This window comes from Nyctibius grandis, chromosome 7, assembly GCF_013368605.1.
Source record: "Nyctibius grandis isolate bNycGra1 chromosome 7, bNycGra1.pri, whole genome shotgun sequence".
Taxonomy (NCBI): Eukaryota; Metazoa; Chordata; class Aves; order Nyctibiiformes; family Nyctibiidae; genus Nyctibius; species Nyctibius grandis.
The window spans coordinates 19,299,774-19,520,877 of NC_090664.1; the positions used below are offsets into that span (position 1 = coordinate 19,299,774).

A 221,104-nucleotide genomic window follows, 5' to 3' on the forward strand; every position below is an offset into this window, starting at 1 on the left:
GTTCACCCCGTTTTCCATCCCCACCCTCGAAGCGCGGCAGCTCTCACGTGAGGGTGAAGTCCAGCTGCAGCCTGGCGCACCCTCCCACAAGCAGGTGCCTTGGCGGAGCCGGTTATTTTTAACAGCCCATGTGGAAGCCGAAATGCTGCCCCACGGCTCGAGTGAAGATGCCCTTACCCCATCCCCCTGCCAAAACCCATCCACCTGCTGAACCGCTTCTGCCCGGCAGCCTCTCGAGGGCCTGTGCGTGGAGGTGCCTGGGTGCCCTCGTTTTTCCTCCTTGTGCCCCAGATTGTGCGATGGAAGCGTATGCAAAAAGAAAATAATAACGTTTTCTTCCGGATTTTTTTTCAAGGCAGATTGCAGATGGAAACGTTATGGCCTCACCCTAACGAAGCCTTCCTTGTTTCTGTCAGCGCTAGAGAGTTGCTGCCAAGCGGTGTCCCGGCCAGCTGGAGGAACAAGGCACCCCCGTTTTGTCATACACCAAGTGCCTCAGGAATGAGGATGCTGCTGAATAACTTAAATATCATAGTGCGGGTTCTTGTCTGTGCGATGGCCTGCGGATGGTGCTTTTAGGTGGCTGAGAGGCAGGCCCATCTTCTCTGGATTTCTCTGGAAAACCAGTTTCATTGTAGAAATGTTGAATTGGGTTTTTCATTGCCTTCCTTGATTATAAAGCGATCTGGGAAAATCAGGGTTGTTTGGATCTGGATGATGGCAATATCAGCCTCTGAGACTGGTGGAAAGTCACCAATGGGCTGTGGCACCTCTGCTCATCAGGGCAGGGGCACAAATATCCGTGCTCTAGATCTCTCTGTTCCGTCTCCTCTAGGGGTGTGAGTTTGATTTATTGTTCTGAAAATATCCTCCTGATTGCTTGTCAGACTAAATAATTCTCAGTCCTAAGTATCTGCCCAAGTTGCTTCCAAAGTGGTCACAGAGCTCTAAACCCATTTCCAGCTGGTCACTAATTTGAACTTCAAAGCACAAAACAAAGCCACGAGTGCCATAGGTAGTGCCCCAGAAAAATAAAAATGTAAGCATTTACTTTAAAAAATACATATAATGCCACACTCGAAAATAGCTTTCATTATTCATGCAAATTAATCTCAGCTGAGATTTGATTTTACATTGCTAATGATGAAATGGACTTTTCCCACCTTTTGGTTTAGATCAAAGGTGCTTAGGAGGAACAAGCAGCAAGAGTGCAGGAAAAAATTGGGTTTGTGCTGTTCCTATGGCTTTTCTTTCACTTTCTTTCTTTCACTTCCCAATGAGGTCTGCATAATGACAGAAGAATTTGTACAGTGCAACACTGGCCATTTCCACCTATGCAGCTGGACTGATCTGGTATGAAGTTTATGCACTGGTCTAGTCTGAAACAATCAACTTTACCTGCAGTACATAGTTCACATACGTTTAATACACTGAACTATGTAATACTTGCCTCTTGGCTAGTGGTAGCTGGTTACAGAAACCTGTTGCACATTAGATTTTATTAAAAGAGTCCTACGGGGCTGCATGCCTAGGAATGATAAAAATCTCCTCTTTCTGTTTTGTCTTTTAGAGGCACAGGTGAAAAGGAAAGATGCGTTCCCTTTCCAATGCTGAGTTGGAATGACAGCATTTCTGGAGCGCACGGTGGTAGCGGAAGAGGCCAAAGACTTCTGTACAAAACTGCAAGGAGCTTTGCAAAGGTTAGTGCACTGAAATCCCCATTTTTTCTGGTTCCCCCCATGAAATCCTCCTCCTCACAGCTGTATCCACGATCACAAAAAGGGCAATACAGCAAGGACAAAACTGACCCCAAATTATTATATAGGATGGGCCTTTCCTAGGTTGTATTATCTACCAATTTAAGATTATTTGAAGTGTTTCAGATACAGAAAACTTACCTCAAACATATTTGTAGCTAACACTGATTTGTTTTACAAAACGTAGCCATAAATACAAGTTTATTTTCCATACATTCCATCTGCATAACTATTAAAAAATTATGTTTTATACTGAAATTATATTTTTATTTTTGACAAATACATTTTAACATGGATCAAACATGTTATCATTAAATATATCAGTTTCTCCAGAAAAGGAGGACCTCTTCATCTATCCTAGACTCAGGCTACTGGTGCGACGTTCTCTGTGGTTCCTTGGTACCATGTTGCAAGCAACTGCAAGGGTTATTTTGGGTTTTGCCACAGGTTGGGAACATGTCTGTCAGGTCAATCGGGGAATGTTTCCTGAGTGGCTGTGCTGAGCCACATAACAGCCCCAGTCTGTCATCTGTTTATTCCAGCACAGACAGCTGCTATACCTGGTGTTTTTCTCCTACATTTCCTTCCCTTGCTGTATCTTGCACAGCTGAACCCCAGCTCGTACCTTCAGCCTTGACAGCCTAAATGAGAAATTTTGCACCCTTCCATTTCTGGTTCCAGCCCTTCTGTGAAAAGCCAAATTCATTATGAGCCTATAATTTCTAAGAGATGACAATTGTGTAGTCTAACAAGAGTACAAATTAATGGCAGGATAAACCTAACCGAAAATAGGAGGAAGCAGGATCTCTGTCCTCTATACCGAGAAGCCATGCCCATTAAAGAGAGATGTGAATGGCCTGTGGTGACCTGCCATAGTTTCTGGTGGGTAAGTGATGCTTTGTAGTGAGAGAAATTTCATTTTGATTCATCTGTTTTAACTACAAACAAATGAAAAGAAAATTGAAACAAATTTTGAAAATGCATATTACTGAATAGGAGATTCCTCCCATTCATAACTTGTTCAATACTAGATGATAATTATTCTTAGCAAATATATCATTGACCATTTCTGCTTTAAAAAATACCTTTCTACACTAAGAGCATGTTTATGATGCTGTCATTTTCAAGACTCCTCAAAATTCCACAAAGGAAAATGAAAATTACCTGAAATAAATGAAACGATTTAAGAGGACATAAAGAGTGTCCCAAACAGAGGAAGAAGAACCAGATCTCCTATTTGGCCTGTTGTTACTGATTTTGCATAGAACAATCTGGGATGCTTCACTGGCATGTGTCAACATAAATACTTGCCAAAGAAAGTACTTATCATAAGTACTTACACTTTTTTCCCCTCCAGACAATATAAGAAAAAGCTGAAAATCTTCAGTTCCTTACAGCATTTGTACCTTTGTATTTTGAAGCACATGTAAAGCTTTCTAGTCACCACTGAACATAAGCAAAAAATATTTAACTTTAACGTAAAAATAAATAGCTTTAAACTTTGGTCAAGGCTAAATATGTCTGTCAGAAAATATGAATTGGTTTGTATTTGTCATTATTTATGCATGCATTTTTAAGACATAACAAAAATACCTATAGGTTGAGGCATTTGTGCATAATGTAAAAAATAGTTTTTGCATAAAAATGCATGAAACTTAAAAGCTTAAGAGCAGAAATAAAGAGTTTCTTGCTTTTAGCATGCCCTTTGATTACACTTCAGAACAGCTTTCAACACTTGAAAATTCTGTTACAATAATAGTCTCAGCCATTGTGTTTGATGACTTTGTTAGCTCTAATTCCACAATTAACCGAGACATTCGCCTGTATGAACAGAGATATTCCCATATATTTGTCTCCAAATATTGATCTTTTCCTTGTTATCTGTACCAATTCTTTCCTTTCCATAGAGAGTTAATAATAACTCAAAACTTTAATTTTGCTCTAATACATTTTAGTAAGAAATTCCTGAAAGTGACTGAGTTGCTTGTTACGGAACAATGGAGCCATGTTTACAAATGCAGTTTAGACTGCAATACTGAGGAAAGCTGTAGATAAATAATTAGTAGAGATGATTTCCCTAGAGGGGAATGTAAGTGTTTACTTTTTTTTCTGTTTTTAATCCAAATCCTAAACCCTTACTCCTGATCTTGTTGAGCAAGCTGTTTGCTGAGTTCATTGGAAATGATGTCTAAGTACGTTCAGGCTCATAGTAAATAATTAGTACCTAATGTCAATTCCTCCACTAATTGTATTTCTTCTGCTTATTTCTGTTTGTGCTGTGGGATGTCTTAAGAAGTATCTGTTAGTAAAAAAGCTTTGGATTTTCTTCAGTGCTTGGTTCTGCCATTCATTTTCTGCATGACCTCTGTGAAAGTACTTCATCACTCTTAATAGCATGAGTGGAACAAGAATGCATTCATTAATACTTGTGAGGCTGCCAGATACTACGCTGTTGGAAGCATTTACAGTACCTTAAAAAATTACAATTGCACTATCCAGCTGGTTAATGTTTATCCAGTTACTGAACAGCTAAACAAAAAGTAGAGAGGCAGACCTACTGTTTGCTCTCCGTCGGTATTGAATTTGAAAGGAGTTTTTCCATGTTAAAGCTGTAGAATTAGGCAGTAGATGAAATACCATTAGCAGGCCTCTGTAGAGAATAATGAGCTGAAAGCATGCCTGGTGCTAGTCTGCAATTAGGGTGAAAAGTGAAATACAGCAAGAATCAGAACACCATTTTCGAATCTCACTTTTCAGAGTATAACCTTTTCATCCCAGCAGGGGGAGAGTACTTGAAAATAAGAATTAGTAGGCACGAATAGTGTGTTTGAAGAGGATAGTTTCCTTTGCCACTTTCTTGAAATACAAAGGTACTTTGTGATCTTTGCAAGCAATTTTTTCCCCCTGAAATTCCTTTTGCTTCAGCTATCACATTATGGCAAAGAAGCAGCATGAGTGTTTTTCTACATCCTGTCTTTGAACATATTTTGAACACTTCTTTTTTCAAGCATTGATGTCAAGTACAAGATTTAGCTCAGACTTTACCTAGAACAGGATGCTAAACAGCAAATGGAAGTCTCCTATATAATGGCATACACAGTTATTAACATTGCACGAGCAGCTTAGGTATTAGCGTAGTCAAAGAGAGGTGCGAGTCTGTATCTGTTCATCTTGGGTACGAGTGCCCAGGTAGTCCTTACTGCTCCTGGTGGTAACTCAGGCATAACTGACTATTCTCAGCAAATTATTGTACTTCCCTTATACTCTGCCTCTGGACTGCTCCTCTTCTCTGTCTAGTTCACCACCAGTCAAACCTGAAATACCATTCAACTCTACAGTCCTTAAAATCAAGCTCATATAGAGGGACCAGTCTATGTTGTTGGATAGCAGGAGATGGGCAGGCAGCAGGTCTCATGATTTGTTTGCATAAGTAAATTTGCAGCTTTAGCATGTGGATATATGACTGTAAATCCTTCAGATTTTCTTTGAAATAATAATTTGGCCCTTTGTGTCTAGAGCAAGGTATAGCCTCATTAGGAACCAAGATTTAAACATACTGTTAGTAAATGCCTATTCAGCTTTTCAGCATTTAACAATAAAATCTGACATATTTTATGGTCTGCTGCATATGAAAAATATCCATGTAAGTCCTGTTGGAACAAATGGACTCACACATATTCTTTACAAGTGGTGGTAACAACATTTTAATAGATATTTAAAGGCGTTTTTCTCTTTGAAATATAGTTGGTATCTGTCCCAGCCCATGAGAGCACTTAAAGTACTCTAGGCTCATTGTAGGGATCTGAAGAAGGGAGTGCCCTCTGCTGCGCTATATGCAGATAGGAGTTTCAATCAAATTGTTAAAGGGGAAAAATTACACTTGAAGGACTATCATCAAATTCACCATCAGTATTCTCAGCAGCAGTTACTGATACTATCACTGTCTGGTTTTGTGCAAAGTGACATTATTATTTTCAGTCATTCAATGAGATAAAAGTCAATAATAATTTATTATCATGGACTACTTCTAAGTGGAGAATTTCTTATCATATGAAGCAAATGACACAAGTTATGGTGTGACATTCAGGTATGATTACTAGCCACAGTAGGGCAGGGATGAAAAAGATTATAATGGATAATTTCAGGGGGAATGGCTGGTGAGGGGGAAATAAATGAGAATCATTGAGAGTAGAACACACATCTTGTAAGTGGAAAAATAGTAGTCACAAACCACAAGCAAGAGAGAATTTCACAGCTAGGAATACAGCACCAGGAAGCTATTGTTGCTGGCCTGGGCAGCTCATCGGAAAGGCACTGCCTCCGCAGAAGGGAGTGTGTTGCAGTGGTGAGGAGAGCAGGAGAAACAAGCCCGCTGAGCACCAGAGTACAGAAATGCTGTTGGACTGGAGTCTCAAATGGATAGGGTATCTGTAGATATTCTTGAGAGGAACTCAAGTGGTTTCCCTTGTGCTTATGTGGTTGCTAAAGGCACCAGGCTGGAGGCAGCTATTGGGGAGAAGATTGTTGGGAAAGAGAGACAATCAGATAAGCAGATGGAGGGAAAGAATAGCTTCTGTTTGTGATATTCATTGCATACCTTTCTTGCTCTGTAGTTGTATCCCTTTCAGACTGGACTTTCAAAGTACAGAGCTAGCAGAAAAATGGAAATGATGAAATACAGCAAATATCTATGACCAAAAGTATTTCTCTCTCCCTGTCAAGGTTTAAAGCTGGGCTGGCTATTAAATAGACAACAAATGCTCTCCATTAGCCCTTTCCTCCCTCCAGAAGGGTGAAGGAAAAGAGAAAAGGGGGAGTGACTTACAGGTTGGAAAGCTAAACCAATTTTAATAAATAATAAAAATGCAAAAAAGAACATAATCATAATAATAATGGAAATAATTAAATATATACAAATATATACAAACCCAAGATCACTGCAGGGCAGGCTCCAGGAAGTCCTGGGCTGGACTCAGTGGCAGACGGGAACTGGATTCAGGAACACATGGATTGGGATCAAAGGCAGGAGAAACAGGCAGAGTCCTCTTTGGATGCTGGCCATAGAAGAAGAGAGGGTGACCCTCATGATCCCTCAGCTATAAACTGAGAATGACGTGTATGGGATGGAACACCTCGTTGGTCAATTTTGGGTCACCTGCCCTGTCCGCTCCTCCCTGCAGGCGCGACCCTTTTATGGCCTTTGACTTGTGGACCGTAAGAAATTTAGCAGTGACCTTGGTTTCCATAGGAATAAGCGTAAGCAAGAGTCTTTCTGCATACCATTCTTACCATTACGTTCGTAATAACTATGAACTTCAAGCGTTATCAATTCTAGACGCGGACACTGAAAAAGATGTAGTTAACTTCAGAAAGCGCAGTTACTTAGAAAACACTTAACTGAAAGGAAAAATCACTGAAAGGAGATTTCGTTCTGTCCTAGTCCAAACCAGGACACTCCCACACCAATCTTGAGCTGACTCGTGCTGTAGAAAGTGCAGGAAGCACAGAGATCAGTATAGAATAGTGCACTGCATGTTTTTTTCCATAAAACCCTTTAGAATACAGGTGTTCAAGGCCTCAAATGTGTGGCGAGAGCAGTATAGATTTTACTGAAATTTTTATCTCACTACATTTTTTTTCAGAATAAAACTTGACAACATGTTGGCAATAAGCATCAAAAGCAGAGGACTGGATTCTCCTCTTCATTCTCTTTCTCCTGTAATCTTCTTTTTCTTTCCTTTTTTTCTCCTTTTTTTTAATCTTTCTTTTTTCTCTTTATAGCAAGCTGACACGATAATTTCAGGGACTTGGTGGTGTTCCCATAGAAACAGCCTTGATTTGATGATATCACTGCAGGTTGCTGCTGTTATTCTTCTATGTTCTAATTAAAATAAAATCTTCCTAGATAAATTGCATTTAAATCTTCAGACATTTTTCTAGATAATTGGACTGGTATAATCTCCATTTTTCTTTTGACCATGTCTGTGTGGGGGCCAAAAGACTTACGGTGATCAAGACGCCATTCTTTTTGAAGGAATCTTTCTGTCTCAGTTCTCCAGCATTCATAAAACCCAAGTGGGCTTTTATAGCTAATAATAGTAGTTATAAGTGGCTTTAAGTGATTTGTGGAATAAGAGCTGTAACTGTTCCATGCCACTGAGGAGCTGCTTCTTTTACTCAACGTTTAATACTTTGCAATAACAACTGTTTTTGTTTCAGGATCTCAATGCACTTTCTGTTATTATGACTTAAAGTGCTAATGAATTCTGCCTTAAAAGCCAGATGTATCTGAGATAAAACTCTCCTGAGAAGGAGTTCAATTGCCTTGCAGTAACTGTCCTGGAAGTGTTGTAAAAGGCATGGTGTGTCAAAACCACTCTTTTTCATCTTGTTTGCATCCACTTCCCCTGTAGGGCATAGAAAAGGCTTAATTGCCAACTCATCTTTTCTAGATACTGAGATGAAAATAAAATTGTGGTTTTTTTCTAGTCGTGAAGTGAATGATGTTAGAGGATGAAAGGGCAAGCAGAATGTGGTTACTGAAGCAGCAGGATTTCTTTTGAGTTTGTGCAAGCTTGAGAGAGACCCAGTGCAATTATTGATGCAGACAAAGATGCCTCACCTTCTTTGGCAAGCGAAAACTGCTGCTGTGAGATTTGCTACCATCCTGTTTGAGGAGACAAAACACAAAGAAAATAACCCAACTCTCATTCTCTGATTTCTCCACCTGTGGCAACTGAACCCACATAATCAGAAGCATTAGTACTTCTTAGTAAAAAGCAACGTGATTAACACTGCAACTTTCATCTCCCCCTAGGAAAAATAAGATTAATAAGTTTTTTGCAGAGGAGATGGTAATTTATCAAAATGTAGAAGTCCCACAGGTCGAAAATCTAAGAACAGAATTTAGGGCAAGATCTTTTTTTCCACTTTCTCTATTATAAACTTGCCATCAAATTCCCTTTCATATAGTGCTATTATTGTGCTTTGTCATTTGGTTTTGATCGTATATTTATCAAGTCACTATGTTAATCCTCAGATAAACTCACATAAATAAAGAAAATTTACCTGAACATGAGGTAAAATGGGCCAAAGATGAACACATTGTTAGAAACTACTGGGAGATTAAATGTGTCAAGGCAGAGATCACCTTTTTCACACAGAATCACAGAATGGTTTGGGTTGGAAGGGACCTTAAAGATCATCTAGTTCCAACCCCCCTGCCATGGGCAGGGACACCTTTCCTCTAGACCAGGTTGCTCCAAGCCCCATCCAGCCTGGCCTTGAACACTGCCAGGGAGGGGGCAGCCACAGCTTCTCTGGGCAACCTGGGCCAGTGTCTCACCACCCTCACAGGAAAGAATTTCTTCCTAATATCTCATTTTTATTCTGACGCTGGAGTGTGCTGCTTATGGTAGGGTCAGAGAAGGCAGCCTGAGGATACTAGATACTGCAACAGTAAAAAAATCTAAGAATATTTCTTCCCTTAGAAAGTATTGCAGTATCCAGACCCGCCCAATCAGCTCATCTCTCGTAAGCATGGCGTGCAGTCCAGCTCAAAAGCTAAATGAATAAATAAACAGAACAAGCCCAGATGAAATAATTTCTAATTGAGTTTCCAAGGTTAGCAAAGACCCACACTGCAGAGCAACAGCTCAGCACTAATCAGGATGATTATTCTGGTATTTAGCATGAGAGGGCTGCAGAACAGCAAAGTCTTCTCCTGAAGCTGCCCAGGTAGCCCACAGTTTCCTTTCCCTCTAGAAAACTCTGCAACAGGGCAGGTGCCAAACTCCGCAGGTGCTCTGCAGCAACAAACCTCATGCAGCACATTTCACCAGCTGAATTAGCCTCGATACAAAAGGCAGAATGACCCTGCAGAAAACGAGCTGCCGGCGCGTAGCCAGCAATCAGCCAACACCTCTGGGTCATACTAGGCTGCCAAGTCTACCCTGGCCAACTGAAAAGTCACTAACAAAACACACTTTAACTGTTTCCAGGCAACAAGGTCACCATGTCTTCACCGGTTATGCCATTTGCTTTTTACCCAGCAGGCAGCTACTTTGTCTTAACAGCTAATTTCTGCCTCTTCTTTGCCTTCTAGTACTCTCCAGCATATTGAATACCACCCTCTTCTCCAGCTGGGGGCCAGTTTTGGAGTTGCCACTAAAAAAGGAGGGATTTTGATGTAGAATTTGCTGAAATCAGAGGTTTCACACCAGGTGGCTTCTACCACAGCTACTGCTTTTAATGTAGTTAGTGATCTGTCTTTCACAGGTCTTTTTCTCTGCTCATCTTTGAGGTCAGCTATGTCTCTTTCATTCTGATTTATAACAGAGTGCCCCTTCATTTCACTGCTTTCTAAGATTTCCAAGTTTTTAGTTTGTTAGTTGAAGCAAAGACAGAAAAAAATCCTTCTGGTTTGACTAGAAAACTTTACTTTTTTAATTTGCAGTTCACAAATATCCTGTGAATTAAACACAACTTTTTCCTTTCTGGACAGTTGTACATTTCCTTGTAAGTTTTGATAAAAGTATATACAGTTTGGAATACAATGAGATTTACTGGGCAAAAGTGTTGTGCTTACACCAGATTCAGCATAAGGCACCTTAGCAGCATCAGCAAAAATGAATTTTGCTGCCTGGAGAAGAGGTCTGGGTTCTTCCTACCACAGGAAGGGAGGGAATGGGTGAGGAAGACAACTGCTTATCCTGAAATGACTCATTCCTTGTCCCAAACAACAGCCTGACTCTTTTTTCAGGCTCCAGCTTTGACAAAGCGGGAAGCAGGGCCATAGATGTCTGCTGCCCATGTAGCTCTTGTCTCTGCTGCTTATAGTTGACCTACGTACATAGCCAGCTTTCACTTAGGGTACAGGAAGCCGATGTTCAGATCCTTTCCTTGCCTGATTTGGAGCAAGGAATTCTATTTAGGTTTAGTATTTTAGGAGAGTACTTTTGGGAGTGTTTGAACATCTGCTCTTAAAACTGTCCACTTTGTTTAACTCCAGTCATCGGAGCTGGCCCTGGAAGTCATAGACCAATGTCTTGGAGCACTGTTGCTCGTTCTCTGGCCCAGAGAACGTTTGAAGTGTATGAATGACTCCTGCAGGAAAGACCATGAGAAAACAGTCTTGTTGCCACATCTCTGGCACTAAACCTGGATGTGGTTCCTGGTTCCCAAAGCATGGAATTATTCTTGATTCTCACCAAAATTCCTTTTTTTCATTCTGTTATTCACCCCATTCAGCACACAGCTGGAATTTATATTTAGTTTTACATTATTTTAACTACAATATACTTTCACATCATCGTCTCTCATCCTTATTGTAGCAGTTCCCTTTTTTTTTATTACAGAATCACAGAATCAACCAGGTACTGCAAGGTTCAGGTGTTGTAGAAATTTGAACTGAACTACAAAAGACAGAAGAAAGTTATTTTCTTTCCGTTTCTGAATCAAATTCCATTTTCTTTTCCTAGTTTTTAAAGTTCTGCATGTTTTTATGGAACTCTGCCAATCCGATGCAATGTGTTTCTGCAACCTTAGGGCTCACACATGTGATGATTGAGGTATGAGAGCTTAAGAAGTAACTGCACATCAGCTAAGCCATGGCAACTGTCCTGTGTTCAGGCTTAGCACACAGCAAATGCGATGTAATGTGAGTTTTCTTAAGCCTCTTTCATGATGGACTTCTCCCTCCTCTGTACTTTCCTGGCAGGCTGCTGGGTGTCGTTATTCCAGTTGCACTGATTTGTCTGTTTGGGCTCTCTATCCCCCTATCCCGTAAGTAATTAAATCACCTCCTGCTATACATTTAACCTTTAAAATCTTTCCTTTTTCACTTCACTTTAATTGGCTGCTGCTGCAGATATACTTTGCTCTTAAGTGGAAGTCTGTACTAAACATTACAGGCTGGTTAGAGGAAGGTTTTCAGTGAAGAGGAAAGAAAGAACAAGAGTAAATGCAAACAAGTCTGTATACAAAGGCAACGAATCCCTTTCTAAACAAATGACTGCTGTATAATAGACCTCTCATCTTACCTGACTGCTGATGCATGAGACTCCAAAGGTCTGACCAAAAATGATGGATGAAGAGGGAAATATAATGGGTGTACCCAAGAGCATGAGGCCACACAACAGATGCAAGACCAGGTGTGTGGCTACTCTTTGGGGGTGACCTTGATGAAGTCCTTCTTTGGTTATGGGGCAACTCTCAGGGGCACTGCCAGGGCTGCAGGCCATGCGTCAGGTGCATTTGTATTGCAAATGTAGAGATGCAGACTCTGCAGTGAGACATAGGTTAATGCAATGCAAAAAGGGCCTGGAAAACAGCAAGTCTAATTATTACATTTGTGCAACTGAAGTAATTAAGAGAGTGTGACTGCTATGGGCTCAGATACCAGCCAAATGAGCAGACTGTCTGTTGTCCATCCAGGGACTAAGAATGGTCCACAAAAGATACTTGTGGTATTGCATCTGCAGACTGGGACACGACCAGCATTAAAGGATGCATAGCCTTAGCTGAGTACCCATCATTGCTGAGGCCTGGAGCTTGTGTGCCTCCTTACAGGTTGGGTTAAGTATGTAAGCATTTAGAAAGGGCATGATAGAAGATAATACCCTACAAGATATAAGGAACAAAATAAATGCATACAAAAGAGACATGCAGTTTGAGGGTTATGAGATTCAAGTAGCTGGACAACTGACCACTGCTTGATTGACAGTAACCATTGCTGTTTGTTATCCTGTCTTAATAAAGTAAGGCTAGTGACAAACCTGGTGTCAAGTTGAGCTCTGTGGCTGAGCAAGGCTATGAGTGAATTTGGTTCCTGGAAGAAATAGGATTTGAAATCAACTTAGGAGCAGCCAATTGTGGCTTAGCAGCTGCACCCTGGAGAGCCAGGAGCAGGAGTGAGGCATACCCTGGGGGAACAGCCAGTGCAGGGGAGGCCTGTGGGAGGAATTCAGTTGAGAGCACTTTGTTCTCACAGCATGAAACATCACACCAGGTCTGAAACAAATGAACAGAACTGGTTTTGAAAAAATGTCTTCTTATCGATGTTTTTAGCCTTTGGGACCTTGGCTTACCCTGCTAACACACAGAGGTGGAACTAAAGCGATCCTGACATCCAAGCCTCACTGGAGTCCAAACTCAACCTTCTTTCCAAAAATGAGCTAAATACAGGCTGAATGTGGATCGGATTTTTGCATCTCAGGATCTTCCCTGCAGTTAGTAACTCTAGGAATATTCTTCTGTCATCATTTGTGTAATGAAATGCAGCAGTTATTTAGTAGCTTACTGTGAAATGAAGAACAAGACCACCTGTGAATGGCTGGTGGAGCTGGGTGCAGCAAAATTGTCCTGCCAAGACACCAGGAGGCTGCCACATGTTCAGAAGAGATTAGTGCAATCATGGGACACCTACAAAATCTGCCCTGGATATCTGCAGTCAGGTGATTACTTTCTATAAGAGTTTTTATCTCTGACAGATTGTTCATTGCAGCGTTGGGTCTGTGAAGAGAAGACAGTTGGCTTACTTCACTATTCATTACTTTAACATTAATGAAATTGTATAAACACGTCAGTATAATCACGGGAGTTGCACAGATTAAATGAAAACAACCAAACATTGCCTTAGACCCATGAGCAGATCTTTATATACTGAGACAGTTGCCAAAATTGTGACTATTTTCATCATACTCTGCTACACAGAGAAATAAAATCTGTGCTAAGCATGTTAAATTTCCATCAATGTATATGAATATGTAAAAAGAAAAAGAGTTTGGTTTGACATAGCAAAGTTACTGTAGCAAAGTAGACACACGCTCAAACACAGGAGGATGCTGGTAAAGAAAGCTGATCCTCATTTTCTGCTTCAGTCTCTCAACATGGCTTATGCTGACAAGAGGATTAATAACCTTGTCACATCACAGAGGTTAGAAGTCACAAACTGACACTATTCCTATTGCAGTAACTGTAGAAATGAGAATAGAGGCAAAGAGACTAAAAGACCATGTTGATAGTGTTCATAGCTATTTATTCATAAATCAGTAGAAGTTTAAACATACCAGCTCATTGTTCAACCCCCTGGTCAAATTTCATTTACTTGAGGTAGCCAGACTTGGCTGAACTGAAGTGCAAACCCCTTGCAGTATGTGATACAGATCCCATCTGTGCTGATTCACAGAGGCGTTTTACAGCTCACAGCTACGATGCTGTAACTCTTCAGCTCAAACTGCAGCAGCCCATAGATCCTCGAGGTTTGTTTCCCCCAAGGTCCCTGGTTCATTCCTCAATGTATCAGTCAAGGCAGCAGCCTGCACACTAGCTTCCACTGCAAAAAAGAAATTGCATGTAAGACCTTGATATGATTGAGAAGATAGCCTAGTAAATATGATCAGACAACATATCGTAGGCAGCCAGCATCAGCAGCTTTTGATGTATAAGTTGTCCATGTAGTGGACCAAGGCATTAACTTTGAAGGGCACCTTCACCAAGTAAAGCTTTATGCTAATCAAGGAATTGCAATTGTGTGATCAATTTGGAGGCATCATTTTTACAAGGTGCACAAATCAGGCAGTTTAGTCCACCAATGGCTACATGAGTAGAAGACGGATAATACACTGATATTGAGGTGCTTTGCATCTTTATTCCCTACTGCTGTCTAGTTCACCTCTAGTTTTTATACTATTTAAGCTGTATCAGCTTAGAACCAAACACAATTAACATGCTAACCATCATCCTGCTAAAATAAGGCTGACCCAGTCCCTTGAATTTAGAATTGATTCCCAACCAGTGTTCATTTGCACCAAGGCCACTGTCATAATCCAATATAATCCTCACCAGTTTGTACGCACCCATGAGCACTGGAGCCTCACATCTCCCACACTCTTTAGGACTGCATCCTGCTGACTACACAACAAATTTCAACTACACTCTGTTCCTTTAAGCAACAGGAAGCAGGAAAATATAGGTCTGGCACTCCTCCCAGATCTTAAACAAACACATACATAGCTACATGTTTTTATGAACATGTTCCAACTATGAGTAACGTTTGTATAACTACATGCATGAGAAAGCATTGGGTATTTTAGTTTTGTCACGGTATCTTCAGGATACAAATTGTACATGCCATAACAGTGTGACTGTGACACCGGTAGTGGCCACATCCTGAGCACAGTCTGCTCTGATACCCATGGACTGGAGCTGGAGCTTGCTTTCAGGTGTGACTTCCAATGCAATTGCCAGAAGTTGGACTTAAGCATGCAATCTGTATTGAAAGATAAAAGTTATTTTACAAAGCAGCAATCTTTATGTAAAATTTCTTTTGGGTCTGCTTCTGAGAGGCACTTGGTCCTTGCTGCTCAACAGGAAGCCCGTTGGTATCAGTGGTTTGGAGACTGGTCTTTGCTGAAACACAAGCCAAGGTTCCCAAGCCAAGGTTGTCTGTGTTGGATCACTGCCTCAAAACAGGGTACAATATAGTTGCAGGAGGCTCTTTATTCCAGAGAATGAGGGAAAAGTTGTCTTGTGTATGTGTGTGTTTTTCCACCTTTGGAGCTGATTGCATTAGGTAATGTATGCGGTTGGTCACATCACAATGAATTACCAACACGAGCATTTCATTATGATAAGGTTCATGGATCACTGGAGATGTAAAAGACTTTCTTTGTTTAAGTGCCCAGAAAGAACTTGCTCTTTGGCATTTTTATCTTTCATTGAATAAATCATCTGAAACTAGAGACCTGTACCCCACCTTGTGAGTGACATTTTAAAAAAACGGGATAAACAGGAGGGGATTAATGATTATGTAAGTATCGCATTTCACAAAGGGCAGGATCCCAAACGCCCTTGCTTTTGTTCGGTGGCAGATTGCAGCCTGCAGAAGTTCTGGATGAAATTACTTCTCATGAAGTCCAAGAATATGGGCCAGGAGCTGGCCACCTCTGACAGTGGATTCTGTAGCTGCACCTAAACACATATTTCCTGTATTTTGCTTCTGCATAGTTGGCTTTTATGAGCAGTAAATAATGTCAGATCAGAGAAGGCCTTCTGATTGCAGAGCCTTCCAATGATACTGTGGAACACAAGGTCAAACTGGTCTGAAACTATTTCTTTATTTTGCTTTAAAGAAATTGCGAGTTGTAATCCCAAACATTAAGATAATCCAAAAATGATGTGAAAGTACATCAGTTTTGCCTCCTTTTTACCCTCCATTCAGATATTTGTACACATGGATGAGAAACCCCTCTGAGCCTTCTCTTCTCCAGGCTGAACAGTCCCAGCTGTCTCAGCCTTTCCTCATATGTGAGATGCTCCAGCCCAGGATACTGTTGGACTCTTTTGCTGCAAGGGCACGCTGCTGGCTCATGTCCAACTTGTTGTCTAGGACCCCCATGAGTAATCCTGTTTCCACTGCAATCATGCAGCTTACAAGTAACATTAGTCCAGAAAAATTGTGACTAAATAATAGCACACTAATTTTTAAGAGACTTGGCTACTTGAAACCCAGCCAGCTAAAGATGTAGATGTGTTAATGCAATTATTTCTATTGAGTTTTCTGAATGGTGATAAGTCAGAGTTGTACAGTCCTGGTGGTTCTTGTCTTCATAATAACCAATGTCAATAGTTCAAATAATAAGTCACCTACTTAGGGCTGTTTCTTTTACAGCAGAGCATGGTAGTGAAAGCTGTCATCTACATTTCAAATAGTTTACCTCCTTGATTAATCCCCCCTAAAATAAAAAATTAATTTGATTGCATGATTCTTAATACTTGCTTTGCATGTGTTATTATGGTGGTATTTTGATCTGCACCATCATTTCTAAGCATTACTATACACACTGCTTCTGCCCACAGGAGCTGAAAAAATGGCATTAATTCTCTTTTACCACTGGGTGGCGAGCTCTTAAAAATTATGAACGCTAAAAGTATCTTGCCCGATCTTTTAATTTCGGTATAACTAAAGGAAAACTCAGAGATAAGACTTTAATTCTTCTGAGTAGCAGTGGTAAAGTCAGTTTAAAGGAAAACAATATCCAAAAGTCTGCTTTCTAAGCATAAGACATCCCAGCAGATCTGGCTACATTGAAACCAATACCATCATTTTATAATGTCACCTGTGCCAAAGTATTCAAATGCTGCAGAGTTTATTATGACTTCTCAGAAGAAGCAAAGGGCTTTCTACACAGTCGGATGTAACTCACAGCTTTGGACAAATGTTTTAGGTGTAAATCCTCTCTGACTGACATGCATTTTGAAGTGAATTGTAGTTGCTTTTCAATCACTGGCTGGGATTTTGTTGATCCGGTCATATTTACACATAAGCAAAACTTTTCTGCTTGCACCCTGAAGGAACTTTGTCATGTCAGCAAGTCCCAAATGTATACCTATTTAGTATAAGAATTAATAAAGATTTAGACACACCTAAATGAGATCAAGTTCTCCAGGAGTGCAATGTCACATTAGCTAATCTCACATTAGCTAATCTATCTCTGAATTTGTCTTTCCTTTTTACAGAGTTTTGCATATTTTATAATACTGAGAGTGAACTGTGACCGTCCTCTCAGACAACAGTGCTGCTTCCTAAATTTGCAGCCCTTCTGGTTTTTACCATACTTTCAGTACATGTAATGCTGCTGTGCTTCTTATTTACCATCCTTCTCTATATTCAGCAGTCAGAGTGGAGTAGCTGCTTAAAACACATTTCGTCTCATTCTTTGATTATTGTCCAGATTAGGAAACCACCAGGAAGGCTTCACCTTCAGTGATGGTGTACCAAGTGCAGGTCTGCAGCTACACTCATTCCTTTATCATGCTCTCAGATATGAAAGTGGAGGAGGCGAAGTGAGCAACAAGACAGACAAAAATAGAGAAACTTTTTCAAGAAACCTAGCAATTAGGGTTTTCAATATACTGAGTGTATGTATTGTCCACAGACAGAATTTCTAAATGGGTTTATCACGTAGCCTTAAAATGCCACTGTCTGTACAGCAGCATTGCTGAATACTCCAAGTTCTCTTAACTAGTTGAACTAGCAAGTGTTTCAAATGAGAGTTAGGTAATAGGTTAGATGCAAAACTAGCAGCCAGTCTTGCATCCCTAGACAAGAAATCCCCCAGGTTTGAGAAGGTTTGCAAACGTGATACCTCATAGATGTAAGTGTTCTTGTACTGCATCTATTTGAAAAGGTACTTGTAGTTTAAGGATAATTCTGATCAATGTTGAAATATGATTGAAGAAGTCTTTTATATTTAGATATACTTCTCTTAAAGTTTTTAACAACTGTTTAAAAACTCCAACGACAACAAGCTCTACATTTGGCCTGGATGGCACCACAGTCCTGCAGCAAAACGCCGCCCTAAAACCGCTGGCCCGGGTCCCAGGTGCCACGCTGAGACACATCAGAGGGCGCCCTGCTCCGCGCTTGCGAGCGGCGGCGGGGCGGGGCGGGCGCGGGGGGCTGGCCCCTTCCCAAAGCCCCGAGCAAACCCCATTGCCTCCCGAAACAGGGACCCTGGCCGCGCCTCAGCCCCTGCTCCGCGGAAGGCAAGGTGCTTTGCAGCCCGCAGCTCTGCATCCTTCCATCCCTGCAGCCCCGCACCCCTGTGTCCCTGCCCCACCGAGGGGGAGGTGGTTTGCAGCCTGCATCCCTGCATCCTTGCTTCCCTGCATCCTTGTTTCCCTCCATCCTTGTTTCCCTCCATCCTTGTTTCCCTGCATCCCTGCAATCCCTGCTCTGCAGAGGGCAAGGTGGTTTGCAGCCTGCATCCTTGCATCCCTGCCCCACAGAGGGTGAGGTGGTTTGAGATCGGATCATCCTGAGTGCCATTACACGGCCCATGCATGACAATCGGGGCCAGCCAACATGGATTCATGAAAGGCAGGTCCTGCTTGACCAACCTGATCTCCTTCTATGCCAAAGTGACCTGCTTAGCCGATGGGGGCAGGGCTGTGGATGTAGTCTATGTAGACTTCAGTAAGGCATCATTCAACACTGTCTCCCACAGCATCCTCCTAGACAAACTGGCTGCCCGGGGCTTGGATGGGTGGACTCTTAAAACGGGTTAAAAACTGGCTGGATGGCCGAGCCCAGAGAATGGTGGCGAATGGTCCAACTGGCTCAGTTCTGGGGCCGGTGCTGTTCAATATCTTTACAGACGATCTAGATGTAGGGATTGAGCGCACCCTCAGTAAATTTGCAGATGACACCAAGCTGGGTGGGAGTGTCGATCTGCTGGAGGGTAGAAAGGCCCTACAGAGGGATCTGGGCAGGTTAGATAGATGGGCTGAGAGCAACGGCATGAGGTTCAACAAGAACAAGTGCCGGGTCTTACACTTCGGCCACAACAACCCCATGCATCTCTACAGGCTGGGGGAAGAGTGGTTAGAAAGCGGCATGGCGGAAAGAGACCTGGGGGTGCTGATCGACAGCTGCCTAAACATGAGCCAGCAGTGTGCCCAGGTGGCCAAGGTACCCTGGCCTCCATTAGGAATAGTGTAGCCCGCCGGTCTAGGAAAATGATCGTCCCTCTGTACTCGGCACTGGTGAGGCCACACCTTGAATACTGTGTCCAGTTCTGGGCCCCGCACTTCAAGAAAGATATTGAGGTGTTGGAGCGAGTCCAGAGGAGGGCGACCAAGCTGGTGAAGGCTCTGGAGGGTATGACCTATAAGGAATGGCTGAGGGAGCTGGGGTTGTTTAGCCTGGAGAAGAGGAGGCTCAGAGGTGACCTTATTGCAGTCTACAGCTACCTGAAGGGAGGTTGTAGCGGAGTGGGAGTCGGCCTCTTCTCCCAGGCAACTAGCGCTAGGACAAGAGGATGTAGCCTCAAGCAGCACCAGGGGAGGTTCAGGTTGGACATTAGGAAGCATTTCTTCTCAGAAAGGGTCATTAGACATTGGAACGGGCTGCCCAGGGAGGCGGTGGAGTCACCATCTCTGGATGTGTTTAAGAAAAGACTGGACATGGCACTTAGTGCCATGGTCTAGTTGACAGGGTGGTGTCAGGGCAATGGTTGGACTCCACGATCCCAGAGGTCTCTTCCAACCTGATTGATTCTGTGGTTCTGTGATTCTGTGGCAGATGATAGAAGGTTAAAATATCCCAAGTGGCAAGGAAAGGGTGAGAAGGGGTGACTGTTCCTGCCACCTCCAGCAGAAGAGCGATTGGGGCAGCAAATAGAGACTGAAGGTGGAGATGCGAAGCAGGCGGCATAGGTCACACAAGGGCTCCCCACAGGACTCCCCACTGCAGGAGGCCCCGGGTGCTCGGAGGTTTGCACATGGCCGATAAAGAAGTGGACAAAGTCGTGGAAGAAAAATCCATGGAAGTCTGTTAGATACAAAAGCTCCGACGTGCCTGTGCTGCCAGTGGCCAGATGCTAGAGGACCTGAACTGGTCCTGAAGCTGGTTTTTGAATGGGCTCAGCTCGCCCAGCATGAGAAGCAGGACGGGCAACGCTTGATTTTAGGCAGTGGCGTAAATCAGCCCGTGGCTGGTGTTGGGCTCTGCCAGACATTCCCCTGGGGAAGCGGAGGCAGCTGCAGGGGATGTTTCTTCAAGCCCGAGTTTGCAACTCGGGGCCCCAGTACAAATCCACGACCACGTTCAGGTTCAAAAAAGGGATCGGGGACAGCCGAGGGACATGCAGGGCCCTCCAGCAGCACAGGAGAGGAGCCAGCTGGACTCTGTGATGTCTCAGCTCAGCGCTGCCAGCTTTGCTGGAGCTGGTTTGCCAAAGCAGGGGGCATAAAGCGGCTTGGGGATGCTCGGGAGGATGCACGGCTCCCTCTGAGGAGGGACCCGAGCGAGATGGGGTGTGCGCGGAGGGTCGGGAGGTGATGGGGCTCGAGGGAAGGAGCCACACGAGACAAAAAGCACTCAGAAGAGTCCTCAGCAGCCAAACTCCCTAGCCCAGAGATGCTGCAAAGCACCTCTCACTGGGTGCCGCGGCCGGAAAAGAGCCTGTGAGGAAAAGCCGGGGAGCACAAACGCATTTCTCCTCCTTCCCCTGGGGGGAAAGATCCCGCTCCATGGCAGGGTGCTGCACCCCACGTGGAGGAGGACACCGGTGGGGGGCTTGTCACAGCATCCTTGGTTGGCAATGGGGGACTGAGGGTGAGCAAGAGGGGGCTCAATGGGATCCAGCCTCTCCAAGCGGTTGCTGCGGTGGAGGGAGGGGGGGGCTCTGCTTCTTTGCCCACCATCCTGTTGTAAAGGGGCTGCTGGGAAGGTGGCGAGCGGTTTTGGGGCGGCGGACCACTACTTTTTCCCAACCCAGTCGGGAGCCACAAGACATGCCCATTTCCTTTTGACAACAATTAAATACAGAGGTACGGTTTTCAGTGAATAAGATAAGTTGAGCCTGGACTCTGCCAACTGCAAACAAAAGCACATGAGCAAAGGTTGGCACCACACCCGGCTACCCTTAGCGCTTTTATTTTCATTTAGTCAGCTCAGTTACAGCTGAATAGCTTGTGATATGCCTTCTTGCAGTCACAGGACATGCTGGAGAGGTCAACAGAACCAAATGGACAAGGGTCTTTGGATCTCCATAATCTTTCATCTGTTGCTTATCCTAATGAGATAAGAAAGTAAGTGCCATAATTTTTGGAGTTCATAAGACAGTGTTCAAAGTATGAAACAATAAAAAAGCAATATCATAGAAGGGGAGAAAAAGCCCTTAGCTTAGCTGCAAGACTGGAGGAATTCGTCTCCTCTACTGGAGAACTGTTTCCAAAATGTTTGTCCATATGTAACATGTTATTACAATAGTAGTCGCTCCTGCCATGCATCTCACAGACTTACTTCTTCCTTGCTGGCTTTTGGATTTCATCAGGAAACTTAACCCTCTGGATGCCATGGAAATGCATAATCACCCTTCTGAGCAATCACTTGGCTTGCGGCCAAGACATTCTTGCCTTTGCTGAGTAAAATGGAAAGGAATTATGACCACAATAAAGCATCCAGCTTACTAATTGCTATTTAATTTCTGTTCAGCATTTCCAATGCATTAACTAGCAATGATGGTGTTGCATAAACACTTGAAAGCACCAGCCGACTCTTTAAGACGCAGGGAAAAGCATAGCGTGTGAGTGTGCGTGTGTGTGTTCATGTGCACATTTGGAGGCACTAGACATGACAAGGCTTCTCTTCTCCATTCTGCATGACACATAGCCATGAAGCATATGGATGTCTCCACCAAAGGAATAGCCCCGAGTCTGGGTGATTCTTTCCTAAGGCTTAATGTCCCCAGAGGATGTGTATACATTCCAATACCAGCAGTACAGGAGCTCTCCGACAACGGGCCTCTATTTTTCAAGTGAAACTCCTGGGTTTTTTGCTTCCTCCTCCATCCAGAAACACCCCTCTCAAAATGTTGTGCTTCATTAGAAATGAAGTCTGAAAATGAAGGATCAAAAAAGAAAATGAAAACAAAGGCAGAGAAGAATCATCTCCTTTTCTTCTGTAAATGGGGAGAAGAAGGAAGATGGGGAATAAATTCAGACCTAAAGAGATTCAATATTTTTAGAAATAGCTGTCAACAAAAAACAGCTCCCTTCAGCTCTTGAAGAATGCTCAATTTTCCATGAAAAATCCCTCCCGTCACTGTATCACTGCCTGCCTTGTTCAGGGCTGCTATGTACGAGGCTGTCCACACGCACAGGACAGACCTGGAGCAGTTATAATCTCAGGGTGGGTTAAAGACACTTGCAAAGGCCGTGCCTTGGGAATGCATTGGATGTGCTGGGCTGGGGGCAAGCTGGTACCAAGCCGCTCTGCCCCTACCCCCTTGCATCACTGTCAACGCACAGGGAACAGTGCACACAGAGAGAGCTGGGGGAGGTAATGGGACTAGGACCATAGGGCACCCTGCCGTGTATGTCCAAAGCCTGGATATAGTCAGTCTGGTGCAATGGCTTCCCATGAGCAAAGTGCGGTTGTGGTTATAGCGACCCGAGACGTAGCTGGTGGGCTGCATTGCAAATGTTTTCAGAGCAGTACAAGTCCTGAAAGCATTGTCAGCTTTGTGCACATCAGGGGCATGGACCTGCATTTCCCATGCACCCCACTCTGTATCAGGCATTGGCAGGTTAATAGCTAATTTGCATTATGTGAATCTTATTTTACTGTCCTCTGCAGGCTCTAATAAAAAGAAGGAACACTGATCCAGAAATCCCATCGGTATTGTTCCATCAGCATAGGTCGAGATGCCTTCCCTATGAACTGTGTGCATATGCATATGCCTCATCCCTTTCCTTCTCCACTCCTCCATCATAGTTTTGCAGCACAAGGGGTGAGCTACCAGCACGTAGGTGCTGCAAAGACCTTAAGAAGGGGACTCACTCTGTAACCACATCAGCAGATGTCTCAGTGAGGTGCAGGTGACATTTTGGTTAAGACAGCACTAAGGACTATGTAGATTCAAATCCATTTTCTGACACAAGCTTCCTGTCTGATTTTGGTCAAATTACTTAATCCACAAAATAGGGCATAAAATAATTTCTTTTATAACCCCTTTGGGGCAGAGACTTTCTCTCTGAGACATAGCTGTGTAGTATTGACTACAAGGAAATATGGATTTTATTGAGAGTCTCTTGACATGCTTGTAACATATAATGAAATAATAATGTAGTAGTCGTGGGAAATTTTCTTAGTAACCCTTATCTGTCTTGAGGGATTATTTTGGTTATTGAATCTGACTTCATATATGCCATGAATTAGGAGGCTTTCATGAACAATTCCTTACTTGAACTAGAGCCTCTTTTCTATAAATAATTCTATTACTAGCTTAAAATTGCAATGATTTTATTAAAAATTACATCTTATTTATAATCTGGGTTTGCTGCCATCCTGTCCCAGATCTTGTTATATCTTCGTCTGCTAGATCAAGGAGCCTGAGATCAAAGTTTTGTCATGCTGTGGCTCCTTTGTTAAGCTAAATAGATTGAACTCCTCTTGTTTTACACTATGAGGTATATTTTCCAGTGCTTTAATCATTCTTGTATGATCTTGTGTGATCAGTCTTCTCTCTAATCATTCCCAGATAAATAAACTGGATGTTCTTTTAGAAGTGGCTACACCAGTGGAATGATGGAGGCAACATGCCTTCCCCACTCACTCTCACCATTCTCCTGCTCACACATCAAGGTTTACAGTAGATATTTTGGCCACTGGAAGCTTGCAAAGAGGGCTTGCCCTTCATGCTCTGGTTGCCCTATGATCTCTGTAAAAATTAATTTTTGTTTGTACACATTGTTTGATGTGACCAGAAGACCCAGACTGGTCTCTGTCCATGACCTGTCTTTGTTTTTTACCCACTTAACTCCAGTCTTTGCATCAGCTCAAGCTTTCCGTAATCATTATGACTGGGAATTATTTTTTCTTTGTGTCACTGATGAAAAATGTTAAATGACATGAAAATAAGAGCCAATTCATATGAGATTTACTGGCAACAAAATCATGCCAATTTCCCATTGACAGTGAGATTTTGGACCTGTCAAGTTGTAACTATTAAAAATATGTATAATATTATTTTGTATTCTTTTGACTCAACAAAAACTAGTGTCTTTCCATGAATATTTATGTGCATAAGGGTTTCTGTACCTTATAGGCCATACTGTATAGTCAAGGTTTTCAAGTACAAAATATTTTTTTTTTTCTGCAATTTTTCCATCCAGTGTTTAAGACTGAAATCCAAACACCTTTGGAAGGGAGAGGCTACTCCCAGTCTCCCATCTGCATTGTCCTGTATAGAGACAGAGGGGAGCGAGGCAGGGGTATAGCTCAGCGAGCACCAGGACAGTGCCCATATCCTAGAAGAATCCCTTTTAGTCTAGAAGGAGAGCTAGGCCAACTTCAGGTCAGCAACAGCGAGGGCAGCTGCGAGCAGGCTCTTCTCACAGAGGTTGTGCTCCCAAAGGAGCACCCATCTGCACCTAGATCTCCCTGCTGCAGGGACATGCTCTTCTGCAGGCTCCCTCCCACTTGACAGTTTTGGCTTGCTCTTGGACTGTCACTGGTGCTGCAACCAACTCCTCTCCCTCATTTTTTGACGTCTTCTTTGAAGATGCTGGTATTTTGGTATTAGGACAGGACACAGGTTTACCCAGACAATTTTTAATGTGCTCTCCTTTTCCCACAAAAAAAAAGTGAGAAGTCTGTGAAACCTGTTCACAAGAAAGCAGTGAGAGCCTCTCCTCATCTCACTGTCAGGAGACCCAGCCACATTAGGTGAACAGATGAACCTCCTGCTGAACCAAATGGGTGGCCAGCAAATGCCAGTTCTTGCTCCATGCTCTAAAACTTCTCTGCCAAAGCTTTTTGCTGCTATTTAATCATTGAATTTTTATTGCTAATCCCTAATCTGAGTTGGCAGATATACTGCTCCAAGGCTGTGCTTGCTGCTGACAGATGTGAATGTGGATACTTGCTGTCTCCTTGGATTTGTGCAGCTCCAGGGTGGGCACTGTGTTGCCTGCTGTCTAAAGGAAATGTCCAGGGACTGCTGCAAGGGGCTGAGCTGAGGCATTCCCTCATGTTAGTTCATGCCTGTTTTAGGGTTCTCTAGCTGCAGACCAAACTATCTGAATAGCATTTTTGCTTGGTTAGGAAATGACTGGCTTCAGTTCAGGCTGGAAAAGGTAAATGTTTGTGGGTACATTGCAAGAAGTGCTGGGAGAGTAAAGCATATGCGCTGGCGTGAAATTTGGAATCCTCCCACACTGGTTTGCTCCGGACCCTGGGAACACCTGCACTCACCAGTTCTTACAGAGCTTTTATCAACTGCTTCTTTATCAGAGCTAGTCATTCTTTTTAACATGCACTTTGCAGAAATCATTTATGGCTTCAGTTTCCCCAAGGCAAGATGGCTGCACTCCTCAGAGCCATTCTGTAAAGGAACGAGTTGTGGCCTCCACAACCCCTTACAAATCTTATTGCTGAGAAAGATCCTAGATCATGCCCAGTATGAGGCTTTTCTTTATATTAGTCTACCTTTACATAATACCTGCCAGGTATTTAGAAGGTTTTTATGGTCTTTGCTGGTGTCAAAATGATCCTAGGGTCATATAGGGGTTGCAATCATTCAGCACGTTTCCCAGGACCAAACAAATGTTTTCAGCAAGATTAGCTTAGTGTTAATTTCTTTTCTCGGTGGGACTGCTCCTCCTGTGTCCATAAAACAGCCAACAGAGACAGCCAGCCATTATTTCTCCCTTTATGACCAACTGCTTGGAAGGCTGGAAGGAATCCGAAGAGATCCCTGGCTCCAGCCTCCTGCCCCAAGGCAGTGTCAGCTATATTTCAGAGAGGCCCTTATCTTAAAGCCATGTATGGCAAAGGCAAGCCGTCCAAGCTTTGCTTTTTCAAATGTCAAATCTAAAGCTCCCTTTTTGTAGCCGACACCTATTACTGCTTGCGTGAGCTACCAAGGACACAGGAAGCAGATTATTCTTTCTTGCAGCAATTTTATAGGTGTTTTGAGACTATTATGTTTCCTGCTCTTTCTTTTCCTTTCTAGATTAAAACACTCTCGTTTCTTTGGTCTGTCCTCATATATCATGCTTTCTAGGCTTCTGCTCATGCATATTAAGTACTTCCTGTAGACTCTCTTTACTAACTCTCCCTCTTTCTTAATGCCTGAAGGATTCAAACCCAGATGCATGTTGCAATTGCAATCTCATCAGTGCAGAACAGACAAGTATTGCTTCCCAGGCCACGCTACTCTCGATTCAACGCCTTTTCTGCAACTGTTTAATGGCATTGTTGGTGGGTAAAAAATGAGACACAGGGTGTAAGGGACTCCAAATATCAACATGGCTTTGCTGCTCACAGGGGTCAGAACACAACTTCAGGAAGAAAAGGACTCAGAGGCCTGGACACATAAGACATAATCATTAATTTTCTACAGGTTTTTTTGGTTGTTGTTGTTGGTTTGCTTTCAAAGAGACTTCCTGCTGCTTCTGCAATAAACTGGAGAACAGTACATCAAATGCATTGTCAGTAAAATTATAGGGATCTTACGCTCATTTAGGATATAGACTCTTTGGTAAATTACTGTCATTCTTCACTTTCATTGAGTTACTTCTGTGATGCAGTTCATCCAGACTGCAGCAATTCTCGCTGCCCTAGTTGTTCTGCTACCACAGCCTGTCATTTGTATGCAGTCCTTGCACTACTTTCCTGGTAAGTTCCATACTAAAGTGAAGTTCTTCCTAACAAACACCCATATTCCCATGGTTCTGAGTGGTCATTTCTCTCTAAACCAACGACTATCCTCCTCCCTGTCTTCCTTCAGTTCCTTAAAATGAGGAGGCTGCTTCATCTGAGGTCGGCTGGAGAGGTTAGGAACCTAGAAAGGAAATGTCAAGAATGGCTAGGGGAATTTCACGCTCCTTTTCCCACTGGAAGGCAGAGGAAGTTGCGTGTCTAAAACCTAGTAACATTTTCAAAAAATTACACAAGAATTCTATAAGTTCAATTGTGAAGCACCCCTTGGCCTCTGGATTATGTGAAAGGTTTTAAGATAAATGGTCACTTGTTGTTTATAAAAGAGTTTTAATCCTAAAGGGTGCTGTTTGTAAATCCCTGAAAATACTGTGATTCATTTCTGAATGTTTTGCCTACTCACATGAGTAATTCCACTTTTCATTTTACAGAGAGCATAAAGCAGTCACACCATGAAAGGAAAAGGATTTTAAAGAGGGATAGGTTCACACTTTGCACTGTCTTGCTCGGAGAGAGCCTTTTTTCTGTTGCTTTTCGTCACTGAAGTGCTCTTCATTTAAAATAGAAGCTATCGAAACATAACTTGGTACTTTGTGGAAAACATACCACAGAAAACACCAACGCATTTAAACAGATACATGAACATGAGTTGATCACTAGCTAATGCAAGAAGCAGTGATTCAAGATTTGGGTACTCAACTTGAAAAACTAATGTAAAGGGACTGAATTTTCAAGGAGAAGCTCAGCTTTTCCTGAAAACCAGAACTGCCAAAAGAGAGGCAGAATTTAGCATTTTAGCCAGCTCTGCCAGCTCCATGCCTGACAATGTTCAAGAAGGACAGGGAACTGCTAGAGAGAGTCCAGTGCAGAGCCACGAAGATGATTAAGGGGGTGGAACATCTCCCTTATGAGGAGAGGCTGAGGGAGCTGGGTCTCTTTAGCTTAGAGAAGAGGAGGCTGAGGGGTGACCTCATTAATGTTTATAAATATGTAAAGGGCAAGTATCATGAGGATGGAGCCAGGCTCTTCTCAGTGACATCCCTTGACAGGACAAGGGGCAATGGGTGCAAGCTGGAACACAGGAGGTTCCACATAAATATGAGGAAAAACTTCTTTACGGTGAGGGTGACCGAACACTGGAACAGGCTGCCCAGAGAGGTTGTGGAGTCTCCTTCTCTGGAGACATTCAAAACCCGCCTGGACGCGTTCCTGTGTGACATGATCTAGGTAATCCTGCTCCGGCAGGGGGATTGGACTAGATGATCTTTCGAGGTTCCTTCCAATCCCTAACATTCTGTGATTCTGTAATGTTACGTTACAGGATTGTTTTCAACTGTTTTTTAATTTTCCCTGGAAATATTCCGTCCATTTACTAGGAAGCTACGTTTCCCACCCACTTTGCAAAACTCAGCAGATCGCAAGTGAAGTTAAATGGCTGACTGGGACCGGCCTTACCTCCGTGCTCTCCTTCAGCTTTCCCTCCTTGCCCTTCCTTTACATTCACTGTTTACATTCACAAGGCATTTCACAGGGGGAAAGATTGCTTCCACTGAAAGTTTGGTCATGGGGTTATTTTGTTTGGTTTTGTGTGGGCTTTTTTTGTTGGTTTTTTTTTTTCTTTAAAGTGGAGTGATTCATTGTCTCCAACCCTAAATCCTGTTTGCTAAAACATCTCCAGTTACTGATCCTTTGGGTGAACCAAAACACCCACTTTCAGTAGCTCATAGCAAAGGGCAGCAGCAGACACCAGCTTTGCTCCACTCCAGTTGCCAGCCTCCAGCTTCCCCAAAATGCCATACTCTCTCTCCCCTTTCAAAAAGGGAATGTAAGTTGATCTGTGAATAATGGCTTTGCTGTTGCAAGTATGTGAACTTAGCCTACAGGGAACATTCTGGAGAAAGGAGTGATTTCTGAAGTAGTGCTTACGATTTCAGAAGGTGGCACTGCCGTGAGTCATGATTTCATTGGAAATTCAGTGGCAGAAGTGGAGTTTGCCAACAGGAACAGGATTGTAAAGAGTGAAGTTCAGTTGAACTCAACCACAGCTACAAAAAGGTGTATTTTCCTACAAAATACAGTATTCTACCACACAGTCAGATATTCTTTTAGTAAATATTTGGTATTTTCTTAATTAAAAGTGCAACATGTTATAATAATGTGAAAATACACCACAGTGGAGACATGGATATAAGAGAAAGTTATCTTCACAAAATTCATTTTTTCAGTGCCTTTTGCCAGGGGAAATTTCTTAAACCATGTGAATTTTCTGCAGTGAAGTCTTCTCATTCTAAAAAAGAGGTTACTCTAGTGTCTGCCTACTTCTTAGTCCTTAGCTAATTCATGTTTATAAAGCACTTTGAGTTCCTCAGATAATGAATCGTACTACACGAATGGGAAAATGCGGTTGACCTTTATTAAAGATAAAACACCATTTAGTCTGTATCTCTCTATAATCATGGAAAAAAAACCCTTTTCTCAGCCCTAACACACAGGTTCAGAATATTAATTCATTAAGGTTTGCAATATTTTGTAAACTCTTAGTTCTTTGAAGTAATGTTTTATTTTCAGAGATTCATCTGAAACTGTGAACTCTAATGCATCTCAGACCCACAGTTTAGGCATATCCTAATTTTTAAGGTGGTGTATCTTCATTTATTTTTAAACCAGACCGATTGGTAGCAAGACCTTGATCTCAAAGCAACCATTTGACTTTAACAGAGAAATAACCTTTTAAACTGTCATAAGTTCTGGCGCCAACATTCTGCCGTGACCTGTGTTATGAAAATAATATAATCTGTGGCAATATAACAGTACTGAGTTACTACCGACAGTCTGATGGAGTGCAGATAACGAGAACATCATGTCATTTTATAATCGCTCCCTGCAATATATTTGCAAGAGAATGACAGATTGCTTGTATACTTTTTATGGGACTTTCATAAGACAGCACGTATCTTCCAGCACTATCTGATACATAAACTTCATTTCAGTGTATTTGCCTGTCAGACAATCAGATTTACGGTGCTCATGCTCAGTCACACTGGATCCGAGCAAAGGTCTGTCCAGGTCAGTAGCCAGCCTCTGCAGCAGTGAGAAGTAGATGTTTAGGGAGAGGGTGTGAGAATAAAGCGAGTGCACAATTATACATCCTGCAGTATATCCTCACAGACCCTAACAGTCTAGTTGGGGACTACCTGAGACAGAGGTTTAATCCATATTCTTTGCATTTAATAGGTTTTGATGGATTCTTTTAATCTGAAAATTTATTCATTTAACTTTTTTCAACCTACTTATACTTTTTGTCTCCACAACACCCTATGGCAAGGAGTTTCACAGCTTAATTCATTGTCTGTGAAGAATACTTCCAATTGCTTTAAACCAGCTTTCTCAAGCTTTTGCACAGAGGGAGAAAATTACGGTGTCCTGCTCACCTTTCTTTGCTGTTTGTGATTTTGTATAGCTGTATTATGTCTTTTCTCTAATGCACTTTTTTCCAAGCAAATCTGTCTAATCTCACCTTGAACAAAAACCTTTCTGAAACTACGATCATCTTTTTACCTTTCTCTATACCTTTTCTAGCCATACCATATTTTCCCTGAAATAAGGAGCAGAACTGCCTTCAACAGTCAAACTGGTCACATCATGAGCTTGTAGTTTTCAGTTTTGCTCTCTGTTCCTTTACTGATAATTTTAACTACCATGGAGTACTGAGCTAGCATTTTTGCTGAAATAGCCAACACAAATTTCAAGCTCTCTTTACTGAATAGTAGTAACTTCTGGAGAGTTTACCATTGGAAGTGTATAGTAAGGATTGTTTTCCCTGGATCCATTACTGTACTGACTTTGACTTTCATCTGTCATTTTATTTGCCAAGTCTTGACATCGTACTTAAACTCTGACTCTTCTGAATAATTAATAGTCTTGTCACCTTGCTCTCTGCTGCCTTTTCGCTGAGAGCCACTTCCTGCACTCGGAAAATTGACCATTTATTACCCTTTGGATGTTTTTTTGTTTTCTTTTAAACTATTATTGATTCATGAGAGGATTATTTATCTTATCCAATTTAATAATTTATTTCCCAAGTAATAAGGGAATCATTCTGTTCAGATCTGGTTGCTGTGGAAGACATAACTTTTTAATCCTATGCCCTTTATACATTTACAGCCTCAGTCTTCACACTCAGAATTAAAAGGAAATGTCTTTCTTTAAACATAACACCTCTGGATCCTGCAGTCAAATATGTATCGTTTAAAAATACATACGATGATAGTTGCTGCACACTCAACTTAAAGCATTGGTTTTGTTGTATAGTCCTATGGTCCAGTGATGCCATAGTCCAAAAACCACAATAAAGCTCTCAGTGTATATGCCAGTAATTATTTGTTTTCCAGAAGTAGCAGGAAATCTAGATTTTTCTGCAGATAAAACTTGAAGAATAAAAGCAGAAAAACCTCAGAGTTGTTCTACTGTGGCTGAGGCCAGCAGGAACTGTTGGTATACTCCACTGAATATCAGGTATCAACAGTACAATAAGCAAGCTTTTGTGTCCTTAGCAGCTTTTCTCAATTGGGAAATTAAATGTCCTTTCAGCTACCAGCCACGGATCAGGATCAACTCCAGTACATTACTACTTAAAATGCCAATGTAGGATTTGTTAATAGGCATTTAGTCATGCTCGTAATGCAAATAAGAACAAAACACAGAATGAGTGTCAGCCCTGCCCCCAGTTCATTACTGGGCTGTTTTCTCTGACCGTACCAAATCAGACTTCATGCCCATCAAAGAGCATACAACATGCATCAATATTTACATCCAAACATGTTTTATAATGGATGTCACTTCTGAAGACCTACTGTCATGCCTTGTTCCTTTCTGTCAGGTTACCCTGCTGTGTCTGTAACCAACACAGAGCACATCATGTCCTACTCCTCAGCTGCTGGTCTTCCTAATCCTTCAACCTTTCAGTCCTGGCACAATTTACAGTTCAAACGCAACAGCATTTGCAGCACTCATGGCAAATGCACAAAGAATGAACTGTATTCCTCATGCTCTGGGTAGGGAGAGAAGGACTTTCCCCTGAAGATTTCTATCTCCTCCTTCCAGGTGCCTTCTTGCACATTTTTGGAAGCAGAATGTCGACTAGGTATCGGTCTTGTGCAGCATGCCATTGCTTTCCGTGGAGCTGGCAGTGTGTGTGAATACAGCGTGGGAGACATCCATTGCTCAGCTTTGCTAAGGCAGCAGAAAGCAGAGCTACTTAGCATGTGAGAGAGTCAAGTCCTCTCACATACAAAAATGGGAAATTAAAAAGCCTTACATAGAAAATTCAGAATTTGGAGAGCATGAGAGTGAAGGACCTTTCACCTACGTCTCAGCAGCTACGTACAGCTCAGCAGAGGACAGCAGCAACCACACAATGTGAATGGAGATACTAGGGAAGGCAACAGAGCAGAGATTAAAAACTATTTTTGTGCCCATTGAGATTGCTCTGGGCCCCAGACAAAACAAGACTGATATGTTGAACTGGAGAGAGGCCTATGTGCTATTTCTTAAAGCTCTCCCTTCGCCACTTTTGGCAGAATGAACTGTTCATCCCTTGTAATGCCTTGAGCGCCCAGACATACTTTTTGCACGAGTGTTAAGAACATTAGATTAACTTTCCCTCCCCAAGGAATCTAATAAAATTATAGGCCCAGCTTACCCTTGATTTAGGTATACGCAGTACTCTTTAAGCTAAATTAAGCTATTGCTACAGTGCATTATTAGTTGTGGATAGGAGACAGCTTTAGAAAACCTGTGAAAGCTGTGTCTTAGCTGGGTCATCAGTGTCAAGAGGAAGGCCTGCAAACACAAAAATTAACATTTATACCCCTGCTCCTAATGAATAAAGCTTTAGGATATTTATGTTTAACATAATTAAAAGCCTGATTAAAACCTCTTGGAATCCTATGGTTGTATTTTCCCTTGAAGTACCAATCTGCAATTTCAGCATGCCTCTCAGGACCTCGGAGGGCAAAGAGAGTGTTAAGACTGATACATCAAAGAGCAAAAGCTTGAAGTGTTATGGAAAGCTTAAATCCTCCAAACAGGATCACTACTGACAGAGAATCAGAATCAATAACAGCAGCTATTGTCAGCACACAACAAATAAAGCTTGTAAACTGCACGTTTTCAAACTGATAAGAGGGTGAGAAAAAGCTTGTGTGAGCAGTAGATTGAGCCTGGGATTCACAATTCATACAGGTTAAAATCTCTGTAGTTACTAAAATTCGGTTGTCTGGTCTCCTTGTCTGAAGTTGGTCAGGCAACTTGCAATAGCCCCTGCTCCACAGGAACTTGTAGTTCCCTTTAAAAACAAAACTTGGAATTTTTTTTTCTTTTTTTAAACAGATCCTTAAACACCTATGACAAAAGAAGTATTTTTAGTGATTTGTTTTTCCTGGGGCTTATTACAGTGGTGTAAAAAGACAGCCAGTCTTTATGAGACTGAGGCTGCTGCTGGAGAACATAAATTATAAGAAGCTACTATGTGCCAGCTCAGCAAATGATCAATGTCAAGCAATTCTATGTATACACAAAAGGGACTATGCAATGGACAGCCTTATACAGCTGGAGTTGCACAGGTAAAATTCTCACTCTTCTTGCAGATTAAAAAACTTTTACCAGGGCACTCTAGATCACCTTAAGGTTACACTATAACTGATATAAAAATACTTCCCTGGTAGGTAAGTTTAAAAACTGGAGAGTCACTAGAAAGAGTATGGGAGTGTAAAAGCTGTCATCTACTGCAAAAGGAAAGCTCCTGGAGCTGACAAGACTTGGGTGTCTCTGTTGGGAATGCAGCTGAGGATGAGAGGTCCTCCCAAAGGATGTGGGTGAAAAGCTTTTCACATCAACCCCCCCCTACAGCAGGAAGGACGTTGTCTATTGCTGTGTAATTGTGAATATTTTATTGTTTGAACATTGGACAGTTTAACTGCTATAAAAACCAGCGTGTCATGTCACCCTGCACACGCCTGGAGCTGGCTTGTTTGGTTTTTTTTTTCAAATGTTGAATATGACAACGCATTTTAAAGATACTTCATGTTCTAGGAACTCCTGCCAAGTACTCGTTCACCCCTAAGAGCAGAAAGCCTGCTCATGCAGCTCCCATGCAGAGGAATTCAAAAGCATTTAGCAAATATTATCTGCCTAGAAATTAGTATGTGATGTGCAAAAGTATAGCCACAATTAGATAAAATATAGCAAAGATATAGCTTGTCGTAGCAGTTGCAAAAGGTGCCTGCTAGGTCTGAACCACAGAGAAATCAGCACTGACAAACGCAGACCTTACCATACTTTTGTGTAAGGGGTCCTTGCTCTGGCGCAAATAAAAGCGTGACTTTTGGCCTGCCAGCACAGCCCAGGTTCACTGAGGAGCTTTGGTTTTTGGACTCCATTTTAGGCTGGGACTCTTCAAAGCTCAGGTGCTGGGCTCAGGTGAAAGTCCTGGGGACAGGCGTGAGTTTTTTGTGTCTTCTCTTTCTTGTGGGACATGCTTTCATAAAGGCAGGCTCCAGAGCCCAGAATCCCCTCTTGAGCCCAGGTGCCAGCACCATTTCTTCCACAGAAGTGCATAGGGCTTGCTTTTATTTTTTCATAACAAAAGAGGCAGATTTTCATCAGGTCAGACCAAACACCCATCTAGTACAGTACCCTCTGACAGTAATTGATACCAAATATTCTCTTTCCTCATCTCCTGAACAAGACTAACACGGGATATTTCCTCTGCTATGCTCTCCCACTTCTGACATGAGATCAAGGCTTTCTGGTTGAGAAATTCCCATCAGGAGGTTATAACCCCATCTTCGTGTTAATAGCTCTCCATGGACTTTTCTTACTGGAATCTGCCTAATACTTTTTGAGCCCCATCAACAGCACTGAGATACTTAGTCTGACATTTAAAGCACTTACCAAGGAAGGTGGCTACCTCAATTGTGTTTCCCTCATGCCTGCAGGGACTCAAAACTGCCTCTGTCAGGAGAGTTACCTGAGGCTGCAAATCTTCCCAGTCTGTTGGATGGGCAGGTTTCTCTAACTACCTGATAGAGCAAAGCATCTTCATCTTCAGGCATATTTTTAATAGCCTCTGGGCAGATTCAGAGTGAAGATTAACAGCACAGAGTAACAGAGCAGTTGTCCAAAGCAGAGAGCAATTAGCTGGCCTAACGAGCAAACACCACAAGCAAGACTGTTCAAAATGGCACAGTGATGTTACATTGCCATCAGCACAAAAGTGAATTGTCAATGTGCGTTTCTTAAACCAATTATGGGAGTGAAAAGTCTGCATATTTCCTACACATTGGGTTCTGATCCATTAGTGAGGCTAACGAGTCTCAGGTGTAAGGTCCCTCAGAGCATGCACTGCTTCCTACTGGAGTGAAAGGGCACCTAGATCAGTCCCCCATAGTCAGCCGCATCTTCAGATAAGACCCTGCAACTCTCAGTCACAAGAATTTCATGGGTGTGTTTGCAAACAGATATGGACCTTAGACAGGGAGATCCCTGCCCATAAATTTAGCTTTATTTTATCACAAAAAAATGGCTCCTTTCCCAGTTCTTTAGTCAAGCCTTTAGTGAACCACACCCCTTCTCAGATCTGTCAAACATATCCAAATGATATTACCATGCTACTTAAAGGCAGATGGAAGCAGGTGGGGGAGCTGTCACAGCAATAGGCAGCAGCAACACAGCTCCCACAAGCCAAAGCAAGAGCAGCTTTGATTTGGCAAGGAAGAGTAATTAAGACAGGCTCCTCCAGGATCCCTGTGGCATTAGCTCCTCCAGTAGTACCTTTTACTTCCAATTTTGCCAGTTGAGCAAGCCCTGTTTCCTCTTGAGGGACTACCAAGGTGCTCTAGGAGAGGTGTGGTGATAGACTCAGAGCCTTCTCAGGTACAGTGCCACTGAGGAGTCACGCGGGGCGTGCATGGACGCTCCAGACGATGCTACAATCCCCAAGCAAGACGGGAAGGACGACATTTTCAAAATGCTTCCTGCGTGTAATAGCCTATGTTGATTTGCACAGGTCCATGCCTAAATGCAAATCCTTCACACATACTGACAGGTGGCGTCTTACACGCAGATACTAAAGGCTGGGTGTCACATATGTCCTGAAAATACCCCATTTGCCAGTGCACACTGGGCATTTGTGTGCATAAGTCTCACGAAGCCCAATTTGTACTGCCATTTTTGCCTCTCCCCAAATAGCAGACACTTCTTGGTATCACTTCTAGAAACTGTTATAGAGCATGCAAATGCCAGAAGGGACCAGCAAAGCCTTGGCAAGTGACCTTTCCCCAGCCTTGGGAACAAGCTGTGGACCTTTACGGTGACGGTTCTGATCCAAAAGCGAGTTAAAATTCTGTTGCTGGTTACTACTCTGGATTGTAGACTTGGGAAAGGTGTCGTATGACTGCTGCTTAACACGGGCGTTTGTTGAAGAAAACATTTTAAAAAAAGAGCTTGAATAGCTCTTAATTAAATGGGTTTGTATTGTGCTGGGTGAGGGTGTGCCCCATCCTGGCTGGCAAAGCGAAACAGGTAAAGAAAGGCCAAAGCAGTAACTAACACCAAAACGCAAGGAGGGAGGGGGGTGGCCCGCACACTTCAGGACTTAGAGCTATGGTCTTGTATGGTCTTAGAACAACCTTTGGTCTTGTTCTCAACACAGACAAAAAGCACAAGAGATTTCACTGGGCTTTATAAAGAAGCTGTTTAGCAGTAAAAGCTGATCTACAGGCAGAGGACAAAAGAACAATGGCTGTGCCGAAATGCTACACTGAGAGGTTCTGTAAGGAATGATTTTCGAGTCAAGACTGGAAAAGATCAAATAGCAGCTGAAAGGCAAGAATATACCAGGGAGGAGGGGAGAAAGGAGCTATACTGCTTCAGCACAAACAACTGAAAATACAGAATAAAAAATACATGTGTTATTAGGCGGCTCTTTTGCATTGTTAACTCTATTTGCCTTGGTAAATAAACTAGGAATTTACCTTTTTAACTTCCTCATCTTAGTGCAAATTTGACAGTTTGGAGTAACTACGCTTCCTTTTCTATGAGGTTTTACTGAGGCTTAGATCCACAAAGGTACCGAGACACCATTGAAGCAAGTGGAATCAGACACCTCAATGCTTTTGTCAATGTGACCCTTTGACTACACTGGAAATCTGCAGCTGGGCAAGGGGAGATACACACTCACACAACTACACTAGTTTAAATACACATCTTCGGTTAGAACTAAATTGTTTTTCCTTTACAGGAATGCCACGGGATGCCACTGCCACAAATACAACTACAATCCACTTCTGCCTGGCTCCATGGTTCTCGTTAAAGTTGCAGCCATAGTTTGCAATGCACGGCATCAGTAACTGTCCTGGAGGTAGCTATGCAATGACGGGTAAGTTTAAGTGATGCTAAAACTCCCACATATCTGAAGGTTCCTCTCAGGGATCTAAAACTTCAGAAAGCCCATTTGAACCTCTTGCCACCACTTATTACAGCTTGGTTTTCTTAGGCAGTTTTGGCATAGCATGATTTCTGGTCTCGGAGTAGATGTGTCAGTCTGTTTAGGTACTTATGAGCTTTACTGTAGCCCTGTATCTTGAATTTCCTTTCTTTAAAGTAGGGATGATGCATGTTTTTTTTTCAGGAAGATGAAAGGATCAGTCTTCAGTGGTGAGCTCCCTTCTCCAGAGTGCTCCACAACTGCAAGGTATTGTTATTAATTTGAGTTTAGGTGTAGGCATAGTTCATAGGAATATCTTCATATTTTGTGGAAATGTTTTGCAGGGGACAAGCCTGGCCAAATTTCTGTTCCAGCAGAAAAAAGAGAAAAACAATAAATAAAACTAGAGAGGTAATATATAGTGAATAAGATTACTCATTAAAAAGGTAACTGTATGGTAAATTATTATAGCAGAAAAATAAAAAGGTATGAATTAAAGAAGAATAGCTGTCTATAACAATAATATTTTACGTGCTTGAACTGATGATTTAAAATGGGACCTCAGCTTTCCAAAGCCGCAATGTGATTCCTCACTTTCTCACCGTTTTCCATTTCAGATGCAATTCAGCAGATGTTAATTAACACCCGCGATAGCTAATATGTTACCTAGAGGCATTTTCGTATCTACCGTTAGCCAGTTAAGAACTGAGCCAGGAACAAACCATAGCTTCCTGGCCTTGCAGGAAGAATTAAACCACCTTTAAATGCCCAGTGTAATGTCTAGTCGTTGGTTTGTCTCTTCCTCAAGAGAAAGCCATTGCAAAATGCTGTCTTTGTCTATTCTGTACATCTGCCTATTTCATAAATTCTACTTCTCTAGCTGATTTAGGGTCCAGCAAGGAGACTGCAATGACATTGGTATGCCAAGAAAAGAACCCAAAAAAAGAGAAGCCAGAAAATGATTCTAAGAAAATATGTGTTTTCTCCTCCTCCTCGCAGTGGTCTGAGCTACAGCATTTCTAGGAAGTACTGTTGGCAGGATTTCTCTTTCAAGTTTACACCATGTGGCTAGTCCTGAACCCAATGATGTTAAACAGGGCAGGTAAACCAACTCTGATTTTTGGAAACTTCTGTCACTGAAAGCACATGCCAAGATAAACACAAGCAAGGATGTGCAGACTATGAGGCTCCTTCTGTTTCTCAGGTAGTTGCATTTCCAGAATCAAGACTTGTTCATAAAATTGAGAGGTAACGTGCCCAGAAGCAGATGCAGAAACAGATCTGTTACAACTTTTCCTTTTCCCTTGGCCGCTGAAGTGCTGCCCAGTATCCTGTCACTGAGCAATTCTTGTGAGATGAGTGGACAGTTTATCTGCTCAAACATTTACAGGCTGAGAATAAAACAACGACCTGGAAAGCAAAATAGACTGAAGTCAGCAGTGAAAAGAAAAAAACAAGTGAGCCACCAAAGTTCAAGCATGCACGGTACCTCTGATTTTTCATTTCAACAGATATACGTAGGTATGGTTCTTATTTTCAGTAACGCAGAGGATCATGCTTTTTACCTCCTTAGTGTAAAAGGAACTACCACGATAAATGGCAACTTTGTATCGGGGGAAAGACCTGAGGCATTGCAAACAGGCTGCAGAAGATTCATGGCACAGAAAGGCTTGCGTCCGAGAATCAAGCCTATTTCACACATCCCAAAACATCTGATAGCCTGGTAACTAATAATACCCTGAAAAAACGTTCTAACTCATTTTTACTCACATGAAACGTGACGTTTAGATCTGATGAGGATTACTCACCAGAGTAAATTTTTCATTTAAAATCATGCCTTACAGCTATCACGGAAAGCTGTTTGCTATCCCCCAAACACGTATTATCTGACGTTATATTGCTTTATCTAGGTAAAAGGGGCCATCAATCAAATTTGTAAGCCGCAGCTGCTAATCAATATGCTTTAGTTGAAGACTACATCCAAATACTGCTTCTTAGAGCTATTTGTGAATTTCAGATGTGTTATTAAAGACAAAACAGATAAAGAGAAACTACTTCACTACTTCTGGCGTCTATAAAATTGAGCAACTTTATCCCTTTTGTTTTATTCTGAAATGAAAAATCACAGACAGCAGGTCTCCCATCTTATTTACAATAAATTAGTGATGAAGGGGAAAGGTTTGTTTTTCAAAATGGTGTAAATATATGGTCTCAAATATCATTCTATAACCAACCCTCTCTCCCCCCAGCTTTTAAAAGACATCTTAGAAAACACCAGGTTTGGGTTTCTTTCTTTTGCCCTACCAGATAGGATCCCAAAAGGCAGCAAAATGAGCTTCCAGTTTGTACCTGCACTTGAAACAGCTTGTCTTCCAATTAGAAATCAGATGTTTGAGTGAGCTAAATTAAACATGGACTTCAACGTGAAGCATCCAGCTGCGCTGACTAGGCCAAGGCTGGGAGTTCTGTCCTTCAGATTTTAGCCCTCATATGAGGTGATCTTGTTAATCGACAAGAGACTTGATATTTCAAATATAAAATTATCATTGGTTGCACTACAGTGATGACAGAACTTAAAAACAAAACAAAACAAAACAAAGAACCAAAAAACCCAAAAACCAGTGAAGACCCCTCTCCTCCCCAAAACAGTAAAGTCCCCCCTCCATTCTTTCAGTTCAGTTTAGTCATACCCTGACATAACATCTGAGGTTAAAAGTCTTGAGACTTTTAAGGCATTTATTCCAGTGTTTCCAATTTAGGATCATTTTCTGCAGGTGCTCCCTATAATCTTTGTTGAGGTCCAGACTGACCAGCCTACAATAGCAGGGAATGATTCACCAGGCAGCCACTCAGAGATTTATTTTTAGTTTTGGCAAGAGCAGGAATAAGCAGGCATATACTTTGCAAGTTTATTTGAAAAGTTCACTCTATTTACTAAATATTTATTTTTTGCCCCAAACCTGCAATCCTTAGTAGTATCTGGAATAATATTAAGAAAATTGCACTGCAACTGACGTAGCTGAGGTTGAACCTCATCTGCTTATTTCCGTTTATTTTGTCAATATGTCACTGCTTGCTTTTAAAAACAAACAGCAACTACTTTCTCAGCTGCCCTACTTCCTAAACTTACTTTCTGATGCATGATCTTTATGAAGGAGATGAGGAAAATACCTATATTAAGAATGCTGACAGCTGTTTAATAATTCAATGCACAGAAATGCACTATTGTTACAACTAAGCAAGTATTCTCCAGTACAAAAGAAAGGTCGAACTTTGTCCACTTCAAGGGTTAAAAAAAATAATTCAGATGCTCCATAAAATGCCGTCTTTTTCTGTATTGGCTTAATTCACTTACATGTGTATAGATGACTTAAAGCTTTATCTGATGCTCAGACTGAGAAACAAAGAGGACTATTTCTGCAGTACAAGTTGGTTATGGCCAACGGGGCTTCTCCCTCCTCGCTGTGGTACACAGGTCAGCGCCAATGTAAAGATATCGCTGCGTGGCCCTTGCACACAGGGTGGGGAAAGTGAGACGAGGCAGTCAGCCCGTTTTCTCATGGATCTAGTTTTTCAGCGGCTGCTATCAAATTCATTGAAGCAAGGATTTGACTGAGCAGGAAGATAGAATTACGTCTCCTTCCCACGGCTCAAGGTCAGGATAAAGATGGAGGATGGCTGCGAGCGAGTCATTTTCTGTGCACTTATTGACTTCGCATTCTGACTAAATTTCCAAGCTGAAAGTGCCATACACAAGGATTAAGACATGGCTAATATTTAGTCACATACTAACCAGTATTGATATCAAATCTTAACAGCAGCCATCCAAACAGCATACCAAGCTGCTTCTCAAATAAAACCCAAATTGGTAGGTATCTTGTGCCTAAGTAAAGACTTGCAGCTAATAAACCTGAGACATTTCTAAAGAGCAAATCGAGGTTCACTGTAGAAAGAGGTAGCTCACAGGTACAGAACAGAGGAAACTATTTTCACAGCAGTGTAAGGATTAAAAATGCAGAAAAGCATCTGCATGAGATGTATAAAATATTAGTCTGCACACTCCAGACAGTTCTGAGGATCTGACCCTCACAGAGCTCACACTAAACCAGACGTAGGAGTAAGAAACGCAGCAATGCAATATCTACTTACTTGTTCTTCCATTTTGGACACACATAGAAAAAAGGGGGTTTTTGGCCCTAGAATACATAAATACAGGCAGACTTTTTTTGCCTGTAACAAATACAAACATGTTGCCTTCCAAAGGTAGTATGACAATGCTGGCAGCAAAGCCACTACTTTCTGCCTCCTTTCCCCCTGCCCCGGGCTAACTGTAGCTGAAGTACGGTTCTTCCTCATCCGTCTCTCCGTTCCCAGCTTTTAAACTTTGCTCCTTCTCTCTCACACCCCTTTGTCTGCGGCTGGGTTTGCTCCAGTTGCTTCTTCTCAACAGAAGGATTTCAGATGCCCCTTGACTGAAGACACTCCACATAAGAAAAGCATCTCTGAGAAGGAACTTTTAAGAGCTTCCCCCACAACCCCCCCAGCTCTTTGCTTGGTCAGCATGTAGTCAGGAACATAAAAATGCAGCCCAAAACCAGTACCTTGTAGTTTTACTAAATGAAATTTTAAAAGCGTATGTCTGCGCATTGGTGGAAAAAAGCTTTTATGGAAATAGATTTGATGGTCCAGTCCCTTTGTCCTTGGGTTTCAGAGTCTGAAGGAGTAGCTGAGTGAAGGACCAGGAAGTACCAAAGCCAGCTAGGTTGTCTTGAGTATATCGCACAGGAGATTTCAAAGTTCATTACACATTATTATGCACATTGAACCATGGGGCACTTGCCCAGCAGCTACTGCATCATTTCAGTGATTGTCAGTGACTGGTTTAATCCTTATTTTCACCCAGAATTCAGTTCTCATCTCTTGTTTCCTTTCAGGCCATTTTTTATTTTTAATTGACCTTAAATCATTAGTTACAACCAAACAAAATCATAACTGCATAACACTTGACTGCTAGGAAATAATTTTCAGTCCCTGCCACTATGTAAATCTTATCTCACATTCAGAAAAAGTCTAAAACCATTTCAACAGTATAAAGTATATTGCAAATGCATTTAAAATAAATAAATCGGTTGTTGCTACATCATCTACTATCAAGAAATGTGTAATTGCTGAGTGTTTTTAGCCGAGTTTGCTCTGTAAGGCACACCACCAGTACAAATCTGGCTTATAGTTTACTTTGTCCAAAAATCCAGGAGCTGTTAGAGGGAGCTGATAGCTGCCCGAGTTAGAGTACAATATCTTGCTATCAAAAGAAATCCTGGGAATCTTTAACCGTGCTTCACAAGCCTCGGACACAGTAAACAGTAAAGAACACTTCCAGTGGTGCCCAAGCCTATTTCCACATTAGGAGTACAGCCCTGCCTGTGCTCTCCAGGGCTAGTCTCCTCTCCCAAAAGAGTATTTACATTTTATCATACAATTTCTTCATCAGAGCTTCATTATGCCAGTTATCACCAATTATGCAAAAATTATGTGTTCTCTGGGTAAACAGCATGAATTGCTAGACAATGACCAGCCTCCCTCTATAACACAGCTACGGGAGACCAGCCTCTGAAACACCTGCTTATCGTTGCACAGTAAGAAGAGGGAGAAAACCAGCATGGTCCTGCCTTTTACATATTTAAACGCAATATGAGGGGCACAGGTGAATGCAAGTGCCTGCCCCTCACAACACCTCTTTTTTGACCCCCGCAGAGGAAGGAGGATGGGTTCACGGCATGCCTGCTAACGGCAGGGCAGGAGCACATACAGCATGGCCGGAGGTCCTCAGCCCTGAAATTAGGTAAGAGCACTTTGTTCCCCGCTTCCTTCGGTAAGGCAGCATGTGAGATGAGAGCAGCAAAGCACCTTCTCGGCCAGAGAGCCAAGAGGAGCTGGGTCACAGGCCTGAGAAGTCAGCACGTTGGCTCCTTGCAAGGGCTGGGGGAAGGTACAGAGACCTCAGCGTCGGCCCTGGGATAGCACCTTTGAGTCCGCTCACCACAGTACAGGGAGTGGGGTGTTTATTGGTGTTATTTCGTTAAGACAAACACATAGTCTCGTCATCTGGGGGTTCGGTCTTGATGATGTTCATGTAACACAGCACACGATTCACACATCTGGTGGAGGTGCTGGGCTCCTGGTAGTGTCCAGTCAGGGCTGGGGAGGCCGCTGCCACGCACCTCCATGTCACCCACAGGGCCAAGCGAGGCCAACCCCAGCTGTGGGGCAGCCACAAGCTCTGGCTGCCTGTCCTGCTGGTGCTCCAGCCACCGGTGCAGTGGCGGCTCCTTACAGGGCCGCGGCTCCGGAGCCAAAGCCCTCCTGGGCTACTCGCCCCCTCGGGCGGCATGGCCCGTGGCGCCGCCGCCGTCGAAGACCTCGGGGCTGTCGGTCAGCAGCGAGGTGCGCACCTTCCGCCTCTCCTTGAAGCGGCCCGAGTGGGAGATGCGGAGGCTTCGGCGGTTGCCGCCGCCCGCCCCCGCGGCCTCGCCGCTGCCGAAGTGGGGCGTCTGCTCCTCCCGGCCGCCGGGGCTGGGGGGGGCGGCGGGGGCCTCGCTGGCGGCGGAGGGGGGCGGCGGGGCGGCCGCCGCTTCCTTGTGCTTCTTCTTGCTGGTCAGCGACTTCCACCAGGGCCCCGCCGAGCCGCCCTTCACGCCGGCGCGGGGAGCGGCGGTGGCCGCGGCGCTGTCCGCCATGTCGGGCTCCTGCGCGGGGGGAAGAGAGGGAGGGCGGGCTGGCAGCCGGGCACACCTCCACCCCGCCCGCCGGGGCCCCGTCGCTGCTCGGGCCGGCGCCGCGGGCAGCCGAAGGCTGCGGAGACCCCTCTTCCGCAGCACGGGGGAGTCGGGCAGCCCCCCCAACTCGGGCAGCGCGTCGGGGGAAGGTCTGCCCTCCACCCCGGGAGCTGCCGAGCACGGAGGGACAGGTCTTGCACAGGCAGCCGGCTGGGCGCGCGGGGAGCATTTTGCGCGTTGCCGAGCCCCGGTGACAGGCTGTGAAGCGCCACCCCGCCTTCCCGTGCGCGGCGGCCGGAGAGAGTTAAAGGTAAATAAAGCCCCGGAGCGGAGCCGCGGGACCCGCTCACCACCCCCCCAGCCCCAGAAGTGGAGCCCGAGGCCCGGTACCTTGGGGCTGCTGCCTCCCCGCGGGACGGGGCCGGGAGCCCGCGTACCTCCTGGGGGCTCCTGCGATGGGGCGCCGCTCCCTCCCTCCTTCCCTTCCCCCGCCGGCTCCCGGCGCAACAGGTAGGGGAGCCGACACTGACCTGCGGGCGCCCGCCCGCTCGCTGCGGGAGCGGTCTCCTTCTCCCGCGGGGCAGCGCGGCCGCCTCTCCCTCCGCACACCCCTACGGCTCCATCGCCGCGGGAGAGAGGGCAGAGGCCGCCCGGTGCCGGCGGGGAGCGGCGGCTGTGCGGCGCGGCTGCAGGTGGCGGCCGGTCCCGCGGCTCGCCCCCCGTGGGCGGGGCGGCGGCCCGGCCGGCCCCGGGGCCGGGGCGGCTCCCGCTCACCTGCCCGGCTCCCGCGGTGTGGGGCGGGGGGCCGGTGGCCGCGGGAGGAGGAGCCGGCCCCGGGGCGCGGCGCCGGGTCCGCGGAGCTGCAGGGAGGGGGAAGGCGGGTGTCCCCTTGAAGGGACCGCCGGCGGTGGGGAGACAGGGAGGCGGCGGGAGCCGTAGCGCAGGTGAGGCGGCAGCGTGAGCCCGGAAAGAGCCCCAGGGCTGCCACGGGTGCGGTGTCGACGTGCGTGGCTGCAACGGGAACGCGTTTTGTGTGTGCACAGGGTAGGTGTGCGTAGGTGAATCTTTGTAGCCGTGAAGAAAATAGAATTGTCTTTGATTGCCCATCTTTAAAAAAATGGATGTAGCTGACACACTAAGAAGGACAGTGCCAGCTGATATTTATAGTTGAACTGGCTTAGAATTGGGACTTTGAATTTCTGTGTGATCATGGATATCCAGAAAGGAGAAAAAAGATTTTCTTGTACCACACTTTGTGTTAAAAACGGTGATTTATTCTTTGGAGAACTATGCCATTTGATCCCTGACACCCCTCCGTTCAGCTGCACATTCAGTTACTCAAGGATGCCTGGGAGCATGTGGAGGAGTTCGTGAAAGCAGCAGTATTTCAGCATGCATTGCATCATCTCAGCTTCGGGGCATCAAAATACCAGTTTGATGGGCTGCAACACAGCCCTTGCATTGTTACAGGTGCTAAATCACAATTTTTGATTCAGTGCCTCTAGAAAAAAAAAAGTACTCTTAAAGGCCACAAGTGACACCGTGGGCCCCTGAGAGGACCTCAGTTGAGTACAATGTAATGTGGACAGGGTAAGTCTGCACTGCTCGATGTGGTCCTTGACCCCATTTTATGGAGTGACATAGATGTAGTCTTTCCTAATCTCACCTCCAACACTAGTGCGGACAATATCCTTGCTTACATGGGCCCTAACAGTAGCTCTATGAAGGGAGCTAATCCTGTAGTGGAATGTAAAACTTTAGCATGTGTTAGTGCTAGTGCTGATCCTCATTCAACGGGAAGTTCAGCTTTGTTAATAAATCTGTCTCGGAACACAACAGATTCTGAAACTTTACCTTAACAATACTTAAAAATATAGTGAAGCCCCAAAACTTCATCAAAACAGCCCATAAACACAGCTCCTCAAACTTTCAGTTCCCGACCAGCCACCAGCCCTTTCTTCTATCCCATGAATTCATCCCCACAGCAGAAGCAGAGGAGTGTAGGCCCCTAACACCACCAGCCCTTTTCTTACATTTGTATATCCATCAGCAAACTCAGACTGAGTCTTTGAATCCTGAATTCTAAACCTCATCTTCTGTCTCACCCTTATAATATCTGAAGATAAAACTAAGGTCATGTTCCCATAGCAGAACATAAAAATAAAGATATTTGTGACTGTTGACATCAGCACCCTTCCTAGCTCTGCAGGCCTTGCAAAAAAATCAGTTCATCCAATATCCATATTCCTAAGCAGAGGACCCACACACTGAATAGAAAGACAGAATTGATCATTATTGATACCAGCACGTTGCAGTTCTTGCAACTTGAGTAACAACTCAGTTCTTCAGGCTTTAGATTTCTAAAGTCTATCCCTAATTCCTACCTTAATTATAACTGTAAGACTTATGTCTACAACAACAAAAAACCCATCATAAATATCTGTCCCTTATTGACATCAGCCCCATTCCTAATACTGAGGGCTGTGCAGCATCCAGTAACAATACTGGTTCCTCTATATTTGGATTCCTAACCTAACCCTAACTGTTACCTTGTTACGAACACCTATGGACCTCAGTCTCTTGATGTTCTTGGGCAGCAGCATGTGGTAATTAATATGGATCTTCCTGCACGTTGGTCATACCCATGCCTGCCCTATACTAGAACAGAAAATAAGGTATCCTCAAATATTGCCAGCAGATATTTGTGTTCTTCGAGATCCACAGTTCCAAACCCTACAGCTAACCCTGCTCCTTATTCTAACCTTCATCTTAGTAGTAACAAATGGCTCATACTTTTGAGAAAAGAGAGAATACTTTGACCCCCACCTTGCCAGGCCCCGCAGAGCCCTGCAGTGAATGCAGCTTCCAGTGGTAAGCTTGGTTCCTGACATCCCCAAGTCTACTGCAAACTGAACCCTGGCTGTTTCTCTACTTATAAACCTGTTCCTCATTTCTGTTGTAGCTTATAAAGCAGTGGCTCCAACTGACACAAGCTTTCTTCCTAACTGCAGCCCTTACAACATCCTGCAATAACCCAGGTCCTTCAGGCTTTGAACTCCCAGTCCTGGCTCTAGCTGTAGTATCAGCATAATTACATCCAGAAGACTGTGCCTTCAGAGAAAGATAATGTAAAGTATGGCCCTCATGTAAGACCCATTTATGTCCTAAATCTGCAAGCCCTAGAGCATTCAGCAATAATCATAGTTCCCTAAGGTTCAGATTTCTGAATCTTAACCATGATCTTTAGTTTAATCAAGGAATTAATCTCTGCAGCTAAAGAACGTAAAATGTATTGACGTTCTCACTCTTATCTCCATGAGCCCTATAGTCTCTTCATTCCCTTTAGATAGCTGTAGGGGATATAGCAATATAGTTCAGCTTTGAAGATCCAGTTAGATGGCATTCTTCTCCTTGTGTAAGTGTTTGTGAATTACCTTCCTGCTCAGAGTTTTCATCAGTTCCTGGTTATTGACAGGGGAGGTCTGTTGGCACTCTAATGTCCTTTCTCCCTTTCTGCAGACCTTGACTCTGTACTTGTCAATAAAGAAATAAGAAGGCAGCCAGACAGGCTCCTGCGGCTTGTGCCCTTTGAGCAAGGATTGGGGACAGTGCAGCATCGAGGGAACATGTTGTAGCCTTTCCAGCTGCTGCCACTTTGGGGAGCTTGAACAGCTGGAGAAGTGCCAGCTTGTGGACCCTTCTGTGAGCCTTCCTCCCACCCACATCTCCTTTTCTGTCCTCTCCAGCCCCTTCTCAGCCAGCAGGGCAGCACCTACCCAGCCATTGGCAGGATCAGGGGAGCAGGCTGCCTTTGCGCCGTCTGTACTCTGCGTGGGGGGAGCAGGATACTGGAGGCAGCTGAAGGGAGAGCAGAAGAGGCTGTCGGCCGTCTTCATCTCCAGGTGGGAGGGAGGGGAAGAGAGCAGCAGAGAGCCTAGCTGGGTTAGGAGAACGCTCTCCCTCCGGAGATGTGAGTCCAGGCAGGGCCCTGTGCAAACACAGTTACACATCTCATTGTACAGGTCCGCACTGTGCAGTGTTTGAGCTTATCATAAAAGAGGAGACAGTTCCTCTGTGCTCTTTGCAAACTGCTCTCAGTACCTACCTTCACTTTCACCTCCTTGCAGTGTGACTTTTAAGCCTTCCTTCAGCCCAGCTATTTATTACCACAGGCACTCCCAGCAACTCTCCAAGACCTTACTAAGACCACAGTTTTGCCCAATACTACACCCACAGTCCCTCCTCCCTCCTGTATCCTAAATTTGACAGTAACACACAGCTCAGGTCTTTCGAGTACCTTGTTTCAGATGAGATCCCAAACCTGATACATTCCTTCCCAGAGTCTCAGGCCAAGTGCCCCTGCAGCTCTGTCTCCTTCATTAAGCTCAAATGTTGTGTGAGCTTTGAGACTGTTAAGTGTATAAGAAAGTGTAGTCTTAGCTCTTGCTTAGAAATAAAATGAATGTGGTACCAATTCACCCAGTTTTGTGCTGTTAGACCCGTTCTACAGCTTAAACTGGCATCAGCTCGCAGAGCAGTGAGTTGAGAGCAAAGCTCTGTCTCCTTTGTAACTTCATTTTAAAAATGAACCACATTTTTAATGCCGAGCATCCAGCTGCAGACAGGCTCCAGTGCAGTCAGACACAGGTATCTCACCTGCTTCCAGAAGGGCAGAGCTGCGTTCCACTCGAGATGACATGACCTAGCAGGAAAGTTACATCAGCTCAAACACAAGACTCGTGGAGCATCTTTCAAATGGCTCTTACTGCCCTCTAGTAGCGCCTCATGTGAGATATGTCGTCACACACCGCTGAATACTTTGAAGCCAAGGGAAGATCCAGTCAGACACATTTTTTTCTGTGTACTGGAGTATAGGCTTGCCTTACAGAGGTACATGCTTTGTCTTCTGCTTTAGCAGTCAGTTTTGCAGAGAAAAGTCTGCTGGCTGTTTCTTTCCTTGAACGGTGATTTTGGAACAGAGACGATGAGATCTCAGAGGTGCTGCTCAGCCCTAGGTGCAGTGGTGATGGCCACCGTAAGTCTGACATAAGAGATGAAGTGTGTGCAGCACTAATGAAGTGTGGAGGGGACAGGGTCCTTTTACCTCCACACTCACTATGCCCCTGAGGACGCTGGCCATTAGTTAGCCGAGACAAACATGGACAATTCATTAGATATTTGTGTTTGAAGATGCGGAATCATACTCTTCCCTCCATCCAACAGATTAGAAACTTCTGCCCTCCAAAGACACTGTGCATGGGTATTTGTAAACACACTGCTTTGTACTGTCAATGAATCCTTAGGATGGGGCATGTGTTGAAGACCCCAGATTGTGAGACATGTCAAAGCTACCAGTTTGCTCATGGTAGAGGGAAAGGGAGAAGCAGAAGTAGAATGGCTTGTTTGTCTTCCTGCGGAAATAAAAAATGGTACTAAAATACTGTTCTTGCCTTAAAAAAATAACTCATTACTGAACTGACCAGAAAAAATAGAGAAAATCATTGTTAGTCAAATGTCTGCGTTCAAGGGAGTAGGAAAGTGCTCTGATATTGATTGGATTGATACTGCGATTCGTTGCTTGCTTGAAGTCTTACACAGAGGTGGTTCTGGGTGGCTGCAGGAAATAAATGTGTGCATAGGCTGGGCTGTGGTCGTATGGGCACCCAAGTGCCAATCTGAAACTGCTGACATTCAGAAAAACTCAGTTTTCCAAGTAGGAAAGTTTCCAGCAATGTCAGGATGGTAATTAGCGACTGATTTTCATTTGGCAGCTTGCCATGTGGTCAGAATGACAGACACCAGAACTCTTTTAACACATTTAATGGGATTTTTTCCTTCCATTTACACTATCATAAATTACAAAGCATATTTCACTTCACAAAATAAAACCATTTTCAAATCATTTTTATGACAGTATTAAGTAGTACATAACCTACAACAAATAGTCCTGTACAAGGCAGGAGAATCTATGGAAGTATTGGGAACTCAGACTATTTAGCATTTGCTCTGCAATCTGGGTTAATCTATCTAGCCCTTAGTTATTTCTCTAGAAGACGACAAATTTACAGTCACACCCTCCACCTCCTTTCATTATCATAGTTACACATATTTTTCAATTTGAATAGAAACATGTGCTCCCTGAAATAATTCAGGAAACTGCATCACTGAGTTACCAAGCATATGATACAAATGATCAAGATGAGGGATTATTGTAATCTTTTTTGTATTGAAAATTGAGTTTGGTAGTAAAGTATGTTGATTTTCTATGCTTGCAGAAACATGTCATGCTGAGAAACAGTTTTAACATTAGGAATAAGTTGCAGTTAGACTATGAACTCTGTAGGTCAATGTTTGTGAGGGGAGAAAAATACTAAAATTCAGTAATAATTAAATTTACCAACTCCCACATTTCCTACACATTCTTTCTTTCTTTTTTTTTTTTTTTAAACAAACCATCAGGAAACACATTCAAGATAAATACCCACATTTTTAGCAGATTTACTATACGTTTATAAATACAGAAACATGACAAAACATAACTTGATTTTTACAGAAAAACCAAATCCTTCATAATTAACCCAAAAAAGTGCTAACTTTTCATCAAGGCCAGAAAATATCCAGTGTCCCAGCATCACTTAACTTACATATTACTGTAATCCAAGAAAAATCTGGCATGTGAAACTACCACCAGGACTTTTGAAAAATTCTCAATACCATATTTTACATAGGAGTAACAAAAAAAAAAAGATAAAATACTATATGTTTTGGGAAATATCAAATGACTAAAAGTGTACAATCTTAGGATGTTAGTGCCTAAATGCAAAGAAACCTAAGGAAAGCTGGAATACATACGGGAAAAGAATTCTCCTTTAGAACACTTGCAATGAAAGAGGTATGTCAGGATAATACTGCGTTAGTGGTAATTGTTTTCAATATATTATAGCAAAAATGCAGGAAAGAATTATGTGGAAAATAATCAATGCACTGCATTGATTTATAGTTTGCTAAAATAAAATGCCATTCTTTCAGCTAGGTAAAGTAAAAATATCTTTATAATATAAGTTCTGTTTCACAATTGACATATATAATTATGTCTCATGGAGAGGGAAGTGTATAGGCGTGTACAAGAAACACTGATTAAGTACCTTTTTGCTTCTCTAGCCGTATTAAAATATGTTTTGTGTTTCTTAATAAGTTAACAATAAAATTGTTTGCAACTTCTGAAAACAAATATACATCTGAGGCAAGGCAAAAGATACAAGGTAAAAGGATTTTTTCTGACCTTTTTTCTCCCTTCTACAAAGAGGCGTATGTCTATGAGACATAGGCTTTCCCTAAACATTTTGGCATCCATCTGCAACTTTGCAGAAATTGAAGTGCAGTCCAGGAATTTTTCCTTTATGTTTAAAAAAAATTAAAGAAATGTTGTTTTGCCTTCAAAGTAATTATTTTAAAACAAATGGCTTTGAAGATACGCCTCTCTTTGTCTAAAAGAGAACATCTTCATTTTCTATTAAAATCTGCACAATTAACTTCTGGTACCGCATGTCATTCAGCGTAGCAAGGGTACTGTCCTCTGGAGGTCTCATTAAAGTAGGCCCAAACACTATTCCCAGGTTTTCAGCATTCATAAAATTCTCCTTTTCATGCAAGGTAACCCTAAAATAGAAAGAAAAAAAAAAGAAAAAAAAGAAAGAAGTAGTAGTTTACTTCCCAGAAGAAAAGAATATACGCATCTTAACCTGTATTCCTGTGTCAGATCAAGCATTGGTAGATAATGACATTTTTCAGTAACAATTTTTACTTTCACTCAATATAGTAACTGTTTCCACAGCAAGTACAATGCAACTATGGTGGGGCTGTGATTTCCAGTGCGTTTAAACACCCTTCATTTGACTCTTAAGTGATTTTTCCATGTGGCTGTTTGTTAGGGTATAAGAATTACTGGCAATTGCTTTTCTGAAAAGTGTAATCATGATTTAAATGATGATGTATGGAGCAGTCCTCTACTCTACAGTAACTACAGTTCTCTGGCATGTTGTACTTGGTGTGCATCACACCGGAGGTGCGGATGTGCTTCCCGAATATGAACCCAGATTTTCTGTGATGACCTGTGGCTCCCATGCTTCCAGCCTGCAGGAACGCACAGATTCACGCATTTCTGCCTTGCTGGCTGCCTCAGGCCAACCAACAGCTGAATGACTCTGATTACTCATTATACTTTAGGACCGTGCTGAATTCTGGAGTAGCCCAGAGAGGTGGCTTGCTGAAGTCAGACTGCTACAAATGCCATCTATCCTTGCCAGAGAACAGAGGCACTTCTAGGAAGAGGCCCAGCCTGTTTTGTTCCCTGACGCAGGTCATATAATATAAATAAAAAAAAGGTAGGCTACGTGTGGCTGGAGCAAACACAGGCTGCCAAGGATGCAGAGAAGTCATCCCTTAGGCCTGCTGGAAAATGCGAGATGTGCTCAGGGTTTCCCTCCAGGTAATAGAGCTGGATCACATCAGCGTTGTCCCAGCAAGCCTTTGGCATTTGAGTTTAGTGCTGAGGGTGCTCTTGCACTGCAGTGTAGAGACAGCTGAGGTCCCTTAATCGGTCACGGCCCCTCATGGACCAGGCACTTGCTGTTACTAAGCAGAGTACAAGTGATGTTTCACATCTCCTCCACACACAACTCCTCTGCCAGGGTGGAGCGCGCCTGGTTTTGGAGCCAGCTCTTCTGGCAACAGCTGAGACCGCCCCTGGCCATGGCTATCCCCAGCTGGGCAGAAGTTAGGCAGTGGATTCACTCATGCCATTGGGGAGCACAAAGAGCCTGAAACCAGAAGTAATCTTGTCTTTCCTTGTTTGCAAGGTCCTTATATGACTAGGTTTTTCTTCTGCTAGTGGCTCTCTGCAAATAGTGGCTCTGTCACAGAAAAACACTGTTCCTCTTTGCTTTCAGGACAGAAGTCCATTAGTGCCCCTGCTCACAGATATGTCCTCATCTTCCAGCACAGATATGTTAGCTGTGCTTTGCAAGGAGGAAAGACAAGCCAAGTCTGCCTAGCCCAAGCCACCTCTGCGAGTGTACGTGTAACATTCTGCTTTCCATCTGTGGCTGTATGCCGCAGAGACGATGAACAGCTATACAATGCCACATACATCTTAGCACCTCTGTGCAGGAATGTGGGGCTTCTTGCATGGCCTGGGGTGAACACAGAGTAGATTCAGCCGCGCGGCTTCACTGCAGCAGCAGCATGGATGGAGTTGTATGCATTTCGCCACAGGGGGGACTGCTCATGCTATTGTATTTCCTCCAGTTCTGAGCAAAAAGTTATCAGAAAGAATCTTCCATTTGACTGAAGAAAACAATTAATTAATTGACTGACAATCTCATTTTTCATTGCTGGTATTGTCCTCTGTGGGATTTTCCTGACTACACTAGGTTATTCTTTCAGTGGAGGAGGAAGAAAGACAGTAAAGACAATAAACAGACTCAGGGAAGGTAGCTCTAATTTTTCAAAAGCAATACAAAACTTACTAAACTTTAAGCTCAATTTAGTGTCCCTTTCATTTGATAAAGAAATGTGAAGTGCTTTAAACAGCAACTCAGTGCAGTTTCTTTTCTGCTGAGAAACAGTGCTGGTGTTGGGGCTGTGATCCTGCAGTGATCCTGCAGTCAATATCTCAATAGACTCCCTGGGACCAGGGAATGTTTTCTCCGTGCAGGAAGAGCCCTATGGGGCTGGAGTCGAGACTCTGTGTTTAATCTACAGAACAGCATAATCTGAACCTAAAGGTTTCCTCTTTCGCATTCAGATCTCTTCAATATATTCTCCATAGGAACTGACATGCACTTGATTTCCGTGCAGACGCTGAAAGCTACAATTTGGGAAAGGAGAGGAAATTCATTCTGTGACTTGCAGGTATTTGAGAGAGAAAGCTTAATCAGCTGATTGGGCTATTTTTGTCTCACCAGTAGTTCAGCTCAACAGCTGAACCAAAGCCTGTACTGCAGTTCATGAAAAAGAAGGAAGGCAAGTCAATACTCGGCTATTCCTGCCGGGAAATGAGAGTACTGATTCTGTGTACAGGTCCCTGGCTTGTCTGCAGCCTTCATGGGCCACCTTAAAAGCTAACACGGTTCATCCTGAGTTGTCAATGCATATGTGCTGACAAGGGTGGGCGTTTGCAGGTCTCATTTCTGTGGAGCCTGAAGAAGCTCCTGCATGCCCAGGTAATGTCTCATGGAAAGGAAAAATTACTCAGTTGTAATGACCTGAGGTGATTCAAAATGAGGAAGAGTCTCTGCATAATGAGAACCTGAGTGAGCATGAAATGCACTTCACACAAGCTCTCTGATGCTGTTTTATGTGAGTTGAGGTCTTTTTCTTTTCAGATTGGCATTAATAGTACAGAACAGTGCAGATCAAACCCAGAAAGTACTCCAAATTTGCCACTGTGTTGCAAGTAGTGGGAAACTAAGAAGAGATCGAAGACTTGCTGTATGAGAGGTGAGTAGTTTTATCCCTCCCTTATCCCCTTTTCTGTTGTTTTCAAGTAGCACATAAACTTTAACCAGGGAAAAGGAACATCTTGGGCAATATATCCATAAATGAAGGCCCACTTTGAGATGACAGTGCCAGTCTTTACTCAGCTTCAGTTTTTAAAAACTTACAAAGACTTCCTGAGGCATGTAAATACCCAAAAGTAGCAAAGTGGACTTAGCATGGTTTTGAAAACCAGTTTTGCTTGAAATTAGTGAAAGTGAGGCACCCTCTTTGTAGAAATTCATCATTTTCCTAGGTACCTAGCTGAAAACTTGGAAAACTCTGCAGTACATTCCCAAATCACTTTCAAAAATGAAATTTAGGCACTTTTGAAAATTTTGTATGCCTTAGGAAGCCTTATGTATGCCTTATGTATGCCTAAAGAAGCTTTGGAAAGCAAATGAGGCAGAGTGTGTTTAAAACCAAAAGAGATGTAAATGGTAAGGGCCTGTATTGCTTTTACTAGTCGTATAAAAATAGGCCCTGCTTGATTCTTGGCTTAACTGTGATGCGAGCAAACAACTCGTAAGAGACAGCTCTTTCCTTTTAGGGTTATCGTTCAAGAAGACAAATCAGGAGGTAAGGGGAGGCAGAAGCAAAGCATGATCAAGTGACTTACTGGAGCACATCTAGCACATCTCTGAAGTACCTACCATTCCAGTATTTTTCAGGTATTATCTGCCTCACAGAAGCAATCTGGCAAATCTCAGTTAACTCTTCAAAGGTTTGCAATGATCTGCCAGCAAAAGGTTCTGTGCTACATATGTGCATAGCTTATATGCATTTATACAAACATAGCGTGCCTGTTTATTTGTAACATTATTGTTTTAGTGGAAGTGCCCTAATGGAACCTTTATTGATACTTTCAGTAATATCTCTCTTTCAAAGCAGAAAATTATTAAGCTCTTCAAGAATTATCCTACATGCCAATTAACTCACTTTTTGAGATGAATCATTAGGTATCTAAGTGTCTCGTAGTGAGCAGCAGGGAGTAACATCAACACTTCATGTATTGCTTCTAGTCGTTCATCAGGATTGGAGATTTCTGTAAAAACACCAAACAGGATTAATGTTAATAGGGCTTTCTATTTGTAAACACCAATAATTCTGGAAGCTAAGTTATTATTATGGAGTCATTTACAAGCCATTGACTGTGCTTGGAGGGATAAATATTAAACTCATAAACATGGAGCTTATCAGCAACTTCTGCATCCTCAAAAAAAAAAAAAGGCTTTACAAAGAAATCAGCAACAAAGACCACCCAACAGTCGCCTCTATGGTCTGTAGCTCTATCTACAGGCCTGTATAGGTGCAGTATCTGAGCTTCGTTAAGTGCTTCATAATACTCTGCCCAGAACTGACTTTTTAAAATCTTACATAAGATTACTTCCATTAGCCTTCAACACCAGATGGGAGTGTGGATATATGCTTTGGAGACTGTGCTTGAATATATAAGTTTAGCTAGAGATTGAAATGACACGGTATTACATAAACAAAGATTTCTGAACATCTTTAAATATGTAGGTATCAGTGATTGGAGAGCATCAGTGCTTATTTGGCAATCTCTCTCAAAATCTCAGCAGGACTTACATGTATTTTACATGAAAAGTATGGATTCCTAAGCTGTGAACTGAGTCAGAGTTACATTTGCTGCATGACTTTCCATACAAATGGCACCAGGAGCTTGACATTTTAGAAGATTAAGGATCTTTATGTCCTGCTTTTAAGAGGTTGGTGTATCAATGTCATGGGCGCTGCTTCTTCCTGGCATGTTCTTTATAAGACAAGTGACGAGCAAGATTAATTTCTCTGCCAAGGAGGAGGAGGAGAGTGCAGGGGAGAAGAATTTGCAGTTGCATGGGGAGTGCAAAGTGGGGTAAGGCAGAGAGGAAGGGAAGGCAGGCAGACCACTCTTCCAGCTGCTTATCCATATACTGGGTGCCATTTCAAAATTACTAAGGATATTTTTTAAAGAAGAAAGCATGCTACTTCTTAGACACCTCAGGTCTTTGACATTTTTTGCTAATAATCTGATTTTGATGCAGTTCACCTGGTGAGTTTTCATTAGGGACTATCATTACGTGAAAGGCTGTGCCCCAGAGAGCAGAATTTGAGGCAAATCTCAGCTCTCTCTGCCAATATTGTGGTAATGAATGCTGCTGTCCTCTTCCCTCTCTGGTACTGTGCACCCATGACCTGCTGGCTCTGGACAGGGGCTAACTGCACGTGCCTCCCATCTGGACATGGGTTAGATACTGTAGGACCTAATAAACAGTGGATGTGCCTGAACTGTGGTGCAAGTGTGGTTTGTGGGGTGCCTCATTGCTGTGATCCCTCAATGACTGAAGGAGGGGACATGCTTGTCAGCAGTGCAGATTTGTTGCCAAAGGAGGCCACGATATAGGAGATGAGGAAAATGGGAAGCACCCTCAAGGCTCACACTGTTCACTCATTCCTGACCTGTCACGGATCACCTGGTCTTGGCATGCGTCTGTGGCCATGACACCAACCCTGGGATGGTGTACCTGCATGATGTCCCATCTGCAATAACGTTCAGGCAAAAGTTTTATGTGAAAGAAGGACGTGGCAGAGAAGTAATGAACAGAACAACGCTGTTCCTTCCCATTTGTTGTCTATCTTTTCTTTTTCTTTAGCATGGACAGCTTTATGGATGGGAAATGTAGTTAAAGATCGGTACAAATTACTGTGCAATACTTACTTGCTGCCTCTATGAACTTGGAATAGGTGTCGTAGGTGATCACAGGAATCGGTAAGTCTCTGAAGTATAGCTTCAGTGCTCCGGCAATGATGTTTATGTCTGGATAAATACTGGCAGAAATATCAGCCTTGTCACCATCTAGAAGAGGAGGAAGAAATCTTTTTGAAACCAGGCTAATTTTGACTGAAGCAAGGCTAGGCTTCTAATTCAGATTTATGGTGTCCAGCCCAACAAGAAAAAAACAACCCGAAAGCATTTGGAAGGCTTAAATGAGAGTATATTGCTACCAACTTTAGAGTATATGAATGAGGAATGGTAGTTTCTTTAGCTTTTAGTAAACAATTTATTTGCTTACATCTTTTGGAGAGGCTGGTGATTACATCAACCATATCTGTAGTGTACCATCTCACACATAATATTTTAATATTGGATGAAAAATCATGTTAATATATTTATTTAATTTGGCCTATTTATTCACTGAAAATAAGCTATTAATAAGTTGTCCTGATGTTGTATTTTCTATTGGCAGATCAATGCACATGAGTATGAACCAGTCTTTTCATTTTCACTTACGGAAACAGAGGCACAGAGAAGTAACAAATTTCCAATGACCCTCAGGAGACCAGCAGGAAAAAACAGAGTAAACATCCAAATATTGTAAGTCCTGCACTAACCTATCTATACTGATTAGCTAGTAAGAAAGCCACCTTATTTTCTGGATGTCCTCTAATGTCTTCATATTACACTTATTTATTTGTAGCAAAGATTTGAATTTAAATAGACATGCTGTGGCATTTAGCTATACAATTTATTCTGAAACGTGGATCGCAATTTGTTAAATGAATATGGATACTTGTAATGGATGAACAGCTAAATAGATTAATTATGCAACTGAAATTACATACATTTTGTTTGCCACATGTAACACAGTCAGAACTCCATTACAGAGCACTTTTAATCACATGAGCTTAACATTTACAAGTGTTGCTGGTAAGCCCTTGACCAACGCATGGCTTGCATCAAGTGAAATTACAGGAACTAGCAGCGAGGCTGGATCACTATTATTTTTCAAGTTCAAATGACTGCATCTGTTCTGTACCACCTAGTAACCTCATACCCACATTTTTCTCCAGACCAAGAAATTCTGCTGTCCTCCCCTCCTGGGGCCTGTCCTTGGCAGTCTTCCCGTAGAAAGACTGGGTAGGACACTGGTTAAGCAGGGGCTGAGGCTGTCTGGATTTAATCCCTATCTTTACCTCAGGCTTCTTTGAGATCAGTTATACCCCGTAGTCCTTATTCCCCACCTTTCAAGTGAGGATAATAGTGTTTCCCTTGCAGGAGGTGGTGAAGATTAGGACCATACGGCGAGTGGGGCGATGTGAGGTTAGGCTTGCTTGAACAATGGAGAGGAGTTTGCTTGTATCTGCCAGGAGGTGCAAGCACAAGCTTGATGGGGGTCTGCACCACCACACGGCCGAGGTGCTGACATGCTGTAAAGCCATCACTTGCTTGTCTCACAATAACTAGTGCTTGTAGACATGCCCTGATACAGACAGATGAGTGGGCGCTTGATACACAGCGTCTAAGATGGTGATAAAGGCTTTCACAGCAGAGTAAAAGAGTTTATATTGATTGTAGACATTTTATACAAACCTACGGCATTAATCTTAAAGGGATACGTCCTGCCCAATGTATGCACCTAATTCTCATTAAGACTAATAGCACTACATGTTCTCATCAAGAGGAGATTATATGCTTAAGTGTTTAAAACAAGCAGCCTTTCTTGATGCAGCTGAGCAGTCTGAATACATCCATCAGCATTTAATTTAATACAGCATCAATAAGCCCTAGGAGGATGTTTACACTGCCCCAATCTTTTGTTTAATTCACACGTTCCAGGCACGGTAGCATTAGTCTTGTAAAGCTTTGTGTGGAGAGCTCTATTTAATTGATGGACACTGAGCACTCAAAATGCTCCACTGAAAACAGATACCTCCAAGGAGTCAGCAGCTGCATCAAACCAGATATGGCAAAGCAGAAGGTTGCATCTATTATCCAGGTCACCAATACACTAAATGGAAGTGTTATTTATTTAGTACTTTTACAAAGCAGCCCAGCAAGCTTCCTTAAAGGGGCACTTCAGCTAGAGGTACTTCAAGCTACAATGTACTTCAAACATACCTCTTATTTACATATTTGCTTACTGTAGGAAAAATGCATTATTTCTAAGTCAAAGATTTTTCTCTTCACTTCAGAGACAAATGTACATCCATTGGAAAAGCACTGAAGATTATTTTAAAGTGAGCATAACAATACATCTGTTATAATATACTTACACATTTCTGCAGTGGGTATTTAGGGGAAACTGGATTTTTATTTTCCTTTAGTAGATTTTGGATTGTCTTTTTTTTTTTTTTTTCCCTTTCAGTTTCAGCAATTGAAGGCCCTTGGTAGGCTGCACTTATTTCTTATCCTCACCAAATTCCTGTCTTTGTATTTTTATTTGAACACACTTAAAATTAAAAGCACTAAGACAGAAAAGTTAATTCATCGCTGGTAAAGTCATGACACATACTTCACAGAGGATCCTCTGCAGTAGCACACTGTATGAACTACATCTGTTTTATATGGTACCTTCTGCATTACCACAATCATTTTTTTAACTTTTCAATACAGTAAATTTCCTCAGATTTTAATTAGTATTTTTAGTATCATTGCAGTGGCCATATGTTAATACAATCTTTTTTTTTTTAATTTTGAATTACAAACATATAGTTCATTTCAGCTTTACAAACCTAATTCTCCTCAACCCCGTCATTTCTCATTCCGTGTTACTTGACTCTCAACATATTTTGTTGCATTACGTTGAAGTTTGAATATCTCAAGACAAAGAAAGTCTTTATTCTGTTACTTAAAGGCTTCAGCTGACTTTGGATGCCATAGAAATATATCAATAGTTTATTAGAGAATGAAATGGAATAAGTATTACATTCTTAAAGCCTCAGCTATGCCTTCTGAATACTGAATTAATTTTCTACTTAGGTTCCTTTTTCCTTAACGCTTTGTTTTTAATTGCACAACCTTTGCCATGCTAATGTGCTTCTGTGGTTTTTCTTGGATTTGGCATTTGACAGATTTTTCAGCTACACTGGCAAGAGTGTGAGTATGAGTTAGGATGCCTCTAAGTACTCATGTAATATTTAACAGCATAATATTTTTAGCAAGCGTATTATACCATCCAGTCATACAAACAAATGGGGGGACAGAAGGCACCGGTGACAATGGCAGCTCTGTGGATAAAGCACACAATGAGGGTTTTCTGAATGCCACAACTCCACAGCTTAGCAATGCTGACAGAGAGCAACTGTCGTTCTACAGCACCAACATTCACCAGATTAAATAAATCCACATTATTCCCCTCCTTCTCATTACAAAAATCACTGAAATGGAACATTGTCAGTGCCTCAGATTGCCTAACACTAATTTACAGTAGGGGTATTTACACTGCTTTGGCTTTGGAAGGGAGTCTTAGTTTAAATCAGATGAGGATCAACTTCTCCCTGTTTTAAAACCAACTATCACAGCTTCATTGGGCCCAAATAATATTATGTGGGATGCCATTCTCTTCCTGAGCTGTTAACTTTCAAACTTGCTTTTGCTTTTCTGTTCCCACTGTAATTCTTTGGAAGCAGCAAGTGAGTGTCCCTTTGGCAAGGCAGAATTAGCTAGAGGGAGGGCTGGCTTCTCTTCATTATGCCCCTTCGCTGCACGTGAAATCACAGGAGAGGTACCCTACGGCCGAGTCAGCCCCTGCGCCTCAGCCCTGCATCGTACTCTCTTCTGTGGCTTGACAAGGAGCTTGTGAAACCAGAAAGCTTGATGGCTTTATTTGAAGGATGTGTCCTGCGCATTACATGGGAGGACTCCTTGCTTGTTTATTTTCAAACCCATTTATTAAAAGCTGTATTTCCAGAGATGCAAAAGCGTACTGGCATTCTAGCCAGGTGCCTGGGGACTGACTCGGAAACGATGGGCAGGGAGGGACGTCTGTAATGTCAGAGTGCAGTGCTCTGCTACTGCAGACACCACACCATATAACTCTTCTCATAAACCCCTCAACTTCCATTTTAAAACTAGTTAAGGTTTTTATCCCTGCTCTTATTAGAAAGTTGTTTCAGAGCCTTACCTTCAGATGGTTAAAAAATGGTCTTTAAATTGTCAAACTAAATTTATTCCTGGCCAGTGTACATCTTCTAGTATTGTGCCAGGACTATCCATTAGATTAAAGAGTTCTTCTCTTCTCTGGTTCATACCCCTGCTCTCAGCTTCTCCTTTGACAGGTAATTATCCCAAGCTCTTTTAAAACAGGTTTACCTTCTGCTATGCAGTGTGCTCCAGAGATGTCTGAGATAGTGACGTGGCCACAGATATGGCTGTTTCTGCTGCAACACCTATCTTTTAACCAGAACTGATCAGGAATTTTCCATTTTATATTTCAGAACCAAATTTTACTATATTTTTTTTTTCCTTTTGAAAAAAATATGTTAATTTCCTGTAGTGAACATGGAAACAACAGTTCTGTAAAACTCCCACAAACTTCACTTTCTGGGCAGAAAATGAAATTTGAACAAAAACCTTCCAGGTGTTGCTGGAGGTGAGACCTGCCACCTGTCTCTCAGCTCCCTTCTCTCCCAGCTCTGTCACCTGGGACAGAGATCTGGGATATTCCACATCCTTGGGATAGTCCACTCTCTGCTGCTCTGCCTTCTAGGGCTAAGCAGGGGTAACTGGGCAGCAGAAAAGCAATGTTCCCACCTGCGGGGCTGAGATGCAGAAGAGAGGGTGGTCCTTGTCTCTCTAAACTTGGATCTGACAGGAAAGCAAGCCCTGAGCTGTCAGGTTGGAAGTATCTTGCCAATTCAGTCTTCTGCCAGCTGACAACTACCTTCTAGCTGCACAGCCCACAAGTCAGAACAAAAAAATCTATTTTGGTTTTCTTTAAATCCCTTCCTTCAAAAAACCCCAACTCCTTCTGCTTTTCTGTCTCAGTTCAGGGAGAAAACATTTTTGAAACTGGGAAGTGAAGTTCTCAGCGTCTGGTCTCAGCAATACTCTAGTCATGCAATTCTCATAACAAGATTTTGTTCACTCTTCCACTGCTTTTAGCATTATTCATGGCAGCACTCTCTCTTGCCTTTCTTATCCCTTTTCCCTAAAGAGATTGTTAAAAGAAAATTAAGACACAACTTTTTTATCAATTTATGCCCAATAGTTTTCCCTGCAGCCTCTGTATGCAAACTCAGTCCTCGCTTTCTCTGCTTCCACGTTTATCCATGCTTTTTTTCCTTTGGAAATCTGATACTGCTAGTGACCTTACTCTTCCTGTTTCTAGGTGCTGCCCTCTTTGCCAGTAAATCACATTTTCTTCTTTGCTGTGGGTCTAATTCAAGTGTGTATTGCCACCAGATTATGCCATCAGTATAGGCAATAATAAAAGATACGATGTCTGTAGAACTGAACTGGCTCCAATAGTTTGAAGCATTTGCAAAGGAACTACAGCTGCAGTAGTGTTCAAGACATGCTTAGACATAAATTCCCATCTGCTGTCTTCAAACTCTTCCCTCTTCAACCTGTGCTTCTCCTTCTGGGTTTCATTCAGGTTGGTATACTTAGAAGAGAATTAACACACAGAACAAAAGGGTTTGCCAGGCCAGAACTACCTGCAGGGAGCAGCGTGGGACCTATGGGGACCGTGACCCTCTCAGTAGCACTGCTTCATGTGGCACATCTGCAACATGTGTCTTCCTATGATAGCAGTCATATCACTGTGCATCTCTTTCACCCAAATCATGGCTGACCTATGTGGGTATATGCATATGTTCACTACTGCAGCATCCAACACATTTTAAAACATGTATTATTTTTTAAAGGATATTTCAGTATAGCATGAAAACAGTAATTTTGGCAATTCCTAGTTGGACTTTGTCACACAGACGTCACTGGCAAAGAACTGTCTCCAAACAAAAAAGTATCCAGGCATAGTAAGCGTAAGACCTGCCACCCATAGACCTTGCTGGCCATGCTCAGCCTCCCCTGGAGCCCCCACACCTCCTGCCCATGGTCCCCCGGGGCCCAAGCCCCTGCCTGAGCGACATCGTAGCTGTCTCCAGCTGGGTCATGGCCATGCCTGTGCCTGGTTGTGCACCCTTCTGGTCGATACCCTGACACACAGGCTGACTTTCTGGCTTGACCTGGACCTGCCTTGTCCCCATGGGCTTGCGATCCCTGGGCTGTGTCTGACCCTATTCCCTAACATGGCAGAGGTAATACCTGAAAAAAATAAATAGGAAGGAAAACACTATTTATGGGAGAGGACGAGAATATTTATGTAACTTTTTAAATATACTTGAAAATGTGTTTTCTGTTGATGAAGGCCCTACTCTGGACCCACTTACATATATGCTTAAAATTAGTCCTGTGTGCAAAGACTGTGTGCACAACCAGAACCAACGTAATCGGTTAAATCAATTCAGAAGGGCTACTGGGATGGTAATCAGGCAGTGTTTTAATTATTAGTTTTTCAATATGCTGTACAGCTGATCTCCTCAAGGCTCCTTTCATCTGTTGGGCAGATGCAATCATGTGCACAGTGCTGCAATGCTGTCTACAAGCCTACATACAGCATGACTTCCCAGTTGGAGTTCCTGGTTCTTAAACTCATAAATAGATTACTGTATTGTAAAGCACTGAGTCTACTGAAGCTATGAGTAAGAACTTTCCCCTGGTACTATCTAGGCTCGCACTTGAACTAGGAGCCTAGGCTGTGCTGCTAGGTTGAGCAATCACCCGGTCCCCCTGAGCACTTAGCTTTCTGCCTACCATTACTTACTGTTTAATTATGCCTTCCAACTATGAAATACGATTTATTCCATGAAAAGCACTACAGATTAATTTAAGAACTCAGAAAAGACAGGTTGCTTTCTGTACTTCTGCTTATATGCCAGTTTCATTACCATCGTACCTATAAAACCAAAAAGAACTGGAAAGTTCTAGAACTGAACGCTTAGATTAAAATTGTACAAGATTAAAAAATGGCATACCTCGATCAAAGGCCATTTTCACATCTTCAATGTGCTCAGTGAAGCCTGAGACTCTATAGAGGCCCTCGGACTTTAAACCTGAAACAAAAAGTTCTTGGTTAGCTTTGCTTCAGTAACCAACAAATACTTGGGCTTAAAAACAATAAAGCAAGAACAACAGATCTAGTAAGTGTAGCAAAATATTAATTGAAATGTGAAACTCTGGAGCATTTAAGGAAGGATCAAGATAATTTTAAATTGTTTTTTAAAGGATTAAAGAATTTTAGAATTTACACTTTCTGATTTTGTTAGGTACATGGTTGATTATGTTAGAGGAAAATACTGCAGTTTGCTAATGGTGGGGCATGTGATGTTATAATGATTTATTCATTTTATGTGGGAGATTTTCCTGGATTTGGTATAATTAATAAAGCTTTAGAGGTCTCCCTTCCTTATACCAGTTGCTTAATGATAAATAGCAATGCAAGTAAGAGACTGCCTTTCCCTACAAGCACATTTGTTCTCAGTTTTGCTGTCAGCTTTTACTTATACACAGCTGATAGATGTGATGGATACTGTTCTTCTCCACATCACTACAACCCTTCTACAGTTCTTTCACCACAAGAGACTTGCTCACTTGCACAACTCTTCCCCGCATTGCTCCACACCAACATGAAATGCAGAGCAGCCCAGCAAAGCAGGCACAGCTAGCCAAAGAGTTACACACACGTTATTTATTTTCATCCCAGAGCTCCTTATTGTGACTATGCACAGTGCTAACCTACTTATCCAATACAGTTTTCTTCAGAGTGATATCAGTATCTTACATAGTTCTATGGTACTTAAAGAGAGAAATTTAGAGATGTTGAAAAAACAGAGAACAGGCAGCAGATTTTATCTTAATCAATAAATGTACAAGTAAGTGATTAGATCTCAAATGCAACGTAGCTTCCTGCTATATCACTGGAATAAAGCTCTTCTGTCTTAGTCCAAACTGTTCTTTCTATTTGTCCCTGCAATGATGATCTAACCGTGGTAGAGCTTTACAGAGCAGTGCAGGGGATTTACTTGTAAATCCTTGATTCATTTCAGTAGATGATGCGTGGTTTTGAAATCCCTGTGTCTAGTATCAGTGTGTTGCCATGAAGATTACTGTGATGCCATGAATTCAACATGATGAGATTCCTGTGCTGAAGCTATGTCTAATGGGAATTTGGCTTCTTGGGCAGCACGACATACACATTTGCTATCCAAAGCAAAAATACGTGTTTATTACTGTGTTGTGTTGGAGGCGATATGGTATTTCTTCAATCTGGCATATGTCTGCGTACCAAAAACCTGTCACAAGCTGGAGTTTTGGCTGTGACATGCCACCTGAGCCACCATATCCATCACTCAGTAGCTGAGCATAATGTGAAACCCTGCGCAGTTTGTGACAGACCACACAACACCACAGCCTGTGACCTCACTTGTCTGCGTCACTTCCAGCCACTTGTGTTCTCTTGCCCATAATGTCCGGAAAGGTTATTAATAAGGGATATGATTTAAACTGATTACTCTGAAATTGGAAGTGTCCCTAGGTATATTAAAATAAAATAACGAAAAAAGACACATAAACATGAACTTAAAAGTTCACTTTAAAGTTCACCCCTTTCAGAAGTATAACCTAATACATGTTTTGACATGTTCTCAGAAAACATTTCAGGAAATTGCATTATGAAATGCCATGATTTAATTTGACTAGCTAATGCAAAGCAATGTATCACCTACACTAAAAAAAACATTCTCTCATCCTGTCTTCAGTGTGCATGAGCATACTACCCTGTCCTAGCTGAGCACGTAATTCAAGTTATCTTAATTTAATTGTGTCTGCTGCTTTCCTAAGCACACAAACCTCTTGCTTCAATCTCTCGAATGCATGAATCCACAACCATCGGCCTCTGGGTATTGTGGGCTTTCACTAGTGTGGTGAGATCACAGCAGTAGACTCGCTTTATCCTCTTGAGGTCTGGCTGGCAATCGTTGGGCACGTATTTGGAGCACTGCTTATGTACGTTCAACCCGCAGTCTGTAAACAAAGTTAGCCAGGTTAATTAAGTAATACTAACACTGATATGTCTTGTATAACAATTTATTTCCTTGGGCCACATCAAGCAAGGGGCATAACTTCCCCATCAGTCAGCAAAGCTGGAATAAATAAGATAGAGATGAGAAAGACAAGCATGAAAATCTGTAAAAAACTTATGGTGGGCAAAGTGAACTCCAGCAGAGTTGTTAAAAAGCTACAAAAGCTCTGGATGTCCCTAACACCCCTCTGAGCTGGAGGTGAGTGCTGGTGCAGTCTGGGTCAGTTTACCACCGGACACGTAGCTCTAGGTGTTGCATTTGAATGCGTGGGACTTAACTTCTGGGTATTTTAGTTTTAGCCTTTTATAAAATTAGCACAGTAATGACTGTCTTCTGCTGGCCAGCTTGTGGTTTAGCACTGCTAATGGGTGAAGGACCTGAGATTCACCTGAGCACTCAGACTGGGACAGTGCTTTGAGCCAGTGTGCCTCCCTTCAACTTCCACGTTCCTGCAGTGTCGCATTTTGGCTCGCTCTGCCACACCAGCAGCATCCCCATCCCTGTCTCATCACTTCACTCCTGACTAAAGTGTCCCCTGTGTTTAGTCTGTAGGTCAGTTTAGGCATATAAAATGCTGTGAAAGGCATGATGTGAAAGTGTGATTCATTTTACAAATGGTTCTTGATGTCTTACTGCAGAGTCAAATCCTACTCTTGGTTGCACGAGTGGTTTCTATTAACTTAAACATCACTGCTTGATCTCTATAAATTGAATTTTTCTAATAGATTCAAATATTCAGCCAAATGAATTTATAAGCCTCAGTAAAGCAAACACCACCGTCGTGAGTTACGTTATCTCACATAACTCTGATTCCAGTTTTAATGCCTTCCCAGTCATGCCCATCACTGACAGTGCCCTTTGGGATAACTTAACATGTCTAATATCATCACTAGCAAGTTACTTACTGTTTTTTCATGTTGATTTACTGCCTGAGCTATTAAAAATGTAAACATAACTCTTATTACTTGCAGCACATTTCAGTATTATTCTCCATAAAATACTGATCAAGCAAAATCATATAATTACTACAAACACACCTACACATTTAATGGGATTGGGTGTTTTTTTGTGTGTTTCTCCATACAGTTATCATTGCATAATACATTATTGTTCTGTGAAATCTAAACAAATGTGAGCAGCTGCAGTTAGGGTCCTCCCTGTATTGTTTTCAGTGCTGTTCTCCAGGCATGTGAAGTTAAATCCAAATGCATCTGTCTACTTAGAGTTAAATGTTGGTAATTTAATGAGGGAGGGTATTATGTTTCATACTAAATAAATAATCCTTTTCATAAGTTTAATATTTTATGTATGTGAACAAATACTGTGCTATGTGTTAGTGAGGTCAGTTTTTGCACATGTGTTTAAGATCAAATCGCTTGAAAAGCAAACTACTATTAATTTTCCTGTTCTTTAATGTCCTTCTCATATTCTTTGTATTACCTTTATTCATCTACAGGCAGACAAGATGTAGCAGTAACTGAGACTGCACTTATTACTGTGCATTTGTGAAAAGTATTTTGATCCATCGAACTGTGGTCTAAATTTTAGATAACAACCACCTCCTCTACCCATGAAAGGCAGATGTCAGAGTCAAATGTGTTCAGTGCCAGTCTGAGACCAGGAACGCCTGGAGGTCAGGGCAGGGGGAGGTAAGACAGAAGCATATTCAGGAGAGACATGTAAGCGACTGAAGGTCTATAGAAAGAAGTTATGAAACCCCATTTGCAATGCACCAAATACTGTTTCACTTGCTGAATCCAAAAGCTCATGATGTGATGATTATTGCATTTTCCCAATATGATTATTTTTCACAAAAGAACAAACAAATTTAAAATAATTAAAGCACTATTAAAATGCTAATACAGTTATAGAGGCACCAGAACACTAATCCTTCTAGGAAAACTAAGGTCGTATTTTTTGCTTTCCCTTGAGGTGTGGGATATTTCAGGCTTGCAGCAACGCATGGTATTTTTATAGGAAACAGGTGACAGTCTTTTTTCAGACAAGGGCACTTCTCAGCAATTGGTGGCAAAAAGATGAATTACAAAGCCTAGTTGCTGGCTGGCTCTGCCATTTCCAGGGCTTGTTTCTTCAGACATAAAAACATTCAGGGCCAACTTAACCATAAAGATGAATTCTTAATGTATACACCAAGGCTCACACACAACCAAGGTACTACTGAAAGGATGTCACCCTCAGCAACTAAGGGCTGGTGGCTTCATTTCTAAACCAGCTAATGGGGAAAATGACAATCTTTAACTTACACGTGAGGATTTCTTGCCTTGTTCTGTAAAGTAATCCCTACCCTCTCTCCTGCAGGGAGTGCAGGCTGGGGGTGGGAGAGATGTCTGAGCATTTCAAGACAATGACAGAAAATGTGGAAGGGCTACCTGAACACCTCACTCCCTGAGCGATGAGACCCCACATGAAGTTGGCGCAGTATTCACACCAGTGCGGACCTCGAAACGTATGGACCTGTAATACAAATGGGGGAAAAAAAATGGGGTCATTGGGAGGCAGATGGTCTGACAGATGGAACAACTGAAATGGATAAACAACAGAAGACTCAGTAGGAGTAAATCTTTAGCACACAGTGCCCACATATTTCCAAAGTCTAGGTGAAATAAACCATGGAAACAGAAATTTGCTTTGATCTTGAAGTGTATCTTTCAATAGGCTTAGCATAACAGAGAACTGGGCTGTGTATGACACTGAAAACAAGTAATTTTTGCTAGCTGACATTTTAGCTATAGCAGAGGGGAGGAAACCAGGTTCACAAGTCAAAGGAGAAAAAAGTAAAACTAATAATCCAAGGAACTGTAGTCAGTGCTTTTATTTGACTAGTTCAAACAAAACAGGAATGTTTCTGAGATTCAAATGCTCTTCAACAGATCACTTGAAAGTAGGGGGAATGCAGTGACGGGAAGTCCCTTCAAATGCACCACGTTGTGGCTCCCCATAACCATGTGTGATCACAGATCTGGTGAAGGACCCGTGTTCTAAGAACACTGCTCAGGTTTGAACAGACCAGAACTATGGTGTTACACGTGCATTTCTATGCAACAAAACTGAGCAAAACCCAAGGTGATTGCTGTAAATTTGTATCAGGGATGAATGATTTGCGCAGCCGCTCCAGGCAGCGGCTGGTTAATGATCTGATTTTGCATGCTGGAATCTATTAGTGATAAAAGCAAACTACACCCTTCCCCGCTCTAGTAAGCAAACTAAACTCACATAGGGAAAAGATGTCAGTAGCCTCTTTTTCAGTAGACCAAACTTCATTTTGCTACAGTCCACACGTGAGTAAATAAGGAGGAATAAAATGACCTGCGTGCTGACAGAGCCCACGCTCCCCAGCCAGGTTTTGCACATCACCACTGCTTCCTCCACTGCTTTTCCAAAGGCTATGGCGGAAGACCTTTTTATTTAAGATGTATGTTCTGGTAAAGTAAGCATTTCATTTTCATTGAAAAGAAGAGTAAATAGTAAGGTCTACACCCATGTGAATGGACATGGTATGAGCTAGTTCTGGCCAGAGACTTAATTGAGCTTAACAAAACATAAATCATGCATGCTCCGGCTGCTAATGCTTCCTTTTCCTCTCTCGGCTCTTGTTTACCCGTTGGGTGGATGGCTAAAAGGCCACTTCCACCCCCTGGGATGGGGAAGGCTGCTCTTTACTTTTCATAGAGTAAAAAAACGGTCATTGCCCTTTTCAGATAAACTTTGTGAAGTTTTAATCCAAGCATTTGGCTTGCTAATGTTTTCGCTCCATTTGTCTGCAGGATCACACCTAAACAAGCCTGTACTCTTGAGTCCATTTCCCAGGAAGATGAAGTATTGTGATTTTAATACAGACCTCTCTTTCTGATTTAGTGATAAAAATGTGAGCCTGACCACAAATGACTCCTGACCAACTACTCACAGTCAATAATTGCATGAATAAGCTTAAAGCAATAGTAATTCTTCCTCCCTTTTGATAGTAAAAGGTCAAAACTGGAATATCTGACTGGTCATATTTATTTTTTGAAATGGTATTTTACCTCTCAGAAAAATGTGTATCTCTGGGAGACAACACTTTGTGATAAAGTTTGAGATAGATTGATAGATATAGACACATACTTCTTTCTCATTTCATCTTATTTTATTTTGCAGGGTGGGAATTTCAGACATGGCTTTTAGTGGGGGTAAATGGCCATACGTAACATCAGCTGGTGACCTGAGTTTCAGGCATATGCTCTATGTGACCTTCAGTGGATACAAAACTACGGATACAACTAATTATGCCTGCATCTTTACCATTTTTAGACTGATAATCACATAATTAGTAGGTCTGCACCTGCGTTTGATTGTGGGTGAAAATCATTTGCTGTGGGAAGATAGCGAACTATGTCTTCTGCTTTGCAGTGGTTTACAAAAGCTAACCTCATGAGAAGTGGCTGTAAAAGCTCATTCAGGATTTTTAAAACCGCACCATTTCACATTTAAAGTCCATCACAGTTGCTGGGATATTTGGGGCCTACTTGCTCACTTTGCATAAAGCTTATTTCAGCTGATCTCGCTGTGGCATATTTAGAAAATGGGAGCTGATTATTCCTTGATCTTTCCTGTCCATAATGGGAAAGTCATCAACGCTGACTGAGGGCTCCATCTGAGAAGTGCTGACTGCACACCCTTCCCTTGTTCCCTTCCGCTTGGTGGCCCTCAAAGGTTTAGCTCTCTTTATTCATTCACTTCAGTTTTTCACAGATCTGCATTTTAGCTCAAATGGCAAGTTCCCAGCTGAAATGCCCTGTGAAAAGCTAGTCGTGGTGGTTTCTGGTCAAGTTGAAACAGGGAAATATTCACTATCTCTAACTGGAAAAGGGAGATCGTCAAAAGTTTCTAGATGAAGGTGCAAAGAAGTCTCTTAAGATGTAGTTTTGAACTAAATCTCTTATGGCTTGCCATTAATTTTAAAGACATGAAGGAAGTCTGTTCTTATGAACACAACACCTGAACTCAGCCTGAAGCTTGCACACAACACTTTTGAATGGTAAATGGGAATTTTGCCTGCAAGATTGGCCTCATCTCTATTTTAAACAAGAAGAGGTAACAGCAGGTCTTAGGTTTTTGAGATGGGTTTTTAGGTTTTGCCCCATCCTTTGTCATTACAAATGGACTGGGCTTAGATTTTTTGGAAACATGATCATGGTCTATTTATTACTGGTCCTTACCCCATCCTGCAGTCTCAGGAGACCTCTCTGTGTACACACAGCATAGGCTTGGGCTGCTTGGGTTACAGTTGATACGTAATTCCAACTCTTAGAAAGAATTTACAGGGAAGTATTTCTTCATATAAGCAAAAAACATGATGTTTCAGACAATACACTGTACGTTTCTTGTTCAGTCTTTCATCTTCTTTCCACAATGTCTAACTCCTAACTTCTTCACTGTGTTTTGTTTCCAGCTCTTTCAATGAAAAGTTGTTTCTTACATTCATCCTCTCTTCTCTGCTGGACAATTTCACCCAATACTACACTGCATGTCTCTTCTTATTGCCTTCCTGTGCTCTCACCTTCACCCTTTGGACCTCTGGTGCCCTTGCTTCCAAATGGCAGAGTTCCCCCCACGGGTGCTACCTCGTTCAGTTTTAGTCTGTGTCTGAGCTGTCTTCAAAGAGGGAGAAACTGAGACCAAAGTTAAGGAGTGCCAATACAGTGGCAAAACAAAATAATCCCTTAAGCAATATTGCAGAAAAAAACTAAAAAATTGCCTTGAATTGAAACGCGTGGTTTTTATTGGCATTGTATAGTGCTGTTTCTGAGACAATTTTGTTCTTTATGTGACTGGCTTTGAAGACTTTCCTGTTTACCTCCAAAGAAAATAAGTTTTTACAGACTTTCGCCAGATTACATGCACATTTGTACTCTCCTGTGGACTCCTGCTGATCCTGAGCCATTTGCAGGGAAGAAAAGCTGACTCTGCTGTTATTTTTGTTTAAATACATACACATAATCTTCATGATGTCTGTAAAAACAGCCTCCCCCAAACCCTTTTTCTCCCAGAAGCAGAGTTTATCTGCAGTGATTAACACAAGGGGAAATTTATTTCAGACCCTCCTTTCTCCCAGCGGATCTTCTGACTTGTCCATTATCAGCTGCCTTCACTCCACTAGCCCGCCTGCAAATGGGATTTGCCTATGCTGTAGTGGCAAACAGGCACAATATTGTGGTAAATGCACATTATTCAGCTGTATTTGCTCACTGAAAGCAGCACAGAGACCCTCTCATGAATTCCCAGCCTACAACGAAATGCATGGAGCATCCCCAAACTCCACGCTGCTGCCCTCAGGCATGAGGTTGACCTCACCACCAGCTGGGACCCCACTGAAGGTGGCAGGTAAAGCACATCCCAAGGAGCCTGCTGGATCCTAACTGGAACGAGATGCAAGAGGACTGTGTGATCCAGTTAGGCTGACACCCACATAGTTAAAGAAATACCTCTGTGTTTTTCTAAACAGGGCTTCAGAGATTTATTCTCTTTCCTGAATTACGGTATGCCTACACTGGCTTATGCAAAGTTGTCCCGCCAGACAGACGCCAGCTCCAAACCTAAATCCATGTGCCTGCGTTGTGTGCTCAGGATGAACCCAGCTTAACAAATCAGCTGGATACTAAATCTTTTTTTGTTCATTTGCCTTGAGTGCCTTGAAATTTGGAAGAGAGACTGAATGAGAAAGCACGGATGCTCAGAAGGGCGTAACCTGGTGCCCTCATGCTCCAAACTCCAGTGCTCCTTTGTAATTTTTTTATTAGCTTGGAAAGGATGGAGGGAGAGCCATCCTTGTTCTGAATTTGTGCCTTGAGTCTATTTCTTCCTTTTGTTCCTTCTCTCTTCCAGTAGGTAAGATCTTTGGTGTAAGAAAGATCTACAAAAATCTCATCAGCTTTGCTAAAAATGTGCCCTGCATTTTTAAGATTCTTCATGGCTAAAGGGCAAGAGCTAAAGAGAGTCTGTTCATGAAGAACTGCCTATGACAAGATTATGAGGGACATTGTGACACATAACCTTTGTCCCTATGAACTGAGATGAATGATACAATACACGTCAGTATTCACCTAAAAATGGGGAAGACAACTCTTTGAATGTCTGCGAAATAGCTTTCTCCTTTAGATAAATCCCATATCATCATAGCCTGAGTGCTGTCAAAAGCCATTAAGAATTTTGCCCCAAGACCCATAAAGCCATTCTTTCTCTTTTAAATAATTTCTTAATCCTTTTATGTAATGAATATATTAAAAATACTTAATATATTTGGAATATATTAAAGATACTAGACTTGTATTTAGCTGTCTTTTAAATCTAAATATTCTACTCTAAGCATTCTATCCACATTTTTTGTTCAACAACTAGACATGTTCTAATATATTCCTTTGGAAAACTAACCGTATTTGCATAGTGAACATATTTATTCATTAAGTAAATGTAACACTTTTGACTGGCCTTTCTGGACAATTTTTTTAAAGATGTTTCTTCCCTAAGTTTTTTATGGCCTTTACCAGGATAAAACAATGCTTTTCTGCTGTGAAGCCTTTGAATACATATATATTTTAATCATGTGACTTTCCAGTTAAACTATGACTCTTTTTGAAACAGAAGGGAACAGAGACTGTACAACAGCTAGATTGTGCAAATGCAAAGTTAACTGGGAACATGTCCAATTATAAATCAAAGCCAAAACAAGGGGAATTTTGAAGAGGAAAGAGTGCATGGGTCAAAGTGGAAAAAAGTCTCAGTCATGAGAAAATATTTTCTAGTTAAACTAAAATAGTTTTGATATTAAAATGATAATGAGGGCAAAACCCATAAAGAATGAACGCAGGTTTAATCAAGCAAGAAAACACAGAGTATTTCCCCTATTTCCTTCAGTGCAGATCAGTGAGATAAATATTGACTTTTCTGTAGACTGGGTTAAGGAGGGGGAATGAGAAAAGGGAGGCTATTATTTGCTTTGCTTACTAATACTAAATTATTGATTTAACAACTACAGCAGAAGCACTGCAGAGGAGAGCAATGTCTGCACGGCAGAATATGTAGAAAAATAAGAAGCAAAGCATTTTTGCTAAACCAGGAAGTCAGTGAAATCATTTTATCAGTGCTTCTCCTTTTTTGACAGGCCCGAGATGAATATCAGAAAATTCTCTTTCTGCTAATGAGTTGAACTATTCTGACAGTGACACAGATCAGCATCCTCAAGGAGCATTAAGTAAACTGAGGTTTCAAAGCTGAGATGCATTCCTTTCTTGTCTTGTTACTGCCTCTCACTCTCTCTCTATCCATCCCGATAAGCATCAAACCGCAATTTGACAGCGTTAGATACGGTAACTGGCTGGCACACTCTGAAACCAGCACAGTCCTTTTGGCAAAAGATTTTAGTACAAGCTGCCTGGAAGGTCCGTTTCCAAAGCTGAGTCACTTCCCTGCTGCAGCACGCCAGACACAGCACTTGGGGGAAAAAAAACGCCTAAGAATCTGATTTTGTATGTATAAGACAGCAAGAAGATGATCCATTTAAACATCCCTGTGTTTGTCCAGCTATTTGGTTTAGTTTGATGAGCAAACACAAGCTCGGATCCTATAGCTCAGTGGGACTCTGAGAGCATTTCCTTAGCATATGGTGGTGGAACAAAAGCTAGGAGGCAATACCACTGCCGTGCTCGGCTTTATTGTTAGGGAGCACCCAAGCTCCCTCAACTTCTTCTGAAAACAGAAAGGGTCCAAAATGTTTGCTGGTGAAAATGCTACTGGCTTCTGATAATAGCTAGATTTTGAAAAGGGGCCTTTTTCTCATTTAAAAATGGATACACTTTAAAATAAAGACAATCAATATGAAGTACTTTGTTTCTGAACAAAAAAGAAAACTGAATCTGGGCAGAAAGAGCTGAAATGCCTGTCAAGTAGTGTAGTGAGTAGCAAAACTGTTATTTGGATTAAGTGCCTATGTAAAAGCATATTAAGAATGCAGTCAAGGGAACTTAAAGTAGAAAGAAAAATGCTTTTTTCAACACTTTTCTCAGAGCTAGTATAGCTGGGTGCGTAAAACCCCATCACAGCAAAAAATAAAATGTGAAGCATCTAAACAGAACTTTTTAACCGAAAATACTAGGAAGTTCTGCTTACCTTAAAATTGTGTGCTTTTTCATAGTTGAAGTGGTTGTCGTTTTGAGTTAAGGCTGTTCTTCTGACCAAGGAGGTGATCTGTGAATAGGCAAAGAGTTTCAGAGGTTGCCACAAAAGTGCCCCCTTGACACCCACCTTCACCCCCAGGGCCACGGCCAGGAGCTCTTGGCGCTTTCTTCCTCTCTTTGACTTGTGAACAACAGCACAGTTTTTCTCATTTTCCAGCCACAAATCCTCCGAGAACATAGTGCTGGGATCCCAAATCTTTTCCCTGTCTTCCTTGGCGCCCGGGAGCCTGACTGTAGTCAGCACGGTACAGTTTGTCCAACTGCTTCTGATGTTAGACAGCAGATTTGAAGCAGCTGCAGCCCATTCTGCCGAGACCTCTGGCATGTGACTCGAATGGGCTGTCTTGTGGGACGGAATGAGCTTCTGCATCTGAATAAGTAACGGCCTGTGCCGTGCGATTTCTTAAGGCAGATGTGTGCCTCCAACAATAGCCCAAATTCATACACTGAGCAGCCTTCCCCTCCCACCCCTCCCTGAGCGGTGGTCTCCAGCTAGGTGCTGCCAAAATACCGGCTGGGGGGAACAGCGTTACAGCTTCACACCCAAAGGCATTTCCAGGGATAGATAGCTTCAACTCCGCAGTGTGTTAAAAATGAACAAACAAACAAAAAGCCCCAGGAAAGCCCACACAACTGAATCCGATGCTGCATCCAATTACACTCAGACTGAGAGACTTATCAGCCAGCAGTCTGCATGCCAGCAGATTAAGCCCCTAAAACCACAATGGTTGTTTAATCTTACAGGACTAAAAATGTCTTTTTTTTTTTTTCCCCATATCTTGTACAAGGGGAAATATCCAGCAGCACTCCAAGCATTAATAGCACTTTTATGCCATGTTTTAAACCAGAGCATTTTGTAGGTGTGCACTTGGTAGCACAGAGCTAGCTCACTGTCAGGGAAAGTTGAAAGCCCAGCTGGGAGGATGCAGGTAGGAAGCCCCCCAGCCCTGTGCAGCGCTCGAGTGAGGGCAGGGGAGCTTCATGCGGATGTAGGAAGCCCCTGTGCACAGCCCTGTTTGCAGAACAGGGTCTGCAAAGCAGCAAGAGCAGTCGTCCTTCACTCTGGATACAGGCATCTATACATTTGGGGGAGGGAAGTGATACCTAGTTAAAGCCCAGGGACAGGAGGGATCTGGACCCTGACCAGTCTGTGCTACAGCTTGCAGTGTTACTTTGGGCACCTGATTCACTTCTTTACAGGCAGTTATTTCCCCGTCCGAGGACACAGAAGATACGTGACACTGAGCATCCCCTGGGAAGCAAGTTCAGTGCCTCCTTCCCACCAGCTTCCCTCCCTCCAGCTCCCCTCTCCTGCTCCCTTAGGGAGTATGCCCATGCTCCACCCATAAGACGAGGATAGGAGTTACCTGCCCGGCAGAGCACTGTGAGATTTAATTCTCTAAGGTGCGCCTAACGCTCGAGATGCTGTGACAGAGCAAACTGGGGGGTTACCAGCACTAGTGGAAAAACTACCTCTTTGAACTAGAGACACTAAAGACCACATCAGCCTTTTACAGTCTGCCCCACTTCAACTTAGGCAGAAAATGTGTGAAATTAAAGTATTTAATTCACTTATGTTAACTTGTGAAGTTGAACTTGCCTCTATTTTTTTCAGTCTGTTTTTACCTCAGGCTGAAAAGTCAGAAGGTTCATCTAATTCACTTACTAAAACCTCCACCATATAGACTGCCTGCTCTTAGTAAAAGCGATGCTCTCCTGATTTGAAAGCCCGTGGGGACAGATGGTCGGCCATCAGTAACATCAGGCTGTGCAATTTCAGATAGTGCCCTACTTAGGGTTTTCAAGAAGTTGTGCAACCTGCAAAATCAGCTTCTCAGTTATAAAACGATGCACTTACTTACTTCTATGTATAGCATACTTAATTCCTTTCTTTCCCAGGTAACTCACAGCAACTCTTTTTACGTGCTTCCATACTCCAAAGCTTCTGCTCCCTGGTAGGGAGGGCTTCCACACAACCCCCCATTGCTCCCCCAGCAGTTGCTGCCCACCCAGCCTTTCCCCAGGGCTTGGCACTGTTATCTGACTACCGGTGACAACTGGCTGTGATGTATGTACGAACATTGCTCTGTCTGGAGGAAAGCCCTGCTGCTTTTCCATATGTCCTCCCACTAGTGAGTCCCAATTTCTTCTAGCTCAGGTCCTTTATCTGCTTTGCAGCAGATAAAGGCAGACTATAGCTCCCCAAGCTTGCTCTCAATGTATTTCATGAGGTGAGGAGCACTGGTTTTAGGGACATCTCTGACCCCATCAGCAGCAAAGGCTTCAGTTTGGGCCATCTGAAACTTTGGAGCAGCTTGAAGTTCTTTTCACACTCCAGTTTCTTTCCTCCATACCATTTTAAATGTATTTACATTTATCTGGAACAAAACCCCCAAACTAGCTCTGAGTTGTTAGACCCCTCTGAAGATATAGCACCTAAATCCTCATATATACGTAAGCTACTTCCTTTCTGACTTCCAGCATAACACATCCAAAGTCAGAGAGAGGTCGGTTTCCTAATAATGCTCTACTATTGGTATTTATGTCACTAGACTGATAAAAATCCCATTATATAACCATTATTTTTTACATAACATGGCAGATTTGATACTCAAGCTACAGGCTTATGATGATACATCTTGGAATTTCTATTTATTAAACTACTTTTGGAATATCAGAGTGTCATCCTGGGATCAGACATACAGTACTATATGTAATGGAAACTCTGAGTGTTCGCAGAGAAGCATTAAACTTAATAGACTTGGAGGAGGGCAACTCAGCCAAACCAGTTCATATGACTAAGGCAGATTAGTATTTACTGTTTATCATATATGAAATTTTATTTATCCAATAGGTTTCTTTTGCTGCCTTGCTTGGGCCCTGTTTAGACAGTTGTTTAATGGGATCCCTTGCAAACACAGGATGTATACAGAAGGCCAACAGTGAGTGTGTCCTCTTAGGAAGCTTAATCATACAAAGTGCTGCCGAGTTTGGTGTATAAAATGGTGCTGTAAAACTGAGATGAGCTGGACCCACATATATAACCCCATTCCTCTCTAAACATAATGCAAACAGCAGCAACTACAAATTCTCAGCAGCAACCAGTTCCAATGTACTGATACCACAGGCCAACCCCAGCTCTCTCTTTTATCCATTTTCTTGATACAAAATTTACTGCACATGGTGTCAACTCATTTAAAGAGCATCTCTTGATCAAGCTAGCAAGTTAGCCTGCAGCTAAGGAGGAGAACACCAGCGGCTAAAAATATTATTGATGGTTGTCACCGAACATCTTAGCTAGCCAAGGCTGAAAGGCAAATACGGTTGTCTGCATTTTCAGACCAAAGGGTTTCTGCATAACATATGATTTTAGTTTACTAGTCTTTCTGTAAAACACATGTACTGTATAGCAAACTGGGCATTTACAGCAAAATAAATGTCACTGAACCAGAACAATAAAATTAAAAAGGAGGGGGAAGAAGGCGGCTCAGCTGTTGCGCCATTTCCAGCATGCCTTCGCAGGGCCAGCTGAACCACACCATTGTCTCTCCCCTCACACACTGGTGTCTTGTTTGCTAACAAAGGCCTCGGGGGCAGGAAAGAACAAATTTTAGTATGAAAAACTTTCAGTTTTGTACATGCGGCATGATTTCTGTTGTAGTCGTGTGGGCAGCGCTGAGGACTCGCTGGAAGCAAGCAGCAGGGGACCTTCACGTGCTGCCCGTCTCCTCTGTGCCAGCTCCAGCGTGGTGGGAAGAGACACTGTGGGAGCGATGGCTCCTGTCCCCCCGCTGTTGCCATACCCGTGCAGGCTGGCAGGGACGGGGTATCGAGTGGCAGGTCCTTGGCTCGCCGCTCTACCTGCCAAAGGGCACAACAACGGCGGGCAGAGGAGCGGCGTGGGCATGTCTCCTTGGACAACACCACAAGCGAAAGGGAGATTGCTCCGTGATGAGGAATTGTGACAAATCCATGACTGATCTCTAACTAAATACACTTAACACCGCACATAGACACAGTCATAGGTCAAAGAGAGGCCTGTTTCCTTGCAGGCACAGCGTACTCGGTAATCTGCCAGACAGATTGTGCTTGCTCGATTGCAAACACACCGTGGAGATGACACACGGTGCAGGAATCTCGCAGCTATTGGGTTTTTCTCCCACGGAGCCCTTCCCACAGTGCACTCAGGAGACAACACCAAAGAATCTGGCTCTTAGCAAAACACAGGGCATGGAGGGGGAAACGGTGGCGGAGGCTAGTCAGCCAAAGGCCTTCGCCACACCACAATGCCGCCAGCCTGTGCCATGGCACCAGAAGCTGCCATTAAGCTTCGGTGCTGCTGAAACAGTGGGAGGAAACAAGCTCCAAGCAGAAAAGGATTAAGTTGCTTTTTATTCCTCAGTTTCAACTTACTTTTTTCTTTGAATAACAACCAGTTCCTCTGCACATCATGAGTCTGAGGAGCTGTCAACAATACGCTGGAAGTGTTTATGGCAGCAGATTATCTACACTGGGCTCCTATTCTGGAGAGCCTGGGTGCACTTCCATCACCACTAATCCCACCGATCTTTTGAGGATAATCCACTTCAGAGCAAAAGGAACTGCTCATTTAGGAGGACTCCTGCAGTAAATGTTCTGAAGTTAAAATTATTACAATTTTAATCTTTACACCTCTCCTAAACTAATGCGATTGTCTATCAGCATTGCAGTGACCAATTGTCATTTATATGCACTTCTTTCTGACAGGGTATTCGATCCCCTTCCCCCACAGATAAAAGACATAATTTACCTACAGCAAATGGAAATATAATCTCCCTTAAACTTCAGGTCCCCTTTCTAAATCTTTCTCAAACAGATTTTTCTGTACACATCATGATTATTTTTCTCAAAACAATGTAGCGAACCAAACAATACAACAGCCAAAGGTGAAATGCTGTAGACTCAGGAAGGCACTAGCCAGACTATTCTTAAAAATAATAGTTGCTGTAAGCCTCTTATAGAGTATTAATATAAGAAACTATTGTCTATTTTGGAACAACAACTGGAGGTTACATTAAGTGGTATGTAATTACATATTCATCTCCAATTAAAAAAATAAAGAGCAGAGTAAAACCTTTTATGTTGTCAGGCAAATGTATCATTTAATGCGTTAAGCTGTGTATTTCACGTCTGTCATATTTAGTATTCTGATTTCTCTTTTTTTGTAAACTATAATAAATATGCATTCTATTACAAACACATTGTTGGTATCAAGGAAGAAATAGTCCAGAAATAAGGAAAGGATCTAGGTATAGGATGAACTAATTCAGCTGTTCCCCTGAATAACCCTGTAGAGATTAACATGGTAACAGCAGGTCTAGTGCATTTATTGCCTCGACTTCCTTTCCTCCCACTCTCTCCTTTATCCTTCCCAATCTATCTCCGTACTTGTCAAGGTTATTAATTAATGATGTTTTCCTGGCCAAGTTCATGAGCCTCTCCTCTCTGCTTAATACTCATGACCACATGGTAGCAGAGGGATGGAAGAGCGGGGGCATGAGGGCTAAGCAGGGAAGATGAGAGCAGAGCCGGACACCGCTGCCATTGCTGCCACCATAAAGGAAGAGGAGCACCAGGTCCCCCACGGTGGGGCTGGCAGGAGCCACTTCAGCTGCAAGTAGGGCTTTCAAATAGGGCTTTCTCAGTGAAACTGCACGGAATTTATTTCTCAATTACTTCTTGTTCTCTGTGTGGATACAACACATGTGACTGACTGAATCTGACTGCCTGCAATGTACGTGAATAAGTACTGTTATCACACCTATAAATTAAAGCGTAGCTATAACATCTGGTCTGTAGTCAAACCAAAATTCAAACATAATATTTATCCCAATATGTGTAAAAAATGTGCAGTGATTCCATTATGCTGTCAATGATGTTTGTGTTGACAACAAAACTAACAAGAGGCAACCTATATCAGAGGTCCCACCACAGTCAGAAAAACCTGACAGGCGTATAGCTACCTCCTCCACAAGGAAGAAGAGAAGAGTTTTAGTGGTTGGAGACTCCTTCCTAAAGGGATCTGAGGGCCCAATATGCAGAGCTGACCCCCATCACAGGGAGGTCTGCAGCCTGCCTGGAGCCCGAATCAGGGATATCACCAGACAACTCCCCAACCTGGTGAAGGCCACAGACTACTGCCCCGTGCTGATCTTCCAGACAGGTGGGGAAGAAGCTGCATCCCGTAGTCTGAGGGGGATGAAGAAAGACTACAAGGCCCTAGGGTGGTGTGTGAAAGAGTCTGGAGCACAAGTTGTCTTCTCCTCCCTCCTTCCATTTTCAGGTGATGACATTGTTTGGAATAGTAGGATTCTCTCTATTAACGCCTGGCTACGAGACTGGTGCTACAGGCAGGGCTTTGGGTTCTTTGATAATGGCTGGTTTTATAAGACAACAGGCGTGACAGTGATACATGGGAAAGGTTTATGTCGTAGGGGCAAAAGGGTTCTGGGACAGGAATTAGCAGGGCTCATTCGGAGAGCTTTAAACTAGATTCGAAGGGGGATGGGGTGGTAGCTGGGCTTGCACCACTGGGGCAACGCTCTAGTGTTGAGGTAGACCAGGAGGCCCCCCATCCCCCTGGGGTGAAATCAGGGGGTGAATCTGGGATGAAATCGGTGTGCCCAGCTCGCTCCCTGAAATGTCTGTACACCAATGCACGCAGCATGGGGAATAAACAGGAGGAGTTGGAAATCCGTGTTCGGTCGGGGGGCTATGATCTAGTGGCAATTACAGAGACTTGGTGGGACGCCTCGCATGACTGGAATGTGGTCATGGATGGCTATGTCCTGTTCAGGAAAGACAGGCCGCTAAGGAGAGGTGGTGGAGTTGCTCTTTATGTGAGTGAGCAGCTAGAATGTATTGAGTTCTGTCCAGAGGCGGATCAGGAGCGAGTTGAGAGTTTGTGGGTGCAAATTAAGGGGCAGGCTGGCAGGGGTGATACTGTTGTGGGTGTCTATTACAGGCCACCGGATCAGGATGAGGAGGGTGATGAGGCCTTCTACAGGCAGCTGAGAGCAGTCTCGCAATTACAGGGCCTGGTTGTTGTGGGGGATTTCAACTACCCTGATATTTGCTGGGAGGCCTACTCAGCCAGCCATCCCCAGTCCAGGAGGTTCCTCCAGTGCATTGATGATAACTTTCTGATGCAAATGGTGGATGAGCCAACTAGGAGAGGAGCGCTGCTGGATCTTATCCTCACTAACAAGGAGGGTCTGGTTGAAGAGGTGAAGGTTGAGGGCAGCCTTGGTTGTAGTGACCATGAGATGGTAGAGTTCAGGATCTCATGTGGCAGGAACAGAATAGCTAGCAGAATCACAACCCTGGACTTCAGGAGGGCCAACTTTGGCCTTTTCAAGCAATTGCTAGGGGAAATCCCATGGGACAGGGTACTAGAAGGTAAGGGGGCCCAAGATAGTTGGTTAGCATTCAAGGACTGCTTCTTCCGAGCTCAAGATCAGAGCATCCCAACAGGTAGGAAGTCAAGGAAGGGTACCAGGAGACCTGCATGGTTGAACAGGGAACTGCTGGGCAAACTCAAGTGGAAGAAGAAGGTGTACAGATCGTGGAAGGAGGGGCTGGCCACTTGGGAGGAGTATAAGTCTGTTGTCAGAGGATGTAGGGAGGCAACTAGGAAAGCTAAGGCCTCCTTGGAATTAAACCTTGCAAGAGAGGTCAAGGACAACACAAAGGGCTTCTTCAAATACATTGCAGGTAAAGCCAACACTAGAGGCAATGTAGGCCCACTGATGAATGAGGTGGGGGTCCTGGAGACAGAGGATAAAAAGAAGGCGGAGTTACTGAATGCCTTCTTTGCCTCTGTCTATACTGTTGGAGGCTGTCCTGAGGAGCCCCGGACCCCTGAGGCCTCAGAAGAAGTCAGGATAGAGGAGGAATCTGTCTTGGTTGATGAGGGCTGGGTCAGGGACCAATTAAGCAACCTGGACGTCCATAAATCCATGGGCCCTGATGGGATGCACCCGCGGGTGCTGAGGGAGCTGGCGGAAGTCATTGCTAGGCCACTCTCCATCATCTTTGCTAAGTCGTGGGCAACGGGAGAGGTGCCTGAGGACTGGAGGAAAGCGAACGTCACTCCAGTCTTCAAAAAGGGCAGGAAGGAGGACCCGGGTAACTATAGGCCGGTCAGCCTCACCTCCATCCCCGGAAAGGTGATGGAGCAACTTGTTCTTGGTGCTGTCTCTAGGCACATCAAGGATAGGGGGATCATTAGGGGCACTCAACATGGCTTCACCAACGGGAAGTCTTGCTCAACCAACTTGATAGCCTTTTATGAGGATGTAACCCGGTGGATAGATGATGGTAAAGCTGTGGATGTGGTCTATCTCGATTTCAGTAAAGCGTTTGACACGGTCTCCCACAGCATCCTCGCAGCTAAACTGGGGAAGTGTGGTCTGGATGATCGGGTAGTGAGGTGGATTGTGAACTGGCTGAAGGAAAGAAGCCAGAGAGTAGTGGTCAGCGGGACAGAGTCCAGTTGGAGGTCTGTGTCTAGCGGAGTTCCGCAAGGGTCGGTTCTGGGACCAGTTCTATTCAATATATTCATTAATGACTTGGATGAGGGATTAGAGTGCGCTGTCAGCAAGTTCGCTGATGACACAAAACTGGGAGGAGTGGCTGATGCGCCGGAAGGCTGCGCAGCCATTCAGAGAGACCTGGACAGGCTGGAGAGTTGGGCGGGGAGAAATTTAATGAAATATAACAAGGGCAAGTGTAGAGTCCTGCATCTGGGCAAGAACAACCCCAGGTACCAGTACAAGTTGGGGACAGACCTGTTGGAGACCAGCGTAGGGGAAAGGGACCTGGAGGTCCTAGTGGACAACAGGATGACCATGAGCCAGCAGTGTGCCCTTGTGGCCAAGAAGGCCAATGGCATCCTGGGGTGTATTAGAAGGGGTGTGGTTAGCAGGTCGAGAGAGGTTCTCCTCCCCCTCTACTCTGCCCTGGTGAGGCCGCATCTGGAATATTGTGTCCAGTTCTGGGCCCCTCAGTTCAAGAAGGACAGGGAACTGCTAGAGAGAGTCCAGCGCAGAGCCACAAAGATGATTAAGGGAGTGGAACATCTCCCTTATGAGGAGAGGCTGAGGGAGCTGGGTCTCTTTAGCTTAGAGAAGAGGAGACTGAGGGGTGGCCTCATTAATGTTTATAAATATGTAAAGGGCAAGTGTCAAGAGGATGGAGCCAGGCTCTTCTCAGTGACATCCCTTGACAGGACAAGGGGCAATGGGTGCAAGCTGGAGCACAGGAGGTTCCACATAAATAGGAGGAAAAACTTCTTTATGGTGAGGGTGACTGAACACTGGAACAGGCTGCCCAGAGAGGTTGTGGAGTCTCCTTCTCTGGAGACATTCAAAACCCGCCTGGACGCATTCCTGTGTGATATGGTCTAGGCAATCCTGCCCCGGCAGGGGGATTGGACTAGATGATCTTTCGAGGTCCCTTCCAATCCCTAACATTCTGTGATTCTGTGATTCTGTGATTTTTCTAACAGACATTTAAGGATAGAATGGGTGGATGGGTGGATGGATGGATGGATGGATGGATAGATGGCAGGTGTCTACTCTGAAACAGTAATCTGGTCTCTCTTTATAACCAAAGGAAAACCAGAAACCTCCAGACAGTGATTCACCCTCTTCTACAACAGACCAAGTTTAAAATGGGTGAGCTTGAATTGCCTTCTTGCAGCTCATTTATGGATCATATAAGGAAATCAGATGACTCAGGTAGAAACAGATAGCTTACTTTAAGATATTAAAAATTAGGTAAGATTAATCTCTCTCTGAACTCTTTCCCATTTCTGTTTTTCTATTAGCTATGCAATTTTAGAATAAATTAAATAAGGAATCATTTATTTTATCAGCCTCAACCATATCTATAAGTAATTATAGGATAATAACTGTACTTTGGTTTGGTTATCAATACTTCCCGTACTTTGGACCTGGCTAAGACTCAAGCTCTGGAAACGTGGAATACCCAGTTGACTATATCATTTGTTACACAGTTGCACGTACCTTTATAGGTTTATCTGGGCTTATTGCATGAACTTTTTCAAGAAGTATAACTATAGAGGAATCAGGCTGTAATTAATACAAATTTCTGATGCTGGCTATATAGGTAGCCAGTATTTTGACATTTCACCCACAGAGGAATTAGCCTAGCAACATAATGAACTTAATATGATATACAATGGCCTCTCTGAATTAAGAGGGAAGTGACTCATGCTCTCTGCAAGATACAGGACTGTTAGTCAAGAGACAGAGATTTTAAAAAATATCCTAAACATTATAGTTTTTATCCAGACCCCCAGCAGATGCTGGCGCAGCACCATGTAAGCTCTAGATGTATATGACCTGTTCATCTTTTTACATTTTCGCTAAGAAGCTCTTGCTTTCTGAAGAAACAACATTTTGTTTAGGAAAGCCAGCTTGCCATTGATTAAAACCATAATCGCCCTGCAAGGAGACTGCAGAGCTTGAACTAGAGCCAAACCTGCTGAGCTACCACAATGAAGTGGAGAAGTTAATGTGCTTACTTCCCAGTCTGTGGAGAGAAAGAGGAAGGCAAGAATGTCCCCTCTAAGAAAGGTGACACCTGTGAGCACAGCGCATTGCCCTTGAAGGGATGGGAAAGGGGCTAGAGGCACTGTAAGTGCAGCAGTCCTGTCCTCAGGGCCCTTTGGCTTGCTCCTGTGGGGTTGTCATTAACCATAACTGCTTGTGCATTGAAGGAGCTGGTTGGGTGCCATGCTCAATCACAGGGTTAAATTGAGGACCATGTTTTGTGAGACTGCATTAAGTCTGTTTAATGTCAGAACATCAAATGAATGAGCTTGATAATAAATCCCAGTGCTATACAGCTACTGTGTGGTATAGCTGGTGGGCATAAGGCCTGGATGTTCGACCGTATGCCTCATTACACACCCAAACACATACATAGCACTGTACACAAACATCTACATCCTCACTTCTGGGACAATTCCCATTTCCGTGTCTCAAACACTACTACGCCCTACAGGCAGGTGTTACCTCAAAGCAATACAGTAACCAGCTATCTGCTCCCAGTAAAACTTTACATACAAAAATAAATAAAATACAAAAATAAAATACAGAAAGTTCTTCTGTTTCTCACACTGAGTTCTGACACTAAGTGATGGTGGGAGTAAACTTCTCTCGGACTGAGACCAACTCAGCCTTGCAGCATATGCTCCAGGCTGAATATTATGGACCACAGTCAGAGCTTCTGTTCATACAGAGAAGCAAAAATCCAGTCCCCCCGGGGTTATGACAAAGCGTGGAAGAAAACAGGCTTCAGGAAAGTTTCCCAGAAACCACAGAGTCAGACAGCAATGGCATTTATGTTCAGAGCCACTAACCGCTTGGCAGAGCCAACTGATCTCTGGAGGGGCTGAAAAGAGACGCTGAGAGAGCTGCGAGAATGTAAAGTATGCTGCGGCAGTCTCGGGAACCAACAGCAGCACCCTAAGTTTTGCCCCAGCTCAGGACAGCTTAAACCAAGAGACTTCAATGTGGGTTAAAGAAGAGATTTATGTAAGCGAAAGAGAACAAATCATTTATGAACCACTGAGTCATGAACTGGTGATCATCTTGTCTAAAAAACTGGTGATCTATAACATTGTTCCTGGACAGTAACAGTTCAGGAGTGGATTCTCAATGGTGCGCTGCTCTGTTCGTTTAGCACTTACAGGGAGATGGGGATGATAAGCAATGTGCAGGGAGGACAGTGCCAATATCAGCATCAAGCAGCAAACAGGATTTTTCTCAAGTTTTGGCAGTTTCTGGGTGGTGTGAAGGAATTCTGAAGCTTCAGTCTCAAACTTATTAACAGCATGACCAAGTTACGCTACTGCTCAGCAGTCATGACACCTTCAGGTAAACTACACAGTACAAGGACTTAGAAATATAGTAATATGTTTTCCATCATTAGTAGTATTTCTGTCCCCTTTTACTGCAGCATCTTGTGACTTCTTCCTGTGAAAACACATAAACTAGGTAGACAATCTAAGGTGAAAGGAATTACTCATGCCATTTAGGACACAAAGTAGGCAATTAGCAAATAAGAACACAACACGTTTTCAGGTTGAAAGAATGCTTTCTAACAAGCCTGAGCATTGCACTTTACCAGAAAAAAAAAGGAGAAATGCTAGTTTTATAAAAATGCTGTGCTTTATAACTGTGAACTTCTATTTCGGTATCCTTTATGAATTGCATGGCAAAAAAAAAAAAGGGCAATAGAGAACCATTTTCCATGTGGATAAGTGGAACTGTGGCATGGAGGGGACCACTGGTTTTGGTGCTGGGCCGGCCATGGCTGTCTTACGACTCATCTGAGCTCAGCTGTATATCCACGAATGCCTCCGTGTCCCAGGACATATTCCTCTGAGGTGGGAGCATGCGGTGTTTACAGCTTACTCATTTGGAAAATACGTGCTTCTGTCCCATCAAGCTTCAAGGAATGTCACCCTGTTCATGAGAGACAGGATCAAATCCTGGACTGTCATCCCAAAAGAAGTGGTAAGGCTGTATGACCCCTGGTATCTCTTGACTAATGGCTCCAAAATGCATGTTTGCTTAGAAACAGAGCAGGAATCCATGCAATCAAAAGTGATGTGGGGTTAAAGAAAAGATAGGAGACTCTGCACTCAGCTGTGATCACTTACCTATTTCATCATATGCATGAACTTTACCCCATACATTATATTCCCCCTCGGTACATAAGAAAGGTTCCTGTAGCTTAAACCTGTATCAGCTTCTGTTCTCCTTATGGACACAGCTTCCCTTTTCCCACAAAAGAAGCAAGGGAACTGCTGTGTGCTGCAGGCTGCACGTGAAAAGCATGGTTCACTGCGCTTTTATAAGGGCGTGTCATAGGATATGCAAACCCCTTGAGATCACATACTTTGAACTTGTATAAAGTACCAGAATGTGTCCAAGTTGTTTTATTTTCCCTTCAAAAGAATTGTTTTGTGTCGTGTTTGCTTTGCCTGCTGCTTGAAGCTGGTTTTGCTACCCCTTTACTCTGTGGGTAAGTAGCAGTGCCGCCACCCTTGAAAACACATATGAATTCCCATGACCATTAGAGAAAAACTCAGACAAAGACTGACCCCATTTCTCCGCTAGTGACTGAACACATAAAGGCCGTATAAACCTAGCTTTATTTTTCCGTACAGCGTGGCATCAGGCGTCATTTGACCCTGATATCCTTATAACTCCCTGCGACCTGCAGCCCGCTGCCCTCTAGTATGAAGCAGTGGCTTTTGTTCCTGATGGCACACCAGGCACAGCTGCTTCCACCATTGTTCGGAGGGGGACAGATGGCTGCACTCAGCACAAAAAAAGAGATTAAAAAAAGAACTGGGGGAATGACATCACTACCCGGCCTGGGATTTAATTCACGGGACCTGTGGGGCTACCACCAGCGTGAACTCAAACTGCAGTTGACTCTGCCCACGGAGAGGAAAAAGTTTATATTTTGCAGAATGAAAGACATTTCTTTTGAAATAAGTAGTTACCACCACTCTAATATTTATATTCTTTTACAGCTGTTTAGCTAATCTGAATAGATACTGTCCTAGCAGCAGCAGCACTTTTAAAGTACTCAAAAAGCAAGACTTACATTGTACCCTACCTCTATCCAAGCCCATAGTTCAACTGCAGTAACCTGGTTTACAGCTTATTTATTTTGCTTCGCTTGTGATGAGGAGTTCATAAGAAATGGTTGGGGAGACATGAAACAGAATGAATGAGTTTCACCATTAGGACCAATCCTGCTAAGACATTATGTAGGTAGAAGATTCAATCCCTATCTGATAGCCCCACTTAAGTCAATGGAACTAAATAGCACAAAACTTCAGTTCTGGAAGTAGTTAGCATTGTAGTCCCTCTTCTGCCTTGAATTCAGCTCCAGAGCTATGAAATCACTCTGAATTCTCCCCTTTCTGATCACCAGACACCAAAAGATTTTCTGCAGTTTAACTAGCTAGTATTTTTCTCAATTTATATATTATCTTAAGTATACCTGATTATTATTTGGGACAGGGGAATTTGTCCTCTGTATTGTGTGGTACTTGGTCCCATCACATATTTCTGCAGAGCACAGATTTTTGCTTTGCAACAGATGAGGTTCCTAGCAAAACCATACAAAAAACATGAAATGAGAATCCCAAAATGGAAATAATAGTGAGATCTTTCCAAAGTGTTAACCTCCAAGAAAAAAGTTAGCAGTATACACAAGGCGCAGTATACATAACAAGTATCATGGATATATATTATGTCATCAGCAATCAGAGCAGGATTCTGAATAATGCTTGTTGCAACACTGTTGACTGCACAGTCTAGGATAAAATAATTGACCTTCCTGTGCCTCCATTTTTCCAGCTGTAAAACTGACATAATGCAAGCCTTCCTATGATCCTGGGGCTTCTGTAAGATGTAATTAGTACTCATGAGCCTCTGTTAGGGTGTAGGGGGAACAGCACAACAGAAGTACAATTTTATAAGGAATAGTAGTAGTTTGGCAAAATTTGTAAAATTCAGCAAACTTTTATTTTCAAAACATAAAACTCAAACAGGGATATGCTTGATCCACTGTGTTAAGTGGGTTGTTACATTTAAGTGACCTTACTACTTTTAGAAATGTCTCATTGAAGACACTCATCAACATAGCCACGTAGCTACTACCATGCTCTTTATGTTACCATCAACAGACATTGCCAAAAGGACTAGAAATTATTTTTCTAAACTGTTTTATTTCACCCTCCCTGTGAAACAACTGGCAGGAACTAGACGTGCAGGAATGCAACCACATGAAGATGAAACCATTCCACAAAGAATAAAAAGCTCCTTCAAGGAGTTTTTTTTTCTCTGAAAGGAAAAGAAGAAAGGTATTGAGCACCTTCTGTCTCCTCAGAGACAAGAGGGAGTACAACACGTGGGCATTACTGAGATCAAGAAAGCCCCCAGCATCTTCTGTCACTGAAGCAATTTCTTCTTTCCTTCAGTGACCGGGAACAGCAGAGACGCACACCTCCACGCAGTCCAAGCTGGGACTGGGACCTGTCACCCAACAGTCTCCCACTGTAGCTCCTGCCTCAGCCCCAGCCCTGAGGATGGTTCTACTCCTAAACACAGATCAGCATCCATGGGAGACATCACTGTTTGTTTGTGGTTTTGCCCGAAGAACTAAGCTGAGCCTTTTTCTTCTTGCATCTAACCACACAGAGTAAGGTTCAGATTATCCCCTCGGGCACAGCTGTACAAACCAGCTCTATCTGGGAGACTTCTGAAGCAAACCTGTGGCTTTCAGCGGATTTGCACAGCTGTGGCCAATACATTGGAGCACAGAAAACCATAATGCTGATGAGACAAGAGACGTAACAGCTCCCATCGAACCCGCTCTGAGTTTTACTGTCTCGGCAATGCTGATGGCAGCACCAGCATATAGTGGAAGGGCCCAAACCAACAATGTGCTGCACCTCGTCCACTGCCACTAATTCAGACCTGAAGGCATTCAGCACACCATAGAATTAGACCAGAGGTTCTGATAGAAAAGAGGGAGGACTCATTCGCTTCATAAAGTACCATCATTTTTTACTTTGCTAATCTGAAGAGTAGAACAGCGTATTAGTCAGTATGTTCAAACTTGGGTGGGATTTTTCAGGGAAACATTTTTTGTTGCAGAATACGTGACTCATCAGACTGGGAACTTGGCACAGGGAAGTTCTGACCAAGACCCAAATTCCATTTTTTTTAAACTGTGGAAACATTTAGGTTTGAAATATTTTAAAAAGCAATTTTCTGTTTCGAGTTTGAAACACTTTGTTAAAAACAGTTAATAAAACATTAAAAATAGTTGGAACAGTTTCAGTCAATCTAACTCAAATCTTCTTCTGCCTTTTATCGTGCTTCCTCAGTGCTCAGTCATGAAAAGCTGAGTTTTTTACTTTTATCAATTCAGAACAAAGTAAAAACAAAAGTGCGGAAATTTCCCACTCCTCTTATAACCCTCCGCTACGGTGCTTTGATAAAATGTTAGTTTCAAAGGCGAACCTCTACCGACAGCTGCCGAGTAAAGTTGCATTCCCCTGTATGAGCTCGATACTGAGACACGGGGGCTTCGCATTCGTTTTCTTTCTGTTAATCAGTTGTCCCCCAGGGCTCTTTCAATCTGCAGTGACAACCTCAGTCCTGCCAAGAATGGCTTTTCTGCTACTAAAACAATAGTTTAGCTCTAAATACTTTATAATTTCAAGCAGAAAAGAATCTTATTCTCCTGGTTGAAGAAAGCAATAACAAAAGACTCATGCTTTAGCAGGCCAATACAAATCACGGCCATCTTCTGCTTTCATTCTTGCTCTCTCGGGACTTCAACTGAAAGACAGACTTAATCTCGCCAGCATGGGAAGAAGGAGCCACGGCACAGCCATGCCCTTGCAAAGGCCAGTCGACAAGAAGCACCCCTGAAGGAATGCCGTAGAAAGACTCTCAGCTGTTTGTAAAGTATCGCACTTCAGCCCCGGTGGAGGGGACGGCCATACTTAATATAGACGGCATTAATGAAGGATTTACTCAGCCAGGAGCAGACAATGCAGCATTTTAAACCTCATGTTTAGACAAACTAGTCAAAGACTTGCCAGCGCACAAGACAAAAGCTAAAATCAGACTTCACGGCATTGAAAGAAAACCATGCCTTTTTGGGTGGCACATTTTCACACCACACTAATTGCTTCCATTTAGATTAAGTTAATTTCCAAATTAGACAAAACTTTAATTTTTTTTCATTGCAACATTAAAAATAACAGCTCGTTGGCTCTACATTTTGAAAAATAGGCTAAGCACTGTATTACCCATTTAGACAAAGTAAGTTAATTTATCACTTAAATGCATTTTCACTTCATTTTAAAACCATCTAATTTGCTTTTAGAAGTTTAACAAATTGGTTTACTATTGCTGTAATACAGGGAGATTTCATTAAACAACCTGCCATCTTCTATATCAGCATCATCACAATTACATGCTGCCCTTCTTTTATTTTTATTCATAGCAATTTTTTGCAACTTGCCAACATAAATTCTTAGTAATTTAACAGAAGTACAAGATTGGCATGGAAAGCAAGCCAGTTGCTTCCATTTCCTCTGTGCTCCACATTTCATGCATACCCCAGTTTCACAGCCTTCAGTGCTGCATGGTACTTGCAGAGCACCAGACCTGGAGACTTTCCTGATGTCTAGGATGAGGCCCTCCCAGTTTTGAGGGTTTTGCTTTCTTACTAATGTTCTTCATTAACTTCAGCAGTGGCAAAATGTTGCAAAGAGAAAGGTTATCTCCACAGGCAACAGTTCACAAACAGCTTCAAGCTTTATAGGTCAAACCTCCACATCCTAAATTTGTTTGCAAACTAACAGGCAAAACGTGCCTTACAACACGTGTACCACTTGCTCCGCAATGTGCGAGTCACTGAAGAGGCTGTTGCTCCAACACCAGTTTCTAGCTTGGTTTTTAGGGGCAAGCAGCTGGCAGCAGCAATGGGACAGATTGTGGTGGCAATGAATATTTCTAAAGGAAACCACTGCAATCCCCAGGTAGATGCAGATTAAAAAAAAAAAGCACCCTTACTAAATACTACTGTCTATAAATGCCAAAGAGCATCAGAGGGTGCAGCAATACTCCCAGCTGCAGGCTCTGGCAACACGTGCCAGGCCAGCACCGGGACTTGAAGGAGCAGCTGTAATCCCGAATAGACTTTCAGGTTGCTTCATCACATCACCCAGATTCAGCTCCAAGTTATCTAGAACTTGACTGTGCCGCTGACTTCCACATCGCTGCCTCTATCCACATGATGCAAACCACCAGGTGTTAGTGAGATAAAGCCTTACACCTCTGTACCCCTGCAGCTGCATGGACTCTGCAGGGCAGAGGCGAGGGGGAACATCTGTCCCAGGGAGCCCCTGGGACAAAGAACGAACACCTGGAAATGAACAAGTGGTTGCTCTCAGCTAACAACAAAGCCACTAAAAAGCAATTATAGCTGTTCCCCCAGATGTTTACACTGCCAGTCTGATCAATGATGGTCTCAGCAGTGTGAAAAACAGACATGTTTACTGATACAGGGAGGAGTTAGGAACCATCCAGGTACCAGCTGTCTACACCCAGCCAGTAAGGGCAAGGTACCAGGTTTTGGCACATTGGGTGCAAAGGAAAGGGAAGGGGCGGGGAGGCATCACTTAAAAACACAGCAGTGCTAAGCACCAAATGAGATCAGAAGGGCCTTGGAGATCAGTCAGGGATAAGGACATTAGCTCCTTGGTTTCACATGGACCAATGTCATGGGAAGTTTAGGCTACAGGTGAAGAAGAACAGTAGCGATTCTGGCAGATTTTTCCCTATCAGAAAACCATCAGCTAGGCAATCAGAAACTTGTCCTGAGCAGACAGAGCAATATGTCTAAAACACTCCTCCTCCAAAAGTAGAACGTCAAAGACAACTTACAACTACAGTACTTTTATTTCTTTTTTTTTGCATGATAAAAAGCTCCACTTGAAGAAGAATTCAGTGAATCTTCTGCTGAGACTCTTCTGTTGTTCAGCACCAGCTCTAAAGAGGGATCTCTGCCATCTTGTAGTGACAGACTTTTACCCTGTGTATTTTTCACCTTCTGCTTCCTGCCGTTGTGTAATTGCCTGTCTCACATTAGAAGTGGCCCATCCATCCTACTGAACACATTTGGGCCACTATTTTCAATGCAGTTTTACATACGCTATCCATACTATGAATATTCCCATCACTTCCTGCTCACATTCGGCTGAGATGACTCTGGTCCCATAACCGCATGAAGCGCCAAATGAGAAAAGTACTTACTGAGCTAATTCCATCAGCCAAGTTTCATTTTTATTCTCTAAGATGTCTGGAATCACTAATACACATTAACTCATTGCCTAGAAAAACGTTTTTTTTTTAGAAAAAATGAAATGTCCTCTACGGTTAACTATATGATAATTCATGTAGTGAATGGAATGATCAGACACTCTAGATTTACAGAAGTACTTCGCTGTATGCTTTAGCAATTCTGCAGCTTACAGTGATTTATATTTACAGAAGCCCTTTAGGATTCAAGGGCTTTTTAAATGGCAGGATCACAGAGTAAGAAGAATTTTCCTTTGTTTGGTAAATCTGTACAGTCTCACTATTTATTGTTAACAAGAAATGTCATCATATTTATCATCAGCAAATCTTCTAAAGTCTGCAAAGTATCAACTAGCTGCACAGCTAATTTATAAAATTCATTACTATTTTAAATTGTTACTATGTGCTAAACAGCCCATAATGGAGAGCATTGACTTTGACACCTAATTTCCCTCAGATCATACTTGGGTAAGACTCCGATTGACCGAACAGACTCTTTATTTTTCAGTAGTGTTTATTATTTGCATTGCAATACTGCATAGGAGCTTGAGCCTTCAACCAGGTCAAGGCAACAGCGATTGTACAAACACGGAGTAAGAGACCGTTCCCTGCCCTGAAGAGCTTACAGTCTAGAAAGCTGCCCCACCTTTGTAACAAGGACTTATTTTTTTTCACACAAGAAACAATATGAAATGGAACATAACCACAACAGACAAAGACATTCATTTTTAGGCCTGTGAAGAAGAATTTGCAAATACTGGAGGAAGGACCCAACAGTAAATTACCAGAGTGTTTTAAAAGTGCACTATATATAATAACCCAAGTAGTAAAGCTCCTGTCTCTGCTTAAGTGCCGATTTACTGATTAACATGCAAACAAAGAGGAGGAGGGAAGTAGAACCCCATTTTAATTCACAGGTTTTTCTCCTTGCTGTCCCCATTTTGCCCAAAATAACCACATCCCTTATTTCTTCAGAGACTAAATCGGCACAAGTTCAAGAGAGAAATGTGTACAACACAGGCCAGTCAATTTATTCAATATTTATAAAAATCTAGAGCTCCCTTGAATATTATCATGGGATGTAGATTATTTTACAACACGATACTCCATTTTGTAATACCTAACAAACCCCAATCTGCCTGAGAACCAACCCTTGCTATTGCAAAAGTCTGCAGTCCACAATACATACACAACTAAAATACTTTTAGAACATCTACTGAAAAGTCACAAGTATCTTAGCTCAAAATGAGCCTCTCTTAGACTTTCCATTAAAATACATCTTTAAAATAACTTCCTAAGTTTATAAATAGACTGCAAACTAAAACATTTAGGAGCCAAGAAATACCAAAGCTAAGAACTATCTGAAGAATTCCAGCACTGCCCTTCTGGGCACAACACAAATCTACCTACTTACAGACAACATATTTTGTCTGATTTTGTATATCTATCTATATACATATAGATATATATATGTATGTATTCATAGAGTCTGCTATTCCATGGACATAATAGGAAAGAGGCAAATATTAAGATAAAGGTGTTGTGGGTTAACGTGATGATTTATCAAAGGGTGTGAGTGGACTAGACTTGGCTGAAAAGCAAGGGATTTGTTCTGTGTAAAATTTTTTGTCTTTTTTTCCAAAATTTTAAGGCCCAGGGGAAATGGTGGGCATTTGGTGGAAGGAGTTTTCTGGTGAAAATGACTCTATTTCTGGTCTGCTGTGCCTGGGGAAGATCTGCCAGCCAGATAGAGAACTGTGGTTCAGGTTCTCAGCTTAATGGCAGACTGCCTTAAGGCCTAGGGATCGTTAACTTCCAACATAATTAGCCAATCTATCAAACAGATTACACCAAGGCTGAAGACATCCAAAGAAATCCAAGGAAGTGGTGAGGTGCGAGTGCTGAGGCTGGAGGTGTGATGTGTGAATACATATGGTCACTTGGACGTCGTAAAATATTTTTTTTCGTTTTAATGAAACATTATCTGAAAAATGAAAAAGAAAAAAACTAGGTGTTGCTGGAAAACTTCCAAATATCTCTAACCTGGACTCCTGCCAAAGGAGATAGCCTGTGCTTACTGGAAGAAGCAGGACTAATTTAATGAGCAGTGGGTCTACTTTTTCAGCAACAAAGATAAAAATAAATATTGAGCAGCTGCCTACTTCACTATGCAGCAGCCACAGGCTTTAATCCATTTGACAGACCATAAATCTGCACAAAAACCAACGAAGAGTGGGAGTATTTCATATTTATGAATCTATTATACTCACGTAATAGAACATTACACTATTTGCCTTTAGTACATCTGCATATGTATATATCTTTTGATATGCTATGCACATACAATATATATGCATATAATATGCATATCAATATAGAAGCATCTCTATATCTAAATTTAATTAGTTGGCCATATTTGAAAAATGTATTATAGGCAAAAGAAAGAGCTGGCATGTCAGCGGGAGCCATGCACAGTAAACACCACCCTCACGTACCCAAAGACTGTCTCTAAACCAGATATAATTGTGCTAAATTGCGTACAGGTAAAATGTAACTATTAGTATGTTTCATCAGAAATATTTAGACTTTCGGAATCACAATTTTGGATATACAGTCCCACATGACTGCATTTTGTAGTAGTGGATATATAAAGGGAAAAAGTACAGCAGTTAGAAAGACTGAACACACTTTTTCATATAGATCTAAGTTCATAGCCAAAACAAAGTAGGAAAGCTTTTATTCTAAGCAAAAAGTGCCACCTGTTCTTCTTCCAGCATACCTTTCAAATTGTTATTGTTGGAAAAATGATTGTGCTAGGAAGTATACTATTAAAATAGCTTTCTGTCTCGAGCAGCTGTGTACATTTACTGTCAGCGAGTGTGTTCAGTCAATAAGAACCTGAGCTGTCTACCGAAGGAAGACAAATCATCTTTCCCTAAAATGATACCAGCAATTAGCAGAATTTATTAGAGCTAGCATCCCTTCTCAGCCATCAGGGACAAGTAGTGCCTTACATCATTTGAAATGCCAATGAGGACGTGAATTTTCTTCTCTCATGCAGACTTTGCAAGAGACTTCCTTGCTTTACCACCTTCAGGGTGAAGGGACTTCCACGTCATTTGTTTAGGATCAAGCCTGGAGCACCCACCCAGGGCTCTGCAGGACACAGGTTGTAGCCACCAGACTCCTTGGCAGGGACGGGGTGCTCAGAGCACCCATCATCTGTGCTGAGCTCCCTGCGATTCACTTCTCCCCACTGGTTCTCCATTAGCACTGGGAACTTCACTTCTCCCATTTCCTTCTAACACCGGAATTTGACAGGCTACAGAAACATCTACTTGGCCAAGTTTCAGAGATGGCTAGATTTTGGAGGGTGAACAGGAAGAAAAAGAATGAGGCAAGACTGATCTGTGAACCTCTTCTTTTTGTTGGGTTTTTTTTTTTTTTTCCTTAAAATATCATTCCAGCTGCAGGTCATACTTAGATTCTGCTGTGGATCACCTACCACGTTTCTAGTTTTTGTAAAACAAGAGCTGTCATGGCCAGTCATGCAAGATAAATCGTTACAAGTAATAGATAAATAAAGACGGCCCAGAGAGATTCATTTTATGCTACTTCAGGCAAACCCCTATTGATTGCAAGTTTCTAGGAAAAGTAACTTGCTTCCATATTTGTCTATAAAGTGCCTAGTACACATTGGTGCTTTTGTAGAAAATATATAATAATAAGAAGAGAAAATATTAATAGTAATGCTCAGGATATCTGTGAGACAAGCAGGTACTTGTTTCTGGGTGATGGAAAGCAAGTGACAACTGAGGAAGTAAGCATGGTCTAGGGAGAAAGCCTCCGAAACATTTTCTGAAAAAGCTGTCTGATGCATTTTCCTTTCTTTTTATTACAATATTGTGACTAAAAAGTTTGCTTATAACAACCACAGAGCTGGCAGACCGCTGGCTTTCCTGTAGTGGTAAGAAATGCTCTATTCAGCCACATTATGCTCTTAAAATAATAAAACACTCCCTGTGTCATTTGTTTTATTTGTTTCTTCCCATGACTTCATGGAACAAACCGGTGGCTATTTTTCCATCACACTGACTTGCACTCAACGAACAGCTGATTACTCACTGTCATGCATGTAAATCTTTGAAAGAAAAGAAAAGAATGTCCCTGTTTACTTCTAGTAAAATCCCAGCATCCAGCACAATTTTAATACTGATTTTTCTAGGGCAATACTTCTTTCATCCTCCCAACACTAAATATTAAAGACGAGAGATCTGTCTTAATTCAAGCTGAGCTCTGACCCTTGAAGTCTTATGATACTGTCTGTGTTTACACGAGCGCTGACTATTTTTCTCCAAGCCAGTTCACATCATGCACGTTCCTCTCAAACTCTCTTCTCAATCCTGAATGTTAATGTCCCTCCCTCACCCCCTGGCTCGCCAGCGAACTGGGAAGCTGTGCAGTCTGGATGCCGCACAACAATTTTCATCAAAAGGCTGGTATTATTCCCATTTCATTGACAAGAGGCTGACTCCTTATATTAATCTTTTCTCCTTTTTGGCACCTAATTGGAGTCGCAGCTTGCATTTTTTTAATAACATTTAATAGGGTATATTATTTTCTATATTCAGATAACAGAACCCATTAGTTTCACCCGCATTTACTCAATACTTCTGCAGAATCTAATTTGTGCACGCAGTAGCAGAAGTAGCCTCATTAGCCTCTGAACATGTTTGAGCTACTTGCCAAGACGAAATGAGGGCTCTGGGCAGGGATGTAATCCAGCCCATTGTGCAACTTTCAACTAGTTTCATCACTGCAGTAGACTTTTTTCCTTTTCGTCACATGCCTTTCACTTCCATAAATAGCAAGGCAAAGCTGCTCGTCCACAGCCACCCACTCACCCACAGCCATGACTTAACAGTCGTCAAGAAGTGGAAAGAGTAGAAATTGTAGCCAGCTATAGCTGTGGCATTCTGAGGAAGGCAAAATTTGGAAATTCTTCTTGTTTTTAAACCACTTGAATCCAAAGCCATGGACAACAGCATGTTTAACTACATAATCATGCTGCTTTAGCTGAGCAAAGTTTCTCCAGTGCACTGAGTGAGGCAGGAGCCCCAGAGGAAAGAAAAGGGATCCTGTAACTAAAACCAGTACCATCATGTAAACGCACAGCTGGGCTTGTTCTGGTGACCCTCTGTTTGGCATTCCCTAACTTCCAAATGCTTAACTTTGTGCCTTCAAAGCTCTTTTAATGTTGACTCTTTTCCCTAATTTCTTTGTACTCCTGCAGCAATGTAAAACCCTTTCCCAGGCTAGAAATCTGAACTGGGGAACCCCAATGACCCCAACATGATTAATCACCCAAACTGGACCAAAGCTTAAAAACCCAAGGAGTGACATCTGTAGTACAAGCCAGCACAGCGACTGTCAGCAAGGAGCAGATGATGACTTTGTGGATGGGTCAGTCATGGGAAGAGCATGAGACATCAAAGGACTCTCACAATTGTTTGCTGACAGCAGGGCAATGATGAGACTCTGGACCCAGAATTTTTAAGCCCTATAAGGGAGAGGGTTGTAGGGTACAACATCACCCCATCAGGCACCAGCCTGAGCCTAGCCTCTTCTACCTCGGGCTCCTTCAGACTGTCTCCATTAAAGTGAGTCATTTGTTGGAACTGACCCTCCTCCACAAGGACTTGGCATTTTTCAACAGAAAAAATGCTGTGTAGAAAAATTCCCAATGAACTCAATTAGCTGGAATCTTCTATGTGCTGTCAAAAACATGTACTTCCCCTCAACCTCATCTGAGCAGTTTTCTGCAGTCAGAGAAGAAAAACCAGCTTGACACATGATGTGGAAACCTCCCAGCCAAATGGCTAAGGCTGAGCAGAAGCATTTTTCTGGCCCTTTTTCAAATGGAGAAAATCAGGCATTTATACCTCTGTGCAACCAAGACAGTAATTCACTGGGAACAGTCTCATTAAAGAAGCAAAGGAAACTCAATCTCTCTTAGAATTGGAGCAGTCAGAAAAAAAACAGAGAACATATTTTAGAAGTTGCCAACTTGGAGATTCAAAGCAAACCAAATTAGAGGAGACCACCTGATGCATATTTTTGTGAGATAATTTTTTAGTATTGCTGAGCACGCATAACTCTGAGCACAGTCAGGGAACTGGATGTTGCAAACCAGTTCAAAACAGATTGTCTTGAATGATAGAGTGTCTGCTCAGGTACAAAGACAAGACGCACTCTGGAGGCCCTTCTTGCCATCGCAGCAAGGACACAGCGTGTGGTCCTCAGCCAGGCACTTAACTGCATTGTAGAAGGGTGATGCCGCTTGTCCACCACCCAGAGCCCCAGGTTTTGAGGGGTGGAGGTAAAAATGGGCAGTTTCTCAGGGATCTCTGCTAGTGGAGGACAAGGTAAGAGATTCCCTCTATTTTATCCTCTGTAGGTAGAGATAAGGGCAATCTGCGACTTCCAAAGCTACTATTCCCAGGTGCTAAAGACAGCAGCAATGGCTCTCCTCCCTTCAGTCCACCTGAAAAGGGAGGAGAAGGCTGGAAGCCACGTCTTACTCAAGAGCATGAAGAATAGCTACAGTGAAACCTCTTTTTTTTCTCCATTCCATACAAAAACACCAGCCACTTTCTGGAGAGGCAGGAGTCACCTACCTCACAGCTTCAAATGAGCAGGTCTCAGATGCTGTTGGTAAGGTGCTCACCTCACCCACAGCCACATCTTCTCCCAGCAGCCATCGAGTAGTGGATATTGCAGTCAGCTACAGCTGTGGCATTCAGGGAAAGGCAAAATTTGAATTATTTTTTTCTTTAAAGCCACCTGAAGCCAATATGTGGGATATAATAAGTTGGGAAGTTGCAAGGTACCTGGCTAGCTCTCTGTAAAACACCCAGAAGCAGTCTGTATGGCACTGGTAGAAACCAGTGGAACACCTGCAGCCAGGTAGTTTGCAGAAGAGGTGTGTTTACAAACATGGAGGGGTGGAGAAAAGGTGAATCTTACAATTACATTTACTCTTACAGGGAGGTAAAAAACATGCCTGGAAACCATACCTATGGAGCTTAAAAAATTATTATTAAAAATAAAAGGTAATATTGGTTTCAAATTAGCCTGGTTGCCTACAGAAACATGATGTCTCAATCTGTCTCACTACTTGCCCTGTCTATCTTTTGAACCAGCTGGCTAATTCTAGCTGAAGTTGATAGAGCAACAGACACCTGAATTTCGTGAAATTTGGTAGCTGGACTGAGGTGAGAGATGCAGCCTGTGGTCTGAGCTCCCGTGCTCTCCCCTGGCTGGCCTCACAACCCGATGCGGAGCTTCAACGCCTGCAACCTCCTTCACAGGTACTGAGAAGGAAATGTTGAGGGGAGAAGAGGGAAGAAGGAATGGGGATGGGGGAGGGATGTGTGAAGGTATGGAGGGATGGCTAGTCTTACTGAAGTGGGATTAAAGTGTGCAGAAAGACAGAGCACAAATCCATAGGGAACCAGGCATCACCGATTCTAGTGTTCACAGAAAAAAACCCTATAGAACTGTCTCCAAGTGTTTTGTGTCAACCAGAAATATCTGGAATTGCAAAGATTTATTCTTTTACGTATTCATAAATTTTAGTGCTTAAAATTTCAAGGCATTGCATATCTTTGCTATGGGACTCCCTTTAACCCCTTTGCTGCTGGTCCTTCTTGCATCTTCTGTGCTGCGGCAGAACGTGACTGTTTTCCTTTGCTGTGTCGATGCTCCATAGGTAGAAACCAGGGTATCTGTGCTGGGGTTTCTGAAGCATAAAGTGGGAAAAAGCCAAAAGAGAGACTTTTTCTTGTCCTGGGAAGGCAAGAGGGGAAATAATGAGGAAAAACAAAGGTGGCGTAGGGTGGTTTTTAGGATGATAGCTTAAATAAAAGAAAAAAATATTGAAGGAAAATCACAGGGTGAGGGGGAGATATTCCAGTGCATCAGATTGGAGACAAGTCTGTTGGTTTCTCAAGTGACATTTTTACTAAGATCCCTCTGTTTAAATTCTTAGTGTGTTAAGGCAAAATCCCTACTGGGGAATGCTTTTGAGAGGTAATTTTATTTAGCAATTGTATTGGCAACCTTTGCTGCAGTTTCTCACAGAAGACCAGGGCAAATGTTGTCTTCAATGTAATTTTCCTCCAAGATTTCTCAGAGCAACACCTGAGAACTTTGCAAGCAGAATCCCAACATAGGACCCTACCTGTAAGACCTGAAATGTTGGGGCTCAACATGTTTGGTTGCTGCCAGTGAATGAGGAGAGCTGATGAGAAACACAAAGTACCTTGTGTTCCCAGCCATGCCAATCTTTTCAGCTCTGAGGGAGCAGGTGCATTTATTTTTTTTCATGGAGCAGCTCTGAATTGCCTTTTTCCCCTCTGGATCCCTGCTGTCACCAGCTTCCCTCCTCTCCCTTCCATGATCCTCTTCCAAAAAAGTTACAAGCAGAAGAGCATGGAGGCAGCTGGGCATGCCTCCTTGTGAACCTCAGCTTCAGGGAAGGAGACCCAATAATCGACTCGGGAAACCAGTCTGTCTTATATGCTCCCTGGGTGTCCTTCTCTCCAGATTCTCAGGAGAGCCCCCATTTTCACTTTGACATATGAAAGAAGGTAGCAAGGGCTGACCCACAAGGACTGAGAAACCTTGCAGAGACTGTCTGTTCTGATGTTGCTCTGATTAATCCTGCTATGGCCAACACAGTGTGATGTCCATAGTTCCCTTTGCTAGTAAGGGAAAAGCTGAGATTGCAACACCCCTAATGTAAAATATTAAAATACTCCCCAGCGAGGGCTTTTCACAACCAGCTTGAATGATCTTGCTGGGGAAGTTAAAAAAGGGCAATGATGACAGAGCCAACTCTTTTTTTCCCCGAGTATCTGTGTACATGAATACACATTTTAAAAAAATGTTGTTTTTCTAGAAAAAAGATAATTGTTTCTTCAAAATTATTGTAAGAAGAAAAAAATTTTATATATGTATATTTACCATTACTATAAAAATAATGCTTCAAATTCTGCAATGCCTGTTTTTGGCAGGCAGAAGACCTTACACCAGCTTCAAGCTGATGCAAGATGTTGGAGAACCAGATGCAATAGTTTCTTAATCCAGAACTTCTTTTGTTTCATGTAATTTTCGTATTCATATAGTAGCAATGTTCAATATTCATATAACAGTTATGTTATACATTTGGGGCCAAAAAGAATTAGTTAATGTCCTGGTTTGGCCTATTTCTTCATAACCTTGTTCCTTCAAATGATGGTAAGCACAGCATTTATTACCATTCTCAGATATTTTAAAAGGGCTGTTCCTGAAAATGAATACTGTAGCTTAGTATTACATATTAGCTGGATCCAACCCTTTATTATATATTACAGATATATCTGTATGATATGGCCATTTTTTTCTGAATTTGGAAGACTTCTTTCCACTTGTTGCTGTGCCTTCGACATCACTTAAGACTAAAGACAGATAAGAAGGGAATTTCTGTAAATCCCTCAATAATTCACAACTTTGATTGGTGATTGTTTAGAAAAGTGTATACGTTGTTTAAATGAAAAGAGAAGTCAACCGAACTAAGATCTGCCAATGGACAGATCTTTATTTCATATTTTTGATGTTTAATTCTTTCCCTCATTGCTTCTCTGAAAGTGATGTCACTTGTCAGATGAAATGATTAATGCTCTGTTCCTTAGTAGCAGCAATGGGAAGCCACATTTCTTATCATGTGCTTCTCTTTGCATTTGGATAAACCTCAAATCCCATTCTTGCCAAAATTATTTATCATTTCATCCTGTGTGAGAGATTCATGTCGCAGAATAGGGACTGAGGCCGACCTCCTGCCCCTCAGGGTGGTATCTAAATGGTGGGAAAGATTTGCAAATATCCAATAGGAAGAGGTATAAATAAGAGCCGGTGCTACGCCCTCTTCCTTCTCTGGGATTAGGATAGAAACCAGAACACAGCTATGATTTTTATCAAGTTTGGTCATCCCATGGACAAGCAAAGGATGGGACAGTAGGACAGAGCTTGGTGTTGCCCCTTCCCAAGGTCCAGGCATTTGAATTTCTTCTTCTATCAGCAATGGCCTGCTGCTGGAGTTGCCCCTCTGCTGAAGGGTGGCTATAGCAGTAATTCAATGTCTCTTACCCTGGGGCAAACTGGTGGTGACTCTTTATAGAAGTTAATATATGGGGCTTTCTAAACACCTGTTGGTTGCATATTGCTGTTGTTCACCAGCTCAGGAGTGCAGACAGGCCAGTTAGAAGTCACTGTCTCTCCTGTCCCTCTTGCCTGGTGGAAGAGGCTGAAGCGTAGCCAGAGATGACTGCAGTATCGGAAGACAATATTAAATTACTGCTCCCTTTGAACAGAGCAGGAGAACCTCTCCTGAAATGACAGCACAGCACTTGCATTTTTAGAACGTCAGCGACACAGATTTAAAATGGAGAAAAAATTGATTACTGGGGTAGGACATACACTTTCTTACACAGACCACACAGTCAGATTCAGCAATACTTCCTTGTTTTGAAGTGTCTGCTTCAGAAGATGTGGAATCTAACCACATTAACATTTTACACTTTTTTAGAGGCTGTATTTTAAAGCCTCTCTCCTCAGTTTCTGGCTTGGACAGTCTCCTTTGCCAGAACAAGTTCCCTGGACTCCTTTATTACACCACCAAAAGTTCTCAAGCTTGATTTTGAGAGGAAAAAGTAAAGCCCTGTAAAAGCAAAAAAAATATAGACTGAATGGAAGCACCCAAAGCTAAGGAAGGTAAAGCTTGAAGCACCATTACCGGAGATATACCCATGAGGGGTTAGCAAAGTCACAGACGAGAAAGCTGCAAAGTGTTTAACTAGGAAAAGGACACCCTACTTACTAAGTCTCTCCTAAGAACACACTGTGAAATCTTACTCAGAGTTACAAAGCTGAGGTAGTGGGACCTATTGAACCGAGGGATGAACCGAGAGCCAAAAGCTGCTACGTTCAAACCTGGGCTTTGCCTCTACCTCACTGTCCACAGTCAATCCACTTAATGGCTCATCACGCGCCTGTGTTGCTATCTTTAGATGCAAATCATATGCTTATCTACTCATCTGAGTGAAGATTCTTTGAAGTTAGGGGAATTTTAAAATTCAGGCTTTGGAAACTAAATCTGACGAAATTTCTATCGCTATCTTCTCTGAATTTGTTTTAATATTAGCTATATAGATGTATTAAAAATTCTGCAATTTTTAGATCCTATACTCTCAACTATCAAGACATCTTCTATTAAAGTGTGGTTAAGGCAAAATGTTTTGTCTTTCATATTGTGCCACAGAAGAATGTTCAAGGTATAAGGCAAATGACTGAGAACAAGAAACAATTTATTTTGATGCTTTTTATGCCATTTCTACTATTGTTTCTGTCCCTCATGGCTCTGTAGTTTCTTCACAATAGCTGTCTTTTCCACGTTTGCCACTGAGATCAATAGAGAGATGGTAATTAAAAGAAAATCTGCTGGAGGTTGTACTTTTCTGTTTGGGATTGCAACACCTCACTGGCCTTGACTACAATGCCAAACCAGGCTTAATCTTGTCTGGTCATGGACTCACGCTCAGGTACAACCCTGGCCTTCAGGGACAGTTCCTACCACTAGTGCCAGTGTGCCTCCTTAACATCCCCCCGCCCGAACCCCTACTTTAAAAAGTGACCTCTGAGGGCAGTTAGGTCTACAAAATACATAGATATCAGTATTGCTATTCCAAATAAACCATCATGAGAACATGTTTACAAAACAACCCTAATTACCACAGCTGCCCTACTGACACATCATTCTCTAAGAAGATGGATCTCCATTTGTGTCCTAAATTCCCTCTTTGTGCATCTTCGCCTTCTTGTGTGTGAATTGAAGGAAGAAAGTATCCATGTGTAAAGCCATTTGTGCAACAGCAGTGGAGATACCGACTCAGTGGAAGCCAGGACAAGGGACTTCACCAACTGCTGAGATACAATCGTTAATTCAGCTGGGTACAGCATTTAACCCTACAGCGGTGAACAGCAGATAGTGAAGAATTTCCAGTTACTTTGGCTAGCAAATGCTAAACACAACAGGTTTTCACCGCATCAGGCGACATGACCACTGACGGGCCAGCTGCTCTGTGTAAAAACGGTGAGGCAGACAACCAGCTCAACAACACAGATTCAAGTTCAACAGAATACGTGCTGCCAATGGGAGGAAAACCAAGAAGGACAAAGAGTTATGACATGCTTTGCCGGAGCAAAAAAGGCATCCTTTGATGCTCTGTGTGACAACTGTTTTCATTAAGTTCAGTGAAAGCAAGCAAAAAATAAAAGCCATCCCGCTGAAAATAAAACAGACAGTTTGAGGCTCATTATTGTGTGTTTTGCCTGCACCTATGTGTGGGCTGAGAATCCTTTCTGTGGGGTTTCTTGCTTTTTAAATATATCACAGATAAACACAGAGACGAATCATGAGGTGTAGACCTGCCAGGCAGCAGACTGATGTCAGCACTTCAGCCTTCTGGCTGTCAGGTCTGATTCCAAATAACCTTTTGTCTTCTTGTTCCAGCTACTAAATTACAGATCAAGTGAAAAATGTAATTATACCCCATAAGACCATGGGTAGCATCTTAAAATACACTGAACTGTGAATGGAACAACAACAATAAACAGATAAACTAGGATTACCCGTGGTGCATAGCTAATCCAAAATGCTCCACGGTCCCACATGGGTTATTATAGAACTGTTTCCTATTTGCTGATCTCAGTTTTGCAGAGACAAGTACCCCCCCTTCCCCCATTTTTAGTATAATTTTTATATTTGAAGTCTTGTGAAAAATACATCTCCCCTGTTGCAATAAATACTCTGTTATACTGTTACTGAATTCTATTGGATTTGGGTTTTTTTCTGAAGATGATGTAGAACTTGAGCACTTGTGTTGTTTAAAGTAGAGTAGTAGGAAGATGGGAATATCAAGACTTATTTTTCTATGCACAAATTTAGCTGCTAAATTTTTACAGAAAGAAAAAATATCAAAAGCCTATAGGAATATATACTTTCTTCAATTAGCTCTGAGTATGTTATGTTGGAATGGAAGTGGTATCAAATACTGAATTAACTTGTTTTTTCACCTGATTATTGGAATATTAAATATTCAAGGACTTTTCCTGGATTCTTGCACACGTGTATAAAAATATAACTGTTCAAAATACTAAATTATTCTTAGCAACACCTGGCAAGGTAAAAGTAGGTGGTGGTGTAAACCTCCACAACTGTTAACCCAATCTACATACAATCAAAAAGGCTGCTGATGGCTGAAATTTTTAATCTCCTCTTTTGTATTAATGTCATGATTCTTACCTTTATTCGAGAATTTGAACTCACGTTTTAAAAGGAAAATAGGCAACAAAATGGGAAAGCATTAACATTTCAGTCACTGTCCCTTTATTTGCGATCTTCTACCTCAAATATAATTTGCAGAAGAACCAAATTCACCATCCCCATCTGTTTTCACCAAAGAGTGTACTTCTGAGTTAGAGAAGATATGAATATTTATTACTCCACAGATAGCTCAGGCACTAGCTGATATAGTACTCTCTTCCCAAGTCCGATCTTGAATTTTGCTGCAAGTGAGATGCTCTGCTTGTGTAGTAGAAACTCTAGATACTAAATTGAACTAAATGGACTGATTTATTCCCAAATTCTACGTAAAAGACACTGAGCAGGAACATGTCTGAACTCCATCCATGTTCTAATGCGCAGTGCTTTAATGTCCCAATTACTGTCATCCAGTAAGATGCACGTACCAAGATCTCCAGGTAGCCTGGTCAGAGCACTTGCCCACATGCTCTGTGAACTGCACTTGAGCTGATGTATTGAACAAGCTGCCTGAAACAGCTGTACGAGCTGCCTACGCTGTACCTGTTCAGTAGGCTGGCTCACCACAGCCCCAAGGCACTGGACTTCCTGGTGTATATCACATCATACTGGTCCACATTTCTAGTTGTGGGCAGCTCTAATGTGACTCCTACATGCCTTGACCCATGGCTATGTAGGCTCGCTCTCCTTTCAACTGGGGCAGTATCATGCCTTTGTTGTAGAGCATACACGGTGATCTGCAAAGGAAGAAAATGCTACATGGACCCTAACTACTTACTTTTTTTTTTTTTAATTTTGCAACATAAAATTTGATGAGGAATAGGAACAAGGGAAATTACAGAAGGTTTTGTATTTTGTTGTGAAATTCAGTCTCTATAGCTGGATGATACAGAGCTTGTACACTGCTCACACGTGGAGAATGAAACTTCAGCCACTGAACTGAGAGCTTATTGAAAAACCACATATGGAAAAATTCCCTACAAAGCACCATGTGGAAGTTATACAAATCCGGCGTTGCACGCAACATCTCATAAGAAGCAAGTTATATCAAATGATGACTTGACTTTATTCAATTGGGATTCTGCCAGCCCATAAAGAAACCACAACCCAGCCTTTTCCCTTAATTTCTAGAATGAAGGCATATTTTCTGCTTTTGAGTATTTTGCGTAAACCACTGGACGCTATTACTTTAAAATACCAGCTCTGAAATCAAAAGCTGTGCTTTTCATTCACATAAGGAGAAATGTTAGGCTTCATTTGACTTTTAAAATGTTTTATATGTTCCTACATTCAGCCTTTCAGACAAGTAAAATAAGTAAATCATACTATGTCTGTGAATAATAACCTCCTCATTATTTACAGAACTACTCTGAGACTAGACCTTCTGTAGCACCATTGCCGTGTACACCTATTCCTTACCGCACTGCATTATGTATTAATATAGAAGTTACTTCGAAGCTAAAGAATAACTTTAAGGCAGAAGTAAGCAATGGTGTCTTTGTGTCAAGATTTTAAGAACAAGATAAATACTTGCTGTTAAAAAAAGGCATCAAGTGGTCATGTTCCCATGAAACTACACTCATCGCACAAGCACAAATGGATGTCAGCAGCGTAAGATGCCCTAATACAGTCCCTGGAAACTCTTAAGTAAATATGCCACCTAGTGTTTAATTTGGACAATTTCATTCATAAATCATCTCGGCCAATTCCTCCCAAGCTGTTCCCTGCAAGTCTCGGTGGTATAGAGTCTGGCAGAGGTATCTGGAGATGCCTTCTCCACCTTCACACCTCCCTCCCCCAAAAAACCCACCCTACAGCTTTCTCATTGAACAAGTATCTTCCCTCAGGGACTGTTTAGCTCCTGATGGACTCTGCCAAATGGCCAAGCTACGCTCACACCCCATCGTTCTCATTTGAGAAGCCCACACCTCAGACTGCTGCGAACAATCCAGAAGGCACCCAGAACTGATCCTGGGGGGCCACCTCTGCTGTAAAGTTCCCAAATAAGCCCCATGGACTTCAGAAAAGCTGCCTTGTACCACCAGCCAAACAGCACCTGGTCCACCATATGGACAGGGAGTGAAGGAGCAGGGCTTTCCCCATCTCCCTGCCTACAGGTGCTTGGCTCAATCATTTTGAGAAGCAGAAGCACTATTAGTGGCTTACAGGTTGCCAAAGGGGACAATGAGTTACCACAGCAATAGGTATTGTTTACATGGATGGATGAACCAACAGAAAATCAGGGAAAGAGGCTTTCAAAGTGTAACAACAACTATTTTTCTTGAGAAGCAGTGGGGACATAATTCCTCCTGAGGCTATGGCAATGTTCTCCTTCCTCACCCCTAGCCCCTGCTTAATAGTGGCACATCTGGCTTAAATGCAGGCAACCCTCTCACTCCTGACATAAGAGGTACTCCAGGTATGTAACATGGCTTGGCCCCTTTTGATGTGCTTAAAACATGCCAAATAGTCTTCTTACATTTTCTAATTGAGATTCTCTTGATGTTTCTGTCGTGGACACTCATTATGTCTCTAGGGATTAAATTCCTACACTGAGTCACATCACAGCACAAACCATCCTCAGTTTTCGGTAATGTCTTGTTTGCACTTTTTCCAGATCAATAAAAATCTTAAATGAAACTCCCGTCCCTGCAGTACTTCATGAGCTACCTTATCAAGCTGGTGCCTATCTTTATTCTTTGCTTGAAATTCCTCTGCCTATTTTTGGTGTATGTGACCGTGTTCATGCGCCAACCAATTTGAATTAATGTCAAGAGTATGATTTCATGAGACACTGTACTACTTTGCTACAAATCCAATTATTCTGCATCTGCTGCATTCTTTTCATTCAGTACTTTTGTAAATCTGTCCAAAAGGCAATCAAGTCTAACTGGCAGTATTCATTCTATATAGCCCATGCTGACAAGCGTGCGCAGTCCCACTACCCTCCAGAGCTGAGAACACATTACAAGAAAGAGCCCATTGTTACGATTTGTACTTTTCACACCAGAGCGTCCTCTTTCCCAAATATTAGCAGTTATAAAAAGCATTGATTCCTGACCTTTGTAGTCAAGCCTCAGCTGAGAACACTGTCAACAGCATGTGCTTCAGTGTGGCCATTACTAGGTGTCATCCTGCCCAGGCTGCTGCCTTCTCCTGCCTGGCAGCTCCAGTGAGCTCTGCTAGCCCTGCGGCTGAGACTGTGGCCGACTGATAGGTGGTGACCCAGCCCAGAGGCGACCCAAAGATCCTCACACCTGGATTTCCAGTATCCCAGCTGCAGGGTAGAGGGTACATGCTGCTGAGGTGGCTCTCTGTGGAAAAAGCCCAGATCAAACAGAGGACATTCGCTTGGGCTCTGGCAGCTGACTTCACTTGAGTGCCCACATGCCTCAGGGGTGAGACCTTCTGCACCTTGATTATGGAAAAAGACACTCAGTGGATATGACATACACGTTTTATGCTCAGAAAGGATAATATCTAGAGTGTGATGGGACAAGTGCCAGTCAGCATGTAGGGACACAGAAAGCCGGCCAAGACGTTCCTTGGCAGAAGGCTCCTCTGCAGAGCGCGCAGGATATAAAGGAGGAAGAACTTAGCGTATCTTGGCTAACACTAAGCATTTCATGGAAGCCTCGGGCATTAGGATTGTAGCTGCAGTTAATTTCTCACTAGCAAAGTGACGATTCAGAATTGAATCATAGAATCATAGAATGGTTTGGGTTGGAAGGGACCTTAAAGATCGTCTAGTTCCAACCCCCCTGCCATGGGCAGGGATACCTTCCACTAGACCAGGTTGCTCAAAAACCTCATCCAACCTGGCCTGGAACACTTCCAGGGAGGGGGCATCCACAACTTCTCTGGGCAACCTGTTCCAGAGTCTCACCACTCTCACTGTAAACAACTTCATAATATATAATCTAAATCCCTCTTTCAGTTTAAAACCATTATCTCTCGTCCTATCACTATCTCTTATCTCTGATAAAGAGTCCCTCCCCATCTTTCCTGTAGGCCCCCTTTAAGTACTGGAAGGCTGCTATTAAGGTCTCACTAGAGCGTTCTCTTCTCTAGGCTGGAGTGTACTCTCCTCCCATGGGGAGGAATCAAATAACAGCTCCTTAGCTACATTGGTAAGATATCTTCATCTAGACAGGATGAATCACAGCCTAAATAATATTTTTTCAGGCACACAAAACCATGGAGAAATAGGACTAGAAGGTATTTTAGGTGGTTTTTCTCCTGCCTGCCTCAGGTATCAGTGCTACTCATGCCATTTCTCCCAGGTGTTTTCTAACGTGTTTCTGTGCCTTATGATGAGGGAGATTTTGTCACCTGCTCAGGCACTCCATCCCATTGTTGCACTGTTCTTTCTCTTTTTTTCTCCCTTAATAGCTAACCTGCAATGTTCATCACTGTACTTCAGGCCTATCAACTCTTGTCATATCCAGCATGAGCACAGAAGACAGGTTATTTTTTTCCTTGTAATTAGCCAAGCAAATGTATGACCTAAATAAGCGCATCACTAAACCTACTTATTTTCTAAACAAAATATAAAGGATAAATATTAGTCACTATTTAAACACTTTCCTTTTGACACTAATTCCAAGTCCTCCACTAGCAGAAATTACTATCTCTCTTATTCCTAAGAAGTTGAACACTTGTCTTCCAAGATCAAAGCATGGCAGTTTAGAGGTGCTTGTAAAAGTTTAGTGCCTATTACTACACAGTGTCTCAAAATTCATGCGAGATGAATCAAGCATAGATTTTTACTTGAAAAATAGCTTTTCATTTTCCAGTGACTAGACAAAAGAAATGTTTATGCTGAAGGCTCCATCCCAATCCCTATGGAAGTTTGTTTATACTAATTTAATACCATCAAACTACGTAAAGAATATAAAAGCCAAGACAAAAGACCCTCATATAAGACTTTTATTTTTGAAACATCAAATAAGCGTGGGTTTTATGCAACAAACATCTAGCTTTATTAGAATTATTAATATGCTCATAATGGGAAAATACCCAAGAGGAAAAGATTAATTTATGTATTCAGCAGAGCCTAGCTGCAGATACAGTACTGTACTTGAAGAGCCAAGTAGTGTTTGCTTTAGGACTACTGTAAGCACTTCTGGTGTATCTAATCACGTTTAGTACTCATCTGACATTCTCATTTAAGAAAATTTCAGTCTACTGTTGTGGTATTCAGGTATGAAGTTTTCTCACTGCTTCCATTTGGCTATCTTTCTAAAACACTGGATTGGGAAACACTTTGGTGGTAACAAAATTCACATTCATAGAATCATAGAATGGTTTGGGTTGGAAGGGACCTTAAAGTTCATCTAGTTCCAACCCCCCTGCCACAGGCAGGGACACCTTTCCTCTAGACCAGGTTGCTCAAAGCCTCATCCAACCTGGCCTTAAACACAGCCAGGGAGGGGGCATCCACAACTTCTCTGGGCAATCTATTCCAGTGTCTCACCACCCTCACAGTAAATAATTTCTTCCTAATATCTAATCTAAATCTACACTCAGTTTAAAACCATTACGTCTCGTCCTATCACTACTTGCCCTTGTAAAAAGCCCCTCTCCTGCTTTCCCGTAGGCCCCCTTTCAGGTACTGGAAGGCTGCTATAAGGTCTCCCCAGAGCCTTCTCTTCTCCAGGCTGAACAACCCCAACTCTCTCAGCCTGTCTTCATAGGAGAGGTGCTCCAAATATCCACCTTTGCTCCATATGTTTTGCAGTGCCCTGAACTGCACCAAGGCCCCGTGAAATCTTTGGGGGTCTTCCCATTAATTGCAGTATTGCAGTAGCATTTGGATCAGATCATATCCATCGCATCATGTCATCTGTGTATATCAGTGTTGTCTTCAACTCACAAGCTCTCTTCAGGCATAATCATATCACTTATTCTGCTGAAGGCAAAAATCATGAATCCTAAGCTGACGGTAATAACATAACATAAACCAGGAACCCAGAGAGATGTTAACAGCTCAGGAAAGCAATGTAAGCAAATACTGTGCAACGGAACCTCTCTTTCTCTCGATTCCCTCAATCTCCATTACTGTTAAAATAAGCCCAAATTATTCCTCTCAAAAATCCTTGCCTAATCAGGCAAAACATTAGGTATTAGGAATGCCACAGTCAACTACAAAGCTGCGTTCCTTCTCCTATGCATAAACATAGACAGCCAGAGGGAAGGAATTGAAAAAGATACTTTCCATTATTTTAATTTGGTAGCTTTCTTATTTTTATTTCTTATATATTGCCTATTTCATATTTATGATGCTTTAAACAAAAAAGAAGTTGTAAAGAGACACAGCTGGAAAATACCAAAGAATGCCAACATTGAAAGGCAAAAGAAAATTATCAACCAGCTACATTTTCAGTAAGATGGTATTCGTCACTCAAAATATAAAACTGCTTACTAAAATACATATACTGGTAGATCTACTGTATTCATATAAACTCCTCCTTGCTGTGGTATAATACCAAAAAGTATTCTGGATGAAATCAGTACTGAATTGCTAACAGTTATTTAAAGAAGGCAGTCGGGTATGTAGTTAAGTACTCATGTCAGGGCATGCTACAATTAAATATGTACATGTGGTAACCTGTGTGTAGAACATTACTCTTGCAGGACAAGCCTGAGTGACTGATGAAAGGAATTAATTACTCCCAAAGTCATTTTGATGTATAAGTTTGTTGCTTCTAGCAGCAAAAATGCCACACACCTTTTATCACTGCATGTATTACTGAAATCTGCAGATAAAGGCCACCTTCGTGGACAGGCTTTATGTTGCTGCTTATCAGTGTGGTGTCTGAGCATCTTCCAGGGCAAATCAGCTGGGGAGGAGTCCCTTGTGAATTCTGTGGATATGAATATGGGAGTGAAACTAACCGCTAATAAAAGAAGATGGAGGGTTGTTGATGTGTCTGTAAAACGAAAGTTAATTTGTTCTGACCAAGCATTCTGACCTGGTTGCAGAAACCAGGGAGTTGAAGGCAATGTAAAAAACACCGGGTCAAACCATCACTGCGGTTCCAGCCCAGAGTCTGCACGAGCAGATGTTTCTGCTCACTAACCTCTTAACCCCATGATCTGCAGCTAGGACAGCACAGTACCCTGCAGCCCTCGTGTGGAAGGACATGCACAACATCTGGATAGACATCCCAGCAGAGAGTTAAACACTAGCTAGCAACCTGTAATAGGATCATTAGAGGTTTAGAGGAGCTGCAGAATGGGAAGAATAATGAATAAATGAAAGACTGAAAAGATTTCTTTATCATTGGCTAACAGCAGTACCTGTACAAAATTCAATGAAGAGACAAAAATGGAGTAGTTGGATGAGGCTGAAAGGCCTTCAGAAAGGGATGTGGTTTGAATAACAATGTAGAAGTGTAAATAGTTATAAAAATTGAACCAAACCAGAGGTTCTCTTAAAATTGGTTGTCTCCCGTGCAGTTTTGATGTAAGGAAAATTGCAGTGCCCCTAAAAAATTTAGTTCCATAACCAGATTACATCTCCAATTAAGGGATGTTAGAAAACAGTCTTTACTGGAAGTCTTGCATTTTCTTCTGTGGGAAACTGTGTGAGCAGCATGACTAAAGAGGACACTAATACCAACTACTACTTCTAGCAAAGTTATTCTTCCTTTTCTGTCACCTTTGCCTTAACAGGAATAGCTTTCTTATCTATTATTTGTGGGGGATTTTCTGCCGAGGAAATCTACAGCCTTCCAGACTCCATAATATACTTATCATTTCAGCTCTTTAGTTCAGGTTGCAGTATTAAGTGTGGGCTCTGCCACTTGCACTTAAATGCCCAGTAATGAGTTCCAGCAAAACAGATAAGAGAGGTTACCATGTCAAGCAGCAATATACAGCTTTCTGCACTGTCCTGCTGTTAAGTGAAGCCTCCACACACAGCTCGCTCTTAGTTTAGCTCAAAATTCTACACTATTCTTTACAGACCACCATCATTAAATGCCTCTTGCTGCTCCTGGCGTGTACAACCAGAGAGCAGAACAAGCACTCCAACACAGGCTCCAAGCAAACTCCTATTTTGTGTACAACTGGTATGTTTGAACTGACTGAGCCAGGTCCTACTTGGAGAGAAGTTGACGGGACCTTTGCCAGGATCCGTGTAAGTGGAGACCTGGCATTGACAAAACCTTCCTTAATCTTTACCACATTACAAACAGTTTGTCCTCTGTCACATAGGTTAAGATCATTCTTTTTGCAAATACTTTAAGCTCAACCTCTGCCAAAGCTTTTCTTTAACACCAGCCTGCTGTCCTCACCGCATCCCCCGTGCTAACACGAATACTTGAGAAGCTATAAGGCAAACCCAAACCGAGGAACTGCTCCTGCGTAAGGCCAGCATAGCAAAAAAACAAGGTGTGGGGCATAGCCTTCGCCTGACCCACAGCACTGTGTCACAGCGTCCAGGTCCCACCCAAGGCACAGGGTGGCTGCGTAGTGCACAAGGCAGGTCACAGGAGCGGGAATGAAAGCGCAAGAGCAAGGAACCAGGATGGTTTCTCATCAGCAACCGTAACAGCTTTTACCTCCTTAGAGCATTCACGAACTCCAGCTTGCATTTACTTCCAACGTTTCAATTCTTTGATATATTTTCCCAAATTATACTTGCTGACATAGGATTAGAGAGGAAGAACTTTTTCTCCTAGCCTGTGACACAAGGATCAGTGACGCAGTAAAGGCAGCAGTTACAGGATAACATGATATGTAATAGCAATAAATGTTTCAGAACTACATATTTTACTGACAGACTACTGCAATTTTCTCTCTCCTACATGTGAAGATTAATTGCTTACAGGAAGTTATATTTCTACATTCACCAGTAATGTGAATTACTGATAATTAATTACAGTACGTACCAGTACTAGGTACTTATCTGCCCTACATCTTCTAGTATACGTTCATTTGCCCCAAGTACAGCATTCCATAAGCAAAGCAAACGTGAAGCAGGTGATCACAACTTGCCCAAGCTAAAATCACAACCCTGAACAGACAACATACAATCTTCAAATGTTGTTTGCACAAAAAAACTATTTCTCTGTCCAAAATCCTTTTTGAAGCTGGATCCCATTAAAATGACAATTGCCTACACTGCTAAGAAAGTATTTGCAGCATGCTGTTCTCCCACAACACTTCATTCCTAAAAATCATTGTGGCTCCTTTCAAATTAATGATCTGTTAAACTATTCGGACTAAAATTTGGAATCTGTGTCTACAAATCTAGCACATATTTAAAGCTAGACAGAAATAACTTTCGGATGAAATGTCAGCATTAAGTATCTTACAGCATAAACATCTTCTTAGGCCTGTTACAAAAAACGTTGTATAGAGAGGCATGAACAACACAGCTGATGGATTCATGCATCACACCCATGCATCACATCCCCCTTCTGGAATGGCCACGACTCCACTAATTACAACCTCAAAGAAATTATCATTATGGGAACAGACAGGTACCCCAGGCAGTACCAGGACATTTCATCTGAGTGCGTGCTCCTCCCGCCAGTCCGTGCCTTGGTGGTCCCCTTCCACCGACCTACCCCACGGGGAGCAGCAGTGCTGGAGTGACTGAGACATTGAATAATCTCCGCTGTCAACGTGGGAGGCAACAGCATGAGCGGGCTCCCCGGATGGTGTTAACAAACCCGCTAAGGAGACGAATGCCTTCAGCTGCGCTTTCACACTCTGGAATTGGTTTCAGTATAAAACAAAATCTCACTTGTAAAAAGCCTAATCTGTAAGAGGAGTACTGACGCTTAACCTTAGAGCACTGAATTCTCACGTTCCTCTTGAGAAATAACGGGAGTTTCTGTCCTGCATATATGGCTTTCCCCCCATCATTTCTGAAACATTCAAAATAGTCCGGACAGCACTTTCAAATAAACCAGGTCAGTTATTGAAAAATGACATTTTACTTGCTCAATTAGCCAGAGAAGACACACCTTACAAAAAACTCAATGATTTTTCACACATGCAGCAAAGAATTTACTTTGCAGAAAAACATCACACTAAATATTCATTCACTTATTTCTATGGGTCTGAAATTTATTGGAGTAATGGAAGTGGGTGAAGGTTTTGATTTGTGGGCAAACCATGGCCTTTGTCTAAAATGCTGTATAACACATGACAGCCTCAAGCAAAACATCTGATACAACTGACACAACATCTGATACGACTCCCACTGAACTACCACTCTTCCATATTATTTCTATATTTTAGAGGACTTCTAAAGTCCTTAAATTCCCCTTATCCTCCTTTGTCCCTATATGCTATTACTGACAAATGCTCAGTATTTCACAGATTTATTGCAAAGCGCAGAGCATACTTTATCTGAGGTTACTGTGAGGAACAAATGGGAATGATGACCCCTGAGTCTTTGTTTGCTACCCAAACCTCTCCTGAGCTTCCTCCAGCAAAATCAACCATGGTAGGCTTCACCATACAGACTTCTGTGAATTTCTTTCAGTTGTTAATAATTTAGTTGATGTAATCTCTTTCACGTGGATTTGCATGAGATGACGGAAGACTACTGGTACTAGTAGAGAAGCCCATTGGGAGTCCTAATCATCAATAGAGAGGCCTCAGCTGCTATGGCAGGTCTTCAGCCTGTGAGCAGATCACCTTGCCTATCTAGCCCTGCTCCTCTTGTAGCTGTGATTGCTCCTACTCCTCCTGGCAAGAAAAATATGTTAGAAACAGCTGCTATCCCTCCTTCTGCTGCTTCCCCTCAGTGGGAGGAAGGCAGAGAGGGTTGCCAACAATGTAACGGCTTAGCTGAAGCCAGCTATTTTTACACGACAGCGCAGCCACGCAGCCCAGACTTGCAGGCTGCTACTGCGTGCACGTACAGAAATCTAGATGAGCAGCAATCCTTGTAGGGTAAGTACCCACGGTACTGCCTTTCGCAACATGAACCACCTTCCGAGGTAAATAATACTCTAAACACTTTAATTTCATTCAGCTGCAATAAAAAGAAAAGACCTAATCCAATTGCTAATGAGGCCCAGAGGTGTATTTTCACTATTGACAGCAAGTTACATCAAGTCCAAACATTTTCAAGCACAGGTACCTGAAACTAAGGATGCAGCTCTTAACTCGCTTTAAACCAATATCATCATTTTTTTAGCTGTCATAAGAAGAAAGTCTTGTCCTCTCCTTTGTGCTGCACTTCCACCCATATGAGGTGCATCAGGTAGCAGATCTGGCTGAAAAATTCACGTGTTTTTTCTTCTGGCTAAATTAGTTTTAATCTGGAGCCATTTTCTAGTGTCACCTAATGTGCAGCTGCATAAAACCATATGTCAGCAAAAAGACAGTGGTGAAGGAGAGAGGGCAGGGGTCCCTTCAGCAACAGTTTGCCTTTGGTTGGTCTAAAAAGAGTTTTTACAGTACTTAAAACTGCCCAGCCTGAAAAATGACATCTAATCCCAAGCACAACAGAAAATACACTGTTAGCAAATATGTGGCACTACAACAAATCCCTCTGAAGTCTTTGAGAGCACTTTGAGAGATACAAAAGATCATTGCCTCTCAACTGCAAGAACTGTAAGTGAAACTGAACACAATTTTGAAATTGTGTTTTTCCTTCTACAAAAAATATTCTCCTGATTTTCTAGAGAATGTAGCATGATTTTCAACTGTCACGATTGCTTTATTACGCTACAGTCATGTAATAATATTTACAGTCATCCCAATGACGGTCCCATATTTTCTCAATATAAAAGAAACTTTTCCAGCACGTCCTCTGGACCATTCTCCATTATTCCCTAACAGATCTGACTCACACCTACACAAAAAAGTCTGTCACACTGCACTATGTTTACTTCTCATTGTGCCTCAGATAAAGTCAAAATTCACTTTGTTATGCCTGTTACAGCATTTACAAGCAACCAGTGTCCAATCACAGGAATCAACTGAACGAGTATGAAACCCATCTCTATGGCATCCACTCCTCTTGCATATTACAACAGCATCCAATTGAATCCAAAAACATTGTCATCAGTGGATTCATTTTGAAATAAAATGAATGGAGGACTTGTTGCTGTGCTATTCTCCAAAGGACTTCCCTGCAGCAGTATGCCTTCCCTAAAAAGTGTCATAGTAAATGGAATTAATTTGTTATAGAAAATGAATAGGTTTACATGTCAGGTCAGTTACTCGAGCAATTATTACTACTGAGAAATCCAAACCAGTATATAATCAGCCAATGCAGATATGTGAACCCAACAGATAATAACTATGCTAGAAATGTCCTAGAGTGATGAGGATACACACAAAAAAGCTGATCTCTTTTCATGCTCTGTAATGATGGCAAATTCAGTCCCTGCTTCCCAAATACAAACCAGCTCTAGTTCCCAACTAGCTAGCCAGCACACTGAACACTAAAACCATCAGTCACACTGCAGAAGTATGCTTACAAATGTCAGTAAGATAATTCAGCACAAACACTGGACTCAAAAAAAAGTTTTGTTTGACAGTTCTGACTGCCTTACCACCTGGGAAATGAAAATATCCACATGTCACTGCTTACAAGACTGTTTCTCATACGTAAAAGAATTTCTAATTTTACATGTTCAGATGGCTGCTAAGTGCACAAAATTCTCAATTTATCATCATGTAAGTCCTTGTCCATACAATGCTACGGGATACAGGCACATGAGAGAAGATCAAGGAAAGTCCACTTCAAATGAGAAGAGCGAGAAGAAAAGGAGGCAAACACACAATATCCCAATTTCAGACCCACGAGAAGAAAGGGAAGAAAACACACAATATCCCAATTTGAGACCCATTCACCAAAGACTTGGCAGAAAAGAGGAGCTTTGCACTGTGAATGGAAAGATGACAAACTTGAGCTGTGGTGAAGGGTCTGTGGGAACCAGTTCCATAATCCTACTGTGGAATATGCTTGGGTATACATGGACAAAGAAACATAACTTGTGAACAATTTTAGATGCAGTTCCTTAGTTAGCCAGTGTATATATATATTTACACAGTGGAAACATTTGCATTCAGTACTTAGAAAGCTTTCGTCATAAGCTCCAGTCAAATGCTAGTTCGGAGCGAAGATCACATTAGCAGGATATAAACTTTTCAGTGGGATAGTAATACTTAATGAAGTATAGAAAAATAGAAAATGGTCTTTAGACAAAACACTTTTTCTCTTAGATTTGACAGAAAGACTGGCATTGATTGCCAAAATTTTAAACTGATTACTTACCTTTTCAACCGGGGTATTTTCTTCACTCGTTACACTTGCTTTTCTTGATTCATTTTTTGTTCTGCTCAGCCTTCGGGACACTTTTTCTCTAAGCAAAGTGGCATATCCTATGTGTTCATAGATGGGGTTTGTTGTCATTTTGGAAATATACTCAGAAGCCTTTGTTTCTATATACAGTGTTATCAAGCCATCTGTAACCAGATCATGGATTGATTCAAATCTTTTCTCCCCAACGAAGTGCTTCCCATCATAGAACAACCTGTAGTTTAAGGTCTGATTACCAAATCTGCAAATACCAGAAAAAAAGGAGTGAGAGAGGGAAGAGTGAGAGAGGGAAGAGTGAGAGAGGGAAGAGTGAGAGAGGGAAGAGTGAGAGAGGGAAGAGTGAGAGAAGGAAGAGTGAGAGAAGGAAGAGTGAGAGAGAGAATTCATACTGGCAAAACACTCAGGAGGTAATTTTGCTGACGAGTCTATATATCTGAATTACATATGGAATATGCACATGGCTGCAACTGGATCTCTGTGGATAGACTGGCTCAAGTTCAAGCCCAAACCTAACTCCATCACATGGAGTGGTCTACAGGACAGAGACCAATTCTCCGTAACAAGCCACGTGACCCAGACGTACATGGTTTTAATCTAAATCCTAACAGGACTACTGCAGCAATCAGAAAGGCATGCTTGCATTGACAAGACCTTATACCGGGATGCATAATTGTGTTAAGGGCTCTTCCATCCCAAAATATTTTTGATGTGCAGAAAGCGGATGCTTCACCACCATGGGCATATTTACAGTCAATGAAGAGAGATGGGCATCTCTAGCAAGTAATTAAAATCCTAAGGGTCTGAATCACCCATCTGGCAGGAAGCCAGCGAGACTGAGCTCCTAATTCAGGGGCCCAATTAAACATCCAAAGTTCTGTGGGATAACTCTGGCCCTATTTATGACAGGTGTAATCTATGGGGGTTTTTAAAAGTTTTTTAAAAAGTGAAGTGCTGTAGTAGCACATTCAGTTTATAACACCGAGGTTGGAATCCCATTCTTGATTAAAGGATTCAGAGACATGACATTGAGTTAAATGGTCCTTACATTGCATCAAATGTGCATGTCTCTGCATAGTTTGTTGGGCATTCAAATCAAACTGTTTAAGCCTCTTATTTTTTCACCCACATTCTTCATATGAATTCCCAATTTATAATCAAATTCAGTTTTTGATTCTATAAATAATTATCTAGATGGATTTAGAAACCATGCTGTTGTGTCAAAACAACAGGCGCTTTGCCATAATCCCCATCCTTTAGTAGTTCTTTTTATTCTTTATTTTGAAATCTCTCTCCAAAACCCTAAAAAATTATGTTTGTTCTTTTTCAGCTGACAAAAGTTGCTTTTAGTTTACACCACTTTTTAGTTGGCATGACTCACCAGCTTTTCCAGCTCTACCATCTGCACATCAATATGAATTCTGAGGATGATTTCAGCACTGTATCACAGCTACTTGGGATAACTCCTTAAAGGATTTTTCCTTCTGGCTTACCAGCAGAAGGGTAAAAATGCAGACTTTTGTGTATATCCCACAGGTGTAATAACACTATAAACACTGTAAAATATTGCCAAGCAGTTTGTTTTGTCAAAACCCAATAGAATATCTTGTCCTCTTGCCGCTGTCCCACAGCAGCTTTAAGACTGCTGCGAGGGCAGGTTTTGAATGGCACAGCTAAGCCAGGAGCAGCCATATTTTCAAGGAAAGGCACGTGTGAGGGGCAGTGAGGTTGTAGCTTGGGCTCCCACTGCATTTTTCATTCAGCTGAGTAGCAAACTCTTACTTCTTTGAGCAGCAGCATCCTGTGCTTCACACTGTATTTCTACAGCCAGCTTGAATTCTGGTCAGGGAAGAAAACTGAAGTTCAGTATACTGCCTTGGACAGCTGGTCAGCCACTGGACTTCATGTTTTTCCAGGTTTATCCAGGGTTATTATCACCGATGGTTGCTGATGTTTGTGTACAACACATCACTGAGCTCAGAGGACAACTTGGCTGTATCCTCTACTGGGACACTCTCCTGCTCTGTACTCTCTCACATCTCTTACACAGTTTTCAAGGAGAAGCTCCATCTTCACAACACTCAACTCTAGGTAGCAAAAATTTTGAAAATGGGCACAGTCTGCTTCTGAAAAGGGACTTCCTAGCCAAGAGCTGAAGGAGTGACTGAATTGCTGCAGTACTGCGATGGTCAAACTGCTGACAAGAGGGTATAAAATCACTCTGACACCATGAAGTGTATTAAGTCACAGTGGACATAGACTTCACTCAAAAGGGACTGATACAATCCCTTCCATTAAACACATTTACATTTGAAATACAAGCCTCTATTAAAACAGCATTTACCTGAGAGCAAGAGTATAGCAGCCGGGTTGCCGCTGGCTTTCTCTAAGAATATATGCTCCTTCCACACCAGCAAGTATTTCATCTGCTTGCTCCCGAGAAATGATCCCGTGAAACCTAAGGGAAGACATTTCAGTGACTTATAGAACAATCCAACCAGAAACACCTCCCCCTCCACCCCAGAAACCATTTGAAAACTTCTGCCCTTGTTTAAGCCATCAGGACAGCCTCCAAGCATCTAAAAGTAGCAGCACAGTCATCCAGCCTGGGCAAGTTCAACACAGAGGCAAAACAAAAATTACACTGTATATGCAGTTTCAGTCAGTATAAGCCAGTATGACACTTCAATTGCACCCAAAGATTTTTTTCTGTAAATGCCCTATCTTTTCACAACTTTTCTCCTCTACCAGTCTATGTCCTTCTTCCTTGTTTCCTTTCTAGAGGCCTTACAACAGAATTGAAAACTAGGCACAAAGGCATTATTTTTTTTAATGAAGATGACTTAAAATTAAAATGAGAGGTCATTTTTATTATCAGTTTGCTTTATTTTTATATTAACATTGCTTCCTCAAATTTCTAAGGGAAACTGAGACTAAAAATGGCAACAAGTATTCAAAATTCTGTTCTGCGTAGAATGTGGAAGAAGATACAGAGTAGCCTTGAGAAAAATACTGTTTTCTTCATTTCAATGAGTTCCTCGTTCAGTGTTGCAAAAAAGCAATACTTCTCTGATTCTTTTGTCATTGCTTTTTGAAGAAAGAACGAGGCCCTAGGATGCACAACTAACCTTAAGATAATCAATATTTAGCGGTGATCTTTCCATAAGTACAAATGCAGCCTTTACAGCAGTTTGAGTCTTAACTCTTAACACACATTTTCCAGCTTGATAAGTCTCCGAAGGTCTCCTCAGAGGTTTTGAAAGTTTCTATTTTTGCTGCTGTCTGAAAAAAGGCACTAAAATGTACTGGCCTTCAGCATTTTCTCTTTTCTGACAATACATATGAAGTGGCACATTTCTAACACTGCCTCTGGCTCAGCAGTGAAAGAAAAACACATTGGATGTAAATGCAATCGTTCCCTTCTCTTTACGTTGTCTTTTCACAACTAATACATGTTGGAAATACTAGGTTTAGGTGATCTTTCCAGAGTGACTTTCTATTCAAAATGATGTAAACTGATTCATACTTTCTGTCTGTAGTGGTGTGTGACACACTCATTTACTCCCACATCCGAACTGAAACAAGCATCCCCTAGATGACATAATTTAAGCATGTCTTTACCAGTAAACTCATGGCAATTCGTAACTATGAGTGTAAGCTATTTGCCACCACAAACTCATTGTAAAATATAGCAGGCTTTAGGTTAGATATTAGGAAAAAAGCTCTCCCGGTGATCAGTTTAAAAAAATCACTGGGACGGGATGCTTGGGGCACCTGTGAAATTTCTTTAACCATGGGTGGTAAGTACTGGGTAATCCAAGCCTTCTCATGGATGTTTTTGGTACATTTTTTTATGAGGGCATGAAACCAGCTTGTACATGGTCCAAAATCCCCTGAACTCAGACACCTGCCTCTGACAGCAGACGATAAGAAATGCTTATGGAAAGAGTACAGGAAGCAGTGACATACTTGTTTCACTTCACGTTCCTGTCCATCCATCACTGGTTTAGCCAGAATTTGTGTCCAATCAGCTGGGACCTCAGCCTTCATGAATCTGAGAATCTCACTTGTAAAGCCTTTAATATCTTTATGCTTTTGGCCTCCACAGCACCCCGTGACAATGAACTTGAGAGCTGTTCATTTTCCTCCTATGGTAGGAGCTGCATCCCTTTGCTCCACCTTGCTGTACCTTTCATTTCTTCTACAATGTTTCTAAAAAGGAGGGAGGAGGAAGGGGTAGAGAGGGACCAGAACTACGTGCATTATTTAAAATGAAGCCACATCATAGATTTATATATTAATATAATTATGGGTTTTTTCTGTTTCTTTCCCTAGAAATTCCTGATTCTCTTTCCAAGCACTACTGAGCACTGAGTCAATTGCTTTTGTAGGACTGTCCCAGTGTTTCTGAAATCTTCTTTCTGAATGATAATAACTAACGTGATCTTGCTTGGGCAGATTCACCCAGGTGACTTCCTACAGTTCCTGCCAGCCCTGCTGCTCCACAAACCCAGAGGATGTCAGCAGCCAGGCAGGTTCCTGGATAAGAGGTTGCAGTAATGGTTTTACAAGTCCTGCTGTAGGAAGTGTGATGGGTTACTCAGCTACGTACTGTCTTCAGCTCTATTGCTCTCTAGTGCCTAGATCTGAATTCCCTTGTCAAAGATAATATTTTAAAAAATGAAACTTCAGTAATTAGGGGCAAAGCTACTGGCTCTTGAGGTTTTTGATGGTAGAAAAGTATCATTAAACACAGATTAGGTGTCTAGGATGGAAGAAAAAAATAGAACATGTGATCTAAGTGATTTAGCTAGCGATATGGGCTACGGCCTCTGCAGATTGCTCTAGTAAAGGCCAAACGCCAGATCTGGGTGGTTGCTGCAGTGGCTACGCCCTTCAACTTCACCTGCCCAAATCTCCATGCCAATGCAGGATCCAGTGCCTTTCAAGCTTTTTATTGGCAAGAAGGCGGCTGAGCACAAAGGAATTATACTCTAGTGGTCTGTTATTTTCCCCACAACAAAAATACACCTCTTATTTGGGTATTTTGACCTTGTAACTTTAGCAGGGAGAACAGCATTTACACATGCAGTAGTATATATGCATACTTTCACAACCATGTAGGGTGGTGAAAGTATAGGAACATACACAAAAAGGCAGTGAGAGAGGCAAGCTGCTTCTCTCCTCCCCAGGCCATTGCAGGACCACTGGGAGCCTTAAGCAACAACCAAAATAAAAGGAAGAAATAATCCAGATAGTATTTTTTCCCCCAAACTGTCCTGAGAAAAGCAAAATAAAGACGCAGGCTCACATAGCAGCACAGTCCATGGGTTGTGAGCAGCAGTACTGGACTGTAACATAGCTAAATTATTAAGCTTTCAATATATTTAACTCCTTGTTGAAGTGAAAGGTAAAATAAAATATTTTATCAGACCTCCATTGTGCCTTTTTTTTTTTTAGTTCTAGAACAACAACTTTTGGATACAACCAACGGATACTGAAAAGAGGAAAATACTTACTCTCTTCCATAATACTTTGGTCTGTTCTCCACCTAAATTTTGAAAGAAAGGAAAAAAATATTTAAAAAATACTCAATTTTAAATAAACTACATAAAATTAAATTATGCTTGATTATTAATGAGGAATACTGCACCCCTCTAAGTGACGAAATTCTGCAGATTCAAAACTGTGACTGGAACATGACTACACAAAAGAACAGAAAAACGAAAACAGAGGAGGTGCTTTTATTGATGGGTTTCTGGGAAGGATAACATGTATCAATGGTGAAAAAAATAGAACTACACATAAAATCTGATCAAATGGATAAAGAATAAGTTACTGCAGTTTTGCCAATCTAGTATTTATAATATAAAGTAAGAATATTTTTGTTATACACCCTTTAGCTTCTTAAAAACATTTTTTGCCTATATACAGCAACTGACTGAAGATAACAAAGGTTAGTATTCTTGGGAAAGACATGGTTTTTGGATTTAGACCTAGTCTTAAATACTTTGAAGTCTCAAGAACTTGCGGGCCTGATCCAAAGTACACTGAAAGTTGCTGGAAGGACTCCCAATTATTTCAAAGAGCTTTAAACCAAGTTTTAGGAATATCATGTTCTTATCCAGAAGCTCTGGATATGTCTGACACTTTGACTCATTCCTCAGACCCCAATCTTTTGTCAAGTTCCCCAAAAACCAGCTCCACAGCCCCTGATTTCATCTTTCATCTGCCTTTGCCTTGGCACCCAGGCGGCCCCTGCACTGGGGTGAGAGGTGTCGGAGGGGGCACGGCATCCCAGGCTTCCACCCGTGGGTCACTGCAGTCACCTCGCCGTGTGCACAGGCTCATTTGGTTATTACATAACTGACTAGTACAAATTGATTTTCAAATTTTAAGACTTACTCATATATATGCATGCATTTAAGGGTATTTAAGAAGAGATGCTTTCTCTCCAGCTATGGCACTTATCAGTAGTGTCATCTCACTGGGCTGCAACTTCAGCCAGCATTTTCATGCCTAAATGTGCTGGTTTTGGTTGGGTAGAGTTAATTTTCTTCGTAGTAGCTAGTATGGGTCTATGTTTTGGATTTGTGCTGAAAACAGTGTTGATAATGCAGAGATGTTTTCATTACTGCTAAGCAGTGCTTACACAGAGTCAAGGCCTTTTCTGCTCCTCACCCCACCCCACCAGCAAGTAGGCTGAGGGTACACAAGAAGTCGGGAGGGGACACAGCTGGACACAGTTGATTCCAGCTGACCAAAGGGATATTCCATACTATATGGCATCATGCTCAGCAATAAAACTAAGGGGAAGATTGGCTGGGGGGGGCTGCTGTTCGGGGACTGGCTGGGCATCAGTCAGTTGGTGGTGAGCAATTGTTTTTATTTGCATCACTTGTCTTTCTTGGGTTTTATTTCTCTCTCTTTGTTATTTTCCTTTTCATTACAATTTTTTATTATTATTATTATTATTTTAATTTCAATTATTAATCTGGTCTTATGTCAACCCACGAGTTTTCTTAGTTTTACCCTTCCAATTCTCTTGTCCCCATCCTGCTGGGCAGGGAGTGAGCAAGCAGCTGTGTGGTGCTTAGTTGCCGGCTGGGGTTAAACCACGACAGTAAGCATGACAGAACTTAACACAAGATATATGTAAAGTCTCCTGATGATTGGAAAAAAAAACACCGAGTAAGTGCATACCTGAGTAAAGCTGCCCATATCAATGGAATTACTGCTTCATACATAGTGACACACACATGGAAAATTGTGGTTTCAAGACTGTTTCATCCTTTAGGCTAAAATCAATGAATTTTCATGGTTTTATCTGACTGGAAACAAGGGCCTTTGTCCTTGGTTTGATTATATATCATTATTTCACTCATAAAAACTTTAAATTGATGAAGGTTTTTTTATTTCTGAATAGCAAATGCATAGATGTGACATTTTTGATTCAATAATCTACACACCACACACTAAACCAAAGGAACTGACTTTCTACCCTGCAGTCACTAAGGCTACAATACAGCACAAGATGAACAAAAGTCTGTACAAGATAACGAGAATCTTCAATGGAAGGAAGACCTATGGGAGTTCAATCTGCGCTTCTTTCCCAGCTCGGCATTTCTTTTCTAGCACAGCACTAACAATAGCAGTATCACACCCTTGAAACCCCTGCCTAGGAATAATACCTTGATACAAACATTTTTGAGCGCTGAAGGGCAGGAATAAGACGAAAAAGCAAACGCAGAAGTGAAGAGAGAGCAAAATCAGAGGAACTGCCAAGTGCAGGTGCTGTGTTTCTATGTGCATATATGGCAAGTCAAGAGAAGAAAGTGTATAAATTCAATTTTTTTTAACTTTATATTTTTATAAGTAAAAAAAAGTAAAGAAAAAAGCCATATTATCTCGAATAGGAGGTTGTTCATATGTTCATCTTTAGTAGCACTACATGACTTTATTATCTTGGAACTGTGCTGCCTTCCTGTCATCCTTATAGACCTTAATGACCCCTTGAAGCATATATTTAGCTGGGAACTTAATTAAAAAATGGGTATCAGAAGCTGGGTTAGGTAAGACCACCACATGCAATCTTCTCTTTCATGGAAACAAAGGCCACTCCGTACATCAAAAATGGTGACAAGGAACAGACAAACTTTCATTCCCACAGAAAGCCAAATAAAACTTTACACCAGAGAAGGTAAAGCATGACCTTCATCTAGGATTCAGAATCTGCTTCTATTTAAAAATATAGATTTGCCTTGATTGTATGTATACACAGAATGAACTCCAACACCTTCAATCTACCTCAGAAATGTAAAAGAATTAACAATACTAACACTCACCCTCAAAATCACCTTTAAGCACAAGTTCCCCCACAAATATATATATATATGTATAAACATAACTATATGTAAAAAGTATAAAAGCAACCTGGAAATAACTCCTTGAGCAAATGGAGGCACATTTTGTTTCCCTCTTACAACACCATTTATGCAAAAATCCGAATTTATCTGTGAAATTTTTATAATTTGACTAAAACTGACTGAACTGCCCTGGACTCTGTGATTTCCAATTTTCCTGCTGTTCATGAGCTGAAAGATTTGCTCTTCTGAGAATCCACACAAAGCCCATCAAATCCTATCTTCTTCCTCCCCTAGAAAACAGAAACCTTTGCTCCAACATGTTTTAGCATCCATGCATCTAAAACAGCCACAACTTCAGCACTTGGCTTTAGGCAAGAAAGATACCGTAGTATTCCCTGAAATGAAGCTCCAGATCTGCCAGACCATCCAGGTGCCCCAGAATCTAAAATTCCTCTCCTGTGCTCACCGCAACCTTTAACATGAAATAATAATTTCGCTCCTAACCAATTTCACCGCTAGGAACAAACACAAGGAAGCAAAGTTACAGCAAGATAAAAGATCAAAATAACATCAGGGTCTCTACATCAAAGCCAGAATGTTGGACTGAACTTGGAAATAAACCAAAAGCCTGCACAATTGATGGAGCAGAGGCTTAAAAGTATCAAAGGAGTCAGCAGGTCTGTTTTGTGCAAACTGCAGATTCTGTACACACTTCAAGGGAAATTCTATATACCCCAGAAGGCAAAGGTGATGGAAATTCAGTTGGGATTAGCTTTCCCTCTCCTGCTCTAAATGGGCTTGCACACATAAAGTCAGGCAGATGCGCGTAAGAGAATTCTTAGCCATGGAAAGAAAAGAAAATCCACAGGTAGAAAAGTGACTGTTTCCCAGTGGCAGGAGCCCAGAATAATCAACCTTATTCTGAGGACACATACACTTAGCTTTTTTTCATAGATAATGGCTATAAAAAATACTTTCATAACTTTCCGTATAGCCCTCACAATTTCCTTGTTGAAACAAGGGCCACCTTCCTCAGGTGACCAGTTGGTTTTATCCATCACTCTAGCCCATCTCCCTAGACACTAAGCAAGGGGAGAGATCAGAGGGTTTGAATCATTTAGGACTCTTATGCTAACAGACAAAAACAAAGTACAAAACTGAGGAAAATTACATAAGGCAAATAATAGGTCTTCACTAGTGAAACTATATTTTCCCTTAAAGAGCTCCACAGCTTGCTTTTACTACTCCCATACAGAGGATAAACAAAATGGGTCCTCTCTCTCGACCAGAAGTAAGTCGCAGGTTTTAATTCAAATGTGAGATGGTAATTTTCTGGCTTAGAAAAAGGTATTATTGCCAATTTCAAACCAAAAATGTTGTTGCAGAGCAGGCATTTCTGGCCGTTGTTCCAGAAACCAGGTGGAAAACACTTAAAATTACTACTGGAATTCATAGTTGTATGAATTATGGATCATTAGTGAATGCCAAAATTGCTTAAAACTAAAGTCAAGCTGATCAGGAAATAAGATGTATTGTGAAACAGCCTAAATCACTACTAAGCCAGCACTCTTATAAAGCCAGCAACATTCATGATGTCTACTCTTGAAGCCTGCTCAAAGAGAAATGAAAGCCAGCACAGCTCTCCTGGCACTCCTGAAAGGCCTTTGGGAGCTCCTGTTTGAGAGGCTCTGCATACTTCAGCCTTGACTCCCAGCTTGCCAAAGCTGACTTCCTCTCCCCACTCCAAAAAAATCCCAACTTGTACATTAGTGTAGTTTTATGAGTTTTTTTTTACATTGTTACAGCATATTCTTCAAGATGTGGAGTTAGTTGTACTCGGGTTTGAAGTCAACACTGAGAAGGAAATAAGTCTTCTTCCAAAAAATACACTAGCTATCTAAGCTAATTCAGTATATTACGTTTACGTAATTTTGAAATTTACTGAATTTTAATGCCCTGGGATTTGGGCTCCTCTTTTGGCCAGGGCAGTTTAGCCTCCTGCTAATGTACAGATTATTGTATTAAAATCCTACACCACTCTGCAAGATAACTCATCACAAATCTAATGGGAATCAGGCAGGCAGGAGGTGAGCATACCCTAACGTGATAGATTTTCATTGCGAGCATTGACATCCAAGCCACACCGCACTGAAGATTTGAAGACACCCTGAAGAATTCTTTCTGCCTAAGTACTACCACAGAAATAAACATAACTCTAATTTCAGAAAAATTTAATTTCTCTTCAGCTTCCTTCCACAAGACATATTTCCTTATCCAGTGGCCAAAGCTGAAATCTAGAAATGTTGGAATGAGAATTTAGGAATCCCTCTAGGACAGCAATCTGTCTGTAATTCACAAGGGCCAGCATGGCATAACATTGCATATCTACCTATTTCAACCATCACCTTAATACATCCATGAAGAGAATATAAAAGGGGAAGGGAAACAATAAGGTGGGCTGCTGTACCTGGCTCTTTGTTCTTCTCTCTAGCACACAGAAAGAGCAGAGAAACAAGATCCAAGAGTTAATAATGTCAGTGTGTTCACTCAGAGCAGGCAGTGTGGTGTTTTCTCAAAGGAAGTTTAATCTGCCATATTTTCTGAGTGGAACAATCCAAATTATTTTTCAGTAATTCTAGTTGACGAGATACAAATATGTTTTTCAGATCAGTTTGACATAAAGAGAAATAGAAGAGTTGGAAGAGAAGCCTTCAAGACAAGCCCAGTAAAAACAGACTGTACAGAAAAGGATTTTATTATCCAAATTGTTCAGCTTTTGGCAGAATTGTCATGAGCCAACTGCAAACTTTAGCCTTACAATCAACAACCAAAAAGGATTAAGGAAGATTGTAAGCCCCCATTAAATGGAATGAAATAAAAAAACGATGTTGTATTTCATTACTTCTATAATATAATTTTTTTGCGTCCAAATTTTTCTTAAAGAAATTTCTACTTAGATCAATTAGCGTGTCTAACTTTCCCTCCACATAGGACAAATTATTTTACATCAATGACTCTCAAGCAATTTAAACGGGGAGAACATTCTTTTTGAAGGGAAATATTTATCTATCTTTTTTACTATGTTCTTACCACTTTCTTACTATTACCTTACCAGGCTGTCTGGCCAATGCTTTCAAAGAGAAGCAACTCTCGGTTTTGCAAAAAGTATCATATCATAAAGCCTGTTGCTAATTTTGTTAGTAGGATTAACAGCAATGTAATGTCTGTACTCCCTGGCCAAGGACAGGCCAATTATAGACACTTGCTATGTACACACATAATGAAAAGATGGTTTTCTCCCCTAAGTTTTTCAGTCAATGGCATTCAGCATGACTGATGGGACAGGCTTCATATGACAAGCCTATCCAGCACATGTAACTTCATGAGTATATTCATGTATTTTGGCTGTATGATGAGGGAGAAGCAAAGACATTCCTCAGAAAGAAACTAGCAATGCACAAGCCCCCAGAACATATTCCACCTGTGCTGCTCATGTTTCAGAGGCTCTCCAGAGAGAAGGGTGACATGATAGCTTTGGAAGTCTGCATCTCCTTTTGTCATTCAGACACAGAGCCACAGGGATGCCAGCGTTACAGCCACTCGATGGATGCATGTTCAGCCACGTGACGGCGAGGGGCTATGGTGCCTCCAAGGAAGTAGCTGGGAGCAAGATGTCAAAATCATTCAAAATACCAGAGGGGCAACAACTAGACAGGTCTCTGCAGAAAAGGTTCCTGGCATCGTTACAGATCATAAAATGAACATGAATCACTGATGCTGTCTGTTGCAAGAACTGCCAAAAGCAGAAAAGTCATACTAGGGTATAAAGAGTGCAGCAAACAAGACACCTTAGAGTAATCCTCTCCTTGCAATGTCCGCTCAGAAAGCCTCTAGCTGGAATACTGAGTGTGGGTTCGGGCACCACGTCTCAAGGAAGACTGGAAAAAACGACTGGAGTGAGCAGGGATTTAGCAACTGTGAAAGACATAAAAAGAGATGGGCCTAAAGAAAAGAAGACAGAGAGGGGCTGTAGCAGACAGGTAGGAAAAAGGCCACTTTCAAGAGGAAATAAAAGAATTTGTTCTCTGTGCGCTTACTAGATATGACGAAGTAATAGGCTTAAACTGCAAAAAAGAAGATAGAGCTTAGATCTTAGGAAAGTGTTAAAAATAATTAAATGCTAAAAAATAAGCAGACGCAGCAATGAAATCTTCAGCCTTGAAAGGCTTTAAGAAGAGGATATGCAGACATCTCTTCTTGATGCAGGAACGACAACCTCTTGAGTTTCTTCTGTCCCCGAGATACCATGGTCCAGCCCTATTCCTCATCTCTGCCTGGACTGCTCTCAGGAGATAGGGATTAGCAGGGAGCAGACTCAATAGGTTGTATAAATCGCATATAAAACTGCAATAATACCATGTCTCTGCCCACCTCTGTGAGGCTCTCGGGAGAGAAGGCAGCAGGGAGAAGGCAGTGGACTGAGTGTTCTAGAGGAGAAAGCCAAACCTTCAAGAGATGAACTGGTCACCGCCTACCTAAATAACAAAACTCAGTTTAAATCTATCAGCATAGCAATGCGCCAAATTGTGTTTGATATCTTCTAACAAAATATTCTGCAGTAAAATTTACAGCACTGGGGAGAAGGTAGGAGTGGAGTTCTTCACTACTAGGAAGAATATACAAGGAAAGACAAAAGTGAAGAAGGCGAAGAGTGCTTTTATTAACTGCTGCTCAAAGCTGCACGAGTCCTCTGCTCTGATGGCATGCTGTAACCTACGGGGAAGGTAGGATGCGTAACGACCCTTTAGCAGAAGGATAACGCACCACAAAGAAACACAGGAAGCTCAGCAGCTCTGACTGTTACTGTGGCACTTACTGCAGGCTGATTTCCACTCAATCAAGGTTATTTCTATCATTTGTAAAGACAAAGAATTTCAAAAGAATTAGGTTTGCTTGTTTGCTTACTTGCTTGTACCAAATTTTCGAAAGAGCTGCTTTAAGACATCCTTTATGAGGGTATTTTAAACTCCGGTCTGTTTCCTGTCTATGACCTTGAGCAAACTGTCCAGCAGCCAATAATCAATACATCAGAAAAAACACTATAAACTCCAGAAGGTAACAAAAATCTCCCCCAACATGGACATCTGCTATTGCTACTAAACCAGAATATATTTCTGTATATATTCAGCTCTAACAGAAAAGAGCAAGACTGAATGAGAAAAGAAGAAACAAATATTTTCTCACCTAGTAAAGACAATAATGTGCTCCTGAATATGAGCTAAAATAAACACAAAATCTTAACCAAGAAGGCTGCTGCTAAATAGTCAGGGGAGACAAGGTCAGGTTCAAACAACTTCAACAGCAACAGCAGGAGTCATCTAGTTTGTTATGCAGCTTCCATTCACACAGTAAGGGCATCATTAAATGTAAGAAGCAATATCAATGTTACTTTGAATGCAAGATGAAAAATTTGAATATAGCATTTAAACAGTGCTCCCTTTTTTCAAGAATGATGTGTTGAGTCATTTAAATGGGAGGAAAAATATCCCCAGCAGCAGCAGATAAATGCAGTAAGCCATACTGATGCTCTAAATGCTTCTTGCAATCCTGTAACCACTGAGAAGCTCTAAAACATTCCTAAGACACTTGCCACAGCAGTCCACAGTATACCTGCACAAACCTATTAGTGTTATGTCACCTACCCTAATGCATCCCCAAAAGCCATGCTTCCTAACCAGCTCACTGCTACTATTTGATGTAAACATGTAGCCCTTCAGCAAGGTGCCCAGTGAATGAGCTTGCAAAGTGCCAAATGAACATTTATAACCAATCTGCTGGACACTGGCTAGAAACTCGAGTGTGGGCTGGAGGTGGGGAAGGAAAATCAGGAAACAACCCATCAGGACTGAGAGTGGGTGGGGTAGGTGGAAAATGAGGAGGAGGGGACCTTAGACAACCCCTGCGTAGCATCATGGGGTCTGAGATGCACTGCCACTTCATTACACTGGGAGAACATCTCTGCGTGGAGACAGGGGAAGGATGAAAGCAAAAAACCAAGGAGGAATATTAATATTAATTCAGTTTATCTCCTGTCGTTGATTTTATGAATACTTCTGCTCTGGACTTGGGAATCGCAGACATTTCTCTTAAGTCAGGCTATCTGCAAAGCCTGAACAGGAATAAGGGAGCTTAGATAGTGCTAGCTACTTTTCCTGAGTCTGGAAAAGGTGGCAATCCTATTAGCTCCTCTGCAAAATACTAAGTAGGAGAATATTTATTTCCCAAATAATGAACAATCTGCTAACTTACAGGTGCTTTTATTTCAACAAAGCGAAATATTTTGATACCTACTTATGAGACATACTATTCATAAAAACATCTCCACCCCCTGCCACACACAGTCCCTTACTAATTTGTATAGGGAAGTCACAATGTGTCAGTACATATTAGTTAGTCATGACGGTATTTCAAGCAGATATGCAAATATTTTGGAAACAAAGGATAAACAGAAACCTACATCGCAGACCTTCTGAATTTTCATTCTGAACCATGAAATTCAGGAGTCCTTGTCTGAAAACTATACAAACTTCACCATGTTCATGCCTACTTCTCTTCTGCGTTCCAAAAAGACATGTGTAACTGGCTGATTTGATCATTCTCTGTGTGTAGGTATATATATAGATACATGTACAGGAAGTATAGGAAGCAAGATAGACAGATGTGTAAAGTTTCTATATTTATTCATATTAGGAAATACAAATTCATCAACTGTTTCTCATCTTGAATCTCAAAAAAAGAAAAGACACCAGACATCTCACAAAGTATCAGTCAGAGAGCAGAGACAGTGAGACTCCCTTCTACATATTATTTAACCTGATACAAGGAATACTGGCCTAAATTTGAACAAATATGTACATCTAAATAAGCACATAGCATTTTCGCCTACACATAGGCTTATTGATAAACTTTATCTAAGTCGAGATATGAAACAGACTTTCATTTATTTTGGCTTGAAAACTACTTACATTCAACATCATGTCAAAATAAAAAGAACTAGATGAAAAGACTGATATGTAATAAGGATAAAAGGAAATAAAAAATTAGAACAGCAAAGTCACAAATACAGACACACACACACATGTAACAACCACTTCCAAGGAAAAATGGAGAGGAGGGTGAAACTTCCTGAAGAAGCTTTCAAGCAAAGCCAGAGGGGTAATTAGCAAGTTCACCCGTCCATAAAGACAGCTACATACAGTTTGTGCTCATTAGTCAGAAGTTGCCATTTTGTCTACCAAAAAGATGGCTTCAACTTTTCTATTTTGCAGTGATCAATAAACGCACCAACTGGTTCACATCGTATTCCTCTGACAAAGATGAACACCAGTCTAATTTACAAATCATAACCTAGAACATTAGTAAATCAAACTTGATGAAATTCAAGTGGAACAGACAAACCTCTTCTAGTTTTGTTTAGCTGTAACTACTTAAATGAAATATTTACTATCGTGTCTGCAGAATAATTAGAAAGCTTTCTCCTCCGTTCAGTAGTCAATGGACTATTAAAATGAGGATGATGTGGCTTTGCCTGAGTGCTCCACCACCCTACTACTGTAGCAGGGTGAGACTTCATGGACTCTAGGAGAGATGAGATGTTCTGTCAGTCCTTAAAGTGCCTTGGAAAAAAGCATTGGCAACTTTCTCTGATGTGATGAATACAAGGGAATTTGGGGCAAGCAATACTGCAGCCTCCCTTCTTTCTTTCATCCACTGCTGCAAATCACTGATGTTCTGTGGGACAAAATTCACAATGGAGATACCACAGAAAAATGACATTGAGTGTAAACCCACATTTTAAACTTAATAGGAAAACCTCTGTGTGGCCAGTTTAGAGTGATGCTGGATATAATACATTTTGACATTCCACAAGTCCTCTGCACCAAGTTAACCAAAGACCTTTCCTGGACTTCAACTGTTTTCAGGCACCTCCAGTGCAGCCAGGCTTTCTACTTTCGCTACGGATTTCAGCTGAAGAACTTTTCTCCTTTTGTCAATATCTATTCAAAATTGTTCTTTAGCTTCATTTGCAACCCACAGACTACTGCTGTGTCCTCCTTGTTTCTTTCTGTTTCTATCATAAAGACAGGATTATAAAAACACAATTAAAGCAGCTGCAATATTATAAGAATTTGAAGAGATAGGCTCCATTAAGTCTTATATGTACAAACATTTTCATTAATGAAAATAGGTTTCAGAACAATTCTGCTCATTTTCACTTAATTGGTGGCTAATAGGGTCTCGGTGTGTGACTGTGTATGTTCTGAGGTTTTTTTCTAAGGAAAATATAATATACTATTCTGAATTATCTTAGATAAGCTCTCAGGATTAACAGTAAGAGACACCTTCTCATGGTAGTGTCTGACTTTTTGCAGTAGGGTGATTTGAACAAGTGCCATGAAAATTCCCATTTACTCCCATTATTTACCACCAATTTAATGGCCAATTTCAATGCCTTTTACAGCTCTTTAGTACTTTACCACAGTATAGACATTGTTCTTAGAAAGATGAGGGCAAAGGGAAAGAGGAAATATTCAGCTTGTAAAGGTTACTAAGTGAGCAGAATAAGTGAATTCATGGAAGACTTGCTGCAATGATTAAGTATTTATTATCCAGTCAGATATACTTTGCAGACATCTTACTAAGGCTTAGTTTTAACAACTTTGCTCAAGCTTACCTCATCACAAGCTTTTTCTTACATACAAATATAAAACATTTTCGTACCTGAAATAAGGACTGACAAAAGTAACCAGCATTTTTAAAGCACTTTTCAATATTACTATTGTTTAAATGATACTCTGCTAATTGCACTGTTCTTAGCTTGAATCCCATGCTTCAGAAGAAACTTTGAGGATAACTGAGTAAAGAATAATTTGCAGTGGTTCAATTCTGGAGATGTGCAATGATCCTGTGTATTCTCTGCTAGTAATGTACAAGATAGCAATATAATTATAAACCTGCTGGTGACCATTTCAACAGTTATACTCTATGAAATGCCATTATCTATACACTTGTTTTGATAAATCTGGGTAACAGATACCCAGAGGGTCAAAACAGTTCCTGACCCTGAGGATGACTGAAAGACTCTCAGCAGTACAGTGTGAATATGCCATCATTATTTTAGTCTCTTACAATCTCTTAAGCAGAAAGAAAAAGGGATATTTTTTTTTCAGAGAAAAGTCTCCCTTTTGTAATCATATTTGCTTTTAATCAAGAAACCATAATTCTGATGCTTTGAAGGCAGAGAAAATAATTTCTACTGCTTCTGACACAACGTATTTGGAATTCAGAATGAAGAGGAAGGCAATTAACTGACATTTTCTACATAATAATCTAAGTTAGGGCTCTAAGGCTTTGTCTTCACTAGGGAAATTTAGACGAGTTTCTCACTGTTGCTGACACTGGCTTGGCCAAGGCACTGTTGGGAATACGCAAGGTCTAATGCAGACAAACTCACCAGCCTCAAAAATTGCTGTCAGCAATTAAGGCTTTCTTGGAACATAACAGGCATAGCACTCACAGGTATGAATATCTCTACACAAGTAAACCAAAAACTCATGGGTAAGACTCACTCCCTCTTTGAAGGAAATTTATAACAAGCCTATTGCCTAACCAAATATATTCCCAAATAATGTCACCATCTTTCCTTAATTCTTTTACTTTGTTAAAGCCTCAATTTCTTTAAAAGATATTTTAACTTTGAATAGTCTAATCCTGAAGTATTTCTCAAAATTAATAATTCTTCAAAATGTTACTTTCAAATAAAACCAGGAAGTTGAATGCTTGAATTATTTTCTGACAGTGTCATTTTTTATCAGCATTTCTCTAGAACAAACCCTGAAAGATGCTTTATAATATGACTTCCTCACAACACGAATCTGATTCTTTGGTGCCTATCATCACATGTGCACAATATTTAAAAGCTACTCCTGCACCTGAATGGTGCTTTTAAACGAAACTTTTTCTATTTAAAAAATAAATCATTAAAACATTGCTGGAAGGAACATGGTTACAAATGAGGATACTGGCAGAAATCCAACATTATTGGGAAGGTAGGATATTCACACTAGTCCCGCTGCCAGTGGTGATTAATTAAAAGCTGTTAGATACCTGAAGCCCTAATAGTTCATTCAATATGATTCCCATTGCAGGAATGACCTGCTTTCGCTGACGAGATATTCATGCAGGCAGAACAAAAAAAGAAAAAAAAAGAAAAGGAAAATCATGATAGGAGAGCTCAAAGACACAAAGATATAAATGTTCATGTTTTATTTACAGTCCCAGCTTTTAGTCTGGTGGTTTGTGTATCAGGAGAGGTGATTTCTGTCTCCACAGTATAGCTAATCAAGAAATCCACACAAATTAGATGATAGAGCTGCAGAGATCTGAGGCTAAAACCCCTGTGACTCTGGCGCAACAGAGAGGTAATGGAAGAGCAAATGAATGTGGAGAATGTGGAAGATGGCAGCAGAAAAGATGGAGGAATGATAAAAACGCCAAGTGGTGAGAGAAAAAAAACCCTCCAACCCTTCACAAGTTTATCTGTTGGTGTTACAGGTGCTTCAGTTTCCTCGCTAACAGTGCAGAATTTGGCAATTATGAATGAAAGACATCTTCCCATAAGCACGAAGAATTTTAAATTGTTTGCAATTTTTACATTTGTCTGAAGCAGTTTGAATCCTAAGTTATACAAGAGAACAGCATCAACAAAGCCCAGTTCCTATGATACGCACACGGAGAGATAAATCTTTCCTCCATCAGTCACAAATCCTGCTGACACCTGCTCTCCAGGTGTTGGATGAGCATCACGTTGCATACTAAATAACTATCATATTGCCAATGAATATATTTTCACGTACATAACACAAAGTTAGATTTTGAGATCTTTCCATGTAACTGACAGAAATTTCAGATTAATAAGACACAATCATCAGTGAGGCAAGCCTATACCATCATCAGATTACACTGAAGTCAAACTAGAATCAAGAACAACCACCGCAAAACACCCACCTTACAGTCTGTGCGCTAACGAAAAGCTAATAAGTGCCTTACGAACTTAGAGGTGAATTTTCTCTCTAAAATAATCTGTGATGCTCTATAAACCAGTATGTAGTTCTACTTTATGTAAAACTGATAATATGAACCACAGGAGCAATCTAGGCATCAGGACACCCCACCCGCCCTCACCTCTCTAACTAGATGTAAAAATAAAGCACATCATCAGTCTTGTAGTGTTTTTTGGCTCTTGGCTCAGTGAATCTGTGTTTCTAGCAATCAGGTTGTGAACACATACAGTTGAGCTACACAAAGATTCAAAATCCAAGTAACAAGAAGTCAACAAAAGATCACTTTTCTGGGATTTCATACTGCTTTATATACCTACCCCTGAATAAAGTATCTTATTTTCAGCTGTTTAAGTAAATTTAAAAAAAAAAATTCAAACCAGATCAAAATAGGACTCTCTTCTGTCCATGAAGTGAGCCACTAAAAATGGTTCATTAGTCAGAACCAAACCCAGATTATGTGAATCAGACATTTTTTACTTATTTTGTTATGTACTGCTTTGCCAATTACGTATTAATTTGGTTAATATAATATGATCTTAGCTTCTTTCTGCAGATCTTTGGAAGTGACCTGAATAAGCACTAAATATGTATGGTCTTTAAACATCAGACACAGGGAACAAAGGATAACTTCTGTTGTACATAACATGTTCTTGAGTCTAAGGAAGTAATTTCAATATAGCACATTGGTAAAGAGTTCATAGCTGCACATTTACTCCTGTTATTTGTGTAGATAATCTTGTTTCTAGAACAAGAATACAATTGCTACTCCACTTTAAAAGCACATTTTCACCTTGATTCAAATTTTCACTGTTGGAGGCAAGCTAAAAAATGCTTTACTTTGAGTTAGCATAATAAATTTTGGATTAAACTTATTCAAACTAAGTCCCTAAGTCCACAAAGATGAGTTCAGATTGTAGACAAGGGTTCCTAAGCATTCAATGCTTATTAATCAGATTTTCTCAAGACAAGTTCTTCCTCAAAGTAGTTCCAATATGAAACAGATAAATAAAATAGATAAACTATTAGTTCACACAAAGTGAGAAACTCCTCTAAGGCTGCACTGGAAGTAAATAAATTGTTTACCTTAACTATTTTCAACTATACCACTACTAGTTTAATACCTGTTATGTGATATTCATTTAGTAAAAACCTTAATGTCCTCTTCTTTAGAGAATACCAGCCACAGAGACATACCTGTCATTTGTTTGAGAATTTCGGAGAGGAAGGTCTTGCTAAAACCCTTCAGCATACGTGCACTGAAGTCTCACAGGGCTACAGTGTGCTCCTTCTCCCCGAGCCTTGTCTTCGACAGGGAGAAAGGATGACATGAGGGTGCATCCACTCTGGTCTTTTGCTTGCCCTTCTTAGCATCCTGTGTATATGTCTTGGGACCATCCTGAACTGACAGGGCTTGAAGATTTCCAGCCTGAGGCCAAGACCCTGCTCTCCCTGCCCTAAAACAACTGGCAGACAGCACTTGAGAGAAAAATGCAATGGCCTTTTAGTTAAGGTGCTGGGTGGACTCAGGAAAACTGGATTCAATTCCTGGCTTCGCAATGGCTGTTCCTCATGACCGTGGGCAACTACCTGTGCCTTGGTACAAAACGCCCTGCCCCATGCAAAACTGTTTTGAGACTGTATCTGTTAATATTTGACAGACGCTGTGCTAGGGCTCTACTTTCATGGGTGTACAGTGTGGGAAGCAGATCAGAGCTCAGGATTATGTTTGAAAGCAGAGCTATATATCACATCGATGAACTGCAGTTTCTGTCTTCTTTCACATCGTCTTTTATACCTTGTGCAATCACTTCATGTGTTTAGTATTTCTATTACGCGTATTACATGTCTATTTGCACAAAATTTGTCCCTGATATTACAGAAGATAAAGCTATGACAGTTTTATTGATTGAGCAGAGACATCTACATATGTTTTCCATTACTATTATGCCATGCAGGTTGACGAACTGACATATTTAACTAAGTAGAAATAAAGAAATAGAGAAAAAGAAAACAGGGAGACAAGATGACTCAGCCAAACCTGCAGCCCTACAGATTTCTAAATATCCTATAATCTTTAAACTTTCTGCAACAGAACCGAGTTCTCCAGCTATCACTTCAGTATTTTAACTTGAACATAGTCCTTGGCAGAATGCATTCAACAAACTGGAGCTACATGTATCATGTTGAAACGTAGCACGCAGACATTAATATTCAGACACAGGAAGAAAATACACCTTAATTTTGACAAGGATTTACAGAACTTTAGGTAGTACACAGAAAAGCACACTAAGCAATGATTAATGAGCATCTGTCTAATGAAGGGGCTTCTAGTGGTGGAATGAGGCCTCCATGCCTAATTAGCAAAAATTAATCTGCTTTAATTAATCAACCTTAAGAAAAATTATTATATAAAATAATGGCTTAGAAAAATTAAAGCACAAACTACCCGCAGACTGTACAAAAGATTTTTGGGTAATCATATGCTGCTGACAATTCATCAGATTTAACAAGGTAAGAGTGAAAGAACTGACCTCCCGAGGACAGATGATTCTCTTGGGACGTGGTGCCTCTTGTTGCAATTGATACACTGTCAAACACAAAAATGTACAGATCATTAGAAGACGGCAACATACAGAAACTTTTATTCAGATGAGTCTTTTTAGCCAGAGGCTGCAGAGAAAAATGCAAGTGTAAAGAAAAGGGCAGCAAACGGAGGTATTTCAGTGTATCTAAGTCATTTATATAAAAACCGATTGTTGACCTGCAAACTAACTAAAGTCATCATTGGTTTAACTTTTAGAAGTATTACCTCCTTTTGTACTTGTTATCACATTTCTATACCAGGGAAGACTAGCTAGAAAGATTTATTAGGTGTATATCAGGATAAAATCTCACTTTTGCATATACCATGCTGTCACAACTCAAGAACACACTGCTTACCAGTAACACAAGCGGTTTTTTGGACAGGCCAAGAAAAAGTTCAGCACATTTGAAAGGGTTCACCACAATCTTATAATTTATTTCAAGACTTGCTGGCAATTGCTGGTGAGCAAGCAAACATTCCTTTCAGAGCAATTATGCCCTATTCAAATGGCCCTGGATCAATTTTGCGAATCTTCTGATGGCTGGAGGAAAGAGACCTGGGAGTAGGGGTAGCTGCTGAACCCTAGCCCCCAGCCTCTTCACTGCAGGTATTTAATGAGATTCTCTCCTTCCTTTCCACTCCAGAGTCGTGAGAAGAAGCTGACATGCAATGACAGTAATCAATTCCAGTGCAGACAGACTGTCTCTCCGTAACTCCAGTAAAAATCCCAGAGGTTTGGATTGCCTCCCTCAAGAAAGGCCTTCTGTATGCTGACCTTCTTGTATTTGGAAAGATCATCTCGTTTCTATGAATTTTTTTAAAAGACCGAGTTACTAGGACAGGGCTCTTCATAATGCTTGTGAAGCTCAGAATTATGCCCTGAAAGGTGGTAGATTATAGGAGGAATATAAATGCCCATAGGTTTGATAAACACAGAAGTCCTGTTGCAGAAAGGGAATTGAAGTGGTAGGTGTTACTCTTCAGCACCTTCTCCCACCTTCTGCACCTTCTCTTTAAATGGGGCCAGGAGCAACAAAATCTAAGAAGTGGGGAAGTCCTCAGCTTGCACCCAAGTTTGTCACCCAGGGGATGTAAAAGCTTTGGGGGCTTCTGTTCTCTGCTAATGTCAAAGTGGAAAACACCATAACCTCTCCTTTTCCCAACCCAACCTTCATCCCTGGTTCCTTGGAGAGGCACAGAAAGAGAGTTCACGATTTCTTGTATTCCCTATCAGTTTTAATGCATATGGATGTGATCCAGCTCCAAATTTATACTAAGGCTTTGGATTTAACCTGCATAATTCAGCACTGCCAGTTCCCCAACTACTTTTGCACAAGATTCATGATAACTTGTGGTCTTTCTCACCTCTTGCAACTGCGTGACTAAGATTCAAAGCCTTCCTTTAACTCTTTTATGATCAAATGACTTGTGCATCCAAAAGAATTGCCAAGCAAAGCATGACAATTTTGCTTCAAAAATCACAGATCGTTTTTTAAAACACTAATTATTCTGGAAACTGTCCTGGTTTGGCCTAAACCAGGCCAATTTTCCTTTCAGTGATTTTTACTTTCAGCTAAGTCTCTTCTAAGTAACTGCACTTTCTGAAAATAACTGCATGTTTTGCAGACAGTGTCTGCTTCCAGGACTGGTAACGCTCAAAGTTTGTAGTTATCGCTGAGGCACCGGTAGGGATGTTGTGCAGAAAGGCTCTTGCTGTACTTATTCTTAGAGAAACCAAGGTCACTGCTAAATTCCTCACTGCTTACGAGTGAAGAGCCGAAGGGGGGTCGCAGCTGCAGGGAGGAGCGGACAGGGCAGGTGACCCAAAATTGACCAACGAAGGTATTCCATCCCATACACGTCATTCTTAGTATAAAGTGGGGGGATCACGAGGGTCTCGCTCTCTTTCTGCTATGGCCGGTGTCCGAAGAGGACTCTGTCCGTTTTCCTGCTGCCCCCGATCCCGATCCGTGCATCCCTGAATCCAGCTCTCGACCGTCGCTAGGCCCAGCCTGGGCCTTCCCAGAGCCTGCCCTGCAGTGCCGGTGGTGACGTGGCTGACTTCAGGGGAGCTCAATCTTGGTTTTGTATATATATTTGTATATATTTGATTATTTCTATTATTAGTATTATACTCTTTTTCATTATCATAGTTTATTAAAACTGTTTTAACTTTCCAACCTCTAAGTCTCTCTCCCTTTTCCCTTCCCTTTCCTTTTGGGGGGAGGGAGGGGGGGTTAACAGAGAGCATCTGCCACAGGTTTAATAGCCGGCCCAGCTTTAAACCATGACAGAAACCAATATCATGATTTTAGAGTCCATTTCTGAATGTCTCAAATCAGCATAACCACTGATTTAGCAAGTTACTGCTGCTTAATACTAAACATATCCAAGAGGAAAATAGTAACTTTTTTCTTCCCTCATACATTTCCAGTAGAGAGAAAGAACTCTAAGGACTCAAAGTATTGCAAGAATATGATTGCTTCCCATTTAAGGTAAAATATTTCCCCAATTTATTAATTTCAATTTTAATTGAAAAATCACACTTAATAAAAATCCTATTTTTCAATAAACAAACCTGTTAAAATGTTAACTGACACAGCAAATTAAGCTAGTGGAGCTGTTTCTAAGATAACCTTGATAGCAGTGGTGCAAAACAAGTTGGTCTGAAGAACACATAGGAAGCCTATCTTGTGAGGTAAGAAATGCATTTGTAAGAAATGAGAAAAGCAAAGAGCTGTCTGAAATGACTGAAAGGACCTCTGAGGCTGATGGCACTGGAGAAGCAAGGGTGGAGAGAAGAGTCAGCATTTCATAAAACAAAGGAAGGAATGACTAACAGGAGAGGGCAGATATATGAAAGACTTGAAAGCAAACACAAAAAACTGCATGCTGATTGGATACAGTGGGATGAATCAGTGCGGGGATTCATGAGGAATGCAAGGAAGACAAATCATCTTAACAACTGTATTTTGAACAGACTGGAAAAGGTTGCTGTCATTCTGAGAGAGGCACGGGTAATTAATCTGCACAATAATCTGAACTGAGAAAGAGATCTGATTTAGAAATACATCAGAGGAAAATGTAGTAAGATTATTACTATACAAATAAATAATAATAGTAAAAAATTATATGCTGCCTTACATGTGCAGGGTGAGGAAATGGCCCCAAGTAACAAGCATGATTGATATCGTGAATGGTGTTAATCACAGAAAACATCATGAATGGGAAATGGCTTCCTGGGAAAGATAAAGAATTCAGATTTGGCCATATTAGCTTTAAACTTAAAGACATTAAACTGACAGAAGGACAACCCAGTGGAACTACTGGAGAGAAACACAGAACCATTAGATGGAGGGAGAGAAGACAGATTGGGAACAGAAAGAAAGGACTAAGAACACCAGTGGCATCGCAGTATGGGACGCCAAGCAGTTCACAGGGAGACAAAAAACAGAAAAGAGACAGACAGGCACACAGCTGCCAAGGGTACCCAGAAAAGACACACAGCAAGGCAAGGTGGAGGAGGTAAAACAGTTAAAAGTGCAGTTAAGTGAAAAGCTAGAAAAAGGCAGTATCTCACAGACTAAGGTATTAAGGTGCAACGCAAGGGTGACCCTACCAAAAGCTGTGTTCTTCTCTAGAAAGTTTCTCTCCTGTTTCTACTTCAAATGATTGCTATATGAAAGCCTGCTAATGGGCTATGAATACAAGTGCAATATTATGGCTAAGGTGACTTGAGAAAAATGTGCCCTACAGCTAAGTTCCAATGAGCGCAGACACCTCATTAAGTGACCTCATTTTCAGAAGTGCTGAACATCCTGCAGCTCTGCCCGATTTCATTATACACTTTTTCCAAAGCGTTGGGCACTCACACTCTGGCTGACATTGCTGAGACCCCAGCAGAGTCCAGGGGATGGTCAGAAATTCAGAAAGCACATGCCCCTCACTTACTTGCTCAAATGACAAATAAGCCTTGCCTTTCTGCCTCATCTTCCCCTCTCCACCCCTGAAAATCTTAAAACAGAATTCAATGTATAAGGATACAGTTAACTGAAATAATAGAAAACCACGCTTATTTAATACAGTGGTAAGCAGTGATCGACATCTGACCCAGTCTATTCCAGCATTTAGAACTGACAGGCAGGTTAGAGACAAACCCACCACGATCGCAAAAAAGATGACACTTGAACATAACGATGCATGAGAAAATTAACCTTATAAAAAGTCAACTCCATGCAAAAAGAAAATGTATTGTTATTGCTTAGAGAACAGCATCAGACTGGGTGTAGCTTTTTGTTCAGCATCAGATGGAAATGAAATGCACAGTAATAATACACACTACATATTAGACCAAAATGCAGCACTGCAATAGAAAAATGCAGTAGCTTTTAATTGGCCCTTGAATGTCTGTAACAGTTTCATAATTCAGATAGCTTGCCGGCATTTATAGTATCATAATCACCTGGGAACTTATAAAGTTAACAAAACTTTTATTTATTATTGAATTTCTAGGGGAACATTTCTTTGAGATGTAAAGTAACTAGTTAGAATATATATCTCTCTTTTGCTCCTGCTAGAGGACAAGTCTTGTCTCACGGGAAGAATAAGGGAAATTCTACAATATGTTTTAGAAAGAACTGTCTAACAAACAAAGAGATGACACAAAAATCAGCACATACTCCTTTTCTGCCAGGGAAGAAGGACTATGACCAATTTCTTCCTACTTTTTTCATTCTGCAGTGTATCAGGGACACAAGCTTTCTCCTTTAACTCACCTATGACTAGTGTTCAGTGATGCTCCAGCAAAGAGGAAAAATTCCTATCATTGCTTTTATAAAGCAGCAAAGAAACATACTACCTTCTCTCTGAGAATGTTTCATAGAGTTCCTTAGTTTTACCTCCTCAGCCTCATCTCAGTCAGGCATTTATCCACATGCCGAGCTTGAACAATATGAGCTGTCCTATTTCTGCAGGATTACTCACATGCTTAATTAGGAACCTAAGTGCCTGGCTGAAACAAAGCCTTAATTTCTAACAAAACTGAGTCTCAGACACTGTGCTTATTATTTGATGAAGGGCAGAAGGCAGGGAAACCTGGTGAGGGGCTGAAGCATGGCATAAGCTGATGCCCTGTGCCTTGCCAGATTGCTTCACATCAGCGTACTGATCTTAAATAATGCAAACAAACATTGAAGTGGCATTGACATTGCTTAGCACATGCCAATCTCAACAGTCGTAAAAGAAGAAAACGAGTGGTTTTACATCTCTCCAAAATTCAAGCACGTACGTGCTGTAGCTGGAAGTCAAAAATGACGACGCTGTTTCAGCAGTCAAACAAATTGCCTACTTACCACGTGAAGCAGGTAAGATCATTGGTTCTGCTCTAAGAGGGCAGTGCAGCACTGGAGCAGGTGACCCACAAAGGAAGCAAGGGCTCCATCCCTGAAGGTTTCCAGGACTCGGGTAGATAAAGCCATGGCTGTTCTGCTCTAGAGCTGACAATAGTCGGTGGGAAGCCAGATCAGCTCACCTCAGAAGTCCCTGCCAACCCACATGTCTGTGATTCTTATCTTCCTTTCTTTCAAACCTCAGTGACAGTAAAAAGGCAAAATGCTATTTCGTATAATACTCCTAACATACAGGAGACTACAAAAAGAAATCTGTTATTGGATATTGATTTGTTGATCTGTTACTCAGGTATAAATGCAATCAAATTCACTGCCTAGACACTGCTGACTGCTACTAACTTTCCAGATCTTTTCCCCAAGTCCCTTCTTGGTAATAAAAAATTATTCTTGCCATTTCTTTTATTCTCTGTGTCCCAGGGCTATGAGAAAAAGTCTGAAAAACCTTGTAATCTGTGAAACCTATGTACCTTCTAACAATTCTTCTTAAGCAAGCAAGGATCTTCTGCATTAGAAGTGTCCGTCTTTTCCAAATATGGCCAAAACAAGCTTGTACATTATGCCAAAGAGTAAGGCTTGGATTCTGAAAGCTGTTCCACTTTGATCAGCATTTGCCCATGGACATGTGCAATACTGTTTATTTGAATACTTCACCTGCATAAACAGGAAAATCTGCCTCTGTTGAGAAGCTAGAAGGATTGAAGCCTTGATCATGATGTTAGTAAAAGGCAACATAGTGCACCCAAACTTATCCAGGACTTAAAAAAGAAATCAAAACTCTACATAAAGTATTTTAATAGCATGTTAGCAAACTTTAAAAGTTACTAGCTAAAATACACTGAAACTAATTGTTAAATAGGCAGTAAACACAAGCTGCTAAGAGTGAAATATAGTAAGTTAAAACTGTGATGAGACAGGACAGTAGATTACTTTACAGACTAATGCTATTGTTGGACATAATGTCTATAATTAATTTACCAGATTGGGATTTTTCTAGCAGAGTGAAGAAGCATACATTACCTAACATTGCAATGAAAAACGTATGTCTGTGGCTAAGCAGTCTCAGCAGTAAATCTCTGTAACCTTAAACTATTTTCTGCATCTTGGAGCTGTGTAACTTTTTCCAAGGTCATTCATGCATGAAGTTCAGATGCTGAGGCCATGACTTTGTCATTACCACAATATTGGCATCCTACATATATCTGAATAGGAAATTATATATTCATACACTATTAGTTCATTCTGGATTTTTTTAATTTTTAAAAAAGTTTCCTTGGACTATGTGTAAGCTCTGAGGCAAAAGTAACCAAACTTTTTCACTGCATGCAGTGATGTTCCTGCTGCACCAGTGGGGCAACTAAGAGAAGGTAAAGGCATGTGCTTATTCCCTGATTTTTTAACGAAAACTTCCTGCAAAAAAAGGAAACATCTGTCATTTCAAATCCTGGTCTTGTCAGTGATTTTGGGTCAGCCAGGTTCCTCTTCTAAAAAAAACCCGCTCAAGTGTCTGCTTCTTTCCAAGTACCCAGCAAAGCACACTGGAATGGTCCAACACAAATGAATACATTCTTGATGACTTTTAAGGAGGTTTTTCTTACACATTCAAAATACTGCAACAAAAAAAAAAGTCTCTAGAAAACAGTGTTCTGAGAAGCAATTTCTGTAATTTAATGACATACTCAAAGTTTGTTTGAAAAAAATTCCAGTCCATTCTGAGGCAGAATGTCATTCTCAGGTAACATAGAGGTGACATCTTTGAAGTCAGCAAGGTAGTTTAATGTGCATATAAGTGAAGTCAACAAGTTTATTCCAGTCTTTAAAATTATACATGTACATGCACGTAACTACTGTGATCCTTGTCTTTTTGTAGTTCCATTTTGGTAATGGCACTGTACTGAATTTGAAGTTGCCACAATAAAAGAGACAACTTTTCCTTAGGATAGTTCTGTATCTGAAAACAGCAGAAAAAAAAAAAAACCCTCCATACCCAAAGCTACAGTTTCATTAAAGTTCCAGTAAGGGTTTAAAATAAAAAGATCAAATTTAAAGGCCATCTTTAGTAAGGGTTTTAAAAGCCAATATTTTGTCTTAGATCTGTGCTCCTTTATTAGAAAATACATTTGGAACAAAGCAAGAAGAGCATAAAATATGCACTTCTGCACTGCACTCTATGTAAATGATTTTTCTAAAGGCAGACAGGAAGGTTCAAACAACTGATAATGGTGTCTCCAACTTCTAAACCACCACTTCAAATCAATCAGCTTCTATTGCTAAGGATCAAAAACATTATTATCTTAAAGTGATTTGGTGTCCCATATAAAAAGACAAGTATACTGACCTTTAGTAAACACATGAAGCATTAACCTCTACCTCTGGAATCCTTCCTGAAAGTCTCAGCAGAGAAACCATGAAACCCAGGATTTGCACACTTGTAAGGCAACCCAGACAGTCTGGCAGTCATAACCCTGCAGCACTTGCTCCACGGAGAACCAGAAAAGTTCAGGTTTCACTGCTGTCCCATACAGTAACTTCTACAAGCACCTAGTACATTTATGCGTTTTTTTCTGAACAAAGAAAGGGAAAAGACCTAACAGTGACACCTTGGTAAGGTACTAAGATTATTCAAATTTCTCATATACTCACAGTATGATTTCCATATTGGAGGCTGGTATTCTTCAGCATCTAAAAGAGAAGTAAAAACAGGGAAAGAAATCAGTCAATTGGCCACTGGGTCAAACTGTCAGCTTGCATTTTTCTGCTGAGAGACCTCAGCTTGTCAGCAAAATTCACATTTCTTTCCCAAGAGAGATGCTAGCTCATTTACAGTACGGTTTCCTATGTGAGAGAAGAATATAAATTTCAACCACTTGTGGATCCAATGAGCTTTTTCCAAATTATTCAAATGTAACAGGAATTAATTTCTTACCAATTTGCATATAGCTTCCTGACTCGCTAGTATTTTTAAAATAATTAACTAGACTGGTAACTACATTATTTATTTACTTTACTTGGCATGATAAACAGACAAGTCACTGGTTTTCAATTAGGCTTCTAACCCCACTATTAAGATTATAGAATGAGCATCAATGAATAACACAGGCCTTAGCTAAAAAGATGCACAGCTCAGGCTGGACTCCACTGCACAGACCCAACAGTTCCAACAACGAGATTCAATCATACTTCTTCAACGCACCAGAGTATGTAATTGGCATGTTTTCCAGAAACTGCATCAGCAAAAATAATAAAAAGCTAGAAAAAGGACAGACTGCAAAACCTGCAATTGGAAGCAGACAATTATTGCCCTTATCGACTGAAGGAGCACAAAGAGTAGGTATCTTCTGTTAGTGCGAGAGTTATACAATGCTGCTGGGCAGATTTTTGGCAGAGGAAGCAGAGCCTCTGCATTTAAAAGTGTAAGCTTGTAGAGCCTGAGCTAACCCCCCACATCCCATATTAAGAGCCCAGCAAGAAAAGGGCTCTCCAGGCTGGGAGGCAGACAGGCACAGGTGGAGGGCATGGCAAGTGTACAGTCCCACTCCACAGGGAGGTTTCCAGCTCTCTGCAAGGAAGGTTCTTGCTTCAACCTCCAGAAACCCCAGCAGAAACCAAGGATGAGCGGTGGGAGTTAAAGAAGTTACCATACACCAGCCACAAAGGGTGGGGTACCAGGTACTAGCCGGCTCTAAACTGCCATGTTGCCAAACACTTTGAAGAGTCATTTACAGGGGTATGTCATTAACCTCCTAACACTGCAAGTTAATTAAGGTGTTTGGTATTTACTAAACTTCTACTTAAGTTATGCTAATGTAATTCAATTATAGTTGCATAGCTCATACTCCTTGTCTATTTATATACATGCAACCACTTTAAATATATCCCTGCAAAAGTTTGTTTACTAGGAATGTTAATCATTAACTACCATCTGCCACTTTTAACTCTATCATTTTAAAAAAGGATCAATTTAGCAATGCTCACAGTTACTGCCTGGAATAATACCCTGTGACAATTTGCAGATATATTGATCGGGAAACCCATTCAACTCCAGTCTCAACAGTACCCACTTCACAACTTTGGCAAAATTCAAAACACTCCCAGCCTGACAGAGTTATACCATGCTGTGGCAATCCAAGAGTAATTAGCTTGCAAGTTTATTATATTGCAGAAGGATTATTTTAAATTATATGAAGCTATTCATGAGATCAGTGAAATTTATTCATGCAAGAGCTGACTAATTTCTCCTCTTACATTATAATGGTAATATATTACTCTCTTTTTTCTATACATCTGTTGCTCCACATATAGTTTGCCGTAACACCATAATATTGTGTATTAAAATCCTCTATCATACTTCTGTACTACTGCAAGAGAATTTCTAAATTTGCTTTTTCACTTAATATATTTTTCCAATAGAAGAAACATTGAGATAATGCAAATACCTGATTGTCTATACTTGCGACGTCAGAAAAGGAAATAATAGTGGGAGAAACAACCAAAAACCAACGAGTATGAGTTGTTGCTTTAGTCTTCCGAATTAATTAGAAAGAACACAGTAAATTGAACAGTGAAAGCTGATCTACAAGTGGCCATAAAGTGCTTCATTAGCTTGAGACAGACTGATGGTGTGGAAACACTGCAGCCTAGGTGGAGAACAATCATCCAGGAGATAGTCATAAAACAAAACTCCCGATGATTACGTTAGATTTGTCACGGTTATGAATCTGTCAGCCCAGGAAAGAGTGGACAGACCATTCCTCAGTAGCTAAAATAATTCTTAAGGGCAGCATACTCGAAGGAAAACCACGGGTCACCAGCTCCACATTCACCCATACAAGGCACTGCAACATCCTCTGTGATCCCTGCAGCTGATAACATGTCCCTAAACCACAGTACGAACAACACTCCATATAGGTGATAGTATTAATAATGTTACTGTCAAGCTATCATGCATGATGTTTAATGGTATCCATTTGAAGGGAAATAAAGAACAATTAGTTTAAATGCAACCTGGAGACAGAGATCATGCTTAAGGATCAGGGAGATGTTTAATGGAGCCCAGATATAGACTTCTTGCTCCCTTTGTGGAAGGAGGCCACTGGGCTCCTGTCTAGACATGGGCCATGTACAGCAGAGGATGCCATTCTACATAGCCGTCAGCGTGGAAATTAGCCTTAGGACAGCAATTACCATGTCTGAGTCACCAGAGAAATACATTGTCCTCCTTGTATGATACAGTCTGCTCAGTTACCATGTGACACCTCAACTCCCACAGCTTCTGCCTTCAGTTCTGCACATGGCGATGGTCTCAGCCAGGACCATAGACCTCAATTTTGAGCCACTTAGCAAAAATCAATCAATCAACCAATCAATCAGACTTGGCACAAATGAAAAATGCCCTGTCTTGATCTCTCATTAAATGATATTCCTAATACGAACTTTGATCATAATGCCTATCACAACTGTGATTGGCAGCATGGGAAAAAGGGTTCACTGAGGTACTCTTAGCTGATAAGACAGAGTTTCTCCTATTGTCGTTTTCTTCAAGGGTTCACAGTTCCGACAGTGACTTCATGTCTAAATTCAGCAACTGAGCCAGCTAAGGTTGAAAGCAGTTGACACAGGAGAAACTCGGAGCACAAGATGAGTATCGGTTCTGAAAAAGGCCCATGGCCAGCTATGATACATCTGTCTTGAGTCTAGAGAGACTCACTGTGGTCTTTTTTATTATTTCGAGTCTTACCAATACTGTATCAGCAATGATCTTAGCAAAACCAGAAAACCTAAGGAGTACTCACTGGAAAGACTAGAACTGGCAAAAAAGCTTGAGAGACTTCCACAAATAACATTACAGGTAATACTGTTAACTAAAAGCTTTGAAACGTACCAGTTGAGAAGGTTAATATTTATTAGACCTAAAAAAGTAACTAGAAGTTAGTTGTACGCTAAACAGAAAGGCAAAAGGAATGGTGAGCGCTGACTCCTGGGGAATATTACAGATACCAGAAGGTTTCTCACTGTGTGCATAATTGACACGAAAAGATACTGGAGAAAATTGTCAAACTAAAAATGATACTGTGGAATTGGAAAGAGGGAGTGAGGAAAAGCAGGTTAGTTCTTCACTTTATTTGCTTTACTCTTCACAGAGTAGAGAGAATGAAAAGCATCTTAGGAATAAAATATTTTCATGAAGCTGATGGAGTACTGTAAAGCTGAATAAGTGTAAAAAGACTACAGTAAAGGGAGTACTGAAAAGTTGGCAAAGCTTTAAGCAGCCAGGTAAAAAGTAAAATTACATGTGTTTTTTTTTAAAAGAAACATGAAGACAGAAGACAGTCTTCCTGTAAATAATGGGTGGCAAATGGTTAATACATTACTCAGACCCATTCTTACGCAATTTCTGAGAAATGGGCTTACACTAATTATATAGCAAGTAAAGTTATCCATGGACTTCAAACCTTGTTCTTCACCATGCCTGGCTCTGTACCAAAGGTGACACCTTTCTGGATGTAGTTGTGAAAGACACTGGAATGACTGAATTGCTTTTTACTACTTCCTTGTACTTTGTGAAGATGATGATGTAATGCCAACGCTTGTAGTTTTGTGCTACCAGCACTGGGACTGACCTAACTAAAGCAGGTCTAATAAAATACTGACTAAGCTAAAACTTTGATTCTTCTGACTACCAAGACTGCTAATGCACTGGAAACAGGAAATTCTGTTTTACAGGAAAGATCACAAATTATGTCACATGAACAAAATATTTCTAACTTATAAGTGGCATTTCTAATTATAAGGGGAACAGTAACAAACATCCATACTGTAGTTATACGTCATGCCCAGTTCTAGATATTCTAAAAAGTATTAATGATTCCTGTGGTAGTAGAGAGTTATGCAGACTAGCAGCAGGACAGCTACCAAAGGGTGACTATCATTCTTTGCTAATTTCTTTGTAGCCACTATGAAAGAGGAGAAAAGATTTTCTTTTTTTGCCTGTGTTCTTTCTAAAGGATTACAAAAAAATATCCTGCAGTTCACCTTGGAAGAACTGCCTCAGCCTGGATTTTCTGCCACTATTGTCTGAAGTTCAGACTTCCTTTCCAGTAAAAACTAATTTTAAAACTATGACCTGCGTGTGCAAGAAAAGACACTTGTGCATGAGAAAGAGCCAATTTGGAAGCCACTGGCTTACTGGCAGTGTGCAGATAAATGATTCACTGGATGAACAAATCTAGTTACTAATTTTTTCATCTTCCATTGTTATTTTCAGGACCAAGACTAATAATTATTAGTATTTTAATGCCTTTTGAATATTTCCTTTGAAGAAATTTTTCACAGTTTTACCATATACACTTTCACATTTATAGCTTTGTTTCCAAAAGATTAAGTTAGCATGTATTATTAATTACATACATAAAAATAAGAAAAATGTATTTATGTATGTAACAATAACATGTAACTGTTGAGTAACAGGCTATGTGAAAGATCAACAATGTTTGTACTCTTTAGGCACATATATTTTTCTTATATTTTTCTTCATACAGCCAGAATTATATTATACAATTGCCTGTAATGGGGATGGACATCACACAGAATCACAGAATGGTTGAGGTTGGAAGGGACCTCTAGAGGTCATCTGATCCAACCTCCCTAGTCAAGCCGGGCCACCTACAGCCAGCTGCCCAGGGCCATGTCCAGACGGCTTTTGAATATCCGCAAGGATGAAGATTCCACAACCTCCCTGGGCAACCTGTGCCCATGCAAGGTCACCCTCACAGTGAAAAAGTGTTTCCTGATGTTCAGACAGATCCTCCGGTGTCTCATTTTTGTGCCCATTGCCATTGGTCATGCCACCAGGCACCACTGAAAAGAGCCTGGCTCCATCCTCTTTGCAACCTTCCTTCATGGAAAGGATGAAGCTATTTGTACGCTTTGATAGGATCCTCCCTAAGCCTTCTCTTCTCCAGGCTGAACAGTCCCAGCTCTCTCAGTGTTGGAGAGATGCTCCAATCCCTGCATCACCTTAGTGGCCCTTTGTAGGAATCTCTCCAGGACGTCCATGTCTCTCTTGTACTGGGGAGCCCAGAACTGGACACAGTACTCCAGGTGTGGCCTCACCAGTGCTGAGCAGAGGGGAAGGGTCATCTCCCTCGACTTCCTGGCAACACTCCTCCTAATGCAGCCCAGGATACCATCAGCCTTCTTCAAGGGAAGGGGACACAGCCGATTCATTTTCAACTTGGCGTCCACCAGGACCCCAAGGTCCCTCTCTGCCAAGCTGTCTTCCAGTCAGGTGGTCCTCAGCGAATATTGGTGGACAGAGATTACAGTGAAAGAGTAATAAGAAGGCTTCTTTGATAAGGTCAGTTCTTTTTCAATATGTAAAACATCACCGCATTATTTAATTTCCACTCTGTGCTTAAAGCTTATCAATTATAGAAGCTCATTTTCATCTTCTCTGAACCCCTAATGGCTAATCTTGTGGATGGTGAAGGGCTATTTTCATTTATTTTACCCTCTCACCAATTAATATATATGCATACACAACTATCTCGCATTGCAGTCATTTTGCAAACTATTTTAAATATGCACTTTTTCCTATGTTTGATTGTCATTTGGCATATACCTTTGGGCATTATGATTACTTCTGTTACACACAGTAACTGTCCTTGCAGGCATGTCTGACTACACTTTGAGAAAGAACATTCTTATTTTTTAAGTTGCAAATAATCATACTATCAAATGAGCACCTCTCTTTAGCTCCTGAAAAGTCACTGTTCCTTTGAAGAGCAAAATTAATTCTCTTGCAGTTAATAATTAGTGATGTGGCTGTTGAAACATTTCAGTGTGTCAAAAGCTCTATTTAATGTTTCATTCAGAACGCACAGTTGCCCATGGAGGAGCCAGCTGCCAGCTTTATCACTGAACTTTCTCGTCATCGGTATATGGACAGCTAAAATATGGAATGAGACTTCAGCTTTTGCTTTAATGAGACACTTAAACTTTCAGTGTAAGGCACAGAAACAGAAGTGATCAAATTGTTTATTTGCAACATAGTTTATAATTGGTCTATTAATTCGGATGATGGGTGCTTCCCCGCCCCCCGTGCTATTCTCTTTTTTTTAAAAAAAAAAAAACAAACCAGCAATAGTGTGTAAATTAAAATGTTGAAAAATGCTCATAAAAGGGGTGGAGTTCTCTCTTGCACAGCAATTAGACTGAAACAGTAAGCTTTTAATAACCACAATACAAATGCACAGCTATTTTGTATCTTTTGCTTTTGTCTACCATAAACTTGCTATTAGAAGCCACTGCTGTAAAGGTAGCTCATTTAGTCCCTTCTACGGATCAGTCTTTCCAAATTGTGCTCTCTCCTGCATTTGCTTCAGATTTCAAAACAGTATCTTTCCACTAATACACAGGTGGTCAGTCCATGGATAATTTTGTTTAATGCATATCTCTTTTACTAAAATGCAGATGAAAGATCATGCAAATAGGTTAATTTAATAATTTAGAAGACTTACCAAGTATCAAATAAAATACGACTGTGAAATAAGTGAATTATTACAGACCTACTACAACAGATCACAGGATATTTGAATTATTTGAATCCACAGCTAAACTTGTAGAACAAAAGCTTAGGGAGCCATGTTCTGCCATTGGTGAGTGGTGTTCAGCCAGCCATGACCATCCATATTGGAGCAATATCCCATTTAATTAAAAAAATCTAGCTGTCTATTCTGCACGGACTTAAAGAGAATTAAAAGCATTAAAAATATATTTCAAAATTTGGATTTTGAGAGAAGGAATAAGCAGGGTTCTCAATAGCAATAGAAGTGTAAAAGAGAAGGGTATTTGTACAATTCTAGTTTTAGAAGTCTCTTTAGTAGACTAGTCTTTCTTAGGGCTACTGTGTGGGGCCCAAGAAATAGAATTAAACAGGCTCTTCCAGAAAGCAAATCCAAGAACCCGAGAGCAGTCTAAGTAAGCTGATGCAAATATTCTCAATGCTTTAAATATTTCCTGGGAAATCTGTAAGATTTAAGAGTGCAGAATGGTATTCACACTGCCTAATCTTTGGCACGTAGGTCCTTTTTAATGCTGAATCACACTGAATCTATTTGACCTTGGATGGCATCTAAGAGCCTCTGCGATTTAGGTGCTTTGAAGCATTTTGTTCACAGAGCAACAATGAAGAATTTCCTCATGCAAGTCATTAAAGGTTTGTGTCTAAAAACTAGAAAGGTAGACAATGAAAAAAACCCACAAAATATCTCCTTCATACTTGATTGCCAAAAATCTGTTTAAGTTAACAGCTGCCATTAAAATTAATCTGGTCACTAACAATTATGTCCCATTGCTTGGTACCATTCTCTATTTTAACACCAATGCCAGTGTAATTAAAATGTAACATAGTTATTTTCATATTTTCATGTTTTTAATCTATAAACCAGAAGCATCAAGGCATTAACTGACACAATCAAGGCTCTGCCTGACTGAGAGATTGACATTTCTTTGGTAGGAATAAACACATGACATAAGTTAAATCACATCACAATAGCAGACCTCCTATCTTACACAGATATAATTTAGCTTCTAACTAATGACCAGTTAGTTCCTGGCTAAAAATCAAGACCAGATAATCAGTTGGCATATATGACAATAGCTCCGCTGAAGTAATTTTATCACTGTGCAGAATGTGGCAACGCATTTCCAGTCATTTACTTATTGCATCCTAAACCCCCTCTGCCCCGAACCCTCCAGCCAATGATCCCTGGACTCAGCAAAGCAGTCCAGGCATTGTACGGAAAAGCATGTGACTGAAATAACTGCAATAATACCAAAAAACCAGCATTAAAAGGGTCACCGTGAAGTATTTCAATTAAAGCATTTATGTTGAAGTAGTGTCAGCGAATTCCCCGTTCCAGAAATGCACTCATACATTGACATGATGCCCGTTTATCTGGCTTGTCAAAGTAGCCAGCACATTCCCTGAAAACTTATTAACCTTTAGCAAAATCCAAATCATTGCTTTTGGTAACTTTGTTAGAGAGATGATGAAATGGCACATGTTAAAACTAAGCAAGGGCACAAGTGTTTGCTTTTGACTGTTCAAGGGTATGAGGTGGTCCTAGTCCTGCAGTTGACTGTGGAGGCTGTTCAACAGCTTTTCAGAGACCATCTCGATCTTCCCCATCTGGCCCTGCATCCAACCTTCTCTGGATACAGAAATATATGTATTTTTAAAGGCTGAAACTGTAGACTCCGAATCAAGTGGAAACACAGTAATTCATCTCGCTTAGCAAAGCCACGTGATTCAGAGAATTTACACTGGTAACTTACAAAAATCACAAAATGCATTGTACTCAGCACAGGGGCTACTCATCTACTAGGGACCTTACCGAACTCTGCAGCCTAAACACAATTTCAAGCCTCAGACATCAGAGATGAGAACTACTCTGCCATCCAGGGCATGCATAATGACCTGCAGAAGAACAAAAGTTTAGCAAATAATGAGACCTTGCTTTGGCTTCCTTTACAGGTCCTGTAGTATTGCTGCAATATTTGCTTCTATACATTAAAGCACGAAAAACAGGAAAAACACCACCCACCTGCAAAGCATATTAATCATTCCCACAGCTCTCTGATAAAACTCTGAATAATCAGTGCTCCCAGGATAAGAAGCAATACTGTACCCGTGTGCTTCCCCTGTTACAAAAACATTACATTTTTCTTTTCATTACATTCTTTGGTGGACAGCTTTATATCTAAGTGTGTCAATCACACTCAAGGCCAATTGAATTATTATTTTACATGAAGTTAGTTTCTGGATCTTCAATCTCAAAAAAAATAGTTTTGATTAATCAATCTCAGCTATTACTGAGGCACTCAGCTTCTCTTCAAATATGTTGTACAAACGGACAAACACTTCACAAGTCTTTTCTATTGTATCACCACCCACCATTGAACTGGTCCCCCACTACTGCTGTTCGTGCAGGCATTAATTCGGATTTAAATAACAGAAATGTTTATCTTCTTAAAATTCAGTTACATAATAGTACATTTATTCTGACAAGATTCTTATGTCTTAGGTCTATGTAACTACACTTTCCTCCCTGCCATCTTAGCAATAGAAGAGTTACTACCAGTATTTAAAATTGCTAGAAAACTATCATGGGCTATTTCCCCTCGGAAGAATATGGTTTATGTATTGTTTCCTTACTCAGAAGGAATTTTAATTGCCTTGTGGAAGTCTGTAATTCTTCCAAGAGCTTTTTACTACAGCCTGGCACTTTTACAGTTGATAATGAGTTCTTACAGTATCATATATTTGCAAAATACCTCGTATGAAACACTATAAAATTTAAAATACACTTAGGTCTTCCACAAGTTTTATCAAACAACAGGGCTGTGCAAAATATCCCAATGCCTCAGCACAGGTGACAATTTCACTTTGCAACTTGCAACGTCGTTGACTGCATTTTCCCTAGAGAAACATTGGTTAATGGCATGCCATACAAGGCATGCCCCACATCTCTCTAACATTTTCATCGTCAAATCAAAACAAATCCAAACCGGTGCTCATAGGGCAGATGTATGAGTGCCTCCAGTGGCATTGAGTGGGAAGACAGAATTTAGCCACCCGTAATGTATAAAGGAAAATGCGACTGTAGCCTGGCTAATTTCCTACTTTGCAAATTCTAAAGATGCATATAACACAAGAACACTGTATTTAAGTGTCTTCAAACACACGAAGCTTCTTTATACGTGATAAGTAAACGAAATACAGTGAAAGCAGTAATTCTCATATAAAAATGGATTTTGCTTCTCTATAATCAGAGATAGGCTGGTTATTTTTACATAAATAAATTACAAAGGAAGGGGAAAGCACATTTTTTCTCAGTTACTTTTCTGGAATATCTTTTTCACCCTTGTAGCAATCACAAAGAAAATTTGTTTCTTACCCCACTGTACCCCACTTGATACACTCAGAAGACAGTCAAGCCAGTACTTAAAAGCTCATCCATCAGATATTTGGTCATAAAATCAGTACAGTAAGAAAAAAAAAATCCTCTTCCTTGGAGTTATTTTTAAAGATACACACAGGTGCCACAGTTTTGAACAAACCCTCTAACTCACCCAACTAAAACACTTTGTAAAGTCAATTAATTATGAATAAGGCTATGGTTTTGGCACAATAATATTTAATATATATCATGGCAGAGGCACAGGGAAAAGAAGTAATAATCATCAAAAGCTTAGCAAATATATTTGCTATAAGCTTCCAGAAGGTAAATAATAACCAATATTCAGTACAATATCAGTAAGCAAGTACAGTTTCTACTGTGATTAATACTCTGAATGATAAAGTTTACATGTCAGATATCCTCATTTTTTTTTTCTGTGAGCCAAAATCAGCAGCTGATCTTTATGACCCAGCACAGTCTCCCCTTTAAAGAGCAAATGAGTCAGAATTCTTTAAATGCCATGACATAACCAGCCTCGACAATGAAATATGGCTGTTTACACTGCAGAATTACAGGAGCCGTTTCGTCCCTGTGTCTAAGCTCACAGGGCACGCATGGAGGTACCAATATGCTGCCAGATCAATAGCTATGGATACAAAAAAAGATGTTTTCCATCAATTGCTTCCTAGTAATGAAACCAAGGAGAGCTTTGCTCCTCTGATAATGTACCAGTCTTCACCTAACGTAACAAGGTTGAAGGTTCAAGTATTTTTTGACTCCCAAAGAACAAACGTGTGTCTACACGCTCAGAGACTCAAAACTGACTAATGTTACTCTGGAGCACAGAGAGGGGAGAACAAAACAAATTCAAGCCTTTCCTTTGGAAAGGTCTGGCAAATCTCCAAAGTGATATGATGCAATTTTTTTAAGCTAAGGGGAAGGGTTGGTGCCAAGCAAGAACTGCAAGTGTTAGTAGCAACCACAGCTCTGCAGTTCTGCTCCCATCTCGGGAGACAGGAAAGCTGGGTAAAAAGATGAGCTAATGCTCTCACCTCCTACACCACCAGGGCTAGGATGGATATTTCATCTTGTAAAGACACCAATCCATGTGAAACATTTTTTTTAAAGATTTTCCTGCTTTTCCTATATGTTTGTTATATCATACACGGAAAGCCTGTCAGAGCTTGTCAGATCATCCTAGCAACTAAACCTCCCAAAGTATAGATTTGTTTGAGAATCCAGAGGCTGAGGTTGCTGGTTGTCTGCGGTTTTATTAGCAACACCAAAGGTTTGTAACTAATGACTGAGACAGTGTGCTGCCCTACAAGCCACCCCAAATGAAGATAAGTTTTTGCTTCATTTCACCAACATTATTTGATGCTCACAGAGAGACAGTGAGCAACTGTGTCAGCTTCGTGCACCAGGAACCATAAAGATATTCAACAATTGTAAAATATACATTTATTTTAAATGTTTACTTCTTGTGCTTGTTATTTTCAAGGATAGTTAAAGGTAAACCAGGCTGAGAGTAAATATGCCTGCTTATGACAGCAGAAAATAAACCTGAATATTAAGAAGAAATACATCTGAGAAGGCAAGCACAGCAAGACTTAAATCCAATTTGTAAGATAAAAGCTAACTGGACCACTTACTATTGCCACCTGATAGCATTCCATATTGCTTGAAATTCATTAATATGCAAGGTAATGTAAATACAGTGCATGTATACAAAATTAATTCTATTAATTTCTACATTAGAAAAATCTACTGAAAGAGGAGGAGAATAATTATAAGGCAGTCTTACCCATCTGTGGAAAAGGCATAGCAAAACCAATCTAAACCTCAGAAGAATAATTATCCCATGAGACTCCCACCTCCTGGGACTGCCCATTATTGTGTTAGGAGAACATAAAACTGACAGCTATTCAGAAAGACCTCCAGAGCAATTTCAGCTTAGCTCTACTGCTTATCTTACCTTGTCATCTTTTTAGAATATCTACAAGCTTCCAGCTAACTTACCAACTTTATATTTTATTTTTACAAGCGAGCAATAAATGCTTCTTTTACAGCATATACTTTGCCTAGCAGACCAAATGTTGGAAAAATGCTTATGCATCTTAAATAAAAGGCTATTCAAATTTAAACAGTTTTATAGAGTAATAATATTTCATTTAGATCTGCCTACTAACTGCTGATTGCTTAGTCAGATGAGGTGGAACTCCAAATGAGACAGAAGCAAAGCATTTTATTATCATTAAATATTCCCATTTTGGCAGCATTTGGAACCCAAAATCGGGTTTGGTGTTATGTCCAACTGCTAACAAGTGCAGTTTAAAAATAAAACACAGAAGTTGCTGACCTAAAAGTGCTCGTGATTATAGTGTGCGGCAAGCATCCAACAGATGAAAGGAAAAGGGATGGAAAAGCAAAAGGGTAACAGGAGGTATCCATGTCACAGTCAGAAGTACCAGTCACAACATCCTCCCTTACCTATTAAGAGAATAGTTTCATCAGAATGCAACACAAAGATAGCTAGAAAACAGAAGAAGATGGTGTTAAAAACAAACAACAAAAATTCAAGTAGCACGGAGCATCACACAAACACACAAGGGATAGCTTCAGCTGATTTATTATTACATTAGGAAGCTTTGCTTATAAATGTTAAGAAAAATGGTGGAGATTTAGTTCCTTCTGAAAGCATGAGAAAAAACAACCTCAATACATTTATGTTACATTTTTATTGAAGTGACACATCACATAAATAACAAAATTACTCTGGATCAAGGTTTTGTAATAACTTATTTCTGCTGAAGAGTGAATTATTGAAAAGCAAACTGCAGCTCACCCTGAGCATATCCTTCCCTGCTTAAAGTGCACCAGAGAACAGCACCTGCCTTCACTGTATTTTCAGAGACACGCCTATACTCTATTGCTCAGCAGTTTGATTTCAGTGCATCATTTTCTCTGATGCCAGTCAATTTATTCACACTGCTGCTGTGCAAAGTCTGGTCCAGAGTCTCCAAATGGCAAACATTTTTAATAGAGAAATGCTTCTTTTCTGAAACTAATTTATTGTCTAGAAGAACCACATTTCCTCCCAGCTTCTCACTCATTAGGGTCCAAAACTCAGTCCCCACTGGAGTGAGGAGGCCAGATTTGACAGCAGTCATGTATATCTCATGAGGTCCGCGAGGCACATGATTGGCACCATTAGATAGTGAAATCCAGGAGAAAGCGAAGTTCTGCCGCCGACAATTTACGATGACATAACCCTTGGCTAAAAGGAGCCGTGACACGTGAGCTTCCATCTAACAACCCAGTGGTCCGGCGCAAAAGCACTAACAAAAAAATCAACGTGAGGTGGTGCTTCGTGATCATTAGCTGCAAATCACACCTCCTCAAGAAATGCATTGCAGGCACTTTTAATAGAGCAGGAGAGCCTTGTACAAATGCTAATCTCAAAATGCTCACTTGAAAATGCTCCAGTGATTTTATAACAATGGAAGAGATGACTGCTTAAGTGCCAAAATGGTTTGATGCCAGCTCTGAAGAAAGCCTTTGCAGCTTTTATAATTTCTCTTAAAACAGATTCAACTTTAAGTTGCGATGTCCTTCAAAGCACAGGTGTCTTTTTGCACCAGTTCCAACCGGGATTTCAGAGCTGCACCCTGACTGCTCCTGCTGCTGTACAGAAGCGTTAGCCTAGCAGGCATATTACTTTTTGCATATCCTAGACCAGTGCGCTATGTATCTGCACCACTTGTTCTGCATGTAAATGACTATCTTTATTGTCTTCTGAACAATAGGTGACAAATAGTCGCATGGTTTACTTAAAAAGTGCTACAAAATGTGTATTAGCTTTAAATTTATCAAAAAGTGAATGTAAGTAGGAATAAAGTAGCATAATCAGTACTAAAGAAACATCTCCTAGGAGGTAAAAAATGAACGCAGCCTACAACTGAGACCCTCATGATATTCCAATTCAACAAAAATTTTTATGTCAGAGAGTGCCAAACTTTGATTTATAAAACTTACAATTGCTCCATTGATTTCAGCAGGGTGGGAGTGATTTACTTCAGCCAAAGAGCTGTCCAGAATTATATATAAGCATCATGAGCTCAGAAATCCCAGCCACCATGGTGTTAACAGCAAATGGTTCTCATGCTCCCCTCCTAAGCTCAGTACCAATGACTGCAATGTAATCTACTTCACACTGAAGTATCAATAACTTACATTTAACAATTATAATAATTTTATTCATGTACTATGTAATAGTAGCCAGAGCCAGCCACTGGCTGATTTATCCCTTACAGTCCAGAACTCTTGCCACTGAAAGGGCACTTGATTCTTGCACCCATGTCCAGATGTACAGAAGTATTCTCCTATGACAGAATTTACATGAACTGCTAAAGTACTAAAGATTAGAATTACCTACAGAACTACAGACTATCCACTGGATGAACACAGATTCTGCTGATCACTAAAATAAATATCTAACCTGATGGAAAAAACCCTATTAAAAACTTCTCCAAAAGCTAAGCCAAAAAACTATCAAAATCCCATGTTATCTGGGATATCCCAAGCAGTATCAAACACTTTTCAATTCAAATCCAGTTTAAGTCCAATTCCTTCACCTATAAATATTATGAAGATAACCTTATTTCAGAACTGAAACCTGAATCTTTACCTATAACACAAGTAAAACACAGCAGCCCTGACCAAACACCAGTACTATACAATCAGATTTAAAAATAGATGAGTTCCAGTGGCTATATTCTAACCTAGCTGAAAAAGTTCATCGAGGTCCATCTTTTTTCTAAATATGCTCATACACATTTACCAACATATATGGATGTAGATTTCTCTACCTTACATACTCATTAAGATTCAGTCTTCACTTTTACAAGTGTGACTGTGTACTCCATCTCACACACTCACTACAACTCTTTCGATCACTGCAGGTTTCAGTGGATTTTTCATAAGAGAGTATATGGAAGTTTTCTTCCCTCTTTGCACTGACTTCCAAAATAAATTTTGTGGGTTTACTGATTTTTTATTCAGAGTTTCACAGGTCCAGCTAGACAAAAGACAAACAGCTCAAGTACATATCAGGACGGAATACCCTGACATCCCGAAATGACAAACTATGGGTTTCCAATTAAAGGACAGTACCGAAACTTCAGACATTGAGTTTAATTTCTAACTCTTCCAGATGCTCCCTGTGTTACTCTCCATCCCTGTAAGAGACAGAAAAACAACACAGTCTTTCTCCAAGCCTCTCTGAGCTTTCCTGGGGATGGAGCCACCTTGCCCCGAGCCCTGTGCAGCAGCAGAATCCCAGTTCAAACCTGGCCTTTAGACATCATCATAAAATGAGCCACAAATACTTCCGCTGCCTCAAATAACAGAGCACGTTTCAAAAACAAGCAGCCCTCTACACTGGCACAAAGCACAGGCAAAGCAGAAAGAAAGGGAGACAGAAGAAACAAATCCAATCTTCAGTGCAAAGCTCAGTGGAGTAAATATTTCTAACCCAAGAAAAATAGCCCTATAGTGCTGCAGTGCTCCAACCGGGGCACAGAAATCAATGGTAGCTATTGAGAGCATCGTTGAAGACGGGTACGGGAAAGAAAACTGCTGTTGCATTGTGAGTCAAAATGAGTCTCAGGAGCTTTCCTTCAACATTTCCAAACAGCGATCTCCATAGCAGGCAGTGGGAGCTGAATTCCCTCCCTCCACTCTGATTTCAGCTGCAGCCCCTCCATGGCAGAGGACGTAAGAAGCTGTAGGGTGTGGAAGCGGAAGGAAATCAAGAAGGAGCTTGAGTGGCTGTGTTCGCACCTGGTGGCACATCCCAAAAAGTGATGGCTCCACACCTGCCCAAAGCACGGCAGGAGGCTGAGCAGGAGAGAAGGAAAAGGGATAAGAAAACAGCCTGCCTTGATTCCCTGCCCTCGCCGTAGCCCCTGCAAGAAGAGCCGCTCATCCGTGCGGGCTGGCAGTGCGCCGGCAGAGCAGAGCCCTGGCAGCGGCGGCACAGCGCAGGAGAATCTGCTGGATCACACCTGTGTCTACCAGCTACCTTCTAACTGAGTGCTTTAATGTGGTTTCTGCTCTCTTGCACTACTTGTTCCAGACAAAAACAGCAGGTCAGGTCAGACAAACCTGCTGCTGAATGTTTATCTTGGCAGCTGTTTATTTCTTTCTTTATTTTTAGTAGTTTCTTTATATTTAGTAGTATATAAAACTACTGCTGCCTCTCAGGCTCATCCCGTAAGTCCTTCTGCAGGCTGGACTAGTCCCATCTCACCACCTGCTTCTGAGGGCCTTCAGTTCTGACCGCTGAGGTGAGTATTTTCAGCCGGCATCTTCACTACACCAAACGGTTATTATCACTCTGAGCACTCTTTTCATTAGCCAAACATTTCTCTACACTCTTTTAGCTGAAACCACCACTTCTACTTAATGGAATAACAATTAACTTGAAATACTTGGCTTTTTACTGCAATGCATCACCCTTTCACAGTCTGATATGCTAATAAAAATTGTATGCTAACATAATGTATAAAATATCACCTCTGATTTTAAACTAAACCAAAATTTATTGGCTCCAACAGTGCAATACTGATCTACCCAATGAATATTAATGTATTAACTTAGGTAGCAGAGTCTTATGTTGTCGGGGAACTAAATCAGAGCAGAGCAGACCATACAGTGCAGTGGAGAAAGTCTCAGTTTTTCTGTTTCAATAGAATTTCAATTCTACTCAAACTTGAATGCAGCTCCAGACTGAAAAGTAAACTTGAAATGATAAGGTATTTTTTGCTATGTGGCAGCTCTCATACTCCATAAAATATTCCTTCAACCCCCCAGTAAACAACTTAATTGGCAATCTTGCAAACAAAAGTCCCAAGTTCTTTCACTTCTTCTAAGGCATCATTAGCAATTATAGGATGCTGGCAGGACAAATCATGCTCTCATTTATATCTTTACAACCCCCCCTCTCTCCTGCTTATGCTCTTAATCCTTACCCAGCTCCACTGAAAATGCAAATCTTTACAATTATGACTGTAGGGATAATGGTACAACATCACTGCAGCAAAACGCCCATTTACCTAAACGGTGCTTAAACTCCGAGCCTTGCACTGGCATGGATAAACATAAATTAACTGCAATGTTTAAATGTTTAAGCTGCTGTTGAGCAACCACCACCCAAAAACAAGCCAGCAAACAGCCCTGCTAGACTCCATAGAGAGCTACACCCATCCATTTCATCTGAAAAAGGAAGCTGATGCAATGCAAGATGACATGAGAAAGTGATGATTGATTTAGTTCCTCATGAATAACAAAGTCCTCCCTAAGTCCACGAAGGAGCAGATAAGTGCAGGAAGTAAACTGAAGTACTGAGACAAAAGTTACGAGCAAACAAAAAAAAGAAAAATCCAAGTATGGTGCGACAGACAGAATTACCCAGGAAAAAAACAAATCTCAAATAGCTGTACAGTTCAGGTGTCTCTTCTGATTTGAAGTAGTGTACTTTCTTTTTCCTGTTCAAATTGGACAAGGACATGTCTACCTTACCCACTTCTAAAAGTTATTGTTATATATCTAATTCCAGCTCTATTCATTATTCATTTACTCATTTGGAATTTGATCTTGCAAACAAGCTGTTATTGAAAATCTTTTGAGAAGTGTCTCTTGTGACCTTTGAGATGTCTTTTAAAAGAAACATAATTCTGAAATACAATTGTGCAGCAGACCTTGCACACTGATGTCTCACTGAGTAAACTGAATTAAGGTCAAAGTCAACTGCTCTTTTGTTACTCTCTGGTACTAGAAACTAAACCAGGAACAAGCCATTTCAGCTTGAATAAGAAATACAATTAATGAAATAGTGGACATTCGTGCTGCCATTAATGCATTACAGAACAAACAGATGTGCCAAAACTTTGACTTGAAAAAGCTTTCACAACATTATTTATTTATCCATCCTATTGACAAATTCTAGTTACTAATAAAATGTACTAGAAAACGCATTCATTTGAACTAGATATGTATAAGATAAAGTTAAAAGTATCAAGACATAAAAGTCATAATAACAAAAAAGTGGCAATACCAAGGGAAGACCAAATGACTATCTCGCCCAACACACCATTTCCAACAATGGCCATCAACATCGGCTCGGGAAGAGTCTGAGAGCAGGACAACCAAGCTGAAGGAGGTTCCTTCCCACATGACACCATCAGAGCTACAGCATACCCTCTCACTCTGGAGTGCTTTGGACATAATCAATCCCACAGCATACATCAGTACCCACACAGAATAACCACAGGAAAAGTCTTATGTATGCATTGCTTTTTCTTAACTTTAAAATACAGAATGTAGCCAGCTGCCATTACTTGGTCTCTGAAGTAAAAAATATGCAAACTGCAGACAGGTTCAGTTCCTATATTTCAATTTTATGACACTTTAACTGCACTGAATTCAAAAGCAGTAACACTGTAGTATAACTGTAAAAGGATTACATTGAACCAGAGTAATTCTTCTGAACAACATGGCCATTTACATCAGTATCCTAATATAATACATATTTATAATAGAATGCCTGGTGAGGTAAATTAGTCATACTGTAAATAGCCATCAGGGACATGGAAAGTAATAGTTTCTCATGACCTGCTACATGTGTACAAAAGCAGGTGACTGAAATGATGTAAATATTAAGATGGTATCTTTAGCAGGCACTCCTCTGCCCTGGAGGGAGAGCGACGGGAACACCGTCTGTGCACTTCCAGCTTCCCTGTGCTTTAATGAACACCCACTATGCAGATACACATCTTCTCCAAGAAGCAGTTCTGCTGGTTAGAAAGGCAACAGAGAAGGAGCATAAACACATTGACAGGCAATATGGAAAAGCTTGCTTCCAGACCTCTGCATGTACCTCTACAGTTTGGGAAAGGGACAGGCAGTTGACAGTAGGGAAGTAACTGGTTAGGGACTCAACAGCAAAACTAGATGTATTTATTCAAGTATCTGGGGCTGGATGGGAATTCATCCAAGGGTGCTAAAACACCTGGCTGATATGATTGTGTGCCTATTATGTATGAAAAAATGACCACAATCAGGGTAGGTCCCTAGCTGAAAATGTAGGGACCTACCCTGATTGTGGTCATTTTTTCATACATAATAGCCACACAATCACATCAGCCAGTTGAAAATCAGTTGGTTGGACTGCCAGTCCTGAAGGGTGATAATCAATGGCTTCACAACTGCTTTGCACCTGATAATGAGCAGAGTAACCCAGTATCAATACCAGGCTGATATTGTTCAATATCTTTATCAACTACTAGAGTGCTAAGACAGACCCCTCAGCAACTTTGTGGACAACAGTAAATTACTGTTTAGCTTAATCTCTCCCTGAGAGATTCAGTTCAGAAGGACCTTGATAAACTGAGGATTGGGGACAACAGAAACTTCATCATGTTCAACAAGAAGTGCAAAGTTTGGTGTCTGAGGCAGACTAACTCCATACATCACTGAAGGCTGGGAATTGACTGGTTGTGTAGCAGCCTTGCTGAAATGACCTGGGGGTCATGGTGCACCCCAAACTGAATACGAACCAACAGCGTGCTTTCTTCATGAATAATACTAACACCATACAGAAAGCACATTACCCACAATGAGAGGTTAAGGGAGCTGGGCTTTGTCAGTGTGGCAAAGAGGAGGCCAACAGGCAATCTAATAGCAGCCTACAATTGCTTAAAGAGCAGCTGGAGCAATGACAGCCCCAAGCTCTCCTCAGTAGCAGGAGACAATGCAACAAGGGGCAAACATCACAAACTACACCTTGGATGGTTCAGAGTGGACAAACACGATGAAACAAAATTCTGGGCAATAGGCTGCCCAGAAAGACGGTGCAGTATCTATTCCTGGAGGTTTTCAGGACTAAGCTGGACAAAGCCATGGTTCACCAGATATAGTGCTGAAAATGGTTTTGATTCAAGACCTCCAAAGGCGCTTTCCAACCAACTTTTCTATGATTCAATGAAAAGACTATTGCCCAGCTCCCTCGCACAGCCCTCCCGCCAGATGTTTCAGCTCCCAAACAGTCCAGCAGGTAGGGTTAAAGCCATGGTTTTTAGGCTGCATAAATTAACCAAGCTTGTTCTGGATGGAACAAGGTCAGGAAACATCTTAAACAAGCATATCTGTGGGAAGATCTGAGAAAATAGTTACTTCCAGCAAGACAGCCAGGATAAACAATTGAGGATGGGCTGGAAAAAAAGCTGCAACATGTTTCAATGTTGGCAATAGCTGCTATGTAAGTAGCTGCACACTTCTTAACTTCTGCCAGGACTGCTCCCTGAGGACACCAAGAACTCTACACCTTCCTCACCTCCCAGCTGCAAATTTCATGTCTTTTCCTCTTTTTTTCCTGATTTCCAAGCAAACAGGCAGGCCCAGCTCACTGACGCACATTATATTTCTTGAACAGCGAATCTCATCAGATCTGGAGTTCAAAATTTATCACGTTACATCCAAGCAGAAATGCCAGCCATGCTGAACACAGTCTTAACATCTCAGCCAAGTATCTCCAATAAAAGCAGTTTAGAAGCCGATTAACAAGATCCAATTAGCTGATTAGTCAAGATCCAATGCACATAAGTATACAGAGTGCAAAGCTAATAAAATGGTGTCATGATGGTTGATGAAGAGGTAAGAACAGCCTAAACTTTAGCTAATAGCTTCTGATGGTGTGGCACTGGCAGAGATAATCCAGTGGCTGAAAGCCTGTCAAAAGAATAAGCCTGTCAAGAATAAATCAGGGATACCATGGGATGCAGTGCTTGGCATATTCTTTCCAAAGAAGATAAAATCAACACTATCCTCTTCTGCCTGAATCTGCGAAAGAAATGATGGGTCAGACTGGCATGTAATTTATACTTAAAACAGATTAATCTGATTCAATTTCCACCACACTTAAGACATACCTGTGCACTAGGACATCTAGACACAAACCCACTAGTTACTGGTAAGCTGCTGAGACAAACTAGTTTGGTCCCTCTATCAGGCCTCAGATTGTCCAAAGACTCAGCCCGGACAGAAGGAGCATAGTGAAATGTTTCTAGGGATTTGTCTCAACTTAGCCATCTAGAAGTTGTGCATCTAGTCTCAGCTAGTCTTTTAGGTTACTTTAATTATCAGTCTAGAGAGAGGCTTCCAGGTGTGTCCGAGTCCTGTGTAAGATGGATGCAATAAACCCCCTCTTCTGCTCCCTTCCCCTCCCACCAAGGTAGTTACATCTCTCCACTTGTACCATAGGAAAGAAGCCATTTCAGAACAGTATGACAAGTGGTCCACCACGGCAGAGGTTTTGAGAGGATTTTTATCCCTACCTCTACAGCACAGAATCTGCTATGTGACTGTGTGCTGGAAAAGAAAAGAAAAATACTAGATAAAAATATTGCTTAACTAAATTTTTCAGACTTTTGGAAGGGCAATTATTCTGAAGTCAAGAATTTCTCTTCCAGGGTTATAAAGAGGTCCTGAACGTGTCTGTGCACAAAGGAGATGCACAACACATATATGCATATGCACAACTTTATATAGCTCAGAGCAAAGTTGCACTTCCAACTGTCTAGAACTATTCCCCACATGAATTAAGAGAATGCTGATAGAGAAAAGACTTCATGGGATCAATTTCAGTGCCTGGATGAATACACACACATCAAAATTATTTCAGGGGAATAGAAAATTTGCCCCTCAAGAGTTTTAATTTATGTGAAATCACCACAGGAAAATTAATTTCCAATCCACAATATAAAATTTTGCTACACATTTTGCTGTTGCTATATAGGCAAAGTTCCTATTAACATTAGGATCTCTACAAAAAAAACCCAAAACATGCCAAAGGAATTTAACGTACCTAACAAAGAAAACTCCCAAAAGTCTCCCGCAACTCAGCCCTGATGTTGACTGTTGAGTAGCTCTGCTCAAAAATTATCTGTATCTGTACTTATTTCAACTAAGAATTATTTTGACCGTTTTTGAAACAAAGGTAGGAAATGGGAACAGAATTGTAAATAATTGAAATGATTTCTTTTGACAGAGAGACAGGAAATCACTGTTTTAGTTTCTAAATCCTGAATTTAAGAAGTTCCCTGCACAGGGAACATTTGCTCATTTTTTAGTGAGCACATGCTTCAACAAAGAAAATGGAAAAGGGTGACACTAAATGACAATTAGCAACACCAGTTTTGATATCAGAACATGTGTTTTCCTCAGATGAACTGAACAGTGACAATAATGAAGTTCTACTTTTTCCTCTCATGTGATACCCATTTACTGAAGATGTTCTCCTCTCCGTTCCCAGGTCTGCAGAAGGTCAGGCTACCCTCACAGAATCACAGAATGGTTGGGGCTGGAAGGGACCTCTGGAGACCATCTAGTCCAACCCCCTGCCCAAGCAGGATCACCTAGAGCAGGCTACACAGCTGATGGCTCTAGCGAACGGGAACTGCCACACGACCCATTAGATCCCATAAGAGCATTATCAAACACTGGCCTTTCCCCAGACTGCATACTTGGGGCTAGATTTGTAGCACAGCTTTCATTTTATCTTCCAGGAGGAACGCTTCAGTGAAATAAAATTCACCAGCCTGTAGCTTATTCCACTCCGCCAGGGAGGAAAACAAAAGGAAATGCATAACTCTCCTGAAAAGCCATTCAGCACTCAAAGCCCCGCTAATGACAAGGGAGGAAAACAGAAGATTATTCTCATTCCTGACCCAAACTTAGCTTTAAATGGATAGGACGGCAAAAATAAGAACAATGATGTGCTGCTTCACTTGGCACTTAACACAGTACAACGTCTGGAGGAAGAAAGAAATAGAGAAAGTAAAATACTAGAGCACTGTACCTGATCTTTAATCAAATCCCATGTATTTCTGACAGCTTTCTTCTTTCAGACCCATCTAGTGTTCCTTGCTATGTCCTTTTTATTAAATAGCACAGTCTTTTAGTCCTTTTTGTAGAGATCAGTGTGCAAGGGGTAGAGGTCAAGACACAGAGTAGATGTCATTAAAAGACCGACAAGGTACAGGGTCCAGAATGTTTAAGACCATGAATTGCTCCCGTGACTGATCATTTTCAGATCTGAGTACAGTTGAAATTGAGGGTGCTTAGCACTTACCAGAACTGAAGCTGCATACAAAAATACAGCACTGCTTTTAATTACAGCACTCAGATCCTTCTGGGGAGGGTCCTAATGACCAGGTATTTTGTATGCCAAGCTACGTCCCTCTCCCAGCAGGCATCAGCTGTACTCCCATCAATTGACCTTTCCTTGCAGCTCCTTTTAAAGAAAGGAAAAGGCCATAAAGCTAAGCAAAAAAAGCCCTACTAATAACAAAAAGTTAAATTATATTTTACAAATCATTCTGACCTCTGCACTGCTACCAAAGAGGCTTCCTCACTCCTAAAAATACTTCAGTAAATTTTATCAATTTACACTTCAAAGTCCTATAATCTTTCCTGAAAGCCTCCTTCAGAAGAAAATGAACTCAAATAAACAATGACTTTTTAAAAAGTTCTTGCAGTTGCTCTAACAATCATCAGTATTAATTCTGTAATCATCTAACCCTAAAATACCTTTTGAAATGTTTTTTTCTAATGCTTTTGAAAAGTCCATCTCCCTCCTGCTTCCCCTTCTCCAATCCTGATCTACTCCTAAAGCCATAACCTTTTAGAAAAACAGCATCACACACTTTGCTCTGCATCCACAAGGCCACTGCCATTTATTCCATTTAAGCAAAGCAAGTAATTATTGTGAATTGCAAATAAAACAGTATTTTACTCTCTTGGCTGTTCAGCACTGTTTGCCTATCAGTGTTTTCAGTATCATGTGTATACTAATTAGTAATGCTGCTCTAAAAATAAAAGTGTTGTGAGATGATAAGAGGTTTAAAAGACAAACAGAAATTGTTACACTGAAATAAGTTTGTGACTAATTCTCACCAGGAGCTTAACCATTGAAGTGCTTGAGCACTGAAATAGGTCAGCGTGTAAAACAGGCACCTTAACTGTACTTATATACAGGCTTCTTGTGCATTAACTGCTATATTAGTGTCTTCAGGCAAAGTGATCTGGTCGTTTTTAAGTTTCATGGGATGCCAGGCCTGAGACTGTACAGTGTCCTATATATCACACCTTTATTTTTACTAATGTTTTATGAAAATACACCTTTTTGAAAAGCATTCAGTGCTGACTGGAAGAAATCAAGAGAGAGAGACTGCACCATCTCCCTCACTCATTCATCCTTTCTCACGTTAAATCGAGTACCTTATTTCTACTTTGACTTTATCTGGTTTCTGCTTCTGACTATTACTCTTTTCCCACTAAATTAAAAAAAGCCTTTAGCACTTCCTATCTCCTCTCTGCGGAGGAATTTGTACACTGTAATCAAGCTCTCTCTCAAATTCCTTTTTATAAAATGAGCCTGATTGTTTTTTTACATTTATTGTATAAGACGCATTCATTATTCAGACTCCATACCATTCTGGTGTCTGTCTCGTTTGCTGTTACCTTTTACAACTTCCTTTTTGAAGGAGATGAGGACTGTACCAGTACTCCAGTACCAGTTCCACCAGTGATACGCACACTGTAAGTCATTGGTCTGTTCTGGATGGTTACTGCCTTACTTAGTGTTCTCAGAGTTTATGAGCTCATTTTGTCAATGCCTCTCTCAAGTTGTGTTTCCACTATCACCCTTCAAAAAGATACCAGTCACTGCTTGCTGGGACACTGCAACCCCATTCTGACACAGACAATCAGTGATCACCCTTTAAAGCAGAAACTACTTTAGGGTTTTTTTTGGATTGGCTCAGCTTGTCCAGACGAGCATACTGTTCCATACGACTGCCTTGTCTTCCTCATTATGTACATCCACTAAAGACATCAGTGCCATTTTGTGTACTTCAAGATTATGGTTCAAAGCTTCATTCCTCTACAACCCAAACATCCATAAACCCAGTTCAGTCTTTATTCCTCACAAGTACTTTGTGGTAAATGTCATACTACTTTTCAAACCCACCACACTATAATCTGTTTCATATTGAAATTACATTGGAAAAAATCTGCAGGAAATCAGCAAGGAAGCAAAACTAGGGCCAATGTCCCATTTCATTCCAGCTCTTTTCATCGCTCAGGCTATTTGAAAAGCCACAAAAAAAAAAGCAGAGCTTATCAACACTCACCAAGTGACTCAACTGTCACGGAGCATAAAGCAAAACCAGGGAGAAAAACAAATGCAACTGTAGTGCACTGAAACAACAGCAAATACTGCCAGTGCCATACCTCTCATGATAGATTTACTGTGAAGTGCTGCTGCAGCTAAAAGCACGTTGTGTGGGAAGACTGTCCAGATTCATCTTAGTACTCTGTCACCTTGCAAATGAGCATTTTGCAAATCCTTATGGTCACAAAACCACAAGAGTACACCACTCATTATCCAACACAGGCATATTAAAAGAACTTTCCTAATCTGTTATGTAGTGGAGGAAACAAATTACCAAAGAAGTGTTAAAACTTAAATGCCCATCAATAAATATATAATTGATAGAAAGGATAACTCTTCACTTCTCTCAAGTTGGTGAGAGTTAACCAGGAGTTAGTCAAGGGCCTCTGCATCTTAAGGACTAGAGATTTTTAAAAGCCACTGAGATCCTACAGTCCAACAGATATAAAATATGGTTTCAAGCTGCAAAATTTCAGTCTGAATTCAGACTTTGAACATCACGATTTTTTTCCCAACTAAATAGTGCCTTAAGGTTACCCTTACATTTTATCAGCTGCATTCTCAAGAACGAAGGCAAAATTTGTGACTTACCCACATGAGAAAGGCCACAGCAGGGATTTAAGAGTTTGGTTTGTTAAACTTAAGAGCAATGCATACTGCCTCCAGTCCAGCTGGCAGCTAAGGGAGCATGAGAGGAAGAGGAAATATTATTGGGGGAAGAGCACAGGAGAATGCTTTGAGGCAAAGGAGCACTGAAGACCATGGGAACTGCAGCTGCAGATATTGGGGTAAAGCACATGGTAAGGAGGTGAGTTCATGCAGAGCAGTGGGTATGTTACAAACCCATAGGAAACCAGGTTTCATTGCAGTCTGCTCATGGAACAACTTGTTCTCGACCATGATGATTGCCCAATCGAGGAAGTAGTATATTCATCATCTCTGGTCCCAGGCCTCACTGGCATAACTGTACATCTAGCCAAAGACTTCATTCATTGTCCTTTTATTCCTGCAATTGTGAATCATCTCCGCCTTTGCATATTCATGCCTAAGCCTGCAATTAACCTGCCAGCCATGTTACTCATGGTTAGAAATTGCCAGGTTCCTTTCTTATTATTTATTTTTGTTTGGGCAATGAAGATACAGTAAATACATATAAATTTAAATGGTATTCTATATGCTCTCTAGCCTACACCTGATTATTAAGAGCAAGTGACTCTTATCACACTCAGATACAAAGTCAACATCCTATGACAGAACAGCCTATCTAAATCAGATACTAAAAGGCATTTAAGAACTAATTAAAACTTGGAACCAAATAAAAGGAAAAGCAACATGCAAATCTCTCACCAAAAAGCTTGTGTTATAAAGAATGTGTGTTTACTTAGCGAAATACATGTAAATACTTCTGTTCAGGTATCAAGTATTAAAAACAAGGTCTTCTTCAAGTTCTGTCTTCCTATCAGCACCAGCACAACGCCAACTGTTCATACTTTTCCAATACTAAGGACTAAGGACTTAGCACTGTAAATTTGAGGTTAGCTGGGACTTTGGCCCTGTTTTCAAGAGATTCCGCGTCCTAACTTTCAGCTTTAGAAACTTCCAACCAGGTGCTGTCAGAGTACCAAGCTGCTCATCTAGAATTAGGATATACTAATTGTCAGTTGTTACTGAAGTCACTGCTTTCTGTAAAATTTTCATCTCCTTCTCATCAAGGGAAAATCTCCATATACATTCTGTGCTTAGCACTGAAGTTCTTTGCTGCGTGCTGATGATCCTAAAAGTTCAATTGCTTAGTTATTTGAAATACCCATGTAACAGAATCCCTGCAGGCTCACCAACTGCCTCACCTTGGATGCTCCACACTATCAAAGTATACTCAATTACAGTCTTCAAAATGTATTCTATATTTGGCTTTGATTCTTTTCAACCTTGTATTTCAGGCATTTTGAATTATTTGGGACACTCTGTACCATTCAAGTTTCTTGAAGAGAGGTGATTTGAAAGTTACAGGTAAGGTAACAACGTTCTCTTACACTATCAATGAACATTTTGACTACAACCCTAACATTCTCATAAATGTGATTACTACACAGAGTTAAAAGAACTTGAATGGCTGTGTTATATGCAGACTAACATGATGTTACAGACTGAAAACAAAAGAGCAGCTTCAAACAACCACACCACCGGAGGAAAAAAAGGCAGAGGGAGGCTCCTCTTGTATCTAAGAATCTTTGAAGCTAGCAGCATTAGAGGCAGGTCTAGACTAGCATCAAGCCCATAAAGAAAACAAAAAGCATGTAGGTAAAATTTGGGACTATCAGTCTTTACAGTGTCTCTTAAAACAATTATTTCATTGCTGACATGCTCCACTGCTTTCAGAATCAAGCTTCCTATTAAAAATCCTCATGTGTAGCATAAACAAAAAACATAAGAAGCATGATATAAAGAAATGCAATTAATAGCTCTGGGTTGGTTATTTCACAACACTTTACACTTCTGATCTCTCAAAGTCATATAGTCATGTCTTGCTTCCTCATAATAGACATTATAGAACAAATTATAGACTTAAATGTAAATGATAGTTGCACAGGGACATGGAACTGGAAGTTAATCTATTATAAAAAGTGTTGTCCTGATTGCATTGCAAGTAGGGTGGGAAACAAAAACTTAATTCCTGCAGTAACAGTGTATGAAGGGGTAAACCAGAATTTGTGTGAATAAATTTTAGCAAATTATTATAATATAGATTACCCAGATTTTAAATTTTAAACCAAGAATGAAGCATTTATTTCCACTTCTCATGTCCAGTAAAGAAAATCACTTAATAGCAGCTAGGGATTTGTCATGGTCTTGGCACCTTGTGCGAGAGACCTATGCTAGTTATACTGTTATTGCTTCACATACCCTAAAATAGTAAGCAAGTCCATCAGTAAATCATCCCTGAACACAGGATGAGGCTGTGCCAAACTGTTCCGAGTTGGGTTATTGAATCTGGAATGCTTGATCAAGCTGGGAGTGGCACTGAGGCATCTGCCCAGAGATGGGCAACCACCGATTTCTTTCTGCCCAATTTTTAAGTACAACAGTATACAGTGAAGTATCTTTCTAGCAACATGTACAGTGTAAGTGATGAATTCTGAATTCTTACAAAAAAAAGTTCTAAACTGTCATTTTAAGCTTGCATTAGCAGCCTCTCCCTGCTGAAAATGTTGTTAATATTGAAGTTGTTTATACAAGCCTTGTTCCTTAAGGCATTTGTCTGAACTTATGGAATAAATACACGTAACATAAAAATCACTTTCCACAGCATGCAAATTATGTTATTGTATAAAACATTCAGGTCCTATTTCATTAAAAGAAAGACAGTGTCTTTAACACACCCAGTTCTAACAGGTCCTAAAAGACAATCTTCATAAAGGACCTTTCTATTTTGAAATGTAAAACTCCTTGTCTCTTAAACTCTCTCTGCTCTATACCTTTTGCCATTTCCCAGTGTCACCCACTGCTCGATCAATTAAGTTGAAAAAGCTGGAGGCACTTTCTGTTTCTTCCTCTCTCCAAGCAGTGTTCATGCAGTGCTACTTCTTCACAATGTCTCTACGATGATCTCCTTTCCAAAACAAGATAAAAATTGTTCTTCACATCCTAGTAGCTCCCATCTCTATTGCTGACCTATTCAACAACTGTAGGTCTACCTAGACCATATGAGGGAAGGCTGCTTCAGCATTAAGTTTTCTGGAGTGCCCTGGGGTCTCCAATGCTCTAACAACCTCTGGCTGGACAATTATAACAACTTATCTTGGCCTTTTGTTCTCTAACAGCATTTAAACTTGCTATTGGATAAATTGGATAAATGTTCTCAGAAATAAATGTTCCCAGAAATCACTGTATTTTTTTTTATACATGAAGTTACCTAATTACATGAAGCCCAACTAACATTTTTCCCAAGACTAAATTTGCCAAAAAACAGTAAAGCCAAAACCTAAATAGAATCCATGTGGACCAGACAGCTTGCCTAAGCCAGCAGATCTCCAACCTCGTTCTAGTTCTGAGGATGCCAATGATGACTGCAGCTTTCCACAGACCTTCAGTGTTTTCTGTCAGTGGAGATCCAGTTCAATGTTTTACGTACTTTGCAATGAGATCTGTGCAGAATGGTTCTGATGTGTGTTCCCTGCACTCCCAAACCTCCTACTGCCACCCACAGTCACTCCTGGAGTACAGGCAACACAGGAGCCATTTCAAAATACAATCTTAACACACAAAAATCATGTTTTCCATGGGGGAATAATACACAGCTTGTGCATGTGAGCAGAAATCTCAACATATTCTTTGGTTTCAGTTGCATTCTTGAAAAACCTGAAGCATTTGGTAAATAATCTCTTTCCTCAGCAGAAGAATTATGACTGGCTGAAGCCACACTGTACAGTTCACACTCAGATGGTTTTGCTGAGCAGAGAGCAAATGGAAGCAAGAAATTGCATAAAAAGGGTAATCTTAAAAGATGGCATTTTAACATCCCGAAGTCTGACGATCACTTCTGCCAACAAAAGTATTCTGTACTACACAGGACATAGACTAAGAATGAATAAGGCTTTCTGCAGTGGTAAGTGGTGGTTTGTGCAGTGATTATCTCACGAGGTTCCCAGTCCCACCTCGAACACTATGGGCAGTATGGCAATAAAACATGAGACTGTAAGACATGGCTAGTCAAAACCTTTGCCAGTCCCAGAAGAGAGACGTGCATTTAAAAATATTTTTAAGCAAAACTAAAATACCACCACACCTTCCAAGTTCTGTTTTTTTCTGCAAGACACTTAATCATTACCTGTTTAAAAAACAGGATGCAAAGTTTCTAAGGGGAGTGAAAGCGTGCGGGGCTGCACATGATCATTTCCTGTCAGGCTTCACCAGCTCCTTCTGCGACCCGTGCTAAGCAAGAATCACGAGCAGGAAATGCTAAGAAGTGTTCCACTACACAGAATTCAAAGCAGATTTTTAATAATAAATACCAAAGCCAATGTATTTATCTTGGATTCCAATATTTTGTAAGTGGCCCTCAATATTATTAAAAATGTGTGCTTTTCTGCTACCTGAAATTTCTAGTTTTATATGATTTCTATACTTGTTGAAGTCTTTCTGAATATTACGAATTTGGAACATTTGACTCCTCTGGAGGTAAAAAAAAAGATTTTCATCTGATAATTACATTTCACTAAACCAAATAAGTTTCTGAAGAGTCTTTTCATTATGGAGAATCGTCCCTTTAGAATTTAACCTGTAATTTGTATTGTACAATTACTACTATATATACTATTACTACTATCATATATTCTCCTACTAAGCAAGTAGGAAACATATACATGGGGCACACATCCTAATCCATGCTTTCAAATTTTTTTTGAAAGCTTTCTTTTTTTATCAAGAAAGAAAGAGCAAACATCCTGGGAAGTGCCAAGGTATTCCATGTAACTTTCCCTCTTGGATAAGGTGCTATTTCCTTTTTATTTTTTTATTAATTCCATCTGTGTTTTAAGAAACTTTGTAGCATAAACCAAAACACCAGTATTTTGTCATCAACAGTCTTGCAAAACAAAGACGACTTACATATCAAAGGCACAGTTCCCCAGCCATTCCCTTCACTGCAGTCAGGTGCTACCTTCAAAATCTGTCACCAAACTCTACCAGTGGTATATGGGGCAATGCACTAAAGAAATCTGAAGCGGTATGTTAGCATCCAAGCACCTACTCTGACTCAATCTGGTACGACTCTCATGGTGCTACTTCAAACCCAGTCCTTAGACTTTATATGTACACAGTCTAAGGCTGCAACAGCTGCTCATGTGAACAATACTGTTAGTGGGTTTGCATATTACAAACATTGTTTTTCCAGAATAACTTATCTCATCTTCTGGATAGTGAACAATGAACTCTACCCCACATTACAGAGTATTCACCTTCATTCATTAACTTTCATTATTTATGAGAGCAGGGAGACTCTGCAACTACCTCTTGCAGTGTGTTCCCTGAAAATTCAGAATTGGGCACTAGGAAACATGTAAAACTTTCAGCTAAAGCACTCACACATTTAAAGGAAAACTAAAATGTAGAAAGCCCCCAAACAAACAAAAAAACCCAGCATGGGCTTGGGATACTTTGAAAGTACATACTTCTTACCACTAAAACAATAGGTTTCTTTAATTTCATTACTCCTTTCTGCTACTACTCAAGTGTTCAAAATTTCCCTTCTTGCCCTGCTATTTTTCCCTTTTCTATACTCTCTTTATTGGCTTTTTCTTCTACAAATAATTCCCAAGTAAATTTTTTCATTTTCCTAATATTCAAACTCCATGTGTTCATCTTTCACTTTTCCATACCCCAGGTCTGTACCAACCTTTCCCTTTAAATTCCCCTGAAAGCTGGTGAGCACATTGGCTCAATGCTGCTGCTGGAAAGAAGCTAAGAGAAATTAAGGAGAGAAATTACCCAAGTTTGAACATTCCTGAAAATGCTGTGCTTGTTAAGATCTAAGTAATACAAAGGTACATGCAAAAGTCCCTTATTTACATAAACAGCAGGAAGAATGTATGAACATTAACAGGCAAAACATCTATCCATGAACTGCAATAGATTACAATATCGCTTATCAACTGAAATTACAATCAGTAGAATGAAAAAGATTTGGGACATGAAGACAGACTTCAAAAAATTCAGTAAACTCCACTTGGAAAGTGGGCCATAGTCCCGTAACTTTTCTGCATCCTCAGTATTTCTTCTGCTCACTTAATTACATTCCAACCTCCAAATTTTGGCTAACATATTTGCATACACTTTGTACTTCAAAGGCTGACTTGCTTATTAGCATAGCCTAGTTCCTGTTACTTGTATAAATAACTACGAACAGGAATCACATTGATCTAGCTGCACTTGATTTCCACTCTCTTCATTGGGAATTCTCCAGATTCAAGCTCCCATGGAAATTTTTAGTCAGTTTAGTATAATCAATTTTTGATTATGTGCTTCTACAGGGAAAAAAAAGTTTTTCATTAATAGAAGCAATTAATTTTGTTAGGGAAGTTACAAATGTTTGCAGGCTCAGTGGTAGTAAAATATTGATGTCAAAATAAATAAAGTAAGATACAAAGTGTTAAATACAAAGTATTAAATACAAAGATTAGGAGAAGACAGAATTTGATCTGATTTTCACATACCTCGGAAAATGACTTAATAGACATAGAATTTTATCTAAAAAGAGTTTGTTTTTGACTCAGTTAAATTTTACACATCTGAAAAAGTATTAGTTTACTTCATTTAGCAAGATTTTTTTTTTGCAAGTATAGTAAAACAAAGCATTATCTACGGTACACAGGTCAGGTAAAGTACATACACAGGCTTGCTCGGTTCTAACTCATGGCAATACTTAGGGCCCCAAGGCTAAAATTCAGGTGAGTATTTTGGCCACTGAGAAGCTTCTGAATCAGACCTGTTAAAGTGTCCTTTAACAAAACACGGTGATGATTTTATCAGGATTTTTCCTCCTCAATCTATTCAGTCTACAGCCACTCCTTCCTCTCCCTCGGCAAGGAATCTTTCTTCTGAGAAATTAAAGTTGTGTTTTTTTCCTGAAAGAGCATGTACTAAATGCTTTCTGATGGCATCACCACTTCCTGCCATTGACCATAATAGCTCTTTAAAAGGGAGATGTATCACTCTCCCGCAGGATGATCAGAACACCTCATGCTGGCAAGCAGGACAGAAAAGGAGCTAGAACATTTTCTCCTGGGGAGAGAGGATGAAATTCATTTTCTGGGGTTTCAGATTTTTCCCTATGACATGCATTTACATACATTTCGGGAGTCCTTCTAGAACCTCTCTCGAACTGTCACCCAGCCAAGGTTTACTCAGAACCATCATTCAGTGACAGTTCATTGACACTGCCCTTCTTTAAGAAGGGAACACTAAGGATGGTGGACAGATGTGCCAGGGCCTGTGCTATCTACAAGGGCCCAGTACGTCCTCAGCATCCTGTTTTCCTCAGTCTATTCTGACCAGCTGTGGCCCCAGAAAGTCCATTCAGATGAGGCTGATCCACTCAACAAATCAGGACACGTTCTCCTTGGTAATGTACCAAACAAAGTCTGGGCAAAGCTGAGTGTTCTGAAAAGTGTGCTTTCAACTTTCTTCTAGCCAGAAAACAATATACAATTATTCATTAATTTTAATACCATAGAACCTAGTTTGTATAAACCATATATCCCATGTCAAAACAAGATCAAAGAGGAAGTTCCAGTTTCTTCATAGCTTCTGATCGTGCAGTCACCACCAGCATCGTTATGGAAATGAATAACGCATCCTTTTGGAAATGCATTGACAAGCATCTCTTTGAACTGAACTCCAAACTCAAGATGACTAATGGCAATATGCCCAACGTGTTTGTGTGCGAAACCAGTAAATGAGCCTGTCATCCTCGTGTTTTCTTCTGTGCCACAGTCCCCTGTGCCCTGGCTTAAAAGTGATTTATTACTAATCAACTGAGAAGACACAGCAAGGAGGAAAAAGGAATAAACTTCAAGTGTTCAGAAATTAGCATATACATTGCTCAACCAGCACTACCTTTTCTGCTAATCCTACTATAGGTTTTAACAGGAAAAAAGCCTTGTCTGACATATGCTCGTTACTAAAAAGAAAACAAACCTCTTTGCTTTTTGAAGTGCAATGCAACATCTTATCATTCCTTAGCGTTTTTGAGCCCTGGTTTAATTTGCTAAGTTTTTTTATCGTTACATTAATTTTTATATGTCAAATATTGCCTTCAGCATATGTATGTTCTTGGTGCTCTAAGAGAAGGAATGATCTATATATGGGGAAAATGATACTTGAAAGACAACAAATTACTAAAGACCCAAATAGAAGAATTAGCAGAAGTACTGATGGATACAATGTCTTTTTTGTTTTGGCTTTTGTGATATATCAATTACATTAAATGAGATATTTTCCAAAATATTTTTTTTTTTTCTATGGGAGGGCAAAGCTGCTTTTAGGAAACAAAAGTGTGCAGTTCTTCACTTCTTCATTTGACATTACTTATTCTGGAAACTAGCAAAAATATACCAAGGGGATGGATTGTTTGTTCCTTGGCTGGTTTGCTGCTAACAGCAACGTATGCAAACACACCACAAACTGAAATCACTCTTAAGATACATGAATTCTTGTCATATTAGTATTTCCTACATTATAATTTAGTCATCACTGCCTTTTAGTCAACTTCTAACTTATTAAGCACATGTTTACAAGAAGATTCATTCTATGGAAAATTCCCATCAAAAAGTTAATCTGTCAAAATGAGTAACGTAGAAATAGCTGATATAGCTCTCACATACTCATCAGAAATATCAGGGGGAAGATTGCGTTCAGCTGCTTTTTGAAGAGAAATGCACTATAGATTTTACTATTACACCACCAGATGCTCAGATTTCTTTTAATGGAGTTAAGTGGAATAAATTTCTCAAAAAAATTGATATATGCTGAACGAAGTGTTCCAGAAATCACTGCATCTTCTAAAAAGTTAGTTAGCTTTTTTCCTCAAACAATCCACAAGTCAGAAAGTGTTTTTAAAAATATATTTCATATATAATAAACAGAACATTGTATTTGCAGAGTTTTTAGTTCACAGGCTACCTTTTCAACTCCTTTGTCTTGGAAAGCCTTACTTATATGCCTGAATTAACAAAACCGAATTTGGATTTTTAATTCCTCCTGCAGTTCCAACACTCATTTGCTTCAAAAAGTGATCACATCATTTAAATCCCTCAGTAACTCAGTAAAGCAGGTATATTGGTACAGACCTCACAGATTTTGCAGGTCAGTTAAAATGCTGTATTTGCAGAAGCTTTGATAGCCCTCCCTGAAATATATGTGAAAAATAGTGCTATTTAAACTGTTAATTTGTATTGATGTTGAAATGACACTGGGCACATAAGAGAAATTTTTTGAGGTCAGACCCGGTTGTCAGCACCCAGCCTGTACAGAAGATTGGGTGCTGCCTGTTCCAGGTAGCTGTCTCCTCCACCACCACTGCTGCGCACCAAGATCCTGGCAATCCTTCCAGTCCCTGTTTCCCTTTGTCACAGAGGTTTTGGCTAAATATACACACAGACATTTATCCTCCCTTCAAACACTTCCTCTTCAGATCAGCACTTCACTGCGCACAAGGAAATGTTTCCAGTCACATCCTGCCGCTCTGTTAACTTGACTAGCCTTTACCACTTCAAGCCTCTTCCAACCTAAAAAGAGATGATAGAAGCAACTTCAAATTCCATAATTAGCAGTTTGCCTAAGATTTAAGCCATAACCTAGCTTATTTCTTAAAACCAAATGCAAAATTAGAGTAAGACAGACTCTGTATAACACTACACTCCACCTACATAACTTGAGTACTACACTCGCTTGATCTATGTTTAGATCTGCCTGCTTTTCATGTTAAACACATTTTCTACCACAAGTGTTTTCTTATCAACCCTTCTGAAAAATTCCTTTATATAATCGGTGAAGCATGACTTCTACAGCCCACTTGTTCCTGATCTATGGACCACAGTTCATCTATACTGCTGCAGATTAGGCTTTTATCTCAAAGCTCCTGCTCCTTGCTATCTTCTGGGCTTCTTCCATAGGAGATCGACACCATTACACAATCAGCACCTCCTCAGAACCATTCCCTGGAGGCTCACCATCTTCCTGGTAGATGTCTGTTGTTTCTTTGAATGACAAAAATCGCCTTCTTCATGTGGACCTAGACCTTCTTATACTGGATAACTCTCACGTTTGTCACCTGTTGTGAAGGCCAGTTTAAAGTAAAGCCAGCCAGGTTTTAACACTAGTGCACACAGTGCCAGGTCTGAATGTGGGCTCACAAGCCCACATGGGACCCTGACACTCAGAAACAGGGTTACAAGGGATGTCGTAACTCCAGAACAGCACTGCAACGTGCAGCTGGAAGCTGTGCTTCAAGGCTGGAAGGCAGGAAAGAGTTCAAAGCAGGTAAGTTTGGGAACTGCTGACATAAAAGATGTATCAGCTTGAACAGGTACGACACAAAGAAGGTCACGAAAACTGCAAAATATCATCTTAGCATTTTTCAAAGATACTCCTCTACAGTTCTATTTCTAAAAATGACACTTCAGACATGAAAGAGACTGGCTCACATTGCAGAATACATTGCATCATGCCAAAATAACCTCTCAGTGCAGTCAGAAAATTTCTTCATGGATAAATGATCCAATTATAAGGAAAGAAATCTAAACACCAGCTTTCTCTCCTATGCCACTTAGTTTGTGAGAAGAAGAGAAAATGCTGATTATGCTTATATATCTCAAAGACAAATTTATAGATAAATTCAAAGATGTATAAATTTCACACCCCAACATACATTCAACAATTGAAATGGTGTCAACAAAACTACTTCTTATTCTTTTTACTTTTAGTTTTTGAATGTTAGGGTACATGGAAAATTTGGCAAATACGGCCACATAATAGGTGCATCTACACAAAAGTGTAGTCCTCTTAACTTGAGCCCTAGCTCTTTAGCAAGATTGGATGAAGAGTTTAGAAATGAGACTTGGCACTCCACAGCAGTGCTCTCCATTTGTAAAAAAGCAGGCAGAACTGAGTGGCACTCCTGTGCCATTCCCCATAGGTAAGGAACTAAACTGTTTCCAAAGAGAACTCCTTCCCATCCTATATCCTGCTGCACCATCCTAACCCCCCAACAACCTCAGAGTGTGGTACTGGCATAGACAGTGAGTCAAAGCGCTCAAAAAAAGGTCACTTTTCAAATCACTCACCATTTGATGCCATTGGCCGGGGCCTCCTGACAGCATGTGGAAGGCCTTGTGGAGAGTCCATTTCACACCAAATGAATCCACGGTCTGCAACAACACTGAGGAATTCGCATCTTCCTAAGGGTAAGCTACACTAAACTGCTCTGATAGCATTTGGTCTTACTACTTTTAAATCATGGGAAAACTTAGCCATTTATTGTGGTTCTATGAAAGATTAAATTAATTTTTAATACTAGAATAATTGCTTGCCAGCTAACAGGACATATCCCATTGCAAAATGTGAAGTCTGGATACTATTTTCTGATGCTTCCTTTCAGTCCTCAAGCTCAGACCTGTTAAAGGCATAGATGCTTTTGGGATTGTTGCTCTTCCCCTTTGCCATTTCTACTGAGGATTCAGTCAATGCTTCTGAGCCAGAGACCTCAGCAGAAAAGAACCTGGCCGGGATTCAGCTATGGATGATTTCTGGAGTGGAAAAGAAAGCATTTTAGAAGCATACAAATACTTAATCATACAAAACACATCTATTGTGTAGTAGTGCCAAGAAGTAGATTTAATCCTGAAACCCTTAAGATGCCAGAGGTCAATGATGCTGAATGCTATGGTCCCAATTAGCAAAAATACTTTTTCACAAGCTTTCTATTAAGTATCAGCGTAATCCACTGAAGTTTACTGCGAGCACGTTGCTTCAAACAAGCAAAACTTGTGTTGAATTCAATAGGATTTCTGTCTGGGTAAGGTGGAGAGGAAAAGCTACCTCGAACAAAAATCCGGTATGTGAGGGTAATACTGGAGCTGAATGACTAAACTCTCATTCACATAAACCTTATTTCCCTGTTCAGAAAATTCTGTCCCACCTTTTAAGGTGTTTTTAGTCTGGTGGATCTAATAACATTAATACTCCATCCATAAGATTTCAGGAGATGAGATGCAGAGCATTTAATTCTATTACAGTTTTATCAAAAGAAGGTACTTTCATTCAGTTAAGCATCAGAAAGAAAGCACTTCTAATCCAATGACTCTTCTGTCTAATTTTAGTAATGGAGACCTAATTTAATTTTAGACATGTAGATAAAAGGCTACTAAAAAATGAGACATATCAATGAAGGTGTTGTTAGAAGTACTGTAAACAACTGTTTTCTCTTATCTGTCTTAAAGCCCTGTGTGAAAATGTCTTCACTGAAACTGGTTCCTTCAAGAGCAAGCAAATCATGTAAAAATACAATAAAGCTCATAGAGACATACTAATGATCCACACTCATGCTCACAATTTCAAAGAATGTCAGAAGCAACTACCTCATTTATACTAAATCTTTGAAAGCGACTACTTTCAAAAGAAAAGAAGAGGAAAACCATAGTGCTGTCTATGCAATGGTATCTAGTCCCCATTTTCCTTTTCTGCGTGTTCTACTTGCAGGAGAGCACCTCCACCTGCCTCCGCCATCCCAAGTCAACAGAATTTTTGATGCAAATTGGCTTCCCATGCACACACACCAGAGGAAAAACTTGCCAGCAGCTTGGAAGACACCACCAGACACAGCATGGCGGAACTAGAGCTATCCATGATGGTGGCCCCGCATCCCAGCTCTTTCCCTTGCTGTTCATCTCACCAGGCCTGCACAGGTTGCTGCTTGAGGTTCCAAAGCCCTAGTGCCATGACACTGCTGAAGCTCCAAGCACACAGAGCTTCACCGAAGTTGCACAATTGTTTCTCTAATCTAATGGGCAGGGCAAACAGAGGGATTATGCTTTGGAAGAAGGTGTTCCCATCCCTCCGAACGCTCCCAGGCTTGTTGTCCTGCTTGAGAACATGTGGGCATGGCGAGGGGCAGAGGGTGCAACAGTCCCAAGCTGCTAGTAATACTAGTAATACATCACTCTGGTTGCTTCACCACCTGTATTCATCAAACACGTAAATGTGCTAAGAATGTCCTAATTACTGCTTTCCCAAGATAATTTTTCCCGTTGATACCTTCAGTTTGCACAGTGGGTAGTAGTAGCAGCCGTCGCCAAAACAATAGCAGCAGTAACAGGCATCAGTAGTTTACCTGTGAATTTTTAGGCTACCTATACCTGTTTTCTGCATTTATCTGAAAACTTGCACTATTTCACTATCAAATGATGCCTATTTGGTACATCCAAAATACCCTAAAAAGTTACTTACATTCAGCATTTATACATTCTGTATCATAAAGATTATGTTAGCTGAGCACTCTCAGCACCCAGCCTATTTCTAACTATGGTCAAGCCAGTAACACATCAACAGGAATTCTCTTTCTTTGATTAAAATCAAGAAATTATTTTTTATCAGAGTAGATAACACAGAATCAAGTCTGTTTTCTAACACAGCATTGATCAAAGATAAAGCCAAGAGCAGGAAAACAGAAACTTGTCACCCAAAAAAAAAAAAAAATCCTAATAAACACAAATAGTTATTTGAGAATGTTCGTGTATTTCAGATATACGTATTCATATATATGACTTCAGAGCACTCATATAAAGTAACAGATTTGTTCTTGGAAGTCATGCACCAACATACAATGCAAGTCCATAACGTGTCCTGCAAAGCCGACCCCAGCATGAATAAAAATTGTTGCTTAAAAAGTGTTTACATTGTTTTGCCAATCAGTAAGAGGGAAACAAGCAACTGGTGATACAATTCATTGTTCATATGTCAGATTTTAATTCTGATACTCTGATGTAAAATAATCTACTTTCAGTGTTTTTCAAATCTGCAGCCAATAAAAATGGACTTTCAGCTTCCCCTTAACTGCTGCTCTTGAATGATTTTATGCCAGTCTGCAAGCCTCCATTTACTCAACCTTACTCCCTACAGTCAATGGTGACTAATAAGGAAGGACTAATGAGCTTAATTCCCTCTTTCTTTTATGCTTTTGAACAAATAAAAGCCCACGCTTTCTTCCTTCTTTTCAACAGTAATAAAAAAAGGAGTAGAGCATTGGCAGCCCAGGACCAGGGTAAGGACAGATGAGAGAGTGGCAGATGGAAACCTAATCCCTAGCAACCTTCTACCACCCCAGACCGCTTCTTCCCCTCCCCAATTCCCCGTCCTTCTCCTATTAAGACCTGCTGAAGCTGACAACCTGCTCCAACACCTCCTCCCCTCCCCATCCACAAAGGCCAGGCAAATCTGGGACCTCAAGAGAGGACAGTGGAAGCAGAGGGACCATGTAGCTGAACACTGTGATTTCAAAGAGAAGGGAGAGATGATAAAAGGTATCCTGGCAAGAGGGATAAAGTGAAAAGAGCAGGAAAGGGAGGCAAGGATGGATGCTTCTTAATTTCTAAGCAGATCAGGAGAGTAGTGATGAGATTTCGGGCAGAATAGGGGAGTGAAAATGCACTTAACAGTAAAGTTGGACAAATTATTTGGAGACTGGAAACAACTTGATGTAGAGCTAAGAAACAAATGTTTTCAGCTAGGTGATAAAGGGTAAATGGCAGCAAAATGATCTCCAGCTCTACCAACCAAAACCTTTATTTCAAAACACAGACTAATATCTATTATGCGTAATACCTTTTCATAAAACTGTAAGAAAGTTGTCAGGATCCTAAAACATACAGCCTTGGGGAAGATGCGGAATAATTTATGAAACTTCACCCCACGCAAACATGTCTTCAAACAGCCCTAATTTACATAGACATTTATTAATATACACAAAGAATAACAGGAGGGAATAGCCAGAAAGCAAGCCCACTCCCCCTCTGTGGGCCATGGCTTCACTCCACTTGTGTCTGTCAATACACCAGGCCTCATTTTCATCTGAAATTGGTGTCATGCTGCAAAACGCAGTCATTCACTTTGAGAACTGCAATTATTGCTGTGCTCACATGCAGCAAAGCACCATCTGGCCTGTGCACAATGCAGGAAGAGGGAGAGCTGATGTAAATGGTTTTCCAGTAATACTGAATTCCTCCATAAAAAGCAGGCCCACTTGGATTTCAATAATTGCTCACAGAATCAAGCACTCAGTTTTAAATGAATACTCAAAATTTTTGAATGAACCCTACTATCATCTTGTGTTACGTATCAGTCAATATTTCAGGGACCTGAAGAGTCACTGAATATTAGAGTCTGTATCCATCTGGATGCATTTCCAAAATTTCTGGAGGAATACATGACTGGCAACCCCCTAGGCATACTTAGGTTACAACCGTATATTCTGATTTTTTTAGTCAAAGCAACCTATGGATTATTCAAACACACAAGGAAATAATACCAATCCATGCGATCCTTCCAGTAAAAAATTACACAGCTAGTAAGTGCTTACCATTTTTTACAACTATTAGCATTTAGATATACATGAACTAATGCTCAAGCTAGTATTTCAGCTATGCCTCCACGAACAGCAATAACAACATTTAAAATGAATAGCCCACTATAGTCTCAGAACGCATTGCTGAGCATACACTGAATTAAGCTGGTCACACAGACAGTGGTTCCTCCTCTGTCCTTCCCTCCCCTCCACTTCGGAAATATATGACTTCAATAGTGATGAGATAACACAAGCAAAGGTATGCTGAGAAGCATTACTTTGGATACAGACTTTGGTGAGTTTTACACTAGAGTTTAGGCGTGGATCAAGCAACTGCTCTGGCAGCAAGAGCAACCCAAGGTGCTACCAAAGGCAGTAACTCCAAAAAACAGCTGCCACCACATTAGCAGAGATCTCACAGAATTATTTGTTCCAAAGACGTCGTCACCTCTTGCATTGAAAACTGGTAAAAATCACTGCTCCCGGCAAAGCCTGATGCCTTTCCAACCAGGACCAAGAGAGAGAGACACTGTGGATTTTGGATTTGACCCAGATCAAAATGCAGGAGTACTTGGGAACAAAGTTTCTGTTTCCGGCCAAAACTGATTATAATGCTTAGCAGAAAGCAAGTGGCAATTCACTTACCAAGCTGCCACATTTTAACAATTTGTTATAAAGAATCAAACTTGCAAATTTCAGCATAACTTTGCTGTAGTCATGCAAAAGAAAATAATAAAGACTATCAACCACAGCAAAAGTGCTTTATATAAGAAAATTTGTGTTCAAACTCCGATTGAAATCACTTACCCCGAGCCATCTGATGCTGTTATAAAATCATTCAACACAGCTCTTGAAGAAATTAGTACCATCTTTTACTGAATGATGAACCCTCACATCAAATACCAGGGAACATGGATGAGACCCCGTTTTTTTTAACAAAAGCCAGAGCTCAAGACTCAAGGGGAGAGAAGAAAGGAGAGAGGGACCCCAGGAGTTCTGGCTGTGCCAGCCTTTCTTTGTCCATAGAGAAAACCCAGTTAATGACTATTAAATTACAATACATGCCAAGGTACTCCAAAAGATCTCATTTGATAGAGGAAAGCAGCCAGCATTAAACTGAGAACAAGTACCACAAGGAACAGACTGGGGAAATGAATAGGAAATTTGAAAAGATAGCATATTATTTGTTTCCAGATGCACAGCATAAGATGTTGGATACAGCAGGCATGTCCACCATTGTTCAGATGATGACTTTGTTATGAAAGTAATTTAAGTTTTTATGCAGAATACAATATACAACCAGGACAGATAAATGAATTTCACATCACTCAACTGAATTGTCTACAACTGGCAGTAATATATAAATTAAGCTTCTACAGATTATTTCCAAATGAAGGAAAATATTTCAACAAATATTTACACATATTAGAATGCAACTATTAGGTTTATGATGAGACACTGAGGGCTAGGAAAGTTCCTTTCAGGAGTCAAGCACCTAACTATAACAAAACCATTTTAAAATGTTAAGAAAATAGTACTTCTGGAACAATGGCAATACATCTGCTAAATGTCAGTGCATAATAGTGACAGGGTAGAGCTGCTCATAAGCAAGAAGGAAGCCAGTGCATGGAGTCCAAAGGATGATTTACAAGTGTGCTCTGTTATGGCCATAAAAGGAGGAGAGGAAATCTGATGGCCAGAAATAGAAGCACTGTAAATTAACTAGGGGGGAAAAAAAGTGCTAGAGAAGTACACGATAAATGAAACGGTTAGTAAAAAAATGGGCAAGTAAAAAAATGGCCAAAGAATGAAATATCAAATTAACATGCAGGGATACTGTGCAAAAATGCTCTGTAAAAGATGGTGTCAGGCATGAACGGACTGCTGAGATCAAGGAAACCCCAAATTACTGTCCTAGTGCTAACCAGCTCTCTGTGAAGGAAAGACCAAGTTATTTCATCTTGCTATCTCGGTCTGCAAATTGAAGGCAACCATACCTGCTCACCTCTTAGGGCAACAGAGAATCAGTCCATGTCCTGACAGTGCTTCGAACACTGCGTGTGAAATCCTGTCTCTGCTCAAGCCTGTGGGACTTTCAATGCTGACTTCAACAGTGCCAGGATTTTATCTACAATTTGCTATAAAAGTGTTGGCTGTTACTATTTAAAAGGGCTTCAAAGCCTTTATACTTAGTCTCAGTTACTTCCCAAATTATATTCGCTCAGTCAGTAAAGTCAAGAAACAAGCAGGGATGTGGAAATCTCACTCCACTCTTCCCACCTTGCCTATCGCTGCCGCAATCAGGATTTGACCCAAACTGACAGTTTTGCTTTCTGTGTTAGCAGAGAAGCACCAGGTTCACTGTTACACAGCTAAGATGGATCTTCATGTTAGCACTAGTAGAAAACTGCGAAGAATTATCTATGCAAAATGCAAATGGACGTTGAAGACTTTCAGACAGAAAAAGTTGGCACTTCTGCGTTGCAACTTCTCCTAGAATAGCTATCCTTCAATATCTGCCACAGAGAACTTAAAGACACATAAAGGAGACGGAATTAAAAAAAAAAATACAAGATCACCAAGAAATATTTCATGCTATCATTATCCCTATCATTAGACATTTCAAAATGGAAAATAAACTGTCAATATTAACATTATGAATCCAAAAACAAACATTCAGAAAAGCTGAAATTACAGACAAAACACAAAGCAGTTTCCTGTATTAAACAATGCCATGGAATAACACTCTGCTGGCAGTATTACCAGGAGATAACTTCATGCCAACATTGTGGCTTCTCCATATGTCGGTTAAGAAGACAGAAGTTGTTAGTGAAAACTTCCAGAGTGCTTTACAGAAACTGGGGGGCGGAGGGGATGAGGAAGGAAAATTCCTAACTAATATATGCCAAATTCTTTTCAGAATAAATAATACCACTCTGGAATATATTACCTCATACTTTGAGTGTATTTGCAAAGTATTAAGACTTCAGAAATGTATGCAAAAACATGTACCGGGAGCTTCAGTGCCCGTATTTATCATTCAAATATATGTTATAAGCAAGAAGTAAAAGCACAGCTTTGCTGTGGGGGCAGAAGGCGTCAGCCCATGCATTAGCATCAGCCACCAGGTTCTGGTTTCACGTGTCCCTGTCATGATCAAATGGTTATGCAGTCCCTTCCCACCATGATATCAAGACACTATCTGGTGTATTTCAATTTTTACAAACCTGTGTTCTGTTATGTCAAGACGCTGCAGCTAAAAGCATGTCTACACAGAAAAGTGTGGCAGATTCTACCTCTGCTGCTTAAGTCAATGCATTCTCAAGTCTTAAAAAAGTAGCTACCGTATGATAGCCTTTGATGATAACCACAGCTGCTCACAGAACACCTGGAATGAGAAGTGCCAAGTAAGAAGCCAGTCCGTGTCTTTGGTTTGAAGGTGATCGTAATGTCATTCTCTGGATTTACAATGACCTAATCTCCCAGCACAGTGTGCGAAGTCCACGTGTTGTCTGTAGTGGCAGATTTTAGAGAAAGCCATAAACCAGCACACTAGATGGTTCTTTTCATGACTCATTTTGCACCAGAGGCAGCAATGACTTCAGCATTGGTGCCAAGCTCCCCTTGGGGTGCTTGCAGCCCACTCACCTACAAACTCTTATGCAGCAGCAGACGCTTCCTAACTTCCTCTGTCAACCTGTTGACCTTGCTCTGTGCTGCAAGGCGTGACAGCAGTTAACCCCCAAGTTCTTCTTCTAGTGTATTCAAGGCAGCGAAGTGCCTTAATTTCCTGACTGATTAAATGTCTTTCATAAACATATCAGCATCATCAACCAAACCAGCTGGTAGTGTCTGACCTGGACCCAAAACTGGCACTCTCTTGGAAATAAATGGACAGCTTTAGCAACCAATCACTTTACTAAATACATATAATTTAAAGATACTTTCAATTATAGATACTTTAATCTAGATCTATCTGAAATACAGACACTTTATTACTACTAGGGTAAGTCTCAGGATGAAAGGGAAAAATTCTGACTTGAAGTCACAGGAAGCTGACGTTTCTCAGTGTTTTAATTAATCACAAAGTTCATTAATACTGATATTGTTTCATCCACAGACATACTTCAAATTCTAATGAATACATTTTTTCCTTTTTTTTTTTGAATGTCTGTAACTTATCAGACTGAAAGGGATCACAGTCAGTCACTTGTACAGACACAATAAACCTGCTTTCACACCTCTAGAAAGTTGAGTTTTGACTTAGTGTCAGTTCCAAAATGACAGTACCTGCTTTTCTCATAGGCAAACAAGACTTACCGTAACTTGTCACCCAATTACCATTCAATTTAACCGAGGGTGAAAGATCTTAGTGCCATGGTATAGTTGACAGGGTGGTGTAAGGGCAACAGTTGGACTCGATGATCCCTGAGGTCTCTTCCAACCTGGTTGATTCTGTGATTCTGTGTGATCTCAAAGGCATGTAGTTCCCTAGGTTTAGTGAAATTCCATGCTCGGACAGAGACTCGGCGAAAGACGAGGAGAACGCAAAAGTTTTAACACCACCGATGGTGTTAGAGGGAAAAACCCCACCAGGGACATCATTCTGCAGACAGACAGACACCCCTTCTGCTCTCCTGATGGGTAAAGCATAGATTGCCTGACCAGTAAGCACATGTATAACTACAGACTATCAAAAGGACAGGGTGGCTTTTGGCCAACCAAGAAGCCCATAATATAGAGGGTTAACAGGGAGCTTAGAAATTTGGAAGGAGGTGGAAGAAACCAGAGAGGGCTGCAGGGAGCTGGATAGAGGGGAAAATATGAGCACTTGTGAGGGGAAGGCAGACAGGGACAGTGCCCAGAGCATTACGGCTGGGGTCTTACATAGGATATAACTGGGACCTGGTGTCATAGCAGTGGTGGTTTAGAGGACTCAGGATAAAGATGGTTAAGGTGCTCCTCTACTCACAGAATTACTTATTTTAGTCCCCCTCCCCCAAGCTGTCCACCAGAAATTCCCCAGAAATTGCTGTTAGGACTAAGCAGTTTCAATCCAAATCAAAGCCTATGCCTGTGTTATCCCAGACAGTAAACAAAGACTGTGGATGAAACACACAACTGAAACAGCTAATGGAAACAAAATAATCACAGGCTTCAGCCTCATGATCAAGAATATCACACAACATTTAGCCAACTAATTGAGACATGCTGTCACTTCATTGTGATGATGCAATCAGCTCTACACAGTTGATCCATGTACTGTGTGGGGACCTGCTGGTGAAAGTGATGTTCAGCAAAGGCAGAAATGTCTATCCATATGGAGCTCATTGCAAGAACAAGCCTCTCTTTACTCTCCTGGTTGGATTTCTCACTTATCCTCATTATCTGTTATTGAGCATTTGCAGGGATCTAATATTCTGAACCACAGAGCCAATTCCACTTTTACTGCTCTCCAAAGCATTTCTACTGTTCCACTGAAGAGGTTCCAGAGATTGAAGGGGCATTTACTCCCTGTTGAAAAGATTTAAAAGTTTTATGTTTTTCAAACTGTTTTTCCAAAAAGTGTAAATTAACATCTGTGTCATCTCTGAAATTCCCTCCATGGCTATTTGATGTATAATGAGTTGTCTCCCAAGATTCAATGGGACCAAAGTGTTTCATATAAAGAAAGATTTTTTGTTCCTTATTTCATTCTACTGATGTCACTGAAGATCATCACAAATCTGAAAATTTAAACTTATCAAGTTACTGATCGATTAAAAAAATGTTTGTAGAATGTGTTTAAATTAGAGGAATCCATTTTCTAGAATGACATGACTGATAATCTCTCTGCTTTTAAAATAATCCTAGTCTCAGTTGTAAAATATTTCATACATGAAAGAAGTTAAATTAATTCTTCAGCTGCAGTTTAAAAACTCTTGTGGTAAAAGATATCCCCTTGTAGGTGTTTTTTATCTAGAGCTGCTCAAAAGTATGGTTTAGGTTAAAAAAAGAAAGCAAAACAATCAGAAAACTTTGAATCCAAGGATTAATAATTAACTAGTTCCTAGTAACAGCTTTACTGAATTGGAAAGACAGCTGTGTCAGCTGCACAGAAATTCACAATATTTTTATAAGCCAGGTACTATGAAATATTGAACCTGAAAATTGGCTGTTTCTCCAGGCAGAAAAGTTTTGTTGGCACTAGCCCAAGTTAATACAATAGGTCACAGAACATTGCTGTTTCCAGTCCACTGTTTCAAAGGAACAGGGGAAAAAAATCATAGAAAAAAAAGACTGCATCCTTAGAAGAAAAAAAAAAATGTCTTTTCATTTAGACAGCAAAACAGGACTCTAAAATGTTCTTGTACGAGTACACTTCTCCCCCTTCCCTTTTTCTTTTAATCCTTTGGTGTTATGGGGTATTGCTATCTCTGTTTAATAAATAAGCACATTTCATGTAAATAGTTTTCTTGAGTTCCAGCTCACACACTTAAAATACACAGTGTTTCAGAGATGTGCGAATACTGTAAGCAAAAACTGTATATTTTATTTTTTGAAAATTAACATTTCATCATATGGTTGACAATTACATTTTAATATTGATGTTGACAGCAGCCCAAGACAATGTGCACCTAAATTCTCAACTTTGGAATTTTATGGCTTCTCATCACTTGGTAACAGACTCTCCTTAGCACCATTTTTGCTTAGTTTGTAATACAGAATATTGTTCTTTTTTCTCAGAAAGCTCACAGTATGGTCAGTTGTGCTAAAATTCCAAAAACTATGCAAAGATGCTCTGTCAAAACCTAAGAATGCCTCAGACACTAAGGAATTAGCAAAATCCATGTACAACTAATACAACTAACATTGCTTCTTACGTGAAATACATTGCAGGTAAAGCCAACACTAGAGGCAATGTAGGCCCACTGATGAATGAGGTGGGGGCCCTGGAGACAGAGGATAAAAAGAAGGCGGAGTTACTGAATGCCTTCTTTGCCTCTGTCTATACAGCTGGAGGCTGTCCTGAGGAGCCCCGGACCCCTGAGGCCTCAGAAGAAGTCAGGATAGAGGAAGAATCTGTCTTGGTTGATGAGGGCTGGGTCAGGGACCAATTAAGCAACCTGGACGTCCATAAATCCATGGGCCCTGATGGGATGCACCCGCGGGTGCTGAGGGAGCTGGCGGAAGTCATTGCTAGGCCACTCTCCATCATCTTTGCTAAGTCGTGGGCAACGGGAGAGGTGCCTGAGGACTGGAGGAAAGCGAATGTCACTCCAGTCTTCAAAAAGGGCAAGAAGAAGGACCCGGGTAACTATAGACCGGTCAGCCTCACCTCCATCCCCGGAAAGGTGATGGAACAACTTGTTCTTGGTGCTGTCTCTAGGCACATCAAGGATAGGGGGATCATTAGGGGCACTCAACATGGCTTCACCAACGGGAAGTCATGCTCAACCAACTTAATAGCCTTTTATGAGGATGTTACCCGGTGGATAGATGATGGTAAAGCTGTGGATGTGGTCTATCTCGATTTCAGTAAAGCGTTTGACACGGTCTCCCACAGCATCCTCGCAGCTAAACTGAGGAAGAGTGGTCTGGATGATCGGGTAGTGAGGTGGATTGTGAACTGGCTGAAGGAAAGAAGCCAGAGAGTGGTGGTCAATGGGACAGAGTCCAGTTGGAGGTCTGTGTCTAGCGGAGTCCCGCAAGGGTCGGTTCTGGGACCAGTTCTATTCAATATATTCATTAATGACTTGGATGAGGGATTAGAGTGCGCTGTCAGCAAGTTCGCTGATGACACAAAACTGGGAGGAGTGGCTGACACAACGGAAGGCTGCGCAGCCATTCAGAGGGACCTGGACAGGCTGGAGAGTTGGGCGGGGAGAAATTTAATGAAATATAACAAGGGCAAGTGTGGAGTCCTGCATCTGGGCAAGAACAACCCCATGTACCAGTACAAGTTGGGGGCAGAGCTGTTGGAGACCAGCGTAGGGGAAAGGGACCTGGGGGTCCTAGTGGACAGCAGGAGGACCATGAGCCAGCAGTGTGCCCTTGTGGCCAAGAAGGCCAATGGCATCCTGGGCTGTATTAGAAGGGGTGTGGTTAGCAGGTCGAGAGAGGTTCTCCTCCCCCTCTACTCTGCCCTGGTGAGGCCGCATCTGGAGTATTGTGTCCAGTTCTGGGCCCCTCAGTTCAAGAAGGACAGGGAACTGCTAGAGAGAGTCCAGCGCAGAGCCACGAAGATGATTAAGGGAGTGGAACATCTCCCTTATGAGGAGAGGCTGAGGGAGCTGGGTCTCTTTAGCTTGGAGAAGAGGAGACTGAGGGGTGACCTCATTAATGTTTATAAATATGGAAAGGGCAAGTGTCAAGAGGATGGAGCCAGGCTCTTCTCAGTGACATCCCTTGACAGGACAAGGGGCAATGGGTGCAAGCTGGAACACAGGAGGTTCCACTTAAATTTGAGGAAAAACTTCTTTACGGTGAGGGTGACTGAACACTGGAACAGGCTGCCCAGAGAGGTTGTGGAGTCTCCTTCTCTGGAGACATTCAAAACCCGCCTGGACGCGTTCCTGTGTGATATGGTCTAGGCAATCCTGCCCCGGCAGGGGGATTGGACTAGATGATCTTTCGAGGTCCCTTCCAATCCCTAACATTCTGTGATTCTGTGATTCTGTGAAAGGAATGCTACAGGCACCAAAAGGTTTTACAGTTATGAATGAGAACATACACATGAAGGGGGGCAAGAGGAGGAACTGAAGAGAAAGGCACAGGCACTTTGGAAAGCCTCCGAATAGCCATGGTGTAAGAAGTGATCGACATGCCATATACCTTTGAAGAGAAGGAAAAATCAGATCTTGGGTGATAGATACTGGAATAAGGAGAGGCGAACCTTGCTAAGCAAATGCTAGAATGAGATTTCTGCTTTTCACTGTCAGCCCTGTTCCTCAAACGGCGCCGGCTGCCAGCTCACAGAAGGACGAGACGAGTGCCAGAGCTGTGCACCGCGGCAGCAAGAGCAAGGACCAGGAGCAGGCAGCAGGCTGGGACACCCCCTCTCTCCGGCAGGAACAAGCTGTGCAGTCTGTTCAAGCTGCCTCCTAGATCTTCACTCTGCCACTCCACTCTAAGTCAGGCTTAATAAACCCTCCCTGTTTTCCTACACATCTTCTCTAGTGCTGGGGATCACCACAAGCAAAGTGCAGGGCTTGCTATGGTAGAGGGGAGCCACACAAAGCAGGGCAGATGCCCTCAGGAGGAATATACTCCCCATGGAGATGCCTTAGGAAAGGGAGAGGTGGGAACACATCTTCCCAGTCGAGTGAAAGCCTCCAGGGTGGTGCCTCTGCTGCTTCTGGAATAGACCTCCCTAACCATCAACAGGAAAACATTTTGGTATAAGCTTTTCCTTACTCAATTAACATAGAGGCACTCATCTTAAAATCATATTAAAAATATTAATATACTATAAAGAAAAAACCTGAAAGCAAGTGAGGACTGGCACACACTCTGTACACGTTCATGTCATGGGCAAACCAAAATCGAGTGTGACCATCCAAGAAGAGGTGCTTCTCAGAGAGGGGTATTTCCAGGCTCTTCAGTCTGTATCTTACTTATGCAGCTGAACAACCCTCTTGCAAGGTCTAAAAATAAATTCGCTTTCAGATAAAGCTCAATATTGTGAATTTCAAATACACAGAGCAAGGTTCAGAAAGACAGCATGGAAAATATTATATTATCATAAAGAGAGCTCATGTCTGAAGTTTAAAGAAAAAAGGTTCACAGAGTGCATGTTTCTTGCCTGGAACAGGTCAGATCAAGATTAATGGCTGGATAACGTGACAGTTTTGAGTATATGTATATCGACCCTACTATTAAATTTAAACAAACTGCATCATTTTGTTTTAAAGAAAGAACTTCTGTTTCATCTTTTCTGAAATTCTTTTACCTTCTTCTATTACGATATTTTAAAATTACTAATCCTGCTCAGTTTTTCTTTCCTTTGAGCAGCAAAGTGTCAGTGATGTCCTATGATGCAATCCAACTACACTTGTATTTTCTGGCTATCTAAAACGCTTTTTCATTAAAAACAATACCACAGCTAAGTGAAGGGACTTTACTAAGCTTGGTTAGACCACAACAGTCCACACTTATTAAGGCCCTTCATTAACGCTTACTGACCTCTTGGCTGGACCTATCAGTCAGCTCTGACAAAGTCATGCAATTTTAGGGGAATGCTCCAGATTCTTCTAGGAGTAAAGTCTGCCTACTTTGCATCAAAAAAATATGTATAATTGTACAAGTTGTCTTGCTAAACCATCTCAATCCAAATTCCAAACCGCAGTAGCTCAAAACTGAGACCTCACTTCCCAGGCTCCTTGAGTGCAAAAGCAGCTTGCCTGGCCCTCAAGCAGCCATAGGTGCTGGAGACGGCAGCATCACATCTGGAGGGACAGTTTCTGCTAGCTTAGAGCCTGATAAAGACAAACAAAAACCAGCTTCAGCTGCCTAGGTTCTACATTTAGAATTATTCTTCCTGTCAAGAACAATTATCTGTTCCCTATCTATGGTGAACAGACACAGGTGCTTACACATTCACACATAATTTTTACAGTTTGGACATTTTTAATGGATTTGTAACTGTAGGTAGTGTTGATATACACATACTGGGAAATTTTGACAGGACTGATAAAACCTTCAAAATCTAATTTTTAAGTCACCCTGGAGGATACATTAAATCTTGCTAAAAGGAAGCTAGCTAAATGTGGAAGAAGCTAAGAGAGTTAAACCTTTCCAGGCAGTACAGTAAACAGAGATACCACAGTGGAGGCTGAGAGCAAATACATGCCACATAGCAAGAAAAGATTTGAGAAAGTGGAAAAGGAAGCCAGTGTAGCTGAACAGCAGGGTATGAGAGGTCATCAGAAGCAAGAAAACATCCTTCTGAAAGGTGGAGTCGTGTCCAAATGGAGGAAGTAGAAAGACCCATAAGCTATTGCAGGTTAAATGGGAAAAAAAATAATAATTTAAAAAAAAATCCAAAGCAAACTCAAACCACAAGAAGGCAAGCCAAAAGACAGGCTGAGAAATGACTAGCAGAAGACATAAGAATTAACAACAAACCCTTTTTCATGTTTGAATGCAAAGCCTGCCAGTCTGGCCAATAGATGATCAAGGGATAAAAGCAGCACTTACAACAGAAAATAATCAAGTATTTTGAGCTCTGCATATAGAGAACCCAGAGCCTGGAGAAGCCGCCACATCAGAACATTTCTTTATGAGGGACTGGTTGGATCATCCACTTCAAATGAAGGTTTTTGTGGAAGAGGCTACAGAACATATGAAGAATAACAATTTGTACAAATCAGATGATACTTATGAAAGAGTTCTTAAGGAACTCATGGATGAAACAGCAGTATGACTAACTGTCTTTTTTAAAACTGCCTCATTATCAGAGGACTGCAAAATGGCTAACATCATGCCAATTTTATAAAGGTTCCCAAGGGAAAGCCAAAAAATTTCAGGCAGCCCGACACCTGCACTGGGCAAATTGGCAGAAACTATTAAAAAGAAGAATACTAGCAGACGCATGACAATATATTAAGCAAGTCAACACAGCTCTTGTAAATGCCTGAATATACTATGAATGAAAAAGAAAAGCGAATATTAAGGAACAGAGAACAAAAGGACAACACCCTAATTCCAGTGCAATAAATATAAGATGCTTCCATCCCTTGATGACTGTTTTCATTTCTGGTCCATTTTTATAAGATTACGTGAGGACTGGAAAAGAGTAATAGAGGACAATGTGGATGACCAAGGATATGTGGGCTATCCCATACAAGGATTGGCCAAGTACCCTGTGACTCTTCAGGCTGGAAAAGAACTGTGTCACTATGATAAAGGTCTCTATGCCACTTAAGATTTCACACATGTATAAAAAATTAATTTTCAGTGTTTCTTCCAATAAAAGAAGTAGGATGTATGAAATCAAACTAGCTGATGGCAAGTTCAAAAGCAAGTGAAAAAGGTATCTTTTTCGCATAACACATTCAAACTCCAGGGCTCTTTGACACAGGACGTTCCAAGTTTACACAGGTCCACAGAAAACTAGCCAAATTCATGAAATAAAATATAAGAATAAAGTATATCTATTAAACTTAAGAATCCAGCTCTTTGTCTCAGGAAGTTCCCAAGCCACAGATCTCTAGATGTCAACAGAATATTCTGCAGAAATCTACTCTGTGCATTCATCCTATTCTCACCCTCCCTCCTCAGCATTTGCTGGTGGCCGCAGGGGGGAAGATGACACAGGGCTGTAGCTGAGCCTGTGGCCAACGCTATACAGCTCTTCCTATGCAAACATGCTCTAGCCACTGTTCTGGTGCCGTGCTTTAGCCAGCTGCCCAGCACGGGCAAATATCTTGCAAAGTGACTGTGAACAGAGAAAATATAATGGCCATAAAGTCACATTACAGCAGTATTGTTTGTCCCTCTTCATACTTTTTCAGCTCACCTACCTTCTGCTGCATTTATTCTGCTATTTCCAAAGACCGGGAAAGCAAGGACCAGCATGAGAGAGGCATTTTGAGAAAGTGATGCTAAGGGTTGGAGGTAGTCTGCTCATACTCGTACCATTATAAGGCTGATTTTTACTTTCCTCTTACGAAGGCTGTCCAAAGAAAAACTATCCCTGACTATATAACCCCAACAGTAATACTGCAGATTCAGATATTTAGTAGCACGTCTGTTTTGATTCCCATTTGCACTGATGGGAACTTAGCATTGCTCTGACAGGTCAACTAGTCTTAGAACTTAACTTCTCATAGAAAACTTAAAGCCAGACTCTCCGATGGTGCAACCCAGCTGAACTTCCCCAAGATTTGACTCTTTAGGATCACAGATTATAAAAACTGGTGTGTTTACTAGACAGAAGGGTGGAGGTTTGGCTGTTTTAGGAGAAGCAGTGGGAATGAGAAGCAGACAGACTGGCCTAAAATCTGGTTTGGTTTCAAGTAATAACCTCACTACAAAACTCTCTTTTTGTCAGTATTTCAAAAAGCTGGTCGAGGCCTGAAGGTGAGTTTCTCATTCTTTCTTAGAGTTCCCTCAAATGAGAGCTGGCATCTCCCATTACATGGGCCACAGGCTCCAATAAATCACAAGATACAGTAAACTGAGCTGACTACCCAGTCTTACCCATAAGATCGTATTTCTTTACAACCTGGCAGGTAATCATAAAGAAAATGCCCTTGCCCATGTGCTATGGGAGCCTTAGATATACAAAAAATCCTGAAGTCATTCCTGCTTGACATCACACAATCAGAGTCAGTATCTGCAAGCAAGATAAACATATTCATGGTGGGAAAAAAAATCTGCTAAAATAAAATATGCAAATGCTTTCAGGCTTGCATGTCGTTGATACTTTGAAAAGGTTTTGTGTGCCCACGATGTTTCTCCTTTCAAGGGTAGTAGGGGACACGTCCAAATCGTTACCTCAGCAGCTGCTATTCCAAATGGTACTCAACAGCCTCAGAAATGAACAGTAGCAACTTCTTTAAGTACATACCAGTAAATAAATCTGTTCTGAAACATTTACTAGGGAACAGTCTGATCATCAAGGATAGGGAAAGTCAGTATCAGACTAAGTAACTGTCAGAACATAAATCCAGGATAACACTGTTCACATCATTGACATTACTTGCAGTTACTCAACTGGTTTAAGCATAAGTCTACCTAACACCAAGCCTGCGCATAGCAAAGTGTCTCCGTTTAGCCTGCACCCAGAGCTAAACAATAACCAGTTGTTCTATCACCATACCTCCCCTCCCTGACTGAGAAAGGGAATTGGGAAAAGGAGGGAGACTTGCGGGTTGAAATTTAAACAGATTTAAGAAAATAAGAAAACCAAAGTCAATACTAATACAAAAGACACAAAGTTATACTTAGCTCACATAGTGGTGGCAAGTCCCTCCAGGGATAGTAACCATTGAGAAGAGAGGAGAAGGAGAAAGAGGAAGAGGAGAGCAGAGCAAAAAGCCCTCCCAACCCCAGCAGCTTTCCCATTTATAGTGAACCTGACGTTAATGTTATAGAATACGCCTGTGGGCCAGCCTGGGTCAGCTGCCCTGGCTTTCACTGCTAATGGCCTTCAGCACCATACCATGGCTGGTCACAAACTGAAACAAAGTGTAACAGAAAATTGACTTCTATGCTTTTATCCCCATGAAACCAGGACACAAAGCTTTACATTTGGAGGGTGAGAGTACATATGAGAATGGAGGGAAGACCAAAAAGAAATCTATCTAAATCCTGCTGAGACAAAACATGTCCTAAACTGATTTTATGAAGAGAACCAAAAATGTCTAAGACAAATTTATGACACACTATTATACAAAACAAAAATAAGGTAAACTACACTAAGAGGAAAAAAAAAGTCCTAAATACGTCCCTTATATGGGCCAAAGCTCCCAATGAGGTCCAAGGGGGGACATCAGTTCATTGCATAATGAGTTGAGAATGTTTCTTGAAAAATCTTCTAATTTTACTCCTTGTTGATTTTAATTTTACTCCCTGGTAGTAGCTGAGTGGTTCCATTTTCCTGCCTAATTTCTTCCCAGTTATGAAACAGGTGCTGTGAAGATTAGTTAAGTATTTACAGAATGATAAAAAAAGATTTTTTTAAAAAAAATCCTGCTATTATCAAGCTCTTTATTATATATTATAGTATATCCAGTACTCTTGAAGTTAACACACTTCCTATAAACCCTAGACAGTGATGTAGTTTCTTTCTATAAAACACATTCCTTTCAGACGGATTTGTGTACACTTATGTTTTCTAGACACTCTGGATGCTGTCAATCAATGCACTACTGCCAGGAGTCAGTGTGCAGTTTTCTAAAGCTGCTTAAGAGATGAAGCTGAAAGCCTTTTCCTGTAAAGTGAAAGTAAATTACACTACTCAATTACACTTACAATCATTTTATATTGAGTTTTTTTCTTCTTTAATTTTTGAGAAGTCTGTTTTGATAAGCTTATTATGCATATTGATCAGACGGATCAATTATTTTAAAAAATCAACCTGAACCAGATTCCCCCTCATTTTCATCATTTAGGCTACAGCACTCGCCAATAACTGTGAATAATATAAATTTAAAATTACACTCTTCAGTGAATATATTTATGACTGTCGTATCTGAGCAAGAGGAAGCAATTGCAATACCAAGTGATGACACGTACTCATCAAACCAAAAGAGATCAAAGGCTCTGAAACAAATACAAGACAGAAAAGGCTTTCATGAGCCAAAGCCTCTGCAGCAATTCTTTGAAGACAATGTGCCTCCTCCTTCTTAGTTAACAGAATTGAAGTAGCAGCAGCTCGTGGGGGGTGGGGGACAAATTTCTGCTATTTTCCTAAACATTCTCGTTCCTGTTATTTTCTTAAACATACACACACATTTTGATACATGTAATTAATAACACTGTGCCAATTCTTCACCATTTTGACTGTAGTTCACACCCACTACCCTCATGCTTCTAGCATTCTTCAAGGCACATGATTTCTGGGCCTCAAACTGTCATTTATTCTATATTTATACAGCTACCAACCTCCCTGTGGGCTTTTCGTGCAATCTCTATATAAATGTATGTCAGCGTAAGTGAAACAACAGTAATTATAATATCCTGTTCAACAGCATTCAGCAAAGTAGACCTCCAATCCTGACTGCACCTCTTACATGCATGACATGAACACTTCTAACTAACAATGACGTGCTCTGTTTAGCAAAGTTTTACTCTGAAATGAATCACCTTTATCTTCACGTCGTTTTATCCTTTTACAGTTTAATTATCATGTGATTAGCTCCTGTGCTAAACAACACAAAACTACACAAAAGAAGGAAAAAACCTTGAAAATAGCAGGTTCAGGTTTAAGTTTCTGATGTCAGGAATGCATTACGTCTCTGAAAAAAGGGAGCAACGAGCTTTCAAGAATACATAGAGCAGAAAGGAAATAGAAAGAAAACAGAAGCTTAGCGTTACTCGACAAGTGAGTACAATTAATGCTATATTTCTACACCTTTCAATGATCTACATCACTATAACTTAACTAAATAGCTTTCAGGAATAGCTGTTCCAGGATAACTACTCTGTAATATTTCCATGTCTGAACATTCTTTTTCATTATAACTCTTAAGACCTTTTTCTGAAATCATGTTTATGTGCAAACAAGCCCATATATAACCTGTATACATCTGCCAAACTTTGTAGTTCTAGAAGAAATCACACAGTATGTGTTGATTTCTTAAGTTGCCAGTGCTTAAAGATTTACTGTTACATTAATCATTAAAAGTAATACACGTAGCTCTTTGGTTTTGCATTTGAACTTCAGTTTTTCAAGTTTATTTTTAAAATCAATGGTATAAGGCAATTTAATGGATTTGGGAGGAGAATTTCTTCGTTTTTGTTTCTTAGAGCTTATTGAATGAACTAATCCATCACTTCCGAAAGGAAATAAAACAACTGTTTAGCAATGTGCAATATCACTACCCAGCAACGCTACCCAACAGCATGCCCAGAAAACCTCTTTGTTTTATGTTCACAACACTTTTTGAAACTGCAGAATAAATCGCTCAAACTGCAATATGGAAAGCCACCACAATTGTCACTCCAGGCACTGTGTCAATGGAAATGCAGCTCTCAGAGTTCCATAAAAACCTGAAACCTAGAAATCATACTGTATCATGTGTGTACCTAAAAAGCTACTGTAGCACAGGACGCTACTTCACTTTGACATTCAACTGTTGGTTCAATCAGAGCAACAAAGGTTATTATCTAACTTTTCATGGCCAGTGACTGATGCTTTCAGGTATGCCTTAGAGCTCCCCTGCTCCTGCACTCACTCAGGAACACACCAGTTAAGGCCTGAACCCAATATTCAACGTTTTGTATCAGACCTAAGGCTTTTCTCTCCCATGTGCTTAGACGTACTCATCTACTACCAAAATAACCAGAGGTTCTACATTAAAAACCTATAAAATTCTCCTCCTGTTAAATAACATGGTCTGATACAGCAACCCACTTTGTAAAGAGAGTTCAGGATCCTGCATTCTTCTCTCTATACAACCTAAATAAAAACATCTCTTTTTCTTGTCTACATGATTTTGTAAATTCTCACCAATCTGACATGTACTTAACTCCATTCTCCAATTCATCTGTTTTATTCCTCAATGGTTTACTGATTTAATGCTGTTTTTAGTGTCATAATGGAAGAGGAGAAAAAACCACACCTGTCAATCACTATTTCCATAGCTTTAATTTGTCTCCCAGCCTCAAGCGCTCACTCAGGAGCACTGAAGTTTCATCCACAGCAGCCACTCCTATTTAAGTCACTATTTACTGTTATTCTCTAAACTTAAGCAAAATTTCCAACACGCACCGATACGTTAGACACAAATGAGCATGAGGAAGCTTAGAATTGAAATCTGTCTTTCCATTTTTGTTAAGACATCAAAGGGTTCAATATTCTTTCAGTAACTAAGTTCATCAACACAAAACAACATAACTACATGCTTCAGATTGCAAAATAAAACAAATACACAGCTATCACAGCATGATGCTAAAAGTTGTCCATCATCTTGGTTTGCCAGGCAGGAGATCAGGAGTTGTGGAGAGTATGCTCTCTCAAGAAGCAGGTATTTATACAAATTATGTATAATTTAAGTCTTGCACATAATCCTTGGAAATTCATCACCAACGAATTGACTTGTTCTCTATATATATACACGATGTAAATGCACTGAATATTAAATATGTTATGTACCAGTACTTGGAGGAGGGGAGGTTTGCCATATAGCCTATAATAATTTGCCCCATCGTAACAGTAGATGCTGCTTTAATGGACACTGCATAAAAATACTCAGATAAGCAACTACTCAGTCCTGCAAGGCACTGATTTACTCCCTCAATGACAGAAGGCATCAAGCAGCTTGAAGGGTCAGGACTTAATACCTTGTGCTCATAAAGGGTTTTTCATTTTAAAAACAAAATCTTTTACAAATAATTAATTCAGCTTTGTGTCACTGCTGTGCACTACCGAAATCTGACTGCAACATTCAGGTTTTTCGTAAAGCCCTAAATCTTGGAACTCTGAGGAACCTTACATGAAAAACTCTGCTCTAGCTCTTAAAAGTTCATTAATTGCTAGCCTTAATACTGAAATCAAAAAGAATGAAAATGCTACAGCTGGACCATAAATCCATCTGTCTCATACATTCATAAAGCAAAGGAGAAGAAGGAAAAAGCTTTTCAATCAAAGGAAGAAAGAGGGTTTCAGACAAATCTATATACTGTTCTATACAGCACGCTATTAATAAGGTTTTCCTATCAGGTCTCCTTGCAACATAGGTGCGGGTTTTGGTTTTGACCTGCAACACAAAACATCAACATCCCATATTTCAAACCAACTCCAAATTTTTCCTCTCTTTTAGGAGCTCTTGGCTGTAGAAAGCACGACCTAGAAGTCACAGTGTGCTGACTCAGCAGTAACTCTACCAGCTATATACTAAGAACAGCAACGGTGGGTCAGATTGGTAGATTATCTCCCACAGTGACTATCGGTGGATACCTAAAGAAGTGTAAAAGGATACAGCAGGCATATAGCATATATGTTTCACCGGTTTCCCAGCCTACGTACAGCTCAGGGACTTTAGACAGAGGTGATACCGTTGTGTTTAACAGCAGTGTACGGATCTTTCTCCTGTAAATTTATCTAAGCATGCTAACAGCCCACGTCAGCCACTAGCATCCCTAATTTTCCATGCCAAAGAGGTCCACAGTTTATGTATGCCTCTGTGCTAGGAACTACCTAACCCTGAACTCCTAACCAGGATCGGATATAGTTCACTATTAAGCTACACATGCTCACACACAATATAACTGCTTCAAAATGGAAGATACAAAGGCTGGCACTGTCTGCGGGGCCACAGCACCTGTGTAATATGCACAAACAGTCCACAAAGGTAGGGTTCAGCCACATGAAAAAAACACACAACTGCCTTTAGCAGCAACCACATAAGATACCTTGGAAAAGCTGAAAACGGAGCATTTGTCTGGGTCTCTCATGATCATCTCACCCTCTCTTCTTTGCTTTGGGGCATTTTATCTAGTTTATTGGGTAATTAAGTTGGAATTCATGCAGCTTCACACAGTGGAAAAATACTGTAACAGATATTCCATGTCTTTTGATGGCAAACTTAACACTGAAAGAGCTTTTGGATTTCTTTTGCTTTCCACCATAGCAGAGGCCCTCCGGCACGTTGTACATTGCTGAAGCAGAACCACCTTCTCCCAGGAACTTCTGCCTGCCTTTGCAATGGCCATGCCCAGTATGCCCGTCGATGATGTGTGCTTGCCATTTTTCTTCCTTGCCATAACACAAAGCCAAACATTTAACAATTTAAGATAAGACAAATTTTTAGCAATTAAACATCTGCTCAACAAGCTGAATCTCATTTACAAACTGAGGTCTCCATCTCTTCTAACATTCAATTTTCTTTGATTAAATAAAAAGTGTAACACCACAAACGCACTTCATAACGTTGTTTTTTTCTAAACCTACAAGCAACGTTTAAACAGCCAACAAGAAGGTGAGAAGGAAGGGGAGGAATAGCTACATGACAAGCTTGTACAAAGAAACTGAGAAATGTGACTTGACATGCAGGTCACAGCAGGTGGGACGTGATTTACCAATGATAAGAAAGGGACCACCTAGTACTTGCTACCCTGTCAGTAATAATACCACACTGGAGACACCTTGTCTCAGGGGAATCGAACTGCCTGATAAAGATATCCTCAGAACAGATGTCTTATTTATGGAACTAATTCTTTTGTGATGACCTTGATCAATAATACCAGAAGCAAGGCGAGCAGCACCTGCACATTCTTCTGAATTTTAAAAACCCTTTGACTTCTCCTTACCTTACCAAACGCACCAGCCCATGCCGTCAAGCTTCAACCTATTCACTGACGAAGTATAAGCATGTTAATGTTACAAGGACACTATTGCAACATCAGTTTCCTCTACCAGGAATACACTCACTCTTCAGCCCCGGGATTTGGATTATTGCTGAGTAAAACAGGGTGATGAAACTATTGTTGCTGAATTGCACATGATTCATAGTTTGTAATAACCACCTCCAAATGTAAAATTCAAACGTACATTCTCATAATCAAAGGTCAGAAAAAGACAGCAAGAATGGGTCATTATTCATATATAGCAGTTAAAACTATACATTTACACCCACTATTGTATACAGTTCTTAGACGAACGGTGACTACACCTGTGAAGAAGGTGATATATACAGAATTAAAGAGATTTATAGCTTCTTGTATAAATCCTGCTACACTTCCCTGCAACAAAAGCTTTGTCATGCAATATTAATGTGCCATTGCTTAACACACAGTTCTCCAAACATTTAATCTCCTAAGTATCTCCTCCTTTTGTAGAAGAGAAGAACAAGTGACAACAGACTGGCTCCCCAGCATGGGAACACCTTCTGCCAGCACTCAGTGTTGCAAGCAAGGCAAATCCAGCCACTGTTGCCCTTTAGCCAAAGGTATGTATATAATCAAAGCAACAAATTATTTGTCTAAAACACCGAGTTTAAGACTTACCTATGCACCATAATAGCCAAATTATTATCATCTGAAACTTGTACAACATCATGGGCACGGGCATACGAGTGGACTGTGTATAATACTTGCTAATGTAAAATATTCCTGCCTACAATCGCTCAGCATTTGGCATTATCTAAACCTTCTTAGAACCATCAAACAGAAGGCAAGAACTAGTCAATTGAACTGGTATCCAAAAAGGTCATCATCATGACAGCATGAAAGACTGTTCATCTGATCCTCCACATATGTCTTTGAGACAAGCAGATCTGTGAGAAGAATAAGACTTTTGCTTTATGAAGCACCAATACAAGCTAAATTGTGAAGCAGACACGCATTGTACCAGTTTCCAGGCTATTTTATTCTCCGTAATCACAGCCTACACATTCAGTACCTAACTGTTGGACCAATCACTACATCAGAATGTAGTACTGTGGCCTTTTTCCCTTTCGAATTTTTATTATTTTTAATAAGAATGGTGAGTTCTATATAATCATCAAATACAAAAGACTTAAGCTTTAATTTAGAGCAAGAACACCCTGGCCTGCAGAAGCTTGGCATGAGGAACAGAACAGAAATAAAAAAAAGTCTTATTGCCCTTTCAAAAATCAAAAGTACCACCTTATCAGCATAATGGCAGCATTATTTAAATAGCTTTCTTGTGCCATTTTCACACTACTTCTATTAAATCATTGAGAATAAACATCTATTTTCATTTACTAATCTTTTTCCCAATTAGAATCTCTCTGAATCTGTGTACAATAGTAATTTCATTTCTTCTCGCTTGCATCTTAATTAAAATCAGACTTTCATTTTTACAATATATCTGCCTATTTCACATCATAGCACCTTCTTGACCCCCAGAGAGTCATGAGCCTTTAATATTTTATTTTGACCTCGTTAAGTTACTGGAACCATTAAAGATTTTTCTTCTTCCTTCAGTAAGCGGTTTTTTATCCTTCTCGAAATACAGTATGTGTGAAAACACGCAGTTGAGAACTATGCTGCCTTTAAACAACATATCTCTGTCCATTTATTTTAAAAATATCAGCTATCCCATCAGCCTCCACATCTTCCTTAACACCTGTAAATTTATCTTTGGAGCTCACAGAAAACACAAAATACTGGGTTCACACGTTTGCATGGTCTTCATCCAAATTCTCCCAGTGTTATCCCTCTCGCAGCACAGACTCAGACTCAGGCAAAGGATTTGGCACAGTCCAAGTCCTGCTGGAGGAGAAAGCCTGGTTACGTGCTATCATTAAGCAGACTCGTATTTGCATTTACCTTCAGTGTGGACCCTTACCTGATAGACAGCCCAAGCTGTCGAACCTATCCACCCATTACAGGGAGGCTACCGGGCAGAAGACTTTTCAAGCACAGCTCAAAGCCTTAAAGGCAGCTGGGATTTACAGCCACTTCAGACTAGCTTGGGACAGTACAACTGCACAGAGGCCAAGACGTCTGAAACCTAGGAATACCGCTGCATGGAGCCTGTCTGGGAAGCACGCTGGATTTTTTGCTCCTTAGATAAGCAGAGCAGGCACAGCCACCAAGGTCTCTTCACTCAGGCTTGTATTTACATTCCAGCAAGCAGAGCCTCAAGTTTGTCAGTCGTGTACAGTCAGTATTTGGCTACAGGGTGGAGGAAACTGGAGGCAGCTGGTGACAAAGTGGGAGAGGTAAATTGTTCGCCAGGAAAAAGCTGAAAAGTTTCAACACTAACAATAAAAAAATTTGAAAAAAGAAAGATCAGAATGAGTGAGAATAAGGGTCAATAGTAAGATGGGAGCAGCAAGGGAATATGTCTATTTTAAGGAGAAAGCAGCATGAAGGAAAGCATAGAAACACATACAGTCCTCTTTAGAGGATAGGAGAGAAAGAAAATACACTGTTTGTGGTTGAATCAGCACTTCATCTAGGGAGAAGGACAAAATTTAGGGGCTTGCAAGGAATACAGCTAATAGATCACCAGGCATGTGCTATAGAAGAGATTATAGGAAAGTAAAGTAGAATTCCCAGTGGAAGTAATTATAATTTCAGCACTTCATATGCTGTGCAGATTTACCCAAGGTCCAAAGAAGAACGCTTAATTTAACTGCTTACCATGCCCACCTTCTTCCCTCAGCACAGTATACCCCCTCCTCCCCCGCCACCTTCAGACCCAACTGTTGGTAACCAAAGAGCAGCTTAAGTCCTGCCACCAAAAGCAGAGTGCTATATATGAAGAAATACAATACAAATACCCACAGCTCTCCTGTAGATTTTGTTACCAGTGAGTGCTAGCTTACTGAAAAAAAATCCTTCATAGGCTTCTGTCAGATGAGGCCTGTGACAAGCACCTAATATTATTGAACCCATAATTAGCAGCCTCACAGTAGCTGTTGAGGCCAGTACACAGACCACAGACACGAGCTCTGAAGGATGGACAGGTTCTCTAGCTGGGAAAACAAAGGAGCAACAGATTCCTAAGTACAAATACCTGCTTTACCACTAGTTGATAGCTGAAGTCATAGCTCTCCATGCATGTTAGCTCCCCATCTGTACAACAGCTACAGCTAACTGCCCTGCCATGTCACTGTGCAGCTAGTGCTTATAAATTACTACTCCAGGACAGAATCAAATTCTGGTCTTTAATGTCAACACAAGTTCAAGTGAAGACTATAAATCCTACTTGCACATTTACAGAAACATCAAGTGGGCAGGCAGAATATCTACACCATAAAATTCTTGGGTAGCTTCCTCATATTAAATATATTTGAACGGTTTAACATTTTTTCTCATTGATATGAAGTGGCAGGAATCAAAACAGAAATGTTACATTGCAAATGATCACTTGCAGTAACACATTCTCAGGCTTCAGCAGTCGGCATTCACAAGGAGATTTTTTTCCCCCTCCCGGGCCTAATGCAACTATTTTGTTCCTACAACACATCTGTGCTCACCTGTGTAAAGAATACATGATTTTACAAAAGAAGAGATGGACACTGTCTAAGGAAGAAGAACTATCAGTATTTTAAGAAAGGCAGGTACGAGATGGAAGAAAACATCCCTTTAAAAAAGTGAATTAAAATTTGCATCTGCCATTCAAACTCTAATTTCCACTATTATCACTCAGTCCATAAACCTGTTTTGCTCCTTGTATGATGGATTCTAGCTAACCCTTGCTTTCCATACAGGCAATAGAGGCTAACCAAAATCTTGATGTGAATAGAAGGAACCTGGAGATGCTCTGCACCACTTTGTGTTCAGATGGGCCAGAATCTGGCTATCAACCACTTCAACTTGTACTCATGCATATGCAGGTCAGCTATGACCCCCAGAAGTTCTTAAAACAAACAAGTCACCTATAATTTCTCAAGTACCACATCCTAGTGCTCAAACCTAACCACATATAAGGATGTTACAGACACTAATTTAAGGACAGAAGTGAGGCAGATCTTCTGTTGTTACCTCAAAACAACAGCAAACTCTAACAGTGGTCCCAAACTTGAATTATTTATATGGTCTCAAGATGAACAGTTTTATTTCTTCTCAGAATATTTATATATGAGCATATTTGTTAAAAAAACTAAAAATAAAAGACATGTTTCACTGAAGCTAAAAATGCATTTGCAAATATTTTTTCTAGGTAATTGTTCCTAGATTATTCTAGGTAATTGTTCCTAGATTATTTCAAGATCGGAAAGGATTATATGAGCAACGCTTTAATTTGGCTTCAGAAGTTCCCTGCGAGACGGACAAATGCTAAACTGCTCTTAAAAATGGGAAAAAGATCCAGCAACACATTACACAGCTTGATCAAGGCCACGCATCAAGTCACTGGTAGAGCTGAGTCCTGCAGCATGGTATTCTGCTATCAACCATAAACTTCACTTCCTTTTTCCCTCGGTAAAATGTATTGTGATACTATAACCTTCCCTCTTCCGTGGAATAGAAATAATTATACTATTTGGAAATCTTCATATTGGTAAATTAAACACACATACAAATTCTACCAAATTAAATTGAAAAGCAAGACTGGTTGGTTGGATTATGTAAACAATATGCTCTAAGACTTGCTGAGTTCTGAGAACTGAAACCACAGACAGCCAAAATACAGCTGCACACAGTCAGATATGGTGTGTCTGCTAATATTGGAAACTTTATCATGCTGCAGCAAATTTAACTTCTGATTAGTATGTGCATAGAAGAAATACAGACTGGATGCACTGGAACAAAAATTAAAAACACTCCAAGGTTGTAAGTTATGAAAGCTAAGGGCACTCAGTTATTTTATGAAGCATTTGACAATATTTATTAGTTGTACTGCTGTGGCATCTAAGAGCCCCAAGCATGGGCCAAGGCTCAGCTGTGCTCATCCTTGCAAAAATACAAACCAAAAGACAAACCATAAACTGCTGCAGGCTGTAGCTAAGGGCTTCATACAAAGCAGGGTACTGTCAAGTGCCAAAACCCCTGACTTTTAAGAATGTGCATCTAAAGCCCAGAGCTCAGGTCCTCAGCTAGATGCTAAGTTTGATGCTAGATTTACCTGCTGAGCAGGAGGCCACCTGCAGTTAGCTGATATCAACTGCTCGGACCAAGGATGTGCCTGAACTCCCCACTCTTCCCTGCAGTTCAGGCATTGGAACCAAGACTGCGAGGGAGACACATGCCAATTCGGGAGTCAGATCCTGGAGCCCAGATTCAGTAAAACCAGAGGGGATTCAGAGGTACGCACTCAGCATCCTTTCTCAGAAGCTGGAACAGCATGCAAGAAAGACCCTGAGATTCATGAAGCAAGGGAGCTATGCACACAGGGGACATGCTTCTGCAGCTTAATGGTTAGAGCACCAAGGAAGAGAGTCCCAAGTTCCAGTCCGGGCTTTTAGGGTTGTTTCTGGTTTTATCACATAACTCAGATGCAAAAATACACAAATGATCCATAAAGTAAAAATCACATTGCCCAAACAAGTACCTTAACTAACAAGCTATTGAGTTGGGTCGACACTCACTTGTTTTCATACTGGTCTTGCGACTCTTGCATCCCAAACGTGAACACAAAGCAGAATTTCTCATGCCTACTTCTTTCAGATGCTTTCTAGTTAAGGCAATCGGGGCTCACAATGTTTGTGGTTTTTATTAAAAGAGTAGGAATAAATATTTATTTTTAGGACCCAGTTCTTTCTTTGGATCTGTCTGTAAGTGTTGCATGCTGGAACAGTGACATTGAATAAGTTGTGTAAGTCACATACACCATCTTTAAAAAAAAAAAGAGCTGCTCATTGCCTTTTAAATTTATTTATATATTTCTACAGTTGTATTGACAGTCAAAGGAGCTTGTCTGCTTTTCACAGCACATATTGCTATGTTTAAGAAGCTCTCTTAGAAATTCTCAATCTGGCACCTCAAATAAAACACCAAGTCACAAGTCCCTTGGACCCCAAAGTTGTTCATCCTTCTATTTACTCCTTCAGCCCACTAAAATGCCAGGATAATACTCTCTGCCAATTTCTCATAACTTAAACATTAAAATAACTGCTCAGTGAGCTAAGAAGCAGGCGGTGGTACTATTGTATCACTGCTTTCAATTTCAGGCTGCCTCGCTCAGAAATGCACCGTAACTTTTCTGCCTTCCTGCGGCTCTGCAGGCAGCCAGCCCCCCCGGCAGAGGGGCAGCAAGCCGCCCCACACCGCCTCCCAGCCCAGCACTCCCAAAACCCGGAGCAAGCACAACCTCCTCACACCGGCGCACGGCCCCCGCGGCAGAAACCCTGGGGCAGTTTTTCACCTGGAGCATTTTTTTTATCCAGATCGGGAATTTAATCGTTCCCGGTATTGTAGAAGTACTCAAAACGCCCTGGGTGCCACGACGCCCACCGAGGGGCACGTCTGGCAGTCTCCGACCCGCGGGGCACCCCCGCCCGCCCCGCGCAGGACCCGCGCAGCACGCCGCGCCGAGGTGCGATGCGAAGCCGGTCCCGCCCCGCGGGGACGGCGGCAGAGGACGCCCGTCAGCAGGGCGAGGTGATCTCGGAACACCCTCGGCCACCCAAACCCCGAGGCGGGGGGTCCCGGTAACGTGCCGGCCGCGGAGGCGCGGGGGGCGGCGGGCGCGCCCCTTCCCGAGCCAGGAGGGATGCTGCTCCTCGGCGAGGGAGCCGGGCGCGGGGCTCCCTTCCTCCCCCCCCCCCCCCCCCCCCCCCCCCCCCTCCAAAGGTACGGCGGGGCGGCAGGGAGGCGAGTCGGACCGCGCCGCGCCACCCCGTCCCGGGTCCCCCCCGGGCGCCGCTGAGGGACAGCCGACCCCGGGCAGGGGCATCGCCCCCCCCCCGGGGGAGAGCCCGCGCAGGGACCACCGCGGCGGCTGCCGGCGGGGCCGGGGGCGCGCGGGACGGCGAGGCGCTCTGCAGACAGGTAGCTCCCTGCTAAAATGGAGGGAAGGGAGAAATGCGGCGCTCGCCGGAGAAACTTACCGGAGGAGACCGACGAGCCGGACAAACTGGAGTTACTGGATGCGGCCATGGTCCCTTCCTCCTCGCCCCTTAGCTGCAAGCCCCGCGTCGGCCCCCGCTGCTGTCCGGCCGCCGCTGCCGCCAGCCCATCGCAAAGTGCCGGAGCTGCGCCGAGCCGCTGCCGCAGCCCGCGCTCGGCTCCCCGCGCCGCCGGGGAGCGGGTGGCGGCGGCGCCCCGCCGAGGCGCTGCCCGCCGCTCTCCGGGGCTGGGCGAAGCCGCTCGGCAGGTCAGGGAAAAGGCCCCGCGGCGCTTCCAGTGCCTCTCTCCGCCTGGGGAGCAGGGCTTACCTTGTGACGGGGACGGGAGAGCCGCCCTGCCAGCGCCTTCCCTCGCCTCCTCCCTTCCCGTCCCTTCCCTTCCCCGCCTCCTCGCGGGCAGCGCTGACAGCCCGCCGGGCAGGCCCGCCGCAGCTTGCCTCACGCACACAAAGGAAGCGGCGGCGCTGCCGGCCGGGCTGACGGCCCCGGCTGAGC

The 221,104-nt window shown here is 41.3% G+C and overlaps 2 protein-coding genes and 1 long non-coding RNA gene across 3 annotated transcripts; 1 reads left to right on the forward strand and 2 right to left on the reverse strand.

The window, feature by feature from the left end:
* Nucleotides 1-43,842: 43,842 nt before the first annotated feature.
* On the reverse strand, nt 43,843-44,211 carry PRR15 (proline rich 15). Its single transcript, XM_068405579.1, has one exon. It carries the CDS (start codon nt 44,209-44,211, stop codon nt 43,843-43,845), a length of 369 nt encoding a protein of 122 aa, XP_068261680.1.
* A 109-nt stretch (nt 44,212-44,320) lies between these two features.
* LOC137665528 (uncharacterized) lies at nt 44,321-69,380 on the forward strand. The gene is made up of 4 exons (XR_011048519.1): nt 44,321-44,560; nt 54,636-54,750; nt 58,035-58,162; nt 69,031-69,380. It is a non-coding gene; the product is annotated as an uncharacterized lncRNA (long non-coding RNA).
* Nucleotides 50,126-220,674, reverse strand: CHN2 (chimerin 2). Its single transcript, XM_068404668.1, has 13 exons — nt 220,592-220,674; nt 151,754-151,792; nt 143,653-143,708; nt 127,152-127,183; nt 123,977-124,090; nt 121,591-121,876; nt 75,874-75,951; nt 69,102-69,186; nt 66,479-66,652; nt 64,606-64,683; nt 57,506-57,643; nt 55,726-55,831; nt 50,126-51,909 (listed from the first exon to the last, which is right to left on the reverse strand). The coding sequence occupies exons 1-13, from the start codon at nt 220,638-220,640 to the stop codon at nt 51,738-51,740; spliced, it is 1,407 nt and encodes a 468-aa protein (XP_068260769.1). The 5' UTR covers nt 220,641-220,674; the 3' UTR covers nt 50,126-51,737.
* Nucleotides 220,675-221,104: the final 430 nt, after the last annotated feature.

Bases quoted from the DNA above. Each gene is read 5' to 3' on its own strand.
- PRR15 (XM_068405579.1), bottom strand. From the start codon at position 44,211: ATGGCGGACAGCGCCGCGGCCACCGCCGCTCCCCGCGCCGGCGTGAAG.
- CHN2 (XM_068404668.1), bottom strand. From the start codon at position 220,640: ATGGCCGCATCCAGTAACTCCAGTTTGTCCGGCTCGTCGGTCTCCTCC. The intron at 124,091-127,151 runs GTAAGTATTTTC...GTCTTCCCTTAG, and splicing joins CCAAAGTATTATGGAAGAGA to GTTTCACGGGATCATTTCTC. The intron at 75,952-121,590 runs GTAAGTAATCAG...GCCTATTCACAG, and splicing joins AAAATACCCCGGTTGAAAAG to ATCACCTCCTTGGTCAGAAG.